Source organism: Dunckerocampus dactyliophorus, chromosome 6, assembly GCF_027744805.1.
Source record: "Dunckerocampus dactyliophorus isolate RoL2022-P2 chromosome 6, RoL_Ddac_1.1, whole genome shotgun sequence".
Lineage (NCBI taxonomy): Eukaryota > Metazoa > Chordata > Actinopteri > Syngnathiformes > Syngnathidae > Dunckerocampus > Dunckerocampus dactyliophorus.
Window position 1 is genome coordinate 10,763,795 of NC_072824.1, and position 284,275 is coordinate 11,048,069.

The following is a 284,275-nucleotide window of genomic DNA, read 5'->3' on the forward strand; positions in this document are numbered from 1 at the left end:
CTCCTCAACGAAGCACTCGCACACGCCGCACGCACACACTCATAGCACTTTATTTATTTATTTATTTATTTATTTATTTGTTTGTTTGTATTATTTGCTTGTATTAATGTCTCTTCTGTTGTTGCTTAATTTATTGGTATATATGTTTATGTGTTTATGTTTCTTATGTTCTTATTCTTTCATTTGTTTTATTTCTTTTCTTGGGAGAATGAACAGAATAAGTTTTTCATTGCATGGTATAACTGCTGTTTTACTATGCACATGACAATAAAACTCTCTTGTCTTGTCTTGTCTTGTGTTTTTCAAATTGAACATTTTCAAATGATCACTTCTACAACAGTTAAGAAATCACAAAGTCACATTTTCATTAGCCACTAATATTTTTTCACAAACCATGAATTACGCACCATCCGTCCATCCTTTTTTCTTCCGCTTATTCGGGTCCGGGTTGCGGGGGCAGCAGTCTCAGTCTGAAGCCCAGACTTCCCGGTCCCAAGCCATCTCTTCCAGTTCCACCGGGAGGACACCAAAGAGTTCCCAGGCCACTTGTGAGACATAATCTCTCCAGCATGTCCTCAGTATGACCCGGGGCCTTCTCCCGGCTGGGCATGCCGGAACACCTCAACAAGGGGGTGTCCAGGAGGCATCCAGACTAGATGCCCGAGCCACCTCAACTGGCTCCTCTCAATGTGAAGGAGCAGTGGCTCAACTCTGAGCCCATCCCGGAGTACCGAGTTCCTCACCATATCTCTGAGGGAGGAAACTAATTTCAGCCGCTTGTATCCGCTATCTCGTTCTTTTGCTCACAGCCCAAAGCTCACGACCATAGGTGAGGGTGTGAACATAGATCGAGCAGTAAATTGAGAGCTTTTCCTTCCGGCTCAGCCCTCTCTTCACCACGACGGTCCGGTACAGCGACCGCATTACTGCAGACGCTGCACAGATCCGCCTGTCGACCTCATGTTCCAACCTTCCCTCACTCATGAACAAGACCCCCAGATACTTGAACTCCTCCACCTGGGGCAAGATCACACTCCCAACCCGGAGGATGCAATCCACCCTTTTCCTTGAGAACCATGGCCTCGGATTTGGAGGTGCAGAGTCTCATCCCATAAGCTTCACACTTTGCTGCGAACCGCCCCAGTAAACGCTGAAGGGCGCAGCCCGATGAAACCATCAGGACCGCATCGTCTGCAAATAGCAGAGACCAGATCCTAAGGCACCCGAACTGGACTCCCTCAACGCCTTGGCTGCGCCAAGAAATTCTGTCCATAAAAGTTATGAACAGAATTGGTGACAAAGGGCAGCCTTGGCGGAGGTCAACGTTCACCGGAAACAGGCTCGACTTATTGCTGGTAATGCGGACCAGCCTCCTGTTCCGGTTGTACAAGGACTGAATGGCACGTAGTAACGCGCCACCAATCCCTTACTCCTGGAGCACCCCCCACAGGATACCATGAGGGACGCGGTCGAACGCCTTTTCCAAGTCCCCAAAGCACATGTAGAATGGTTGGGCAAACTCTCATGTACCCTAAAGTACCCTTGCAAGGTTGTAGAGCTGGTCCACATTGCACCTCCTGTAGCCGAGGTATCGAGTAATGGTCGTACCCGTCTCTCCAGCACCCTGGAATAGACTTTCCCAGGGAGGCTAAGGAGTGTGATCCTCCTATAGTTGGAACGCACCCTCCGGTCACCCTTCTTGAAAAGAGGGACCACCATCCCAGTCTACTAATCCAGAGGTACTGTCCCGACTTCCACGCAATTTTGGAGAGACATGTCAGCCAAGACAGTCCCTCGACATCCCGAGCCTTGAGGAACTCAGGGCGACTTTGCACCACATTTGTACAAATAATAAATCATGAAAAACCTCGCCGACACTTCTTACCAGTGTAGTTGCACTACACACAACACAACACAAACATATATCAGCATAACTTCAGGATCACTACAGCATTGTCATTTCCAGTTTACGTGTAGGTGTGATTTAAACAAGTATAGCAACCCCAAAAAATTAAATGCAGCTCACTGGTAAGTACCACTATTTTGAGCTATTTTTACAACTGTCCCGTGAGTGGCTGATCTGTCCCTTAGGGGCAACCTGGTGCTCACGGTCACCGTGTTGGTGACCCTTGCATTATACTGTCTAAATTTCTTCAAACAAGGCTTGTGCAAAGGAAAGTTTTATATATATATATATATATATATATATATATATATATATATATATATATATATATTAGTACTTAATAAAAATGAATATTGTAAATAGAATCTGTACATTTTTTGGGGTTATAAAACAACTCCAAATCTTGAGATACATATGCTTCATGGGAAAACAGCAAAGTATGTTTTTAGAATAATATTAAATGCTATGTTCCATAAATAACAATATACACTGACATGTACAGTATCTCTTTGATTTTTTTGGAAATGTATTAATTTTATAAACATATTTATTTTACAAAAATATGGTTCTTTTCATTGGACACTATAAACAATTATTCTCATGAATAATACTATGTAGTTTTCAAATTCCATGCAGACCAGATCAAAATCTTAAGATCAGTTGAAAAAGTATTAGAATTTGCATTTTTCACATTTGGATCTTAATGAGGTTTTAAGTAGAGCTACAATATGCAAAAACAAGAAGGGGGGGTGAGACAAAAAGCATTTTGAAAAAGCAATTTATTGAAAACAACAATTAAATTGTTCAAAATCACTGTTAAGACCATTGCTCAAAATATAACAAAAAACTCTCCAAACCAGAACAAAAAATGTTCTCAGTAGGACTCAGTAATGAGTAGCTCCACCGTTCTTGTTAATCATTTCAAAAAATTGCTTTGGGTATGCTTGATGTGAGTGTTTCCAGGAGGCTAGTGGGAACATTGCTCCAAGTGGTGAAGATGGCTTCACGAGGGGCATCAACTGTCTGGAACTGATGGCCATTTTTATAAACTTGCCTTGTCATCCATCCCCAAATGTTCTCTATGGGATTGAAATGAGGGGAACATGCAGGATGGTCCAAAAGAGCGAAGTTATTCTCCCTGAAGAAGTCCTTCGTCAAGCGAGCATTGTGAACTGCAGTGTTGTCCTGTTGAAAAACCCAGCTGTTACCACATAGACGAGGGCCCTCAGTCATGAGGGATGCCCGCTGCAACATCTGCACGTAAGAAACCGCCGTTCGACAACCCTGCACCACCTGAAGCTCCAGTGTTCCACTGAATGAAAAAGCACCCCAGATCATGATGGACCCCCCTCCACTGTGCCGGGTAGAAAACATCTCAGGTGGGATCTTCTTGTCATGCCAGTAACGTTGGAAGCCATCTGGACCGTCAAGGTTAAATTTTTTCTCATCAGAGAATAAAACTTTTTCTCCCTTTCAATGTCCCATGTTTGATGCTCCCTGGCAAAGTCTAAACGGGCAGTTTTTTGGCGTTAAAGGAGACGAGGTCTTTGAATTTGTTTTTTTGTTTTTTAAACCCTTTTCCCGCAGATGCCGTCTGATGGTTATTGCGCTGCAGTCGGCACCAGTAAGGGCCTTAATTTGGGTCAAAGGCTCAGCGCAGGTGTGATTTTTTTGGGTCTACCACTTGACTTTTTTGTTCCATAATGCTCAGGATTTTTCAAAAAATGTAGAATGACTGATTTACTGCACCCAACCTCAGCAGCAATGGCACGCTGCGAGAGGCCTTGCTTATGCAGCTCCACAATCCGACCACGTTCAAAAAGAGAAAGCTTCTTAGCTTTAGCCATCAGGAGGGCATGACAATGTGAATGCCTGACAGAAAATGAACATTTTGAGAAGATTTTTATAGCCTGTGGTCTTAAACTTTTGATCAGCTGATAAACAACCTATTTCAGTTTGTTTTTTGTTTAAATTACAAGTTCCAAATGTTTTTTTTTTCATTCCCCCTTCTTGTTTTTGTGTATTGTAGCTCTACGTAAAACCTCATTAAGATCCAAATGTGCAAAATGCAAATTCTAACAATTTTTCAAATGGTCTTAAGATTTTGATCATGAGTGTATGTACAGTATATCACATCATACGTATATGTCTACTATATGGTAATGGTTTACTTTATTTCAAACATGCATACAGTTTACATATAAATGCTTCATATTAAATACAATACATGTTTATTGGTCAATGAGTTTTTGTTTTTTTAGAATTACCTTCACAAATAAATATTTACAACATATAGCAAAATATATATCTAATAACAAAAAAGGAATTATGTCCAATGAAAACAATGTATCTCAAAATGTTGAGGACTTTTTGGATGGACGGATAAAAAAAAAAAGAATCACACACAAAAAAGCCACTAATGGCGACAAAGTGCCTTTCAGACATATATTTAACATTTTGTTCTAATTTCCAAATTTGGACATACATGCTTTTCAAAATGCTGTATTTAAACAAATACTAAAAATAATGATGCTTCCAATATAACACGTTGAAATATATAGGTCATTGTCAAGGTCTTTTGTGCTTTAGCCTATTTGATCTTAAAAAGCCTGATAAGATTTGGTTGAATTTATTTCATACGTCAGCTATTTACAAGAGCTTGTCAGGTTAAGGCTGACGACCTTGAATCAAAGAGGAATAGCATCAATTGACCACTCAGTCTAAACATTGTTCAATGCTTAGTAAACAACAATCAGTGTTTCCATCTACAGTTACAATCATTTCATTTCAGCATCTTCCGTTTTCTAGTAATTACTCCCTTCTCAACTACCTCCTCCATATGCATGTCACATAGGCTTCAAACATGTATTAGCCTCAAGGTCATAAAAGACATGTATTACCATCCTAGGAACTGCCACGTGGTGTTTGTATCCCACAGCATATTTCCAAAGAGGTCCATTTGGATCCAACACTAACAATAAGACGCAATCCACTCGTTAGAGGTCTGCTCTACTTAGTGACGTTTTTGTTATACATGGTCAAATCGCTGAAATAACATATCTAGGAATGCCCTAACAGTCTTTTGTCAGCACGAGTCCAGGTTACCTTCAGCCATTAGCACCATTAGTGTGAGGAAATAAATGAAGGCAATGACTGCCCGTGACAGATCTTCAGTATAATGCTTCTCCTGCTGGCTGACAGTCATTTGAAACATGACACGTCTGCCTAATAAATCAACGACACGCAAGAGAAAAAAATTCAGACGTCATCGCCAAACTTTCATTTATCTGACCTGCAAATCCAGGGTCAAAATTGACTTCATTACACTGAGTGAAATTGGCTTTGTCTCACAGTGAAGAATAGGAAAAAAAAAATCCAAATCACTGCCATGTTTCCCCAGGCGTTACGTATTGGTTGTTTTGGAGCAACACTTGATGTCAACTCTCACAGGGCAAAGTGAGGAAATATTAGGTGTATTTTGGTATTTGGGTGAACTCATGCTTTATAATGAAGCCTCCAGGGGAGAGAAGTGTGTGTTTAAAAAAAAAAACATTTGGAAGACAACAGACTATAGCTATAGAGCAGACAGAGGAAGATAAACAGAACAATTGCACTGTAACGGCCCTAATTTAGACAGCACAGACTAGAATTACTCTATGAAAATCAAGATGTTTTAGTTTTTTTAAAACCTGAATTTCCACATTTTGAACAGAATCCAGATAAAGCTGCTCGAGATAGCTGGGGTTAAAGGTCATTATTGTCACAGTTTTGCTTACTGTCACAATTACAGTAGGTACTATTTGTTTCACCGTCACCTCAGGATGCAAAGACATGCTCGTAGTTGCAGTCATTAGAGTCCTTTATTTGCAAAAAAGAAGGTAAAAAATAACTGCACAACTAACAAAAATACAACAATTCTAAACAAACAACTAAGGCTCGCTTAGGGAGCACCGAAGGGCTCCGTAGGCTCACCATGGAATGTAGAAAACACTACAGGAGCGAGGAAAATGCTCACAGGAAATAAAGCGGGATGAAAAAGAGCAACCAAAAGTGCGCTAAAATTGTAAAATTGCACTGTAAAGTACAGTTGCAGCATATGGGGCCAACACAGGAAACAGAAATATGAAATAAGAGTAACAAACTGGAACTAATGATGGAAACACAAGAAAGCACAACTGGACGTCCAATGTGTCACACATAGCGCAAATTATATTTTTATTATCAAAAGCAAGACACATGGTTTTATTTGGTGCACGGTTTGGTGGCAGGATTACACAAAAAATACACATTTCAAATTTAAACTAAATCTATTTTGGTGCAAATCCAGATAACGATGTATATAAAACTGTATTATTTTGTTTTTAGCTTTGCAATTTTCTTGCTTCTTTTCGTTCATAACCGTTATTCATTTTTCAAAACAAGTCTCAGGTCACATGAGAAGATGGCGGAAGACGGCGTAGCAGCTGAGGTCTAGTTTCAGATTTCTTTTTTCTGATTCATTCAATTCTCAACTTGTCGAATTAACTATAATCAAAACACACAATTTCAAAATTAAAGGAGGTGAGAAACACTATTTACTAGGGATGCTCCAATCGATCGGCCACCGATTAGTATCGGACAATTTTCCTGAAAAATCGTGTGATCGGCATATGCCGATAAATGCCTTTCAATGGCGATCACAAAAGCCGATCACCTGTGTCTAGTACTCTATTGCAGCCCGCAGTGATCCATGCGTGCAGTATAGTGTCTTGCCCTAACTAACATCTTGGGCATCGTGCTCCTCCCACTTTCCTTCATAGTGCAGGCTTGCCTAAATAAAAACATCATGTCTGCTGTATGAAACGTAACTACCAAAACATGCCACGAAAAGTATCTTTCGGGGGTAGCACATTAAAAAGCTTTAATACGGCATATGAAGACCACTTGACGGAGTATGGCGAGTTTCCGAGGCTCACGGTGTGATCATCAGTCTAACCTGAAAAATAATTGAACTCGGACAAGTTGACCAGCCTTTCTCAGCGGTGGAAGACACCGTGTTCGCCAAGTGCTGTCTCACTCATGTGGAAGTCCTGCTAGAGCTCTACCAATGTACTCTCACATCCAAAGTCTCTTTAAAGACTCCATCTCATCCTATGCAAGTTTCACATGTGATATATGTTCTCTTGAAAAAGTGAGTCAAATATGTTTTTGTCTAAATTAAGGTGATTTTAGGGTTCTTTCTTTCATATCATATGGCCAATAGCACTTACCGGTAAATGGAAAAATGCATATTTAAGCCATGGTATCGGAATCAGCAGCATGAAACCCTGATCGGCGCATCCCTACACAAATTAAACATGGTGGCTAATGAGACCCGACCCATCCCTTCAATTTTGCAGCCAGTAACACCTGAGAGCTGGCTTTTAGCATAATACAATTACAGATATAAACATTGAAAAACAACATAAAAATGCTGATATCAAAAATTGAAAATGAAAGTAACCCTGTGACACACCTACAGGAAGCTTGGCCGCGTCCTGTTAGTGAGCGCCATCTTGCGCATGGGGCTTGCCAATCAGCATGTTGTTCTTGGGCGAGCACGTGTCCGGCTCCATGGTCATCACCTGCACCCGATAACCATGTGACTCCGCCGCCCACGAACGGTCCAAGTCCACAAGGCCCATGCACTGCTTCCCTGCCATCACACAACACAGAAATGGGAGCATTTAAATAGTCCACATTTGCTAATTTGACTGTATCGCACTTCAATTTAAAATATATCAATCTGTGAGCCTCTTTACAGAGAATATAACATGGTTGGTTCCTACCCTGCTCTATGGAAAAACAGATTTTCTGAAGTTTAAATCCATTTATTCATCTTTAAACCTAAAAAAAGTTAGCTTAGCAGGTTTGAAAAATATTTTTTCTTTGTTTTTCTCAAGCTGCTGTGCTTCCCCTGAAGTCTTATGGCATCTCCCAGGGGAGGCCCACCTCACACTTTGAAAACCCCTGTTCTAAAGGCTCAAAATGACTTGCTTTTTTCTTGTAACTTCTCATGCACACAATTAACATTGTGCATTAATGCCAATCTCAAAATGAACCCTGCACAGATAAAGCTAAATAAGTGCATACACTCTAAAACAATGAAAAACAATGAAATCTTTTTCAAACCATGCCACGCAAGTGTACACTTCAAATTTAGTAAAATAGATAAAAAGCAGTGGCTTTAAAGGGTCACTGACATTTTTAAACTTTACTTAAATATGTTCTCTATTGTTTGTAATGATGTTGTTCTTGGTTCGTTCGCAGCCATTTTGATCGGAGCTCGTCAGAAGGCGGCATTTCCCAAGTGACGTCAGTGAAGGAGAGCCGGATTAAAACATGAGAGAATGGACGAGACAGAAGATGTTTACAGTGATTATAGCAAAGATTTGAGCGATGTGTCTTTAGTTTAAGGAGGAAAAAAGTCTGGAGATTAAACTTTTAAAAAAAATGTAATCTCCAGACGTAGAATAGAATACTTGCAAAACATGGAATGAAGACGTATTTATTGGAACCACAGACGATGGGACTATGTGTCTGATGCTGAGGTGTCCGATGACAAAGATATGCAGATAAAGATTGGTCGGCTTCAAATCCAAAATGGTAAGTGTAAATTACCTTGGAGTTGCTTATCCCTCAATTATTGTTTTAAATTGGCCTCTTAATGAGAGTAAGGGGCTCTTTGGAGTCTTTTTTATTGTGTTCGTTCGTCTGCGCCCCGCCCTGCCCCCCACCGTCAACAAATCATTGTGAAAGTAGGTTTTATAACATGTATTATGCTTTGAATGATTGTCGTTATGGTGGCATAGCGTTTACAATACAATATGTAGATAAGACATGACTTATTCTGTTCTGTGGCAACTTTGATGTTTTTCTCTTCCTTTAGTCTGTTGCTAGCTTCCTAGCATCCAAAAGGTGTTTATACCGTACTTGTAAAAGTGTTTCTTCGTAGCAGTTTTCAGTGAAATGAATGCGAGGCGCTGATCCAAAATTAGCACTTGCTTCGTTCTCCAGACAAGCTGCTGCTCACAGCATGCGTTAGCTTACAATGAACAGTTCTCGGCGACGGCTGGTAGCTCATTCCCCGCTCTCCTGTGTGGTTCCCCTGGCATTCACAGCTGCGTTCGGGGCTGCTTCCAGCATGTGTCCGCTTAAAGCACTTTCCTCGGCGGGTGGCTATCGTACTTGTTTTGTTCACTGTAGTCTTAAGCCTTCATCTTTTGGAAAAGAAAACAAACTTACATTAGCACTTGGACACTGAACAGCAAGCGGCAACACAACGGTTTGGCATGACTACTATTTTGATGAAAAATATACCGAATCAAGTCGACTAGCTAGCGTTTGTTTACAATCCCGCTCCTTCACCGACGTTACTTGGGAAACGCCCCCTTCTGACGAGCTCCGATCAAAATGTCTGCTTGGAACTTACAAAAATGTAATTTTTTATCATTTAAAGTTCGCTTTCAAAAAACGAACAACGTAGAACAGAATTACAAACAATACAGAACATATTTAAGCAAAGTTGAAAAATCATGTCAGTGACCCTTTAATTGATTAAGTTAATATTTAGGGTAAATATTTATTTATAATATAAGTACAGTATGAGGAACTGGTTGATTTAGATCAAAACTTTATTTCTTGAATGCTTTTACCCACAGGCCATCAGGCTTCTCAACGAAGCACTCACACATGCCGCACGCAACACACGCACACACTCATAGCACTTTTATTTATTTATTTTTATTATTATTTGTATTAATGTCTCTTCTGTTGTTGTTGCTTAATTTATTAGTATTTATGTTTCTGATGTTCTTATTCTTTTTCTTGTGTTTTTCTTTCTTTTTTTGACAGAATGAACAGAGCAAGAATTTCATTGCATAGCAGAACTACCTGTTTTACTGTGCATATGACAATACTTGTCTTTTGTGGGTTGCATGTGGAATTGGATGACATTTATTTTAGGATTCATTTTTAATAAAATTTTTTTTACATTTAATATTTTATTTATTTGTATTGTTTTATCAAAATATTAAATTAATAAACTATATGCTATTTCGTAGTTGAATACGGACTATTAGTCCAAAAACATGCATATTTAAGCAAATTTGACATATTCTTGGCTTAAATTAAGCATTTTCAAGCATGAAAGAGGCTAAATGAACAAAGATATAAATACTGTATAAGGCATTCTGAAGACGTTATGTGTAGTATTCTACACTCTTCACTAGGTGTCAGTAATGTTACTGTCGCGACAGGTGTATAGTGTAGTTCTGAGCTGCTGTTTACAGTGTGGGCTATAGAGGGGAGTGGTGTTCTGGGTTAGAGCTAGCTTGTAGGAAACAAATTCGGAGAAGATGACAACTACTAAGTGTTGAACTGTTCATGCTGTGTTTTGAGAATCTGACTGTAAGACTTAGTGCTCTGTGTCTATTTCAAATACACAGCCTAATTTACAGTCATCCTGATGTGGTGTCATTCAGCCGCCATTCCATTACATTAATGAGACAATAGCCACCGCAGGAAGTACACTGTCCGCAAAAAAGGCACTCTCCCAATGTTAACATGTGAGTCTATGTCATGTCTAATAGGTCTTATTTTCAGGGTAAGCGGCATAGAAGATGGATGGATGTCTCTCTGTTATTATGTCTATTACATTGAGTAATACAAATGTGTAGGTGACCATAGGGATTTTAGTTCATGTCTCGAGGGCTGTAATAATGTTAAAAGCAGTATTTAGAAGGTGGTAAACAGGCTTTCTATGCTCTAACTACAAAAATATTCCATTAATAAATCAGGAATCCTACTTGGAGGAAATTCACTTATCACGGTGGGGTCTGGAACCAATTAACTGCGATGAACGAGGAATTAATTTATTTGAATTATTCTCTGTCAAACTTGGTTCCTACATTACTCAACCATTACCCACAACACAATTTGGTTGATTAGTTGTTAAAGATAATGTAGCCAAAATTTCCTTATGAGCGCAGTTTTTGGAGTTAAAATGCACAGGATTACCTAGCTAGATCAATAGACAAAATAATGTCCACGTACTTACTGCAGGCAATTGACTTTGAAAAGACAAAGGCCGCAAAAGTAGCCACGACGGATTTAAGGCTGACAGGACGTGAGTGATTGTTCCAGAAGCTCCACCCCCTCTACATGAAGAAACACTGGACACGACTTACACATCGCCTCTCTCACAATCTGACAGCGCTTAAGTGGCAGCTGTTCACCGCAGCTGCTTTGCTGCGTCGCTACTGACCCATAAGGGGAGGTCATTGAATACATCCTCTCTGTGTATATGACCAAACAGCGTGTGTTCAAACAGAAACTAGTCCAAGTTGTGGTCGGCGGTACCTATCAGTCGCCTCTCAGGAGGAAGCTGGGGAGCCGTTTGGTCGGCAAAGCGGCACAAGATCATGTGTTCCTGAAACAAAAGACACTTGGTTAATCTACTTAATCAGATTCTCTACAAAGTGGATAGCTTTTGGATGAAACACGATACGGTTGTGACTATGATAAAACAGCTGCAGGAAGTCAAAATTGGAAGAAAAGATGGAGTTGCTCCCACTTTGGTGGTTTAGCAACTTCTACTCTTCTGGGAGTTGGGAGATTTTGGAGGATGTCACAGGGAATTTTTGTTCAAAAGGAGTATAAACCCAATACCGCGGGATTTCAATAGGTCGTTCAACAGTTTCATAAGAATACACGTGCATCAGAGATCAAACTGTCGGCATAAATTATGTTGCACAAGATCTTAATTGTCTCCTAAGAGACAAAAGTGAGATGGAGGATATTTTTCTTGAAATATTATAACTACTTAGCATATCACTTATTGATTTGAGGTCATTTACTACATAAAAACTGAAGATCTTTAATCTTTCTGGATATGGTTTATGGGGGCAAAAGTTTGGACACCCCGATATAGACCAAACGCCCCTAAAGTCGTACAATTAGTAAGGTGACCATTTTTTCAGGAAGAATAAACCTCAAAACGAGCATAAGAAAATGGGTTTTATGGGATGGCAGCAGTTTGACCTGGAACAGATTATGTCTCTTCCCATTACCTCCTGAGAAAACTGTTCCACTGCACTCACATTTGTGCTTCCATATTTGTTTTACTAAGGATTAAGCCGAGGGTGTCCAAAGTGCGGCCGAAGACAGATAGATGGCACCGCAGCCGTTTATTTTTAATGGCACTCGGCAAATTCTAAAAATACAAGTAAAGAGGAAAAAAACAGCAAAAAGCAGTAATTTTATAAGTAATTTTTATAAATAATTTTAAAATCAGTTCCCAAACATTTTACAGTCATGTACCACTTCAGGAATTTGAAGCCATGCACACCCTCCCTCTCCTGCACACTTAAAAAACAAACCTTTTTTAATCTTCATTTTTTTTTGCCATGGTCAAATTTTCATAAGTTTTACATGAGCATTGATAAACTGATAAGTATTCGTCCTACATCTTTTATTACAGCCGGATGTTCGGATTCTTACGTTTGAATGGGTTGAACTTTGAAGCTTTACTTTTGTCCACTCACAATCACTGTGATTTAAGTCTGCATGTTCATGTAATACCAAATTGAAAGGAAAAGTTGAACAGGCATGATAAAGTAGTATTCAAAGTAAAAAAAATACATGAGCTAGGCAGTGAGATCCTGACATGGGACCAAAAACTGCCGCCGCACCAGGTTGTCGCTCAGCCTCCCCCCTTCCTCTCACACCCTAACCTTGGGTAAGGGCAGGAAGGGGGTGGGTCGTCATGTGGGCACCCTCCTTCATTGCTGTTTTGATGATAGGCCCATGACACCTCCGGAGAGCTCATCGGCAACACCTGGCGTCCCTTCTGCTTTGAGCCCAGCAAAGGTTCTTGCGTTTGAGCCATACCCACTGGCTGCTTTCGGTCGCTTCAGAGACTGATCTTATTGTCTGTCACACAGCCTGTCCATGAATGCCAAGGTCTTTCATGAGCCTGATGTTAGAGGAAGCCACATAACCTCTGCATCCTACTTCAGGTGGCTGACCTTGGCCTACCATCCTCATTGTTGTGCATCTGCTGCTACTTGTAGATCTGTGTAGTGCAGTTTCTTTCGTTCGTAGGCCTCTGCGGTGGAATCCTCCCATGGGACCGTAAACTATGATCCTGACCACCATTAGTGAAGGAGACCATAGCACCAAGTCCGGCATGAGGGTGGTGGTGGTTGCAATATCTGGAGGAAAGATTAGTTGCTTGCCAATATCAACTAGCATTTTCCAATCCCGGGCCATGGCTAGCTGTCCAGCTTCTGGTTTGCAAGGGGGGTGGTTAGGGTGGCGGCGTCAAGTTACGCCACAATTTGTGAATGGATTGTGGATGCTTGGGCTAATGTGTCTGCTTGCACTGTTGTTCGAGCTTTCGCAAAAGCCAGCATCATTCCTGAGGAGCCGCACAGCAACGAGACAGACTCTGACAATGACGAGAGGGAACCTGCCGTGTTTGATGGAGAATTTGCCCCGCTGTTCATTTTGAATACAAAAGATGAGGACTTTGATGGATTTGTGGATGAGGATTGATCAAAAATAACGTGAGTACATTGTTAAATACTTCAATAAAGTACAACCCAACTCAGTTTTGCTCCCGCTGCCTTTTTAAAAACATACGCTAGCATGCATGCTAGCGTATAGCGTGCATGCATGCTAGTGTATGTTTTAGCGTGCATGCATGCTAGCGTATTGTAGCGGCGCTGGGAGCATGTCCTGTTCCCCAGAGTACTTTGCAGTACTTGCTCTTAAAGTTACATGTTTGAGCTACATAGTTGTCAGTTATTGTTCTGCACAAATAGCGGTAGTGTCTTGTCTGTTTTTGTGTATCTGCTGCGTTGCTGTGTGATGTTTTTAGCTGTGCACCATGACTGAGACTGTTGTGTTGAGCGATGACCTTCCGCAATTTCGAGTGGGTTTGATAAACTGGATGAGAGTTCTATTCTTAATCTGCCCAAAGAAATAAAGCACTGTCACTTCCTCACTGACTCTTGAGCGCCCTTATGTTTGACTGCCTGCGCCCAATAATACAGTGCACCTTGTATATGTGTTAAATACAGTAATAGCACCTGTAACTGAGACTCCGCCATTTCATACGGTGCATCTTATGGCCGCGAAAATACGGTACATCAAAAGGCAAAAAATATTAAAGAAGACATTGAATATCAACTCAATCCCCAAAAAGTCGCACAATTTTCAGGAAAAATGCACCCCCCCCAAACTTGGCAAGTTGAGCCGCCATCATGCCGGATGGTGACAGTTTAACCCTGGTACAGATTACTTCTATTTCCATTATTTCCTGTGGGGAATAATGAACTATGTCTTGAAATATGCACAAAACCAGCGTCCTGGAATGAATTGTGTTTGAAATGAGTTCCATTATACTTAAACTGTATGCATGTATGCTTGGCAATGGCAATGACTTTTGAATTATAATTTTGATAATGCATTTTTTTAAAATTAATAATACATACAGAGGTACCAATATATTTACATTTTTTTTTCAGCAGGGAGCAATGAAGGCTGTGTGATCAGCCTCCAAAGGTATTCTTCGAAGGATGCAGAGAAACTGCAAGGCTGGCAACGCTAACCATCTTTACATCATTGCTAATCATTGATGGTTTTTGCTTTGACAACGTGCTGTCATTCCTCGTTACTGCAGGCGTCAGATGCTAATTAAGAGTTTTCGCTCTGCAAGTTCCAGCAGCAAAAATATGTTTCTTTCCAGCGCTCCAACGACAGAAGTCAGAGGAGGTCTGATGTTTCGACAAGAGGTTGCCGTGGCAAGCACCTGCAGTGATTTCAGATTAAATCCCGGAGGCTCTGACAAGGCCCATACATCATCGCGTGAAACGGCCTCGCTCAGCACAGTCCGCTGTGTGAGCCTCTGCAGTTTTAGCTTCATTTATTTAAGCAGACAAATTGAGGAAAGCAAGAATGTCCAGTCAAAGCAGCTCAGGTGTAGTTAATATCCTACCTCAGAGCAAGTGAATGATAAATGCAATAGGGAAACATTTTAACACCTACCTTATAAATCAGAGTCTCTTGGAACCTTTTGCTGCAAGAAACAAGACAAGTTGAATGGGTCAGTGTGTGCAGATGTTTCAGTGGAGATCTTGGTTTGTTCTGTGGGCTCGTGCATGATAGTTTCACGCGGTTGCAGCTAATTAAAAACCAACATGAAGCCGGGGGGCTTCGGGGTCTGTCAGGTCAAACGGAAAGTCAAATTAACTCAAAGTGGGAGGGCCTCGGTGAGTTTGGTTTCACAGATCATAAAAAAAATGTGAGGTGACTGGAATGTCTACACCTGCAGACTGAGAAGAGTCCTGAGGGTGGGAAAAGAGCAGAAAGTAAAAGCTAGATTGAGTGAGGCAGGTGCGGCCGGCGTGATCATGGAGCTTCTTGATGTGTGGAAGCGTCGAGCTGATATATCTTTTCATCAGTCTTTCAAAGTTAGCAGCGAAAAAACTGTGTGCAAAGCAAGGATCAGCTAAACCAGAGCAATTTAACTGGCAGCCTTCGGGCTATAGCTGGTTTGGGAATGACATCAGACTAGCCCGCAAGTTCATTTCTAAACTTGGGAAAGACCTTTTTTGCAGCACATTCTAAAAAACAGCACAGCGCACTCATATAGATGCTCTTTGACCAGCGTTTTTGCAGTACAGTCAACAGCAGAGTGCTCTTGCCGTATGGAAGATCTTAGACTAGCACAAACAGTTGACCAGTTGATTAGCCATAATCTGAAAGGTCAAATATAGTCTCCATGAGGCGAAAACCTGTAGTATGATTACGACGGTTGCAGCCTTCCAGTATTTTGAATAATTTGGAGTAAAAAAAAAACAAACAAACAAAAAAAACAAGCAGTCAAAATACAGTGGAAGTTTCAAATATAAACACCCTTGTATAGAGTTAAATAGTTTATATACTAACACAACAAATATATTACAAATACATCGATTGTACATGTAATTTACTATGGAGTATGTGAAGAGACTCACCTCCCAGGCACACACCGTAATAGTATGTACATATGACATAAGAGTACACATCTTATTATACAAGTTAGATTTTACGGCAGTTACACCTTTTACACATTTGTATGATGGTGAAGAATGTTAAAAAAAACAATCAAAAAGTCGACTTTTGTTTCAATACACAGCCGTTAAATTATTTTTACACTTGCATGGCAGTTAAGCATTAAAATGTGAATTAAAACATGACATGATAAATACTTGATTATGGCGACCGTTTGACGCTGGACTGAATTATTTCTATTTCTATCTATATACAGTCAAACATGTCTATAGCGGCCACTAAAGGGAGTCTGCGAAAGTGGCCGCTACAGACAGGTGGCCTCTATAGACAGGTTGGCGTCCAGTTTGAATGTTGACCAGTAGAGGAAAAAAAAAAAGGGAAAAAAAATAATGTTGACCAGTAGAGGGCACTGCGGATAAAAGTTGTACAGCACTACTAGGCTTGTTATTATCATGGTTCATGGTTTTAATTCATCCTGAACATGCATGAGAGTCAAACAGTAGCACATCACATAGTACAATTCACAATTTTGCATGTCCAAAAAGGAGTAGGAAGAAGCAAAGCTTATTTAATCCTACCCCTCATCAGTTTCACATCAGTTTCAATACATTTATTCACCTCTTGTTCTTCCAAGTGTACTTTGTAGGTCTACATGACAATGTAGTGCAATCATAGCCAAGGTTTTTACTTACTAAAAGGAAGCTAGAGGCTTAATAATAACTGATAGAATATATCCACGACACACAGAACAAAGCTGTGCTAGTAATGTCTTACGCTTGTTTTTAATATTTTACTTTTTATACGGCAGAGTGTCATTACAGCTTTAGTTCATCAGGAAGTGACGGGAAGTGACGGTGGGCGTCCCGAGCAGGAGAGCTAGGCTCAGTGCTAGCTGTGAGTTTGGAGAGAGTTGGGAAGTGTGTTTGTGTTGGCGTGGATGTAAAGTCCTGCAGTGTTCTCCGCTGTTAATAAAGCCATTAAAGTGCATCGGCGACGTGAGTCTCTCCTTCCCCACAACAAGCGGCATTACGGTATTGACCACTGCACACCAGGAAATAAACGGTGTCCCTTGTTACAGGCATTGGCTGGACAGCTATGTAGTGGGGCTTGTTTAACCTTTGCCTTGTGGGCAAGCAGGAAGGAGAGACGATGCTGAGAGATGTGTGTGTGTTCTGAGCTGCTGTCTGGTGGCCGCGTTCAAGAAATAAAGTTGGCAGAAGCAACAGGAGAAGTTTCCTTCTTTGCTTCGGAGCTGAATAACACTGACAAGTTAACAGACTAGTAGCGAACGGAAAAGAAGACGGCTTTTTTTGTGTCGAATACAGAAGATGAGGACTTTGATGGATTTGTGGATGAGGATTGATCAAAAATAACGTACATTCTAAAATACTTCAATTAAGTACAACCAAACTCAGTTTTGGTGCAAATGGTCTTAAAGTTACATGTTTAACCAAGAAATAGCAAGCTCAAAAGAAGACGGCTTTTTTATGTGGAACAACTGACAGTTTGTGTGGATCTTGTGAATGATTGTGACTGAGCTAGGACTCAGTAATTAAAGTCTACACGCGACGGCTTCATTGATTGAAAAAAAACTTTTTCGTGCATGAAGATTCTACTTGAGTTGGTAATTTGGCCGCTATATGCAGTCAGATATTGACCAAGGGAGACAAAATGGGTGGCCGCTGGCCGCGTTGGACAGGTGACTGCTATACACAGGGTCTATAAGATGTAAATTTGTTGCTGGGGGATTTTTCAGTGGCCGCTATAGGCAGGTGGCCGTTCTATAAAAGTGTCCGCTAAGACAGGTTTGACTGTATCTTATTGTGTTCATAAGGTTCCCCTGTTCATGATTTCAACATCCAAGTCATAAAATATTTTTCTTAAAATGGAAAATAAACTATAAAAAAATTCAGCCAAATCGCAGACAGACTCGCGGCATCAAAACAGAATCTACTGTTAAACACGTAATCTCGCATAATGTCAAGTAAATGCTGTCATCGTGAGAAGGAACGTTTGTGTGGGGAAATATTTCCCTTGCGGACCGCTCATTCATGGCGGTATTACCTCACAAACACTAACCCGCCCCACCTGAACTAAACACGTGGAAGGGGCCACCTGAAACGCCGGTTAAGTCAAAACACATCTTGGGTGTAACCGTGCGTTAGTGGAAGCAGCGCAAGATAGTGCGGTTGTGTGTGTGCGCGACTCAGGCAGTATGAGTGTGTTTACACCGTGGTGTGTTTTACCACTTGTTAATAAAGCCATTTGAATTACATCAGTGACTACATCTTTCTTAACCGCAAGCACGGAGGATTTTGTAACAATGTGTGCACAGGCTGACATCCCATTCTTTCTCATTTGTTCCTGAATTTCTTTAGATCTCGGCATGATGTCTAGATTTTGAGGATCTTTTGGTCTATTTCAGTTTGTCAGGTAGGTCCTATTTTAGTGATTTCTTTATGGAGAACAGGTGTGGCAGTAATCAGGCCAGGGTGTGGCTAGAAACATTTAACTCAGGTGTGATCAACCACATTTATGTTTTAACAGGGGGGGGCAACCACCTTCTCACACAGGCTTGGACTTTTTTCCTCCCTAAATAATAACAGGTTTCATTTAAAAACTGCATTTTGTGTTCAGCTGTGATGTCATTGACTAATATTTTTTGAATTGGTTTGATGATCTGAAACATCTAAGTGTGACAAACATGCAATATGTAATGCACAGCCAGGCTCATATAGGGCTCCATGGTGTGACTTTACCACAGGTCGGATGTGGCTGCAAAAAGCTTTACATATCTAAGCTCGACAGCGACCTTCTCCCTCTCAGTGTTGTACATATTGGGAAGCACGGTTTGCGAAAAATATTTACGCGACGGTGAGGCGTTTAAACCCCGTGCGCTCCCCTGTAGCTTTGGGAGCCATATCCTTAGCTATGTGGAGGATATCGCGTTGGTTATTTCTATCCACATCTTAGACGTTCTCATGTATAGTGTCGCCCCTGCAAATGCCTCCGTAATGGGCTGCTGTCTGGGGGTGGCACTTCTCGAACCTTGCTTCTACATCTTCAAACTCAACAGCATGATTGTGCTGTAGGTGGTGGAAGAGGATGTGTTTGGGTGGTTACAACAGTTTTCATACACACTTTGCATTTCGTGTTCTTTTGCTCAACATCATCTTTGTGGAACGCAAAATCTTCATTTGAACCATCAGCCATTTTCTCATTGTCCGTTTGCCTTCTTGTTCAGATTGGATGGGTGGAGTCATGTGACTACACACGCTGTACCTAGTCTTAAAAGGGGAGTGAACAGCCTACCAGCCCACACAGTCAAAACAGACAAAAGACTTTTATTGCCTTTTTTATAAAATGCAGAATTTACCGACATGGGCAAAATGACGGTTATCGTAATAAATTTCTGTAACGGTAAATTTTTGGTTAATTGCCCAGACCTAGTTACCACCACTTGCTACGTTGCTACACAACCTTTACTCAAAAAGGGGCTTCTCCTTTGAAACAATTCTGTTCTTTATGGGAATTTTCAGGCCTTGTTTGCCAACAAAACCAGGGTCAGAAAGTAAAAGGGAGGTGACAATAGGGGCAACATAACACAGCGAGCATGGGGGAATGGGAATGGAGCCAAGTAAAACAAAAGCTCATGGAAGGGGAATATAGACAGAAAAGGACAGCTACACTCGCAAGGGTCTATTTACATCTTTAAAAAATGATGGCTAGCCTGAGGCGTGACGGCGGGTAGGCACAAACCTCCTCGGGAAGGTGAACTTGGTTGCATTAGGGATGAAGCCATAGCAACAAGGGCTGATGACGAAGGCGGCGCCTGCCTGGATGCAGTGCTCCATCACCATGTCTGTCGCTACGCCGCAAGCGTGGAGTGCGACCTGATACAAAGACACCAACACTGCGATTAAAAGCACACTCATTACATATGTTTACAATGTTTTACAACCATTCAGGGTGTCTACTGAGCTGGTTTGCATCAGTAGAAGTCACTGTAAAATAAAACTTGTTTGTAATTCCAGGTAGTTTGAGGATTAAACAAAAACACGTCTGTATATAAATACATTAAGTACCCCGGCACTGAAATTAGCCCCATCTTGCTCAAACAGCCACAGCAAACTTTGGTTCATGTTTTCCAAGAATGTGTCACTTGGCGTCCGGGAGTCTGAATCCACGGGAAGCTGCCTTGCAGCAGCGCCAAGTAGCAGAACATCACAGCCAGTGAGCTCCATAGACACAAGGCGGATGCAAGGAGCATGGACGGAAACCACCAAGCTTTCATGGTCTTGTACGATCCCGTTTCACTTGCCAAAACAGTACAGTGTAGCCTCTAAAATTTAATGCCTTTGAGGTTGTTCAATTCTTTGTGGAAAAATACATCTGTAAAGTCAAATCATCAGAGTTTTAATAAGACAAAAGGTATTACAATTGGTAAGACGGAAGTGGTGGTCTTCTTTGATCCCCTTTAACTCCCCAAAACCTGAAATGCTTAAGTACAGTTGAACCTCAAAAATTTAATGTTTGTTGGGAAAAATATGCCAGTTAATTCGCACAAAATATAGAGATTGAACAAGAAAAAGGTATTTAAAATTGGTTGGAGCCATGTCGGTGGTCTTCCTTGATCCCGTTTAACTGGCCAAAACTTTAGAGAAGTACAGTGAAGCATGAAACGGTTAGCACCCTTAAGTTTGTACAATTTGAAGTCCCCAACTAACGAACACAATTGGTTCCAGACGACCGTTCTTAAGTTGGGGAAAAGGTAATATTACCAATGATATAGGTACTACATGTACGTGTATACATATACAGTATATGTGTATGTATGTAAATATGAGTTTGGATGCATAGTAATATTAAACAAGGATAATTAATGAAAAAAACAATAATAAAAATGATATAATAATACGTAATGATAAATGTTATTTACCTTTGAAGAGGAGTGGTCGAGCATACGTCGTTGTGGTGGTGGAGGAGGAGGAGGAGGCGTTATTGAAAAAAGGACAAGTCGTCATGGTTAGACTCTTCTAAAAGAGGTAGTGTTCTGTGGGTGGTGTACAATTAAGCAGGCCTATCAACTCTTCATAAACTTTAATCACACGCTCTGTCCGGGTCCTATCATACAACTCTTAGGCTTCCTCTCTCCTCTTCGTCGTCTTCCTGTATCTGTTGGTCCCATTAGCAGTGTCACAGTGCCCTCTGCTGGTCAAGCATATACTAGTATAAATATGGGTTTGCCGGTCAAGCATGTAGCAGTATAAATATGGACTTATAAGGCAAAACACATGAAAAAATAGACCAGTCGGCTTGTGTTCGTATCTCCGAGTGTTCGCACGTCGGATGTTCGTTAGTAGGGGACTTAGTGTACTTCAGAACTACTGCTAATCATTTAAAATATGTATTTCGGAAAACGCTATTACTAAGATGGTCCATCTAAACGGCAAAAAAAGTTCAAGAAACAACCAGAAAACACAGAAGCCACCTTTCTCGGTGTTTGCTAAGCCTGTCACGCTGGTTGGGTGGAGCCGGGTATGCATGCACACGCTGCAGTTTACAGTGAGCAACAACAAGCACAATTTATCCTAAAATCAAATGTCAGTTGGATTTGGATTATTCAATAAATATACCACCAAGATTGCAAAGCCTGTTATGTTGAATGAAAACCAAAAAAAAAGAGGGGACATATTGGAATTTGTGCAGCAATCGCGCTATTGACACATACCTGCATCCTCCGGGGGCTCCACACACTATGATGACTCAAACGCGGCCACAAAAGGTACCACTGTACCGTGGTTCTTATGAAGTCCAGAGTGATAACTCCAGCAGAAATAGTGTGTAATTTCCATCAATTTCCCAAGTGACCCTAAGTAAAACTTGTGCAATGTACGTAGCACCACAGGCATACGTGTCATATCCGCTTAAGTATACCGTAAATTCCAGTGTATAAACTGCTTCTTTTTTCTTAAACTTTGAACCTTGCATCTTATACAGCACTGCTGCTAATCTACAGCTAAATTCTGATCTCGTAAGATCACCTTTACTTCAGAACTACTAATTGTTTAAATACTGTGCCGCTCACAGGTCAGTGAGGAAACGATCGCTCATGAAACGATAGAGCATTCACAGGTTTGTCAACCCATTAGGATTCGCAGGAAGCCATTTTATTTATATTTATATATATACACAGTATATATATACACACACACACACACACACACACACACACACACACACACAAACACCAGTGTAACAACATAACAGTCTGACTCACGGTGTCATCTTTCAAGTAGTTACGAACATTAAACTCATCACACAGCAACTTAACACAAAAGGTACACCTGTCAAATATACAAACATGTCCCAATATGATTTTACATGTTATTTTTAAACCCAACATTTTAAAGTTTTCCCATAACGCATTATGTCTGAGGAAAGCCTTCATTGGGGCGCTGCAATTTTCTCAACAGGCCCTCTGGGCTTTGGGCTCCAAATCCTCTTGCTCCCTCTGGGGGACAGAAGCAGCATTGCTGCGCCATTCATCATTTTCTATGCTTTCTATGCTACTCCAATGAAATGGTTCTCTCAAACAAAATGCATGATGGGAAAACTTTAAAATGTTGAGGTTTTTTCATATTAAACTCATATTGATACACGTTTCTATATTTCAAAGTGCTTTACAGAAAAGAAGGGTGATATCACTTCATAAAATAATTCCATAAAAATATAAAATCATTACATAACGTTCCATAAACATAAAAAACATAAAAAATGAAGAGTGCAGATAAAATACTTTCTTCTTTTTGTTTATGGCAGGTCGCAACCAACGTTTAGGTGCATACCGCCACCTACTGTACCGGAATGTAGATGCGTTGTGCACATATGCAGTGACAACCCGGTAGTCACAATCTTCCATCAGAGAAAGCACATGAAGAAATGGATATGATGCCGCTTTCTAGTGAAAGGCAATATATTTGGCTGTCAGAGAAGGAACTGTGCAACTATTGCACAAGTCTGTTGGTGGATCCTTACAAAAAAAACACAATCTTCAACGGGTTTTGAAAGGCTGGGACTATGAAGGGACATGGAGAGCACACCGAAAGAGAGAGAGAGACAGACGACGTGTGTGTACGAAGGAATTATGACGCTGTTCACTTCTGAAAGGGAAGAGGAAAACTTTGTTTTTAGTTTCCAAGAGGACGGCGATGAATGACTTTTCTGGTAGGCTACTGTTATCTATGTTACATTCACTATTCGGCACTGTTTAACTAGCTGTTTGCTGTTCTGCACTTTAAATAGCCATGTCGCAACACTATTTTGCACGTGCTGTTTGGAAAAAAACATTTATTTTATTAAAAGTTTTAAAAAAGTCTCTGTGCACTAAATATCCCATTTTATGCCATGGACACCTGTGGTTTATAGTCCGGTGCGGCTTATATACAGTATGTACAAATCTGTTTTTTCCTCTAAATTTAACGGGTGCGGCTTATACACTGGAATTTACTGTACTTTACAGTTGCATGTAAAATTGTTAATAAATTGCCTGTATAGCTTGTAAAGGCTTTTAGACAGGGATGTCCGGACGTTTTCCACAGATAGCCGCAAGAAAAAAAATACAACATTTCAACTATTGCTGTTTTTTTTTTTTTTTAAGTTTTCTTGTTCAGTCGTATTTTTAAAATGTGCCACAGACCAACAAAACACAAGCTGCCGGTTGCAAATGGCTCAGAGGCTGCACTTAGGACAACCCTGATTTGTGTCTTTCTCAAACACGTGCATCGATTTAACCAACCACTTACTGAAGACTTCATGGAATAATGCATTTAAAAATGTCAATCAAGAGCACACCTGAATTTATTAACATCGAACGTAAAAACCTTGATTTTACCAACCACATCTTCAGGAAAAATAAAAAAAATAAAGCACCAGTAATGTACTCCAGATTATGTGAATACAATTTACATTTTTAAAAGCTTGAGTGCAGATATGATAATCATAGAAAAGGATGACAAATAAATCAGAGTGATTTTTTTTTCCTTCTTCATTAAAGATGCTTGACAGTATTAGAATTTCTTTAAAGTCAGACAAAGTAATAATTATATGGTAATTCTGCACATTAAATCGAGGACATTAAAAACTGGTATTGTGTCACAAAAACAAAAGCATGAAGAGCTTACCGCTAGGAGCAGTTCATCCAGGTAGGAAGAATGCGCAGACAAAGCAGTATCCAAGGCTGCTGCACCAAATGTGTAGAGGCACTAAAAACACCCACATGCGGTAGAGCCCAATAATCTGTGCACTTTATTACTCAGAAAGTAGAAGTCAATAATAAAAGCTGCTGGATTTAAAATGACTGCAGATGGTTAAAAAATGAGGGCATAACACAGATTGCAGAAATATAAAAAAATCCATCTGTGACGATTCAGTGGTTGTGATTGTTAGCTTTGTGTTACAATGCCAACTGATGATGACAGACTCACATTAAAAGCAGTGACATCTTATACATCGTTTGTTGTCAAAGGTAAAGTAGTGTGTTGTCGTTTTTACAGTGCTTAACTTCTTTTTGCACTTGCATGCCAGTCAAGTACGTTCAAAACGTACCGAAAACACTGCTTGTACAGTTAGTAAAAGGGTTTATGATGATCACAGATTCACCCTGGAACATATTTCTATTTTCATTCATTTGTATGGGAACAATTAAGGTTGACCAACATCCCAGAAAAGATCAGAGGTTTAACTGCAACTCCTTTCTAGAGATTTTTTATTTATTTATTTTTTACTTAGGCTGAAACTGTCCATATAAAAAGATAAAATATAGATTGAAAAATGCCGCAGGAGAAAGAGAAATGTGTTTTCTTTGGTGATATTGCCTGTGTAATCACAACAAGACCTACATGTATCCCCCTTCACTTGACTGTATCAGACATGTTGGCAAAAGAGCATGTGAAGAGCATGCACATGGTGACGTGCTTCCCCCGATTACCTAAACCAGTTGTCTGCGTCCAAAGGCCCATGTTGAAATTTATGCACTTGGCCGCGGATCACACACACTGCAGAGCTTTGGCAGCCACATTGTTGGGGAAATATGTGTATGCACTGCAAGCAATTGCTTTGGCCAGGTTGCACATATTAAACCTGATGTGCCTGGCAACCATGTTTACTCTATTAAACTTTCTTACTAAAAAAATACAGCAGAACAGGTAAAGTCACACAATTTAAAACTCAATTTTCCAGACAAAAAAATGCATTTCGAATCACACAAAACTTCAGACGTCATCAAAGCAGGTAAATTTGCCTGTTAAGATGTCTTTTTTTTTTTTTTACAACACACACGATACAAAATGAGATGTGGAAGGCACATTTGTGATTTGTAATTACACTCAACAAACTCACCGGACATGTCACCCATTGAGCATGTTTGGGATAATCTGGATCGGCGTATACGACAGCGTGTACCAGCTTCTGCCAATACCCAGCAACTTCGCACAGCCATTGGAGAGGAATGGACCAACATTCCACAGGCCACAATTGACAACCTGATCAACTCTATGCGAAGGCGATGTGTTGCACTGCATGAGGCAAATGGTGGTCACACCAGATACTGACCCCCACCCCCCATCATGGTGTCTAATCAGCATCTTGATATGGCACACCTGTGAGGTGGGATGGATTATCTCAGCAAAGGAGAAGTGCTCACTATCACAGATTTATGAACACTATTTGAGAGAAATGGTGATATTGTGTATGTGGAAAAAGTTTTAGATCTTTGAGTTCATCTCATAAAAAAATGGGAGCAAAAACAAAAGTGTTGTGTTTACAGTATATTTTTGTTGAGTATAGTTAAGATTGTTCCTGATACAGAGAGTGGCAAACTTATTTTTTCCCTTACACGGCAGTTAAAAAATGTAAAAACGTTACTGAAAACGCCTGTTTATGAGGGTTCTGAGATGTTCCAAGTTTGACCCTGGAACAGATAAATTCTATTCCTGTCAGTCCCCATAACAAAGTGCATGCTAGTATCCCAGAACAGATTGTGTTCGACCTAAAAGGTTCCACTGTACTCCTGACCAGTCATGTGTTACAACTGCACATTTCTAGAAGAATAAGGACATGAGATATTTTACAGCTGACAATCTAGCATTCAATTCTTGGGCCAAGCTGCCTTCTGTCAGTATAATAAGGGTGGTGTGTTGTGCTTCATAGAAGTGGTCACCACTAAAAGGGTTGTGAATAAAGCTCCACTTCAAGAAATGAAAAGCTTTCTTAGTGCGCTCTGGCAGAAAAGACGACTGACTGGCATTTTTATTTTACGACAGCAAAATAACCCCCCAAAAAATCCCATGTCCAGCCATGTGATGTGTCGCAATGCTTATCACAAGCTCCTTTTACATAGAGATCCAGCAAAACGGTCCCTTTTATACAGAACCCAGCCAAGACAAGACAGTGGAGCAACTGGGCGATTTCACACAGTGACACAGTATCCAGCAACCAGACAATGAAACATGTGACCATGTCACTGCAAACATCTGCTGTGGCGTGTAAAATACTTCTCATTCCGTCAATGTAATGGCTCTAATTTTACCTTTTGTTTTTAGCCCAAGCCTCGTTGATTGTTTTGCAATGCTGCTTCCAAGTTGCTGTTGTGGAATCTTACTTGCAGGGGTGTCAAACATACGGCCCGCGGGCCAAAACCGGCCAGCTATGGAGTTCAATGCAGCCCTCTAGATCAAGGGTGTCAAACTTGTGCCATGGAGGGCCGAGACACTGCAGGTTTTCTTTCCAGCCAGTCACTAAAGCAGGTGATTTTAATGATCAACACCTTCAGTTTGAGGGAAGGAGCTCATCAATTAAATCACCTGCTGAAGAAACTGGTTGGAGAGAAAACCTGCAGCGTCTCGGCCTTCCAGGGCACGAGTTTGACAAATGTGCTCTAGATGATTTTTGAAAGTAAATAAATGCAGAAAAGACAAAAACTCTAAATTCTTAATCATGCTATTCATAAATCACCTGTGGAGGCCGCACTTTGATAGTCAGAGGAGATAAGCACTTTTTTAATGAGAGTAGAAGAAGAGACACAAGGGACCATTTCCTATTCATTCATAGAAATGAATGGGAAACCTTCGTGCATAATCAAGTGTTGGTGCTCAATGAATATAATACAGCCTAGGTTCCCAAAATGGGGTACGCGTATTTACGGCAATTGTCATGGGGGTACGTGAATAAAAATGGAAAAATTTGCGCCTGACACTCTCAATTACGAGAGCGCCTGAACGCCTTATATGGCGCAATGGACAACGGAGTAGAAAGCAGGAAAGAGACAGCACACCATGTTGTTCATTGCTCTGTGTGCATCATATGAACAAAAAAGTAAGATTAATGATTATTTTGTGCATTAATAGTGTTTAATCTCAAAGATTTTATTTATATTGTTGTTCTCATCCCCGCATGGTGCAGGGGTGAAAGCCTGTCACTACTGTGGTTGGGGCTTTATCGTTGGTTGTATGTATTTTTGTACTTAAGATACTGCTTCATCGTGATTGGTAAACTTTCCCCTTCAATTTGGTAATAAATAACAGTATTATGCAGATTTAAACCATAGCCATCGTCAGTGGACAAAAAATGTAATGCTGAAATTCAAGCCATTCAAACCGAAGAATGCCAACATCAAAGTTAACTATTTATCAGTGTTCATGTCAAACTTTATCAAGCTATAACCATGCAAATTACACATTTTGACACAGAATTACTTTAAAATGAATTAACCAATTAATTATGTTCAATATTTGTAAAAGATATGTTGGATGATTACTTATCTATTAGTGGTCATGTGAAACGTTATCCAAAATGTGACCAAGCAAAATACATAACTTTGATCCGAAATTACTATCAAATTAATACCAATTAACTGTGGTCAATATTTCAAGTTAATTAATATGAAAAGACAGTAGGAGTAGGGGGTACATGGCTTAAGGTCAAATATCTGAAGGGGTACACTGTAAAAAGTTTGAGTGAACAGTGGAAAGGCGGTATAAAGGTTGCTGTATAAAGAGGGTATAAACCATGTTTACCGTCTGTCATCATGGGGAACATGAGATGGAAGTGCTAACGCCGCTAACCCGGCTGCAGAGAGACTACCGTGAGTGCAGCCTGAGTAAGACTGAAGATTATATTTCACTGTCTCTATCCATCCATCCATCCATCCTTTTTCTATACCCCTTCTCCTCATTAGGGTCGCGCGAGTATGCTGGAGCCTATCTCAGCTGACTTCGGGAGAGAGGCGGGGTACACCCTGGACTGGTCGTACTGTCTCTATTTAAAAAAGAGAATGTACTATTTTGTTTCAGCGGGTATTTTTCTATAAGATTTTTTACATTTTAAAAACAACTAAAACAACTTTGTGTGCATATTTGGCTTTGACTTTTGTGTAAACTCACTTTGTGGAAAAATATCAGGATATATATTGGATATTGATATTCAACGTAAATATATCGGGATATGAGTTTTGGTCCAAATCGCCCAGCTCTAGCCCTCCCCGTTAAAACATAATTTAGCTGAGATTAACTGGTATCTACAGTATCAGTCTGGAAAAGGTTATAAAGCCATTTCTTTGGGACTCCAGCGAACTACAGTGAGAGCTATTATCCACAAATGGCGAAAACATGGAACAGCGGTGAACCTTTCCGGGAGTGGCCGGCGAAACCAAAATTACCCCAAGAGTGCAGCGATGACTTATCCAAGAGGTCACAAAAGACCCCACAACAACATCCAAAGAACTGCAGGCCTCAGTTAAGGTCAGTGTTCATGACTCCACCATAAGAAAGACACTGGGCAAAAACAGCCTGCAAGATGAAAACCACTGATGAACAAAAAGAACATCCAAAGAACTGCAAGCCTCACTTGCCTCAGTTACCACTGCTGAACAAAAAGTTAGTGTGATGGTCTGGGGCTGTATTGCTGCTTCAGGACCTGAAAGATTTGCTGTGATAAATGGAACCATGAATTCTGCTGTCTACCAAAAAATCCTGAAGGAGAATGTCTAGCCATCTGTTTGTAACCTCAAGCTGAAACCAACTTGGGTTCTGCAGCAGGACAATGATCCAAAACACACCAGCAAGTCCACCTCTGAATGGCTGAAGAAAAACACAATGAAGACTTTGGAGTGGCCTAGTCAAAATTCCTCCACAGCTCAGTAAGAGACTCATTGCAAGTTATCGCAAATATTTGATTGCAGCTGTTGCTGTTAAGGGTGGCCCAACCAGTTATTAGGTTTAGGGAGCAATCATTTTTTCACACGGAGCCATGTAGGTTTGGATGTTCTTTCTCGCTTAATAATACAAAGTTTCATTCAAAACTGCATTTTGTGTTCAGTTGTGTTGTCGTTGACTAATATTTAAATTTGGTTGATGGTCTGAAACATTTAAGTGTGACAAACATGCAAAAAAATAGGAAATCAGGAAGGGGCAAACACTTTTTCACACCACTGTATAGTATGGCTTGTTACTTGTCACTTACTCCAATGTGAAAAGGTCCAGTGAAGTAATCCAGGTTGGCCTGAATGAAGCCAATGTTTTCCAGTCCGAGCTCAGTGCTGCGACTCTGTGCCCTCATCAGAGATTCTTCCTTGTTTTCTATGAGGAGAACCTGCAACAAAATGAACACCAGTGCTAGTAAATCTCTAAGAGTTACGGCTGACTGGTGATTGATGCAGGCGGTAATGGTATTTTATACACTGCATGGCCATAAGAATTTAACTCTGCAAAAGCTAAGAGTGTCTTATTATGTTTAAGCTGGCAACACGTTATTTAATCCTAACAAATGCAGTCAGAAGCTGCAAAACATCCCGTGGTTGTGAAAAAGGTGTGAATCTGTTTCAGAAGGGTGAAATTATTGACATGCATCAAGAATATGAGAAAACATTTTAGGAGATTGAAACTACTTAAATTGGAAATGACCACCCAACGCATTATTAAAGAGTGGAATGAGAGTGGAGAAACGCAGAGGTCCGAATCGGCTGTCATCAATACGAGGTCTTGGCAAAAAATCAACGCAACTCTGGACAGAAATAAATGTTGTGATATTGCAGAAGCTTGAGGAAACAATGCCTCAGTGAATGTGTGCTGTAATCAAAGCTAAAGGGGGTCCAACGAAATATTAAGAGTATGTGACCTTTTCATGTATGTTACCTGACAATGTGGAAGAGCGTGAGCCAGAACGATGCCCACGTGTCCCTGGCAGCACCATAAAAAGGAAAACAAAACAAATGTCAAGAATACATTCCATAGATTCCTGGTCGGTGATGCACTTTCTACTGGAATATTGACCCTCAAGCTATCCGACAACCTGCTCTCAGAGTTACTTCTTAGACCGCTACTGTAGCATCAGCTGTGGTCAGACACAGCTGGATGGACAGATGAGCGTACACACCGTTCCACTGCAAAAATCCACGACCGTGTGTCCTGGTTTGGCGAGCTGCGTCACCATGGCAACCAAGTTATTCAGCTGTTGCTTCTTCCTGATTGTGCGGATATTTGACATCTTCCCTGCAAGGAAATGTAACCAATCAACATTTTAAAGCACATCCATAGTTAATAATGTAACAGGCAGCTGCATGATACTTCAAATGCAGCTGCTGCCATCTTGTGGCGTTGATAAAAACTACATCAGGAGGTTGCCTACAGCCACAGCTGTTAATGTCAATGTTTTTTTGACTGTGCTAATTAGAGACGTTACCTCGCCTGTCTGCGTGCTGTCTTGGCCTCAAACAGTGTCACTTCCATTTATTTGTTATTTGCTATTTCCACTCACTTGGTGACTGTAGGAAACTCATTGGTTAATTGAATAGAGGCATTATTTTACCTGAAATGCTACAAGTACAGTAAATTCTGGTGTATAAGCCGCACCGGTGTATAAAAACCAGATTTGTTCATATTTAAGCCGCACCGGTGTGTAAGTCGCACGTGTCCACATCATAAAGTGGCATGTTTTGGTGCGCACAAGTCCTTGAGGACCAGTCAGCTCTTTATTTGACAGGAGCCAGTCATGAGCTATGGAAAAAAAAAACTCATGACGAACCTGTCAACCCATTGGAAATTGCTGGAGGCCATTACGGTACTCAATATAACACTCTGAATCACGGTTTCATCTTACAAACAACATAAAATTCATGACAACAAATTCATGACAACTAGCAACTAACTAGCAACTAACACTCAAAGGTTATACCTCAGAAATATATATATCAATACCGGTTTAATATGAAAAAACCTAATATTTGAAAGTGTTTCCCATAATGCATTCCGTTTGAGAAAACCATTTCATTAGAGGAGCATAGAAAGCATAGAAAATTGTGCTGCAATGCTGCTTCTGTCCACCAGAGGGAGCCAGAGGACCCGGAGCCCAAAGCCCAGAGGGAAGCTGATGTCATTGCAGTGCCCCAAGGAATGTGTTGCTCAGACTCAATGCCTTATGGGGAAACTTTAAAATGTTGTTTTTTAAAAATTGATCTTGAACTCATATAGGGGCATGTTTGTATATTTGTATACACACCTTTTGAGTATTAAGTTGCTGCGTGGTAAACTTAGTGCTGTTCATAAAGTGTTCTTTGAAAGATGACACCTTGAATCAGATTGTTATGTTGTTATACTGGTATATATACTGACCTCCACTGACTTCCAACGGGTTGACAAGGTTGTGTACTGATAGCTCGTGATTGGCTCCTGCCAAAGAAAGATTTCCTCACTGAATCGCAAGCGGCACAGTATTGTTATTATTTTTTTCCAGTAGTAGTAGTAGAAGTAGTAGTTAGTTACCAGTAGTTCTGGAGTAAAGTTCTGGGGTAAAGGAGATGTCACGAAATTAGAATTTAGCCATAAATTAACTGTATCGCTGTATAAGCCGAAGGGTTCAAATTTTAAGAAAAAAGTAGCAACTTATACACCAGAATTTATGGTAAAAACGGGTTATCACATATGCAGGGGAGACCTTTTGAACCCCTGTGGACTGACTGCTATTACTTGTTACATGAGAGAAATTAAAAGGAAATGGTCATTCGGTTCAATAACAGAAAACAGAAGAAGCGACTGAGGCAAATCAAATTTAGTAGCAGCACTGAAATTTTATATTTTATGCAGCCTGGCACACACAGCATTCGCCATGATCATAATATCCATGATCATACCAGCTGGAAGGATTTCAAATGGTCTTGTGCAGTACACGTTTCAGCTCATACCTCCTCGCCCTCTTGATATATTCATGTGATGGACCTCAGGTTTATTTTGGAAGCAACTGGTCTATACCTCTATAGGCTCTATAGGCTCCTTGAAACTGAAAAAAACGTAGTGCTGGTGATGCCTGCAAACAAAGCAGCATCAAATTTCCAAAGAAAACTCCGATCCTCAACCTATGGTGAGGAAAGGTAGGAGCTGTGTCTGCTCAACTTGAAGGAGCAAAGGTCCATTAGTTCAGGTCATCCCATAAAAGCAAAAAGGGAGCCCTCCACGGCTGCTGGCGCTGCGCCCTGAGTGCCTCCATTAGCCTTTGATTCTGCAGGACTGGCCAGGGATTTATCAGCGAGCGCCATCAACAGATTAGAATGTAAACAGAGCAAAGAGGCAAAGAGCCTCTTCAGTGTGAGCCCTGCAGGATACGACTGCTCATATTGGTGTTAACGTAGGGAGGGCTGCTTCAAGATTGAAGATTGGGTGGTGAAGGTTGACGTTGATGTTGTGATTTCAGCATTTTGGCTGGCACTGGGTTGATTGACTATTGATGACTATTCATACATGCCATGGTACATTTGTATCTACCGGTATATATCCAGCCGGGGACACACGGTAGAAGCCATGCCAAGGGTTACAAAGTTAAAGTGCAAGCTAGCCAGCAGCAACACCGTGCATGGAGCTGACGAGCTGACTGGTCTTCAGCCAGCATTGCTGGTTCTTTAGCAATAGTGAGGAACGGAAAACCATTCACAGATGGCGAATTTGCCAAGTAGTACATTCCGCTTTGCTTTAACTCCCTCAAGACAGGATTAATCAAATTATTTCACACTTTTTAACAATCAATTAATCCATTATTATGCCCATTCCTACCTTAAAAAATTTGACAACGGAAGTGCAAGTAGGTATGTACGCCAGATTTTCTGGTCCATAACATGTTGGAGAGTTAATTTTACCTGATGCTTGATGTCTGTAAGCTATGTAAAAAAACAAAACAAAAAAAAGGTAAAATCCCAAAAAGATACCAAACAAAGCTGAACTTGTGAAAAAAAACAGCCACAGAACACTTATAGAATTAAGCTGGTTAGTTTGAAGAAGAGGATGTCATGTTTTAGAAAGCGTCAATTGTCAAACCTTCGGAAAGTGAGCTTTCACTGCAGCGGTTGCTGGCGTCGTTGTGTGTGCCCGCATAAGGCCGTGATGACAAGTAAAACGGGACACAAATGAAGTTGAACCAAGGAGGAAAAAACTGTTCAGCATGCATCCTTCAACAACTATGGAATGTCTGTCAAAACATGACCAGACGAAGCTGCAGGCGAGAGGTTGGCTAGTGCAGGTCGCAGCGCGTTACCTCGCCTGTCTGCGTGCTGTCTTGGCCTCGAACAGTGTCACTTCCATTTAGCTCTGCCAAGCACATCATATTACAGACACGATTACATTTCGATATTACCTCAGGAACATTATGATAACTGAAGCTGAACTTGGTATATTTACAGTATTTATCGAATAAGACATTTACTATTAGCATGTGTTCTTTGATAGTCTCTGACTTTGTGTTAAATTACAGGTGAGTTCACAGTGAATTCTTAATTAATAAAGTCAATTAAAATGATAGAAGTTAAATACAAATTGAGTAATAATCAATAGTCAAGACAAATATGTGTTTTATTTACAAAAAAATGCTGGCAAAGTTAAAATGGAAACAATGCGTTTGCTATTACAAAATAAGTATGAAACTGAAAAATGACAGATTAGGTTTTCACTAACAGGACTTAATCACATAGGTTCATGAATTATTTGAATTATATTATTTAGGGTTGTCCGATAATGTCGGCCACCGATAATTATCGGCCCGATATTGGCATAAAAATGTGGTATCGGCCAACAGCTGCATCGTTTTTTTCTCTACATTCAAAGCCCTTACGTCAACGTCACCAACATATTGAATGTGGCAAGGCTGCACTGTAAGTGAATACAAATAAATATACTTACTTTCATAAAGCAACTTTCTACAAAGAAATTGAAGTTAATGCCTCTCGTTTATACATTCACACACGCACTAATATACTTGGGAAACAGTTAAGCACCAAAAACAATGTATTTGATCTTCTCAGATGGCTAAGATAAGAACTTTATTGATCGAACACAGCAGTAATTCACATTACATCAGCTACAGAGCACAAAGTAGTGCAGAAAAACCATACACAGTATATATATATATATATATATATATATACACTCCTGATCAAAAGACCAGTTGAAGACCAGTTGAAAAATTACTAGAATTTGCATTTTGCACATTTGGATCTTAATGAGGTTTTAAGTAGAGCTACAATATGCAAAAGCAAGAAGGGGGAGTGACACAAAAAACATTTTGAAAATGTAATTTATTGAAAACAACAATTAAACTGAAATAGGCTGTTTTTCAGCTGATAAAAAGTTTAAGACCATCGCTCAAAAAGTAACAAAAAACTCTCCAAACCAGAACAAAAAATGTTCTCAGTAGGACACTGTGATGAGTAGCTCCACCGTTCTTGTTAATCGCTTCAAAAATTGCTTTGGGCAAGCTTGATGTGAGTGTTTCCAGGAGGCTAGTGGGAACATTGCTCCAAGTGGTGAAGATAGCTTTGTATTTCTCTAGTTTCTCCTGTTCCTTTTTCCTGATATTGCTGTCATTGGGGATGGCTACATCGATCACAATGGCTGTCCTCTGCTGCTTATCCATGATCATGATGTCCGGTTGGTACAACCATTTTAGCGGTCTGTATTCGGAAGTCCGACAGGATCTTATTATATGGTCATTTTCCACCACCTTGGGAGGTGTTTCCCATTGAGATCTAGGGGTCTCCAGTCCATATTCTGCACAGATGTTTCTGTACACTATACCGACTTCTTGGTTATGGCGTTCCATTTATTCTTTAGATCTGGGCCTCTATTGTTCTGGTGCTCAAGGCCTGCTCCTGTGCTGCCATGATTAGCCCCTCTCTCCTGTCCTTCAGTCCAGCCCTCTCTAGCCATTGGTAGGACTTGTTCATATCCGCCACTTCAGCTATCTGTCGGTGGGACATCCCATGCAGGGGTTTTTCCTCCCATGACGGTTCCTCCAACTTCTTCTTTTCCAGTTTCCACTGCCTGAGACATTCACTAAGTGCTTCATCTCTTGGGGCCATCTTCCTGATGTATTTGTGGAGCTTGGATGTTTCGTCTTGGATAGTGGTCCTGATGCTCACTAATCCTCGGCCTCCCTCTTTGCGCTTAGCGTATAGCCTCTGGATACTGGATTTTGGGTGGACCCCTCCGTGCATGGTGAGTAGCTTCCGTGTTTTAACATCTGTGGTCTGAACTTCCTCTTTTGGCCAGCTTATTATCCCAGCAGGGTATCTGATCACTGGCAGGGCATAGCTGTTAATTGCCCGGATCTCTGTGTATGTATGTATGTGTGTGTGTGTGTGTGTGCATATACAGACCCTTTCCAAAAAATTAGAATGTCATGGAAAAGTTGTTTAATTTCCATAATTCCATTCAAAAAGTTAAACTTTCATAGATTATAGATTCAGGGCCCACAATTTAAACGATTTCAAGTGTTTATTTGTTTATTTTTACATAATTTGGGCTTCCAGCTCATTAAACCCACGAAAACAGGAATTCAAAAAATTAGAATACTGTGAAGAAATCTTCCCAAATTTTTCAGGGCATGAATGTTTTAAACTAAGTGTCACACATTAATCATCTACTAAACTCAAATCACCTGCACAGGCTTCCTCAGGTGTCATTAAATTGCTTCAGTTTGGTTCAATTGTCTCAGTTGGGTTCAATATGGGGAAGACTGCAGACATGACAACTGGCCAGAAGACCATCATTGATACCCTCCATCGGATGGGTAAGCCACAAAAGTTCATAGCTAAGGAGGCTGGTTGTTCACAGAGTGCTGTGTCCAAGCATATCAATGGAAAGTCTAGAGGAAGGGCAAAATGTGGCAGGAGAAGATGCAACAGGAAAAGAGATGACCGTGGGCTTAAGCGGATTATCAAACAGAAGATTCAAGAATCTGGCAGAGATCCAGAAAGAGTGGAATGAGGCGGGAGTCACAGCTTCAAAAACCACCACATTCAGACGCATCCGGGAGATGGGCTACAACTGTCGGGTTCCTCGGGTCAAGCCACTTCTGAACCTGAGCCAACGTAGGAAGTGTCTCCACTGGGCCAAGGAGAAGAAGGACTGGACTGTTGGCCAGTGGTCCAAGGTCCTCTTTTCCGATGAACGTAAAGTGTGCCTTTCATTTGGGAATCAAGGTCCAAGGGTTTGGAGGAAGACGGGTGAGGAACAGAACCCAAGCTGCCTGAGGTCCAGTGTGAAATATCCACAGTCCGTCATGATTTGGGGTGCAATGTCCGGTGCAGGTGTTGGTAAACTCTGCTTTCTTAAATCCAAGGTCACCGCAACAGTCTACCAGAATGTTTTAGAGGACTTCATGATTCCTTCTGCTGAGGATCTGTATGGAGATGCAGATTTCATCTTCCAGCACGACCTGGCCCCTGCCCATACCGCCAGAAGCACCAAAACCTGGTTTGATGCCCATGCCATCACAGTGCTTGACTGGCCAGCCAACTCACCGGACCTAAACCCCGTTGAGTATCTATGGGGTATTCTCAAGAGGAAAATGAGGGGCACCAGACCCAACAACAAAGAAGAGCTGACAGCAAGCATCAAGGAAATCTGGGCTTCCATAACTCCCAGGCAATGCCACAGGCTGATTGCTTCAATGCCACGTCGCATCGAGGCAGTGATTAAGGCAAAGGGATTCCCAACCAAGTATTGAAGATTGACATATCGTTTTGAAAGTACCATATTTTGATTGATTTGATGTGATCCTAATTTCTTTCTTTTTTTCCTGCAAAAACTGAGAAGTAAATGGTGATTTCTTCACAGTATTCTAATTTTTGCATTCCTGTTTTCGTGGGTTTTATGAGCTGGAAGCCCAAACTACGTAAAAATAAACAAATAAACACTTGAAATCGTTTAAATTGTGGGCCCTGAATCTATAATCTATGAAAGTTTAACTTTTTGAATGGAATTACGGAAATTAAACAACTTTTCCATGACATTCTAATTTTTTGGAAAGGGTCTGTATATATATATATACACACACACTGAAACAGCTGATCCCCACAACCAGTGATTTATAAAGGAAAATGTTAAAAATGATCAGGGGTGCCCAAACTTTTGCAGACCACTGTATATACACACACCTACACACCCACACACATACACACACATATATAATAATTTTAATGAGTAGTTTTATTCCAAATAAAATCAGAACATTGTAGTTATCAATCAAAATAATAGCAGCAAATTCCTCTACTTTAAACAATACAGCTTTAACTAAAAATAAATTACAGCTTTCCAAAAATAACATAAATCAAGGCACAAGAAAGACAAATGTATTCTTATATAAAATATGTAATACATTAATTATCTACTCAGAGATGGGTGGAGTCGCCAACAAAACAACTGTACTCATTTAGGAGTATTGTTACAACAATTTTACTCAAGAAAAAGATATGTGATGTTACACATATTGGTATCGGTTGATATCGGAATCAGAAATTGAGAGTTGGACAATATTGGCATATCGGTTATCGGCAACAAATCCAATATCGGACATCCCTAACATTATTATAATATATTATGTTTTTGTTCCATAATTTATTAATTATTAAACAATGTCAACATTTATTACAAGTTTAGTAATCAACAAAAACAGAAAAAAACATTTGTAATGATCATAGTAATAACAATTTAGAAATTTTATGAATCAAAAATGTAAAAAAAAAAAAGTGTTGTTAATATTTTAAGTCAATTCCCAGTAAGTGCAGGGTCAGTGTGCTCTGAAACTTAAAGGCATTACCCAAACGCAAACATGTACTGTCACATACCAAAACGTCTAAAAATGATTTGTCAAGAGCTTAAGCCCTCATTCATTCCCCCAGGTATTTTCCTTGTCAAATTGGCAGACAGTGAGCAGAATGAATGCATGTCAACCCACTTCCACAGTCAAGGATTCTTAAAACCACACAAATAAGATATAATGGGAATAATAATGACATATAATTGATATTGATGTATCAGTAAAAACAATTTTATGTGTGTGCACCTTGTTCTACATAAATACTATAAGTGTAACCACTATATGACATTATGACCATTACCCTTTTGGCTACCCTTCACTGAGTAAACCAAGTCCAGTCTGGTAGCATGGCTCCTTTGAGTTGGACTTTGGAATTGATCCATTTTGACTGTGCCACAGGCATGTGGTTTATGCTGAACAGCAGCACATTAACTACTCCAGTTTAAAGAAACAAATGACCCAAGGCTCAGCATAACTCATCTACAGATTTACTATGTCCACGAGGAAAACAGCTAAACAATTTTGTCGCTGGCCCTGATACGGACTGCACAGCTGTAACCATAAACAACAGCAGTGGCTGTAAAAGGTCCTGATAGCGGCCAAAGTGGTATAAAGTGGTTTAAAAATGTTACAAGCAATCGGTTTCCTGCAAAGTGATGCTGAAAAACACTAATAGTCTTACACACAGTCATATCTATGTTGAAAAATACTCGGAGTGCATGGTTGTAGACGGCCACAATGAATGACGACTACGGCGCATCGTACAACTGTTTAGTATAGGTCCAAATTCTTTCCACCAAGAGCCACATACTGAAAAATGAGAGGATGCAAGGGCCACTTTGATATTTTTGAAAACAACACATCTAGATATGTTAAGAAGTTATATATATTTCATGAAAAAACTGCGTCTCAGCCTTGTGATATGGGTGGAAAGCTCTTTTTTCCCCTCTAATTTCTGCTGGGTTTTTTTCCCTAAAATATTTCAACTTTGTTCTTAAATAACATCCATAAATGTTCTTTTCGTAATATTATTAATTTACCATTATATTTTTATTTTATTCCCATAATATTAACTTTTTCTCCCAATTTAATTTTCCAAAAATTACAAGTTTGTTTTCTTTGTTTCTCATAATATTATGACTTTCACCAAATACCATCCTTTTTCTTTAATATTTCAATTCTATTTTACTAAAATGACATTTTTCATATACATATTTTTCCTCATAATATTACAAGTTTTTTCTCGTACAATTTTTTTCCATTAGAAAACAACTTTTGTTTTGTAATATTTTGACTTTATTATTGTCATAAAATTACAGCTGTTTTTCATTTCCACTGTTTTTTTTCCCCCAACTATTTCAATTTTCTTCTTGTAAACTTTCTTGTCATAATTATAACTTTGTTCCAATAATATTTTGACTTTATTCTCGTAACATTGCACCTTTTTCTGCAACCTAATTTTCCAAAAATTACGACTTTATTCATTGTTTTTCATAATATGACTTTAAAACATTTTTTTCTTTAATATTTCAAGTTCATGCTACTAAAATGTTTGTTTTCCTCATATTACAATATTATTATTGTAAAATTACAACATTTTCTCATTTGATTACGTCTTTTTTCTTAATATTTCACTTTATTCTTTGTAATTATTGCTGATTTTTACTGTTATTTTTGTGGTTTACTTGTTAAATTATATTTTTAGAATGTGCGGCCAATTTAAAAAAAAAAAAAAAACGCCGGGGCCCCTGGGCCGCACTTTGGACACCCCTGGTATAGGTATTTGTACCGATACCTATACCTATACCTATTATGTTCAACAATGAAACTGTACCTACTCTGAAAAAATGTCATATCATTACCAAAATTACATATCCCATGTTGACATCTCTGCTAAAAAGCAAAATTTGAATGTGATTGAAATAAAACTGTGACCTGCGTTCTGCTGTAATCACCCTTGGACAGACTGGGAAAACAATGGCGGAGTCAAGAAGACAACTTTTACGGCTGTTTATTGTGTTCCCGATGTAAAAATGTAGTCAAACCACACAAAAAATGTCAAAAATTGTGAATTTTTTACCAAAATAATTAAAATGTTGAAAGAAATACCTTCTTTGTTCTTCAATCACCAACTCAACAACCCTGAATGCCTGGAAAAGGCCTCCTCATAGACCCCAGGCCCCTGCCACTAGAGCAAAAAACCCCACAAAAACATCAATTAACAAAATATACACAAAATACAACCTGTGTGAACATCTTTGATACCACCTCCATGGATTCTGTCTGAAGTGCAAATAATTACATGTTTTAACACAGTGGTTGCCAAACGTTTTACAGTGGCGTACCCCTTCAGACATTTGACATGAAGCCATGTACCCCCTACTCCTGCACACTTAAAAACAATAAACCTTTTTATCGTAATTAACTTGAAATATTGAACATAATTAATTGGTAAATGAATTGGTATGGTAAATCTGGGTAAAAAAATGTGTATTTTGCATTGTCTGATTTTGATCAAGTTTCACATCAACACTGATAAATAGAGTAATCATCCTACAAGTATTAGAGATATTAAACATAATTAATTGGTTAATTTATTTTCTAGTAATTCCGGGTCAAAATTTTGTATGGTTACATTTTGATAAAGTTTCACAAGAGCACTGATAAAGAGGTAAGTAATCATCCTACATAGCTCTTATTCCAGTCTGATGTTGACATCCTTCCGTTTGAAAGGCTTGAATTTGAGCTTCACTTTTTTTTGTCCACTCACGATGGCTGTGGTTTAAGTCTGCATATCAATTTGATACCCAGTGGAAAGTTTAACGATCACGATATAGTAGTATCTGAAGTACAAAAATGCATACAACCAACGACAAAGCCTCATTTTAGGGGGAAATCCCCACTCACAGTGAACCAATATGAATGAAATCTTCAAGTTTAAACAATCTTGATGTACAAAATAATCATTAAACTTACTTATTTCTGCTTCATTCTCCTTGCACCATGAGGTGTTCAGGCTCACTTGTAATTATGAGTGTTAGGCGCTATTTTTTTATTTTTTATTCACATACCCCCTATTACAATTGGCGTCCCCATGGGGGTACGCGTACCTCACTTTGGGAACCTAGGTTTTAACAGACATCTGAAATACTTGATTTGAGCTAATTGAAGCTTAACCTCATCACTTTAGAGCAATTTTCATTCATGGATGGCAATGGCTTTAATAAAAATGACTTGGCACCACAAGGGTGATGTTCACTTGAGAAGAATGAGGCATTAATCAAGGGGTTACTAAGGATTCAACATGATATGAAAGCTGATCCATGCTATAGTTTAACCATCAAAATCTCCTGCGGTGGTATGCTGAGCGATGCAAGCTGTGGTTTGTGTTGTTCTGTAGACACAACAAACACACACATTGTACACTAGTGTAAGAAGACACCGTGAGGGAGCGAAAAACAGTGAAGGACAACAGCTCGGCTGTGAGCCTATCACGTTGCCATCACACAGACGCTGCGTTTGGGCCACTTGTCAAACAAACACGACTCACTTCTTGCCCAAGGTACAATTAGAGTAGTGCAGACCACAGTTTCCCCATTATGGTAATGCAAATAGTTCAGTGATTTTCAATTATTTTCTGTCATGCCTTCCCTAGGGGACAGATTTTTATTTTTTTTACAGACCCCCGATTTGAAATACAGTAACCCCTTGCGGCTTTGTGCTTCAAATTTTGTGGCTTCAATCTATCACAATTTTTCAAAAATATATTCATTACTTAATCATCACAGTTTTGTGGTTAAATATTGGACTAATGGTTGAATTAGTCCAAAAATATGCATATTTTAGCACATTTTTACATAATTTTGCCTAAATTATAAGGCATTCAAAAGACACATTCAAAGACGTGATATGTAGTAGGGATGTCTCGATCCGATCTTCAGGATCGGGAGTGGCTGCCGATGTGCTGTATTTTGAAGATCGGATAATATCGGCTTCCGCCATGAGATCGGGCTGATCCGCTTACTGTATCACGTTCGTAACTCTGAGCGACACTCCAACATGTTAAGTGCAGTAATGTGCCTCAAAGCTGGTTGCCACTCGACTCAAGCCACCCGCAGGAAGAAGAAAACGCAACACCACCATGCAGACATGTCCGTGGTGTACCGTAGTGAAGCTAGTTTCACGTTGGATGCTGGATATTTGGCTGCGTAGCTACAGCGGTAGTTCACCCTCGCTGTGCTCGGACTGCTGCGTCATGGTGGCGGGAGCTCGCACCGGAAGTGCTGCTCTACCCGCTGGTTGTTTATACCAGGGGCCGCACAAAACACTACTAAACATGTCAAAATGGAAGGGAAAAACCTTGGAAACTCCTCTGTTACGGAGCGTGAATAGAAGCTTGCTTAGTTTAGCTAGCGCAGTGGTGTGTGTGCGTGTGTGACTCAGGCTGGATGAGTATATTTTCAACGTATTGTCTGGAGATCGGGAAAACCTGGGTTCGATTCTCCCTTCTGTGTGGAGTTTGCATGTTCTCCCCGTGTGTGCGTGGGTTTTCTCCGGGTACTCCGGTTTCCTCCCACATTCCAAAAACATGCATGTTAGGTTAATTGGAGACTCTAAATTGTCCATAGGTATGAATGTGAGTGTGAATGGTTGTTTGTCTATATGTGCCCTGCCATTGGCTGGCGACCAGTCCAGAGTGTACCCCGCCTGTCGTCCGAAGTCAGCTGGGATAGGCTCCAGCATGCCCCCCCTACCCTAATGAGGAGAAGCGGTATAGAAAATGGATGGATGGATGGATGTGTTTTACATAGGGGCATACAGACGTTTGGAATTACGTTTTTTATATTATTTTTCTCTTGTCCAAAAAAATGGCTTCGTTGTGTATTACCGGAGAGCTCTATGATTCATTGAATGGTGATTTTTAGGCCACTATCATTGTTTCAGTCCCCATTTATATAAAAAAGATGGCGCCCTCCGTGGCAGACGTCTCTGTGACACTCTCCCGTGTTTTTCTATTTTTTGCTATTTTATTGTTCATTTTGGACATTCAACACACTCACGCAGTACATTACAACAGGGAGACACTTTTGAACATCGGCAGGGTTCACCATGAACTTTCATTTAGCCTCTCAGACTTTGCCTTTCTTCTGCGCCGGGAGAACGCAGCAGCCTGCGGCCCCGGTGAGCTGAATACCCGGCGAGCAAAGCATCCGAGGCGTAAACGAGGCAAGCGAGCCGGCCTGCATGCTAGGCTAAAAGCTAGAGCGACTAGGCCACCGCTACCAAGCTTGCTGCTAGCCAACGTCCGCTCTCTTGAAAACAAGATGGACGAACTACGAGCAAGGATTACAGCTCAACGTGAGATCAGGGAATGCTGTGTCCTCACCTTCACAGAAACCTGGCTGACGGAGGATATACCGGACTCGGCGATCCAGTTGGAATCATTTGCTGCTTACCGGGGAGATCGGACTTTAGCGTCTGGTAAACACAGAGGTGGCGGCGTCTGTGTTTACGTAAACAAACGGTGGTGCACAGACGTACAGACGATGGAAAAGCACTGCTCGCAGGACATTGAGCTGCTGATGGTGAAATGCAGACCTTTTTATTTACCTCGTGAGTTTAGCGCTGTGTATTTAACTGCTGTTTACATCCCACCACGAGCTAACACTGCTAATGCACTAGGCCTCCTGCATGACATCATCGATAAACACGAGACCAAACACCCAGACGCTGTATTCATTATATCTGGCGATTTCAACCACTGTAACCTCAGGACTGTCCTCCCCAAATATTACCAGTATGTGAGCTTTCCCACAAGGGAAAATAACATCCTGGACCAAGTCTACTGCAACATGAAAGGTGCTTTGAAGGCTGTTCCAAGACCCCACTTTGGAAAGGCTGACCACATCTCTATATTCCTTTATCCAACGTACAGACAACTTCTCAAAAAAGCTCCCCCTGTAAGTACAGCAGTTAAAGTATGGAATGAAGAAACTGATCAAGTACTTCAGGACTGCTTTGGCTGCACAAACTGGGATGTGTTTAAAACTGCAGCGGGGAGGGAAGATTGTACTGTTGATTTGAATGAATATGCTTCTGCTGTTACTGGCTACATTAGCACATGTATAGAGACTGTTACCACCACCAAGTATTACAGAAAATACCCTAACCAAAAACAGTGGATGAACTGTGATGTAAGGGCTAAGCTACGTGCTCGTTCGACTGCATTTGTCATGGGCACCGCTGATGACTACAAAGAGGCCAGATATGACCTGAGGAGGTCCATACGAGAGGCCAAAAGACAGTACAGACAGAAGCTGGAGGGCTACTATTCCACCTCAGACCCTCGGCGCATGTGGGCGGGGCTCCAGCACATCACAGACTATCGACAGCAGAGTAGCGTAGCCACGTCCAGCCAAACCACACTTCCAGATGAGCTGAACGAGTTCTATGCCCGCTTTGACACCCAAACTTCTGATGAGCAGAGAGGGTGGCTGAACCTGGGGAGCACACAGGACGCACCTCTCATGGACGCACCTCTCATGGTGACATCAGCTGATGTGCGCAGGGTTCTAAACAAAACAAACCCACGAAAAGCAGCAGGCCCAGACAACATCTCAGGACGTGCACTTCGGGTTTGCTCATCAGAGCTAGCTGATGTGCTTGCTGACATATTTAACCTGTCGCTTGCACAAGCATCTGTACCGACATGCTTTAAGTCCACCACCATAGTGCCCATACCCAAGAAGAGCAACGTGACCTGCTTGAATGACTATCGCCCTATAGCACTCACTCCTATTGTTATGAAGTGCTTTGAAAGAATAGTCATGACCCACATCAAAAAGAGCATCCCGGCGGCAACTGTGGACCCTCTACAGTTTGCATATCGCCAGAACCGGTCCACGGATGATGCAGTCAACACTGCCATCCACACAGCCCTTTCTCACCTACAGGGCCAGGACACATACGTCAGAATGCTATTTATAGACTATAGCTCCGCTTTTAACACAGTCAGCCCCCACAAACTCACAAATAAGCTCCTCACACTTGGCCTGTCTCCCTCCCTCTGTAACTGGGTGTTTAACTTTCTCACAGGCAGACCCCAGTCAGTCAGAGTCCACAACCGCACATCCAGCTCAAGAATTGTGAGCACTGGGACCCCACAGGGGTGTGTGCTGAGTCCACTCCTCTACACGCTCTTCACCTACGATTGCGTGGCCTCCCAGAACAACACCAGCATCATTAAATTTGCGGATGACACTACAGTCATCGGACTGATCACTGGTGGTGTTGAAACATCATACAGAAGAGAGGTGGCGGACCTCATAGCTTGGTGTCGTGATAACAATCTCCTTCTCAATACAGATAAGACTAAAGAGATGATCATCGACCCAAGAACAAGGGAAAAGGAGCCACATAGACCCCTGTTTATTGGTGAGACTGAGGTGGAGAGGGTGAAAACCTTCAAGTTCCTTGGCACACACATCAGCGAGGACCTCACCTGGTCTCACAACACCCAACAAATTCTGAAGAAGTCCCAAAGGAGACTGTACTTCCTGAGAAGACTGAGGAAATTTGGCATGTCCACCACAATCCTGAGTTGCTTCTACAGATGCACTATCGAAAGTGTCCTTACCGCCTCCATCACTGTTTGGTACGGTAACTGTACAACACGTGATAGGAAGGCACTCCAGCGGGTGATCAAGACCTCACAGAACATTGTTGGGGCAGCCCTCCCCTCACTGCAAGACATTTATACATCTAGAGTCCTACGCAGAACACACAACCTCATCAAGGACAGCACACATCCACAACACTCATTATTCACACTCCTACCATCAGGCAGACGCTACAGGAGTTTGAAGTCCAGGACCACAAGGCTGGCAAACAGCTTTTACCCACAGGCCATCAGGCTTCTCAATGAAGCACTCACACACGCCACACGCAACACACACTCATAGCACTTTATTTATTTATTTATTTATTTGTATTATTTACTTGCATTAATGTCTCTTCTGTTGTTGCTTAATTTCTTGGTATTTATGTATATGTGTTTATGTTTCTTATGTTCTTATTCTTTCTTGTGTTTTTCTTTCTTTTCCTTGGGAGAATGAACAGAATAAGATTTTCATTGCATGGTATAACTGCTGTTTTACCATGCACATGACAATAAAACTCTCTTGAATCTTGAATCTTGAATTTGTAGGCCACAACCAATGCAATGGCAACCACCATTATTGTAAATCATTAAAGATAAAATGAAAGTAGACTTTCAAGATTCAAGATTCAATTGGGAACAACTCAAATCATGCCTCTGAAGTTTACTGGGTATGTTTATTTCCAATTTAAAGACTCTCCCCTTATAGACTACAAGTAGTAAACCCAAGATAGTCTGATCTCTAAGGCACAGCCCTATGATGAGCTGTGATATCCGCTAATTATTCCCATAAAAGGAGCAACAGTGACAGCACGTAGCCTTCACCAACAGAGTTCAGAGTTCACTTCAGAGATTCTTGACTCCAAGCTCCTTGAAAGTCACTGGCACCAATTAACAGCATTTTCTTGGAAATGACAGTATTTCGACAAATGTTCACTAATAATTAGGAATGAAAAGAAGATCTCACCTCATAAGAAACAAGTCTCACCAAGTGGGAAGATATTTCCATATTTTATTCAAAGGTACAACATACAGTACAAAGGACTGCTCTACGGCTGAGCTGACAGTAATTTGTACTGCGTCCTGAGGGAACAACATCAAGTCAATGATTATCTGAGGGGAATTCATAAACCTTGACTGGAATCAAATGCAGCAATTATCTCAATGCACGTTTAAGCGGTGACACGTCTGAGGGGAAATCACGTCTCTTGCATTCAGCCAAATCTATTTAACAACTGACGAACTTTCTTAAAACAATCGTCTTCACGTTCCCAAGATGCTGTGAAAAAATGCATTGTTCACTAAAAAACTAAACTAAACGTAATGGATGTGGCGGTTCTAATGTGCCTCACGGTTCCATCTCGTGACTAAATGAGCCGATCTCTGCATGTGTGCATGCGTGTTATTAGTTCTGACCCAACAAATGACGCCGTATGTCCCACGGAGTCCACCAAATATCCATAACGACTTATTCAAAACAAAGTGAAAGGGACATTGGGGCCTGAAGCAGACATGCATGTTTTGAAGGACAGTTCTAGCAGTTACTGGAGATATAGTACACCCTTCATATTTCAGTAAACATTTTTATTACAGTATATCTTCTCAAGCGAGTACACTATAAAAAATAACTTAGCTATATTAATGGTGTTCAGTGTACAGTTTGAAAAACAGAGTACTTTACTGAAAATGGGTCAACACACAGCCACAGTATCCTAAATAGCTGTCAACGTAAGTGTTGTTCCCTGCATTGTTGTTAGGGAACTGGGTGAGCATTGATTCATTGAGGGTAAACATGAAATGATAAAAATTGGGCCACATGGCAGTTTTCCAACATGATACCAAGCCCAAACACACCTCCAAGATGTGCCTAGCTGAAGGTGAAGGTGAAGGTCAGGGCCAAGTAAGTCTCCAGAAATGATTCTCAAGCACAAGGTGAACGAACTTAAACACTTTTCTGCATAAAAATCAAAGGTTGGATAATTGACAGAAAAGCAACAATGTGACAGTGATGTCATGGTATTGTGTCATAGCAATTCATCCATCCAACCATTTTCTTCCGCTTATCCGGGCCCAGCTCACAGGGCAACCGTCTCAGTAGGGAAGCCTAGACTTGCAAATCTCTGGCCACCTCTTCCAGCTCCACCGGTGGGACATCAGGGCGTTCCCAGTCCAGCTGTGAGACGTGATCCCTCCAGCGTGACCTGGATCTGCCCCAGGTCCTCCGCCTGGCCGGGCATACCCGGAGCACCTCACCAAGGAGGCGTCCGGGGGGCATCTGGAGGAGATGCCAAAGCAACCTCAACTGGCTCCTTTCTCGTTGTGAAGGAGCAGCGGCTCAACTCTTGAGCTCCTCCCGGGTGACCAATGACCCGAGTCCAACCACCCTACGGAGGAAACTCATTTCGGCCACTAGTATCCTCTATCTGATTCTTTCGGTCACATCCCAAAGCTCATGACCACAGGTTAGTGTCGGAACGTAGTAAATTGAGATGTTTGCCTTCTGTCTCAGCTCTCTCATCACAGCGACCGCATTACTCCACACTCTGCACTGATATCACTCTCCAGCCTTCCCTCACTCGTGAACAAAGACAGTGAGATACTTGAACTCCTCCAGGGGTATAAGGGATTTCCATGATGTGCTGTTATGTATTAATCAATGTTAATAGTCCTCAACTGATTGATTTATTAGGTCTCTTTCAGCACTGACACTTATATTCTGAGGGTACTGTAATGTCTCGTTCCTTGAAGCGGCTGTCGAACCATGTTATGCTGAGCAATCCATCAAAATACATCTATCCCCTATCTGATTAATATCCAGGACGAGACAAACGGCGGCAGTTTCTACTCTGCCAGTTCAACTTATGTTATGCTCTTGGAAGCCAAGAGGAAGACGTGGGACCTCATTGTTGTTGTCTCTCAAAAATAAGCCCCGGAGGACCCGACAGCGACATGCCTCAACTATGACAACTATGTGGTCTCCTCATCTGTTGTGCCTCCTTGTTTTGTTCTCCCGCCACCATCACCCCTGGCCTTGTTGATCTAGATAATGGTTGTCTCTCAGCCCCATATCTCATCTATCACTCCACCATTCTAGCCTGATTTAGCTATACCTGCACAGCATTGTTGGCATTGTGTACTCTTATGCTTTGGCGCGTATTTGCAATGCTATCTATGGACACTCCCCACTGTGGTTAGCAAAACAATCAAATGTACAGGACAATGAATACTACGTACATTTTTTACATACCTGGGCTAATTTCGCAAGGCAGTTGGGGGTAAAGGTGTGTAATTACCCAAAACAATCTTGCCAAGGTGAAAACTTACTTTTTGTGCCTTATTTGCGAACACCAAATAAGCGGACAAACAAGTAGTTCCAGGCAATTGTGTTTTTTTTTTTTTTTTTTTTTTTTTTTAAAGTAATTCACTTCTTTTTACGCTTCAAAAAGGATTTAAAAAAAAAAAGCCACCTTCGTGATTCGTGATTAAGTTAAGAGTGTTTAAAGGGGCCCTATCTTATTTTGCAACTTTTCTGACTTATGTATCCGTTTAAAATGTTGTACTTTTGTTCTACATGATGTGGAAGTGCCATATGATGAGGTTGGTGTGTCTTTAAGTTATCTCTGGTTTCATTTTGATGCCACTCCTAAATCTCTTCAATTGTCGGGAACAAGAAAATACAGATTTCCACGAGATCTAGTGAATTTCTCACGTCACCGTTTTAGGAAGTCTATGTATAGCAACTTGCCGGGTGCCCAATGGCAACCGGTGACCGCTGCTCAGTATCGTATATTGACAGTATTGTCACCTGTTATTGAAAACGGCAGCCAGAAAGTGTTTTTTCAGATATTGTGTATCAAAACTGGAGTATGGCAGCAATGGGCCTTATTATTTTTATACTTTTATGAGATGTAAGAACGTTAAACTACATAATACTGTACAATTAATAATTAATAAAGGCCTGTGCAGTCAACATTAAAGTATAGGTTAATGGGGAGAGTTTAACCCTGGAACAGATTATTGTCTTAATCCTGAGATGTCCTTTACCTTTTTGGCGTACCACTTGCATAACAAACTTCTCACAAAACCAATACAAGGCTTTTGTGCTGACTTTCAGTTTCAAAAGCTTTTTGGTAGGATTTTTAAACCCTATTAAAAAGGACAATGATTGTGGATGAAGTCGGGCACTTTTGTCTTAACCACCAAACGTTATTGTTTGTAATATAGTGATCTGGCACAAAGAGGACACAAATATACCAGAGTGCTTTTTGCCATTCTCATGAAAGAAATGGATCATCCCAGAGAACCTGCTTGTGTTAGATTAGCTTCTTAGGTATATTTGTGTTCACAGGAAATGCTGCAATTTGGCTACATATGCGTGAGCATGTGTGTCTATAGGAGCATCCACAGTGGAAAACCTACTCTCACGGTTCAGGGCAAATTGTCTGCCTTTTGTCTCCGGTTTAATTACACAATGGCAAAACTCTGGTGCCTCCCAGCCACTGTGATGCTGCACAACGAGATAGCAACAGTGTCATTGAACCAGATTAATAGAAAATAAATGGCTGAAAGAAAAAAACAAAAGACGCTGTAAAACATGCACTAATTAAATTCCGCAAAGACATGATCACTAGTGGTTTTCGATTGAGTTGGAGGGTCATCTGATATGAGGTAGTCAGTATTTTTCATATTGCTATCTTTTCCAAACTTCTTCACTTGTTAGGAAACTACTCCAGTGTGAATTCAATCGCCTCCAACAACAGTAAAAGTCTTGTTAATGAGAAGAACTATAATGGAAGAGGTAGATATGAAGACAAACAACACTGCAGGAAGTTCATGCTACCTTTCCGCTTACCTCTTAGTTACTGCTTAATCATTCAAATAGATTATAACTACTGTTTGTACAACAGAAAAAGTGAAGACACACAAGTCAGACGCTTGAATCTAAGGTACCTTCAGTGGGGCTGATGGCGTCTGGTAAGCTGTCCCACGGGAGTGTCCACTCAGGATGAGGATGAGGAGCGAAGAGCGCCACTATGCCACTTTCCTATGGGGATGTGCACAAATACATGTTACCATGGAAACGCATCATATAGCCACGAGGCACAGCTATACACCTGAGAGGGTAAACACGAACTGTGTACTCACACTTGAGGAGTAATAAAGGTATCGGGATGCAGGGTCAGACAAACACGTCGACACTAACCAATGCTTATAATTGAATGCTTGTGTTTTGTTTTTCTAATCATGAGTCAAGATAGAGTCATAGAGCTATATACTGTCGTTGGCTGAAGAAGTTGCTTTGTTGATACTGAAAGGCAGGTATGCATGCAATTACAGTGGTGTGAAAAAGTGTTTGCCACCTTCCTGATTTCTTATATTTTTTGCATGTTTGTCACATTTAAATGTTTCATATCATCAAACAAATTTAAATATTAGTCAATGACAACACAACTGAACACAAAATGCAGTTTTGAATGCAAATTTTTATTATTAAGGGAAAAAAAAATCCAAACATACATGCCCCTGTCTGATGCCCCCCCCCCCCCCCCCCCCCCCCGTTAAAATATAACTGAGATTAATTGAGATCTATCAGTCTGGAAAAGGTTATAAAGCCATTTCTAAAACTTTGGGACTCCAGCAAACCACAGTGAGAGCCACAAATGGCGAAAACATGGAACAGTGGTGAACCTTCCCAGGAGTGGCTGGCTAACCGAAACTACCCCAAGAGCGCAGCGATGACTTATCCAAGAGGTCACAAAAGACCCCACAACAAAATACAAAGAACTGCAGGCCTCAGTTAAGGTCAGTGTTCATGACTCCACCATAAGAAAGACACTGGGCAAAAACAGCCTGCAAGAGGAAAAACACTGATGAACAATAAGAACATTAATGCCTGTCTCAATTTTGGCAGAAAATGTCTTGATGATCCCCAAGACCTTTGGGAAAATACTGTGGTCTGACAAGACAAAAGTTGAACTTTTGAAAGGTGTGTGTCCCATTACATCTGCCGTAAAAGTAATGCCTCATTTCAAATAACGAACATCATACTAACAGTAAAACATGTTGGTGGTAGTGTGATGGTCTGGGGCTGTTTTGCTGCTTCAAGACCTGGAAGACTTGCTGTGATAAATGGAACCATGAATTCTGCTGTCTACCATGAAATCCTGAAGGAGAATGTCCGGCCATCTGTTGGTGACCTCAAGCTGAAACCAACTTGGGTTCTGCAGCAGGACAATGATCCAAAACACACCAGCAAGTCCACCTCTGAATGGCTGAAGAAAAACACAATGAAGACTTTGGAGTGGCCTAGTCAAAGTAATACATCCTACTGAGGTGCTGTGGCTGAATTACAACAATTAGTTTGATGATCTGACACACGTCACAAAGACACAATTGTGACAAACATGCAAAAAAATAAAAAATCAGAAAGGAGTAAAACACTTTTTCACACCACTGTATCTATGCCAGGGCTTTTCAGTGTGAAAAGAGAATTCCCCTATGATAATAGCTGGGGCCTCTGTTATCCCCCGGAAAACTGATTTTCTGGAGTAAATTTTGCAGAGTTTTCTGCTCACCTCTGCCTACGTTTAATTGCTCACTGTGGAAACTTAAAAATCATTCAATTTTGCCTTTGACATAACTATAGTTAGCAAGTTTGAAAAACATGTTTTCAAAATGGTTTTATTTATTTTTCTCAGGCTGCTGCACCTCCCCTTAAGTCCTCTGCAGTCTACCATGGCAGGCCTACCTCAAAAATATGAATAACTACAATAACAAACATGACAAACAATCATTCACACTATTTTTACTTACTTCATTTTTATAATAACATTGGCGTCTGAAAACCGTGCTGCATTGAATGCACCAGCCAAAAACGAGGCACACTAACAAACGCCAATGGATTTATAACACGTGTGCCCACACAACACTCAAAACTTAGCATATTAATATGTGGAGTAAAATTATGGATCAGACTGAGTAGAGAAATCGAGCACCATTCGAAAAGAAAATACATTTCAAACATTTAGGATAAAACAAGAATTACTATAAGGAGACACATTTTATCAGAGTGGAGAATGAGGGCAGTGAGAAAACAGGCTGCTGCAGCACACTAGAGGTTGTGGAGTAGGCACAGCAACAAGGTAAACAACAGGGTAAGATAACATTAGCATACGTATTTATTTTTGTCATTTCTAGCCATGTCCTTGGTTTTGCTCGTGGAAGTGCCATTGTCATTTTACAACTGCCTTCAAACACTAAATTCAAACAACATTTTCGGTTTTCTACTTTGCTGCAAAACTCTCTATTCAGGAAAATATATTGATTCTAGCATTTAATTGCTCTCATGTTTTATGGAAGGTTCCGTCTCATTTTAGTCCTTGAATTACAAATAACTTCAATCAATAGCTCCTTCTCCAAAGCAGGAAACTTCAGGAACTTTCCTATTTACCCTGGTATTTTGAAATACCCCCGTGTTTCCACCAAAAACTACCCAGGTAAAAAGGTTACCCTAGCGGCCCAAAAAAGTTCCAGGTGGCCACTAGGATCTTTTTCAATAGTTCCTGCAACTATTGGGAAATATGTGTGCTAAAGAATGCTGATTAGTGGAACACGCTTGCAGTGTGTCTACTCAGCAGAGGTGTGGACTCGAGTCAAGCTTTCATATAGATCAAGGGTGTCCAAAGTGTGGCCCTGGGTCCATTTATGGCCTGAGACTGCTTTTTTATTGGCCCTCAGCACATTCTAAAAACATGATTAAACAGTAAAATAATTTTTTTTTAAAATGGGTAAAAAAAAAGCAGCAATTTTACAAGAATAAAGACAAAATAATAAGGGAGTAAAGTAATTATATTAACAGAAAAAAATAGTTGAAATATTATAGGGTAAAAAAGTTGCAATATAAGAAACAAACCAAACATAGAATTAAGTTGACATTTTAAGAAAATTAGGTTGGGTAAATGCTATAATGTTATGATCATAACGTCAAAACATTATTTTGTAAAAATAAAAAAAGTAGAAACAGTCCATAACAATAATAATAATAATAATAATAATAATAATAATAAATAATAAGCTTTGTCACTGATAAAATGAATAAAAGCGGCCCCCACATATTTTGATTTTTCAGCATGCGGCCCTTAGTGGAAATAGTTCGGACACCCCTGATTTAGATACACAAAGCTGCGGCAAGTGGACGGACTCTTTTGAATGTATTTAGAGAAATATATTCAGCAGGACTTTGAGATGACGACTTAAAACAACTGTTCGGGCCGAACAAAAATTTGAAAATTTTGTGCAGTTTAATTCGGAATTAATTGCAATTGTGAAAAATAGACTTTTTATGTACAATCTATTCTTTTAAACATATGCTAGCCGGTGGTGGTGATCTTGTATTTGTTCGATTCAAAAAATGTGATTTGGAGTGTGTTGCATACAGTCCCTTTAATACACGATTCTTGAATGTAGGCCACCATTGCAACGATAGTCTAACATCGCATCAATTTCTGCTCGGATTGTGAGGAATGCACTGAAAGTACTGTAAAACTTGTTTGCACATTCCGTGTTTTCAGAAATGCTGCTGGTTTTGCTGTGATAATTATGACAATTTGTTGCAGATTTTATCTCACATTGGTGAATTTATAACTTAATAATAAAAATAGAAAGATGACTAAAGTATTTAAATTAATATTCTGTTCAACCTGCATGGCTTAAAATTCCGTAAAATTAAAATTAAAATAAAAAGGTATGTGTTTTTAGACAAAATTTTGATGTTTTCCTTTCCATTTCAGACACCGTTTAAGCACCGGCACCGGTATAGGTAATATGTAAACAATACCCAACCCTACTTTTTTTCAACCCTACTCACAGTTTTGTTTTTATTTGGATGACTGCGCTTTGACTGGCATGCATCAGTGTGTGTTAAATGAGGTGAGAAAGAGGTTATTAGGCATTTAGTGTGTGTGGATAGTGAAACCAGATAATCCTGGTTCGTGGCAGTATAGGATTGTGTTTCTCTGCGTCAGATGGCAGAGGTCCCCGTGCCTTGGGACTACACTAAACACACACGCACACAGTCACGTATGAAGACACAAACATGGACCGGCACTTTGGCCATGACAGCACAACAGCTGCAATGCAGACATGACAGTGGCGGCACAGAGCCATCCTCGTAATCCCTCTCTCTGGGCCGGGATAGAATAGCAGCCATTGTGCGTCTGTGTGAGCGTGCATTCCTCGTGGTGTGAATGACTGATTTCAATCTTCCACAGTAACCGTCCAATTAAATTTAATCCGGCGTCATGTAAAAGACACACAGTCTTCACCGCCCAGCTCATGTTGTCTTCACCCATGTCTGTCACCCTTGTCACGCCACTTATTATCATGTTACAAACTGTCTTCCAGCAGGAAGCGGCCCAAAACGTCTCAATGTGTCGACTGTGTGGAATAAATCAATTAATAAACATGTTTTGAAACAAGTGACGCAAAATTTTGTGTATTAGCTGGTTGGACCCAGTAGAGGCGCTGTTATCCAAGTCTCAACTAATTTGCTGTCGTCGGCTATGGTATATGTCGGCATTACTCTCCGCAAAACAACACTGTCATGGAAATGGAAGTTCAGAACATTCAGAGAGAGAAATATTTGACTTAAAAAAAAATTGATAGGGCAGTGACCCACCAGTGTGTCACTGTGGAACACATGGAACTGTACCAAGACAGCACACGGGCATTGTTTAGTAGAGGTCTGCACTCTTCTAATACCGTTTTTATATAGCACAGAACTGGCTCTGGTCACATCCTTTTGTGGCGGTTGGCTTTCCACAAAACACTAGCTTGTCACTTCCTAACATCAAATAGTTCCTCATAGTACCTGCTTTTGCTCATCAAAAAGTGCCAAAAGTGAGTCAAGCCATCTCAAGATGAGTAGTTACCATGCAGCAGGAAAAGGCATACCGTAAGTGCTTTGGTAGTTATTCCTAACACAGCTGCCATTTAAACACTACAATGTTATGTTTATAGCATTTTATGACCTCCACTTTTATTTGCGCTCTTTCAGAATGGATTGTTTTTACTGCATATGAAATGAGGGGCCGGCTGAACGTGCACAGTGCGCAGAATAACAAGTGCAAGCGCAGATTGTATTATTCTACTTTGAAAAGGTAATTTTTATCCCCTTGTCCAATAAAAAACATAATAATAATCGCACTGTCGTCAAAAAAAGAGCCTATAAATAAAGCCCTCTTAAAATGTTAATTCAATGAATGAAGGCACTTGAAGCGGAGCGCTGCCAGAGGGAGGAAGCATTCTACAATTAAGGAAGTCTGCCAGGAGCCAAAACATGAGACTAGAGATTCATCCTTGAAGGCACAAATTGTCTGCGTCGGTGGAAATGAAAGATGATAATACATGTGAGATGTGTAAATGAGCAGCTGCATTTGAACTTATTTTTGCAGAGAAAATCAGCTAATGAAGCATTAGGGGTAAGTACATGCAAAAGTCTTAGGCCATCTGTACCTTTGATGTTTTAATGATCTTTTTCACAGCAGTGGTTTTGACTGGATGGTGCATGAGCCAAGGAGGTTTGGGTGAGGATCTGGATAATTGTTACAGATTTTCACTGTTTAAGTCACTAATGCAACAAAGGAAAGGTCCACCACACAGAACCAGGAACCAATAATTGGTCGGTTAATGTTGCATTTTTACGAAACTGGGACATTTCCATTTATATTATTTATTTATTGATTATTGCATGAATTGGTGTAAAAGTAGCTTTTAAACACGCATGTAAACACCTTCATTAGATCATGTTTGGTTTTTTAAAAGTCAGATTAACATTCTGTACCTAGTTCTCTCTTGCACGTGTGTGCTACTGGAGCGAAGCTGGCATTCTGCACACACCCAGTCTCTACGGCGGGATTTAACCCGGAATTAATTGTGGCCAGGTGGGTCATGATTGTGAAAAAAATGCTAAAAGTTTTCTTTATGCACATTGATCGAGGGAAAGGCTACACAGACGCATTGCTAGTAGATGTTCAAGCTAATACGCGTCAATGTTCGGTTGTTGTATCTTTAGCTATCTAAATTGATGCCGGGTAGATCATGGCTGTGGGGAAAACCAGACAACTGTGTCTACCGTTAGTGGCTATTAAAGACATAACTTACAGTACATATAAACGGAGCAGGCAAAACAGTCGTACTGTGTGATGTAAAAAGTACCCATCACACTGCGGTGACGTGTAAATTCTGTGCAAATTGCAAAATTGCAAGTCATCCGACTCAAGATGCTCATCGTAAATTGAACAGAGGGCAACAGTTGTGTCTGGAAGGTAACTGTTTTACGTAATCCCTCAACACGGTTGATAGCGCATGTAGCTTGTAGAACTCCTTCTTATGCACATTTGCAGCGGAGACACGGTTGCCGTGTCTCGCGAGGGAAACAAGCGACAAGCTCTCTGAAATCAAGCCAAAAACAACAGGGAAATTGGCAATTTGCAACCGACTTTACAACCCCCCCAAACAACAGGAAACTTGGAGTTGCATGCATGTTTACAAAAAACCAACCCCAAAGTCACCCATATTAAGCAAATTTGGCAACGCTGGCCGAGATGCTTTGTTTATATGTGACGTAACAGGTCAACCGAAAAAGCCAAACCTTTACCCGTGCTGAACGCATTCTAAAACATCAAAACATCTCGCATATGGCCAATAATTGCAGTGTAGATAGTGCATATAAACAGGGACATAACGCTGAGGTGTGAAAACCAGATTATTTCAGTAATCTGACTAATTTAGTGCATGGAAACGTACTGGTTTTCAACCTCCAATGAGGAAACATGACATCAACAACAATGGCAGAACCCATTGTGAATGCAAAACGTCAATTAAAAGAAAATATAAACGATATTTATTGTTTAGTACTAGATATTAGCGGTCATGCCAACCTGTTCTACGTACATGGAAATTGGTTTGAGCATATCATCGCTGCATTAACAAATGCACATTCGGCCTACTAATTTTCAGCATAATCAACAATATAATAATAATAATTAATATACAGTGGTACCTTGCTTTTTGTTCATAATTTGTTCCAAAGTATTAAATGAAAACCAAAACGTACAAAAACTGAGGCAATTTTTCCCATAGAAAATAATATAAATGCAATTCATCTGTTCCAGAAACCCAAAAATATGAACAAAAAATACATTTTATAAAGAATAATTATAGTTTTACATGCAAAAAAACAATCATTAAAAATGACAAATGGATGGAATTTATTGTTGATGCAAACTTCCTGTACATCCTGGTGACATCGAATTTGATAGAGTTTCTCACCTTCTTTATAAAATTGCTCGCAACGTTCGTTGGCCCCGTGACAAATTATTCAGCAGCCGCTCTCAATAAAAATGCACGGACAGTGAACACACTTCCGTGGAGGGAGGCACTTGCTGTGGCCACCATGGTGCATGTAGTCGGACACCCGCTCTGAGAAGACCCAGAGCTGCCATTATTAGTGTTGATGGTGAGTAATGGTAACAGTGATTAAGGCTGCAGACAAGTCCAAAAATTTACATGTTTTAATTCCAAAAAATCTAATAACTTTGATCAAGTGTAGAATAACTACAGCTTCTGCTTGGACATTAACACGTGTGGCAGCTGTTTAACTCAGATGGAAAAAATATCCATTCCACATGTTACTCCCTGATGCTGGGAACACCAAGGTAGGTTGGATTGCAAGGTTTATAGTGTGTGAAAAGCACCTAACGTGAGCTTCCAATAATGCCTTGCACACTGCCACTTCCATATGACGTCCATTACCATTCATAGTAGCAATGCCATAGTTCACAGTCTGATTGGCTTCTGGCAGCTTTTCTCCAAATGAGAAATGTCATCACGTTTCAATCTCATGAGATGTCGTTACACCCCTATTGTATACATAAGAATATATGTATATATGAATATATATATACTGCTAAAAAAAATTAGAGGATCACTTCGAAAACACATCAGATCTAAACTGGGGGAAAATGATCTTGAATATCTTTCCTGATAATAAGTGGGTGATGTATTAGTAACAAAATGATGCCACATAATTTGATAGAAATGAAAATGATCACCCTATAGAGGGGGGAAATCAAAGACACCCCAAAAATGAAAGTGAAAAAATGATGCAGCACACTGGTCCATTTTGCTAAAATGTCATTGTAGCAACTCAGAATGATTTTCAGTAGTTTGTGTGGCCCCCACGTGCTTGTACGCATGCCTGACAACGTCGGGGCATGCTCCTAATGAGACTACGGATGGTGTCCTGGGGGATCTCCTCCCAGATCTGGAACAGGGCATCAATGAGCTCCTGGACAGTCTGAGGAGCAACCTGGCGTCGCCGGATGGACCTAAACATAATGTCCCAGAGGTGTTCTATTGGGTTTAGGTCAGGTGAACATGGGGGCCAGTCAATGGTATCAATTCCTTCATCCTCCAGGAACTACCTGCATACACTAGCCACATGAGGTCGGGCATTGTCGTGGACCAGGAGGAACCCAGGTCCCACTGCACCAGCGTAGGTTCTGACAATGGGTCCAAGGATTTTATCCCGATACCTAATAGCAGTCAGGGTGCCGTTATCTAACCTGTAGAGGTCTGTACGTCCTTCCAGGGATATGCCTCCCCAGACCATCACTGACCCACCACCAAACCGGTCATGCTGAATGATGTTGCAGGCAGCATAACGTTCTCCACGGCATCTCCAGACCCTTTCACGTCTATCGCATGTGCTCAGGTTGAACTTGCTCTCATCAGTGAAGAGCACAGGGCACCAGTGGTGTAGTTGCCAATTCTGGTGGTCTATGGCAAATGCCAATCGAGCTCTACGGTGCTGGGCAGTGAGCACAGGGCCCACTACAGGACGTCGGGCCTTCAGGCCACCCTCATGGAGCCTGTTTCTGATTGTTTGGTCAGAAACATTCACACCAGTGGCCTGCTGGAGGTCATTTTGTAGGGCTCTGGCAGTGCTCATCCTGATCCTCCTTGCACAAAAGAGCAGATATCGATCCTGTTCAGAGTTGAAGGACCTTCTACGGCCCTGTCCAGCTCTCCTGGAGGAACTACCTGTCTCCTGGAATCTCCTCCATGCGTCCAGGTACCGCAGTGATGCCCTGGTCCAGATCTGGGAGGAGATCCCCCAGGACACCATCCGTAGTGTCATTAGGAGCATGCCCCGACGTTGTCAGGCATGCGTACAAGCACATGGGGGCCACACAAACTACTGAGAATCATTTTGAGTTGCTACAATGACATTTTAGCAAAATGGACCAGTGTGCTGCATCATTTTTTCACTTTCATTTTTGGGGTGTCTTTGATTTCCCCCCTCTATAGGGTGATCATTTTCATTTCTATCAAATTATGTGGCATCATTTTCTTACTAATATATCACCTACTTATTATCGGGAAAGATATTCAAGATCATTTTTCCCCCAGTTTAGATCTGATGTGTTTTCGAAGTGTTCCTCTAATTTTTTGGAGCAGTGTATATGAATACTTCAATGAAACAACAGCACCTCTGCTGGTTGCAAGCTAGTAGTACACTCTCAATTGTCATATACAGTGCCCTCCATAATTATTGGCACCCCTGGTTAAGATTTGTTCTTTAGCTTCTAATAATTTGTTTTTTTTCCTAAGAAATATAGGACCATACTGAAAATTGGAGAAAAATGTGACCTTCATCTCAAGTGAATTTTGAGAAAATTAAAAAAATCCCTGACTAAGAAATAATTATTTTTCATAAAATTAAATAAATGAAATAAAATAGGAAATCAATTTAATTGAAGTATTTCTGTCATTTCTACAGTAGTTTACAAAGTTGATCAGAGTATCTTGGAACATTTACAGTAATTAGTAATTAATCACTTCCTGTTTCTTTGGGGTATAAGTATGACGTGACACAGAAGCCATTTCTCTTACCCACTCTTCAACATAGGAAAGAAAAAGGAATACACTATTCAAGTAAGGCAGATGTGCGTTGACCTTCACAAGTCATAAAATAGCCGCTGACCTGCACCTGCCCATATCTACTGTCAGAGGAATCAGTAACAAGTTTAAAACCACCAGAACAGTGGTAAACAAGCCTGGACGAGGACGCAAGTTTATTTTGCCACAACGCTCAGTGAGGAGGATGGTAAGAGAACTAAAAAATGCTCCAAAGCTCACTGTTCAAGAATTGCAACAAATGGTAGCATCTTGGGGTCACAAAGTCTCCAAAACAACCACCAGGTGCTATCTACATGCCAAAAAGCTGTTTGGGAGGCATGCATGGAAAAAACCTTGTCTCACTCCCAGTCATAAACATAAATGTGTGCAGTTGGCTAAACTTCAAGTGGGACCGTGCGCTTTGGTCAGATGAGACCAAGATAGAGCTTTTTGGCAACAAACACTCTACGTGGGTCTGGCGTAACTCAAAAGAGGAGTATGCAGAAAAGCACCTCATGCCCACTGTGAAGTAATGGGAAGGATCGGTGATGCTGTGGGCCTGTTTCTCTTTAAAAGGCCCTGGGAACCTTGTTAAGGTGCATGGCATCATGAACGCTTTGAAATACCAGGACATTTTAAAGCTAAATCTGGTGGCCTCTGCCTAAAGCTGAAGATGGGTCGTAATTGGGTCTTTCAGCAAGATAATGACTCTGAACATGGGGCCAAAACTACACAGAAATAGTTCACCAGACACAGAATCAAGCTCCCACCATGGCCATCTCTGTCCCCAGACCTCAACCCCATTGAAAACCTGTGAAATGAGCTGAAGAGGAGAGGACCCAGGTCGCTGGATGATTTAGAGAGACTGTGCAAAGAAGAATGGTCGAAGATCCCTCTTTCTGTATTCTCCCATCTTGTGAAATATTATAGGAGAAAATGAGGTGCCATTTTGTTGGCAAAAAGGAGCTGCACAAATTAAAACATCAGGGGTGCTATTAATTGTGGCTCACATGATTTGATGTAAAATAATTATTTCTTCATGTGTGATTTTTTTATTTTCTTAAAATGCACTTTAATTAAATTTTCGATTTTCCTCTTTTTTTCCCATTGTGGTCATATACTGTTTAGAAAAAAAATTATTCATTAGAAGTTAGAAGAACACACAGGGGTGCCAATATTTATGGAGGGTGCTGTGCCTACAGTATATGTGGTCACCAAAGGATTTCTTAAACAAATATGTAATTTAAAAGTGTAAATGAGAAAGCAAAAAGGTTTACTTTAAGTTTGGACATGGTGGGTCGGGGGCCGCCAACAAAAGGTATCCCTGTGCTCGTGTCTTCTTCAGGCTCCAGTTGACTCAGAGGGCTGCCCTCAACTGATGGTGGAGAGCCCGCGGGGCAGGATAACAGAGCCTCGGTGGTGACCAGCGTTATCCCGCAGGCTTTTGCGGCCCGCAACAGCCCGGGTACCTCCTGAACACGACTGTACCAGCGCAGCAGGTGGGGGAGGTGGTGCAGAGTGATGGAAGCAGAGCCTGGGAGGGAAGTCTATTAAAGAAATAAGCAAGGCGGATTAAATAAAGGACTCATTTCACATCAAACCATGGTCAATAAGCGGACAAAGCGGGAAGAATGTAGACCCAAAAAGATACATAATCAAAGCAGCAGTGATTACACTTGCGCTCGGCAGTACGACAAGTGGGCCGCCGCGGAAAGAAGCTGTTGTGCTTCTGCGTGACGGCGGCCATCCAGAGGAGACACGCTAGGCCGAGTGTGAAACTGGAAACCACTGGAGCTCAACTGACTTCTAAGAACCTCATTGTGGGAACTTGGGCTCATTCCTGACATGGAGGAATAGCTGCTGACGGCTGGAGGGTGAAATAGAGGTTGAGGCTGGCAACCCGAGGAAAAACATAGAGTATTGATAAGCCCCTGAGGTCGTACAATTCAGAATTCGGACCAAACTTTTATTTTTTAAAACACACCTCTAGAGTTGCACAAAGCCTTGGAATTAGTGCCATCAGCATTCACTCGCTACCAGATTTAACACAGACCCTTTTGCGGTTGTTGTTTTGCTACATTTTACAAAGGTTAACTTATTTGTACTCTTGTCACAGATTAGTTATATTCCCATTATTTGCTATGGGGAAAAACTCAACACGTTCATTAAAAATAATGGGACAACACACAGCGAGTGAGTATCTGCACTTTGCATGAAGAAAGATCTGTCAGCTATTGATTTTAGTTTAAAGGGAGATGCAATGAGATGTCTTTTAAATGGATTAAACTTTTCTTTCTAGCTCAGCATGTTGGCGTCTTACTTCAGGTGATGCATTAAGTATAAAGAGGCTCCATGTTATGTATTGGCACAGACACGCCTTAATCATTAACAGACACTCACCAGGTACTGATGGATACATGGCAGCAGGACCACATCAGTCAGAGTGAAGTACAGCCCCTCTGCAAAGACATGCTCCAGCTCAGGCAGGTCGTTGGTCTTCACTTTCCGAATCTCAGAGCACTCTCTGGTGGGCACAGAAGGACCTGCAGCTACAGACAGCTTAGCCAGAGCTGCCCTGAGCTCAAGTCCTTCAGGTGGCGTACTGGACTGGGGGTCAGAATCCGTGCGTTTCCCATTGGTGGGGTCGTCGTCATTCTTTGTGTTTCGCCTCTGCTCCTGGAGCTTTTGTCTGCGTATTTTATCGTCGTTGTGGACCTTGACGGGCTCGGCCAGCCTTTGCTCCAGTGTGAGGATGGAGATGGGTGGAGTATGGAGTTGGATAGGGGGGTTTCGGATGTGGTCTTCAACAGCTGACGGAATGCCAATTTCACACAACCTTGTCCATTTGCTCACCTGAAACGTCATACACATACAATAGGTTGAAAACCAGCAGTTGTAAGTAGGGCTGCAACTAACGATTACTTTATTAGTCAATTTATCTTAAGCTTGTTAATCGAGTAATTGGTTACGACCCAGACGGACCAAATCAATATGAAACAAACACAAACAGTTAGTAGTTTGGTCCGCAACATATCAGAAAAGAGGCATAAATCACAGTTTTTCAAAGTCAAGGCTAATTTGAGTGCCTATCTTGATGAATATCTTGTTTTGCATAAAACACAAAGATAATGTCTGTTTACTACATTTACTTTTGAGCGGCTGAAATCAGAAGAGATTGATATTTTTAAATTAATTAATTAAAAATTAATTGAATAACAAAATACACTTCTGATATAAATTTTAAGATCAGTTGAAAAATTGCAAGAATTTACATTTTGCACAATTGCATGTTAGGAAAGGTTCTAAGTAGTTTCAAAATGGAAAAAAAAGAAACGGAAGTGAGACCAAAATAATTTTAGTAACCAATTTATTGCAATTAGTGAAACTGTTCATTAGCTGATCAAAAGTTTAAGATTGGTTTGGGCATGCTTGATGTCAGTGTATCCAGAAGGCTAGTAGGAATGTTGTTCTGAGTGACGATGACAGCGTCACGGAGGGCATCCACTGTCTGGAACTGATGTCTATTTTTGTAAACTTCCCTTGCCATCTATACCAAATTGTTCTCAATTGGATTTAGATCAGGAAAACATGCAAGATGGGTTATTGGACTGCGCTCAGCATCAGTAACAACCTTCATTTGGAACGAGGATCAGTCCGTGTCTTGACGGACAGCCAGTCGGACCTTCCAACTCAGGCCCAGTGACATTTTTTTGGGTCTACCACTTGACTTTTGTGTTCCATAACCCTCAGGACCTTTTAAGAAGTTTCAAATGACTGTCTTACTGCATCCAAACTCAGCAGCAATGGTGCACTGCGAGAGGCCTTGCTGATGCAGCCCAACAATCCAACCGCGTTCACAGAGAGAAAGCCTTTTGAAGTTCTACTTAGAACTTCCTTACGTTCAAAATATAAATTATTGCAATTTTTCAACTGGTCTTCAAATTTTAACCAGGAGTGTAGCTGTCGATTATTTGGATAACCAATTAATCATCGATTAATCAATTACTTGTTGAAGCTTTAGATGTAACCAAATTTCTTATAGTAGACATAGTAGGCTGCATTCACACTAGACATGGTTGGTTCAGTTAAAACGAACGCTGGTGCATTTGCCCTGCTAGTACCGTTTGTTTGGTCAGGTGTGAATGTGATCATCTGAATCCGGTCAAAGCATACTTACAGACTGCCTTGACCTGTATGAGTTTAAATGCAGTTTCCAATAAATTTCCACCAATTTTCTTGATCCTTTTTCTTTGTTTTGCATTTTGATGCTCTACTTACCAGCTGGTTACAACCCACCAGTGTGAAATTTGAATTTAAGATTTTGTTCAGGTGTGTATATGTAACAGATGCCAGCCTGTGAAGCTGTGCAAGTGTACGTTGGTAAACCTCACTCCCTCTGCCTTAAGAGCTGCGCTGAACATGCGGACGACAGTCGGGTTACATATATATACAACTCATCAGCCAGCTCCAAACTAAATTATACCTGCAAATATCCCCATAATTGCTGGTTTGTTGATAGGTGCATTATATTGGCTGTGTACCTGTGCACTGCACAATCACAACATAGCACACGCTCTCACCTCAGCACAAGCCTTGAGACAAGTCTTCTTGAAGCCCAGTAGTGCTAGCACATCATTCCTGGAGGGATCTGCCTCGATGGTCTTGTTGATGATATGCCTCAAGACAACGGCCAGACCAGCCCTGCACAGCCTTCCGGTCTCGTCCAACACAGCAGGGAGACGGCAGCCCCTCACCAACTGGGGAAGATCCTCCGGCCGAATGTCCCGCACGTCCACGCACTCTGGCAGCTGACTTTTAAGAGTCTCTGAGCTGTCAGGCTTGTTGGAGACCAGGTGGACTTTGAAATAGTCACAGTCACAGTAGGACAGAAGGAAGAAGGCGATAGAAGAGTGCAGAGGAAGACGGGGTTCTTCTTTTTGGCAACAGACCTCTAGAAAGAGGGAGGAACGCTGCTGCTTTACTTCCTTCATTGGGATTGTGTAAACAACCTCGGGAACAAACCTAAGTTTTAAAAATATTGGCGATCACACTATTTAAATAATTTACTTACAATAGTTTAAATAATGTTAGTGCCTGATGATTTCCAGCATAAACCTAAACCCACGTTGTTGATGTAAACTTCCGGGTTGTCTCTTCTTCGCCCTCACATCGAAAGCGAAAGCCAAGCTCTGCTATTGCCACAGCGCTCCTTGTCGCCATTTTAAAATAAATAACTAAATAAATATATTAAAAAACGTTCACATGAAAGTTAGACTGGTCGTAACTATTCCAAAACAGTTTACCGCTGTATCCACTCAGCAGACGTCAACTATTGTACAGTGATAAAAGAGTAGACTGACGTTCGCATACGCCGCAGCAAAACGTTTGATCAAAGGTTCCGCCCTCTGTCCATGTCGGACATGTTTGATGGAAACACCGGCAAAGTGTAGGAGGAATATTCCGCCCATGTAATGCAATAACGTATGAGGTGTGTTAATATTATTTTACAGCCGGTCGGGTGCATAATAGAGGTTTACACCAAGAGTGGATGTCAGGTAATATGTCCGAAGATAAAATTATATATTTTTAGCGTATGTATCTTTGTTGCTAGCATTGAGGGAAGCCATTGTGAAGATACTACAGTGCGCTGTTTTTTTTCCAGAGAGGAGAGTGATGTAGCTTTTTAGCATCTGAGCCACAAATATAACACAAATGAAGAAATGGATAGTAATTTTGTTCTTGTCACTATTTTAAGCGGTGTTTGTGTTGGATGAACTTGTGCTTTGACTGCAGTGTATAAGCCATGGCTGGACCTGTCAGTTTGGAGTTGGATCCTATCTTCCTAAAGGGGCTGTGTTACCTTCATTCCAAGAGTAAAGATTCAGCGGAAAAACTCAAAGCTCTTCTAGATGAGTCGCTCGCAAGAGGAAGTGATTCATCCTACCGCTCGTCACTTAAAGTAAGATGTCGATCGTGTTTGTATTAGTTAAGACTTGATCAAATGTTCCCATCGGAAAGTATGGAATTACATATCCTCAGTACCATCGTAATGTTAGTAACATTCTAAACTGCCACAGAAGTGTAACAATAAGCTAACAAAACAGTAAAATACATTGGTGAAATAATTGAATTTATTGTTATTTATTTATATATATATATATTTTATATTACATTTAAAATTTTAAAACATTAACTGTCACACAAGTGTAAAACGAAGTTAACCACTAATGTCATGTAAAATGTACACTCTTACCTTAGCAAACTATATGTGAGCTAGGCACTTGGTGGCCTTAATTTTCGTATTAAGTGTAGAGCTATACAATTATCAGTAGCTAACTAATACTGCAGTTAACGCCAGCAGTTGTGAGTCTGCTGGCATACTTTTTTCTCACACTCTTCCTCTCTTCACACCCATTGTTGATTGTATGCTTCAATATGCTTGTGTGATGTGACGTCTCCCAGTCTCTCAGTCTCCCATATGTTTACGTGATTTTTGAGGCCTAAGTAGCACCTCATTATCATCATCATACTTTCAGGATCTGGAGGTGTCCAAAGGATCTTTGTCAAAACTCAGCTTAAGTAAACAAGACTCCAAATCCTCCTCTAGTTCCTCATCCTCCAGCATCAGCAGCAAATCCAGCTCTGAAAAGAGCAAGAAAGACGGAGACAGGAGATCTTCTGAAAAGGTAGGGATTACTTATACACCACCACACTAGTTTTTAAATACCACATTCAAAAGCCAAGCTTTCACAAAAATATAGCTTGTACCTTTTATGGATTACAACCATCGTAATACAGAGTACCTCAGTTTCCAGGGGCTCAGCAATATTTAGACAACATGCCAAAATTGTTAATATAACACTACTGTAATTTTCGGTGTATGAGACGCACTGGTGTTTTAGCACATATATATATATATATATATGTGCTAAAACACCAGTGCGTCTATGCACTGGACGATAATACGCACATGTCCATGTCATAAAATGGCATACTGTTGCGTGCACGAGTCTGTGAGGACCAGGTAGCTCTTTATTTGACAGGAGCCAATCATGAGCTATGAGAAAACTCACAACGAGCTTATCAACCCATCGGAAGGTAGGTAAGAAATATACAATGCAAGTACCTATACGAGTTTAGAATTAAAAACAACCATTTTAATGGCTTCCCATCATGCATTTCTTCCCAGAAAGTATTTCATATTCATATTATTCATTCAGTTACCTTTGTCCTCAACAGAGGCAGCTGTTTTATACATTTTATTTTGAATTTATAATAATGCATTTATTATTTTATATTATTTTCTTTAATATCTTGTTTACGGAATGGTCAAAACAGGTTAGGGTTGACTTGGGTGACATTGATCCTCCGAAAAAGCCTCGTTTGGAGAAACAGGAGAATCGTTCGTCACCGGTTACAGTGCAGACGAGCAAGGACCTCTTGACAAACATCAGCGACTACGATGAGACCAACGCTGATGACTTTGCCATGGAGATGGGCCTGGCATGTGTGGTTTGCAGGTACGTGCTTTGGTGTTGATAGTGAGAATTGCAGACAAATTGCTACGGTACCAGATTATTGCAGTGTTTTGCACATAGCAATGACAATATACAGTGGTTTAATGAAACAGATTCACAGCTAAGCATTGTATAAAAAGTGACTTAAATGCCTATTAATTCTTAGTTATTACTGTATGTTATGCGTCCCCTGTATGTTTTACATTTTTAAGTGGACTTGTGTTCATGTTCGTGTGTTGACTCAGTATCGTGACAGATGACAGAAAAGTGATAGATTATGGTCTATCATTTATGTTTGCGTGCTGTGCTGCTAGTTTGTAACTGTCATTGATTCAGTGTTAGTGTTTTAAGGGTATCTTGGCATGAGTATGTGTGTGATGTCATGTTATGTTTTCACCAAAGACAAATGACAGTGTCCATGGGAAACCAGCTGGTAGAGTGCCAGGAATGCCATAACCTGTACCACCAGGACTGCCACAAACCGCAAGTGACGGACAAAGAGGTCAATGACCCCAGGCTGGTGTGGTATTGCGCTCGTTGCACCAGACAAATGAAACGTATGGTAAGAAGCAGACTTAGACCCCGCCATGTGGACATATTTGGACCATCACTGATTATTCATTCCATCAGGGCAGCCATAAAATGTTACTGTTGTGTGCACTAGGCCCAAAAGCCACCACAGAAGCCATCCCCAGCCTCCGCCTCTTCAGCACCTGCTGTAAAAGACACACTAGTGAAAAAGACAGAACTGAAAACAAAGCCGGACACCGCAAGCACCTTCCAGGCTTTCAAAAGGACAGAAGTGAAGGTATCCTTAAAACTGTTTTGTTTACCATAGCAGATTATTGGTACGTGGCAAAGTTCAAATGTCAAAATTGGTTGATAGTTTATTGGTTTAGATAGCAGTTCACAGCCCATTCACAATCACACACATAACTGGCAACTTGTCCAGGATGTAGCTAGTGTAAGCTCCAGATTTGTGATGAGGCTGAGCCGATCCAGTGTATATGTCAGGTTCCGATACCAGCGTTATTTACATATCGGCGATATCCGATACCACACACACATGCACGCACGCACTGTGCATCACGCGCTCACGTCTGCACAAAACAGTCGAACATCACAAACTCTTCTGGGTCGCTACAATGTCACACTAGCCATACAAAAGCGACCTGGAAGTTATGTGCATTGTTCTGTGTTGTCTGACTGTCTATGAAGCCGTGAACACGTCAGGCTGATCTTGTGTGTGTGTGTGTATCTGTGGCGCTGCATGTGTGGACATTTGCTGATATTCTTCTAACAACATTTGCTGATGTTCTTTTGCCGTGGTTGCGTATCAAAGCAAACAGAGCTTTGGTATTGGAATTGTGTTGGTATCGGCAGAAATCCAAATTCAAATATCTCCAAGCGAGTCACAGCTTTTCTTCCTGTTACTCACACGCACTAGGACCTGGAGAGATGCAACTGAGACACAGAGAGATAGCTCTAAGGTTGGGCAAGTTAGCAACAAAGAAAATTAGTTATGATGCTAATTTTAAGATAATGAGTCTTCTTATATTCGGGGTTGTTTTATATTTGAGTTAATATGGTATGTGATACAGAAAATTGATTAATGGCCAACAATAGTTATCCCATTGTTCGCAGACATCCACAACGTCGTCTAACCCCACCAGCAGCAACTCCTCCTCGTCAGGTAGCGGTCTAACAGGCTGGGCCGCATTCGGCGCCAAGACGAGTCCATCTCTTCCTGTCAGCTCCAAACTGGGTTCTTCAGGACCAAGTGGGAGCAACAAAGCCATGACAGCTGCCCCCGGCCCGAAACCAGTAGGTCTTTCCGGGCTTGCGGCAGCCAAATCTGGGCTCGGGGCTGCAAAGATACCTGGGAGCAGCAACGGAAATGGCTCTAGCCAGGTCTCCCTGAAACCGCCGCCGCTGACTCTGGGCAAGCAGCCGCTGAATCGTTCATCAAGCGCCGAGAGCCAGGGGAAGGGTTCTGCCTCGTCAGGGGCGAGCTCACCGAGCAGCTCACAGGCAAGTCCGGGAGGTAGCGGATCAGGGGGAAATAATAACGGAGGAGGTAACGGAAACAACGGGAATGGCTCAAAGGTTCCACCAGGGGAAAAAGCGCCAACATCCCAAGAGTCCCAGCTCAATGCCATGAAGCGGTTACACCTGGTGAAGAAAAAGGCAGCACAGAAGAAGCTCAAGAAATAAGCATAGGTAGTAGAGCCCCATTTCCACCAAGTGGTACAGTTCGGCTCAGATTGGTACGGTAAGGTACAGGTAACAAAATAAGCCTTGCGGAGGCATTGCAGTTGAGGAAGGTAAAAATTGTCTCATAGTTGTGACAATGGGAAGGATAGGAAGTTGTAAATAACAAAAAGCCGTTTCTAATAATGTATTATAATAATTGTTCCGTTTGTGTGTTGAATTAATTGGTGGGTTATAATATGTTGCATTGCTATGATGTCGCACTATCAGTGTAGCTGCCATAACTATCACCATTTCCGCAATGGAAATAAAAGCCAGATGAGACTGACGGTCCAAACGATACCACGGCGAGCTGAACTGTACCACTTGGTGTAAGTGTGGCTGATGCAGGGTATAAAAATCAACCCTCAAGATGTGGAGATGTGGTGCTAGAGGGTCTTGTCTGTGATCTTATTCTTATGTGTTTGTGGTGTGAGACCATCCATTCTAATACTTGAATCTTACATTGTGTCAAATGCTGCTGGACTTAGCTGTGCCTCATTCTTCATTCATTGCCTCATTCTGTCCCGATTAATTGATCCAGAGAGAAGTGTCGATTGTTTTGTTTTGTTTTTTAAACCTACACATCATTCAAGTTCCACGTATGAACTGTCTGGCATTAGCACAGACTTGTGACTGTACGAATGTGGATCCAAGCAAAAAACTGCAACAGTCGTCTTCACAGAGTATGTCTTTAATCATCACATAATAAAATATAAACAATGACGCAGAGTATTTGATTTCACATTAAAATTTCATAAATCATTTCACATGCTTCATCAAAAGCTGTTCATATATAAAATCTGACTTCTAGACTCAACACTGTGGTACTTGCAGTCTGAAAGTGCTCAGCACAGCAGCTTGTATTTTAAACATTGAAACATCACATGTTCTTCATCGAGGTCATGTTGTCAATATGACAAGATCTACAGTTTGTTTTAACAAAGCTGAAATAGTTGACATTCAGTTGAAACATTCAGTGAAAATTATAGATTTTAAGCAACCAGACTGTTTTTGTTGTTTTGTTTTTCAAGCATAGGACATCTTGCCAAGGTAGTTAGCCGGGACGTATCCCCTCTGCCCGTCGGCCTCCGCTAGCCACCACTCCTTGTTACCTCCCAGATCGCAGAACTGCACAATGCGCACATGCTGGTACTCCTGCAAGGTCAGCTCCTGTTCGCAGCGGGCTTGGAATGCATATACAGCATAGTACTGTGCAAACAAACAAAACCATTGTTAAAAGGTTCCACATTTTTGTGCACCCACCGCTGTAGACACCGCGTTACCTTTTTCCACTGCTTTTTCTACTGCGATTAATTATTTTCCCCTGTCAGCCATCTTTTCTAACTGAACCTTACCAATTTACCCTCAACGTACCAAATGAAACCAGAAGGTGGCACTGTCTGCTAACCGTTCTCCATACACAGGAAGATTGGAAGGTTTTGTATGTTTCAACACATACCTGTTGAGCGTCAGTGTCAAAGGAGGCCTCCAGGTCTTCAGTGCTCTCCAGGTCCCCCTGAAGGCCCGAAAGGGTGGAGCTGCTGTCGGTGGCATTGAGACTGAAGCTCCGCAGGCTGCTGCTCCCACTGCCCGACACAAAAAGGCTCAGGTCATCAAAGTCCTCGTCGGCCATGGTGAGCGGCTGTTGCTGCTGCTCTTGCTGCTGTCTAGCCGCTTGGCCTCCTCGCTGCGAGTCCCGCAGAGGCTTGTACTGCTTCAGGAATGTGGAGTAGACGTAGCCCTGTGCACCTAATAGTGGCACAGTATGACTACATGTAGACTTTACAGCAAGCAGTACCAGTTCTGTGAACACAAACTTACCTCCAGTGTGAACCAGCCAGCGGCTGCTGCTACCCAAGGGGTCCGTGTCCTCCAGCAGGGCCACCAGCTCCCCCTCCAGCAGGCTGAGGTCCTGCTCCTGGCAGCCATTACACTTCCTCTTCAGCTGGTACAGATGACTCGGAGGATATTCAGCCAGAAGTCGGGCACGTTGTTCTTCTGTCTGATGCTCTACTTCTAGCGTCTGGAAGGAAACAGTGAGGCAAAATTTCAGGTGGACTGAGTTGTTGAAGTCTTCCAGGGATACTTTCAAGCATTTAAAAGTGTCTGAGATGCGGCAGAGCTTTGAATTGCCCCAGTTAATCACCACCCGGAGGTCTCCTTTGTGTTCCATTTTTATCACCAAACTGTGAAACCCTTTGAGGAATATGAGGGACTTTAAACTTGACATTCAACAGACGATCTGGAACGTGAACTAATGAATCCTTGCACCACACAGTAAAGGAATGTTTGACACTTTTGCCTCAAAAAGCTTGGGCTTTTTCTGTGTGCCGTTTGCATGATCTCACTGATTGTGTGGGTTCTCCCCAAACTTCCTCCTACTGTAGACTCAAAATTGCCTTCAATGTTTACAACACCTACACATACACTATGTCAGGACATTTGATGAAAACACTATGCTGTAAGGTCCATTGAAGACTCATCTTCTGTGTCCCAGCCCTGTATAAGCTGTATAGAAAATGGGCGTTTAAATGGAATCCTTGCAATTCAACCTCTAAATGGAAAAATCTTCATGCAGATCATTTCCTCCGCCACTTTCTCACCGCTATTTTCTTGTCTCGTTGCCTTTCGAAGCTGACTTTCCGCTCCATTAACTTGTGTGCGTTCTCCTTGACAAAAGTCAGATTGTTCAGCTCATCCATGATGCTGTTCTGCACCTCAGTGATGTTAGACAACGGAGCCTATAAAAGACAGCGAATATTAGCATTTTAATGCAAGAAATGTGCCTGATAATGTACTCTCTGTGTGCTGCTCACGGGTAACTGCTGCATGGAGGGAGCACCCAGCAGCATTTCATCCATCAGGCCTATAAGCAAGGCCACTAAATACACCACGCAGTTGTTGAGGATGGTGTAGGCCGCCATGTTGAACCGCTGTAACTCCTCCACTAGCAAAGCGTTGAGAGCCTCGTAGTCCCTCCTGGCGGGACCGGGCGGGTCTACGGACGCCAGGCACGGGGATGAAGTGGAGGTCGATTGCGAGGATGAAAAAGAAGACGAGCGCTCCAGGCAGCTGCAGTAATCCAGTAGTTTGTCATAACGTTTCTGGATGAGCTTCTGGGGGGCGGTGAACATCCCATGAAGAGATGAGAGAGGGGCGAGGACCAGACGCTCCATGTTGTCTTTCTGCAAGAAGAAAGCATTGGTAAATGGGTCAATGTACACCTGTAAATGTAAAACCTCGATTTTCGTACATCTCAGTTTTTGTGTAATTCAGTTTTTGTTGAAAGTTTTCGCTAAAATTTTGCCTCGGTTTCCGCCGTTTGCCCTGTACTCTTATTGTTCCACAAAGTCAAGTGCCCATACAAGGCACTCTACGCGTTGATGACTTATTGTCCTTGCATTTTTTTTTATTGAGTATGACTACTAAATTACGATGAGGCCAAAGAAAATTGCAAGTGAAGGAAGGAAGGAAGGTGAGAAACACTATTGTATTCGATCTCGCCACATCATTAATAAGTTTCATTAATTCGTCATTTCTAATTATTTCGTATTGTTTTCTACATGTAAAACTTTTGTGTGTATGGTGTGGATTATTTGGATCTATGTTATTTCCTATGGAAAAAAATGCCTAGGTTTTTGTATATTTCTGTTGTCATCTGGTCTTTTGGAACAAATTAATGGCGAAAACTGAGGTTTCACCGTATTGTATATGGCTTTTTTGGAAAATCAAAGGCAAACATCAGGTTACTGTGCTCTTACCACTTGTTTTGCATGCATAAAAATAAGACGCTGTCATGATGTTGAGCGCTCACTGACCTAACATACTTTTGGCGGCATCTGCTATCAAAATAAACCATATTATTATTTAGTGCTAACTATATTGTATTGTATGTACTTTATTTATCCCACAGCGGGGAAATTTACTTGTTACAGCAGCAAGACAAGTAAAGAGAACAGTGTAAAGAAAGCATAGTGTCTACAACATGGTTCAGGTGGTGCAGGTGTTGTAGAGCCTGACAGCGGTCGGTATGAAGGACCTGCGGAACCTCTCCTTCTTACACCGTGGGTGTAACAGTCTGGTGCTGAAAGAGCTGCTCAGGGAAACAACAGTGTCATGTAGCGGGTGAGAGGTGTTGTTCATGATGGATGTCAGCTTAGCCAACATCCTTCTCTCCCCCACTTCCTCCACGGAGTCCAGAGGACCGTCCAGGACAGAGCTAGCTCGCCTGATCAGTCTATTTATCCTGCTCCTGGCCCTGTCCGTGCTGCCCCCTCTCCAGCAGCCCACAGCATAGAAGATGGCTGAGGCCACCACAGAGTCATAAAAGGTCCGTAAAAGAGTCCTGCACACACCAAAGGACCTCAGTCTCCTCAGCAGGTGAAGGCGACTCTGGTCAGGTGTCGCTGAACGCTGAATGCACAGCTTTGCGATGCACCTCCACAAGCCGGGTAGTGTGACTAAAAGTGGACTACTTTTTGGACCGTTTTTTTAATTTGAAAATTGTTTTTATTGGAGAATTACTTGCCAGCAGATTTTAAGTGCATTTTCCTGTTTCATTTTAAAAATCATCAAACACAAAAGCTTAGCGGCTTTATGTTTTGACTTTTGTTCCATTATTTTACCAAAAATGAACACAACTGTGGCCTTAAGACCGAGGTATGTATTGGGTTGTGAAGATGCCGTAACGTCACATCTCTATTGTCGTTGAGTTATGCCACACTCAGTGGTGTGAGGGCAGGGCCAACAAAGCCGTCTCCGCTAACCGAACGACTACCAGAAACACTGACCTACATTTCAAACTTAAATTGTAGTATTTGTTCCATTAAATTATATTAATTTATTCCCAACAGTCCATTATCTTCATTTTGTAGCGTGTTTCTTGGCTTTAGTGCTTTCAGTAGTATATGTGTATGTTAGATTTTTTTTTTGTCCAATCAGATTTCAGCTTTTATGTGTTGTCATATCAATGTAATCTGCCCAGGGCCTTCAGAAGAAAAAAAAATCCTGGACATCCTGGTGAGGACCCTGTCACCTACACAGTAGCAACGGGGCTGTTTTTTTTAGCCCGTCAGATTTCTGCTTCGACTTCTGATTTGTCTCAAAGCCATCTTGCAGGCTTTGATCACAGCAAAGAAGCAGGCCCCCTGCCACATTCCAAAACTTAATGCAAAGGGAAAAAAATGTAGCACTGTTCTTTTGGACCCAGACTTTGACTCACATAGTGCTCATAGGGTTCGTCGTTTTTGTTGTACGACGACGATCCGTTTGAATCCCGGATGATGGTTTCCATTTCGTGGACATCGTGCACAGCTACAGACACCATCTCCTGCATTACAAACATAAAAACCTCAAAAAAACTAACTGAAGCTGAATTTTGCTGACAGCAAAGCATCACTTACCTGAATGTACTGCAGGTAACTTTGGACATTTTTAACCAGCTGCCTTACACCTTTCTCCAGACTTCTGAAGAGCTTCTCCTCTCTATCAAATACTTCATCTCTCACCTGCAGAGATGAAAAAATCATAAACCGTAACTGTAACTGTGAGGGATAAGGATGTGATGTTTCTTTTCCTTACCTGTGGTTCGACTCCAGTGAGGATCTTGAGATAACCAGCGAACCTGTCACCTTTCTTCCTGATGGAGTGGATGTTGAACTTGTGAAGTTTGCGCAGAGTTCCTTCATCCTCCGAATTTTTATACTTCATTACTGAAAAAATCCATGCGAATGAAAAATATTGTAGATCACTTTACACCATGTTAGCGTCCATGAAAAGGCAGCTATCAGGATGTCACCCCACCTATGTCCTTGCGCCTCTTGAACTCATTGATGTTGACGTTGATGATCTTGGCAGCAGTAAAGGCCTCCTGCAGTGGCCGGAAGTCAGGGTGGTCTTCAGGTGTGGCCTGCCACAGCTCACCAAGCAGAAGCGGGTACTTCATGATCCTCTGAACTGGCTTTATGAGCAACGAACCCATGTCCAGAAGGTTGGGCTTCCCTCTGGAACATCACACATTCCAAATTATTTATGACACCCAAAAAGTCTGGGTAACATTTCTGGGATACTCACTCCATGTCGTAGATTTTTCTGCAATTGGGAAAAAAGCAATATTAGAATATAAAACTGTACTATATATTTCGCAATACAGTGGAACCTCTAAAGTTGAATGGCTCTGAAGTCTTACAATTCGCTATTTCACCCAAATTTTCAGGAAAAAAAATGTCAATAACAGAACAAATTGGAAGTTGACCCGCACTCGCATCAGCAGCTGACGAGACCTTGCAGAGAGTTCAGTCTCTATCAAATAATTAACCCTACGTCTGTTTTTCTTTTTCTTCAATTGTCACGTTATATCTAGTGATTTGTCTTTAAAGCTAAGCACAAGTGTTTTATTATTTTTAAGGGCTCAAGTTGTTGACTTCTTTTTAGGCTTGCATGACAATTAAAAATGTTTAAAAAGTTAGATGCGTGTCTTTCTAGTTAAGAATGTGTGTTCTATTGTTCTTACTAGGACTGCCAATCGATTAAAATAATTACTCACAATTAATCACATTTTGTCAACAGTTAACTCATAATTAATCACAAATAATTGCAGATTAAAAAATAATTGTATTTATCTATAATAAGCGTTTTTTGAAACAGCTCAACACAAAATGGACCTCAATGTATAAAAAAAACAAACACAATGTTCAACTAGTAGCCACTGGTAAGCTAAACTGTCCGTCACTCAAATATCATTCTCTTCAAGCAAATAATCTCACAAAATACAATTGTGACTAACATTCCAAATAAAGGTTTGCAAAAACGCCAACTAAGTGAAATGAAAGCAGGGTGTTAGAAAATAAATATTGACAATTTACAAAAAATAAGGTGCTCAAGAACAGTCAGTAGTTTACAGAACTAGGACTGCGCCCTTACAGTATACCGTAGTGCAGTCAGACTATAGCTTGTACTTCACTTCCAAACACACTTTTATAGAGACATACACACACACAAACACTCTTTTACACAGAATTTATCACACTTTTCTTGGTCTGGCGACTTCTGCAGTGTGAAAGTATGAGATTGTGGGTCTTCAACATGCAAGTTTCATTCTGTCCTCTGGCAAACACAGCAATTCAAGCACAAAGGCTAATAAATCGCAAATAAATAATAATAATGTTCATTGAGCATTGAGCTCTTATTGAGCGCTGTGTGTTTGCTCACTTCCGCCTTTGTCCCCACATACTACGGTGACACAAACCCTCCAAATAACTGTCTTTGGCTGTGCCTGCCAGTAACTAGCAGCTCGTAACCAAAATTGGAGCTTATAACCGAGATGCGGCTTGTAACTAACAAACACTCCTTAGTTGGGACACCCGTATGTCAAGGTACCGATGTAAAAATGACAAAAAAAAATACCTGCAGTGCTCCAGCACATTCTCTAAATTCTTCAGCTCAGCCCAGCAAGTAGCATTTGAGACTGCGGTGACAACTCAACTCACAACGACAGTAGATGCAAATAACGTTTGTCTTGTCGAGAGAGCCATCTGCCAGGGATTTGAAGCTAAACTTACCATTCATAATACCCTTTTTTTGTCCATTTCTGCTCAAATATTTGTTCCCGCTTGTGGCTCAACATTAACTGCAACACCACAGAGTTTTCTCAAACTACGGTGTGGGCCGAGCATCAAACAGGACGTGCGCACGTTAATTGTGCGTCAAAAAATATAGTTGCCTTAAAGGGAATTTCCGTTAACTCATTATTAACGCGTTAACTTTGACAGACCTAGTTTTTACCTTTCAATGATTAGAGTTGTAAGCTTATTTTTACACTTAAATGGTAGTTATGAATGTTAGCATGTTTGTTAAAACAGTCAAATACAAATCAGTCAATAAAGGTTTTAATTTCCTATAGGAAAAATGTCATGTTGTGATTTAACCTGAGAGGTTCCACCGTATCAGGAAGTTGCAGATATTTGTGAGGAAGTAATTCCACTTACTTCAGTGATAATACACATGTGGTGAAGTGTTGCTTTATTTCTTCCTCTTTCTCGTAGGATTTAAGTGACATGTTGGCGTCGTCGTGATGGTAGCAGTAAATCTTATACACGTCTTCTAAAGCTGCCTTGGCCTGGATGAATACTTCTCCTTCATTTAAGAACACACACATCCTACGTTGTATTAATTTGGAATGCAAATGCACACAGCTCGTCTAGCTTTGGAATTGGAGGAATGGCGATTACCTATAACAACGGCCTCAGGATCCGGGTCAGACATGGCGTCCTGGAGTCTGTGGAAGAGTGCGGCTGATACCTCGCACACTGTTTCCATGTTTGTAAACAGACGATCCACATCTACAACCTAACCCAAGTTGAGAAAGAATTAAGATTAGTTTTGACTGAGGTATTCATTGAACAGTATGTTTATTATTGCTGTTGTAGGTATACAACCGTACTGCACCATCTACAGTACAATAAACTACCTGCATGTTTCTTAAAGGCTGCACCACCTCCCGGATACACAACTCCATGTCAGTGAGGTAGTCTTTTTCAGTCTGTATCAGCTCTTGAATGACCTTTGACCTGCGCTTCATCTTTCTCAAACGGACCTCTTCTGGGTCCAGAGCTGGGGAGGCAGGGGTGGATAAGTCATGTGGTGACATTTTCTCTGCGAAAGACATTTAATATAAGGTTAATTATTAGTAGTAAATAAAACACTATTTACTCCACATAGTAAAGCGCAAACCTCCAGAGTGCCATATTTGCAGACCACTTCCTGGTTTAGAGGAATATGTACATGCCATTTTTTATTCTGTGGTAGATGGGATCCGAAGGTGAAAAAGAGAACATAAAGGCCTCTAACAAAATTTAAAAATTCCAAAATTTGGAAGTCCTTGATTTTTTTTTAGCAGGGGCTGCACGGTGGTCTAGTGGTTAGCATGTTGGCCACACAGACAGGAGATCTGGGTTTGAATCTCCGTTGGGTATCTTTGTATGGAGTTTGCATGTTCTGCCCGTGCGTGCGTGGGTTTTCTCCAGGTACTCAGGTTTCCTCCCACATTCCAAAAACATGCATGTTAGGTTAATTGGCGACTCTAAATTGTCCATAGGTATGAATGTGAGTGTGAATGGTTGTTTGTCTATATGTGCCCTGTGATTTGCCTGCGACCAGTCCAGGGTGTACCCCGCCTCTCGCCCGAAGTCAGCTGGGATAGGCTCCAGCATATCCACCACCCTAATGAGGATAAGCGGCATAGAAAACGGATGGATGGATAGTTAGCAAGGTATGTGCAGGTACTTGCAGGTACTACCTGGTTCAGTTTTGCAGCAGTTTCTTCATAACTTTAACTACACAAAAAGAAAGTAAAGTCCAATATCAATCATGAAAAAACAGTCAAGCGCCACATTTGTTTGTTTGTCAATATACAGGACGTCCCAAAAGGATGTATACACTTGCTGCAACAGGCTGTAATACCACGTATTAGAGAAGACTTTGAAGACGAGGAGTTTTATTTTCAGCAAGATGGAGCACACCCACACTACTATCTCGATGTTAAATCCTTCCTTGATGAGATCTTGCTGAGCAGGTGGCTTGGATGGAGGGGTTTCGTTGAAGACCCTCCGCGTTCACCACCACCTCACACTACTAGACTTTTTTTATGGGGATACCTAAATGCCAAACTCTACGCTATGAGGGCTGCAACAGTCACTGGATTGAGAGTAGCCATTGAACGTGAATGCACGCAAAACCAAGGGAATTGTTTTTCGTGATGTGTGTGATTCCATTGCTTTGCATTGTCAGCAGTGTCTGAACCACAATGGAGGTCAGTTTGAGAACAGTCGGTGAAAAAAACAATAAAATGATGTTTGTAAGTTGTTTTACACGTGGAAAATTTAACAACTTATGATACCTGGTTTGGAATTATTTAAAGTGTGTATACATTTTTTGGGACACCCTGTATTTAAAGTATATCTCCTCTGTATGGATTGAATATTAGTATATTACAAAATACTATCTATGACCAAAGGCACAAACTCAAAGGGAAGAATGTTAAAAAGCATTCAAAAACGGGCACAAAAATGATTCCAAAAACAGAACAGCACAGGAACCTGAGGTCAAATGCTTGTTACGTTTTGGAATGTAACCAATATTTTCTGGAGAAATGTGCCCTCTAAAGTCGCAAGAATTTGGGAATTGAACTGCCGTTGTGCATGACGTCCCCAATTTTAGGAGACTTCAACATCGCAAGCATCAGAGGATTAACTCCATGCATACGTTTAGATTTTTTTGGACTTTTTGGCAACACTAATTCAAAAAGCCATAAAGTCACATGCAGCAGAGTGGCTCAATGCCAGTTAATGAAAAACAATGAAACCAAGACATTTTCATCACTTTCTTAAAAAAAGATGGTCAGGTCAGGACGTGAAAACAGGACATGTCCTTGGAAAACAGGACATTTGATCATTCGTTCTGGGACGAGTCTTATCGTAACTCCACGAAGGTTGAATCCAGGCAAATGGGCTCTTCTTTTTATTGAAGGCATATTACACAGACATTTCCCTTAACAAAGTTTTGAAAAAGTGGTTCTGTCTTTTTGTTAGTTTTTGGTTCTTGGAGACCATAGACCATAAGTGTTCGGTGGGGTGTGTGGTTTAACACAGGCCAAAAGAGAAAATAAAGACGTCTCAACAAAACTGAATAAATTTGTGTTTGTTTGTGTGTCCGTTTGTTTGTTTGTTAGCAGGCTGCTTCCTGGGTTATGAAGAATAAATTACATAAAACGACTGGATTGTACTGTATTAGATTCTAGGGTTGAGGAACGGTTCCATTGTAACTGAAACAGCAAAATAAAAAATTAATTCTCCTTACAAAATTGAAAAAAATCATAATTTCTGTTTGTGAGTCCGAGTCCGTTAGCAGGCTACTTCCTGGTTCATTGAGAATGACTAAGATGATGGAACCGTACCATATTTACCTTTGCAGTGCGGAGGTTATGCTTTGCCAGCGTTTATCTGTTTGTTTGTGTTCAAAATAACTTGAAAGATCTGAATGGGTTTGAGTGAAATTTTCAGGAATTGTTAGAAATGGGATATGGAAGAACTGATAACACTTTGGGGGTGATCCGGATCCTGGAATTTTTAAAAGGATTCTTTAACATTGCGAGATAGCACCATTTGTGCATATAACGCCACAAAAAATGGTCAGAGCACTTGGGAAAGAAAATACAGGACAGGTTTCCAACCAAGGTTTTACAAAACAAAGACGAATCCAAAAAATGTAGGATTGTTATTTTGATGTGAATCACAATATGGGAGGAACTATGGCGCTTGGCGGAGGTCTGTGCTCTCCGAGTGCTTTTCTAGTTGATTCTGGGCTTGGGGTAACAGTTCCACTGTGAGTGAAGTGACAAAAAAAATCAATCACCTAACAAAAGTGAAAAACTCAATCACGTCCACTTTTTTTTGTGTTTTTGGTTTTTCTTCATATATTAAAAAAGTTTTCCAGAACTTCATTATGCTGTCTTTTGTTATTCACAATTATCCTACATGATATTCAAGTCCATTTTATCTTCCTTACTGTCAAACTTCTGTCAGTCAGTATTCTCTAAAATACACCACATCCTTGGAATAATTTATGTCCTGAACTTCAATCAGCATCATATTTATCGTCATTTAAACAGCATCTGAAAAGGACTCTAATTAACAGAAAAATATAAGGCTGTATATCATTTGATTTGTCCATCCATTTTCTATACCGCTGGAGCCTATCCCAGCTGACTTCGGGCGACAGCCAATTGCAGGGCACATATAGACAAACAACCATTCACCCCCACATTCATACCTATGGACAATTTAGAGTCGCCAATGAACCTAACATGCATGTTTTTGGAATGTGGGAGGAAACCGGAGTACCCGGAGAAAACCCACGCGCGCACGGGGAGAACATGCAAACTCCACACAGAAATGCCCAGGGGAGAATTGAACCCTGGTCTTTCCGATCTCCAGGTTGTTACTGTGTTGGCCAAGGTGCTAACCACTTTAGATGATTATTTCAGTTATATTGTAATTAAATTTTTTTTGTCTCTTTCATTTGTCCCTGTGTACTGTATAATTTTGGGGAGGTATTCACATAAGCCTCTTTTCAAGATTCAAGAGATTTAAGAGAGTTTTATTGTCATGTGCATGGTAAAACAGCAGTTATACTATGCAATGAAAATCTTATTCTGTTCATTCTCCCAAGAAAAGAAAGAAAAGACAAGAAAGAATAAGAACATAAGAAACATAAACATATATACCAATAAATTAAGCAACAACAACAGAAGAGACATTAATACAAATAAATAAATAAATAAATAAATAAATAAATAAATAAAGTGCTATGAGTGTGTGCGTGTGTTGCGTGCGGCGTGTGCGAGTGCTTCGTTGAGGAGCCTGATGGCCTGTGGGTAAAAGCTGTTTGCCAGCCTTGTGGTCCTGGACTTCAAACTCCTGTAGCGTCTGCCTGACGGTAGGAGTGTGAATAATGAGTGTTGTGGATGTGTGCTGTCCTTGATGAGGTTGTGTGTTCTGCGTAGGACTCTGGTTTTATAAATGTCTTGCAGTGAGGGGAGGGCTGCCCCAACAATGTTCTGTGAGGTCTTGATCACCCGCTGGAGTGCCTTCCTATCACGTGTTGTACAGTTACCGTACCAAACAGTGATGGAGGCGGTAAGGACACTTTCGATAGTGCATCTGTAGATAGTGCATCTTTTGGCTTCCCTCCTCTCCTGCACAATTATGTTGATAAAGTGTGTTGTTTCCCTTTTTTTTTTTTGCTGTTTATGATGTGCAAATAAATAAATAAAATATTTATTTGCTAGCAGGGGACTTCTTGGCTCATAGAGAATAACGAGACTCAAAAAATGTCTTCAAGTTTGCCAGGTCTGAAAGTGACACTTAACGAGGATTGCTGCGATGTTTGCTCTTATTTTGATTGTGTACCCACTGTGTTTGTGTACATACTTCCAACATTTCCGAGCAATAAAGCTTTTTTTACACATGCAAGGCGCGGCGATCATGCTGATCGGTCAGTAAAGAGCAGGTTTGGAGGTGGGGGGGAACCCTCCTGCAATAATTCACAGAGAAACAATTATTGTGACTGGAGCGCCACGGTGCCTCACTTAACATGCCAGTCAGGCTCACTGTGTTCTTTTTTTATGCCTCTGCTGCCTAATCAGTCTGTGGCTGCTGTGTGCTTCACTCCAGGCAAGATAGATGCGTGCTCGCCGCCTAATCGATGCCACACACAGTTTCCTCCTTCTGGCGGGATGAGAGGAAGGAGAAGGTTTCAGGGCTCCGTCTCGGGTTACAGAACTAATCATGACGCTGATGTAATGTGCCGGCGTGCTCAGGCATTCCATCTGCTCGAGTTGGGAGTGGTGCGCCTTAATAAAATCACACCTTTGCAAGGACACACACAACACAATTTGACCGCAGCCTAGCAGGCTTGCTATCCATGCAATACCTTGACATCAGAAGTTATAAACTACTAGTACTATGGTTAGAAAAGTCTCTTACACTAGTATGTCCTGCCACAACCCAACTAATTGTGTAAAATGACACCAAGCTATGGTGGAAATGTTTCGCAAACATGGCCTATCAAAACCATTTCCCAGAGCATATCCTGGCTTCCTTGTCCTGTTTTTGTGGCTTTTCGAGTAAGGGCTCTCATGAAAGTGGATACAGGACCTTTCACTGCTCCTGCCATTGAAAAGGATCCATGAGAGACAGGAATACAAGGCATGGTGTATCCTGTATCACCAAGGAAAAAAAATCTCTCTGGGATCTGATCACTGCTCAGACTCTGGTTTTGAAAATAGAAAGAACCATGTGGCTAGTGCTGTCAATAAAATAATATATTTTTCTACAAATGAGTAATGATTCCTGATTAAAAATAATATAAATAACGATATATGTCAGGGATAGAAGTGATATTGTAGAGAAAATGCAGAGGTAGACTGGACAAAGGCAGACTGAGAGGAACTCATCTGAAGGCGTGTTAAAACACAACATAATTGGGAATACTGTGCTTGGGTTGAGGCTACTTTCCACTATTCTTACGCTCATTTATTTAGTTTCATAGACCCAAGCCCGACATTTTGTTTCCAAAATACAAGATATTTTCTGCAGGTCAGTGCAGACATTAACTCTTGAGGCAACTTGACTGCTTTGATTCTCAAAATATCAGTCCATTTTGAGGCCAGTTGGATAAAACTTCTGATCTGGATTTTATTGCTATTATTTTAATTCAGCGAACCCCTTCTATTGCAAGGGTCATTTTAAAGCGGCGTCATGGCTTAAAAGAAGCAAAAATAATGCAATGGCATTGCCTCAAATCACAACATCCAGGCGGATTGCTTTAAAAACCCTAAGGTTATAAAATTTAGAATTTGATCAGTTTGTGAAAATATGCATATAAGTTTACACAGCCATCAGTATACATTATGAGACCTTAGTTCAGTGAGCATAGAAGATAACGGTACATCTGTTTTGCTTTTCTTTGGCTTTTTTGCAACACCGGTGTGGTAAACTGGCTCACATTCATAGAAGTAGCACTTCCGTGTTACCATGAGCATTGCCGCTTGTTATCAAAGTAAATGTTTTCTTTTTTTTACGCATTAGAGTGTGTAACCTCTTTTTTGGCTTGCGTGAGACTGCTAAAAAGTGAGACTTGAGAGGTGCATTTACAGCACGAATTCCATTCCCACAATGCTTTCCACACTCAAGTTTGACTCAAGTTTTTGTGCCTTAATAATAACCATTTTTTACACTCGAATGGCTTGTATGCCAGTAAAAAATGATACTTAAATTGCTGGTTTGACACGGGACTGGATTATCTGTATTTCCATTGTTTCCTAAGTGGAAAAATGTTTGAAAAACAAATCAACCTTTGAGGTTCTGCTATTTTGCTCTCATCCACTGAGGGACTATGTTTGCATGGCATCTGAGGATTGTTATGATATGCAGTAATATGTCACCTCACCTCTTTTTTCAGCAATTCAGTGTCTTTTTGCATTCGTACGTGGTTTCTGAGGGACTTTATTGATTCGCAAGGGAAATTGCTTGGTCGCGTTAGCTCAATTCCAAGAACAAAAGCAAGAAAAATACTCTAAAGACTAGAAAAGACCAAAACCAGTTATACAGTACCTATACATAGATTTAGCAGTTTAGGAGATATAGTAAATGGCCATCCAAACTATAATACATGACACATAGCACATACTGTAGCTAGATATACTTAGGTCACGTTGACATGGTTGTGGGTCGAACCTGTCCGGCAGGCATGTGAGAACTCTTTAACGCGCTCACGTGTTTCCTCTTTTGGTGACATCATCGCTCTGTCAATATTTGCAATGGTAATACTCCTGTAAATATGTAATACGCCTTGTCAGGTGCTTGAGTGTGCAGCCTATAAAGGCGTGTGACAGGTTTACTAACAACAGAGCAGTGTTTTTGATAAGCCTCTTTTACCATCATGCAGGTTTGTCAGTGAAACAAAACAAAAAAAGGAATTGTGGAGAATTCAAGTAGACCGTAAACAGCTGCTGGTAAGGCAAGTGTGTGTAAAAGCTGTCTCGCGATGCAGGAAAGCCAACATACTTTTGGCTATCAGGGTGAGCCCTGCTGACACAGTGATGTCACTCATATGGCCTGAAGTGCAGCATTCCCCACCATTTCACTCCCAAGGACAGGTTGTGTATGTGAAAACACTGTGTCAGCAGAGAGACAACATTGCTTTGTTTTATTTCTACTACAATAACCATTTACTTTATCCTCCCAAAATGTGTGCCCTGCAGGATAATGTTCACTTGGTCTTGTTTACCAGATGGTCTGTGCAACACTTTGGTGCACACTTTGCATATGTGGATTCATCCCTGTGGGAGTATCTCCTGCTCATAGTAACACAACAGGTGCACTGTATCCATAGTGCATTGTACACATGTGCTACTCTTACGTTCCATCCATGACAAACTAGTCCATGCCGAAATGTATTCCAAATAAATGTGTCGTAAAGATGTTTCAGTGTTGGCTCAAGCATGTGTGAATTGTTGCCATAGTTGTGACCCCTAGGGAGGTCATTAGCTGGCGTACCTTTAAGTTTGGCGCTGTACTCCGTCTTGTCAGACTGACTTCGCCTCACCAGCGTCCCCAGGTTGATGTCAGCTTTAGAAATGTCATCAGCCACAATGCTGTCGGTCTTCCTCCTCTCCAGGTAGCGCAGGAACACAGGCCGGTTCCTCCGCTTTATCACCTTTTCCTTCTCAGCCCTGCCGGCCTCCTTGGGATCCATGACGAGCTCGACAAGGAGAATAGACGGCAATGAAGGGCCGATAAGGAGAGACAGAGAGAGAGAGAGCAGCCTTGGAGCTGGAACAGGTGCACTATTTCCCCTGTGCACTTGCTGGCTGCAATTGCACAGGTATCTAAGCCCCGCCTCCTGTCCACCTGACATGAGACCTGTGCGGGCACACCTCTTCTCTGCTGTGGGATGTGACTTCCCTTTAAAGTTCAACTGCGGGGTTAGTGATAATGTTGGTGCTCCCTCATGTCTCGACTAAATTGCTGCACACAGATTTTTTCTTTCATTTGAGACGACCATCTAGGGACTCACAGTATTATAACATGGCTTTAAAGAATTTAGACACCATAAAGGTGTCATAAAAAATATTAACTTCAATATATGGTCATTGTTGTGGTCATATATATATATATATATATATATATATAAATGTATTATAGTTATCTATATATTTATGTATGCAATAGAGAACTAGTTTTCTTTGTTCACTACAAAATACATTAGTCATAATAACAGCAACTTGGGATTTACAGAATTTAAATGCCATGACCATATCTTAAAATTGTTTTTCATTTTCATGTGTTTACAATTTTTATTTTTATTATCATTTAGATTTTTTTTTTTATTTTACATGATAGTTTTATTGATATATATTAACTCTTTCGATGCCAAAGACGTCCATTGACATCTTTTGCTTTTTTTTCCGCAGGAACTACAGATCAAAGTCTTATTCATCTTGTGTGTGAATTTCTGACTTGTAGGCAATGTATTTCTGTCCCAGTAGGGGGCAACAGTTCTCTTTTCCTCCAACCGGCAGCGACAGATTGTCTGTGAAGAAGACGGATTGTGGGTCGAGAGAGGAAAATGGCGAAACACATGCAGAAATCGAGCGGAGAGAAAAAATACAGGCAGCTAACACTGTCACAGAGCTTGTCTGGCGGTGGATCTGCCTTTAGTAGTGACGTGATCGCGAAAGATAGAGGTGACATGGGTGATGCAGGTGACGTAGACACAAATGCAGTTGACAACGGCAGCCGAAGCAACAAGCTAGTGGTTAGCGCTGATGAGCCATGTGACACCAGAGCCTGACACCGGAAGCAGATCAGAGTTGGGTGACTCAGAACCCGGCCCTGATTCTTCTGACGAGTTGCCATCTGGATCGGTCTGCAGCAGGGATTCATCCCCACATCCAGCAGACGCCACCATCACTCTGCTTGAATTTGCTTCTCTGCCGAAAAAGCTATTTTTTGCTGTTTTTTGGTCAAAATCAGGTGTTTTTGCTGAAACTACCCTGTGTTCTACCGCCAATATCTAAAGACCCAAAAAGGCTAGAAAGAAGCTTTTTTTCTGATAAAAGAAGAGAGTCTAAAGTTTCTTTAGATAGTTTCAATGTTTATGTAGTCCTAAAACTCAATGTTCTGTGGGTCTTGAAAGTTCAGCAAAAATGTCCAAAAAATGGCAGTATGGAGCTCTCTGCTCTGAATATGGTTGGCAGTCAATGGGTTCAATTCTATCCATCTATCCATTTTCTATACTGCTTGTCACTAGGGTCAGGTTAACTACAAGTTACAGTTAATTACACAGTGTTATTGTTTTTTTACGTCTTACAAAAATTTGTATTATTAAATTTAAAAAATATATAAAAACGGCCAAATAATACATAAAATGCTAGGCAGGTGAAGCAGGTTATTTGTGGTCATAACCACAACAGTCTCTTCTTCAGCAGAACAAAAGAATGGATGCTTTTCCTCCCTATTGAAGTTCATGTAATTTGAACTCACCAGGTTTACACCCATGACACTAAATGCACTCACTGGGCGGTGAAGTAAAGTATATCACAAGTATAATAGTATGTCACATGATTGCGCTATTTAAATGTTGACGTGTCCAGGAGTGTGACATACTGTAAAATGACATGTCAGCTTACAAACATGTACGTGTTATGTAACTTGGAAAACAATGGTGCACCAAGACAAATGCTATGCAAACATGCAATGTCAGCGAGCTAATATGTCTGTCCTCCTGGAGAGTTCATGTGACATCACGTCTCTCAGGGTGTGTCTTTGCTGCAAGTCTACTTTTTCCAGTGAATAACAAAGTGGTAGAATTTGGAGACAAAATTCAATCACAGGCCAGTTTTTTTAGATACAGCTGAACAATGCAGTACTGTATAGTTTCATCCAATGCAAAAAGCACTTCCATGAATTTCACATTGGCTTCTACTTTAAGAGAAGATGAGGCATTAGTTTGATACAGCCGGTTGGCAAACGCACAAGCCTAAAGTAAATTTGTCTGTGGTGAAATCACAGCAACTCTGGCAATTCGAACAACTATGCACTTTTGAACTTTAACAAACCAACTGTGCTGGTTGTGGCGGATGACATCATTTGTTTGAACGTTCACCAATTACCACACTACGCAGCTATAAAAGATGAAGGAGGACTAGGCCAACGTTTGTTCATGACACAGTGGATATGGACTTTGAGCTCATAATGCATTGTCAAGATAAAAAGCTGTAAGACTGTCAGAGTGATAAATATAGGTTTTGAAATATTTGCCGCTCAATTGATGAAAGGAATAGCTGGCTCGTAACAGTTTCCCAACACATAATTTTGTGTACTGTATATTTATATTATAAATAATATCTATACAGTATGTATTGGTCAACACCATTGATAAAGACATTTTGCTTCAAATTACAGAAAATGTTATGTTACACATACTGTATATGTATAATGATATAAGCTAAAGCAAAAGGCACATACAGTATTTTGGATAGATTTTTCTTGTAATAAAATATACAGCATTAGTATATAGGCAACAGCCCTCTTTAAAAGTATATTCTTGAAGGTTTTTGTGAAAAAATATCAGAATTGTCATGTGCTGTGTTGCTGCTCTGCTGCCACGTGTCTTTTGCAGCACACTGCTGGCCAAGATGAATCCCGCAGGGATGGAACCTTTCCTGTCCATCTCTGTCACACACAGACAATTAGTCGGCAACCATGAGAAATCCCTGCACAGAAATTCCTGTTCCTTCATCCCTGTTCTTTCATCAATGCTCACTGGTGTTTGACCAACAGTCTGGTACTTATACCTCGAACCAGTCTAAAGTGGCATTTATCATGAGTCGGCCCACGGACAAGGCAGCCATTGCAGTAAGCAAAGCCAAACTTGCCACATGCTCCTCTCTTTCCGTATTTTCGTCTGAAATGATGAATGAGAAAGGTTTTTGACCATTCTATTAGGGGAAGAGAGGCGGGAAGTCGACTACTCGACATCAGACAGACAGGACGCTCGGTCGAGGCATACATTCACGTCTTAATTAATTGACTCTGGAGCCGATGATAGTTTTTTGGACTCGGGGTTTGTTGCGAAGCATGGGTTCGCTAAAATTGAGCTTCAACTTCCCAAGAAAGTCCATTGTCCGGATGGGCGCCTCCAGGTGGTAGTAACACTCGAGAATCGTCTCTATGTTAAAGTGGAAAAGTGTAAATTTCATTTGTTGTCCGTCTCATTCCTGGGGTACATCGTGGAGAAGGACAAGGTGAGAGCCGGTCTCACTTAGATACTAAGATCCAGGCGGTGGTCAAATGGCCTTCTCCTGTATCAAGGAAGCACTTGCAGAGTTCCTGGGGTTTGCAAATTTTTACAGAAGGCTTATTCGCAATTTCAGTAGCAAGGTGGAACCTCTGACAAGGCTTACATCTACACTGCTCTCGTTCTTTCCCATCCTGACCCTTCTTTACAATTTTTTGTAGCGGTCAATGCGTCGAATAGAGAAGTGGGGGTGGTCCTGTCCCAGTGGTCCCCGGTTGACAAGAGCCTCCACCCATGTGCGTTCTTCTCGCATCGCCTCACCGTTGCAGAGGGTAATTATGACGTGGACAATAGGGAGCTGTTGGCCATTGTTCTGGCGCTGCGGGAGTGGAGGCATTGGCTAGAGGGGGCTGCCCTGCCTTTTGTAGTGGTAACGGATCACAAGAACCTTGCTTATACCAGGACGACTCAAAGACTGAATCCCGCCAAGCACGCTGGTCCCTGTACCGAACACGTTTCAACTCCTCCATCACCTACACACTCGGTTCACCTAATATCCAGCCTGATGCATTTTCAAGAATTTTTGGTCTGGCGGAGGGGGTCAAGACCCCAGAGACAATTTTACCTGTGGCCAGGGTGCTGGGGGCTCTCCAGTGGGAGGTGGAGAGAAGGCTGTCTGAAGCAGCTGTGGGAGTAAAATCACTGGAGGGGTGTCCAAAGGGCAAGCTGTTTGTGCCGGTGGAGATGAGATCTGAGGTGCTTCAGTGGGGACATTCGTCCAAGATGGCATGTCATCCTGGTGTCCGGCGCACCCAGTTTGTGTTGGAACAGAGGTTTTGGTGGCCGCAGATATTAAGGAGTTTGTGGCGGCCTGCTGTATCTGTGCCAGGAATAAACTGTCCCACTGGCCGCCTGCCTTACCTCCCGCCCGTGGTCACACATTTCATTGGACTTCATCACTAGTCTGCCACCCTCAAGAGGCCACACTGTCATCCTGAATGTTGTCAACCGGTTCTTTACGATGCCACATTTTATCACCCCGCCTAAACTACCGTCATCATTGGAAACAGCCCGGCTTATGGTGAGACATGTTTTTCGTTTGCACGGCATTCCTATGGACATGTTTCTGACAGAGGACCCCGGTTTCCTTCCCGGGTGTGGAGGGCATTCGTAAGGCCTTAGGGGCATCGGCAAGCCTTTCTTCTAGATATCACCCCCAGTCCAATGACCAGAAAGAGTGGGCCAATCAGGACCTGGAGACTGCTCTGCACTGCATCTGCCACCGTCACCCTTCCTCATGAGCATCTCACCTCCCCTGGGTGGAGTACACCCACAACTCTTTCACCAGCTCGGCGATAGGTATGTCACCCTTTAAATCTGCATTGGCATATCAATCTGTCACAATTCCGGTTGAACGAGTGAGACTGTCGAGTGCTTGACCCCCTGTATGCAGAGAAGAGGCGGTGGCGTGCAAATCCATCCATCCATCCATCCATCCATCCATTTTCTATGCCGCTTCTCCTAATTAGGGTCGCGGGGGCATGCTAGAGCCTATCCCAGCTGACTTTGGGCGACAGGCGGGGTACACCCTGGACTGTTCGCCGACACATAAAAACAAACAGCCATTCCCCTCACATTCATACCTATGGACAACTTAGAGTCTCCAATGAGAAAACCCACGCACGCACGGGGAGAACATGCAAACTACACAGAAATGCCCAACGGAGAATCGAATCCAGGTCTTCCCAATCTCCAGACTGTGACTGTGTGGCCAACATGCTAACCACCAGACCACCGTGCGGTGGCGTGCAAATAAAAGTCTTTAATGGCACGGGTGCAGGAACTCAAAAATGAACAGGAGCAAAAACAAAAGCGACAGAGGAAAAAGCTCTGTGAAAAACAAAAACATGAATGGCCGTCTAAGGCAGGAACAACAAGTAAGAGAACTCTTAGGTGACAGCTCCGGTGAGGAGACGAGGTACAATGAACCAGCACTGTACGTATGATGACTTTTAACTGCCACTAATGATAATTGTTGCCAGCTGCGTGGTAACCAGGAGTAAAGCGGCTGCCCCTTCCTCCCAGCACGAAGTACAGCCCGCCAAAATAAGAGCGCAGTCCTGCGGAACATGACATCAATCGCCGCTATTTCCATCTCAAGAAGCCGACGTATCTGTGCCGTCTGTCTGTCTCACCTCCGGAGGGCTCATCGGATGTGGCGGGAGACCCGGGCGGCGCTATCTGGGACTGCTGGACGCAACCACCAGCTGCACCAGTTTTATCAGCTGGAACAGGGGGTGTGGCTCTCGTCCCACGACCTACCCTTGTCAGTCACCTGCAAGAAGCTGGCATCCAGGTTTGTGGGACTATATGTCGCTGACTCCATCATCAGTGCTTCTTCTATCAAGCTCAAGCTGCCACCATCACTCAGGATCCACCCGGTCTTCCACATGTCCCGTATTAAGCCAGTAACCACAAGTCCGCTGTGGCCGCCTGCTGAGCGTCTGCCTCCACCGTGCTTGATTGATGGTCTGCCTGCTTACATGGTGAGAGCAATTTTAGACTACAGGAGGTGGGGTAGGGGATGCAGTACCAGGTCGACAGGGAAGGGTACGGTCCAGAGGAGCGCTCCTGGGTGTCCCGCTCCTGTATCCTCGACCCGTCCCTCATCCGCGACTTCAACTCTCTCCACCCTAACAAACCAAGTATGCCGCCAGGGGGCGTCTTATAAGAGGGGGGCATACTGTCATGTGCTGTGTTGCTGCTGTGCTGGCGGCTGCCATCTTTTGCAGCACACTGCTGGCCCAGCAGAGGTGGATCCACCGGTACACACCTGCTGTCAATTACTCACCTGCCTTCTTAAGCATGGCTGTTGGACTTCCTTGTTGCCAGATTGTTCCTTGCTCCTCGCCGGTACGCCATGCTTGTCTACCTCGTGCTGCCCTCATTGTCTGTTAGGTTTCTGGTCTTTTTATCTACCTGTTAGTGTGAGTACTATTCCCTGCTTGGCTGCTCCAGCAGTGGGTTTTGCTAGCAGACTTACCTGCTTGGTTGGCAGCACTTTTAGTTATTTTTTCCTGCATGGTTTTCAGCAGCGTTTTATGTTAGTTTTTTCCTGCTAGGTTTTCAGCAGCGCTTTTTGTTACTTACTGTTTCCGTAGTTTTTTCCTGCTATCACTTTTTCTAGCAGTGTTTTGTGTTGTCCTTTTCCTTTTTAGCCCGGTATTTTAGTCTTTTTTGACTCTGTACATTTGTGGACTGCTTTGTATGACTTTTTACTCCTGTGGAGATTTTTGTATTCAATCTTTTGTTCACCACCGTTTCTGTCCAAACACCGGCTTACGCCTGTTCTTGACAGAAGATTAAAATAATAACAAATGCATTCAACACAGCAGACAGCTTTTTGTTTTGGAATATTTGAGTTATGTCACCTAATAAGTCATGAATGCTGCCCACTCATGTCCCCATGTTATATTTCATATATCAACTACAAGTGTGAACACAGTCTTACTAAAAAACACAGGAGGAGTTATGATGCTACTTTTAAGTTAATGGCAATCACCATCGAGCAGGTAAGAAATATGATGAACGAAATATGATTAAACTGATATTGAAAATATGATTTAAAAAAGATTCATGTTATTTTTTATTTTGTCTCAAAAATATTCTTCCAAAAAGAGGGCATGTCTTATATTCAGGGTCATCTTATATTCGAGTCAATACGGTATTCCATTTTTTATTATACTTTTATGAGGTGGACGTATTGGGAGCTAAGGGCAAATACTTCATTTTTAAGGGACCTCATGCGTTAAGATTTATTATATTTATTGATCTATTTATTTATTTTTGTCTTATTTATGATATATTATTGTAAGCTTTGGTCGACATTTCTTAAAAAACGTGACAAGCTTCCTTTGTCTTTCCGCAGACAGGTGGCAGTACAATAAACCCAAGGGGTCAGAAAAGGGAAGAACTCTATTCGCTTCCTGCCACGATCAAAATAATGATATGACCAAAAAGTAACTACATTAACAAGGTAATGTATGAACATTTTATGCACTGTATTGTGTTTCTTGGGCTTCTCTATAATCGGATTTTTTTTTTACATTAACACAAAGTACGCGAAAATACTGTGGTTTGCTCTTAATTTGTACTGCAGCAACTTTTATTTTTAAGGGTGCTTGTCGGAAGTATCCTGCAAACTTCAGTTGCGGAAGTGACAGGAAACGGGAAGTGGTAGAGAGCACGTCCACAATGATACCCCAGCTGTTACTATGCTCCTCTAGGTGTGTCTTGCGGGCAGTTTTAAGGTCGTTTCCCGCTTGTCAACACCAACTCGTCACCCAAGCAGCCGCTGTGCCTCATTTGTATACTTTGAGAAAAACGATGCACTATCAAACGGTGGAGAGAGGGAGCCCCAACACTCCAGATTACCGGATTTATTTTAGTAAGTGTGTAACCATCGCCGCCATTGGCTAGCAATTAACACCTACGAGTTCCCCAGAGTTTTGGTGTTTTACGGTGGCACTGTAGTATGGACGCTTTGACAGGTGACACCGAAGTTAATACTTAACAATGACGGAAAGGAAAGTGAAAGCACCGACAACGTTGCATGTAGTACCTTTCAAAGTTGTTTGTGTGGCGTGCAAAAGTATGTTTCCTGTTTGTTGGTCACATGTGCACACATTACAGTGCCCGGATGATGATAAACAAGCGGTGCCAAATCATTTTTACTGTCAGATTAACCAGTTTATGACACCCTTTCGTGACTCAATGCTACTCTTGTAGTTACTGCTAATGATGATATTTGCTAATCTGATTTCATTATGTGTAATCCAATGTGGCATGTATAATACGTATTTGCATTAAAGTCTAGGGTCGTATCTACCCTACAAAACAATTATCCATATTTTGTTCTTACCAGCTAGAAAACAATTCACGCAATGTAGTTCCATCCATCCATCCGTTTTCCATAACACTTTACGGTGGTAGTGAGCGAGAGCCTATACCACTTGACTTCAGGCAAGAGATGGGGTGAGGTGGAGTACACCCTAGACTGGTCACGAGTCAATCACATGGCATATATAGACAGAAAACTTCACACTCACATGCACACCTTTTGACAATGTCTGTTTTTGTGACATGAGAGGAAGCCCATGCACACACAGGAAGAGCATGCAAACTCCACAAAGAAATGGTCCAACAGAGATGAGATGAGAAAATGGGTTTGTTTTTGATTGTGCCTTTGCTTCCTCCTCCAGAAAACTCAGATGGCAACTACATTTCTCCTTTTCATGATATTCCATTGATAGCAGAGGCAGAACAGGTATGTCTTGTTGTAATATACATTATCTATTCTATGTAAAAAAAAAAAAAAAAAAAAATTAAAAAAGCCTATTTTTCTGTCAACAGGAATTGCCAGCAAAGAAGGCCAAAAAGAGTGAGGTATGGACTGACCTGATTTCTTATCAGACCCGCACTGCCTGAAAACATTTCAGCTGAGCATACATTGCATGTGCTGTAAATCGAGTTTGTATGTTCAGGTGCTCTTCAACATGGTTGTGGAGGTGCCTCGGTGGTCGAATGCAAAGATGGAGGTAAGTGGCAGTCTCAAAATGCACCAACAACTGTTTTGTTAATGTTATGAAATTAAGTATTTTTGGTTAGGGTGATTGTTGCCGTAAAATGTATAATGGCAGGATAAAATATGGCTTTTTATAGCATATTCATCCAATAATGTCATATGTTAACAATAATAATAAATAATATATATTATTATTAGTAGTTGATGGATTTATTTTTGACAGTTTAAAAAGTAACATTTTTATTATATTTAATTATTTTATCATCATAATGCAGATTCTTTGTTACTAGATTTCATTCATGCTTTCCAGTATTGTGATAGAGATATTATGGTTCTACTAGTGCCACAAACTTTAGATTGAACAACCACTCAAGGAAGCAAATATGGTTCCTTACCCTAAAAAGGGCTTCAGAAAATGTTTAGGTTTTTATTTTGATGGTTTTGCAAGTTTCCTTCTTTGTAAGTCAGCAATTATGTAGTTGACTGACAAAAGCACTAAAAAAAACTTGATTATTTACATCATTTATTACCTTTTAAAACATTCGTAATAGTATTTATTTTACATATTAATACTGTATAAACTTTACAATAGCAATACTTGATATTTCAGTCTTACCCAAGTCCGCCAAAACTCTTTTATTTTTATACAACTATATCGAGACCGGGGAATCCGCGCATGCACATTCACAGAAACACACACCCCTTCATCATTTCAACGATTTCCAGATTGCAACAAAGGAACCTCTGAATCCCATCATGCAAGATGTAAAGAAAGGAAAGCTTCGATACGTCGCCAACATATTTCCCCATAAAGGTTACATTTGGAACTATGGAGCCATCCCGCAGGTAAGGCGCTCATCCATCATTACCTCTTGTTTGACACCAGCAAGTGCTACAAATCAGTCCTACTGTACTGAAATAATGTGCAAATGCTTCCTTTACTGTCAGTAAGTCGTAAATATGTAATGTATGTAATGTAATGTATGCATAATTTAGTACAAAGTTTAAAGTGTATCTCTGCTGCTGCTGCTCAGTTAGTCTAAAATGATAGTGAAACTATTTGATGTCTTACGTCATTCATCGGAAAAGACGTGGGAGGACCCCAATCACACCGACTCGGAAACCAAATGTTGCGGCGATAACGATCCCATCGACGTTTGCGACATTGGTGCACAGGTAAGAACTATCAAGGTGTATAAATAAATTACGCAAAATACATTCCTTCCGTGATGAAGTCCTTTGTTTCCGGCTTGTTCTCTAGGTGTGCTCTCTTGGACAGGTGATTCAAGTGAAAGTGCTTGGAATTTTGGCAATGATAGATGAAGGTGAAATGGACTGGAAAGTCATCGCAATCAATGTTGAGGACCCTGACGCCAAAAACCTAAACAGTGGGTATTTTCCACAGATCATATGACTAGGCCAATGGGTTCATGCCCCCCACACCCCTACATTCAACAATGAGTCAGGAGTTGTCACTCTAAACAGAGTGTTGCGTGCAGTCAACATTTCCCTTGAAGACGCATTGTCAGTTCCCTTCGGTAGTTGTGTTTGTGAAGTGAGGCCTTTTAACAGAATCAATTCTGCACAACAAAAGCTCAGTTTGATGCAGGGTTCATGTTCTCAGATGTGTTCATACATTTTTTTCCATTGTCTGTTTCCTTTTTGGCTCATGTTCTGTTGTGAAGCTAACTAATGTGAAATGAAGGGCTAAGACAGGAGTGTTCAAAGTCTGGCCCGGGGGCCATTGGTGGCCTCCAGCTGTTTTTTTGTTGTTGTTTTTGCCTCCAGCATATCCTAAAACAAAAGTTTAAGGCACTAAAGGATTACAATGGCCAAAAACGAAAAGTAATGAGAACATAGTAGAAATGTGGAACGTTACCAGACATCCAACTAATATTAATATTTGCTTAGTATAATACACTGCCTGACCCCAAAAAAAGGTCACCGCATGGATTTAACTAAGCAAATAGGTAAGAGCCTCCCATTCGATAATTACTGCATAGATGATTATGTATCAGCTCAGCTAGAAACAAGTTATTTAAGCTTGAAGCTGCTGTATGTCTAACTTTCAAACATACTGCACCCTGTTATTTTTTAGTAATTACCTATTTTTGGGCCCCCTGGCAGTCAGGGGACCTTGGAATTTTATAAACTTTTCCTCCTTATATGGCACCCCTGGCCAATAGCACTTGTCATAAATAAATTGAAAAATTTACAGTTAATCTATGTGTTTGGTATCAATATAGGCCGGCATCTTAAAACCCTGATCACAACATCCCTAGTTTTAGGAATTATTAATCTGTTTGACTCAAATTATTGGCATGTATCAAGTATGAAGAAACCTCTAAAGACCTACTAAAATCGGGTTAAGAACCTATCCAACACATTAAAAAGTGTAAGTACAGTGGAGAAACTTTGCACAGTGGTCCAAATTATCCGAATAAATGTGATATTGCAGAAGCTTGTGGAAATTATGCTACTGCGAATGTGTGCCCTAATCAAAGCTAAAGGCTGTCCCACGAAATATTGTCTCTTTTTTAACCAGGCAATGTATATTTAACTGCTTAGCATATCTCCACTTAGGTTGGTTTGATTTTTGCGTGTTTAATTAACAAAAAGATCAAGAATTATCCAAGTGACCACCACTTCTTTTAAGAAATCCATTCATTCAGCTGTAGACTACAGTAGTTAAGTTACATATTAAGACTGCTGCCATTTTTAACGTATTCCCTGTTCCTCTAGATTCAAGGCATGTGCTATTAATCTTCAACATAGTCTCAAGTGCAACTGGAGAAGCAAATTTTTCCATTCACGCAAAAGACAAATCCAAATTGATCTTCTGTTGCTGTTCTGTTTTGCGTAGACTTGGAGGATGTCCGCAAGAGTCGGCCCGGTCATTTAGAGGCCACTGTGGATTGGTTTAGGAAATACAAAGTTCCCGATGGGAAGCCTGAGAACCAATTTGGATTCAATGCACAATTTCAAGATAAGGTATGATAACTGACTAACTAGTAGTATTGAGTCCCTTGTGATTTTTCAAACTGATTTGTCCTAATGCTCACTCTCCAAAGGACTTTGCTGTTGAGGTAATCAAGTCCACACATGAGCACTGGAGGGCACTAGTACAGAAGAAGACATGTAGTGGAGGGATTGAATGGTAACAAAAGGTTGCCCTCAAGGGACTTGTGTTCTATGAAAATAATGTGACTGTCTTTCCTTTCATTGTTTTTGTTTAGCAAAAATATATCATGCTGTGATAGTCCTTTCAAATGCAATGCAGAAGAAACCAACTACGTGGTCCAATTGGTGAGACTTTTCTTTGTTTTTTATTCCACAGTAACATACATTAGTGACATTTGGTCAAATCGAACTTTTACGTCCTCAGACCCCCGAACTTGGTTGCGGTCAAAGTGTTCCTTCAGAAGGTAAGTAGATCATGTTTGACTCATCCTCATCCCCACATTGATTTGTGGTTGTAACGCTTTATGTTCATCTATATTTTTACAGTTGACAAGTGGCACTTTGTCTGAGTTATTGAGGAAAGTCGTCATGGACACAGACAAAAATAAAACCAGATCATCCTATCTGTGGTACTCTATTTTTGAGCAGACTGAATTATTGTCTGGTAAGGATTTATGGTCACCTGTATAGAAATTTTGCCATCCAATAAAGTCAGATACAGTATTACTTACTGTATTGACATATACTCAACAAAAATATAAATGCAACACTTTTGTTTTTTTAATGAACTTGTATACAAAACTTGTTACACAAAAAGCGTATTGCTCTCTGTTATTCACAAATCTGTCTGAATCTGTATTAGTGAGCCATTGTTATGTCGTTCATGCACGCGTTGATATTTTTTTTAAGTGTGCATAAGTGTATCCAATCTGTCATTAGGGATGCTTGATATTTTTTTTCTCAAGCCGATACTGATAACTTTCTGCTTTTCAAGACCTATACCGATAACCAGTAACTTTTTATATCTGTTATTTTTCTCGAATCATTGGAGTGTTTTAAAAATTATTGGTTATCGAAGCTATTTTTTAATGTTATCGGATGCATCGGTATGATGTCATGATTCCTCATATCGGCCCAATAATTAGTGGTCTGATATTTATCAGGCACCCCTCGTCATTATTATGTTTGGGTACCATTTGCTTTTGATTCAATCATCCATTCATTGTAAACAGTCCATCAAGAGCATTTGATCTGTCTGATCTGTCTGACGGATAAAAAAAAAAAAAAAAAAAACACATAAAAAGCCCCAAAAGATTTAACCCAATATGTAATAAATAAACCTGTTTAACGGTTGCATCATATTTTTAAATAATAGGATCAAGTTTCCCCACCCCCTGATTTCAAGAATAATTACATATATAATGGGCCTTTTCCTTGCGGTAATTGTTTTCTATTTAAATTGTCGTTGCTTTGTAAAAGACAATGTGCATGCAATGGGATATTTGGCTAAATAAATACTGTACATGAAATGGATGTGAATTTATCATGTTTGCTGAGAGTACTGTATTAAAAGAGCATACACAAACACAAACACTACGAATATTTTTATAACATGGGGAGCACTGATTTTTACACAAGTGAAATTGCTTTAAATAAATATAAATTTATTGAAAAAGAAAACACCCACATCTTGGCAATATCAGGAATGATATAATAACAGCTTTCAAATAAACTGCATTCAGTACATTACAATACTTACAGTTTAATAACTATGCTTAAATCGTTTTTGGAGCATACCAGACCTAAGGAGACCAAGGGAAGTCTTTACAAATAAAAACAGAAACAAAGTTTGACTTTTTTTTTTTTTTTTTACCTTTAGTGTCTGCCTGCCTAGTACAGTATGAACTGCTCACTTGAACATGCAGTACTCATTATTTCCAGAAAGTTATTCAAGTAATGCAGATTTAGAAGTCTGTTCAAGTATGGCTCTGCTTTTATGTTTCTCCCTCCTCTTGTATCTTTTTAACCTCACCCTCAACCTGCTACTGTAGCTGGACTCTGTACAATGAAGTCATCATTATTATGGACTATACAAAACCAAAAGTAAAAAAAATATAAATATAAATTCAAATGTTAGAGCTAACAGTATCCTTTGACAGTAAACATTGCTTTGACAGTGAGTGCATTATTTACAAAGACTTCCTGGAAAATGTGACCATGTCCACTTAGATAACATTGAAAAGAGCCAAAACTGATATTTAAGATATGATTCTGATTGCTGATGTAGAAGTTGGGGGCCAGTTGGACTGGACTAGAAGATAGTCCTGAAATATAAAACCTTGCTATGAACTGTATATTATTGGATTTTTTTGTTATTTTTGAAACACATTTACACCCTGTTTAAATAAAACATTTTGTACTTTATTACATATACATATTTTTTCCTGAAAAAAAATGAAGTGCTTTCAGAAAACAAATTTGATGAAGAGTGGGTGAGTTGTTACAAATAATGTTACAGTCATTCAATTATATATCACATTAATTAAAAATAAAGAGAAAACTCATACAATTGCTTAGTGGTTATAAATAATTTGAAGTATACACAGGCATAAAGACGATAATCACTGCCTTGGTCTTGCCTCATAACAAAAGCAAATACATTGCCCTTAATTTATTCAATAGCATACTTTCCCTTTAGTCACATCAGTGCATATACTTTGTGTTCAGTTAAGAAAACACCATCCTACTAGCTAAAAATGGTACAAAATAAAAATCAAATGCTGAACCCCCCCAAAAAAATAAATTGTGTGACATATTTTAGAAAAGTTGTATAGGGACACAAAATGCAATGGCACGTCCCTGAATGAGGAGAATGACAAAATGAATGCAGGCAATACGTTCTTTTTAAATGTCCCTGATTTTACAGTAACATTAAAAACTCAAGTTCAAGTAATACTTTCTAAGCACGTAAGAAAGTAAGAAATGAACTTTTCCGCCTGGAGGCTTGCAGTTAGACTGTAACCAACAATTTGGAAAAAATATTTAAACAAAGAATGATATGTTTTACTATTGCCCAAACTGGTTTTGAGGTATATGACATGTTGGTACTGTACATTATTTTAATAGCCTTCTCACTGCCTAAAGAGTCTCACATTGTATGTTTTTAACAGGTTGAATAGCACCCAGTGAAATCAAATCCATTGAAACACAAAGATTTACAATGTTTTCGGCTTTGAGCATTCTATACAACAAACACAATTTATAACAGTAATTCCAAAAAGGGAGTTTAAGTTACTGTACTCATCTCACCTGTCTATATTACAGTTAGATTACAATAATTAAAGAACCCACAGCAAGCCAGCTGCCCTCTGAAATTGACACCGAGCTTACCCTGTCTCATGCTCCTCAGTGTATAAAAAGCACATCAACTAAGCACCACAGACATAAAACTACATGCAATTTTCACAATTCAGGGTAGTTCAATGAACCTGCTGAAAGGAACATTTGCTGACAGTAAAACTCAAAAACTTAGGCTCGTTTTCCTCCTTTTAAAATGTAAAAAATGCACCATTTGAATGGCTCGTATAGTATACATGTCATGTAGGCCAAAGAAGCACCAGCATAATAGAATTTAAAATTTTGCAGTGATTTGAAACGATATAATTTAGTCTTTCTTTTCAGAAATACTTACAAATTGCATTAAATTCAAAGTTAATGTAAATTTCATCACTTAATACCAATACATTGAATTATTGTCATCAAGAAGTGCTCAAAACACACTCACTTACGTTAAACCATTGTGAGGTTAATGATTTTACAGATTATTTCCCCCTCTTTTTGCTGTTTTATGCCATCTATAGTCTCAAGTATGGTATCATGGCATTTTGAATATCAAAAAAGACACAGACTTAGCACCTTGAATGTTGCCAGTTGAAAAGTTGGCATTCCATGCCAAGTTTAAGTCTTTAAAATTGTTTTACGAAAAATAAAGCCACCAAGATTTACCTTTGTTTCCAGTAAAAAATAGGTGTACATGTACGATTGAGAGCACCAGATGGTTTAACAGTGTGTAGCTGCAAAAGTTGCAAAACAAAAATAAATACATCCTTAGAAGGGTCAGTTGTAAAGCTCAGTTGTCAAAAGGGTAAAAGACCTGAACCGGTTAGGAGTGTTTGTTGAGACCAGTGCTGCATGTGGTCCTTGTTTTCATAAATAAAGCACCTTCATTTTTTTTTCTTGAGGGTCTTTTAAGCAAAGTGACTGTAAGGTCCTGTGACCTTGGTGAAGGCATACGGAGATGTACTGACATAGGTATTGGTTGTGCATGACGACGACCCCTCAATGAGTGCCTGTATAAAACGTTTATAAGGGGGCTCCCCAAGAGATTCCAATGACTCTGGATGCTCACGCTTTGTCCCCTTCTTGTGGCCCTTGCTTGGTGTCCCCTCACCACTGTTTCTCTCTGCATCCTCCTCCTTTTCTCGAGCCTTTTCTGCCATCTTTGCTTCCCACAGGGCCAGTCCATGTTTTGCCTCATTCAAGTTTTTGTGCTGGTAAAAGACCAATGAGATTCGTGTTGGGTGATGACGGTCTGGGTTTTTAAGAGGTGTTGTGGCGTGGAGCTCTCGTTTAGCACACTCAATGAGGACTGAGCCGTGGGTAGGTGCCACTGCCACTCCGCCAATGTCAGGGTCCAAGAAATTGTGCTCATTGTCTGACCACATGTCTGGCTTTTGTGGGGTTGTGGGCGTCTGAGGGGTTCCAGGCTCATGCTTAATACTTGATACCATGGGGCTACCCAGTGCTGTCTGTGTTTCAGGGTTTAAACACACACCACTTAACTGAGCACCAAGCATCTTTGGGCTAGCAAGACCTATTTCTTGCTTAATTTGCATATGGAATGGTTGTTGGCCTGGGGGAAACATTTGGGAACTTTGAGAGAAATATGGATTTGGGGATCTTCTAAACTGATTGCTGTTGCATCCAGCAGCAGTGTAGTTAAGACCTCCATGGGCAGAGGGCGCTCTTGAGAGGGGGTCAATAAAACGTGGGTCTGGGGCGCCGTTAGGACCACAGGGGCTGAAAGCTGTCATCGGGTGAACTGACCTCATGCTGCATGCATTATAACCATTGACGTGTAAACCTGGATCACCAAAATTTGGTGGATAATTAACATCATATCGCGGATGTACTGTATACTGCTGTTCTGAGTAAAAGGCTTGTCGTTGTTGCTGTTGATACATGTCCAGGTGCTTTTGGTTTGAAGCGTAGTATGGTTGGTAATTGTCAAGAGGCATTCCTCCATTACATTGGTAACCAGGGTACGAACGATTAGATCCATCGATGTATGAAGTGGGTGCATGGATTGGGGCAGGGTAAGGGCTTGCTGGTGTTGATGATTGAGGCGGAAATATGCTCCCTGGCTTTGAAGTGCTTGGAAAAGATCCAGGGTGGCTGGGGAACCTGGGGTATTTGGCAGCATTTGCTGCACCAGGATAAGAGGTAAGTATGTTTTCGTGCTGTTGTTGCTGCAGTTGCCGGGGATGGGTTCCAAAGGGATGTGTTGGTTGACTTGGATATTGGGAGGCTCCCATAGCACCTGGAATAAACCCTGGGAAATGAAAGCAGGTAAGGATTTAATGTAAAAGTGTGCCCCCTAAATATAAAATGGTTGTACGTGTAACCCAAGTAAAACTTTTTACCTGCCATATGAGTGCTTTGACTGATGTTTTCAGAAGTACCTGCTTTTGACTTGGATGGGGTAACTTTCTCTGCTTTGTCATGGGAGTTGTCCATCACGGCATTCTTGATAGCAGCTGCCTTCTTAGCATCCAGCTTCTTTTGGCGACAGGACTTGGCGGGCTCTGCAAGCATGCGCACCTGGCGGCGGAAGGCACTGAGGACTTGGATGGCACCTGACTTAATTTTTTCCTGCTGACCCTCCTCACTTCCAAATTCATCTGTGTTGGAAGCCTTGTATAGTGGCAAGACGTGGAGCTGCTCATCCTCTGGTATCTTTCCAATCTCTCTGTTATCCTCCCTTGTTAATGTGCACACCTGGGAAAACACAATGAGTCAACTATTCATGAGGATGTCATCTAAACCAGTGATTCTCAGTTGGTTTGGCTGCAGGACCCACCATCACCCCTTAATGACAAGCGGTGACTCACATTGCGGACATTTTTTGACGAAAACATTTTAAATATGTTATTTTTAAGGGCCTGTTTGCAAAGATTACGTGGCTGCCTAGAGGCTGCTAACATTCTAACATGTTACATTATATCCCGCCTTCTTCTTGCTCAGGAACAATATATTTTTATTCACAAATTGCAAAAATTATATGAACAAAAAAGTGTGTGCAAAGATTTTTGGTACATGATATATCTGAGTTGAATGACAGCAACTGGATTTGGACATGGATGCGAGGTTAAACATCTGTAAGAAAATCAAGCTAGTCCAGTTGCTCTGATTCACCTCCTCAGATAAAAAAGTACAGATCTAAATATACATATTTAACCTTTTCTTTGATTAACTCAGCAGGTAAGTTTAATAATTGCTGCGGTCAGTAGATTGAACTGGGCATAAATAGATGAAACTGGGCATGACACTGTACCTGTGAGTTTTCATTGAGGAAAAAATTTCCTCACACAACACAACATGAGCTGGAGCGGTGAAATGCTCGTCTCTTTATAGCGCGCTTCTCCAGCATATATAAAGGCTATGTGTCGGATGAATGGAATAGATAGATACTTTATTCATCTCCAAGAGAAATTCACATTTCCAGCAGCTCTGCAAAAATGGCTAAATAAATTTAATCACTTAGAAATAAAACCAACACAGCAAGATAGGAGAGGGAACAAAAATAAGAAAATAGAATAAAAATAAATATACAATAAATTAAAAAAAAAAAAATCGTTCCCCTTTGTTATGTTGAAAAGACGCATGGCATGGGGAAAGAATGATCTGCTCAGTCTTTCAGTGGAGCAGGACAGTGATAGTAATCTGCCACTAAAACTATTCCACTGTTGGGAGATGATGCTGTGCATTGGATAATGTTGATTGTCAATGACGGAAAAGAGCCTCCTTAGTGTCCTTTGCCCTGCCATAGATGTCACATTGTCCCGCTCAGTGCCAATAACAAAGGCCTCCTTCCTCCACCAGTTTGTCCAGGTGTGTAGCCTTCTTCTTGAAGCTGCCTCCCCTGCACACTACTGCGTACAGGAGGGCACTCGCTACACACAGATTAGTAGAAGATCTGTAGCAGCTTCTTGCATATGTTAAAGGGCGCCAGCCTTCTGAGTACAGTACAGAAGACTCTGCCCTTTCTTGCACAGAGCATCTGTGTTGGCAGTCCAGTCCAGTTTACCATCCAGATGCACTCTCAGGTATTTATAGGTGTGAACCATCTCCACACTGTCACCTTTATTGAGAACAGGTGCTGGGTTCGTCCTGTTTCTCCTAAAGTCCACCACCATTTCCCAGGTCTTGGTGGTGTTGAGGTGCAGGTGGTTTGCGTCGCACCAGTTAACAAAGTCCTGGATCAGTTTCCTGTACTCATTCTCCTGTCCCCTCCTGATACATCGCACGATGGCCGTGTCGTCCGCGAACTTCTGTACATTGCAGAGCTCAGAATTGCACTGGAAGTCGGACGTTTACAGAGTAAACGCAACAGGAGAGAGTGCAATTCCCTGTGGTGTTCCCGTCCTGCTGGTCACAGTGTCGGACCTGCAGTTCACCAGTCGCACGTACTGAGGTCTGCTAGTCAGGTTGTCTGTGATCCATGCCACCAGCTGAGATCCTACCCCCATCTGTGTCAGCTTGTCCCTGAGGAGCTGAGGCTGGATGGTGTTAAAGGCGCAGGAGAAGTTCAAAATGTAATCCTCACAGCACCACTGCCTCTGTCCAGCTGAGAGAGAGATTGATGGAGCAAGAAGATGATGGTGTTCTCAACTCCTACTTGCTCCCGGTCTACAAACTGCAGAGTTGAGTGCGTGCTGGGTCTGTGGCCTCAGGTGATAGAGCAGCAGCCGTTTCATAGTCTTCATCACATGCGACGTCAGGACCACCAGCCTGAAGTCATTCAGCTCACCAGGATGTGATCTCTTCGGGTCTGGAACAGTGCAGGCAGTCTTCCAGAGCTGTGGAATCCTCCCCAACCTTAATCTTAGGTTGAAGGTGGGCTGTAGAGGGTCTCCCAGCAACCATGCGCATGCTTTTTGGAGTCAAGGTCCTGCTGCATCTGGTCCTGCTGGTTTGTTGGAGCGCAGCCCCCTTAGCCCTGCACTTACAGTCGTTGAGCTGCTGTTATTGTGGGTTGTGTGAGGGGGGGACGGTGAAGGGAGGTGTTCCATTTCTTGCTGATGATTTGTGTGGGGGCTGCTGCGCGTGGGGTGGGAAGGTCAAACTTCCATACAGAAGTTTGTAGTCCGTGGTGCAGGTGAACTTTTCTTTCATATTCTCTCAGTCAGCGGTCTCAAAGCAATCTATCAGAGCCTGTTCAGCCTCAGAGGACCACCTCCTGAAAGAGCGTGTGGTTATAGGTAATTTTCTAACTTTTAGTGTATATTGAGGTTTGAGCAGGACCAGGTTGTGGTCTGCCTTCCCCAGTGCAGGCAGGGTGGTGGCACCCTATGCATCTTTGATGTTGCATACATTAGGGCTATAGTCCTGTTGCCCCTGGTGTTACAGTCTACATACTGGTAGGAGACAGCCAGTGTTTTGTCTCGTGTCACATGATTGAAGTCCCCAAAGATCAACACGACAGCCTCAGGGTGCTGTGTTTGTAGTTTAGCAGTTATGCAGTGGACAACGTCACATGCAGCCTCTGTATCGGCGCACAGAGTTATGTAAACAACGGTAACAATGGCGTGACTGAACACCCTGGGCATGTAGTAGGGAAGTAGGCTTATAGCCCGGAGTTTGATGTTCCTACTGCAGATGGACATTTTATTGTTCACATGCCCAGGATGACAAACTGTTTGTTCACATACAGTGCAAGCTCCCCTCATTTGTCCTCACCACAGGTCGTCGGTCTTGTTCAGTAGTGAATTCACTTTTCCCATGATGATAGAAGGTACTGAAGGCTTGATCTTACTTGCTTTGATCTTAGCTCAGGCTCTGCAGCCTCGATACGGCTTCTTTACCTCAATGCATAAACAGGGAACCACACCGATGCGGGACCTTGCCTTCATAGCGTGTAAAAATGTGCTTGAGTCTCGACATGAATGAGTCCATATCCATATGATTGAATAGATTACTTAAAAGAGGAGAAAAGAGTTCATTTATGTTAAGCCATGTTAAGTTCACACTCGATGTTCTTCCCCTCCTGCTCAAGCTTGACCAAGTTGCCCATAAACATGGCACGCACCTTGTGGTGGCGTACGAAGCAAATAGCACAGATGCGAGGACCATTCACGGACATCTGGTCATGATTTTTTTTTTGTGGCAAGACCGGTGACCCACTGAAAATGGCTCAAAGTGGTTCAAGACGCACCAGTTGAGAATCACTGATCTAATCACTTTTTTTTAGCACATTCATGGCAAGGTATTAAGTTGTGCATTTTTGTTTAGTGCGTCAAATGCAACAAATCTAGAAAGGCATGTTTCCCACGTGCCACTTACCACAGTGCTGCCTCCTTGCATGTTGTGAAGGTCTCTGTGAGCATGAGCACAGAAGTCCAGACAGGCAGTAACTCCAGAAAAGGGACGCCCCTCCCTTAGCCCCAGACGACAGTCAGGTGCTCTGTGTTCATGTTCCACCTATTTGCAGATAAATGTTATTTAAACAGCGTCTTAAAGCTAACAATTCACAGATTTAGATGTATCTATCCTTAGTTTTTGACCACTCCATTTTTCGTACAAATCTGTTTTAGATAAAATTTTTGGCCCGGTTCTCATACTCGTTCTCGTGGTTATTGTATGATATTGCACGTAACAAACTGTTGGATTTTACCCTTTGGTACATTTAATCTTGCGTTATTAATACAAATGTGAACAGACAATACGCCCAGCATTCCTTGTTTATTCAGATATCTGGATCACACACCCAACACTTTTACTATGGCATTCTATGAGGCGCATTCATTTGGCAAACTGAAATGACAATCTTACACAAATCTTTCTGTTTGCCGTATCAGCAATGAATTCCATCCTGGCAAAGAAGAAATCAAGCAAGCTAATATTGTGTAAGAGGTAAAGGTGTTGACGAAACAAAGATCACAAACAAAGAAGATATTAATAAGTTGTTATTGGTATGGATCCCCCTCCTCTTTCTTCCCTTCCCTCCTCCCTCTCCCCTCCATGCTGTCTTTGCCAACAAAAGTCTCCAATAGAGCTACAAGTGAAAAGATTGAAAGAGTAAAAGTGTTAATTTATTTATTTCATTTGTAATTTATAATTATTTTGCATTGTTTTCTGAATGTAAAACTATAATTTCTCTATAACATGCATTTTTTGGATGTGGATGAATTGGCTTTACATTATTTCCTATGTTTCCTGTTTCATCTGACCTTTTGGAACAAATTAATAATGAAACCCAAGGTACCACTGTATCTCTGTGGACAGACAAAAAGGCTGCTGTGTCCAAATGTCCTCACCTGGTTTCCGTAAGCTTCAGGTGCCATATTTTTGTACAAGGGGCCCAGTAAGGTGGCCAGATGCTGAAAGTTTTGCTCTAACCTTTCTTCCTAAAAGATAATATTTGGCATTATTTACAGTATTAAAAAAATTTAATAATGTAACTTCAGCTATGAATTTTTATTAGCAGGAAATACCTCTCTCACGTCATCGCCTAGTAATTTAAATTTTCTTGGAATTTTACTCCTGGCAAATTTGCAGCCGTTGTAGTACATGCTCCATGAGCAGCCAAAGGAGAACGATGCTCCACAGGCATCTGGATTTAACCCCTGACATGCACAGGTCCTCCTACAAGGAAAGCATATGAGTTTGAGGGTTTACACCTATTAATTTTATACAAGCAAAATAGGAAACATGTTTGACAGATAAATATGCAACTTTTACTCATGACATCACAGGCACATGGTGGGAAATTTGTGTTTTGGATGGTGCTTTCACTTACTCTTCATTGAGAGCACATCGTCTCTGGGTGAGGGCTCCATGCCTTGTTAGAGTATCACTTAGCTCGAGGTAGAGTTTGTCAGCTAGGCTGGGTTGGATGCCTTCCCAGACCAGGATTGCCACGATTATGCAGGCGGTGTCACATTTGTGGCCAATGCGTTCTCGAACCAACACAAGTAACTTTTCTTCTCCACTGGCTCTGCGAATCACCTGAAGCATTACGAATGAAATATTTCTTTACATACAGATATTTGAAGAAATTTATGTAGGACCTTATTCAGAACAACAGAAATTGTGCCTACCCATTTTGCGATAGGGCACCCCTGTGTACTTTTGCCTTCCTTGCCTGTGTACACCACTTTCTCTATCCTGATGGCTTGACCATTGAAACCAGACCTTTAATTAAAATAGAGACATTAATGTGCTTATAATCAATCAGTACCCTGTGAATATCCAACACAGTTAAATAATATGTAATAATGTTGTTTACCTTTTTTCCATCATCTCCCGTATACCAGCAACTGTAGGTGCTGATCCCAGGTGTGTATAGTAAGGGCCTTCATCTTTTTCACTGATTTGCTCTAAATAAAGGAATGTGTTTTTAGTATGTATACACTATCTTATCAATAATGTTACCAACATTAGGTGACTCACCAACACAGTGGCATGATGCAATGTCATACTGTGTTTTCATTGGCATATCCAGTAGACTTTTTATTGGGGTATCCAACAGCTTCACTGGGGAATCCATAAATCTCTGTAGGAGTTGTTCCTTTTTGGGTGTGGAGTCGATCGTTTTTTTAAAAGCTGGAGAGGAGGTGGCAGCTCCAGATGCTTCAACTTTACACATGTCGGTGTTGGTTGACAGGATTGTGACTGGCCCGGAAGATTCTACCTTGACTTTATTTGAATTAATGACAAAAGATTTCTTCTCAAACACTGGGGAAAGTTGGTACTGTTTCAGACTATGTTCCATGGAGGCCAGGATGCTGTCTTGCTTTGTACTATTTTCACATAAGGATTGTTGTTTCTCCTGCTTGATGTGCAATCCACTCACTTGCTGCTGTAAGCCAGGCAAGTGAAATTTGGGTCCATTTTCCATTTTTACATTTTTCAGGCCATGTTTGTGAGCGGAATGAAGAGGGACTTGTCTCTCTTGCCTTTGTAACAGATGATTACGCAGGGCTGCATGTTTTTGAATATCTGGTAGGGGAAGGGCAGATGCCAAAGGAAGCTGAGATCCACTTTGGAACTGGGAACATGGGTTTAGCTGGTGTTCAGCTTTAGCATACATACGTGTCGATGTCTGTTGGCTTAATGAAACATGCAGCGAATAGGGTTGTGAGCATGTAGAAGTCTGTGGGAAGTCCATATGGTTGGGTGGATGACAGCTTTTCGGTCTCTGATGAAACTGCCTGGAATCACTGCTGCTTGAGTTGGGAGAATTTGGTCTTTGATGTTGTAGATGGACGTCTGTTGTGTTATTGTAGCTGAAGTGGTTGTTGGGTTGGGCAGGGTTGTTTCTATGTTGCTGGTTAACTTGTACTTGGGTTGGCTGAGGCTGACTGTGAGGACGGTAAATGGGAGACTTAAGTTGCTGTTCTTCAAATTGTGGTGGGTGGGACAGTGGGCGTGGAAGATTACAGTGCTTCTGTTGCTGTGCTGTGAAAAGCTCAGGTGACAATGCATTCTGCATTTCAGGGTTTTCACATAAGTGCTCTGACTGCACGGGGGTATGGAAATGTCCAGCCTGCTGGCTTTGGAGCAAAATCTGTTGATTGTGCTTTATGTGGGTTTGAGGCTGTTGCACTAAAGACACCTTGGAACTTCTTTGCCGCCACTCAGGACCGTTGTTGATCTGGGCTGAAGCACAGTGTGTTTGGACGATGAGTTGCTGCTGCTGTATGCTGTTAGACCCCTGAATGGTTTCTTTGAACATTCCAGGTGACTCAAACCTTTGTACATGGTTTTCCTCCAAAATCTGACTATGAACCTGGAGACCAGCTTTCAGCTGCTCTGGCAGAGGCTTGGCAGAGAAATCCGTGTTTTTCTGCTCTGCCGACGATGACAGACATGTTTGTTGCTGTGAAGGGTTCTGTTCTATCCAGTTTCCCTGATGGGGAGTTGGACACATCAAGTGTCCTGACCGCTGGGTTGTGTTATCCAGACCATTTTCTAATCCAGCCTGATTTGGCTCCTGTATAATGGGTCTCATCATGCCTGTGTTGTCTGCTCCATGTAAGTTTCCAGGAGTCCGCTGAAAATTCTTGGGTTGAATCCCAAACTGCTGAGCATGACCAGACGCAGGTTCCTCATATCGTACCATGTTCTGTATGCCAGAGTTTGTCGATTGTCCGTATTTGGCCAATACTGCCTCAGTTGCCTGGAGGTGGGTATTAGGCTCCTTGTGGTTAAAATTGTGGTTGGCATTCTCATATGTATGTTGGGGATTTGTGTTGTTTGGAAAGCACCCTGGGCCATTTTTATGTTGTTGCAGGGAGTTGGCAACATTTGATGGTGGGACTATACCAGGGAGCTGATGATGAGATTGTTGGTGGTTAGATGGTGACAGCTGATGATGTCCTTGTTTTTTCTGCTGGTAATCTGTTTCATGATTGTTAGCATACCCATTTACTATAGAGTTCACAGAACTGTAATTGTTGCTTCCCTCGACAGGACCAGATGCCCCAAGTTTCTGTGGTTGTGAGTCAAGCATCTGAGCTGAATTTGGAAACTCTAAGGTCAAAGCAGGAGATATAACATCTTCACCAGGCAGCTTATTTGTGAGAGAACTATTCATAGCATCTTGTAGACCACATCTCTGTGGTGCAATTGACACCTGTTCAGGATAATATTGAGACAAAGTTTTCTCTAAAAGATCACCTGGTGTGCTTTCTATTGTAGATGTGGTTAATACAGCACCATTGGGAATGGAGACATGTTTATTTCTTGGCAGAGGGAAAACATCTCCATTAAGAATTCTACAGTTCCTGTTTCCTAATTTTATCTCTGTCTGAGCATTGCAATGAAAATCTGATTTGTTTTTTAGTTCAGAAATCTCTGAATCTACTTTAAATTTCTTGAGCTGGCTTGGCTGTAATGGCTGTTCAGACAGCTTAAAATCTCCATTCATCAACTCTCCATTCATCATAAACGATCCATGATCCAGCAGCCCTTGTACTGATTCAGAGTCGTTGCAATTTTCGTTTGGCCTCTTCATGGAGTTGGAAACTGTGCTGGGCTTGTAATTCTTCCAGTTTGTATCAGTGACTTGCAGAGAGTCTCCTTCTGAAAATGACCCTCCATTCTGCAGTTTGTTGGAGATGTTGCGGGATGTCCCAAATTGTTTTAATGTCAGACTTTCTTCCGTCTCATGTCTGGTCTGGTCTGTTTCCATCTGGCCTGCTTAGAGTCCATTCACAGGCTGCCCTCGATGCGTCCTGCAAAACAAGTTTAAAGTTCAAACATTTAGTGACCTGGACATATTTTTTCAGTTTGTTTTTATCTTCAGTCTGTGGTAAATATGCCAAGTACATGATTGCTTCATGATTGCCATCATATAATATACATACAATACATAATACATGTAGAACAATGCTGTAACTTTTCCCAATGACTGTACTTAATCTATGTACTCAATGCTTTGTCTGACAATATATTGTTTTAAGTTAATTATGTGTCTATACTGTAAATAGCACAGCATGTCATCATAAATAGGCCCAGCATGATTTCTCCAACACATTGTCCACCTTCCTTAACACATTGGCTGTTATAATATTAATAACAACATACAATAGTAACACATTTGATTTATATAGTGCTTTAAAGTTATACTCAAGGATAATAAATAATTGCAAACAAAACCAATATAAGGTTACAATAAAATAGCCATAGACAGCAGAAGTATTAAAAGCATTTTGAAGAGTTGGGTTTTTAACTGTTTTTTGACGGTTGTAAGGTCCTGACGTGTGGATGGCGAAGGGAGAGAGTTCCAGATGGAGGGGGCAGCAATGGAGGAGACTGGGGGGGCTTATTGGGGTAATACTACAAGAAAATGCTTCATTCAGTATGATTATAAGCTCTATTATAGGCTGTGACAATCACATCTGAAACCATTTACATCTTACATTCCAGCACAACTGTCTTCAAAGGAATGTTTTATTCCAAGCCACACTTTTTTTTTTCTTTTTGGAAAAACCCAAATCGCATTGTACAGTCAAGAACACCGTATGCGTCCTAAATCTGAGAAATTACTAGTTTGGAATTAAACTACTCGGCAAGGCAAAACTCCAGAAGACCTGGGACCAGTTTCTTCTCCCAAGTGCATCAGGTTGCGTTTTCACAACCCTCACCCTGGCTATGAACAAATATTTCCCCAAGGGAGACTATGAAATGGTTCTTCTTCAAGACTTATTTCCTTTGTGATGACACAGAAATAATTTGTTGACAATGCTTGAATTTATAAGGTTTAAACTTAAGCTGAGGTACTGTTGACAATACTAGATAAATTAGAATACAAAGGCTTAAACAGTGAAAGAGTGGTTCAAACAGCACAAGAAAGTATATACTTATTGTACAAGGATAGGGCAACACCCGATCTCCTGACTTTATGCCCACTGAGAGTGATGGAAGTACAGGTATGTTGGATAAGACTTGACTCAACAGTCAACATCATTTTGTCACTGTCATCACACAGTTGACCTGATTTGAGAGTGTCAACATATAAAATATAGGGCACTGAGAAACTAAGGATGAGCTGGTAGAATGATTCCACTGTCTGTGTCACTAGCTCTTTGGCATCTGTAGCTCCATAGTGTCCCAAAATTGAAGTCCTTAATCTCCCACTAACGAGCCAAGCAAGTGTCTCTTGCTAACATAACAAAAAAAAAAAAGCATTCAGACTGTTTGCAGGTGGGAGGGGAAGCAGCATACCTCAAACAAAAACTGCAGGTCAATTACTTTAACTTTTATTGCATAAGGATGAAAATTTGTATGAAAGTATGAAAGTATCTACACATGTTTGGCAACATGTGTAGATACAACTGTAGTTATATGAAGCAATAATGAATAATTTCATTATTTTTACTTTTCAATTCAAATGACTTGTCATTAACTGAACTGCATTTACTTCTGGATTTCAGTGTGGCATTTCTAAAATATAAATACAGTATTAGTATTGTGTACCTGGTGTTACTAAAAAACAATAATAATCTATAAAGTGATTTTTCTTTTAAATATAAAAACATTAAGTATTCTTCTTTTTTCCTCAGAACTTTTACATTTATTTGACTAAGCAAAATAAAAATAAATAAAATAATACAAATTAGGTAAGTGGTTGACTACCACTTCCCAACCTCATGTGACTTTCCCGTTGTTTTGTCTGGTGCTATGTAAATCAACTAGTAAGTCAAGAGGTTAACACTGGGCTGCTTTGAGTGTAGCTCCATTCCTGCAGGACTCTCCGGGATTTACAAAGTACCGAGTGGAACCAAGCAGCTTGTCACAGTTGGGTACACCCACTCTGACAACTAAAAAAAAATAATCTTTGTGAACCTAGGACAAAGCCAGAGATCCCAGCTGAATGAGGGCCCGTTTGCACACATACATACAAACGTGCACTAGCATTGCACCCACAAATACAGTATGCCCCACTGATATTTTACTTTGGCATTTACAGTGGTGTGAAAAAAGGTTTTCCCCCTTCCTGATTTCTTACTTTTTTGCATGTTTGTGACACTTAAATGTTTCAGATCATCAAACAAATTTAAATATTAGTTAATGACAACAAAACTGAACACAATGTGCACTTTTTATTATTAAGGGAGAAAAAAATCAAAACCTACATGGCCCTCTGTGAAAAAGTGATTGCACCTCGTGAAAACATAACTGAGATTGAGATCCATCAGTGTGGAAAAGGTTATAAAGCCATTTCTAAAGCTGTGGGACTACAGCGAACCACAGTGAGAGCCATTACCCACAAATGGCGAAAACATGGATCATTGGTGAACTTTCCCAGGAGTGGCCAGCCAACCAAAATGACCCCAAGAGCGCAGTGACGACTCATCCAAGAGGTCACAAAAGATCCCACAACAACATCCAAAAAACTGCAGGCCTCACCTGCCTCAGTTAAGGTCAGTGTTCATGACTCCACCATAAGAAAGACACTTGGCAAAAACGCCCTGCATAGCAGAGTTCCAAGATGAAAACCACTTCTGAACAAAAAGAACATTCAGGCTTGTCTCAATTTTGCCAGAAAACTTTGTCTGACAAGACAAAAGTTGAACTTTTTGGAAGGTGTGTGTCCCGTTATATCTGGTGTAAAAATAATGCTGCATTTCAGAAAGAGAACATCATACCAACAGTAAAATGTGGTGGTAGTGTGAGGGTCTGGGGCTGTTTTGCTGCTTCAGGACCTGGAAGACTTGCAGTGATAAATGGAACCATGAATTCTGCTGTCTACAAAAAAATCCTGAAGGAGAATATGTGGCCATCTGTTCGTTACCTCAAGATGAAACAAACTTGGGCTCTGCAACGCGACAATGATCCAAAACACCTGAAGCAAAGCAAAATGAAGACTTTGGAGTGGCTTTGACAACGTCCTGGCATGAATGCTGTTTAGATGCTGTGGCATGACCTTAAAAAGGCGCTTCATGCTCAAAAACCCTCCAATGTAGCTGAATTACAACAATACTGCAAAGATGAGTGGCCAACATTCCTCCACAGTGCTGTAGGAGACTCACTGCAAGTTCTCGCAAACTCTTGATTGCAGTTGTTGCTGCTAAGGGTGGCCCAACCAGTTAGGTTTAGGGGGCAATCACTTTTTCACACAGGGCCACGTAGGTTTGTTTCATTTAAAAACTACATTTTATGTTCAATTGTGTTGTCATTGAGTAATATTTAAATTTGTTTGATCTAAAACTGAAAGGAAATTTGCACATACAGTTTGAAATGATTTAACTTTCTTCGCTTGTAGTGGGCTGTTTGTCTGCAGAAGTTTTTATTTCTTCCTCTCTCTCATGTAATTACACACAGGTTGCAGCACACCATTATTTGTCATTTATCTACTTCCCTCTCAGTAAGCCTGTCATCTTGCCAGTGCACTTATAAACCTAGCTTTTAAAGTGCTCATGACACCAAAACACATTATTCTTATTTACGCCGTGAAAAATAATTCAAAATAATTGAAAATACTTCAAAATCACATTTGCTGTGTTTGAATGTGTACTTTACTTGATTATTGAAGTATTTACATAAAAAAAAAATATATATATATATATGTATATACTGTTTTTATATATATATATATATATATATATATATATACACACAGTATATACTGCTCGAAAAATAAAGGGAACACTAAAATATCACATCCTAGATCTCAATTAATGAAATATTATTTTTAAATATTTTCGTCTTTACACAACAAATTCACACAAAAATTATCGACTGAAATCAAATGTATTAACCCATGCAGCTCTGGATTTGGAGTCACACTCAAAATTAAAGTGGAAAAAGACACCACTTGTTGTCTATTCCATTTGCTCAACAGCATGTGAAATTCATTGTCAATCCGTGTTGCTTCCAAAGTGGACAGTTTGAATAACAGCGCAGCAGTTTTCACTGTGTGTGAATTGAGTGTTCCCTTTATTTTTTTAAGCGGTGTTGTGTGTGTGTATATATATATATATATATATATATATATTATTCCGGGTTTGGAGGAGGCGGATCAAGTGATGTCTACACCAGACAGTCCTACCTGGACCTTCACGTTCACTCCAGTGCTTTCTCAACTGTTGTGGTCCATTTCTAAAAGACACCACTCGGCTTGTCAGATCGCCAAACTTTGTGGGACAAATGTCAATAAAAAGTCAAAAACCCACAAGACATTCAACAGTGGAAAAACGTGCCAAGGTGGCAGCAGGTCAATTCACATTTCTCCTGCTAGTATTCTCTATAGTAGCCAGCCTAGTGCTGGCTGCTAATGCGGTGTTAATTCCCAACTGCCGCAGTAGCTAGGTGCGCGTTGTAGTTAAGTTGCTACATGATAGTATATACTTATTGTACAAGGATAAGGCAACACCCGATCTCCTGACTTTATCCCCACTAAGAATGATTGAAATACAGGTCCCAGTATGTTGGATAAGACTTGACTCAACAGTCAACATCATTTTGTGTTGTAGTACGCCTCACAACACAATAATAGTGAATGTTATTATTGTTGTGTTACTTTCTTTGCGTGTGTTCATTGCTGTGCTTGTTTGCATCAGGTTGCCGTGTCACCCGTAAGTTTCCTAGACCTGAATTGCTTGCAGTCATTTGTCTTTCTAGCCTATCTTGCCCTGTCAGTTTCAGGAAGTAAATACATATTGATTTTTACTTGATCTATTCACATACTGACAGTCAAAAAAATATACTTGTGGACATTTTTTTGTGTGTGTTTTATCATAATTATCACAGCAGTGAATGTTATTGGTGTGAATATGTCACTTTCTTGTCTTTGCTGAGAGTTCACGGCTGCGTGTGTTTGAATCTGGTTCCTGTAACGTAGTCTGGCAGTGATGTCACAACCAAGATGCCGTCTGTTCAGAAAACTCACGTGGGAGGGGGCAAAATTGTATTAAAACCACCACCTCATTTCAGTACTATTTCATAGTTATGACAGCAGTATGACAAAAATGTTTTATTGTGTGAGCACATTCATTTTGTTATTGTTTTTTTTTTTTTTTGACTTTTTTTGGTGTCATGAGCACTTTTGTGCTGTTGTAGAAATCTGGATAGTCAGTCGCCACTTATGACTGTAGCCTTTGGAGTTAGGGGTTTGCGGCGATAAACAGCAGCTCGTCAGGCTGAGGGTAACGGCTGGACTTTTGGAGACAGTTTGATCATTCTGGAAAAATAAGACAGTAGCTGTGCAATAATTGGTGAATTCTTATGCCATTTTAAAAATAAAGCATGTGTTTATAAAGCTTGCTTGAAAAAAATTGTACAATTTCCATCCAATAGATTGTCCTGTACAAGTATGTATGCAAAACAGATTTTCTTGTCTTCAGTCCTCACTTAAGTAGAATTATTTTCAATACATTACACAACTCATTAACAAAGCGTATTGCACTAGACACACATTGGGTTTTTTTCCCACAAAGAAGACAGTGAAATATGAGTGTCCATAGTTCATGCCGACTATTTGCCGTGACTTGGCAGCCGTATGTGACATTCGCCCCTCACAACAGCTGCGAGGAGACTCCAGTCCCTATCGTTCAGGTTTAGACCTTGGCAGTAAGGTTGTTCCTGCTGAAGAAAATACTTGGCAGTGCAGAGCAGCACAATAAATCAAACATTTGTCAAGTCTCCATACTGCTTTATGGCACAGTCCAAAAATACCCTATATGCAAGAGATTTTGCTAGATTTCAAGGAGATTCCTCATTTGTGACAGCTGTTTACAGACAACATTCTCTCCCTGAGCACATTCTACGGTAGTGAGTATATAATCTTACCTCGTGTGCCAGTGAAATCTCATCCTTAACCCCTGCAGATGAAATTAGGTCAGATCATTTGTATCCTAGAGGGTTTTAAATTCCTCCCCTAAATATAGAGATGTACTGTGCAAACCGTACAACCTATGACAACATTTGCACAACTTGGCATTCCAGCTGACAATGCAAACTTTATCTCTCCGCATTCCCCTCTTTCTCCCCTCAATTCTCCCCCTTATCCCTCCAGCCAGTTTAACCAGATGGCCACTCGTAGCCATGATTCCTCCAGAAAGTTCCTGTAAAGTTTTGGGTAGGTTTTAAATATTATGACCTATGTGATGATTGGCAGTGTGGAATGACACTTTTGTAAGAAAAACTGAGGGTCATTAGGTCTACAGTGTTGAGAAAGTCAATTGTCTGACAGCTTAAGAGAACAAACTCAGTCACAGTTCATAAAGTACTTTTGTCGCTCTTATGTGCTTACTGTCAACTGCTAGTCAGGCATGTAAGCACAGATGATCATTTATGCTCTACATCTCGCCAACTTACTTGGTCAGGCTGCTCACACTTGTGATTTGCGTCACATGGCGCACTGTTGCTTTACAATGTACCTCACATGGCCACTCTTACTGTTGGTATGAGCAAATCATACCTCTCTGCTGTTGTTAGGGAATACAAGCCTCCTCTATCTGCATCTCTATCTTTTCATTCCTCCACATTAATATTGTGCACTGAGTAGAAATACATTACTGAAATTAATGAAACATGACAGTGTTATCCCAAAATTAATAGCACATTTGGCCAAAGTTTCTTTATTTTTTATATTTTTGTGCTCATCCCTACTTCTCTATCTTAAACAGTTGTGTTGGAATGTTTGGCCAAATAATTGTCACTAACTTTTTTCTTCCCCTTCAAAGACTTAGTCCAGGCTTCTTCTGGGGAGTGAGATTTGTATTTGTCATTGCAGATAGTAATCTCCTCTCATTTCTCTGTTGAGTAACGAGTAACTTTTGATGTGTTCTGTTTGGAGATGCGATCTCCTTGTTTGTAAGCAATGCTACAATGTTACAGACTTATGGGGAGTTCTGGAAGGCAGATGTCAAGGTTCTTGGTTTCCTTTACAGCCAAGGAAGAGGAAATGTGACTCATGAACAAGATCAGGTCTACATTTGCAATCAGGTACACGAGAACAGTTGCTTTTTGAAGCTTGGACTGGCCTACTTTCAACATTGTGATACAGTGGCTGGACCATGTGAGAGCCTAAAGCAACTGTGTTTATGGTGTTTTTCTGTCTTTTCCTCACATGAGGGCTCACTGAAAAAGATTGAGAAATTCAGTTATGGTTATAATATCATATATTTGGTCTGTTTTGCTGAACGCAATGATATAAAAGGCAAAGATAACTAGTCTGGTTTGAGGTACTATGAGAACTACTTTAACATCAAATATGAACAGCAATTATTTGGGATATTGACAATGTTTTCATATTTTAAGGTGAGAGAATGATCTCACATTGACTGTCATGTTTTTTGTTTTTTTTAAACAAGCCTTAAAAATAGAATAGTATTATGTAAATGCCACACAGGCAGATACACAAATTGTTCATCCTCATTTTCTTCTTACATTTTTTCAGACAAGAATAAGTGTTTGATGGATATAGTCGCAAAGCAGATGACATTCTCCCCTGTTTGTAATTTGCTCTCGGGAGAGCCTCCTCTTGCCTCAAAAAGGGAAAGAAATTGTTCTTTATGTCTAATGCAAAACAGATGTAGTTCACTTGGCTGAGAGATTCCCTTTTGCTGCCTTTGTCCTACTGCTGCTTTTGGTCTATTTGATCTAATTGCATTTATGTGTTTTATTTACTGTATATCTCGACTTATTTGCTTTTTATAAACAATTTTAAGCTAATATGAGCTATTTTTTTTTAATTATATTGTTTCGCAAAAGGGTTTTTAGTCAATACTTTATAGTTTTGGAACAAGAACAGCTTGTGCAAATGTCTCTTTCTATACTACTGTACACCAGAGTATTTATCTCCAAGGTTTATCTCCAAGGTAAGGCGTTTGTTAGTAAGCAAGAGAACCACTGATTTCCATTTGCGAAACTTAAGCTCTGTAATCAAGGTGGCCCCCTCCAGATAGAAGAAAAACATACAAACATGTTTTTATGTACAGTAAGCGTTGGAAAGAATCCTTTGGACATCTAACTATCCATCCAAGAGCTCATTCCACAAAAAACATGGGCCAAATCGCCCTAATGGTTTGTTATTTTGTTGGTCCACAAGGAAATTCTGGGTTTTGTCAATTAAAATGAGGAGACAGGGGAAACGATACATTACTGTAGATGTTTTCCCGAAAAGAACCACTGTGGATTTTGAGGTAATTGATTTTGTTTTAACTTTTTAAAGATGGAAGGACAGGAGTGGTTTTTACTGCCTGTAAGGGGCGAGGCTGAACTGCCTGAACCAGCTGAACTGGCTGAACTGCTAACAGCTTTAAATTAACAGAAGTAGGTTAGACCAAGCCTTCATAGTAATAATTAAGAGATGTAAAAGTCCATATACTGCTGAAACGGTAAAAAAGTTGATCATGTATACTGTAGGTGTTTGGTTTTACATTTTTAGAATTTAGGTTTGACGGAAACGAAAAACCATATAATTTTTTATTCTATTATCCTAGGAAGTTATATTTTTGATGATTTTTCTTTCAGCAAGTAGTGATCTAGATATTTGGCTAAAACCAAGACCATTAAATTCAATGCTGTCATGAGTAAAAGAGCATCTCTAAATGTAAACCAAAATATCTCAGTGTCATGGTGTCTTTTGTCAGATTAATGTGTTCCAGAGGAGGTCACTGCTGATAGTAAACCACAGTTGAACCTTAGCCTAGAACGCTATTAATCAGTTTGTCTTGGATCTTTCTTGTTTAATCAGCTGAAACTGGAAGAGACTCTTCATGAAAGCAAGCCCATGCCATGATTATCAAACCCTCTGTGCAAAGAATGCACATTTAGTCTAAATCCCTTTCCTCTGTCTTAAAGCTTTATCACATGGAGGCTGATTAAGACGTCTGCTGCTGAGCGTCCAACCCCTCCAGCGTACCCCGAACCCATTACAAAGCTGCATGTCCCCTTCCAAGCTTATTGTCTTCTTGCCCTCCTCCTTTTGTCTGTGCAACAGTCAATATATCTGACTAACTTGATGAACTGTGCACAGAGAAAAGTTAATTTATTTCAGACTACATGGTAGTCATGGTTACCATCTTACAAGCGCTCCAAAGACCATCTGGTCTGAACATTACCCCGACACTACTGACTGCAGAATAGGCTAGTTTGCTGCGGTGTGCACATATGTTTTGTACATCTACCATGGTGATAAAACATGAGTGCCAAATATACACCTTTAGAAATTATATTTGACAACAATTTGCATAGCTATGTTTTACTGAAAATGAATAGGAATAAAAGGAGAGTCCTACATGTTGACCCTATTCATTTTTCCTGTAACTAGTATGAGTCATGAATTGGTACAAAAAGCAAAGTGATTAATAAATTCAACTGTCAGTGTTACTTTGTCCATTAGGTAGAAGCCTTCACTTGTAGAGAGAAATGTTTATTTTTCAAAAATGTGTTGCAAAATTAATTAAATGGCCATCTTCAACATAAACAGGAAATAGAAGTATTATGGAAGGAAAATATAAACATGGCACTCAACACGCATGTCAGACCTACTTCTGAATAGACAAAATTTTTGGTACACTAGATAACATTTTTACAAAAGTCTGAGCTAAGGCATACTGACTTGTTGATGCAAAACTAAACAATCTGATTTCCTTTTTGTATTCGGAGTGATTCCTATTTTCACTGACTAACACACAGAGTTGAATAGAGTGTTCACACCCCCATAAAAAACTTAATACGTACAGTATAAATGTAGTATGTTAACAGTAGCCTAGTCTTTGAATCGGTTTTGTCATCGCTTGATCAGAAATGACCAACATTGAGGAGCTACTTTACATGACTTGAGTCGTTATGTACCATCATAAGAAAGGATGTTGTTGCAAAATCACTCCCAGTCTGAAGTTGAGCTGAAACACTCCCCTTGTCACATAGATGCAAAACCAGTGTCATTTACTTTGGTCCAGTTCAAAAGGCACCAGTTGCTGGATTGCTTCATTCCACTTGAAAACCTCATAATGGGCTCGAACGGCTTGAAGGTTGACAGACGTAGTCGGTGATGTCATTCAAAGCCTTTGGTTGGGTTATGCTTCTGAATGTCATTTAGGACCATCTGTCTGTCTTTGTGTTTCATGTATGGACAACAGGGGGCCATGGGGCCTAACCTTTTCAATGACAGCTTCTAGCAATGGAACCCTCTGTATGTGACAGACATTTTGGGAAAGGGCAAACGGGCTACACATGCAGTTGTTTAGATGACCGTGAACACCACTGAAAGTGCAGGGTGTATGCAACAGAGTAAATGGCTGCCTTTGTCATAAATCCCCAAAATATTGGAAAAAAATGAATTACCATATGTATAAAAATGCTGACACACTTTGTTTAGGCTCCAAAGGTTTTACTTCTTGCAAAGCGTAATGTCTACACATTTTTTAGGCAAGTCAGTCCTTTTCTGAGGATGTCCATGTTATTCTCCAAATAACGTGACTTTATATTTTTCAAACCCAGCTTCACATAGCAGAAATAGTAAAAACAGTGTGCTCGAGAATCGTCAAAGCCTGGTACCGGGCGAATAAAGATAGTGTTTAATTTGGGATGCTTACATAACCACTCGCTTGCCACGCTACCGAACGTGAGGGTAGTGTTTGTAAACAGAGCGGCCATGTGCGTGCGCTCATGTGGAGGAAGGTTTTCCGTCACTGCCCTCGCCGTCTCAACACTCAGGGTAAATCCAGACATCGATACATGGTTACAGGGCCCGTATCACTCACACTTGCCCTGGTCACCCTGCTCGCTTAAACAGAAACTTGTAGCTTACTCTGTAATTATAATTATGCCTCATTTGACTTTATAATGTGGCTTTAATTACTTAACAACCAATAGTATCTTAAGGATTTGAAGAAGGATATCAGTTTGCACCTTCCCCTCATTAAAACTTAGTGACACGTTAAATTTCACTTGTTACGCATTACAGTCATCCCTCGCCACATCCTGGTCTGAATTTTTCAACTTTATCCTATCACGGTTTTTGAAAAATATGTAAATTAATAAAGCATGCTGTTTTGTAATTGAATACATTGTTATGCATATTTAAGCAAATTTTCCGTATTGTTTGCCTAAATTAAGCATTTTCGAGGATAAAAATGGCTAAATGAACTAAATTACAAATACAATGGAAGAAAGACGCATTCAAATACATAATGCTATGTCGGATTCTACACAGGTAACTAGGTGCCAGTAATGTTACTCTAATGTTCAGGGAGGCACAAAAGCATCAGACTTGATCGCCAGAACAACAGGGTTTCATTGCAGGTTTGAATTATCTCACAACAGCCACAATAATAATGACAATAATCATAGTAATAATAATCATAATAAAAACATGGGCTACTATTGCGGTCAAAATCCACTCCAAGCTAAAACTCAACTCTGAACCTCCAATGTCACTTCCTGTCCGCCACACGTCCAGAACACATTTATTGCAACACACAAGCGCGAGTCTTATTTATGTCATAAATGGCTTTTTCTAATTATGTATACTGTATTGGGTAATATGAATAAAGTAAACATGACAGTGGTTCTCTTAATTCTTGTCTAGATGGCTCTAATAATGATAAACGTATTCAGAACTTTGTAAACAGGTTTTCTATGCTCTAACTATGAAAATATTCAATGTATAAGTAAGGAATCCTGCTTTGCGGAAATTGGCTTATCACGGTCAGGTGATAAGTGGAACCAATTAACCACGGTAATGAGGGATTACTGTATTATTAATTATTCATCAAGCTCCTGTTCACTACAGGTTTTAAATGTCTTAGTATGGATGTCTGATATGTGCAAACATGACAGACACACTACAGTTCTTTTGCTGAAAACATGTCTTCTTGTACTGCACTCCCATCCTTGTATAGCAAAACAACCCCTCAATAGCACATGAGGAAAATCAATAGTAAAAAAATCAATACCGCACTCTCTATATCACCATTTTGTCTCAGGAAAGCAGTCATGCTTTGACCAGCCAGCAAGTAGTGCAATCTGAAATGTCTAACCTTCCACTGCGCTTGATTCTGTCTGTTATTTGTGAAACTACCTCTGGGTGGAAATATGATGCTTGGGCTGGACAGAGCAGGGTCAGAGGTGAGGGCCTGGGTGAGTGCTTGGGTATTGTAAGTGGCCAGCATTGTTGTGGAACGCTATGGCAACTGGACATTCTTCTCTTAAGGTGATATTGTCTTTGCCATGGGAGTTACATAAAGAGAACTTACACCCATGACGAAGGAGCAATCCAACCACACAGCTTTATCTGGAGGTGTGGATAGATGAGTGCTGCAATTTGAATGCGATTGATATACATGGCCCTTCCCCCCACTCATGTTCCGGGTGCCTTATCAGGTGCTGATGTAACAGCAGCAACGTAGATTCTCGTGAGGACACATGTAATATGGCATCTGGTGTTGCAAATGTACACATTGCCTGAAAACAAAAGGGCTTAATGGGCAACCATGCAAACCATGCATACGTTTTAGTGCCAAATGCATAGCAAAAAAAACTGTGAAAATACATTAAATCCACAAGTTACATAAGTGACAGAACTTTGACTTTAAAATTATTTAAAGCACTGTATTCTGATTACATTACAAATGCATGCGTATATCTGTGCAGAAACACCTTGTGTTGACACTATATGAGGTGTCTACAATATAATATAATAGTGCAATATAATTTAAGTTAAATACTTCTTTAGTGAGGACTGCATTTTTCGCATTGCTGAAAGACAAGCAAAACGTCCTGTATTGTGCACTACATTAACATTTTGACAACCAACACTGTTTTGTTAAATTGCCCAGTTAAGTCAGTCATAATTCTCTACCTTACAGCAGGTAGCCATTAGCATTTACCCAAGGCACATTGGAGCAACATTTCAACTGCAGCCTGTAGAATACACAAGTCTAATACACAAACAGAGGGGAGATCTGTTATACTCTAATGGGCCATTTAGATGTTAATCATTAAGTGACACTTTGTGAATGCAGAAAAAATAACTAATTAGCCAGGTGCTGTTAATGTTAGGCCTAACACCAGTTAATACATCTGAATGTACATGTTATTGTGACATAGAAGCACTAATTGCAATGCAAATCATTATCACACTCTTTATCAGTTTGCTGCCATGCTGTTTTGGTACACAATTGCCACCACACATGCACTTTTTATATACATTTAAAAAGTGTGTATATACATTCATATATATATATATATATCCTAAAAATTTGTTTGACTGGAGATACATTTAACTAAACATTTAAACAGCTACTTTCTACTATCTCAAATATAGAAAAGGATAAACAAGCCACAGAATTCCTGTTGCTTGAAGTTAATGGTGTGTTCGGATAGAGTTTCTTAGGTCTCAGCTTTCTGACCTTCTCTGCCTCCACTGCACTCTTTGCCTCCAAAATTGTCCTTTCTCTTGCCTCTCAAAGGGATTTGCCTTTGTGTCTGCTTGTCATTCAGCAGTGAAAGCAATGGAAGCTGATTCACTGAGATACACAAAGCCAGAAGGTATTTGCTACTTTGCTACAGTCCAGCTTGGACTTTTACTCCCTTAAATAGTCTGTACACAAAACTGTGGTAACAGATACATAGTCAAACAGAGATATGCAAAGAAAGCTACAGATACAGATGCATTTAACAGAGTATAAGGACAGTTTGTTGAAAAATCAGATACCAAATGCACACATTCTCCATTCAGTACACACCCTTTTAAACATACCTTTAAAAATTAAATGGAATGCTCAGAAGGAGAGGCAACAGAAAGCAGTATGTGCGTATGGAAAAACTTAACAAGCCGTCAGAAGAATACAAATGTTCCATTATGTATTCAAAATCAGCAAGCACTTTGAACGCAGGGCTCAAAAGAAAACAAGAAAGCTCTATTAGTTTCAGCTGGTGAAAAAAGAATGAAAAATGTCAGCCATGTTGGAGTAGCTTTATCTAAAATCCCCTCCTTATTATGCTGGCTCTTGCTTTTGCGGTGGGGGACGTTAGCTGTTTCTTGCCTGACTCTCAAAAGCTCCAAAAAATACACCCAGTGTATAAGAGAAAAGGGTGAGCAGATCATTAACCCTCTCTGCAAATCCTCACCTTCTTTTGCGTCCCTCCACTTTGTAGAAATTCCAACAAACCGTCTGGATCTCCTCTTTTACAAATCCTAAAGGGCAGCCATCTTGCTTCCTTCTGTTCTTCTATGAAACAGACTATCCTCCACATCAATATTCATGCAAACCAGTCTGACGCTTGCGCTCATCATCAGGAATAGCCGGGGTGTCGCTGTTTGCCGGCCGGAGAATCGCAATATATTTGACTCTGGTTTAAGGCAGTCGAGGCACGCAGAGTTGACAAAAGAATGTGCGGGTCGGGGGGAAGAGCCTTGCTTCGCCGGCAAACTCAAATAGTCACCAAATCACTTTCCTGCTGAGTCTTTCCCACACAAAGGGACAGGTTTTCTTTCCCCCCCTTTGTGCACCCTCCTCTCTTTTTCTTCTTCCCTCAGCCGCACACAATAGTGAACACTATGATGGCTGCCCTCAAGCAATGGAGTGGATTCAGGACAGGACTCCACCCCCCACTTTTTGTTAAATATTGCACTGGTCTCAACTGTCTAACTGTGGCAGCGTAGATGTCTCCACCCCTTGTGTCTCTCAAGGAGGAAGCCCAGTGGCTTCTTTTTTTCCCTCCTTTTTGACTGTCGATGCATTGACTGCCTTCCATTTTCTTTCTAGTATCAGCCACCAGTTATGCAATTTTCTCTCTGACAGTGTAACAGCGCCAATGTTTTGAGAGCATTGCAGTAACAATCAGATACCGGGCCAGTTTGGAGTGCTACCAGTTTAGCGATGGACTCATTTCCACGGGCTGTGTCTTATTTTGGTACGCTTCGGCTGGCTGGCCTGCTGGCTGGCTGGCTGGCTTGTTCATTTTTAGAGTGAGGCGTAAGACAACGCTCCAGCCCTCATGCAGGCTGCATTTTTTTCTCAGTGCGCCTGCCAAGACCCTCCTCCTGTTGACACTGGCCACGTGGATTTGTATGAGATAGACAGCAGAGTGGGAAAGCCGTCTAGGACTTTAAACCACTATATTAAGTTACCAAATGTGCTACGATAGAGCAAGTACTAAAACCTAAGCTTGTTTGAACAAGGGTAGCAGCTTCTGTTGTGTAATTTACATAAACACAAACAACTGAACATTTTGCAGAACACCAACACCCTAGTTTTTCACAATTACTTTTTAATCCTCCACTAACAACAGGTGGGTTTGAAAATAATCGGCCTTTAGATACAGCTGGAGCTTAGATGCAGACCCCTCCTCTTTTCCACCAGCCACTGCCTTGCTTGCAGTGACATTTGTTGACTCAATAGTTTCAGGCTCAGAGCAGAAAAGGAGATTTGTTTTTACACAGAATGGGGGAGGGGAAGTAGCTTGAAGAGGAAGGAGGAGTCGCTCTTCTCTAGCTTGTAACACACATTCTGCTTGGACAAAATAGGCCCTTTTTACGTCAAAGCATTCATTTAAATTTCATACTATTGCTTTCTGATTCATTTTTACTTTCTGTATGTGTTTGGATTGAGTCTTAATCATTGTCCAGGTTGTGTCCTCACCCTTGACATAAACAGGAACAAGTGTCATTTATAACAATAATTGACACTTGTATACAAAACAGATTGAATTAAGGTATGGTGTCAAGTGGACTACAGGTAGGAGAGATTTATTAAGAATGGGAGAAAGCAAGTGAAAACGTGTGTTTTGGAGATTGTGAGGGACCGTGGTTATCGATATGAATCAAAGACTTGAATCTCACATATCATTTTCAAGAGTCATCTAGTGTGATCATACAAAAATTTAGTAGGTTCTTCGTGTTATTTTTAGGGTATCGTTTGGTAGAAAGTATTCTGGCGTGGTTATGGAAGACTCCTCATGCTACACAGTGAGTTGACCTGCAGCAAGCCCAACTGATGGTTATAAAACGGATGACATCAAAATCGTAATTACCCAGATGGCCGCAAATATCTCGGTGAGAGAATGAAGCCACAAATACGTCCCAGAGCAGGACAGTAAACTGACCATGACACCAATGAAGTGTCCCTATGATTCACGCTGCAGGACTTTCAGAGGTTGTTTGGACTGCTCTGCTTCCTTCCCCCTCTCTACCTGCCTGAGGCCAGTCGTGTACTCTGGAAAGTAGTGGGTAAAGTCACTGAATAAATGGACCAATTCAAAGTTTGGTTAGTCAAAAGTACAAACATACTAGACCAGTGGTTCCCAAACTTTTCATATTCGCGTACCCCTTCAGACATTTGACCTGAAACCATGTACCCCCTACTCCTGCACATTTAAAAAACATGGAAATTTTTATCTTAATTAACTTGAAATAGTGAACATAATTAATTAGTTATTTCATTTTACAGTAATTCCGAGTCAAAAATGTGTGTCACATTTTGATCAAGTTTCACATGAGCACTGATAAATAGATAAGTAATCATAATACATCTTTTTTTAGAAATATTGAACATAAGTAATTGGTTAATTCATTTTACTGTAGTTCCGGGTCAAGATTTTGCATGGTTACATTTTGATAAAAGTTTGACATGAGCACTGATAAATAGATAAGTAATCATCCTACATGTCTTTTAATCTACTCTGATGTTGGCATCCTTCCGTTTGAATGGATTGAATTTGAGCATAACTTTTTTTGTTCACTCACAATGGCTATGGTTTAAATCTAAAATACCAAATTGAAGGGGAATGTTTAACAATCACAATAAAGCAGTATCTGAAGTGCAAAAATGCATACAACCAACGATAAAGCCTCATTTTAGGGGAAATCCCCTCTCACAATGACAGGTGGTTTTCACTGTTGCGTGGGGACTGGACAGCGGGGACTGGACAGCGAGGACTGGACAGCAATATAAATGAAATCTTCAAGATGAAACACTTTTAATGTACAAAATAATCATCAAACTTACTTATTTCTTCATATGATGTACACAGAGCAATTACCAACTTCGTGCTGTCTCCTTTCCGGTCCGTTCTCCTTGCGCTGTGAGGCATTCAGGCACACTTTTGATTGTGAGTGTTAGGTGCTAATTGTTTTTCATTGTTATGGGTACGCATACGCCAGTTTGGGAACCTAGGCACTAGGCTTTGTCACAACTTACCTTGCATGTGATTTTAAAAATGGCTGTAGTGACTTTGCTGTGTTTATTGTTAGTGGTCTCACTGGGCTGGTATCCCCTCCCCCCAGAGAGCTACTGTACCTCGTAAATCGGAGATTATCTTGTCATTCCTCTCACCCTGTCACATTTCAAAGGGACAGAGGCGTGTGCCGTCACCTCAAATGTAAACACAGGAGTGGCCTCACACTGACCCTGGGTCATCAAAATGTGAGGCACACTTGTCACTTCACTGACCTCACACTTTCAAACCAGGAGGAGAACACTGATGTTAGATAAAGTACGGCCAAGATTGGCAACCTCTAGGTATTTAGACTAGAAATGTGGGTTTCGGGTCTTGAGATCTTTGTCACAGCAAGTTATGGTGATGTTTAGCATCAAACTTGTGACTGGGTTTGGGGAAAACCAAGGCTGTGATCATGGTTTTAGGAAGACAGTTGTAATTTGTAGTTGGAAATGCGAAATGATCTCCCAGTCTACCAAGTCTTAGTTTCCATGTATTTTATTTGTTGTCCACTTTTAAATGTTATATCTTCACTTGTCTTTGGCGTCATTTAGTTTAGTTTCAGGTTTAGCTTCTTTGATTACCTATGAAAGCAATAAAAAAAATTTAATAAGTGTTGTGGCACAGTTTCATGTACTATAGCTAGGTTGGTTCTGGTCCAAATTTTGGATCAATGGAAGGGTCACATCAAGAAAGTCATTCCACATAAAAACTGAGCCACAAAAGTTCTGCAACTTAGAAACTCTGCTCCAGGACACATCATAGGCTATGGATGTACACATATAATGTGTTCCTGTATCGCAGCCAACAACCTGAGATGGAAATAGAAAGCCTTAAAACTATCTTTTTGAAACTGGTAAGATCACTTTGGAGTTTCCTTTGCTGTCTTACAATGTTTATACATTTAACATTAAAAAATTTGGACCTAGGTAGTAAAAGCAGTGATTTACAATCTTCTTTGCATTGCCACAGAGAGAGTCACCTAACACAGTTGTGAGTACTCGGCTTACGAAGCTGGAAAAAGCAGCACTTCTCATAATCACAGCACACATCTCACCTGGGGCAATTTAAACACACACAGTTTTTTATTCAGGGTAATAACAGTGCCCTCTGCCTGGGCTAATACACAGCCATCTGACCACTAGTCCAACCCCCTAACATGATGTTATGCACTGCCTCCCCTCCTACTGTAGTTAACCTTAAAAGACAAGAGAGAGTCGTTAGTGTCCGCCTCTGTTTAAGCCACTGCAGGGGATCTGGAGCAGGGTGTTTCAGCTGGGAAATGACTGAAAGCAAGTGAGAGTTATGTGTCTAAAAGCTCTAATTTTATAATCCTGAATTGCACAATCAATTCATTTTGTGATTCCTGTTTTTTGGCATTTTTCTGACATTTTCATTCTGTGGCTCTTCACAGTGCCTGTGTGTGTCATCTATTGACAGAGTTGCTCCCAGGGCACAGCAGGGCTAGACAAGGCCAATCACGGCCTGCTGCCGTTCCCGTAGTGACCAACCGCTTCTAAGAGGTTTAAGAGTTGGTTCCCGCATTCAGGCAACAGGTGCCACCACCCCTTATACCGCCCCTGGCCCAAGCCTCCATAGGGACTGACCTATTAAGAAAGAAAAAAAAATATTTTGGAGGCTTTAGGCTTTTTGCCCAGTTCTCCAAACCTCTGTCCCAGAGGGAATTGCATTGTCCCTGTTGTTCATTGATCCTGTGAAACAATGCAGAGACACCCAAGAAAATCTGTTCTGTCATCCTGGTCAATTTCACTTTTCACTGTTCAGGCAATGTGGTAAGTAACATTTTAACATTAGTAACCTTCAAGTAAGAGCTTTAGGCTGTTTGAGAATTCAGGTTCTACTGTACTTTATGTAGGTTTTTGCACTGTGGATGCTTACTGAAACTCGTAAGCCATCGTAAGGGTGCCAGTGTCGACATACAGTAAATGGTAGTAACCAGACTGAAAAAAGGTAGCCTCATTTTGGTGGTAAATGACTGCAAGTGCTTGAAGTTGATATTGTGCAAGTAAAGTCTTGTACGTAATGTAGCATCCTGACAGACACACACACAGAGTCTGACGCTCTTTTTAAACTGTTGTGCCAACCTCAACACATCAACAGAAGTGCTCAATTCCAACACCGTGCACACATTTTGCCGTAGCTCTCGATATTAGCAACACAACACTTCCTCATTAACCACTGATCATGGTCACGGTGAGGTGCATTCACGAACAGCGGAATTCAGACGACACAAGAAGGTTGGTTTTTTGCACATTCTGCGTGTTCTTTATTGCTGCTGGTTTTGCTGTGATTATGAATTTGTTGTGAATTTGATATTGGTGAATTTTTTAATAAGTTGTCATCTCATTTATATTATTAAGTATTAAATTACTATTCTGTTCAACAGGCATGTCACAAAATTCCGTAAAAATAAAAAGGCAATGTTTTTAGACAAAATTTGCATGTTTTCCGTTTTTTTACCGGGCACCTTTTTAAGCACCAGCATAATTTCAAAAGTATTGGATAACGATACCCAACCCTCCCGTTCACCATGCACCCAACATGTCAGTGATGATGATGATGATGATGATGATGATGATGATGGTTTCATCCATTCAAGCATGCCCAAATGTGTTTATTTGGGTTTATTGAGGCTGATGGCTCTGGTGTAGCATAAGAGCAGATGATGACCCCTGCTGGTGAGTTAGGACTCTTTCCATGAATCCCTGATTTTGGGACAGATGATTTGCTATTTATTTATGAGCTTTCGCTTGGCTCCTGAGGTGACCATCAAGTGGCAGTCTTGGCGTGATGTATGTCACGTTAAAATAAGCTTTTCCCACCCAGTCATTTTGACCAATAGAAAGTCAATAATAGGTCAGATATAGTCGTAGCAAATTGGGGTTACATTCCATGCGGGTGTAAGTTACACTAGATTTGAGTAATGAGTTAACCTCAAACTTGTGACTCACGGACCTAGAAAGTTTTTGCTATGAATTACTTTCAAATACTTTCTTAGAATTGTAACCAAGCCAGTGTGGAACAAAGCACAACTCTACTGCTCGTGGTTGGAGAACAGTCGTGCTGTCCAGCAGCAACCGCTTCCTCTTTGTTTGTTGTTTTGCACTGGCAGCTGAGGCCATCCTCTGAGATAGCACAGACGTGAAATTATCCCTTCACCTGCTTGGGGTTCGGGTTCAACTCAACACGCGCTTGGCTCTGCAGCTGCCTCTGGCCATGTTGTCCATCACCAGACAAACCTTCCTTCCTCTGAACTACTGAGGAATAAAACACAAAGACAAGGAGGAAATAACATATCAGGGAAAAGCCATCATTTTTACGATGGAAGATACAGAGACTCTCTCAGACGTGTGTGGCATTTGGGTAATTAAGGTGATGTTTTGCAGCTTGGTGGCAGCAGTGGTGTGACATATAAGCTCCTTTCCGCAGCCCATCAATGATTGGCGCCAGTCCTTGGCTTTGACCTTGCTATCACTCTGCCCACGTCGCCGAAGAGCAGGGGATGTTTGACGATCAATCTCAGCTGCGTTTGCACTTACGGCGAAAGGCGGGAATGTGGCTGGACATGATTTACAAGCACGGACACGATATGCCCTCCACTCTTTCACTCGTAAACATGCATACATTATTGTATTGCGTGCTGCTGCAGATATTTACCTTTAATTAGTAGCACTGGCTGCAGATCATTAGAAAGAATTGATGAGAAAAGAGATGACTTTCAGGTTTTTGAGGAAGATTTTAAAAGGGCAGTATTTTGGGGGGACAGACTGCATTAGAAATCTTGGTACTCATAAAATCACCAAGATACACTTTGGCCATGTTCTTGGTGCTGCCTCTTTTGTTCGAATCTAGCAGGTTTTTCTAAAAGTTCATCCTAAAATACATATTACTGATACCTGGACCATTTTTCAACGCAATTGTCACTGGAGTGCACTGAAAATATTGCAAGTCCTGCTGTAACACAAAAATGCCAGACCAGGTATGCTGTTTTTTTTCCCCCCCTAGAAAAAAATCCTAAAAAGACTAGTTGTCTTTTATATTCAGTGATGCATAGATTGATACAAACAGGTGACACCAAAAGACTTCTCCTCAAACGAATCAGAGCTTGTCTTCCTGTCACTCTCACACACCAGTGACTTAGAGATATGCAGCCACGACTAGGGTTGGGCGAGTCTCGAGCAGCGATGGGAACCGGAACTAACATTCCGATTCTCCCTGGATTGTTCAAATGTTTTTATATTGATTCCTAGTTTGTATGCCCACTTCGCCGACCGTAACAAATAGCCTCAAACACCAATGAAGAAGAAGACGGCAAGCACCAGCGGACGGCTCAGTGCAATATTTGCAACACAATGATACAAAGGAGGGTGCACGACCAACATGATTAACGTTCACACATTCATGGTGTAGAACTAACATGCTACATCTGATGCTACATCAGACTTCCTCTAAGCAATCCAGAATCATGGAACTCAAACAATAAATGACATCTGTCTCATTCAAGATTCAAGATTCAAGAGAGTTTTATTGTCATGTGCATAGTACAACAGCAGTTATACCATGCAATGAAAATCTTATTCTGTTCATTCTCCCAAGAAAAGAAAGAAAACAAATGAAAGAATAAGAACATAAGAAACATAAACACATAAACATATATACCAATAAATTAAGCAACAACAACAGACGAGACATTAATACAAGTAAATAATACAAATAAATAAATAAATAAAGTGCTATGAGTGTGTGCGTGTGTTGCGTGCGGCGTGTGCGAGTGCTTCGTTGAGGAGCCTGATGGCCTGTGGGTAAAAGCTGTTTGCCAGCCTTGTGGTCCTGGACTTCAAACTCCTGTAGCGTCTGCCTGACGGTAGGAGTGTGAATAATGAGTGTTGTGGATGTGTGCTGTCCTTGATGAGGTTGTGTGTTCTGCGTAGGACTCTAGATTTATAAATGTCTTGCAGTGAGGGGAGGGCTGCCCCAACAATGTTCTGTGAGGTCTTGATCACCCGCTGGAGTGCCTTCCTATCACGTGTTGTACAGTTACCGTACCAAACAGTGATGGAGGCGGTAAGGACACTTTCGATAGTGCATCTGTAGAAGCAACTCAGGATTGTGGTGGACATGCCAAATTTCCTCAGTCTTCTCAGGAAGTACAGTCTCCTTTGGGACTTCTTCAGAATTTGTTGGGTGTTGTGAGACCAGGTTAGGTCCTCGCTGATGTGTGTGCCAAGGAACTTGAAGGTTTTCACCCTCTCCACCTCAGTCTCATCAATAAACAGGGGTCTATGCGGCTCCTTTTCCCTTGTTCTTGGGTCGATGATCATCTCTTTAGTCTTATCTGTATTGAGAAGGAGATTGTTATCACGACACCAAGCTATGAGGTCCGCCACCTCTCTTCTGTATGATGTTTCAACACCACCAGTGATCAGTCCGATGACTGTAGTGTCATCTGCAAATTTAATGATGCTGGTGTTGTTCTGGGAGGCCACGCAATCGTAGGTGAAGAGCGTGTAGAGGAGTGGACTCAGCACACACCCCTGTGGGGTCCCAGTGCTCACAATTCTTGAGCTGGATGTGCGGTTGTGGACTCTGACTGACTGGGTCCTGCCTGTGAGAAAGTTAAACACCCAGTTACAGAGGGAGGGAGACAGGCCAAGTGTGAGGAGCTTATCTGTGAGTTTGTGGGGGCTGACTGTATTAAAAGCAGAGCTATAGTCTATAAATAGCATTCTGACGTATGTGTCCTGGCCCTGTAGGTGAGAAAGGGCTGTGTGGATGGCAGTGTTGACTGCATCATCCGTGGACCGGTTCTGGCGATATGCAAACTGTAGAGGGTCCACGGTTGCCGCCGGGATGCTCTTTTTGATGTGGGTCATGACTAATCTTTCAAAGCACTTCATAACAATAGGAGTGAGTGCTATAGGGCGATAGTCATTCAAGCAGGTCACGTTGCTCTTCTTGGGTACGGGTACTCATGCCGATGTAGCAGAGTTTAAGGAAGCTGGCTGATGTGAAAGTTCGGTGTACCGTATTTTCACGACCATAAGGTGCACCTAAACGTCTTAAATTTTGTCCAAAATGAACGGGGTACCTGATAATGCGGCGCTCCTTATGTGTGTACCGAGTTCCAAAATCTGTAAGTGTTGCTGTGTGACTTTGATGAGCGCTCGGCTCGACTAACTGGGAGCATCTCCAGCCGACACGCTGCTTATATAGAGGAAAGGCAAACGTGACAGCATGCGAACGTGAAAGAGGACGCTAAAGGCACGCCCAAGTAGATATATAGGTATATTTTATGAAACGGCACCATCTATCCATCCGTGCAAGGACTACCGTGGCACAGCAACATCCAGCGGATTACAAGGAAAGCTGGCCATCTTCCACTCCTAATGCAGTAAAAACATTGCAGACAAACACATCGAGCCCAACTACATCACCAACATGGACGACGTGCCACTCACTTTCGACATCCCGGTGAATCACACTGTAGAGAAGTGGACCAGCACGGTAGCGATACACACAACGGGCACGAGAAGTCGGCTTTTACTGTTGTGCTTGGTTGCCATGGTAATGGACAGAAACTGCCACCTGTGGTGATTTTTAAGAGGAAGATGCTGCCTGAAGAAAAGTTTCCAGCCGGACTAATCAAAAGCGCTGGAAGGACGTGGGGCGTGGGAGCGATGGATGACAGCTAGCGAACACAGCTTCACTAAGCCTGGGAGGCAGCGCCGTTCGAGTTATGCCACAATTTTGTGAATGGACTGTGGGTGCTTGGGCTAACGTGTCTGATGCACTGTTGTTCGAGCTTTCGCAAAAGCCAGCATAATTTCTGAGGCACCGCATGGCAACGAGACTGACTCTGACACCGTTCTCTGATGGAAAACTTGCCCCGCTGTTCATTTGGGATACAGAAGATGAGGACTTTGATGGATTTGTGGATGAGGATTGATAAAAAATAATGTGAGTACATTGTTAAATACTTCAGTAAAGTACAACCAAACTCAGTTTGGCTCCCACTGACTTTTTAAAAACATACAATAGCATGCATGCTAGCGTATTGTAGCGTCGCTGGGAGCACTTCCTGTTCCCCAGCATGCTTTGCGGTAGTGTTTTGCTGAAAATGCTCTTAAAGTTACTTGTTTGAGCTACATAGTTGTTAGTTATTGTTCTGCAAAAATAGCGGTAGTGTCTTGTCTGTTTTTGAGTTGCTGTGTGATGTTTTTAGTTGTGCACCATGACTGAGCCTGTTGTGTTGAGTGATGACCATCCTGATTTCAAGTGGGTTTGATAAACCGAATGAGAGTTCTGCTCTTAATCTGTCCAATGAATTAAAGCACCATCGCCTTCCTCACTGACTTATGAGCGACACGGTATGTTTTAGCGTGCATGCATGCTACGTATGTTTGACCATACCTGCGCCCAATAATACGGTGCACCTTGTGTATGTGTTAAATACAAAAATAGCACCTGTAACTGAGACTGCGCCTATTAATACGGTGTGCCTTATGGTCGTGAAAATACAGTAAATAAAAGACGGTACTATGGCTACAATTAGGCAAGTTTGTTCATTTGCACAGTTCGTCTCTGTTAGCAACAGCCAAGGAACCTTCTCAACCCACACAACACACTTCCGGCCTTTAAAATAAGAATGTTTTTGCATATTTTTGACTTGTTTTAGCAAAATAATTTATTTTGTATATAATAAATGTGTATAATAAAGTAAATTTCCCCGCTGTGGGATAAATAAAGTACATACATACATACAACAAATTCATAGTAAAGTTGATAAAATGTTAATATCATTAAACAATTTATGGTGAAGTTCACATATTTCATCCAAAAAGAGCTCTGGTTAGCACCCTCATTTAAACCATGCAACATTTTATGACCCTGCCTCTTAAAAGCATCGGAATCAAGAATAGTTAGGAACCAGAATCATTCAAATGCCCAACCCTTGCCACGACACAGAGAGCCACTGGAATAAAGTGTCTAAAAGGTTGTGTAAGTTTGCAAATAACAGAGGAGTAGTTATGATGCTAATTTTAGGATAATGGTGATCCATGAAGTAGAGCAGGGGTCACCAACGTGGTGCCCACGGGCACCAGGTAGCCCCCCACGACCACATGAGCCCGCAAGCCTGCTTTTCATTCAGGTTTTCAGTTAATAATGAAAGAACAGTAGAAAGAAATGCATTCTGAAATACAAAATGTGAGTTGTGGACACCAGCATTTTGTTCATGTTCTGGTAAAACAAGCATATTCGCTTTGTTTGGGTTTAAAATAAGATCTGAAAATAAATGTTACAAAAATGAGTAGCTCTTGGCCATTTTCATTTTGTAAAAGTAGCTCTCACAAGAAAAAAACGTTGGTGACCCCTGACGTAGAGTCATCCAGCAGCTAAGAAATAAACCCTGATCAAACACCCTGATCAAAATTTTAAGAGTTGAAAAATTGCTAGAATTTGCATTTTGCACATTTGAATCCTAATGAGGTTTTAAGTAGAGCTACAATATGCAAAAGTAAGAAGGGGGAGTGAGAAATAAAACATTTGGAACTTGTAATTTAAACAAAAAAAAAAAAAAACTGAAATGGATTGTTTTTCACCTGATCAAAAGTTTAAGACCACAGGCTATAAAAGCCAAAATCTGCTCAAAATGTTCATTTTCTGTCAGGCATTCACATTGTCATGCCCTCCTGATGGCTAAAGCTAAGAAGCTTTCTCTATTTGAATGTAGTCAGATTGTCGAGCTGCATAAGCAAGGACTCTCGCAGCGTGCCATTGCTGCTGAGGTTGGGTGCAATAAATCAGTTGTTCTACATTTTTTGAAAGGTCCTGAGCATTATGGAACTAAAAAGTTAAGTGGTAGAACCAAAAAAATCACACCTTCGCTGAGCCGGAGGATCCGATTGGCTGTCCATCATGACACAGGGCGGTCTTCGACCCAAATGAAGGCCCTTACAGGTGCCGACTGCAGCGCAATAACCATCAGACAGCATCTGTGGAAAAGGGTTTAAAAAAAACAAAAAAAAAAAAACAAATTGAAAGTCCTCGTCTCTTTCAACGCCAAAAAACTGTCCGTTTAGACTTTGCCAGAGAGCATCAAACATGGGACATTGAAAGGTGAAAAAAAGTTTTATTCTCTGATGAGAAAAAATGTAACCTTGACGGTCCAGATGGCTTCCAACGTTACTGGCATGACAAGAAGATCCCACCCGAGATGTTTTCTACCTGGCACAGTGGAGGGGGGTCCATCATGGTCTGGGGTGCTTTTTCATCAGTGGAACACTGGAGTTTCAGGTGGTGCAGGGTCGTCAAATGGATGCACATGTTGCAGCGGGCATCCCTCATGACTGAGGGCCCTCGTCTGTGTGGTAACAGCTGGGTTTGTCTTTTCTTTTTTTTTTTTTTCCTCTGTCCTGTCCTGCCTTTAAGGCAGATAGAATTTTAGATCTAAATGCCCTCAAGTGCTCAACAGATTTACTCTGCCAGGGAGAAGTATGATATACACTTCCCCTGTTATACATAATTTATTTCACTTGGATGCATATTATTATGCAAATTTGGAGCGGCCGGACCAGAGCAGGAGGGGACAGAGAATAAGAGAAAAGAAAACAGAAAGAAAGAAAACAGGAGTGGGGTGTGCGAGGATAAGAGGGGGACAAAAAAAAAGAAAGACAGAGACAAGGACAACAGCAGCAACAACAATTGTGACAACAACAACAGAAACATACAGGACTACATCAGCAAATGTCTGTGATGACTATAAAGACCATGATGGAAAGGACAAGATAATATCAACAACCACAATGACAATACTGCATTGAAACAGTCACACATAATAGTAGTAATGAAATGATTAACTATGATAGTGATCACAATGACAATACTGCATTGAAACAGTCGAACATAATAGTAGTAATGAAATGATAAACTATGATAGTGATCACAACGACAATACTGCATTGAAACAGTCACACATAATAGCAATAATGAAATGATTAACTATGATAGTCAACAGAGTGACAATAACTGTAACGCACATCATTGTAAAAACTATAATCATATTGGTGACATCACCGTCGCTGTAATAAAACCAACAACATAATAACACCTTGGTTAACTCAGTGAGTAATGTGGCGAAGTACTTATGTACTGTGAGTGTGCATATGTACGAGTGTGCAGGTACTGTATCTCTGTACAGTATGTGTGCATGTCTTCATATACCTGTATATATAAAGGTGCAAGAATGTGTGAGCGTGTAATCACTGTCACTGAGAATGCATGAGAGGAAAGGGCCCCCCCTCCACCACCCATAGAGCCCCGCCCCAAATAGCCAGGCCGAGGCCCCACCGCCAGAAAGCCGCCAGGCCCACAGGGGCAGGCAGCCCAAAGATCAGCGCCCCAAGAGCCAGCCCAGAGAGCCCTCCCCCTCGGGAAGACCAGCAAGGGGTTGCAGAGAGGTAATCCCAACCAAAGACAGGGCGCCGGCGGGCCGGAGGACAGCCAATACACGAGACCAGTGAGATATCACACCCCACAAAGGCAGACGAGCACCGGGGCCACACACAAGCAGGCCCAGAGACGCCCCCCCAACTGGAAAGAAGCCCACCTACGCCAGAAGCGAGCAAGCGGGCGGGCACACTGGTGAGCAGCCGGGCAAACCACCACACAGCGCCAGCCGACACCCGCGGGGCAGCAAACCCCGGAGAGGGAGTGGGAGTGTCGCACCCCAAGCCGCACGGAGGCCAAGCATCAGAGCCGAGAAGGCGAGACCAGCGGTAGACCAGCCGCCGGACCCCAGACCGGCCACATGCCACCAGAGCAGACGGCGCACCACCCGCGCACCGGAGCCCCGCCCCCGACAAGCCCGCGGATAGACCGGGGGAGGCAAAGACACAGACAATGGCCCAGCAGAGCACAAAGACCAGCGGTGACGAATGCCCAAGCGCCCGGCAGAGCACCACCTCCCCAGCAGGCCCGGCCCCAGGGCACACACACTCCCCCCGTCACCCAGGCCCACAGTACACGTGAGCAGGACCAAGCCCCAACCCACCAGAGAGTCCGGGCGGCATGTGGGCCATCCGTAGCACCGGCACCACCCTCCTGGGACCGCCGAATCCGCCCCAAGAGCATAGAGGCACCCGCGGCACGTGTTAGTCCAAGGGAGGCACCGCAAGCCGCCCCCCCCAGCGCAAGCCCCGGCATCAACAGGCCCCAACGGGCCACCTCAGGGAAGGGCAGACGAACCAGACAAAAGCATCCCACAAGCCAGGCCAGCCCGGGCGGACCATCGCGCCGTGACGACCAGCGGACAGGTCCACGGCCACACCCCCGACCCTTGCGGCCAGGCACCGCGGAACAGGCAGGAGACACCCCCATCCAGCCCGCTCCACCCGTGTATGTGATAAGGTGTAAGTGTGTCTATTATGCAATTAAAAATATTTTAAAAATTAAAAAAGGACAGCTCTGAAGAGCTGGACTCTGTGTCCCTGAGGGGTGTGTCTGTGTGCATGTATGTGATAGGGGTGTATGTGGGTGATAGCAAATGCAATTAAAATTGGGGGACAGCTGCCTGACCAGCCCCCCCAAACCCTAAGTGTCTACTGTGCAATAAAATTGGGGGGCGACAGGTCAGTGGCATGGCAGGGACAAAGGAGCCTCCACAAGGCAACTCCCCATCCCCCCCGCCCCCCCCGACCACGCCCGACCGTAGACCACCCACCAAAGTCCTATATGTATGTGAGGTGGTGCAGCGGAACAGGAAGGACGAGGGCACGACATGCCCATGCCCAAACACCGCCCAAACCGAGCGGGGGGGACCAAGGACACATGACCGACCCACCCACAACCCACCCACCACAGCCCAGGCTCGGGCGAGCCACAGGCCGCAGGGCACACCACAGGCCCTTCCCGGCCCGCCAGGATGCCCAGTCCGGCCAACCCAGCGCCACCCCCAAACCGCCAAACACCACGGACCAGCCACACACCCCAAGGCAGACCCGACCGCCACCAGAACAGCGGGAACCGTGCACACCACCACGGCCAGCAAGGGAGCAGCACCACGGCGACTACAAGAGAACCGGACCCCACATAGAGCGGAGCACGGCCACACCCACAAAGCACGCAAGCCAGAGGCGCCAAGGAGGGACAGAGAGGCAAGCACCGCACGACAGGCCCGCGAGAGGAGCGACCCCCCGCCGGGCGCCAAGACAAACGCCCCTGCCCGCCCCCCGCCACGCCGCAGGCCGGCCATCACCCCACCCACCGCCCACCCACCAACAGGCAGGGAGACAACCACCAGCCAGGAAACAACGACCAGTCAGACACCACCAAGTAGCGGGGACCCCCTGCCAGCCCTACCCCCAAGCCCCCCACCAAAACCACCCCCGACCGCCCTACCCCAGAGCAAGCATCCCCCCGCCGATCCCGGCCAGCGCCACGCAGAAGAACACCCCGCCCAAACTGAACATCCGAGACCCCCACCCCCACGCACCCCGGGAATCCCAAAGGCTCCCAGCTACCGGGGGGACAGCCACAAGCGCTGGAGGGTAGCAAGCAGTCCCCACGTCCGCACACAAATAAATAGATAAAATACAATAAAATAAGTAATAAATGAATTAAAAAAACAAACAAACAAAAAAAAAACACCCACCCTCCTATCCAGGGGAGATAGCTTTGCAGGGGCAGCTGGGCTCAAGCACCCGTGCCACCACCAAGGGGAGAGGCCGGCCCCCACACCAGACGACCCCACGCGGCAGCCGAGCAGGAGGGCCCAGGGCAGACCCCGCCCCAGCCCCAGAGGCAAAGTAGGCCGAGGGAGAGCCAGCGCCACCAGTCGCACACGGACCCCCCCAGCAGCAGCAGGCGCCCGGCACCCGCAGGATGCGGCACCCCGCCCACCCACCACCCCGGAGGCCGACCCACGCCGTCCCCCGGACGGCCACCCCACCCCATCACTCGATCCGGACCTCCCACACCTCCCAGGAAGGCAGCCCAGCAAAGAAGACCAGGGACACCAAGCCCGCGCGAGCCCGCCCCCGAGGTATCAGGGCCACCCAGCGACCAGGACCACACCCCAGGCCAGACGAGTGAGACTTCCAGGGGCAGAGCCAGACGCCCCCAGCCCCTCAAGAGTCAGGTCAAGGAATTAATCATTGGTTCCCATATAGATGGAAATTCTGACATTTGTTCTTTAGATTCAGCAGACATTCTCTCAATAGCTATATGATCTAACAAAAGATTTTTGTAAAGACCTATGTTCAGTTTCTTCCTTGATTTCCAATTGATGAGAATGGTTTTCTTGGCGATGCTTAGTACAGTGATGAGAAGTTGTGTTTGGTTTGTTTCTACATCGATTGTGGAGAGATTGCCCAGCAGGCATAGTAAAGGGGAAGTAGGAATGAAGAACCCAAGTGCCAAAGATAGGTCCTCACATACTTTGTGCCAAAAATTTTTAATGGGAGCACAGGCCCACATGGAGTGTAAGTAGTCATCTATTCTATGGTCTGAACAGTGTGTACAGATGTTAGAGTCAGTTAAGCCCATTCTAAACATTGTATGTCCTGTGTAGTATACTCTATGAAGGGTTTTAAACTGAATCAGCTGTAAATTGGGATTTTTTATTAACCGGGAAGCATTGAGACATATCTGCTTCCAGAATTCAGGGTCACAGCTTGTACATAAATCTGAGTTCCATTTGGAGATTGGAACGCCGATTGTGTTGTCGTTTTTTGAAAGTAGAACATATAATTTAGATAGTGTTTTAGGGGCAGATATTTTTAAAAATTGGTCAATGGTGGTATTGTTTTCCCATGATATAGTCCTGAAACTTGCTCTAATTATAGATTTAATTTGTATGTATTCAAGAAATTTGTTATGATTTATTCCATACTGTGTAACAAGGTCGTTAAATGAGATAAAGTTGTTTCCTTTAATAATATTTTTCATACAACTTTTTCCTTTTTCGTGCCATGTCGGAAAATGTAATGGTTTCTTTTTAAGCAAGATGTCAGGATTATTCCAGACGGGAGTGTATTGGCAGGACGTGAGCGAGGATCTAGCTATTTTTAGAAATTCCCACCAAGCTGTCAGAGTGGTGCTTATATTTATACTTTTAAAACAATTATTTTTCCAGAGGATTTGGCTAATGAAGGGCAGATTACAAATTGGCATTTCATGGCTAAGTGATTGTTCGATGTCTAGCCATAAATAATCCAATGGGTTAGGTTTAATCCATTTTACGATATACTGTAGCCTGTTTGCAAGGAAGTAGTTGGAGAAGTTTGGGAGTTCTAAACCCCCATATTCTTTGGATTTTTGTAACGTTTTGAGACTTATTTGCGCTGGCTTATTTTTCCAAAGAAGGAAAAATACAAATCTAATGACTTAAACCAAATCATAGATGGTTTGGTGGGGATCATGGAAAACAGATAATTATGTTGGGTTTTTCAACAGGACAACGCTGCAGTTCACAATGCTCGCTTGACTTCTTCAGGGAGAATAACATCACTCTTTTGGACCATCCTGCATGTTCCCCTCATTTCAATCCCATAGAGAACATTTGGGGATGGATGGCAAGGGAAGTTTATAAAAATGGCCATCAGTTCCAGACAGTTGATGCCCTTCGTGAAGCCATCTTCACCACTTCACCACTAGCCTCTTGGAAACACTCGCATCAAGCATGCCCAAACCAATTTTTTTAACAAGAACGGTGGAGCTACTCATTACTGAGTCCTACTAAGAACATTTTTTGTTCTGGTTTGAAGAGTTTTTTGGGGTTTTGTTCCGCGCGATGATCTTAAACTTTTGATCAGCAGATAAACAGCCTATTTCAGTTTAATTGTTGTTTTCAATAATTAGTTTTTCAAAACGCTTTTTGTCTCACTTCCCCTTCTTGTTTTTGCATATTGTAGCTCTACTTAAAACCTCATTAAGATCCAAATGTGCAAAATGCAAATTCCAGCAATTCTTCAACTGGTCTTAAGATTTTGATCAGGAGTGTATATCATTTTTTTATTGCAATCTTTCAGTCACTAATACTGAAAACGTGACTTATTTCCGGATTTTGTCTTAAAAGTATTTTTACAACAGTTCTTGGTGTATTCGTCTCACGTTTGGGTTAATACTCTAATTCATACACTAATTCAGTGACGTGCGGTCAGAGCCTCACCTGTCATGATGATAAGTACAGAAATGAATAATAAAATAAAATAAGTATTAATATTTGTCCATTGAACTGTATTATAAATATATTTTCTGTGTGATTATAGTTGGGTTTTTTTTTTTTTGAGTAAAAATCACTGAATATGCAGATTCCCTGATCAAACTACAGGGAAGAAACCTAAGGTGAGGCCACCATGAGCGTGGCTTCTCGCCTTAGTGCACCCTGAGTTGGCTCAGGGCGCCGGCCAGTTTCTGTTCGTCAGCATGTCACCAGTAATGTTGCAGAAAAATTTATTATACATCAGTGGGTCCCAAACTTTTTACAGTTGCATACCCCTTCACATACTTTGACCTGAAGCCTTGTACCCCCCTGCCCCTGCACACTTAAAATTACTTATTAACTTATTAATTATTATTAACTTAAAATGTTTAACATAATTAATTTGTTAATTCATTTTTGTAATTTTGGGTCAAAAATGTGTATTTTGCATGTTCACATGTTGATGAAGATTCACATGAGTTACTGATAGAGAAGTAATCATCCTACATGTCTTTTATTGCAGTCTGATGTTGGCATTTGAATGAGTTGAATGTGAGCTTCACTCTTTTTGTCCACTCATGGTGGCTATGGTTTAAATCTGCATATTAATTTAATACCAAATTGAAGGTGAAAGTTTAACAATCATGATAAAGCAGTATCCATAAAGCAGTATCCAAAGTACAAAAATACATACAACCAATGATAAAGCCTCACTTTCAGGAAAAATCCCCACTCTCAGTGACAGGTTTTCACCGCTGCGCCATGCAGGTGTTGCAACACCAATATAAATGAAATTGTCATGTTCCGCAGGATAGGAGCGAGCGGCTCCTGTCATGCACTCTTATTTTGGGGGGCTGTACTTCCTGCTGGGAGGAAGCAGCAGCCGCTTTACTCCTGGTTGCCGCGCAGCTGGTAACAATTAACACTTGTAGCAGTTAAAAGTCCAGCGTCATCGCATGTACGTCGCTGGTTCATTGTTACCCTTGTTCCTCGTTTCTGTACTGGTGCTGTTACCTGAAAAGCGTACTCACCTGAACTACCTGTACCCTGTTTCACAGAGCCTTTTTTCCTCTGTGGCTTTTTGTTCCTGTTGTGCAACATGAAAAGTCTTTTGTTTGCAAGCCGCCGCCTCTTCTCTGCATACTGGGGGTCAAGCTTCCGACAGCCTGCCCCACTGTAACAGAAATCTTCAAAATTAAACACTCTTAATGCAGAAAATAATCGTCAAACTTAGTTATTTGCTCATTTAATACACACAGAGCAATGAACAGCTTCATGCTCTATCTCCTTTCTGCTCCATTCTTCTGAAGCTGTGGGAGGCGCGCATGAGCTGGAAGGTGCTTGTCACTGAAGTCCTTCCACAGAGGAAAAGCCAGCCTTTTTTTTTAATTGTTTTTTTTTCTTTCCAGTACATTCAATATGTTTTTACGCTCTGCTGAATGAATGAATGAATGAATGAATTTGCCTGACAAGATGGAGAATTATATACCCAAACTCACCAGGAGGTGATCAGACAAAGTACCCGAACTTTTCTTTGGGAAGGATAAGCTGCATGTACTTCATATACAAAAAAAGGTAAGTGCACAAATATTTTTCAGTTAATAAAAAAAAAAAAGGTTTAAGAAGTATCCAAAAACAGTGCCTCACCTGCCATGAACATTGTATATGTAAAGTGATGATGCGCTTGTTTTCTTATTAGTAGAGAAAGCTGCCATTGGTAATTGCATATATTGTACATATTGCAGTTCCTGTAAATACTTCATTATTTGCCAAGTTAATGCATCTCAGGTATCAAGACAACTTTGGTCTTCTACAGCTGTAGCCAGGCACAACACAGCCAGTTACAACCCCTTCCCCATGTTGTAACAGTATTGATTACTAATAATGACTTAATGTTTGGTTGGTTATGTGCTGTATTATTGTATTGTATGGTTTCCATACAGTATACAGGGACTGTTGTAACTGTTTTTGTTGTGTTCAGCTTTATCCATTCTCCACATCAGCTTAGAGTCGTTACCCTTTATCCTTAGCTTTTTTTTTTTTAAACTAGTGATGCACCTTCAGCTCATTTTCACATAAACTTTATTACCCAGACAGATACGACATAAAATGATGTTTTTGTGCTAATGCAACTATCCCCAAGGCAACAAGACAGTACTCATTAGGTTCTTTAGTCATGAAAGTAAAGGGTGGAAAAAGGAAAATCTCTGAGCCGGGTCATTAAATGCATAATCAAGGAGGTATCTGCTTTTTTGTTGTATTAGAACGTTAGGTAGCGCAACAAGTTCCTCCCATGGAAAGAGATAAGACAGGAGAGTACATCCATGAAATGGTCAGTCTTGTTATTGTCTTAGGTTTTAGATCAATGACTGATGTTTAATGCTTTCACAACTGCACAAATAAATATTTGCCAGCATAATATAAATCCTCTTTGTGATCAGTTTGCTTTTAACATCAATTCTTATCATGACCTTTTCAATTAAGTTTTTTGCAATTGTTTGCCACTGATAACAGTATCAGCACCCAAGAAAGCCAACCACCTTAAAAAAAAAATATATATATATATATATATATATATATATATATATACTGCCCAAAAAAATTAAAGGAACACTTCAAAAACACATCAGATCTAAACTTGGGGAAAAATGATGTTGAATATCTTTCCTGATAATAAGTGGGTGATGTATTAGTAACAAAATGATGCCACATAATTTGATAGAAATGAAAATGATCACCCTATAGAGGGGGGAAATCAAAGACACCCCAAAAATGAAAGTGAAAAAATGATGCAGCACACTGGTCCATTTTGCCAAAATGTCATTGTAGCAACTCAAAATGATTCTCAGTAGTTTGTGTGGCCCCCACGTGCTTGTACGCATGCCTGACAACGTCGGGGCATGCTCCTAATGAGACTACGGATGGTGTCCTGGGGGATCTCCTCCCAGATCTGGACCAGGGCATCAATGAGCTCCTGGGCGTCTGAGGAGCAACTTGGCAACGCTGGATGGACCTAAACATAATGTCCCAGAGGTGTTCTATTGGGTTTAGGTCAGGTGAACGTGGGGGCCAGTCAATGGTATCAATTACTTCATCCTCCAGGAACTACCTGCATACACTAGCCACATGAGGTCGGGCATTGTCGTGGACCAGGAGGAACCCAGGTCCCACTGCACCAGCGTAGGTTCTGACAATGGGTCCAAGGATTTCATCCCGATACCTAATAGCAGTCAGGGTGCCGTTATCTAACCTGTAGAGGTCTGTGCGTCCTTCCAGGGATATGCCCCCCCAGACCATCACTGACCCACCACCAAACCGGTCATGCTGAATGATGCTGCAGGCAGCATAACGTTCTCCATGACACCTCCAGACCCTTTCACGTCTGTCGCATGTGCTCAGGTTGAACTTGCTCTCATCAGTGAAGAGCACAGGGCACCAGTGGTGTAGTTGCCAATTCTGGTGGTCTATGGCAAATGCCAATCGAGCTCTACGGTGCTGGGCAGTGAGCACAGGGCCCACTACAGGACGTCGGGCCCTCAGGCCACCCTCATGGAGCCTGTTTCTGATTGTTTGGTCAGAAACATTCACACCAGTGGCCTGCTTGAGGTCATTTTGTAGGGCTCTGGCAGTGCTCATCCTGTTCCTCCTAGCACAAAGGAGCCGATACCGATCCTGCTGATGGTTGAAGGACCTTCTACGGCCCTGTCCAGCTCTCCTGGAGTAACTACCTGTCTACTGGAATCTCCTCCATGTATCCAGGTACCGCAGTGATGCCCTGGTCCGGATCTGGGAGGAGATCCCCCAGGACACCATCCGTAGTGTCATTAGGAGCATGCCCCAACGTTGTCAGGCATGCGTACAAGCACGTGGGGGCCACACAAACTACTGAGAATCATTTTGAGTTGCTACAATGACATTTTAGCAAAATGGACCAGTGTGCTGCATCATTTTTTCACTTTCATTTTTGGGGTGTCTTTGATTTCCCCCCTCTATAGGGTGATCATTTTCATTTCTATCAAATTATGTGGCATCATTTTGTTACTAATACATCACCCACTTATTATCAGGAAAGATATTCAAGATCATTTTTCCCCCAGTTTAGATCTGATGTGTTTTCGAAGTGTTCCTTTAATTTTTTTGAGCAGTATATATATATAAATGCACGCATTAATAAACGTGGTATATAGTGAGCAAAATAGAGCACCTCATTTACAGTGGTTATACTTCCATCCAGATTGGGTTGTGACTGCATGCCATACATAAACTAGACACTAGAGGGCAATGTGTCCAATGCTTTCAATGTGATGTCACAGGTTTCATAAGGGTGACCAACCTGACAAAGAGAAATGAGGGAAAGGTGGTTTATTTTGTTTCATATATTTATCAGTGCATGTGCAAATTTGAAGATTGAGTCCCCCGACCAAAATCCCACGAAATTGCAAATAAAAAATGACAATATATATATTATCATAATTGGTGGTTTACATTATTTTATTCTTGATCAAATTAAAATGTTTCTAGTAAAAAATCAACAATGACCAAGATGTGCCAAAATTCCATGATTAATGTTGCATATTGCATCAGGATTAAAGCAACATTTAAGCATGGATGTTTATTGTTTTTCCCCTTTCCAACAAAAAGGAAGCTTCCTGCCTTCTCTTCCATTTTTTCTTGTATTTTTCTGCGTCCCCATCGTTCCCCTTCGTTCTGTCTGCCTCCCACCCTCCCCCCTGTGGGATCATGGGAATTGTGCAAGCAGCGTGGCGTTCCACGCTCTGCCCGCGGCGCTCCAGGAGGAGGCGTGCAGTAATGACCTGCTCCACAGCTCGCTCGCCATCATCGCCCTCACAATTAATTCCCGCCTCGTGTGCCTCTGTGTTGGGGAGGGAGGGGGGCGGGGGGGTTAGCGTGGGCTCCCTCATTAGAGCTCCTTGTAATGTGTCTGGCAGCAGTTCCCTTCCTGCCACGTCTGCCCTTCCTCTGTTTGTTTTATAGATGCCGCCTCCCTCCATGCTTCTCTGCCTCAATGAATGACTGACATTGAGTGCAAAGAAGAACGCTTGGTCTGGTTTTTTTTTTTGTTCCACCCATCACTGCTCTGGGACACATATGAATACACCTTTCACATGCAAGACATGCAAGGGAATATTTCAGCAGGTGATCCTAAGTCCCTCTCGCTTGCACAGGAGGGTTTTCACCGCCTAGGTTCTGCATGTAATTGCTGAACGTGCCGTAGTTGTCATGCGCTTGCATATGCTGGAGGTGTTGGCGTGTGGAGTGACTGATGACACCAGGCCGAGGGCTGAACTAGTTCTGGGACTAACCTCTCTTCTTCACCTACCTCCATATATTTTACATTATATGTGGGAAAGTTTATTGTATATCCTCAAATTTTGGCCTCCGCTGTAGTCGATGCCATGACTTTATTTGTCATCTGTTGTACTCGAGCAAATATCTTGCTTAAGATAATGACACTTCTGACAAATCAACGCAGGAAAATAAGCCCTTAAAACAAATGACGGGCAAAATGCACATTAGCATTGTCATACGGCCATATGGCAAGTGCAAAATATAATAGACAATGCTCATGTGTTATTCTTGTCATAACATCCTTGTTGTTCAGTCAAGTGCCTCTTTAAATGTGACAGTGATGAAGCAGTCAGCCAGCCATTACCATATTGAACTTGAATATAAGACGACCCGACCCCACCTTTTCAATACCTGTTTTTGGAAAGATGTAAAATATTTTTTTCTGCAGCAATGATTTAACTGGTAGATTGCAATAAAGTAGAAAAGGTGTAATGGTACGCCATAATCACGGTTCAGTACATACCTGTGTTTTACAGTCACGGTTTGGTTCACTTTTGGTACAGTAATGGAACAAAATGCAAAACATCTAACTGCTTAGCTTTTCGGGTAAGCAGTAGAGGTCTTCCAAGACACTCAAGTCACAAGACGATTCACAAGATTAGGTCCACGACAAGACAAGATTTTAACATTACTTTTAAGAAAAGAGCAATAAAAAAATATAAAAACTATAACAATGTATTGCAATCTACTAATTAAATTTCTACTACATTAACTTGCATTGCTTCTCACAAGGCTACACTCTTCTGCACTCTTCTGTGTGTATGGTAGCGGCCCCGCCTCCACCCACTGAGAGAAAGAGGCTGTATGACTGACAAAAGGGCTCACTTCATTCATGCCGTTGTTCTTTCAATGTGCTGAAACCAAAGCACAGATTGAACTCTGTTCCTACGTGTTTGGAGGTGGGAGATGAGGAAGGCAGACACGCATGCAATATATTGAGGCTGACAAAATTATCGAGTTCATGTTCACATACTGTATTGTGTGATTTAATTTATCTATGACTGTCCCAGGCCTAGTGCCCACAAAACAGCTTTTTTCTGAATGAGAAATCTTGTCACGTTTTAATCTTGCGAGACCTCGTGACACCCCGAGTAAACAGCTTTCATGGTTTTAAAAATGAAACTGCAAACATGGTAGGTAATTTTCCAGTACAATTAAACACAAAAAATACAATTCTCAAATAAATAATATCAGTCAAAATATTGACATAGCATACAGAAAAATTGAAGGATGCGGAGGGCCACTTTCATACATTTCCTGACACTAAAATCAATACAATGTATGGTATGGTATGGCTTGATTTATTTTGAACATGCATACAGGTTACATTGGAATACTTCATGTTACAATTCACAATTCCACATGTCTGAAAAGGAGTAGGAAGAAGCAGAGTTAATTTAATCCTACCCTCTCTCCCTTTCACATGTCTGTCAATATATGTTAAACTATCAGAACAAGTAGTGCCTGAAAGGTGGAGGGAGGAGGGAAGTGAGCTAGGCAGTGAGATCTCGACCTGGGACCAAACACTGTCCCGCCGAATTGCGTCGTCGGAGTGGGTTTCAAACTTCAGTGGGGTCATCAGGTGGGCACCCTCCTTCCTTGGTGTTTTTGATGATAGGTCCACAACACCTCCAGAGACTTAAGAAACCCCTGTCGTCCCAGGTGTGCCCCCCACTGCTCTGAGACCAGCAAGGGTCCTTACGCTTGATCCACAGCCATTGGCTGCTTCTTTTGGCCGCTTCAGAGACTGATCTTATTGTCTGTCGCAGAGTCTTTCATGAGCCTGATGGTAAGGAAGCCGCAAAACCTGCATCCTACTTCAGCTAGATAGACCTTGGGCTTCTATCCTCGTTGTTGTGCATCTGCTGCCAGGTCTGTGTAGCGCAGTTTCTTTCATTCGTAGGCTTTTTTGTTGGAATCCTTCCATGGGGCTGTGAGCTGTATGATGTTGACCACCTTTAGTGAAGGAGACCATAGCACCAAGTCTGGCCTGAGGATGGTGGTTGCAATCTCTGGGGGAATGATTAGTTGCTGGCCAATATCAACTAGAATTTTCCAATGCCGGGCCATGGCTTTCAAACCGCTAGAATAATGTATAAAGTTAATAACAACTCGTTACCCAAAAACCTAATAAAGTATTTCTCAATCAGAGAGGAGAAATATGATCTTAGAGGAAAATTAAACCTAAAACATTTATATGCGAGAACTACGCTGAAAACCCACAGCATTTCTGTATGTGGAATTAAATTATGGAACGGATTGAGTAAGGAACTCAAACAATGTACAGAGATGAGCAAATTCAAAAAACAATACAAGCAGTTGATGTTTACTAAATACAAGGCAGAAGAGTCCTGATTGTTCTGTCAGGTTTGTTATTTTATTTTTTTATTATTTTATTTTATTTTATTTTTTATTTTTTATTTTTTTTATTTTTTTTTTATAATTTTGTTTGTTGTGTTTAAAAAAAGAAAAAAAAGAAAAAGCTTTGTTCTTTTTTATTTATTTATTTAGTATTATCATCATTATTATTATTATTATTAATGTTGTTTCTTTTTTTGGGGGGAGGGCTATCTCACCGTTATCTATTATGTGTTATCCTGACTATCACTGAAAACATGACATGGAATGCAGGAAGTGAACAACATGTACTGTACAAGATGTAGATTGGAAGGGGGGTAGGATTAAATAAGCTTTGCTTCTTCCTACTCCTTTTGGACATGTGGAACTGTCAAAGAATGATTCATGAGATGTATTCCATTGTAACCTTCATGTTCAAATACACTAAACCAAACCAAACCAAACCAATGGCTAGCTGTCCAGCTTCTGGTTTGGTTGAAGGGTGGTTAGGCTTTTTCTGTCGCTCCCAAATGAATGTTGGCACAGAGATGGAATTGGTAGCTCTCAGGGGCAAGGACTTGATGGCATTCCTCTTGCTCTCAAGGGCTGCTGCCAGACTCTTGAGGAGCTGATTGTGCCTCCAGGTGTAGCAGCCTTATGTGAGGCTGGTCCTACAACTGGTCAACATGTGTTTGAGAGTCACTAGGTTTGGGCACAGGGCGCAGGTTGGTTCCTCGCCATACCACTGGTGAAGGTTTTTTGGGAATGGGTGCACATCATATATAGCTCTTATGATGAAGCTGAAGATGATGTTGCTTGCTTCCGTTTCTCAGAGCTGCCTCGAGGTGAGCTTCCTCCTCTCCACTCCTTCTAACCTCATCCATTTTCCCTGCTTGGCAAGAGAGACAGCCTTTGTGCTTCTTTCAGCCTCCTCCTGACGGCACTCCTCCTCTACCACCATTTTCCTCCTTTGTGAAGCTGAAGCTTTGCGCCAAATTGGTTTATTCACTGCAAGGGAAAATCCTTCTCTTCCCAGCTGGACATGTCCCATAATGTTGTTGTGCGTCAGGGCTGACGTACCCCTGTAGCATGCTGTATTGTGTCGGATCGTGTCCATTTCCGTCCCGTTAACAGGGGTGGTGCAGGATTGCTGATGATCTGGTCTCTGGAGTCCTTCTATGTCGTCTGGGGTCTCACTTTAGAGCACTTGTACTCTTCGGTGAGGCTCGTTATAGGCAATTCAAGGACTCCTTTGCCATAAATGCTGATGTTGGTCAGACAGCGTGGGACCCGAAGCCACTTCTTCACATAAGAAGTGGTTCGCTCCATCTTCTCCATAGTTGTTATTGGGACCTCATAGATTGTGAGTGGCCACATTACCTGAGGGAGAAGTCCAAATTGCAGGCACCAGAGTTCGAGCTTCCCTGGCAGCAGTGTCCAGACTGCTGGTGATGTCCTGCCTTAGTACTTGCACCTGGTCTTTGTCCCTGAGGCTTGCATTGTACCATCTGCCCACGCTTTTTACGGGTTGCTCTGACACCATCGGTATTGGATCGATCGTCACCAATGCAGAACCTCACATTCTAAAGCTCTCCCTTGACTATTGAGATCCTTTGTGAGTTGTTCGGCTTGTATTTCATCCGGGCCCACCTGATGTTTTCCTGCAGCTTTCAAAGTAGCCGCCTCGTGCATACTGCAGTAGTCGTCAGCGTGGTCATGTCTTCCATGAATGCTCGGATAGGCGGGAGGCGTTTTCCGTTCTTAGTTTGCTTGCCTCCCACCACCCATCTAGAGGCCCTGATGATGACTTCCATGACGATTGTGATTCCAGGGGTGAGACTGTGCAGCCTGCTATGATGCCTACTTCTAGACGCTGCCATGATGTTATGTAGTTGGCTGTTGCAGGTCTTCAAAGTAGGTTTTTACTAGAGCAGTGATGGATAATTGAACATGGAAGAAGTTAAAGGATTCCCAAAGGAGTTTGTGGGGAACTGATCCAAAGGTTTTAGCCAAGTCGAGGAAGGTTACATGGGGGTCTCTTTTGTTCATCTTAGCCGTTTGGCTCTGGTGCCATACCGGTATGTTCCAAGCAACCAGAGAACCCTGGAATGGCGGCCTTCTGTACAGCTGTATCAATGTACTTTTTCTTCTCCAGGTAGGTGGACAGTCTCTGTGCTATCACACTGAAAAAGGTTTTCCCTTCAACGCTGAGAAGGCATTAGCTGGAATTAACTGATGTTTACTGCATCCTTCTCTTTGGGAATTAGCACTTCGCCACACCTTGAGTATTATTCCCTTTTGCCATACTATTCTCACGAGCCTCCTCAGGTAGTGTAGAACATTTGGTGTGTTCTTATACAGCTTATACGGCATTCCATTTGCCCCAGGGGCTGATGCCCATTTTACGAGCTGTACCCTGTTTTCTAGGTCCTTCCATTTTGGAGGGCCAGTCTCCAGGTGAAATTCAGGAGATTGAATAGGTGGGATGTTATGTGGGTTTGTGCCATAGGTGGGATGTTATGTGGGGTCCGTGCCTTTTCGTGTCATGGTGGGCCTTTTCCAGATGTTCTTCCAGTTCTTGCTTTGGAGTTTTTCAGGGTTTCACTTTTTTACTTGGCAAAGAGATCCTTAACAGAGGTTTTTATAGAACCATATTTGTGTGTGTTCGCTTCCTCTTTCGTAGTTTCCTCAAGTTCTCTGCTTTTCGTAAGGTCGCCAATCGAGATTTGATGTCTCTGTGGAGTATTGTGAGACCATCTCTGGCTGCATCAGAGGCCTTCTTTCACTGCTTTCTCAGCTGCCTTCTCTCTCTGACCAGTCTTTCAATGTCTTGCTGTCTCATGGATTTGGCTGGTGTTGGTGTTGATTTATTACTTTTCCCTATGTTCACTCCAAAGCGTTCTTCTCCATACTGGTAGATTGTCTCCATCTTGTCTAGCTTTTTCTCTGCTGTGGCCCCTTGTTGTTCCAGATCATTGTTGACTGTTTCCCACTCGCTCTTTTTAACAGCTGTGGGCCACTTCACACTCGACCTGCGCCCTTTGATCTTATCCACCTTGGCAGGTGTCTGTGGTTGGGTGGGTTCCTCCACCGGCATTCCTGTGCTTGTATTATCCTCCTCAGTGACAGGGGTGCTGATGCTCTGCGAACTTTGGTTTTTGTCCCGTCGCTGTGCTTCAATCGACTGATTTGACTGGTTGCTTTGTAGGAAGTACAGGTCAATGTGAGGACCTTGTCAATGCTCTCTCAATCACCCTCTCTTTTCTTGGTGGGTCCTCAACCCCCTGAATGATGTCATCTTTGCCCAGCCACAAGTGCACACCTGAAGTGAGTGTCCTGCCGCTATGTGGTTGCCTCTTGTGTCGTCTTCTGGCTCATAAACATATTTGTTCCTGCCTCTTTAGCAGTGTCGTCAATTTTCGAGCTATCTTGCACCCCCGCTCTCACAGGCTTTAGGGGTATGTTCCTTTGTTGACTTTCTGTAGCAGATGGCAGGTATCGCCAATAAACTCAGACAGTGTTGGAGATTTCCGTCATGGGTAGCTAGCTAGTCTCTCCAAGCCGTCCTGTAGTCTTTCCCATGTTGTCACCTGTCCTTTCACAGTAGTCACTGGACTAGTCGAGATACTTGAGTTTGTAAATACACGGGATTTGATGGAAACTGTCCTTTGTACCAATAGATGGTAATCACTTCAGGCGTGGATTTTGAGAGTGGCAAACTTTATCTCAGCCATGGGAAGGATGTCAGTTTCTAGACACATCATCAGTAGTGTACCTTTGAATCAGTGGGTGTTTTAGCCTTTCAACATTAGAAACCCGCATCAAGTGCGGCCCACTACAGGGTGATCAAGCCTGAGCCTGTGTCCCATGCCCAATCGTGAGTAGAGTAGTGACAGGAAGGTTGGGGGGCGCGGGGGACAGTGAGCTAGGCAGTGAGCTCTCGACCTGGGACCAAACACTGCTCCGCTGGATCGGCTCGTTGCTCAACCTCCCCCCTTCCCACCACACCCTATGTTTGTTTTTTTTTCTTTTGGGTTTTCAAACTTCATTGGAGTCGTCAGGTGGGCACCCTCCTTCATTGGTGTAGGCGTAATAATAGAAAATAAGCCATCTTAGACATAAGATAAATGGACTCACACGTTAACATTGACAGCATAGGGACGAGTGTAGAATACTATCCAGTACAATAGTAAAAATAGTGGCATAGACATGTTATGGTCAGTGAGATAATGGCACCAATCAGTGAAGCTTTGAGATGACAGAGGTTTCAATCATACTAAAGTTACCTGATATTATCAAAGAATTTACATGTCAATCAATTAGAATCAACAGCATACTTCAGATAAGATGGTGTCATCTCCAGACTTTCTACACAAAAGCGTGAGGTGGCTGAGAGCTGAACACAAAGTGACTCGCATGCTGAATGTGACTTACCGACTTAAACGGGTGCTTCCCAGATCTTTGTGTTTGCACAAAGTGTTTGCTTTCCCACACTGACAGATGAGCCTGGCAACTGTGTTTGCACATATTAGCACAAAAACAAAAAAAGTGTCCTCAATCCTCGTTCGTGCAGAGGGGACACCGAACGGCTTCTCTCAGTGTTTGCACTTTTGTTGTTTATGGAACAATTTGCTTGATGTTTAAGACGTCATTGCCTCCGAAGTCAGGTAAACGCTGAGGCAGACAACGTGCTTTGTTTTACCTTAGAGAGTCTGCGGTCAGTTTAAGACCTTGTCAAATCGAAGGGGGATCGTTATACGGGTGTTTACATTCATGTACCACGACAGCCCTGTGGCAGGATGGAGCAAGATATTGATTGTGGCACTGCACACTTTCCCTTTAATTTTAATTGATGACCTATGTCACCAATGCTGTCCCCCCACTTCCTGTTGCTTATGTCTTGTTTGAAAATCAGGATGCATTTATGCTAATACAACTACTTTCAGTGTTCATGTATTGTGTTTTCCAAAAAGTAAACTGGTGGAACATTATTGTGACCTCGACTGCATCAAGAAAGGTCATATAAAACTGAGTGAAATAACGAGTAGTTCACATAAAAATGTGATGATGTCATTCCTTTAGAGTCTTAGACGTCTTTTCCACCCGTTACCTGTCATTTATTAATCCGTTTTTTTTTTTTGTCAGCTGGTGGGTTGCAATTACTAGTGGGTCATTAGAACAAGAAAAATATTAGCTTTTTAGAAAAGTTGTCACAAGACAATTTTCATTTACAAATCATGCTGGTCCTTGAACATAAAACTCTCTAAGGTCAAGCATACTCTGGGATGGCAGTCACCCTCTGGTTTGTTTGGATATCAAAACTCTTTCCCATAAGAAAAACCTCGGTATTTGTACCCCCTGATTTTTATGAGCTTTGTTTTTTGTCAAAAATCATTGCCACAGATATGTCTCGGTTATCATATGGCCAAACAGCACGCCTAACAAAATGGATGGATAGTGGTTCTTTTAGAGTTGGGACACTCTGGACAGATTTTGGCCAGGGAATCCTTTAATGATCTTCATTATGTGTGTGGGTGGTTTATTTGTTCATAAAAGGCGCACAGAACGATGGTATTATTATCTGTCTCCTCCCTTCCTCCTTTCAGCGCCGTGCACTGTGTATGTCTGAATGTTAGAGGAATTTGTGCTTTGTAAAATTTAGGACAGTGCTACCACTTTGAGCAAGTATACAGCTCGAACCTTTGCAGCACAAAAGCCTGTATGTGTTCATTTACCCTAAAAGATGTGGAAGTGACACATGCTCTTTTCTCATTTACTAATTAGTATCAATACTTTAGTAGTTCTTTGGTTATCGGTACACTCACTCCTGATACGCCCACAACTATAAACCAGTACTCAAACTTATGAAACAGTTTCATGTATGACCATACAGTATATTGTTCATAAACTAAAATAAAGAACACAGACCAAATGAATTTATTGCGGTAAAACAAACATTTTCCACCAAACTGTGTGCTTGCTTGATGACTTTGACAATTGGTCATCATTGACCCGTGACTTACTTTGGAACTCGACTGATCTAACGGCAAGGTGAACTGTAGCATTGCTGGAGCCAAAAAAAAAGCCACCTTTGCACCATGGTTTCTTGTAAAAAAGAAAAAAAAAAAAAAAAGAAAAGAAAAACTGAAACACTACCTATTTCACAGGTTTTCCCAATGAATGACAAACATACAGTCATGGAAAAAATGATTAGACCACCCTTGTTTCTTTAGTTTCTTGTTCATGCTTGATACAACTAAAGGTACCTTTTTTTGGACAAATAAAATATCCATCCATCCATCCATTTTCTATACCGCTTCTTCCTCATTAGGGTTGCGGGGGCATGCTGGAGCCTATCCCAGCTGACTTCGGGCGACAGGCGGGGTACACCCTGGACTGGTCGCCAGCCAATCGCAGGGCACATATAGACAAACAACCATTCACACTCACATTCATACCTATGGACAATTTAGAGTCGCCAATTAACCTCACCTGCATGTTTTTGGAATGTGGGATGAAGCCGGAGTACCCGGAGAAAACCCACGCGCACACGGGGAGAACATGCAAACTCCACACAGAAATGCCCAGGGGAGAATCGAGCCCAGGTCTTCCCAATCTCCAAGCTGTTACTGTGTTGGCCAACGTGCTAACCAATAGACCACCGTGCGGCCCGACAAATAAAACAATAACAACAAAAATAGCTCATAAGCGTTACATTTTTGGCAGTACAATGCTATAGCTATTTATGTAAGAACTTAAGTGATTTCGGTTATTATGAAGAAAACCATGGAAATTGCTAGATATCAGCTCTTAAATTAAGCTCTTATGAGCTATATTTGTTATCATCATTATATTTGTCCAAACAAATGTACCTTTAGTTGTACCAGGCATTAAAATGGATCAATAAACTGAAGAAACAAGGGTGGTCTAATAAGGACCGATTAAAAGCCAATTGTAGAGAGCGGGGAGGGATTACTCAACTGTGTCCAATGAAAGTGACGGGAAAACTGGTTGATAATCATCACATCTAAGAGAAAAAAGCTTACATGCATGAAGGGAGGGCACCTTACGTTACAGTCTGTAGGGACAAAAACATGCTGCCAACCTTGCTGCTGTATGGTAGAACATCACTGCCAAACATGTAATCCCTTACTGTTTTTTCTACCATGGTATACTGACAACTTCTTCCTGTCTTTCTCCTAATGGTAAACTTAGAGGAGTTGTGTTAAACATAACAGTCTGTACAATACTTATATTTTCTCACCTATCAGCAATACAGTATGTCTTTCCTTTTCACTGTAGCCCCTGCAACATGACTATACTACATACGATAGACACCGCATGGACACCACATGTAAATATTCCCTTTTTCTACTGCATTGTACTGACTCGTGTTGCCATGGCTGTACTCGCTACTGAGTATTTATCCATTGGTATATACAGTATACGGATTTGATTGCAATACTGTAACATTTGTGGCTATATGGCTAAAGATGGCTTACTCTCTTGCTGTGCCTCGGTGCTGGACAGCACAGTATTGTGCTCCACATCCTCCGTTTTCTTGCTGTTCTTAGTCTCTTATTGAATAAAAATGTTTCTTCCACGATGGTCAACAGCCACATGCCAAGAAGTAAATATGGGAGACACTCATCCGTCATCTCTTCCATTGTTATCTCTTTCCGACGAATACAATCATCGCAGCGTGGTTTATTTGGTGGAAACTGTCCGTCACACACCAAGCTGAGCCAAGCCAAGCCAAAACCTTTGGAACCTCTTAAATGACGATTATTTATTTCAAAGCAGGATTTATTTGTAAAGATATCAACACAAATTTTGAGAGTACTCGTCGGATAAAGGTCAAATGAGCCAAAGAAGCCTTTTGGATTAAAAGGTTTTCCACCAAGTTTAGTTGCCTTCTACTCAACTATTGTGGATAGCCAAAACCTGTATGATGGAAAATTTCCATTAGTCTTATTTAGACATTCAGGAAATATTTGTTCCATGTCGAACCAAGACACTTTTAAAAGATATCTGCATCAGGTCACTGATCGTAGCTGAGAGACAGTTAATTTAATGTATAAGAGATTTAAGATAACCGGAATTTTCTGCACAAGATGGATCTGTTTCTTGTACCGTTGCCGTGTTTTCTCAGGTGGAATCAATGGATGCGCGTCATCACCTCTTAAACACCCCCCCCCCAAGATGTGGGCTACATTTTAAATCTGGCTTCATGGTTATTAATTGCTTCGCCGACTTAAGTTAAAAGCCCAGGGTAACGGAGGGGAGGAAGAGACACAAGGGGATCGGCTCCAGAGTGCGCCGACAGGAACAAAGGGCCAACACGAGGGTTCATGCCTCCCACCCCGATGAAGACTCACACAGCACTGTGGCTCGACAGACAGAGGTTAGGACCACCAAGACAAGATTTCCCCCGAGGGCGATTATCGCCCAGAAGATAAAAATGATTTTCAGACAGAGGAGCTTCCGTGCACACAGATGTAGAGGCTCTGATACGGAGGAAAATAATGCTTCAAGGATGTTTTTTTTTTATGTTGTCTCATGTGGAGGATCAAAACATTGAGATTCATCAGTTTAGGAAAAAGTCAAGACAAATGTATTTTTAACGTCTCTCTTGCGATGAAATGTAAACACAGCGCATCGCAGAGACTGAATAATCTTAACATCAAATTTACTCTAAACACGACAATCAATTGTTGGATTAATGGTGAATAGCAGATCAGCCTAACTAATATACTGTATAAGCGCCATAAATGAGTATTGGTCATTTATGTAGGAGACTAACCAAGACCTGTCCAAACCAGATTATAATACTGTAAAAAAAAATAGTTTAGTTATTCATACTACCGCATATCACATTAGATGATTAATCCATCGTCAACTTGGTATTGAGCCAGTTTCAGCTGCATCAACACCAGATCAATGTCAGCTGAGCAATGAGAAAGGACACAACAACAGACAGTGGTATTCTAAAGATTGTCAGCACAAATTGAGCTGGACTTTAAAAAAAGACTCTCATATCTTCTTCCGCTGTGGAACACATGTAAACAAGATGGCCGCGGCGCGCCGTCACATACACACGAATGGAGAGGCAACAGTGTGGCGGCGGGAGACAAATATAATGCAGAGCGATTTGTGAGGTCTGATTTTTTTTGAGGAGGCATTTTTATGATACAAGTGTATTACTCGTTTGAACGCACATTGTTTTGAGAAGCCAAACTCTTTAATTAAATGACCCAGCAACTAAGCAGAACTACGTTCCTCGTCATGGAAATCCGACCAGAACTAACCCCAACTAGGTAAGTCGCTGTTGATATAGTCCACTGATGATGGGGATGTCATACAACTTAATGTAAAAACATCCAAACTATCCCGTTAAAGGAAAACTGCACTTTTTTGGAAGTTTGCCCATCATCCACAATCCTTATGTGAGACATGAACACATATGTCTTTCTCTTTTCTGTGTGTTCTAAAGATATAAATATATCTGAAATCAATGTGCGGAGGAAGGAAGTTCCGGTAATGCTTAAAATGATCAAAATGCGGCAAAATACTGTAAGTATTACATGTTGTCATGAATGTACGTGTTGCTACATGGTTACAGCATGTACCGTAAATTCCACGTCCTAAAATGGCATATTGTGGCGTGCACAAATGCGTGAGGACCAGGCAAAACTTTATTTGACAAGAGCCAATCAGCTCTGAAAAAACTCACGAGCTTGTCAACCCATTTGAAATTGCAAGGGGGCCTTACTCAATATACCTAATATGTAAATATGCAAACACCAATACCAATACGAGTTTAAAATAAAAAAACAACAACTTTGTTTTCCCATAATGCATTCCATTTGATCAAAGCATTTCATTTGAGGACAAGCAGCATAGAAAATGGATGTATGGCACTGCAAAGCTGCCTCTGTCTACCAGGGGGAGGCTGATGTCATTGCAGTGCTCCAAAGAATGTATTGCTCAAATGCATTATGGGAAAACTTTTGTTTTCCGTCCATTTGAAACTCATTTGTATATTTCTCAGGTATACCTTTGGAGTGTTAAGTTGCTCTGTGATGAGTTTAGTGTTATTTCTAAGATGACACCGTGAGTCAGACTGTTATATTGTTATACTGTTATATAACAGTATATAACATAATATACACTAAGTCCCCAGCTAACGTACACAATTGGTTCCAGACGACCGTTCTTAAGTCGAATTGTTCTTAAGTCGGGGAAAAGGTAATATTACCAATTATATACAGTAGGTACTACATGTAAGTGTATACATATACAGTATATGCGTATGTATGTAAATATGAGTTTGGATGCAGTAGTAATATTAAACGAGGATAATTAATGGAAAAAAAACAACAATAAAAATGATATAATAATACATAATGATAAATGTTATTTACCTTTGAAGAAGAGTGGTCGAGCATACGTCATTGGTAGTGGTGCAGCAGGAGGAGGAATTATTGAAGAAAGGACAAATCTACGTTGTCGTTAGACTCCTCTTTGTAATGATAGTGGATGCCATTGGTACAGAAGTCTTCACATGTTCCATAATTCGAACCTTGCCTTTGTAAATTGTTCCTATGGTTGAGCGATTCACTCCATAAGCACGCGCTACATTAGCCATTTTCTCGCCACGTCCATCTTCCTGATGATGGCCACCTGTGTTTCCATAGAAATTGCTTGACGTTTCCTGCCACTACTACTAGCACTTGCGCTCGATTTATCAGCCATGATAACGGATAACAAAGTCTCTGTAAAGTATCAAATGGGGTACAAACGGCGTGCTCCGAGATGTTATCAGCGACAAGTGCAACGACGAACTGAGAAAGATCGCAAACAAGGGATGCTGCTAGCCACCATTCGTAGCGGCGAAATGGCGCGCAATACAAAAATAGCGCCTTTGTATTTAGAAAAAATGTAAATGACAAAATATGGCAATTTTCGAAAAAAATCATGAAAAAAAATAGACCAGTCGGCTTGTGTTCGTATCTACGAGTGTTCGCACGTCGGATGTTCGTTAGTAGGGGACTTAGTGTACAATGACCTCCTACGATTTCCTTTGGGTTGCCAAGCTCGTTGTGAGTGCACTGATAGCTCGTGATTGACTTCTGCCAAAGAAAGAGCTACCGTTTCCTCACTGACTTGCGAGTGGACCAATATTTAAACAATTAGTAGTAGTTCTGAAGTAAAGGAGATTAGAATTTAGCCATAAATACCCATAATACCCATTCTGTACAAAAAAATAATAATATAGAAAATAAAATGGAAAAAATAATCAGGAAACTAAAATAGAAATATTGAAATACATCTTTCTGTGCTAGATATTTCTATTTTGATGTCTGTAATTCAGCCACAGTCAGAATGAGTCCGTTTCTGTCTTCCATGGGTAAATCAACACTAATGTACTCCATGGGTTAATTAATGATAGTTTCCATTTACAGACGTCGATTGACGTCTTTTGCTTTTTTTGGTGAGCTGCAGATCTTATTCATCTTGTGTGTGAATTTCTGACTTGTAGGCAATGTATTTCTGTCCCAGTAGGGGGCAACAGTTCTCTTTTCCTCCAACCGGCAGCGACAGATTGTCTATGAAGAAGACGGATTGTGGGTCGAGAGAGGAAAATGGTGAAACACTTGCAGAAATCGAATGGTGACAAAAAATACAGGCAGCTAACACTGTCACAGATCTTGTCTGGACAAGGATCTGCCTTTAGTAGTGACGCGATCGTGAAAGATAGAGGTGACATGGGTGGGACGTAGACACAAATGCAGTTGACAATGGCAGCCGAAGCAACAAGCTAGTGGTTCGCGTTGCTGAGCCATGTGGCGCGGCACCGTAGCCTGACACCGGAAGCAGTTCAGAGTCAGGTGACTCAGAACCTGACCCCGACTCTTCTGACGAGTGGCTGCTGTCTGGATCGGTCAGGAGCAGGGATTCACCCCCACATCCAGCAGACGCCACCGTCACACAGAAAAGCTTGTTTTCTCTGTTTTTTGGTCAAAAGCAGGTGTTTTTGCTGAAACTACCCTATGTTCTACCGCCAATATCTAAACACCCAAAAAGGCTAGGAACAAGGCTAGGAACAACAAGAAAAGAGTCTAAACTTCTTTAGATAGTTTCAATGTTTATGTAGTCCTAAAACTCAATATTCTGTGGGTCTTGAAAGTTCAGCAAAAATGGGCAAAAACTGGAGCTCTCTGCTCTGAACATGGCTGGCAGTCAATGGGTTAATACACTGTGGGAGTCCAAATGTATTTGTAACGTGTCTGTTACAAAACGTGCCTGTTAGCACGCTCTCCACTGGAAACTGGAACCAGAAGTCATTGTCCACCAGCTCAATTGCCCATCTATAATGTCATTTTTTTATTGATCACAGCTGCAAAATAACCCACCAGAGCCAGCACTTTGATAGCAAAGGTGAGACACACTATTGAATTCAAGAAAGAAGTCGCAGCTAAGTATGAAGGTGTCTGTTTGGCGCTCACCTTTCCTCACCTGTGTCATCGCCGTCTAAGTCAACAAGTCTTCAATCAAGGTAAAAGTGACGTTAAATTTTCATTTATCAGTGTCATTTGTCATTTATATGCATTTCAAATTGTTTTCTGCGCGTAAAACTACAGTATGTTATGTGTTAACATTTCTGGGTGTCTGGAACAGGTTAGTAGCATTTACAATGTTTCCTGTGGGAAAAATCTTGTTTTTGTACGTTTCATTTTTAGACGGACCTTTTGAAACAGATTAATCATGAAAACCGAGGTTCCACTTTATGTACATTAATTAAATTATTATATTACATTAATAATACAATGATGTGGTTTTCATTTGTGTTGCAGCCTAACACTAGCCTAAAATCTAATATAGGGGCTTATAAATTAATTTTGCATGGTTGATTAATTAATAATTGGCCTCAACATGAAGTTGCAGAGGTGAAACACGCACACCACGCTTACTTTGTTCTAAACTACACCCTGAAGCCTGGGATAAATGTTGGGGGGGGGGGGGTAATAATCCTGGACGTCGATTGAAGTGGTGATTTCATTTTAACTCCCAAAGCCACAGGCACCAACACGAGCGAGCGCACGCATGTCACGCAGGGGGCTCGTGAAAATAAATGTGCGCGCTGTTGTCAGCCTGCGGGAGCAGGCATGTGCCACGTGTGGCCAGCAGGCGAGATTTATAATGGTTGATGAATCCCAAAGGTTTTAAGTCATTACGGCTGTCACTGGATGGGAGGGAGGGGCTGGAGCCAGGGCTGGTATTTTATCTTCATCACAGCTCAGCTGTATTCAAATTAGCAGCATGGTGAACCATAGAAGATGTTTACCTTGCAGTAAAGGAAATTTGAAAAAAATAACTACTGGGTTAGGGCGGCACTGTGGCTGTGCTGGAACATCTCTGTGTGGAGTTTGCATGTTCTCACTGTGCGTACGTGCTGTCTCCAGGTACTCCAGCTTCCTCCCACATCCCCAAAACATGCATGTTAGGTTAAGTGTAGATTCTAATTTGTCCATAGGTGAGAATGTGTGTGTGAATGGTATTTGTCTACATACGCCATGTGATTGATTGGCGACCAGACCCTCATGCCTCTCACCCAAAGTCAGCTGGAATAGGTATTTGTCTGAGCGCTCCGGTTTTCTGAAACGAGTCTCCTCACCTCACTGTGAGACCTCACTGTCTCCAAATTTGGATGAGGTCTTCGGACAGCCCCACAATGCCCGTCCATTGCTCCGCGGGTGTGGATTAAATGCAGAAAAGCATTTTCACTGCACATTTTAGAAGTCACAAAATACACATGGTAACAGGATGCAGTTGGAATGCAGTAGACCAATGTAGTATGTATTGGTTATATCAGTATCTCGTGCTTGTTCTCAAAACTTTAAAGTATGTGTCCAACTTTCAGGCAATCTCACCCCAGCAAGGGCTTGTAGAATGACCCCAATTGGCAGGATGTAGCCACTGCCCCCTAGCCAGGGTGACCTGCAATTGACCTTACAAAGTGCGGGCTGACACATGAACTGCATCACTTTTATATCATCTTCTGTCCTTCTTACACAGCACTGTGCAAAAGTCATAGTGCTTGTTTTGACTTGAGATCAATTTTAACTAAAAGATGGTACTAACTGAAAACTGTAGTTTGTTTGGAGCCTGAAAACCGGTTTCGAAATGGTAGTTTTTGTGTCAGTGCTGAGCATATTGTTCTGTGATCGGCTTGTGTATGTGTGAATATGTCAGTCAAAACAGTCATGCAGCATCGCAAGACTAAGGAGCATGCTTACATCGCCTGTCCGGCAAAGTGTACATTTACTACACTCTTTGTGTGTCCAATGGAGTCACATGACTGACCAAAGTTATCATTCACGTATCACGTACTGCATAGTGGACAAAGGGTATTCAAAAGTGTTGTACGACATCGCCAACTACTGGCCTCGCATGCATGCTACAGTGTTTTCTAGAGGTTTGTTTGAAAGTGGTGATTTTTGTAACCTGTGTGTGAAATTTTTCAAGAACATACTTTACTGTTATTACTTAGCAACTGTTGTGTAATCATGCTCGTGGTGGTTTGTTTGAAATGTCTTTTTCACAGCACTCATTTTGACAATGCCAAACTAAATACAGTGGAACCTCATCCTAATCCGTTCCAGAAGGTCCAACTCAACTGAAACGTCCAATTCTGTTCCGGACACCCAAAAATATTAACATATTTTATAGCTTTACAATTATAGTTTTACAAGCAGAAAACAATTCAAAATGCATATAAATGATGAATGAAAGGGATAAATGAACATTATACATCACGCCACCTTTGTGTTTTGATTTGGCTTATTTCTTCATTTGAGAGTGTTTCGCCCATTCTGTATCAAAATGCTGACATGTACAACTTTATTTAGCTCCATTGTAGGTTATTTTGCAGCTCTGATCAATAAGAAAGGCAGAGACTTGTGGTGTAACTGTGATAGTTAGCAAAGAACTACAGCGTCATCATAGATGGGCGACGGAGCTGAGGGACAGTGGTGGAGCGACGTGACGGCCAGTTGTTGCCGTGGCCACCCCACTGGCCATCTAGACTTTCCGGTTCCGGTTTCCAGGCTAAAGGACATTTTGTCATAAAAATGTGTTATGAACACAGTTGGACTCACGCAGTGTAACAATAACACAACAAGACATGCGCCATATTGTATGCTAACCGGGAAATGTACGTGAACGTGGATTTTTTATGTAAACCGAAAAATACGGCAACGGCAAGGTTCCACAGTAGTTGGATAGATACAGCCTGGAGGATGAACCAACAAAACACAAATATTTCCCCACAACCTTACTTGAATTCATACTTATATTTTATTACTTTTCTTTACATCAAAATATTCCAGTGTACAGATGCTGCACATGTCGAGCCTTCCACTGTGCCCCTCCACCTCCCGCGTGTTTCTATAGTAATTTCCACCCAATGATCAGTAGGTGTCCACATCCCCGCGTCCTCACCTCAGCACCAATCAGCCACACACAGCGACAGCAGCTACAGAGCAAGCATACAGAGAGAGAGAGAGCGCGAGAGAGAGAAAGGGGGGGGAGAGAGAGAGACGCTCACACACGCTCCACAAAGCCCAGTATCAGGACAACAGCAACTCCCTCTGCTTCTCGCACCGCTTTTCGCTTTATTTAAGCCTCCGTTTATGCTTTCATTTCTTTTTCACCTTTGGTAAGAAAGTCGCTAGAAAAAAGAGATGGCTCTTTTGTTTTGAGTGAGTGCTCCCCCCACGCACACGCTCCTCTTTGAGAGTCTGCGCGTCTTTTTTTTCTCCTCTCCCCCTCCACCACCTCCACTCCACATCTCTCAGCGGTAATGTGCGTGTGCACGGCCGCAGGCTGCTAGCGCCTCGGGAACTGCTCTCAACGGGAATCTGGTAGGTGAACCAAACCCCCCCCACCCCATCACTTTCTTTTGCAGTGTCTTTCAGCGTTCTGTCCTGTCCTGAACAGTGATGCATGCATGTGTGTGTCTTTGTGGCTGAAAAGTGACCTAGGCAATGTCACATTTTTCTTTTTTTTAATTTTTTTTTTTTGTCGTAAGGATTTATTTTGCACTGGGATTATCTATGCGTGACCTTTTGATGGGAATATCTCCCACGGTGCACAATGAACGTAATTAATATTGCTTGGCTTTATCCTGAGCGCCTGTGTGTACGTATTGGACATTTCTATCTTTGTAAAGTTTGTTTACAGGCTGAAAATCAATGTTGGTGACTTGATTGCCTTTGGGCCGCATGCTCTGCTCTACGGGTGGATTGATTAAGTAATAATCACCCATAGGAGGGTTGATGATTAGGCCAAGGAGGCGGTTCAATTTACTTTTGGCTGTGGGTTGTTTTGGATGTATTCTTAGCATTTAATCTCCATATGTAAAGTTGTGTACTCCTGATGATATATTATCATATTTTAAAAAGGCAATTTAAAAAAAAGAGTGATTGTTATCTATGTATGTTCATAATCACGAGGTAAATATTTAACTTGTCGTAAATCTTTTCATCAATAATGCCACAGCGATGTGATCTCAACTTCTTATGTGTATATTACAGTATATTTTTGAGGTATCTAAAAGTGATTTGGTGTCCTGGAAATGGATCAGCTTTGCCAAATAAGAAGGGACGCACAGGGGAAAAAGGTAATGGAAGTCAGGCTAGATGTGTCTAATGGGGCTTTTATCTTGTGGAAACCAAATCCAGGCAGACTGGTGTAGAGATAGAGGAAATGAACCACACACACACACACACACAACAACGCACAGACTGGATGACACTAGTTGGTCCATGCTCTGGATGCAAATTCACCAGTGGCTTTTCTGTGTTGTCATTGGGGCAAATGGACCAGCAGGTGTTCTTGGGCAACCTATGGCACATGGACCAAAATGCCTGCCTGAGCATTTGCGCAGTTAAATCTGCATGCAAAGTAGTTTATTTCTAATAGTTGAAGTTATAGGCGTAAGGTAAGAATCCTTAATTTGCAACTTCTAACTTTCCAAATGGAAATGTTTTGTTTTGAAATGTTACCAGTGCATTCTTTGACTTTCTTCCAATGAGTAAAAAGCACCTTGATGAGATCAGATAGTATTCAAAGTGTGTTTTGAAGCATGCTAATTCTTTTCCCCATTGTAATGATGACACATTGGTCTGTCACAACTGTTTCATTGTTGTCACAAGATGAAGATCAGACCCAAGTAGCTGCATTAACGTTGTTTATGTTTTAGAAACAAGATGTCAGAGAATTCTTCAAAACTGTAAAATATTACAATCGATACCGCTTGTGTGTAACTGTTCTTCCTTTTCCCCTACTTTTAGCACCGGAGAAGCTAACTCAGGATGGTACGACACTGTTGGTAAACAGCTTGAGTTCGATCAAGGCCACAGTAATCTCACTCGCCTCTCCTAAACAACGACAAGCCCCCCTCAGCCATGTCTAACATAAACAGTGCGCTTTGCATTGAAAACGGACAGAACGCCGACGTGTCTCTTTTACAAAAGGATAATCTCCAGGATGGTGGATTAAGCCAGCTTTTGGATTATAATGCCGAAATGGAAAGGTACAGGTCTTTTGCGAACTTTTACAAAACTAATGGGGCATTTCCACAAACTGCCAAGATTGCCCGCATCACAACGCCCATTTTTCCCAGCGCCAGAATCGGCATGTCCCCTTGGAACTGTGATAACGCCATGCTCTGGGGGAGGAAATCAGCGGCAATAAACCCTAATAGGACCAGCATGCATAGAAATGACTCCCAGAGGCCGGGTAAGCCTGGTGTGCCGCCAGAGACGCTGCAAATGGCAAATAATAATTTCCTCTCTACCTTATCCCCCGAACACTGCAGACCTTTAGCAGGAGAATGCATGAACAAGCTGAAATGCGGCGCTGCCGAAGCAGAGATAATGAATCTCCCTGAACGTGTTGGAACTTTTTCAGCTATTCCGGCTTTAGGGGGCATCTCATTACCTCCCGGGGTCATCGTCATGACAGCCCTTCACTCCCCCGCAGCCTCAGCAGCCGTTACAGACAGTGCGTTTCAAATTGCCAATCTGGCAGACTGCCCACAGAATAATTCCTCGGCATCAAGTGGAAACCCGGCAAAGAAGAAAAGGAAAAGGTGTGGGGTCTGTGCACCCTGCAGGCGGCTAATCAACTGTGGTGTCTGCAGCAGTTGTCGGAACCGCAAAACGGGCCACCAGATCTGCAAATTTAGGAAATGCGAGGAATTGAAGAAGAAGCCAGGCTCGTCGCTGGAGGTGAGAACCGGGGCTCGGCTTCCCCATCTTTTGTTATTATCCCCTTGCACTCCAAAGCATTAACCTTTTCATCCAGTCACGTTCTAAGCCCTTGAAAATTGTTTCCATGCCCACCCATGCCTGAACATCCCCCCGGCTTCTCAAATCTGCCTACCCGCCTAGCCTAATTGGCAGTAATTAGGGGTGTTTGTGCGAAGCGCAAGCTGAGCTTGGCTCAGACACCCCTAATTGCTGCCAGTCAGACTGGGGCTGGAACATATCCGAACAACCCAGAGCTTGGCTCGACTCCAAGCGGGGCTGGGAAATGGTTTTCAGCAGAGAGCTATCCCTCTCGGCACCCGGTCATTTTAACCAATTATGGAAACCGTCTCTGGATGGAGAGAATCAATATCCCGCAAAGCCTCAGCCTCCGACCACCGAGAGATGCTGAAAATGATGGCAGGATTGATGATGGCATTTCTCAAAACACCTTCCAAGTTTAGACTTGGGAGACCCTTGGTCTTAAGATATAAGTCGTCCCTTGCTACATTGAGGTTCAAATGTTGCTCCCTCACTCTATCATGGTTTTTGAAACATTAATTAATAAATGATGCTGTTTCGTGGTTGAATGCGGCCTATTATTAGTAAAAAAAATATGCATATTTAAGCAAATTGCATGTATTTTTTCCCAAACTAAGCATTCGGCTAAATGAACTAAAACACAAATACAGTATCAGCGATTAACCACCAACTTGTGACTGTAGTATTCGACATTGAAAGAGGCCTAGCTCTAAATAAAACAGAAAAACAAGGTGAAGACCAACTGTTTAGAAAGAGGTTAATCTGAACCCAATTTGAGGGCTGAGTTTGAAGCAGTTTATCATCAGTTATTTGAATGTATTCACTAATGGAGAAGACCTACTGTATGTACAAGTCACCAGCAATGGCGATCATAGGCAAAATGGCTTGACTCTTGTATGATGTGGACATTCTTGTCACCGCTTTACATTGTTTTTTTGTTCTTTTTTCAGGGGCGGGGGGGGGGGGGGGGGGGGTGTTCTGTGATATACATTTCCCTTCTTTAAAAAAATTCAATTTAGACTAAAGATGAGGGACATAACGAATGATTTTGACACCTTAGCGTGAGCTATTTTTCATGATTTCGATGAGTGTTTCATTCAGCACTTCTGACCACATATCATAACTTTGGGATAATATACTCAACAATCAGGACCTTTATTGTGCACAAAATTACAAAGCTTTTTAGCCTACACCACAGGATGTGGGCGGAGCATGGCGGCAAAGTTTGAAGATTACATTGATGATGTGCCCACAATGACGAAACTCTTAACCCAACTCCACAAGGTCAGACCTTGATCTTGGTGTGTATGATGAAGATGCTGTTCTGCAGCAAACTATTTGTTTACAAACTATACTATACACAGAAAATACATGCATCTTTCACTAACCTGAACGGGATTCCATGGATCAAATTTCAAATTTAGGGGACGAAAATAAGATTGAAATTGTGTACCTTAATGAACTTCTCCTGGGGAATTCACCTGAACGAGACAATACCTGAACCAGAAATACTAGATAGCTGGGTGATGCTAAATTGCTAAGCGCAGTAGCCTACGCCATATGATGTGGGCGGAGTAAGGCGGCCATGATTACATCTGAATGGAATGCTAACGAAGGTGATACCACCCAAACGACGATCGTTGTGTGGCAGAGGCTATTGTATCTATCGTATCCTAACAACCGTCATTTGACACCACAAAAGCACCAAATTCTCAGACTAGAGCTGTCCTATCTAGTCAGACTAGTTTTTGTCCCATCTAGTCTTTGAACATGAACTGATGAAGCCTGCTCGGATGAGAGGTGAAACGTCTTCTAAGACAACCTGAACAGTCAGTTCCGATCGATTCAGTTCCCTGAGAATACAATGACCTGGGTAAAAGAGAATATTCAAAGGCATGGCGGCAAAGTTTGATGATTTTCGCTGAAAAACTGAACACTTGTATTATTTTGCTTTGGGAAAGAAAAAGTTTGGATTACTATCACAAATAATTAAGCAAGTTAATGCTGCAAGAAAGAGACTTTAGTACAATCATGACACCATATGGCAGAAAGTTGTGAAGTGTGTAGGTTTTAATATTTACTTGTCATGTGTCACCGGGTCAGGAAAATGGTTAAAGGTGGAATAATGGCGACCCTAAAGTTTATGTGTTCCAATAAAAGGCTTTCTGATGGGTTATGAGCTGGAATTGTAGACAACAGAGGTGGCAATCGGAAGCTTGTGTTCCGTTCCCTCACGTATCATGTGTACAAACAGGTGTCTCAAACAGATGTCCAGGAAGTTTGTCTCACTATTTTTAATACATGGGTAGACTCACCAAACATGAAACATATCCACCTTTTGAAAGGATCTTCAGGGAGTTATTCCGATTGCGCACTTTGATAGTGGTAATTTTTGGACAAGGCACCTGTAATTACACCTGCACTTACTGTTTACGAAAATAGGATGTAAGCCCCTTGAGGGTCTTAAGTGCACTTTTTAAGTTAATTTAAGGGAAATGTGATCTTTTTCCTCCTTGTCTGGATTTTTTAAAGCTCACTGGGATTCTGGGAAGCAACTTCTCCCATTAACAGTGACAAACACGCTAACTCCATTCCACACTTTGAATCCGACCGTCACATCCTCTTGCTAAATGCTCGCCTTGTGTACCTTTTTGCCTTGCAAGAGATGATAAGCTACTGGCAGCCAGTTAGATTTGGCTGTCAGCGTTTTCCACATGGGAATCGCCCTGAACTAATTATATCGTAAGCAGCGTTGGAAAAAATGCAAATCAGAATTTTACTCACACCCCTGAAATCGGAGAGCCAATTTAATCTAATACCCCCTTTAATTTAGCACACTAATGCAAGGCCCTCGAGAGTTGCCCTGTGTCACCGCCATGCTGTTCCGCAGCAGATTCCGCCTCCCGCTTTCACCCCGCGCTTTCCTTCCAGGATGGATTAGGTTGGCAGAAGAGTCTCATCTAACCTAACATTTCCCGTGCAACTATATTCCTTTGCTTAGCCGGAGCACCGGGGTCTCAAAGGTTCTTCGGTAACTTTGCAAATGTGATCATACGTGTGCCAGCGTTCACCTCAACTTTATGTGCGGATGAGCCCCATTCACGTGAACGTTGAATACTCTCTCGGCAGCTTCCGTTGACACTTGGAACGACCCACTTAGGACATGGGGGGAAAAAGTTGACATCTAATGTATTTTTAATGAGAATGACTACAAAGAAACCTTGCATATCATGTGACCATGTGACCCTTCAATAATTTTGGCATGGTGTTAGAGCAAAGCTATTTAATCTGCTGAACTATTGTTTAATGTCCTTGATACACTTATAAATTATAGTATGATCGTTTTTCATACCCCCCAGCTTTCGTGTGATTCGATTTTTGTGAAAAAACATTTTTGCTGAAATTTTACCTCGGTTTTCATACAGTATTGCACATAACAAACGAGTCTGTTCGCCCTGTACTGTATTGTTCCTCGAAATCAAGTGCCCAAACAAAGCACCCTGCATGTTGCTGACTTGCTGTGTTTATTGAGTGTGACTGCTAAATACCCGACCAGCAATTTGACAAGAAAAGGTGAGAAACACCATTGAATTGGATCTCACCAGGATGTACGGGAAGTCTTTGTCAAGAAAAAGTGAAAAAGTTATTATTACACAGCAGCGATAAATTGTTGGCTAGCAGCTAGTGTTAGCACTGGACTCCTCTGTAGCCAGCTGCTCCTTAAAATCATCTACGGCTAGCACGGCACTGAAATGCTGTGAGCATGTATTTGTTGCAATTTTAGTTTCACTTTGTTGTCATTTATATACAATAAGTCATTTGTTTTCCCAATGCACTTGTCAGCAAATATTTGTACTAGCAATCTTAGGGGTACACAAATGTCAGTATTTCTAACTTCCATTATAAATATCATAGTATGATGTTGTAATTTATGGCTTGAATAGCAACAATGGCTTAAGCTGAGAGGGCAGCATTCCTGTTACTGTTTATCATAAAACACGATGACCCCAAAAGGTGTCAAGCTCAATTAATTGACCAATAAATGCTCTTAAAAGACGCAGGAGGAGTATTTGTTGTTCTAAACTGATCCTTTTTCCTTGCACAGGTCTGACCGATGGTGTCAATGTATTAATAGACCATCCAACCGAGCGACAATTTAAATTCAACCTTCAGTTGGACTTTGAAGGTTATGCCTTGCATGCATAATTGATGCGGTTTTCAAGGTTTTTGGTCGCGTGTGACGTTCAGTCCTGGATGCTCTTGAATAAAATGCGTCAACACAACACAGTTGATGCTATCAAAACCTTCATTGATTATATAGGCAATCTTAGTGATGGAAAATTCAGAAAATAACAAAAGATGTCTGCGTAAGCAGTGCATCTATGCGTTGACAAGACTAGCTTATTGGGCTGGCAAGGAGGACAAAGCAAAGAGCACTATCCGGTTGAACAGATTTCACCCTTTTTAAATGAGCAAATGTCAGAGGCCGGCATCAAGTCACGTGTGTGGAAACAGCACAGCACCCCCCCCTCCCGCGGGCTCCTTTGTGTCATGTTGATATGACAACATGAAATGAGAACGATGTGAAGGTGGCACGTCTGTTCGGGAGCCTTTGCTTATTGTGTTCAAAAGACAAGGCCAAAAAAAAAGCAGATAGGAAGCGGGACCTTGAGGAAAATAGCTCGGATTCAGCCTCTTAATGAGAGCGAGGGCACCAAATCAGCGGCGGCGGCCAGGTCTAATTTGTTGTAGGTGTGCTCGGAATAGATAAGGAGCAATCTGTAGCCTTCACCCCTCCCCCCCGAACCTTTACCTCCATGGTGATAACACTGAGTGCTCCCAGTCAGGGGGAATAGAAATATGGGGAAGCAATAGGAAAGCCTGAGGAACAGACTAGATTTCTAACTTAGTGGGTTTATTCAAGCTTTAAAACTGCAGATTAATTTGGTTGCAGAGGAAGGGGGAAGGAGGAAGGAAGGAGGCGGTAAGCGTCTCCACCTAAAGGGCAACCTTAAGCCCCTGTCAAGACAATAGGATTTTGCCATCGGAACCGCGATGCATCCCGCTTAATTATACGCATCTCCGCTGCAAGCTAGGCTCAGCCGCCTCATTCATCGTCACGGCCCCCCTTTCCCCTTCCTGTGCCGCGTGGATGTTCTGTCAGCTTACAACAGTGCCAAAAAGCTGTCCTCCTCAGGCAAACCCCAATGCGTGGCACTGTTAAAGAATTCATGTTTTTTTGTTTTTTTTTTCCACTACCACCGCCGCCAATTAGGGCCAAAGCGTAATCGGAGGTGTCCGGATGATGCCCTTACATTATGTGGCCTGTCGCCTCCACCTACCCTTGTGTGATTTAACATCCCTGCTTCGATGGTGACACAGAACTCATTGTCATTGTCTTTATTATAGCGCAAGAGAGAGAGGAAGCGAGAGATAGACGGATGGAGGATGGGGAGGCGGTTGGTGGACGGACAAGCGTGAAAAGAGCAGGTGTGCGAGGACGTTAATGTGTGGCACTTTAAATTTTAAACACACGAGAGTAAATTATTGATGCCGACTCCGGCTGAGAAGCTAAAAGGTATCTCGTCATTACCGAAGGCTCGTCTGAAAAAGGTGTGAGGGAAAAGACTTGGGTAAATGCGTCGGAACATCTCTGGAACAAAGTGTTTTAATACCGCTCTGAAAATGTGATTGATGTGTTTTGATCTTTGCGCATGGTTTGTCAGTTTGGAATCGACAGTTTCGCGAAGTCGGCAATAAGAAAACTCCCAATGACCAAGCCACATTTGTTGTCTTAATACGATGCTAAACACTGTTAAGATTGTGCAGTTCAAACTGCATCAGTTCAAACTGGACCTTAGCACACCTTTTGAGACCTGAGTTCAGTGAATATGAAAGGATTATCTTTCCATGTTTTGCTGTTTTGTTTGTTTTTTACTTATCGCATACTTGTTAGCAAAGTATAACGTATGCGATCCCTGCATATTTGCGATTTTGCATTTGTGAATCTGCCAAATTTGCGGCTTTTTGGTTTAAAAAAATGTATTCGAAAATAGCCATTTTATTATTACAAGAATATCGTTCACTGTAATCATTTCTAAATATGTGGGTATACAGGTAAAATGTACAGCATACAGTACCACTGTTAGAAAACCCACCCATTATTTTTACATGTTTATATATTTATGCTTCACTGATAATGTTTTATCGTCAAGCATTGAGTACTTTGTTTGGCGGTCCTTGAATGCACCATAGTTATGTGCTGTGTGATGTTTGGCTACGTAAGTACTACCTTCAATCGTCAATCTGGCCTCAAAACTTACAGTGAGGTAAACACAAGTTAATATATTTTCGGAAGTCGTTACAGGCAAGCAGTGTGGATTATGCACAGTAGACGTGGGTTGGAGAAACGTCTTCTCTAGCCTACTAACTTCTCGTGCTAGCCTGACTCTGATGTCATTTGTTCATTGATCATCTTCCGTTATCGTTCATTGGTGGTGAGAAGAGAGAACGGGAGGGTTCCGGAGCTGAATCGAATCTAATAATTACAACTGTCACTTTTACTGCAAACGTTGATCTGAAATCGGAGGAGAACTTCAACATCAAGCCAAAAGGAGGGTTTGGAGGGAGGGTGAGCGAGCTGTGTGTGGAAAAACAAACATTTTTGTGGGCCTATTAATTACTCATGCTTTCTTGCGAATTGCGAGTGATCTTGGCATGACTTGCGGGGAGTTGCTGTGTTTCCGATCTGTCAGTTTGTTTCTCTTTACACTGCCATAACCCATAAAACTGTGTCCCTTGAATGATATGTAAACCCAGCAAGCGATAAGGCAGTGTGTTTTGTTATTTTGATACTTTATGATGGTTAGCTTCTTTTTACACTTACACAGGCATTTAAGAATGTTTAAAATGGAGGATTTTTTCAGACACATTTGCGACACGATTCATTTTGCCGTCATGCGTCTGCCATTCATTGCTGATATTACGTTCTATCATTACGTACTTAGCTTATTTTTATGCTTTAAAGATGTTTTAAAAAATACATTGCCTGCACAAGTACTGTATAGTTGGCGTGACTCAATTACTGGCTGGCTGCGTCGTCCAATAGTGAATAATATTAATAAATATAAAAATATGATATCCAATAATATGAATAAATCAATGCTGCACTCCAAATAAACAAATGCTGTTTTTCTTCCCTCAATAAAAAAAGAACAAAAATCACAAATAGTAACAGATTCCATTTCCACTGTGAACATGAATGTAAGAATTTTTCATTGACCAGTTAAGGTCAGGATTCAAAATAGACCTATTGCACCTGCAAATTAAGCAAATAAATGCTATTGGTGACAGCTGGACCCTGTAACAGATTATTTCTGTTTAATTTGTTTACTAATAAAGATGTTTTGAAATCAACACAAATCAGAGGTTGACCAGCATCCATAAAGAGATTACCACCATCATAGGCTAGGTTGGCTTTAGCGCATGGAATAGTGATCCAGCATGCCTGGTGCAAATTTGAATGCGTTGACAGAGTTTGTTGGTTCAAAGGATGGTGGCTGCGTACGCCCCGGTGTCGTTCGTCGTCGTGCGCGCTGAGGTGAAAGTGAATGTGTGAGTGACAGGCGGAGACGCCGATATAAATCGGCCAACGTGGTTTTTTTAAGCGTCTCCCGTTTCTGCAAGTCAAATCCTCGCACGCTGCCACCTCCTCTATTGTGGCTCTGCTCGCACATTATGAATATTTCATGGCGAGCATCTGACACCATGCCCAGAAAGATATTTCAAGGTTTTTTTTTCCACCACCCCCCCCCCCTTTTCCCTGACAGAAACCCCGAGGTTAGAGAGCGTCATAGTGGTGTGAAGTCGGGTTGTGGCCCCCGGCATTGGATAGGATTTATGATGCTTGATGACATCAGGTGGATATATTCCTTCCTTTCTCTTTGTCTCCCACTCGCTGATGAACTATTGAGATGTTCACAGTTTGTTGTCACTCCTCAAAGATCCGTCTGTGCTGAGTGATTTCAGTCTGCTCAGCGTGCAAGCTGTGTCTTGACAAACTGTGACCGCTTTTTCCCCGCTATCTGATGAGTGTGGAGCCGGAATGACTAAGCAGAGGTGCTCTGCTGGGGTTACACCTGTGTTAGCTGCTGCCCTGAGCACACTGCTTTGTCTTGGCTATATGGACTCCTGATCAAAATTTTAAGACCAGTTGAAAAATTACAAGAGCTAAAATTTAGCACAGTTGGATCTTAATGAGGTTCCATGTAAGCTTCAAAATGCAAAAAGAAGAAATGGGAGTGCAAGATTTGTTTTCTTTCTAAGCAGTTTATTGCAAACAACCGTTAAAGTGAAATAGGCTGTTCATTAGCTGATTAAAAGTTTAATACCATAGCTAAAAAAAAAAACAGAACCCCCCCCCCCCAAAAACGGGCTTTACATCCCGACGTACGTGTTACCACACGCACGGCCTCTCCATTTTTTGGGAAATTTGTTGGCCGTGGCCAGCACATAGAGGAAGTAGGGTATCATAGGGGCTGCAAGTGTGTCGTGCTTATGGAGCAAGTGATTTGTGGCACCCACGTGCTTGCCGCTCACCCTCCGTTGGTAGGTTTAGACCGTGAGTGCGGCGTGCGACTCGTGGGTGCTAGGCATGCTTCATGTAAGGCTGTCGTACCTTTCACTCACTGTGTATGGGAATCGTACGAGGCTTGTGAAGGCCACTCACTTCGATTGGAAGATAGGCGTACTGGCTTCCCACGGCACCTACGGCTATTGTGAACAATGTACAGCGGGATGAGCCACCCGCCGTCGCCGGGTAAGGTATCAGATACGCTATGTGAGCAGCCGCTGTGCATCCACGGAGGTCAGGAGAAGCAGAGTGCTGGCCGGGAGAAGCCGCTCGCCGTAGCCTGGCAAGGCGTATTAATGTTGGATACGCTATGTGAGTTGCCGCCGTGCATCCACGGAGGTCGGGAGAACCAGAGTGTACAGCTGGAGGAGTCTCCCGACGTGGGAGGAGCCACTGCCGTGGCCGGGCAATGTACACAATGTACTTTCAAACTTGTGAACACACGCACTCCTCCTCTACCTTGCCTTTGCGACCTGGCTGCGTGCAAGGGTTTCCTGCGTGCACGCAGAAAATAATGTGCATCCCAGTTTTCCTCCTAGAGGCTTTGCGTGCTATCTGCAGGTTTGAAAATCTGTGCGTCTCTGTTGCAATTTTCCCCATTTTTGCACGTAACCAGCACGTCGGGATGTAAGACTCGCTTAACATAGATGCCAAATGTTCAAAAAAGGTCTCAGTAACGAGTAGCTGTGCCATTCTTGTTAATCACTTCAAAAACTGGTTTGGGTTTGAGGATCGTCCCATGTCTTGACAGACAGCCAGTCGGCTCCTGCGGCTCAGGGCCGGTGACATTTTTTGGGTGTACCACTTGACTTTTTTGTTCCATAACCCTCATGATCTTTGAATCTTTCAAATGACTGTCTTACTTCATCCATCCTCAGCAGAAATGGCGCACTGCGAGAGGCCTTGCTTATGCAGCTCAACAATCCAGCCGTGTTCAAAGAGAGAACGCTTTTTTCCTTTGCCATCAAAAGATCTTGACTGTGAATCCCTGGCAGAAAATGACACTGAATCCACATTTGTGCCAACATTACGTCTTTTAAAGGCTGTGGTCGTAAACTTTTGATGTGTGGCAGCCTATTTTACTTTAATGGTTGTTTGCAATAAATAGCTTACAATATTTTTTGTCTCACTCCCATTTCTTCTTTTTGTATTTTGAAGCTCTACTTGGAACCCCCTTAAAAGAAATGTTTATTCTTGCATTTTTTCAACTGGTCTTAAATTTTGTATCCGGAGTAGGGATGAGCAAGTACACCACTATCTGCATCTGTATCTGTTCACCCATCTAAATTCTCTGTATCCGTATCTCTACTCGGAGTGGGTGGGGCGTAAACCGGAAATGGGTGTGGCTTAACCAGAGATGGGTGGGGCTTAAATTGGTACATTATTTTAAGTCTAAAATTGACATGGATTGATCAGAAATTGCTATATTTATAGTTATATTGCTATATTTCAGCTATATGTGTACTGTGTATGTGTGTGAGTGATCTGTAAGACTTTATTATTTAATTCTTTTTGAATTATCTGTGTGAAGTTGGTGATTCATGCAAACATCCAGTGATGGCTAACAGGGAACTAATCTGTCAGCCTTGTTCACTGTATTTTTCTCAAAAGCACCGCCTTCAGTACTACGAGCTAAGTTTTCCAACTGATTTTATATCACTAGCAAAATTGGAAGCAAGCAGACTGACACAACACGAGCCGTTTAGAGCTCTAGCTTGTTAAATGCACCGCGTACGTCACTAAACAATCGTTTCATTACCGTGGCCGACAGGGGCAACCACGCAGCAACGTCTAAAAGCTCCAAACATAGAAATAATACAAAACCAAAAACACTCAAAGACCACAAAGCACATGCAACAGGAAAATGCGGCAGAATAAAAAAACAAATGCAAAAGAAAAATGCTGTTAATGGCAAAAACACATAAACCCCAAAGACAACTGCCTGAGAGAAACGCTGACGTTAGCCAGGTTACCAGGGGTGCCAGACCTGAGGGATATCTAAGGGGGATGCCCAAGAGAAAGTTGGCGGAATGATTTAAAAAAAATATATTTTTAAATATATATATTTTTTTTATGTCTTTGTTAAAGGGGACCTTTATGCTTTTCCGCTTTTCTGACATATAAATGTTTTTAACAATGTTGTATTGTCGTGTTAAACAATGCCAACGTGTCAGATTATGAGGTTTGCGCATTTGGAAGTGAGACCTGAAAGCAGTTTTGGACGGCTCTGCACGCTGTGTTTTACAGAGTTTTTTTTTAAGTCCCATTGACGTCAGTGCAACCCAGACTTCCTTATATGGGCATGCCCAGGCAAACGCCGTAGGCCTGCCCTTCCCCTGCTCTGCTTCGCTCTGCTCTGTTTACCGTGTTAGCATGTATGGCTCCCAGGAAATGTTTTGTTCTAGTGTGCCTAAAGAAGTAAGCATCAGGCAGAAGCATCTGTCAACAGCATTTCACACAGGACTGTTTTGTAAACATGGGCCGATACGAAGCTGGACTATCCGCCAAACTGTTGCTGAAGTCCAACGCCTTTCCAACGTTACTCGGTTATGTTCAAGAGTCAGAACACCAACTGTGTCCTAACTGTTTATTTTGTGTAAGTAATCAGACAAAAGTGGTTGTTCGTGTAGCATTATAAGAGTGTGCATACAGTGATCAGAGGGAGTGTGACCAATCACAGCGGAGTGGGCTCGGTGGGAGGCGTACCTGGAGTGGAGTAAATTACACAGACCGTTTGGGCGGAGGCAGGAAACACGGCAGGAAGAGGTGCAGAGTCTGGAAGATCCAGAAAGCTTTCTGTGCGGGTTATCATGTGTAGCTGCACTATAGGAGTCCAGAACTCAATCCAAAGAGCCGAAAATAAGTATAATAGGTCCCCTTTAAACTGTGAAAATGACTGTGAAAATGTGTTGCTCTGTAGTACTGTAAAGTATTATGTCTTAAGACTTTAAAGACAGATATTCCTCAACTGTGGCACCTTTGGTTGCGTGGCTAAATTCTGTGTTGTTCCCTGAAGTTGCAGCATTTCTCTCATGCAATTTTTGGGGTGTATGTGTGTTTGTGGCATTTGCACCATTTGTTTTTGATCCTGCTGTCTTTATGTGATTGCAGCATTTTACCATTGCATGTGTTTTTTTGGGTTTGGATCATTGCTGTGTTTGGAGCATTTGGACCTTGCTGCACGGTTGCTCCAGAAAAGCCAACGTACTGTCCAGTTGTCCATTGTGTCGAAAAAACGATTCATTCAATTTCTATTATTTCCTATCTTTAAAACTGTTTGAAATCCTCAGAGTCCCAAAACCCTATCCCTGTGACCTGTAGGTTTCCAGTTGCGTGCTACAGGTGGAAGTTCTTTTTCTAATCACTCTTAATAGATTATTTTAATCCTTCTTTTTTTCTCTATACTTGGGTTCTTCTTGTGGCAGCTCAGGCCAGCTGATTTTATTTTGTCTTTTTTGGCTTGATGGAATAAAAGCGGTTTGAGTTTTCTTGTTTGAAACGCAAGAATTGTATGTTTCCCCTATTAGTTTTCTAGTGTCCTGCACCAGTTTATCATTGGAAAATGAGATTAATAATGTCTCTTTGTGTTTTACACACATTTGTAACAACTTCTACATGGTGGTCTTCTGCTTCTTTTTTTACTTACAACTTCATTGAGTATTTGTGCAGAACCTACAGAGCATACTTCCTTAAAATCTTGTGCCTTCCTGTATTTGAAGGCCAGCTGATTTACACCCAGTCCTTACTGATTGAGATTCCACTTGAGCTCTTTGCCGTCACTAACCCTAACCTAAATATTACGTTGATTTCCAGTAAATATGCCTTGTCGTGTGTAAAGACCCTCTGAGTGGAAGGGCTCCCACACAGATGCTGGCAAATCTGCTCCAAACAAGAAGGCCTGCTCCTGCTTTGCATTTCAATTTAACATTTCAGAGAAGTGGCAGCACGTCGCCTTGCTTAGCTTCCTTCCTCCCTTCGTTACGCCCACGCCGCTTCTCGCTCACTGTTCAAAGGGCTGCAACCTAGGCTGAGAAATTTGGGATTTCCATAACGGATCCCTCAGGTATCAAAATGTTAGACGCATGTCCAGCACAGCAGTGCATTTCATCATCAGGTCTTCAATAAGTTATTGCTTAATTTATATTCAGAAATTACCTAAAGGTTGTGCAATTCTGTCCAAATTTTCACTCTAGTTTCGAGTGGAACCTAAGTTTTTGTCATTAAGAAATGACAACAAGAAATAGTGTAAATCCAATTAATCCATTCCAAACACCCACAATATTAACACAAAACACATTTTATAAAGAATAATTCTAATTTTACATGTAGAAAACACTCATCCGTTACAAACGTAACTTGAAAGAGTAGACGGTTAGAGCTGTATACTTGCTTACTTTTACTTTATATTAAACTTCAGTAGCAGGTACAATCTTTATTACACGCACAATATCTGTTGTGTGTCTCCGTTAAACCATTCCCCCTGCAACCTGTGTTAACTAAGGAACCTTTACATTACAGTCCTTTTGTAACAGACGCTACCTTTGTACTTTGCAACGAGTTCTTTCCTGAATTCCGTAGTGTTTCTCACCTTCTTTATCAAAGGTCTGGCACTTGCCAGTTTTTTGTAGGTATTTTTAATAAACAAAAAGGACAGATTGCTCTAACACAGAAATGCACAATGCCCTTGAAAGTATCATCAGCACACAAAGCAGTGCGTGAAAGGAGGAAGGAAGGAGACAGACACAAAGTTGTTCATTGTTCTGTGTGCTTTCTATGAACAAATAAACCACCCACACACATAAACAAGGATTCCTTGGCTGAGGTCTATAGTGTCCCAACTCTAAACGAACCACTATCCATTCTTCACAGAAACCGAGTCACCAATGCACAGATGCTTTGTTTGCGCTCTCGACTAGTTTGTTATGTGCACTGTTTGGCCGTGCAGAAACCCAGTCATATTTGTAGCACTACCTTTCACAGAAAACTGCCATACTCCCACTCTATATTTATTCTCACTGTCTTTACTAGACTTTTATTTTAATGTCTCATATTTTACCATATTTATTACCAATGTATTTCTATTTTATTCCTCTTAAATAAAAATACATAAAATATTATACTTAAAGTTTTAAATAAAATTTTTACTTCAAACCAAGGACCCCTGGTAGCGTTTACTCACGGCACCAGCCAGCCACTTACAAAATGATCCGAACTCTAATGTTATACGTAACTACCAGGGAGCTACAATACCATCCATCCATCCATTTTCTATTATTAAGAGCGCGAGGGTATGCTGAAGCTGACTTTGGGTGACAGGCGGGGTACACCCTGGACTGGTCTCCAGCCAATCACAGGGCACATATAGACAAACAACCATTCACACTCACATTCATACCTATGGACAATTTAGAGTCACCAATTAACCTAACATGCATGTTTTTGGACTGTGGGAGAACCCGGACAAAACCCACGCACAAGGAGAACATGCAAACTCCACACAGAAATGCCTAACGGAGATTCGAACCCAGGTCTTCCCGATCTCCTGACTGTGACTGTGTGGCCAACATGCTAACCACTAGACCACCGTGCGGCCCCTATAATACCATTATTAATTTATTATACATCGATACGCCTGACTTTTATTCCTGCTAGAGAGTTTGAGCATCAGTAACTCCTGACCTCTTCAAGCATCCATTTGCTTTGTTTACCCCAAATCTCACCTTTTCCTGTCTGGCATATGAGGTTTGCTCTCAGAGGAATGAGCCTCCCGAGCAGCCTTGTGTCAGATTGGCTGCATGGACAATGGTACTTATATAAAGCTAATTGAAATGGAGGCAGGCGCTGTTGTACTTAGAGGCGGGAAGGTGATCTCGACTGCAGGCGGCTGCCTCTGACCCGGGGGCGCGCTGGGCTTTAGCCTCCATCTGTGTGGGCAGGGATTTTCCTCGCATGACAAATGGAAACGTCATCGTGTCTGCAAGCCTGTCTCGCAGAAATTACATTCCCATGCAACCGTAGTTCCTCCTTCATGTTTGAAATTACATATTAGTGTCCCGGCTCGTCAAGCAACGTTGGCAAATATCCCAAAATTTAATGGTAATCTCCCACTGAGGCACATTACCGAAGACCCTTGTTGCTCGGCATCTTCTGGCCACGCCCCCGACCCCAGTCAACTATGTCATGTACCCAGCAGGTGTTTTGTCTTTAGCAGCTGATGGAGAACATCTGCTATGACATCAGTGAATGGGCCGCGTCCATAGTGGGGAACAGAGTTTAGAGTTTTGCCAGCTCTCCATCATGTCGATGTGATTGCATTTAGACCCTTGATGATTGTTGGTGGAACCTCTTAATGGTGAACACAGTGGATCAGAGGTCTAAAAAAAGAAATTCCCCATAGAAAATAATGGTAATAGACAATAGCATTCCAGCAGGGGTATGCTAAATCCAGTATATTATGTGATGGTAAAGGCAGTGGCGAGCCGTGCATTTGGTACCTGGGCCTTCAGTGGGGGCTTAACCTACTTAATCCACCTCTTAATACCACCACTATCACATTGCAATGATGCGAACCATCAATAATATACAAAAACGCAACATAACGTGGTATTACAAGGAGAGAGGCATTTAGCGTATTGGGGATGAATGCCATTACAGTCGTCCCTTGTTTATCGCGGAAAGGGAATTTCTGCAAAGTAGGTTTCAATATTAACTCATTCAATCCCAGCCATTTTTCAAAAGTCAACCCATTCAGTACCGTTCAGCCATTTTAGACGATTTTGACTGATTTTTCAAGGCAAACAGAATATTGTATTCTATGGCTATATAAAAAATGGAATCTACCAAAATAAAGATTGGACTCCCCTCTTTCTTCAGAAAGAAGACATTTGTTTCTATCTTTTTCCAGTCTTTAGTAATCAGCAGTAGAACGTAGGTAGGTTTTTGGAAAATATCAGTTCCCAACAAAAAAAGGGAGAAAAACAGCTTTTTGTGAAAAAATACTTTTCAACTATAACTTTCTCTTTGGTACAATTTTTTTGCTTTTGTGACAGCTTAATTATCTAAACCACTATACCAGAACATAAACAATACAAAAAAGGGGTTGTTTTACATCAAAATAATAATTTATTTACAAATATAACACCACAGACTATTTACAATTTTCATTTTGGAGCTAAACTGTGTGTGTGCACGTGGACGTGTGCGCTCGTGTACATGCATGTGCTAAAAATGTCTAAAAATTACAATGCGTAACCTTCAGCACGCTACACTCCTCCACGCTCTCTCACTTCCACTTTGCTATCGAGTGGGTATTTACATGCAAAAGGTCCATGCTGACCTCTTATCAAATGCACTTCTGCCACCTTGTGGCCCTTTCATGGCTTAAAACTGCTCTAACGGTGCCATCTTTTAGTGTGCACTTGCATAATCACCTCTTTTTGCCTCTCGTACAAAAAGACGTAAAGGTGTTCGGATTCATAAAAATTAATAAATATGTCTTTAGTATTGAATTAGTTAATAAATGGAATATTTTCAAAGTTAGAGTATAGAAAACCTGTTTACTTTCTAAATCCGTTTTTTTTTTTACCATTATTAGAGCCATGTACACATGAAATAACACCACTATAGTTGCCTCTAGACTCATATTGGTCTTTGTTTACACCACATTGCTAATACGCAGGCTACGGGATCACTGCAGGGACACGAGACGGCCACGGCCGCATAGCATGCTAGCGAGCTAACTAGTTAGTCTCCAGTGTATTAATTGTAAACTTTCGAAAGGGTTTCAAATATAGTGGGGAAGAAAAGTAAGAAGCCAAAAACTAACCACTTCCACTCGGAATAGGAGGAGAACGTTCACTCTTCACTCTAACATGTTGGACATGCAGTGAGTGACTACACGCAATGTGCAGTGTTTTTTTTGTCATGACTGACGCCTAGTGGCAAGAATACTACATATAACTTGTGTTCAAATATTTTTTAATTAAAAATGGGCCATAGTCAACCACGAAACAGCGCTTATTTATGAAGTAATTAATTATTGAAAAACCATGATAGAGTGAGGGAGCGATATTCAAACCGCGATGTAGTGAGGGACAACTGTATTACTAGAGCACAGAATCCAGCTATCTATTTATCTTCAAGTATATCATTGCCAATATGATATATGCCGATAACTTCGAGCAGATGTAACGTGCCTGTAAAATTGGCACTCAGCCAAATGTAACAAGCCTCAGACAGTTCCAAACTTCTACACTTCAGCATCATCTGGATCTGTTCAAAATCATTATTTATCTAACAATATGACAAAAGCATACAACATTGAAATAAAATACATCATCAAATACTAACCAGAGATGCAGATTATTTGTAGACTGAATCCATCCTCCTTTCCAGATCTCTACAGACTATTTGTTGAACAGTTTTGCTCTGATCAACCAATGAGAGGATGGAAAAATGGTGATGTTGTTGTCAGCCAGCCCTGCGAGAAAAATCTGAAATCTGATAAAGAAACAGCCCCATTGCTGACAAGGTTTAAGTGTCATCAGCCAGCACTACTGATTCTGAAGGCCCCAGACATATTAACTGACATGGCAACATACAGACAAGCCAAGAAACAAGTTACGAAATGAAGCTAATAGACTGTTGTGTATAAATTCATACAATTTCATGGTGCACATTCTGGAATTTAAGTTGTAAATGTAAGTCAGTGCATTTGGTAGTGCTTAGGCCAGCAGAGAAGGCTTTGCTGGCCCTGACAGCACACAACTGAGTAGAGGTGCATACTCAGACACTCAATAAGAGAAATGATAGTAATAATGTCAAGGTTACCTTTATTTAAACCAGTGAGGAAGCGTTGGTCAAGGCCAACAATATAGTATTTAATATTTTTGCTATTTTTGATTCTGTGTTGTTGCTGCCCAGTGTTGAGACTTGTGTAGTTGTTTATGTCTATTTTGAGCATGTGTGTGCATAGTTGTTCATGTGTTCTGTATGGGACACTTGAAAATGCACGTAAATCGATAGATAACGGGACTTATTTGCAATTGTCAACTCCTTTTACCACCCTTATTGAGGCTCATCCTTTTGGAATATGTGTCACAAAAAAGATTTTGTCACACTTTAAAGGTGTATTTTTCCGGAAAAATGTACTTTGCCTCACGACTTCAGTGGCATTCTGTTTTATAGCTTCCACCAAATTGCACTTTTCCACATAACGTGCTCCATTTAACTACCCGGTGTCTTTGAAGATAGCCGGCCAATCCGGTCCTATGCAAGTCTTGTAAAATCTATGTCCTACAGTTATACGTCACTCTAATTACATTCCCTATTAGCAAGCGGCGGCTGTGAGTCACACAGAGCTCAGCCTCCAGCAGCACTTTGCCATATGGTCCATCTGCATGTCGGCGATATTTGGCAAGACGCTTTGCGAAGGTCAAAAATCAAGTCAGGGGACGATGCCAGAATTGCATCTATGCTAATTGCTTTCGCCTTCATTCATCTCAGGCTCGTCTGCTCTATCTCGCTCCTCCCTCCCTGCCTCCCTTCTCGCTCTCCGGCGTTCCTGCTGAACTTCGTAATCTGCTTTAGGATGTTTCTGAGATGGAGATGGATTTGGTTTTCCTCCTCTGCCCCCCAGCCTAATCTCCCCCCTGTGACCACCCCGCCTCTCACAGGCACAGCTCTTAAGCACACCATCATACATCTCCTACCCCCCCCCACCCAACACACACACTGTATGAGCCGAGTCAGCAAAAAACTGCCAAATTCCTCATTACTCACAAACATCCGCAATACACTTAGCTTGATTTGCTCCAATGGATGCCTGGTGCACAAGGCTGGTCCTTGAAGTAAACGATTGTTGCTGTACTTCAGTGCTGGCATGCAATCACATGTGAGTTGTTGTCAGTAGGCTTTAGTCCCATGACAATTAAATGCAGCAAGGACAGGTATTTAAATATTCGCTTTCTCAGGGTAAATAACCTGAAATAAATGACTTGTTCTAGCCGACTTAATGTGGCAATATTGTGTTTGTCTAATTAGATCTCTATACCAAAAAACATTTATTTTGCTAAATCATTTTAGCCAGATATTATCGAGAAACATAATATCTGTGAAAATTGTTCATTGTGTGTCTACAACACACAGTATATCAAAAACTGGCATTCTGTTTGTACATTAAACTGTACGTTAGAATTCAAGTTCTCACAATGGATAGGCTTTTCACTGTTTGTTTTTTTACTTTGACATTTTTCTTCATTTTTATATTTTTAAAAATAGTTTGTATTTTTTTACATTTTACAATAGTCATATTAACATATTAATATAATCATGAATATGTTTTATTATTTTTATAATTAATTCTAAATGTAAGAACATTTGAAAAAGTGTTGTTTTCTGTTCCATCTTTATTGCAGGAACAATATATATATATATATATATATATATATATATCTTTTTTTTTTTTTACAATTGTTTTAGACAATTTAACATGTCAAATTTTATGTGACACAGCATTGCTGACATGTTGCCCTTCTCTAAACAGAAAGCTTCTTGATATTTGATCATCAGTGCCTCTGCTGGTTGCAGCCAAGTATTGTCCTCCATTTTGCTTCACCTGTATTGTTAAAGACGAAGCGCTTATTAAGACAATCTCTAAGAGTCATTTTAAAGGGAAACAGGCAGCAAAGGCAAGTAAAAAAAAACTCTATATACCCAAAATTGGCGTCGTATGCAGCATTTTCTTGCAACGGTGCTGCATTGCAGGCCGGGGGTCAATGGCGTGTGGCTGACTAAATGAGCGTCCCGTCCGTGATGGCGGCCTTGGAGAGAGGTACCTTTTATAAATGGCATTGGTTGACGGTAATATTGGCTACAAGCTCCAAGATGAGATTTCTCTCACCCGCCACCCGCAACCCCTACCTTGCGGCACAGGTGATGGATTGCACTACCTTCCAGGTTTGAGCTTGGCAACGCCCCAATATTCCCGCGGAATAAAGTGACAGGCAATACATAACCCATCAGTTAAGGCCGACTGCGCCGCTCTTTCACTGCTTCATACCCTGAATGTATGGCTGCCTCCCTACTTGACCGTGATGAAAATTATGCCTGGCTACCCTTTTCCTGATTCCTGAAGCCTCACCACTGCGCTGATTTGAGTGCATGCCGTCATCTCATGATTCTGTTCACAGACCAACTCTCTACTCTTCGGGTAGAAAGTGCGGTATGTACTTTATGTGTTTGTGTTAGCGAACTCTTCTACTCCTGAACTGCTGCATACAAGAGGGTGACAGAGATAAGATTGAGAAGCATGACAATTTCGACAATAAACGACGTGAATTAAACACACATCTTTTGTTTGTATAACTCAACATTTAGCATTTTAATACTAAAATAAACAATTTTCTTACGTGAGCGTGGTGAGGAACAAGGTTGTTGTTCATGTCTGTCGTGCTGCCCGTGTATCTTATTTACGTCAGACACTTCTTCCATACTGCAAAGTCTGCGTTGTCTCGTCCACGCTATAAAAGCCAATGTTGTATATATATTTGTGTGTGTTTAGTTAATTTAAATATGGTTGTATTATAGTTAAGAATATGGTAGTGTTGTGCAATAGATGTGATAGTTATGTGAAATGACATGTTTGAACGACAGGTGTCGCTAATTCGCAAGGTTGTACAGAGCGTAGAAGAAGTAGTTCAGGAAGTCAGAACAAGAAACCCGAAAAGGTGATACAGACGCATGTTGAACGTATGTTGTGTTACGAAGTAAAGAAAAACCAAGAAACGACACTTCTGACGTCAACTTCATTCTGTGACTAGCAACGAAGTTACAGCTAAGTTACCACAGCCAAAGTGAGTCCATACTTTTGATTTTAACTATGTTACCGGATCTTTCCATGTAACTTGTCTGCTAGTTCTGTTCTGCCAGTTAACGAGTCTGCTAGTTCTGCACGTTTGTTTTTGCTTCTTCTTTCATTTCTTCTTCTTCTGTGGTTTCCACCAAATTTTCTTCTGTTCTGGTGAGGAGCGCCACCTAGATTACATGTAAAATGGTGACTCGACTCACTGAGAGGGAACGGCGTTAGAAGTTTATAGCGACTATATTTTAATCGTAATAAAAGTGCGATACAAGGCAAGAGCATATTGATAATCCATAGTAGGGTTTAATATCGCGATAGTTTGAGATAAAGATGTTTTGTGACACCCCTAATTGGGAGTGATGCCGGCTCCCAGCATGCATTGTGGTACTTGGTTTGTAAAAAGTTGCTGAATTTATTTGTTTAGAGTTAGTTGTTTATTATTCCCCATAGGAGTAGTTGCTCTATGTGTGTTTACTTACTTGTTACATGTGCTGTCATTTTGTGTTAGCACCCCCCCCCCCCGTCTCCATGTGATAACAGCACTGTTAGTTTTTGTGTCGGTGTTTACTAGCCCCTGCACGTAACACTGAACTTGGCCGGATGTCTCGGACTGCAATTACTGTACACTACTGTTTACTGTCAAGTTGCGGGCCGCAAAATATGATTCCACGGGTTTGAGACCCCTGCTTTAGGGTGTTAGCCAAATTACCACAGAATTTGGCACACAACTTTAGGGGACTGACAAGCACATTTCTGTAAAATCTGAGCAAGATTGATGAAAAAATGTTTGCCATTAAGCAAAATTTTCATGTACTATTTGCCCATAAGTCATTGACCATTTTCTCATGACAATAATACTTTCAGCATATCTGTATTACATGCATGCGAGCATGTCTTCCAAGTATTTTGAGCACAGCCCATAAGGGACGCTACAAATGTCATTCACTCCATTGGGTGTCCTCATTTTTCCCACACAGTTGACAAATGTGGTTACAACCAACCTACTACATTTCTTTACGGTTGGTTCGTAATTAACGGGTATGGTCAGCAGAATGTTTGGGTGTTTCTGAAGAGACTCTTTCTACATTTAATCCATCCTTGAGTAGTGCCCGGGCAACAAATCTAGATATGTGTTCGAGGCAAGTGGCTAAAAATGAACCCTACAAGGTTTTAAAAACAGGAGTACCAAGAGAAAACCTACGCAAGGGTGGGGAGAACATGCAAACTCCACCTAAAAGCTTTTCTTTCGAGTGATCCATACTTACTTTCCCATCTCTCTGTAAGTTCTTGAGGTTATCTGGACAAGCAAAAAGTCAGGAAGGCTGAAACAAATAAATCCACTAGTAATGACGGTGAATTAAAAGTTTCCCAGTGATTGCATGCTTGAGAGTATGTGTGGTGTGCTGGTGTGAGGCGAGCTGTTAGCACAGGGTTAGCGCCAGACATGTCTCAAGAGAAACCGGGGCACATTTGCAATCACCCTGAGTTCAAAAGGGTAATTTATTCGCAGTCTGTGCTTAAAGTCGCTCTGCTCAGGATGCCGCTGTGGGATTGTGCAGCGAGAAGACACATCATTTTCATTTTCCACTCGCTTCTTCCACTCACCTTCCTCCTCCTCCTCATCGCTGTTGTTGTTCCTCCCAGAGCCCTGTGTGGCGTCTTTTCGCCGGCGCAGGCGAGCATATTTCACTTTTACATTCATCCGCGCTGACGTTCCGGCGCTGATTGAATTCTGAGGCGCTGTGGCGTCTGCCATTATCGCCCTCATCGTCTTGAGTGGTTTATCTCTGGCCACAGCTCGGTACGACTCCAAGGCTGCAGGGTAGACGAGGGGGCAGGGTTGTGGACTCTTCATGCCTTTTTATTATTTGTGCGCAAAAAAGAGAGAGAAAGGGGGGAGGATAGGCCTTAGCCTGGATGTAGTGGGTGGAGGTCTTGTGTACTGAAGACCTTCTTTCTTAGTCCTCGTTTCCATTGTTTGTGCTATTTGTTTTGTACTGTTAAATTTGCACATTTTGCTACTTTCTATTGTAGTTTTGTAGTTGGGAATGAGGTCCTGCCCCAGGTGGAGGAGATGAAGTATCTCGGGGTCTTGTTCATGAGTGAGGCAAGGTTGGAGCTTGAGGTCGACAGGCGGATCGGCGCAGCATCTGCAGTAATGCGGTCGCTGTACCGGACTGTCGTGGTGAAGAGAGAGCTGAGCTGGAAGGCAAAGCTCTCAATTTACCGGTCGATCTATGTTCCCACCCTCACCTATGGTCATGAACTTTTAATCGTGACCGAAAGAACGAGATTGCGGATACAACAGGCTGAAATGAGTTTCCTCCGTAGGGTGGCTGGACTCGGTAGGGTGAGGGGCTCAGTTATCTGGGAGGGGCTCAGAGTAGAGCCGCTGCTACTTCACTTCGAGAGGAGCCAGGTGAGGTGGCTCGGGCAACTAGTCTGGATGCCTCCCGGACGCCTTCATGGTGAGGTGTTCCGGGCATGCCCAACCGGGAGAAGGCCCCGGGGCAGACTGAGGACACGCTGGAGGGATTATGTCTCACAACTGGCCTGGGGACGCCTTGGTGTCCTCCTGGTGGAGCTGGAAGAGGTGGCCGGGGACTGGGAAGTCTGGGCTTCCCTACTGAGACTGCTGCCCTCACGACCCGGAGGAAAATGGATGGATGGATGTTATAGTTTTCTATTGTAAATGGTTTCAAAATACCCAGCACTTTACCCATTTTGGTGGATTTATCAGTTGCAGCATCTGTAGCATGGCACTGTTTGCTTGTGTAGGGTGGAGCTAAATGAGCTGCTGTCTGTGGATTGTTCAGCACAGAATAGTCGATTCCATGACACACTGGAAACTAACAAAATCGAACTTTTTATAACCAATTTGCCGCTTCTTGATGTCGACACCGTAATCCATTAACATTTTTGGTCACTCTAACCATCCAGTGAAAGCCGTAATAGAAGATTTGACATATATCCACCTTTGCATAGAACCCAGGAAAAAAATGTGGTGTGCTTTCGCACATCGACACGTCATCCTGTAATCCGATAATTAGATGCATGAACTGTTGTAAAAACTTCACACCCATGTCCTGTCACTACAGAATTCCTTTACAATTGCTGTTCCACCTCTGTTCAGCTCAGATACTACCTCAGGAGGTGAAAAGTTGTCGAGTTTTCCCCACCATTACACAATTCCGTGTCAGTGCTGTTTATGCACAACAGAGACACGGAAAAAAGGTGAAAAATCGACTTTCTTTACAAGGGCTTTTGTAAATAATTGGTGAGTGAAGTGCTGTTGTCCCTATTTTACACAGAAATCCCACAAAATTGCCGCACCGGAGCCATAACAGAAGATTCGGCATTTGATCACCTTTGCCTATTACACAAAATGCAGCAGCGGGTGATTTCCGCAACAACACAGGATGTCAGACAGTGATAAATACTTTCAACACAACAGGCTGAGAGACATGAGTGTTTGTTGTTAAACGTCAAACTTCCGTCTCGCCTCCGTTTAGGCTCTGATACTACCTCTGAAGGCAGACTGGTCAGTGCCTGGTCAACTTTGTCCATCCGTTTTGTTTCAGTGCCGTTTATACAGAAGAGTGACAGAGACAAAATGTGGACAAACCACATCTTTTACTGGGGCTTTTTTAAAAGTATTTCAGTTACACGTTGTCGTCACAGAGATTCAGCAAAATTGGCAAAACAGTGAGTCCGGAATTTACCCGGCTTTGCCTTTTACACAGACCACAGCAAAGCCAGATGTTGCCGCAACTGTGTGGCACACACACAGCGACAGAGGATTCCAGAATTGGATAATTAGATGCAGGAGTACATCAGTGTCACAACCAAGTAATTGCTCAGTACCGACAATTATTTTTAACAAAACAGGTGGGAGAAGTGAGTGTTGGTTGTCGTGCTGTCCCACCTCTGTTAAGGCTTTAATACGTTATATAAGGAATTGTATGAAATGACACCGAGAATTGTCGCAAAATGAAGTCTTTTACAGCGGGTTTTGTAATTAGTTGATCAGTTACATGCTGTTGTCACTATTTTACACCAAACTCTCGTAAAATTGCTTTAACGGAAGATCCGGCATTTAAACGTTTTTGCCTTTTAAACAGAACTCAGAAAAGGAGCGTATTGCCACAACTGTGCACGTGTCCACACAGCAGTCAGAGACGTGGCGGTGCCAGTATCTGGTATACAATAATTGTTGGACAGCGACAATTGCTTTCGACACAACAGGGCAGGATTCCCTTTTACACAGGTGCAGTTCTCTCACCGCTTTGATATTACCTCCCAAAAATTGCTGGAGCGACCTCGCCGCCGCCTTCCATCCAAAAAAGGTGGAAAAATGCCATCTTTTACAAGGGCTTTCATGATTAGTTGGTGAGTTACACACTGTGGTATCGCTGTCTGCACTGAACCACAAGTCCAGTAAGCGTTTACCAAGCAGAACCCTATGCCTGTTGCGGGATTTACCATTGAAGCCATTCCGTTCTTCCCACCAGCCGACACTGCGGCATCATCTGCCAGGTTCAGTGAGGATCACAGGGTGTCATGGCTGTCCAGAGACCTTAAGCCACAATCAGCAGAAAATTCCCCATCATTTTTTTAGCACCTTTAGCACGACAAACTGGCATTTAGAATGGTAGCTGTAAAGACAACGCTTGGCCCGTCTTTCGTCCACGGGTTTGATACTGAGCGGTGTGCGTTGGCCGCCAGAGCGGGAAATTGTCTTTCCCTGCGTGTGTGGTTGTAGCCAGCTTGTTATGCACGCTCTGCTGCACAGGCTGCAGCGTTCACTAGGGGCTGAGCTGCCGCCACGCCGTCTTGATCTGTTGTCGTGGTCATACCACAACCAACCCTCACCGCTCATACCTCCCCTTCCACTGTTCTTTGCCCTCGCTTGTTCTGTCTCTGGCCCTCTTCTCTTTGTTCTCTTTCCCGCTCCCTCCCTTTCCGTGGCGAGTGATTTTGTTGAAGACGTAAGCAGGTGGAAGTGTGCTAATTGAGCCTTCCTGGTGCCTTTCCTTGTCACTGCAGCGTTGTGAGGCCAGCACTCGAGCTTCACCGGGTCGATACAGTGGAAACTTAACAAAACAGAGACATGCCGAGTACCCAGATCAGGGTCATTATTGTCTCTCGCCAGCCGCACTTCCACCAGGGGCTGATCAATGCAGGATATGGATTAAGACAAACACCTAGCCTTTCTCGAGGCCAAGGAAACAGAGGCTGCTCCTGCTAAAAACGGCCTTATTTGGATATTACACATTTTCTTGGCTTATCGTTTGAAAGCATCATTGTGTATTATACCTGTATTGAATGTAGTGTCACCACACAACACTGTATTGCTTCCAGATTGTCACGCATGCTAGCAATTGCCGTTTGGCAGTGACGTGTGGTGAGGTTCGTGGCTGGTGAGGCACTGACTCCTTTGGTGTGTTTTTGATGTTAATACAGGTTGTTTATTAAGATAAGTAAAACAATACTTCCTCAAAGTGTTTGGATTAGAAAAAAGAAATTCGGATCGTAACACATAACATGGACATTACGGCATATTTCTCATATTGAATCACTGTCGCTTACTTACATTATTGTCTGAATTTTGACGAAAAACCGGAGAAATAACCCAGAAATACTATCTTCATGTTCTCAATGCATATAGTTGATTTAGAATGGTCTAGAGCAGTGATTCCCAACTGGTTTTCCTGCAGGAACCACCACCACCCCTCATAACCCAAACTGCAGAACATTTTCAACTCAAATTCTCATGTATATATACATATATATATATATATATATATATATATAATCACAATGTCAATCACACGTCTGTGAAATCAAACTGTCCACTTAGGAAGCAACACACGCTGTTGTGTGAATGGAATAGACAACAGATGGGTAGCAAGACACCCTCAATAATAATAATACATTTGATTTCCATTGATAATTTTTGTGTGATTTTGTCAGCATTGGTCAACTATGTAAAGAACAAAGTATTTAATAACAATATTTCATTCATTCAGATCTACGATGTGTTATTTTCCCTTTATTTTTATGTTGGCTGTATTTTTTTTTTGTCATATATATATATATATATATATATATATATATATATATATATTTACAACACAACAAAGTGGAAAAATATTGTAAGCATTGTGTTATATTGATTTTTTTTTACATTTTGATGACTAGCTCTATGTCCAAAATGATTCATGAAAATGAAAAATGAAAATTTTCAACTCAAACCTCTCATTTTGTTGTCAGCACATTAAACTATGTAAAGAACAAAGTATTTAATAAGAATATTTTATACCAAAAAAACCCCACTAAAATAACACATCCTAGATCTGAATGAGCAGTATATATACAGTATGCCTTTTGGACATATACCTGTATATATACTGTATATATAGTATATTAGGGCTGTCAAAAATAACTTAACGCCCGTGATTAATCTGAAAATGTTAAAACCAAAGTTTTGTGTACATTTTGCGGTGATGAATTGTCTTTTACCACCTTCGGACAAAGCATATCTTTATCCATATTTTACACTCACCGAATGAATGCACGCAAACCGAGGCAAAATTGCGGTGTAAATTTCCTACGTTAACCGAAGAACACGCTATCAGGCGGCGGACGCTAACTGAACTTCCATTGTATTTTCTTAGATTCAAAGGGACTGTTTGCAACACAACAATAGCTGCAGTGGTGATATACTCTCTCTTTCTTTATGGCACGCTCTTCTCCAGCAGATGTCTGCAGCTGTGTGTCGAACGGGTGGCACATTAAGGATACCCTCCCTCTCCCCCTCAAGCTTGACAAAGTCGCCCATAAACACAGCACCCACCTTGCAGCAGCATAGCAAGAATCAGTGTTGTAGATCATTGATTTTCATACTGTGGTATGTGTACCACTGGTGGTACTCGGGAACAAATGTTAGCTGAAGTTGATTTTTTCCTTTGCTGAAATATTGATGCTCATCTTCAAAGCTAAATTGTCATTGTAAGAGGAAGCAGCAAAAACAGTGATACTTACAAAGTAAAACATTTTCGAGGTGGCACGTGGTGTACAAAGTTTGAGAGACATTGGGCCTCATTCTCGAACATCTTCTTAAAAGTCTTCTTAAGAAGTGTACTTAAGAAGGCGCGGGTTGGAAACTGCGCCACATTCACGACACGTTCTTAAGTAGGGATAATCGTTCGCACCGGTGTTCTTAGGTTGATGAATGCCAACTGCGATGCCCGTGCATGTGAGGCCTAATTTGCATAGGTCACCGCCTATTATTTCCTATACAAGGTAAAAAATGTGCTGTGCGCAACAGGCAGCTGGAGGCGGAAATGCCAAAGCGCAAGGGCAAGACTGAGGAGCAGCTGGACAACAAACGGAAGAAAAAGTTCAATTCTGCTGAAATAGAGGTGCTTTTACAAGGAGTGAGCGAACACAAGACCACCTTATTTTCACGTGTATCCACCGGTCATCAGGCCATCCAAAAAGAGTCGGCATGGAGCACCATTGCAGGAAACATAAATGCCGTTTCCACGGAGAAACGCACCACCGCAGAGGTTAAAAAGAAGTGTTTTGACTTAAAATAGACTCAAAAAAAAAAAGATTGGACTGCACCGGAGGGATCTGGAGGAAACGGGAGGCGGGCCATCAATCAGAAACCAAACCATTTCGGAAACTCTAGAAAATATTTACACAATCATGATGGAAAAATAAAGTTAAAATACATAGTTTGTGTGTGACAATTTATTTTTTCTGTGGTTACATTTGATTAGACGCTGCCTAATTAATACAGCAGCCCCGTGCTCTGGCTTAAGACGCGACTGGGGGCGCATGTCGTTATCTGGGGGTGCTACGTGCGCAATAGGCACACCACGTTTCATTGCGATGTTATTCTGATGATCCTGCACACCTGCAAGAACAGAGAGGGAAGCCTGAAGCCTGAAGCGGGACATCAAATATTCGTCGCTTTCAGCAAATAAATCTAATGGTCCCTTTACATTCTCTCTCTGTGCAGCGCACGTCCAGCCAGCCTTTTTTTTTGATGAATTGGGATTTGAATATATATTTATCCATGGAGTATATTTTAGTTGTTTTGATGATAAATAATTGTTGGGATATTTTATTTGCACTACATTTTTTGGGATCAGGTTGCAAAATCCATCATGAGGGCGATTGCGCATTGAAAGTGCAAGCTTCCTCCTGAGCGAATTTGTTTCATAGATCTAAGAACTGTGAGTTAAGAACACGTTTCGTGAATGCCAAAAATCTTCGTAAGAAGGCTTTAAGAACACATTTGTGCTTAAGAACGTTTCGTGAATGAGGCCCGTTGTTCTCAGGTCAGTACTTTTTTTTTTTTTTTGCTTAGGCAAAGATCTGCGTCCCACCTAAGCATGGGCAGGTTACCAGTTTCAAAAGTCACCCACCCCTTCAAAACCACTAAAATTTTGTGTCTGGTACTTTTTCTACGATATGAGAGAAAGTGGAGGTCCTGCCCGGCCACTACGTGGAAATACTTGGTCTCCTCCTGTGTTATTCCTCGCAGTCCAAACTGGGCTTCGATGTTTTGTAACCACAGGCGTGTGTGCTGTGTTGCCATAAGTGCGTCATAGATAGCACAGGCGTTGTTAGCTGTCTCGTTAGCATTGCGCGGCGCCGGTACAGCCGCGCTGTTGTCGGTCGACATTCAACATTACTCACGTCGAGGGTCATCAAATGTGGAGATGTGATTGTGAAGGAGACAACAGTTGAGGATAAGTGATATAAACTGTTTGCTCTCCACCGAACAACAAGAAACAACCACTTAAAGTAAAACAGCACTTTTTTTGGAAGACATACTGTATGTCTTTCTCTTTTCTGTGCGTTGTAAATGATAAAAAGATGGAGCTCAGAATGCACGGAATCGGAAACACACATATTGTACATATTTTATTACATATTAACATATTATTATTAACATTGTTACGCTGATGGAACTATTTTACTGGCATACTGACACCATGCCACACCACACTGGCTAGCTACTAGCCGGCTAGTGACTAGCTTCGCCACACACTCGCCCGCAGCACGTCACAACGCGCTTACCTCAGGCCGCTAACGAAGGGTAAAGCTACATATTGGAGCTGCTGCTGTCTTTTTATTTTTGAGGTTGGAAAAGTTAATGCTAGGTGTAGGCCTTTGTTTCTATGTTGCTATGTGAAGGAAGTTCCAGTAATGCTTAAAAGGACCAAAATACAAGAAAATACTGTAAGTATTACATGTTATCATGAATGCACCTGTTACCACATGGTCACAGCATGTATATAAAAACATAAAACCTTGTTGGACGTTTTTGTAGGTGTTTTATTAGCGGTCTTTGTAGGCGACATAGGTGTGTCCCATTATGTGCAGCAATAAGCTGTCTCTTTTTATCATTTTTTATATCTTTAGAACGCACAGAAAGGGAAAGACGTGTGTTCATGTCTCATATAAAGATTGTGGATGATGGGCAAAATGAAAAAAAAGTGCAGTTTTCCATTAACAGCGCCTCAGTTGCTAACAACAATCACATGACCTGGAAACGGATGTTTGTGGAAAAGTGTGACCCGCTGCTATGGAACGCATGCCCCGGCGACCCTAGTGAGGAGGAGCAGTATAGAAAATGGATGGATGGATGTTGTGACCTTCTTGGGTTTCTTGATTGCATTTATTTGCATTGTGGTTTGTTTTTTTTTGTTTTTTTTTATCAAGAAAATACCTGTTGTGTTGCGACTTCAGTTGCAGGATTAGCCACAGTAGAATGCATTATTTATTTATTTAAAATACATACGTTCCACTTTCATCGTGTTTTATCAGTTTATATTATATGGTTTCAAAATGACTGTTTGACATGACTTTTCTCTCTCTTCTCTAAGGATATTTCAAAATAACACATTTTAGAGCTTTAATTATAATACCGTGAAACCGTCAAACCATTATATTTTTGCCTGAGGTTATCATACCTCTCATAGCGGCCCATGCCTTGTGAGAATCACTGCTTTAGAATGTGGGAGAAGATATTTATTTTGTCAACATTGCCATTTGTCGTGTGTAAAAAACAAACAAACAATGAAGGAACTTCTTAGAGTCCTCTTGTGCCATTTCTCATTCAACAAAAAAAAAAATATCACTTTGGTATGAATAATTTTGGGCAGATGTCGCAAGCCACTTATCGTAGCATCATATGTGACAAGAATATCCACTTATAAAACTCTTAATTGCGTCAAAATGAATGGCTGCATACAATTAGGCAAAGCCTTCAAATGCACAGACTTTGAATTAGCCGTGATGGCGCCCTGCTGCTTTGTGTCCTCCATTAAACACTTAGAAAAAGAATAGACGTTGTTTGATCTAGTGTGAAAACATAGTAAGTGGTTCTTTCACAAACAAGAAAAGAAAGACGTGTCAGTAAGTCATGCAAGAAACCAACTTTGAGGCCGAAATTGTAAGAAATGAAATGTTCATCATTGAGAAAGGCGTACAGTGCAATATTGTTTTTTTGTTGTTTTTTTTTTTACATGTGGGGGGGCTCAGACGCTCATCAGTATGCCTTTAAGGAGCCACTGGGTATTAAAATGCAAAATTGCCCTCCACTCAGGCTAAAGTGATTTTAGTTGTGATTATGCACCATTTCCTCCCACTCAACAGCAAAGAGAAAAAAAACGAGGGAGGAGAAAAAATAAAAAGAGCGCTAATTGGTCATGGGGATTGGTGGGAGGCTTGGCTGTTTTATGTGTCTGACTTCTAAATGAGTTTAGGAAAGGAGAGGCTGCCACTCTGCTATAGAGGTTCTGTTCAGTTGGGCTGGGTGGGTAGTGGTGGTGGGGGGGGGCGGGGGTGCCGTGCTGTTGGCGTGCGCTCAAATTGAAATGATGCACTGTTCCCCCTCACTGCGGCTGGAGCGCACAGTAATTAAATGCCTCATTGTTGCTTCCTGGGAATTGGAATGGAATTTTTCATGCGGCGTAGTGATTATTTGGGTGTGGGTGGGGCGTGGATGTAATCACCTTGGCTGCATCTCTGATGAAACACTTCGGTTTGGTGCTTGTGCCGCCTAAAGTGCCCCTCTGGGTTCTTTTTGGTTTTGTTTTTTTTTTGCTAAGTGCTTTTATTCATCACCGGTCTTGTTGTCACAACGTCCTGTTTTTGGCGAATACATTTAATGCAACACAACGCAGGAGTTGGACCTACCTTAGCCCTTCTTACGCTAATGCTACTCTATTCACCAAAGTGATTTCAATGTACATTACTATAATCTCCGCTGGTGCCAACCGCTCTAATAAACGCCACACCTCAAATATACCGGTGTTGTTACCTTTACCCCAGGAGTGTCCAAAGTATCCATTTTCTGCCCTAACCCATATTCTAAAAATAAAATGTATTCTTTGTTAATATTATTAGATATTACACTAATTTGCTTTCACACAGACGTTCCACAAAATTGCTGTATCGAAATCAACAGATTCAGCAGTTATCCAACTGCGCCTTTTATACAGACCAAGCGAAGGCGAGATATTGCCGCAACTGTGTGCACTTTCACACAGAGACACGCTATCTTGCAGCCTGATAATTAGATGCGTGATGAAGTCAAGATCAACATATAAAAGACTTGTTTGCTTTCAACACAACAGGGCAGGATATTTGAGTCTCAAATTTCAAACGTCATCTGCTTTCCGCCTCTGTTGCATCTCTGATACTATCTCAGAAGCTGCAAAAATGCCCGGTTGACTTTTTCTGGGATTCTGCGACGCAGGGGGGTGAAAAATGTAACTTTCCGTCTTTTAGAGGCAGCGCAAAAGAGGCTAGCGATACCTTCGGTTATGTGACAGTCCAGTAGATGTCTTTACCACAAGACACACAGGCTACAGAGCAGATGTCCATCCATCCTTTTTCTTCACCGCTTGTCCTTACAGAGCAGATGTGGCGTCTGTAAAGCTGAAGTTTATGTTAGAGTTTAAAGGGAAAGAGCACTCCTATGCAGAGTGGAACGTCGTGGAACTAAACATTTCAACATTGAGCCTAAAGAACACAAAATGCAGTTTTTAAATGAAACGTTTTATTATTAAGGGAGAAAAAAAAAACCAAACCTGGATGGCCCTTTGTGAAAAGGTAATTGCCCTCTAAACGTAATAACTGGTTGTGCCACCCTTAGCAGCAACAATTGAAATCAAGTGTTAACAAGCAATAACTTGCAGCCATTCAGCCATTCAGAGGTGGACTTGCTGGTGTGTTTTGGATCATTGTTCTGCTGCAGAACCCAAGTTGGTTTCAGCTTGAGATCACCAACAGATGGCCGAATATTTTGCTTCAGGATTTTTTTGGTTTGACAGCAGAATTCATGGTTCCATTTATCACAGCAAGTCTTCCAGGTCCTGAAGCAGCAAAACAGCCCCAGACCACCACACTACCACCACCATATTTTACTGTTGGTATGATGTTTTTTTTTCTGAAATGCGGTGTTACCTTTATCCCCAATGTAATGGGACATACACCTTCCAAAATGTTAACGTTTTTTCTCATCAGACCAGAGTATTTTGCCAAAGATCTTGGGGATCGTCAAGATGTTTGTGCCATCTTCTGCAGCAGGACAATGATCCAAAACACACCAGCAAGTCCACCTCTGAATGACTGAAGAAAAACAAAATGAAGACTTTGGAGTGGCCTGGTCAAAGTCCTGACCTGAATCCTTTTGAGATGCTGTGGCATGACCTTAAAAACGCGCTAAATGCTGGAAAAGTGGGCCAAAAATCCTCCACAGCGCTGTAAGAAACTGGTTGCAAGTTATTGCAAACGCTTGATTGTAGTTGTTGCTGCTCAGGCTGGCCCAACCAGTTATTCGGTTTAGGGGGCAATCACTTTTTCACACGGGCCATGTAGGTAGGGATTTTTTTTTCTCCCTTAATAATAAAAAGTTTCATTTTGTGTTCAGTTGTGTTGTCATACTTTTTCATACCACTGTATATATTTGAATTAATTAAATGCCTTACCTTTAATAAATTCCTGGTACTCTCTGCTGTTGAATAAAGCAACTTACCCTTAATTTAACACCTTATTTCTAATAAAATGCATGAAATCAAATTAATTACGCATGTTACCTCTAATAAACACCTGGTACTTTCTCGTGTTGAGCAGGTAGATCGACAGGTACACACAAATGAAAAGAACAGCCTTGCAACACCTTATTGTGAATAAATGCCTGGTATTCTCTGCTACTGAGTAGATTTACGCTTTTAATTAAGCACCTTGCTTGAACAAAATGGCTGATACTCTCTGTTGTTGAGTAGATGACTAGATTTACGCTTTTAATTAAACGCCCTACCTCTAATAAATGCCTTCTGCTGTCTGCTGTTGAGTAGACACTGTGGTTAGATAGATCTGTAGCTAGATAGATAGATTTACGCATTAAAATAAATTCATTAAATGCCTTTCCTTTGAAATGGTAGTTTCTGCCTTTGAGTAGATTAAACACCCTATCGTTGAGTAGATGGCTAAAGCTACACTTTTAACTAAACATCCTACCTCAAATACATGCCTTTTACTGTTTGCTGTTGAGTAGATGGATACTGTAGACAGATAGCTCTGTAGCTAGTAGGGGTGTCACAAGACCTCGTGAGACTAAAATGTGACAAGAAATATCCTGTGGGCTCCATGTCTGGGACAATAGCATATAAATTAATTAATCACACAATAAATGAAAATGAACTTGATCATTTTGCCGGCCTCAATATATTGTCATGTGCGTGCATGTCTTTTTTCCCCGTCTCTGGCCTCCAAACAGGCAGGAAGAGAGTTCACTCTGTGCATGTCTTTCAGCACCTTGGCACGTTTGTTCCATAGAACAACGGCATGAACAACTTCCTCACTAGGAAGTTTGAGGAAGTCTTTCATGTGGGTTGACTATTCCTTTGTAATGTGTCAATCCAAGTTAACATGTCCTCTCATTGTGTCTCTCACAGAGGACGCCGGTCACTAATGGCGAAGCATTCCGGTGGTTCTTCTAAAGACATCTAAAGGCATGCTGGTCCACCTGGCAAGAGGTCACCAATGAGCGACTCTTTGGACTGTCTGCTCGGAGCACTCTATGACCCAAAGCAACACATTTTTGGATCGGAGGATGGAATTTAAAAACATTTGGACAGAAAGATGGATGAAAACATATTGGGTGTTGTTTGCTTTTTCTGTGTAATTATTGTACCTTTTTGACAGTATCACAATGTATATTTTTGGTGTCTATGAATGTGTTTTCAGTGTTTGCGGCCGGGGATGGGCCGCCGACTTTCTGTAAAGAAAGAGACAATCGTAGCACCACACACTGAAGACGGACTGACCACTGGGATTGAAGACAAAGCAACAGCAATAATTATTTTTCATCTTTCTCCCTCCAAGGAATCATCTGATCTTTCCACAGTTTTGTCTCAATGAGGCATTTTCTTTTTCTAACTTTGTGTGGACTCACTGCAGTACAGGGCACATTGTCTTGTGTGGTGAGTTGCACCTCTTTAAAAAGCGAGCATTTATTGGAGTTGGACTCAAATCTGGAGATTTTTCTGGGTTTTCGGTATTTCAAAAGGGGATTTATGTCAGTAAAGGCATTGTTGCTGACGTTAAAACCAATGAAAGTACACTATGAACATATCAGGTGGAGTTCTGCGAGGGACGGTTTTGGACTTTTCTCTTCGCCCCGCAGAGCACACCACCACAAAGCATCCCCCAAAATGATCCTAATAAGTTTCCCATTGTCCTGAACCCTGTTGTTGCATGTGTACATGTGTTTGGCTTTTAAAGACCACTTAAGAATTTGTATATTGTTGTTGTGATGCTTTTATGTGTTCTAATAAAAAATAATGACTTGGACTACCCGACTGACATGCTGACACTTGATGGAGAAGATCGCCTGATAAGCAATGATTCCCTCTCCCTGCCTTCCTGGGATGAAGCTTGCAGCGTTGCTTTGCCTCCCCAGTCACGTATTCCCGGGAATACTAAAATGTTGCGCGGAGAAGAGTGCTTCCCGGAGGCAGCAGACTTTAAAGGACGAGTGAAATCCCATGTGGTTTGTCATGCTAGAATGCGTACGAGGGAGGGGGGGGTAGAGGAGAGGAGGTGGTGGGCACGGTGGAAAAAGGAGGAGGATGATGGCGGGTACTGACGGTGGGGGGGAATGGGGGGGGAAAGCGGCGAGATGTGCTCCTGAGATAGCACCAGCATCAGAGTGATTGCCGGGTCTTTGGGATTCAGGCGGAGGCGTTGTGGGGGGAGGAAGGAGATCATCCAAGACTGACTGCTCCTCCGCCGCTTGCAATCACCCCGATTGAGCTCCTGACGAGCAGGAAGTGTTTGGTGGCGGCCATGTTGACAGTAATGTGGCGCCTAAAGCGTTGAGTCCCTCCTCGCTGGTGATTAGAGTGCGGCTCGCTCGCTCGCTCATTCACTAACCTGGCCAGCGAGATGAAATTAGATCACACACGGCTCCCTCTAATCCTACCATCACCGCCGCCGTTTGGGATTAAAAGTGGTCAGGCCTACGGTGGTAATGATGCACTTCCTTCACGCGGCATGCGACAGCAGGAAGTCACAGGGACACACATCTTTCAGGAAGAAAATGGTTGACACATTGAAAATTATAAGAGAAAAGACCATTTTTGCACAACGTTGTCAAATGCTCACAGGTTTCTTACAACGTTTATCCAATTTATTCATATTATCAAAATGTTTATCCAGGGTTTCACCTTGTGGTACTGTTCAGTTCCAATCTTCTCCAATCTGGTGTGGGTTTCCCACTGCAGCCCATCTAGGTGGGATACTGCATTAGCTACCACGGGATACCCACATTTCTTCAGATGACTTTAAATGCCATTTGTGTCGCTCACTATGGGTTTGAAATACAAATATCCTCAAAGTTTTATAATCATTAAACAAATGGTAAATGACTTATGGCCAATTAGTTACTAAGTCCCGCCTGAGCTGCAGCAAAGACGTTTTGGTTATCAGCCATGACCAATCATGCTAAAATTTTACAGACATGTGCTTGTCAGTCCCCTAAAGGTGTGTTCCGAATTTTGTGGCGAAATCGATGTCGCGTCCTGCTGTTACAGTGGGTGTTCTGTCGAGCTATGTGAGAAATATCAAGCCGATCCGATTCACGGGTGTGAAACTTTGGGGTTTGATAACAGCACCACTATTTGTCAGAAAAACAATACCGCATGTAGCAGTTCAGAATTAGAAGACTACTACGAATAATATACTGCTCAAAAAAATTTGACTTAGGACACCATCCGTAGTCTCATTAGGAGCATGCCCCGACGTTGTCAGGCATGCGTACAAGCACGTGGGGGCCACACAAACTACTGAGAATCATTTTGAGTTGCTACAATGACATTTTAGCCAAATGGACCAGTGTGCTGCATCACTTTTTCACTTTCATTTTTGGGGTGTCTTTGATTTCCCCCCTCTATAGGGTGATCATTTTCATTTCTATCAAATTATGTGGCATAATTTTGTTACTAATAAATCACCCACTTATTATCAGGAAAGATATTCAAGATCATTTTTCCCCCAGTTTAGATCTGATGTGTTTTCAAAGTGTTCCTCAAATTTTTTTTTTGCAGTGTACATTGGATTTCTATAGTACTTGAAAGTGTGAAACCCATTGTTCTTCACTCCGGTGGTGGTACTCAACATCTGTATCTACAGCTGACCTGGTGCATTCTGACAGAAACCGGTTGCCAAATTGTTCCATTCAGCGTCTTTGACCATATCCTTTCCCATTTGTACACCAGTGTGGACACCAGTGTGCACTTGATGCAAGTTGGGTGAAGTGGCTACCCCAGGGACACAATAGCAGTGACTGGGATGGAGGAAGCGTGGTTCGAACCACCAACCATCCAGTTTCAGGACAACATGCTCTACTAAGGAACTGGCAATAAAAGTTTGGCGAGGATCTGGATAAAGGTTTGAATCATCGTGTCATCAATGGAACTGTTCATCCCTTAGAACCATAATGGTATAGCCCTGTTCGGTGTCCTTCATGAATCAGGCAGTAGTGAGGCAGCACGCCATGATTTTGTCTTACTATTTGTCTTTTGTCTTACTATTCTACTTTTTTTGTCTTTCTTTTTAAATTTTATTTAAATTGGTAGCGATTCTGTCATGTTGCCAGCTAAGGTAATATAATGTCACTTCCACACAGAGCCCAGGAGGCTCCTTTACGAACCCTGGAAGTCTTCAAATAGATAGAAATTCCCAAATAGATGCTAACACACCTGTCGCACGCCCACATTAACTAGAAATTACACAGCCTTGTTTGAAAAGAAGACGCGTTCACAAATAGGGAAGTTTTCTTCGCAGCAGGTGCAGAAATAGACGGTGCGCTGTGAACTCAGTCTGAACCGCTCTCACATGAAATATTCCGTGTTTGCTGACGCTACCTGAACTATCACGGCAGGACAAATAAAGCAGGATCCCGGGAGATAAAGTCATTTGATTGAGCGGCGGAAGCTGAGCAGGAAAACGAATCGTTAATTAACTTTGGGCGACACCACTTTATAACACTGGGGAAGAAAAAAAAAAATCAAGATAATTCTCCAAAGAGCTTTTTGATCAGCACAATTTTTCTTCGTTAGCATAAATCGACAGAACCTCGACTTGAGTTTGACCGGTGACCCTAGAGGACCAAAAAGGTAAAGGTAACTGACAGGCGAGTCCCTGTAATGTAATGCTGAATGTGCTTAATGCAATAAAAACTATTTACTGTACTCTTTAATGGTGATTTAACAGTAACATGTGTCCCTACTGCCTGTTTATGAGCACCAAACATGAGAAACATGTATCATCTCCCTCACTTGTTTGCGTCACTTTTGAGAGAAAGAGGCACCGGCTTTTGAAGTTTACCAGGACGTCATGAAGGAAAAACCGCCTTCGTCATGGACATAACGCCTCTGATGTGGCGTGACGTGGGAGCTGTGAGTTTGATCATTTAGTTTTTCTTCAGCGAGTAGGCGAACGTAGCATGATGTTGCTGTTAAAATATGAGCGTAATGTAGCTCACATAGCTATGCTAGTGTTGCTAACGTTTGTGTTACGTTGTTGTATGTTAGGGATGTCCAAAATGCGGGCCCGGGGCCATTTGTGGCCCACGACTGTTTTTATATTGGCCTGCAGCACATTCTAAAAATATAATTTAACAAGAATTTTTTTTTTTAAAGCAAAAAAATTTGAAAAATCAGCTGTAATTTTACAATAATAAAGTCAAAATATTAAGAAAAAAAGTTGTAATCTAATCAGAACATTTGGAACGTTGTTATAATATTATGAGAAAAAGAAACGTCATTTTAGTTGCAAAAAGTATTTTTAAAAAGCACTTTTTTAAAAATACTATGAGAAACAAACAATAAGTTGTCATTTTTGGAAAATTTTGAGTTAAAAGTTAAAATATAGAAATAAAGTCAAAATTGTAAGAAGAAAAATTTCAAGACAAAAGTTGAAATAACTGGAAAATAAAAATTAAAAAAACAGCGGAAATGAAAAAAACAGCTGTAATTTTTAATGAAAATAAAGTCAAAATATTATGGAAATAAAATCATAATTACAGGGGGAAAAAATTACCAGAAGAAACTTGAAATAGTTGCAAAATACAAAAAAAATACAGCAGAAATGAAAAAAATAAGCAGCTGTAGTTTTATGGGAATAAGTCAAAATATTATGTGGTATTCTAATGGTAAAAATGGCGCAATTTTACAAGAATAAAGTCATAATATTAAAAAAAAAAAGTATGTCATTTTAGTAGCAAGGAGTTCAAATATTAAAGAAAAAGTATGTTATTTTTTAGAGGTTGTAAAAAAACAAAAAAAAACTAACAAAAAAGTTAAACTTTTTGGAAAATTAGTTTAGGGGAAAGTTATATACTTATGGGAATAAAGTCATAATATTCAGAAAAAAAATTACAAAGATTATTTAAGAAGGAGCTGAAATATTTGTTGAAGTATTTATAAATGCATATAGAGTTGAAATATTTGGGACATTTTTTTAAAAACAGCATAAATGGGGAAAAAAGAGCAAAGACCGGAGTTCATACTACTATGCTTTTTCACCTACAGTATAGCACAAAGATTGTTTACAAAATGTCACAGTGGACCTTGTGTCCTTTCATTTTTCAGTATGTGGCCCTCGGTGGAAAAAGTTTGGACACCCCTGTTGTATGTGATCTATGCTATCTATCATGGTGGATAAGAGCAGAGTTACAGTGTGCATGTAAACGCAGGTAAAGGACACAATTACACTTTATGAAGACACACACTATGTTTGTCTTATTAGTATGAAAGCTGCACACACACACACACACACACACAACTGTGTGTTCCCAATTGGGATTACTAAAAGCACTTTTAAACTGTATAATTCCAGCATCAAGGATAGATTTTGGCCAACACACTTCCAAGCCACCTCTGACACTATTGTTGAAAAATACTATAATATGGTGCTTTTTTTTAATATGGTGATTATTTTTATTTAGCATCCTGTGTCCCAGCATGAGGAAAAGATACTCCGAAACACTTTGAGAGGCCGGTTCTGCACGTGTTCGCACACAACTAGACGGTGACACATAAGAGCACCACCACCGTCGCCCTTACCCCCCCCTCCCCTCCTTGTCTTTCATTATTTATTTACTCAGCACGTTTTTTTTCCATGGCACACATATTGATGCAGGGAAAGCAGGGTGTGAGTGCGTGTCAGAATCATTTCCCGACGAAGGAGACAAGGTGGAAGTAATCAGCAGCACGCTGATGCAATATGACAGGCCGTAGAAGCGCTGGTACACAGTTAAGAGCAGAGGGGGTGCTGCAGGTGGAGTGGTGGGGAGAAAAAACACAGCAACACACACACACACACACACGCAGCATCACTGAAGGAGGAAGATCTGCAAAGGCAACGTTTGGCTAAGTTGGGAAAGTTTTGTGTAAGCTTGAAATGTTCTCAAGTGTAAGAAAAATAATAATGTAATAATAATAATGTATATTATGTATTATTAAGCATTATGAGCATCAAATTCTCCGTATATTGTATCTACAACATGTAGATAACAACCCTCATTCCTCATGCAGAGATGTTTTTTTTTCTTTTTTTTTTTTTAGTTACTTTTAGTTGCCGGGTAAAAAAAATTATATAAATGCTTGCTGAAACTTTAGCGATAAACGATTGCACCATTTGTTTAAGTTAGCGACAACTTCTGTCAAAAAATAAATGAATAAATGCACCTCTAAAGTCACCCGAAAACACGCAAATCACCGTCAAGTATGATGTCACATGCTGTAATATTTCTGCCCTCTTTACAGCATTCACTGCCAAAACGGCATCAGCAACACATCCTCAAAAGGTGACTGCACAATTTATTGTTTTTATATTTTTTTTACCATTAACTTCAGTTTCTTTCTACACTTGCATGACAGTTAAGAGTGTTAAAATGCACCGTGATTGACATGTCAATGCAAGGCTATATACGCTGCAACGCTCTCATCAGGCATCATCAAAAGGTGATTACAGTAAGTTTTATTAAAAAGTGGTTTTAGCTTCTTTTTACACTTGCGTGACATTTAGGAATGTTGAAGGAAAACTGCACTTTTTTTGCCCATCATCAACAATCCTTGTGTGAAACACATATTTCTTTCCCTTTTCTGTGCGTTCTAAAGAGAGGAAAAACATTTAGCATGAGAGTGCTAACAACGTAATGGGACACACCTATTTGGACTATAAAGCCCTCTAAAACACCTCTAACAACATTTGATGGTGTTTATATACCTGCTGTGACCATGCAGTAACAGGTACTGTACATTCATGATAACATGCAATACTGACACTATTTTGCCTTATTTTGATCATTTTAAACATTGGGGGCGGCATGGCTCACTCAGGTGGTAGAGTGGTTGTCTCCCAACCTGAAGATTGCGGGTTCGATCCTCCGTACTCTCACGATCATGTTGAAGTGTTCTTGGGCAAGATACTGAACCCCCAGTTGCTCCTGATGCTGCGGTATCAGTAGGTAAATGTGCCTTGGAGGTGGAAAAGCGCGATACAAGTGAAAGACCATTTACCATTACCGGAACTTCTTTCCTGGGTGCATTGATTTATCATAGTCCATAGATCGGAACTAATGCTACTTCCGTCAACAACGGCAGCATAGGAGGAGCATGTCTGTTTGCTATTCCTAATCATGGTAGAGTTTGGGCGAGCCGCAGCCGACGACAACGATGACTACATTTGGACAAATGAGGATCCAGAACTTTCTCTTTTTAAGCCTGAACATACAGAACATGTTGCTGGGTGCTAGGCAGATCCAGGTATAGTGAAACACTAAGGCATTCCCATAGCATTATCATGTAGCGCTAGTGCTAAATGTTTCATGGACAACATAACAGCATAATGAAAACAGTCACTTACAGTGTCTGCTCTCATTGGGATGCCGGCTGACACAAGGCTTGTGTTCCCCGTTGAGCTGGTAAATTTAGCATAGTCCTCAGGTAAAAAATGCTGAGAGCAAACGATCATCTTGCTGAGTCTTTGTAGCGATGTCGTCAGGTCTAAGTTGAGAGCCAGCATCCTCAGTCTGTCGCGATGTTTAGTTGGTAGTGTGTGGAATCTTCAAGTTGACTTATTGCCACAACCACAACTTATTGCATGATTTATAACCTAGCGTTAACTTTTCCAAACTCACAAGCAACACAGCAGCAGCTCCAGTAGGTAGTGTTACCTCATGGTAGTGGCCTGAGGCGTTGTGAGTGACGTTGAGACTAGCGAGGTGTTGTGTCAGTATGCCGGAAAAGTAGTTCTTTGTGTTAGCTGCTACAGGAACAATATCGTGGTAGCTTGGTTAATATACAGGTCAGGCACAGTATGTAAATGGAACATTGTTTGCATTTTTGGTTTGGTTTTTTTAGAGCTTTATAGCCAAAATTTTCAAATTTTCTTACATTCTAAACAGTTCTTTTGACAGACCAGAGTTAGCTAGTTTTTTCGTAGCTGACAGTTTCGACTGCCCACTTGCAGTCTTCCTCAGAGTGGTCACGTGATGGCTAATTTTCCGTTATTGTGTCTACTATATTGGGTAATACAAGTGTAAATGTGACTATAGGGGTGTTATTTCATGTCTAGAGGGCTCTGTGACAATATTTGATTTACAAATAAGGAATCCTACTTTGCGTAAATTCACTTGTAACAATCGCTCTTACTATTAGTGTCGAAGCTACAACGCAAATAATTGACATTGCAGGAGGACCAGATATCAGCTGGAAGAAAAGAACAACAACGAAAATACTCAATTGCCTCCAATACAGCTGTTTAATTGCTCCAAATTAATCCCGCATAAGACACTCCCTGCCGCCGAACTCAACACTTTAAACACTCCGCACTCCCTCAAACCCGTCAACAAAAACAATCAACTATAAAACTCAATCCCGTATGACCCACAAAACTCCCACTCTGTTCCCCCCCAAATGTCCCCAAAATCACAAAAATAAGGCAAGGCAGTGTACAGTTCAAACATTGAAGTTCCACTTCCACTCAAGAAGTTCCAGTTCCACTCACGAACGCGCATCCACTCGTACGATCCACCTGGCGTCGTTCCTTGCGTCCAGTACTCCACGGGAAAAAGGTAATCCAGTCAAAAGGAAAAGTCAAAACCTTAGCTCATTAATTAGATCGAGAAAAGTTTGACTCTGTGGTCTAGACGCCGGCTCGCAGGACCCCAGGTGGCGTGTGACCTCACTCTTTCCACCTCCCCCGGTACGCAGGACCTGCTTCTGTTAAATACACGCCCTAGCAGGGCGTTTCCTTTTGCCACAATAAACCTTACAACAGATGATGATGCTGATGATATATATGAATATAGCCTGTGCTCATGTCTATTCACATAATGACAGAAAGTTGAGTCACAGTGAGGCGCTACTGGCCATCTCTCCCAGCGATGGAGTTACTGTATGTGGCCATTGCTTATTTTTATGGAAATAATGGAAAAATCTAATTTGTTTGCCCTCAACATTATTTTCAGAAGTCTTTTTTTTTTCAAGAGAGAAAAACTGTGATAACTTTGAATGCACAGAAAATATAAAGAAAATATTTTTTTCTTCTAAATGATAAATATTCTTGTCATCGCTCATCAGTAATGGCTTATACATTGTCAGACGTTTTTTCTATGTTTTGGTTGAAATACCAGTAAATTCTAAATTCTGTATTGGAAAGAAAAAAAGGTAAAATTTTCCCAATTTCCCCCATTTCTATGATATATTTATGTTTTTGTTTGTATGTTTTTTTTCATTTTTTATTTGTGTTTTGTAATTATTTTGCATTGGAGCAGCGGTTCTCAATTATTTTCTGTCATGCTCCCCCAGGGCACAGGAACGTATTCACGCCGCCTCGATTTGAAATACTATTGATAAACTGATATCTATTTATTTATTTGCACCGTACAGACTCAACTCGAAACTGAAACCAGGAAAATGCAACAAAATGGGGAGCTGTGAAGCATACAAGCGTATTCAAGAGTCAAATTGCATGTTGAGTACAATAAATGTGTACATGTTGGCAGGTCTGCACTAACACTGAAAGCACTCCCTGCTTCTCCCACCCCTGCCCCGACAGTTCACCGCGCCCGCCCCCAGGGGGTCCCACCCCATTATTTGGGAAGCACTGTATTAGAGTATTAGTGTTTTTTTAGATGGCCGCATGTGATGACGTCACCGCCCTGTCTTTTTCGCTACATCTCCTTTTGTGATGCACCTGAACGCCTATTTTTTTTCCTCTATAGTTCTCATCACCCTTTCACTACCTCTGATATAAAAAAAAATCATTCACATGTGAGCCATCTGCTCATCATGCTCTCCTGGTAAACAGCTGCAAGGATGATGATGATGATGATGATAATGATGCGTTCAGGGTCTTCCTCTTTTTTCCTAATCCTGACCCTATGGTTCGCACACACAGACACACACGCACGCACACAGATGTGACGAAAGGTGAAGGCGTGCTGATTGATTGATTGAGGCGGTAGGTTTCATGACGGCTGGTGACATTTCCACACATCGCTTCAGCGCCCCTCCTCCGCCGCCGACAGCCAGAGAGAGATCTCAGAGGAATTAGGCAATCAGAGTCAGCACGGCTGGATTGCAAGGAGGCACACGAGCGCGCGATTTAACATAAATGAAAACGTCCCCTTATGACAAGCTTCATTCTTAAAAATGACGTCATTTTTCTGCTCGTATGCGCTCCCTGGACGCTTCATTAGGAACACCTGCATCGTCTAATGAGATCTCACACAAGAGATTTATCATAAAGTCCGTGCCAGACAGTGATGGCTATTAACATCCAACAGTAAGGCCAATCATACCCCTTTTCCACTGTAGCGAACTTTAGTGTTGGTGCTGGATTTAACTCGCGGCCGGGTGGAACCGGTGGAACCTGGGGAGCCGTGTCGTTATGTCACAGGGGTTACGCCTCCGATCAGCAAATAACAGGACATTTCTATTGTTGACCATTTTTTAATCAAAACACACAACCCACTATAATAGTGCTTGACACTTCACATTACTTACAGTTAAAAATATAAATATAAAGGTGCAGAAATGTAAAAATTAAGGTGCAAAATGCAAAACATTTTAACATAAAGATTGCACATTGCAGGCTTCGGGTTTGTGGGGACTTTGTAGCGAGGGGAGGATGATCTATGTCATCACCATTGTTTTCTGACAAAAAGATAAAGACATTAAACGAGGACACAGTTGCACAGTACTTCTTACATGACTATAGCTTTACTATGAAACTAGTTTGCTGCCGTATAAACAAAGGAGAAGGGGAGGGTAGCAAGGATTCATTCGTTAGACATTAGCAAGCTAGCATGCTAACGTTAACAGCAGGCTAGTATTTACACCCAAAACTGTGCTGTGAACATTAAATTAAACAAATACAACTTACGGGAGTCCAGGCAGGCCTCACTTGTGCCTGAGACTTCTTTTGTTCGGAGAAGTAGAGCATTGATTATGGTATTAAACACACCAGCACCGGCAAGCTGACACAGCAGTGTCTGTAGCCCAAAACTTTGTCAAGCTTTGTAAAAATAAGGCATTACTCTCCTCCGACCACTGCCGCTCCTGCCTAGGTCTTTCTTTTGGTTTCTGTAGTCCTTCTTTAATTGCTGAAGTTTGTTATTTATTTGTTCGAAAGACCGAACCCCTCCCCCCCACCTCCCCGCTGCAGTCATCTCGCCTCTTGATGCGTTCCAGTATTGGCGGGGTTCTTGTCGCCGTTTCAAACTTCTTCGACACTCCTTTGAATGTTCAAATAGACAAGAGACATCGGGTTTCCTCTAGTATCCATGTTTTCATAGCGTTTTCCACTGTTAGAGTTGCAATGCAATGTAATAAAAATTGAGGTAATTCGCAGACTTTTTTAAGGTAACCCCACCCACCTCATTATGCAACAGTTCGCTCACTCGGCCCAGCAAGCTTTTGGAGCCAGAGTTGAACCAAAAAACACCCCTTTTGTTCAAACCAATTGTGGAACCATGACAGTGGAAAAGCAAAGCTTTGAGAACCAGCTGCAAAAAAGCTCCGAACCAGTCACAGAGGAAAAGGGGTATCAGAGACCTGGAGGAAGTAATTCCTATAAAAGTTAGCCCTGAACTTAAAGCACATATACCTTTGATAAAAAATAAAACTGAAAATAAATACATCAAATGTGTTTGGAATTACTAACTACTACTACTACTGACACCGTTTGACATTGTTTTCCATTAACAGCTAATCTAATTACTATTTCAAACATTACAACACTGTTACCGTGACCGACAGTGAAATGCGGCGTGTCATTATGCACCGATATTTATACCAACTATCTGCATGTCGCTTGTTGTATTGTTCACTACTACTGCAAAGGAAGCTAAATGGCTGGTCAGCGAGGTCGCTCACGGCCCTCTAGCATGTTGGTAGAGAATTGCAAGTCACGGGGTCAGCCCTCAGCCCTAATGTCACGAAACAGCTGTCAAACGGCACACGCCACTACAAAACTAAGTCCAAATTCTTTTACATATTTCAAGGTTTTTAAAAAAAACGAACTAAAGAAGGAGTAATTCCGTTACTAGTCCAACACATTTTTTGGGGGGGAAAGTGATGGGTAACTTTAACTCAATACGCTCTTAAAGTAATTTTCTTTTTTTATTATAGTATGCAGCTGTGCCTCGTTTATTGCGGTTAATTGGTTCCAGACCCGACCATGATAAGTGAATTTCCACAAAGTAGGATTCAATATTAAATATTAAAGTAGTTGGAGCACAGAAAAGCTGTTTATGACTTTCTAAATATGATTTTTAGCATTATTAGAGCCCTGTAGACATGAAAAAACACCCCTCTAGTCAACTTTACACTCCTATTATTTTTTGTTTACAACACATTGCGCAACAGTAATGCGCAGGCTAAGGGATCGCTGCAGGGACATAAGAGATGGCCGCATAGCAAGCTACCGAGCTAACTAGTTAGCCTCTCCAATTTACTTATTCTAAACTTACAGGGTCCCTGACATGATTCATCAACTTTGCCTGAACAAGTTGTTTGGAATTATTTTCGACATAGTTCGATTTGTGTAAGCGAACGGTAAATTTGCAAATATTAATTTTAGAGTTCATGGCGCCATTTCCAGAAGTGACGCCAACTGGGTAATATTGCTCGGTGGCGGTAACATGGCGGTATACGAGACAGAGGATGTTTACAGTGATTATCGTGAAGATTTGAGCGATGTGTCAATAGTTTTTGAGGAGGAAAAAAGATTTGGAAATGAAGTTTGGTCACCTTCAAAACACAGAATAGTAACTGTAAATTACTCTGGAGTTGTTTATCCTTCAATTATGATTTAAATCGGCTTCTTAATACGCATAAAGGGGTTTTTATAGCCTGTTTTATTGTATATGCACTGGTATGGTGTTCCTTCGAATCAGTCGTCAGTGAAATAATCACTGCAAAGGACAGAACTCGAGGTGGGCTTCCATCTGTCTCTCGGTCTCTGCACTTGTTTTGTCTATTGCTGTCTTAAACCTTCCTTCTTTGGAAAAGAAAATAAACTTACTGTATCACTTGGATACTATGAACGTCCAGCAGCAAAGTTACTTTCCCGTTGGACGTTGGACATTTGGCTCCATAGCTACAGCGGTAGTTCCCTCTCACCGTGCCCGTACTGCTGCGTCGTGGTGTAGGGAGCTCGTACGGGAAGTGCTTCTTTGGTTGCTTAACAGCAGTGCAATTCCAACAGCATATAGTGTAGTGTATGTATCTCCATCTCACAAACACGTCTCTTGTCCCTTTGTGATCGGAACAACACTTCCTCATTGTCACGAGACGATCGCGAGATGCATTCACGGACACTCCGAACATCACAATAACGTCTTTATGATATGTGTACAGTATGTGTGGTCTAAATAAACACAAATACAAAGAAAGCCAATAAGTGGATATTCTTATCACTGACTTTGTAACTCTTCATGCGGAAGTACACTTTGCTGCATTTAAGTATGCTGAGCAACGGTAATGATAATGATTTAGTTATATTGAAGTACATCACATGTCACATCACATTTGTACAAGTACAATTCAACATGTCTGAAAAGGAGTAAGTAGGAAGGAGCAGAGCTTATTTATGTTTCAATAATTTTTTGAAATTGTGGAAGTAAGAATACTTGTTTGTAGTTTGTTAAGTTGATGTTTGATTCCAATTTTGGTACTGCTTTAGCTATCTTCATTTTTGTCTGGGAATTTACCTGATTGAAATGACACATTACTGATATAATTTAATGGTGGACGTTTTAGGATTTTAGCATTTGTTCATAATCTCAATTATTTCGCTTCAGTGAGCACAACTGAACAGGGATATCTCTGGTAGTATCATTCCAGTTTTCATTTCACCTCATCTTCCAGGTTTGATCTTTACAAAGTCTCTAACTACTTTGTCCATATTGTCCTGTATGGAATTTTCACCTCTATGTATTTATATAATTAACATTAAAACAAACATTAAGCTGATCACCTAAGAAATCGAGATGTTGTATTTTTTTAAAGAAATTTAGAAGTGTGCCGTTGAATCCGTGTGCTGCTGGTGGACCATGACACTCGACCTGCAGCAATATTGGATTGTAAGGCGCTCGCAATTCCTCTTGTGGTTGAGCGAGATGGAAAGCAGAACAGTGGGAATGGTACAAAAAGACATATCCAGGCTAAAGAGGCATCCCCGGAGAGAAGAGTGACACCAAGCAGGCCCTCTCCCCCTCCTCAGTGGCGTGATTAATAACCCTGGCGCCCCATAATCTCTCCATCATCTATCTATGTAAATGCCCCCAGACCTGCAGCGCCAACACTTTGACTGATGGCTGCTCCCTCTATGTGTGTGTGCGTGTATGTGTGTGTGTGTGTATATGTGCATTTTTTTGCATGTGTCCTATTGGCTTGTGTGTGTTAGAGGTGACAATAAAGAGAAAAAGATGAGCAGGGCAGCTTCCACAACTAGAAAACTGTAGCTATATGGTTCCTTGAACAATAAAATGCTACTATTTCTTCAGCAGTTCTTTGCCAGCCAACATGTCATCACCGCTCAGCAACTGCATGAAAATGTGCTGAACATCCGACCAACGACAAGTAAGACTGCCCAATGAACAGCGACTAAAAAGATGGTCAGCAGCATTAAGACAGCCCAATTAACTGCAACTAAACCAAATTAAACTGATCACTAACAAGCAAGAGTGTCCAATGACTGCATGACATTTCGGCCACTGATGTGAAGACTGCTCAGCGAACAGCACCTAAAAACATGGTCAATGAAATGTAAGACCACCCAATGATTGCATGAACAGCGACTGAACAGACTTCTTCAACGGACCAATGAATAGGGACCAAAAATATGGCCAATGACATCCAAGACAGCCCACTGATTGCATTTACAGGGACTAAAAAGCTGACTGATTACATGAAGACTGGCCAATGACTACATGACTGACATGTCAGTCAGTGACACATAAGACTGCTCAATGAACAGAAAAGACAGCCAATGGCACATAAGACCACCCAAGGTCACAAAAAAACTTGCCAATGACATGTTAGACAGGCCAATGACTGCTGTGACATGTACAGGAAGCATGTTAGCATTGGTAAATAAAATGAATGGGTCTAATGGGCTTTATACACAGGGCAGCGGCAAACGACCGTGATTGGCGAAACTCATCGCCAACATGTAGACCACGGGAGGTGGTGAGCGGCTGTGGCCAGCGACATCCAGAGCGAATTACAAGTCTCCCACAGTTTTGATTGGCGGTCCAATTTGGCGAGAATTTTGTGGTATCAAAGTAGTTCAGAGGAGAAAAAGCGGCGAGTATGAACTGTCACAAGATTTTGCTGTAGGGTACACAAAGTAAGTACTCCTGCTAGTACCGGATCTTGCCAGTATCGGAGATAAACTTACATAAATGTAAACGTATCTGATATGTTTACTCTGGTGCCAACAAGTTCCCATGCTGCTGCTTTTTTTGTTTATGTCTCTATATTCTTTTTTTAGAAATATCAAATAGCTCGGGGAAATCTGACACGGCAAGTATTATTTTTTCCTCCATGTTTACCTGCGAGAGAGTACTGAATCGCAGGTTGGTTGGTCAGTGAAACACCTGCTGATGGGTCCTCGTCTTTTTCAACTTTCTGGGATCGCGTCACAAGCTAGCGTGCGCACGATTTAGTGCACGAGCACAACATTGCACAGATTGCAGTTGTCGGTTGGCGGGACGGAGACTCGCAATAATTGCCCTGTTGCCGTTGAAAGTGAATGAACCAGAGGTGACATCGCCGCTCATGTGTAGATCCCATAAGACTTTGCCACAGCACAATTTGTGGTCACATGACAGGAAATTGGCCATGAAAGGACACCTCAGTACCCGAAGGGAAATGGCCACCCAGTCCACACGCCAAAGTCATTTTTTTCTTCCCCAGCGCTACCTTGAAGCAGCAGCAAGAAAGGGAGACATGTTGTTAATAATTAAGGCTGTGGCTGGAGGCGCAGCAAGGCTAAACTTCCTCTAACAAGTGGCTGTGTGACAGCACAGACATATGCTTCTTGCCTCCCCCTTCGTCCCTCTCAGCCGTCCACACTCGTGCATTTCGCACACGTCTGAGGCGGCGGCGGGGAGAAGGGGGGAGACCTCCATCGCCGTCTGCCAAAGAACGATAAATCAACCTCCTAATGGCCGTCAACAACGTGATAATTACGAGCGGGGGCCGCGTGGCATGAAAGGGAATTTTCTCCTTTCGTGAGACGAGGTTTTTGGCTCACATGCTCATGCGCTGATCAAAAATGGATCCTTTCATCCAAATTATTAATTACCTGATCTTTTCAAAAGTTTAATGAGGTGCTTAATAAAGTATTTAGAATTTTGAAATTTCAACCATAGAAAATAACTGGAGGACATTATGTGACTTATTTCTACGGAAAAAAAACCCCAAAACCTTTTGGCGTTATTATACATGATTTGTTTTTTTTTTGTTTTTTTATTATTGTATTTATATATAGTAATCATTTTTGTTTATTGTTACAAGTATTTTTTTTCTTTGATGATCATGGCAGAGAAATGACAGTGAATGGGAAGCTGTTCACTGACTGCAAGACTGCCCAATGACAGCATGAACAGTGACTAAAAAGATACTCATTGACTGTAATACTGTCTAATGACAGCATGAATAGTGACTAAAATGATGACCAATGACTGCAAGACTGCCGAATGACAGCTTAAACAGTAACTAAAAAGATGGCCGATGACTGTAAGACTGGCCAATGACAACATGTACCGTGACTAAAAAGATGGTCAGTGACTGTAATACTGTCTAATGACAGCATGAACAGTGACTAAAATGATGACCAATAACTGTAAGACTACCAAATGACAGCTTAAACAGTGACTAAAAAGATGGCCAATGACTGTAATACTGTCTAATGACAGCATGAATGGTGACTAAAATGATGACCATTGACTGTAAGACTGCCAAATGACAGCTTAAACAGTGACTAAAAAGATGGCCAATGACTGTAATACTGTCCAATGACAGCATGAACAGTGACTAAAAAGATGGCCAATGACAGCATGTACCGTGACTATAAAGATGGTCGGTAACTGTAATACTGTCTAATGACAGCATGAACAGTGACTAAAAGGATGGCCAATAACTGCAAGACTGGCCAATGACAGCATGAACAGTGACGAAAAAGATGGTCAGTGACTGTAATACTGTCTAATGACAGCATGAACAGTGACTAAAATGATGACCAATAACTGTAAGACTGGCCAATGACAGCATGATCAGTGACTAAAAAGATGGTCAGTGACTGTAATACTGTCTAATGACAGCATAAACAGTGACTAAAATGATGACCAATGACTGTAAGACTACCAAATGACAGCTTAAACAGTGACTAAAAAGATGGCCAATGACTGTAATACTGTCCAATGACAGCATGAACAGTGACTAAAAAGATGGCCAATGACAGCATGTACCGTGACTATAAAGATGGTCGGTAACTGTAATACTGTCTAATGACAGCATGAACAGTGACTAAAAGGATGGCCAATAACTGCAAGACTGGCCAATGACAGCATGAACAGTGACGAAAAAGATGGTCAGTGACTGTAATACTGTCTAATGACAGCATGAACAGTGACTAAAATGATGACCAATAACTGTAAGACTGGCCAATGACAGCATGATCAGTGACTAAAAAGATGGTCAGTGACTGTAATACTGTCTAATGACAGCATAAACAGTGACTAAAATGATGACCAATGACTGTAAGACTACCAAATGACAGCTTAAACAGTGACTAAAAAGATGGCCAATGACTGTAATACTGTCCAATGACAGCATGAACAGTGACTAAAAAGATGGCCAATGACAGCATGTACCGTGACTATAAAGATGGTCGGTAACTGTAATACTGTCTAATGACAGCATGAACAGTGACTAAAAGGATGGCCAATAACTGCAAGACTGGCCAATGACAGCATGAACAGTGACGAAAAAGATGGTCAGTGACTGTAATACTGTCTAATGACAGCATGAACAGTGACTAAAGAGATGGCCAATGACTGTAATACTCTCCAATGACAGCATGAATAGTGACTAAAAAGATGGTCAGTGACTGTAATACTGTCAAATGACAGCATGAGCAGTGACTAAAATGATGACCAATGACTGCAAGACTGCCAAATGACAGCTTAAACAGTGACTAAAAAGATGGTCAATGATTGTAAGAGTATTTAATGACAGCATGAAGTGACCACACAATGACTGCATGGACAATGACATAAAGACTGCCCAAAGATTGCATGAACAATAACTGAAAAGCCAGTAGGAAGTTGGAAACAAAAGTGAAAGAATAACTTCGGCTGAGGTCGTGAAATCTTGAGTGGTTTTAAAATCTAGACATTTTTCGTTCCCAAATGTTGACATTTTTTAGATAAAGGGGACATGGAAACCTTTGTGTTGTGGTAAGAAAATGTTTTTTTTTCATTTCATGGATACATAAGTTAATACATTGTATGTACATTCATTTCCTGGACTTCTTTAGCTTGTCACGCACATTTCTTTAGGAAATATTCCTTCTTGGTACTTTAAAAAAAAATCATCAAAACGCTCAAAAAGAACGACTTTTAACGGCTTCTTCAGCCAAACGTAGCATTTCATGCATGCGTTTTTTTCTCGTTTCTTCCTTGGTATTATCTGACGGGTTGGGGGGATAGGAGCAGGTTTGGTTGTGGTTTTAGGAGGGGGGGGGCACAAATCTTGTTTTGATGCTGGCACTGTCGTGGGGTGGGGGGCGGCTAGTGAGAGAAGATAGTAAACACTACCTTTGCACAACATTTAAAATCAATCCTTCAGCCACAGGCTCCTCATTCCCCTCTCTCTCCGTTTTTCACGAAGCCTTTCTTCTCGTCTTCGTCGCACCCGTCTTTGTGTTGTCTGCCGCTCCGCCTGATGCAGGCACCACTTAAAAGACCAGAGTAGGGGGTTGGCTGGGGGGGGGCGGTTTTGAGTTTTGTGACAGCAGTGTCAGCTTTTATTACCTCGCAGAGATGTGACCAGTAAACGCCGCCCCCACCGCCACCCCCAACTACCAATGGGCCTCGAAGTGGTCAGGCCCACGTGCACAGGTGTGCACGGTCACACTGGCTGCACCCCGATGAGCACGTAATCGGGCCATTAGCGCGGCGCCGGCCGAGGCCGAGGCTCATTTGCTGCCATCCAAGCTGTTACCTTGGCTCATGATTGGCCTACAGATGAAATGAATAGCATTTTGCTTCTCAGCATTATAGCATCATACTATCATTTGCACACACGCACCAACACCTATACCAGACCCTCATGTATAGATATATATATCGATATATATATATCGATATATATATGCTTATAATGCAGCTTCCATGCTACAAAACATAAAACAATAAGGTACATAATGATTTTTAAAAATGTGACGTTAAAGGACATTACAGTTTTGGTTTTGTTGAAGTCTCTTGTCAGCACAGTCCTATTCTTTCAAGAAAAAAAAAGAATAAAGTCTGATTTTTACTTGAAAAAAGTGGGAACATGAATAAACGTCCAAGTTTAACGCAACAAAAAGTTTTGATGCTACAGTTTGATTCTTCTAAAAATGACTACTTTTTCCTCTAATTTTTTTTCTTTTGACAATTTTATTCTCGCAAAATGACACGTTTGTTATCAGAAAAACTTCATCTTTAAGTTACAATTTGATTACAATTTTTTTCTTGCAAAAATGCAAGTTTATTCCTGTACAATTAATGACTTTTTCTTGTCAAAAGTTCCCATTTTATTCTCATTAAAATGAATGCTTTGTAAAATCTTTTGGCTTTATTATCCTAATGCAACAATTTTTTCAAAAATTACGTCAATATTTTTGTAAAAATGGCTCTTTTTTATATAAAATTACAACTTAATTCTTGTGGAAATTTTGACTTTTTCTCATAAATACTAAACAAACTTTTTTATCATAATGTTTAGACTGTATGCCTGTTATTATGAATTTCTTCTCATAAGATTATTTTTTTACATGTTTCCTTTCATTCTCATCTCTGTTGTGTGTGTGAAATCAAACCTGTGGTACATGGATCCTGCTTTATACAGACCACAGTATGAGCTTTTAGTGAAGTGGCGTGTGCCACACTGACTCCCCTACTGTGTTCACCCCACTACCACTCCGCATGGAAGGCACACTCTAAACTAAAGACAGACTTTTTGATAACACTCTTGTATTCATTGTGCAAGTGAACCTAATGTTGTGGTTACTAAGTTTATATCATACAAAGAAGACACCTAAAAGAAAAGAATATGAGAATGACATTCTAATGACATGAATATGCCCTAATTTTTATGATAATTAAGTCCTAATTTTACAACATTAAGTAAACAGTAAGTAAATATATACTGTATTTTGGTGGAAAAAAGTTACAGAAATGTAGTCCTTTTTTAGAGAAAATGGTTGTACCAATATGAAAATATTAGGGTTGTCCATCCATCCATCCATTTTCTATACCGCTTCTCCTCACTAGGGTCACGGGGGTATGCTGGAGCCTATCTCAGCTGACTTCGGGTGAGAGGCGGCGTACACCCTGGACTGGTCGCCAGCCAATGGCAGGGCACATATAGAAAAACAACCATTCACACTCAAATTCATACCTACGGACAATTTAGAGTCGCCAATTAACCTAACATGCATGTTTTTGGAATGTGGGAGGAAACCGGAGTACCCGGAGAAAACCCAAGCACGCACGGGGAGAACATGCAAACTCCACACAGAAATGCCCAGGTCTTCCCGATCTCCAGACTGTGACTGTGTGGCCAACGTGCTAACCACTAGACCACCGTGCCGTATTGGGGCTGTCAAATGATTAAAAATGTGAATCAGATTTATCAATTTTCTAATTAATTAATCATGATTAATCACCACTTGCACCTATATCTGAAATATGTCCATATTGACCAGATCTTATTGAAAGAAAGGTAAAAGACAGGACAGGATTATATATATTTGTATGTATTAACAGTTCCAAATTAACTGAAAATTTAAATCAAGCTAAAAGATAGCACACATCTGAAAATCTATTTACCTAACACTAGTTTCTGTAATAGTAGCAGAACTTCTGAATCACACTTTAAACGTGATATTATGAGCAATGAGGGGTCGCGTTGAAAGACACCATGTAGCCTCAGACGATTTCATAGGCTTTGAGTGAATTTACTGGGATTTTCGGGCATACTTAAATGCAGCAAATTGTACGTCCGCATTAAGTGTTACAAGAATGATGTTACAAGTGATAAGAATGTCCACTCATTGTTTTTCTTTGTCTTTCTGTTTATTTAGACCACACATACTCGCAAAATAAAGACGTTGATGTTCAGAGTATCCCTGAATGCATCTGTGACAATGAGGAAGTGTCGTCCCGAGGTGGAACGGACTAGAATTGTGTTTGTGAGTTGTAGATACGTATGTGGTGTTGGAATTGCACTGCTGTTGATGTGTTCAGGTGAGAATAAAGTTATAAAAGAGTGTCAGACTCTGTGTGACTCTGTGGGGAGCTCCACGTGCTGCCGTCTCTCGTCATAACAGAAAGGCGAGGCTTGCCATGATGCGTATGCATTAATTATGCAAAAAAATTTAACATAATTAATGAAATAAATTAGTTAGCGAATATAGTAGTATTTTTAAAGAATAAAAAGTAATTATTTTTAGAAAATAAGTTGGAATAGTTGGAATCACATTTTGTAAGTTACTGTATTACAAGAATATTGTAATATTTAATAATACAAGGATATAGTCCTCCTTTTTTCACAATAAAATTGAAGAATAATAAAATATAATAATATATTTTTCTGAGAAATAAGTCACAATATTACAAGAATATAGCTGTGTTTTTTTTATTTTTATTTTTTTAAAGAAGCCAAAATAAGAATATAATTCCATTATTTAGAAAAAAATATTGCAGCGGTACGAGATGAAAGTCAACTAAAAGTCATAATTTAATGAGGAAACATCTTAATTTTAAGAAAAAGAGAAAAAATGTATCATTTTAACAAGAATGAGGGTGTGATTTTACAGGGGAAAAAAAGAGAATAATTTGAAAAAGGTAGCAGGAGTATGAGAATAAAGTCATACTTTTGTGAGAAAAAATCACAATTCTAATGAGAATAAATTAATAATTTTATGGTAAAATTTTTAAAGGATTATAGTGGCATATACATATATATATATATTTTTTTAAAGATAAAGAAAAGTAAATCAGTAGTACAAGACCTTTAAACTATAAAATGTTTAAGAGTTTTAAAAAAAGTGTACGGCACTCAATTACAAACTTCTTTTCATATTATTCTATTCCTTTTATGAATAATGTTAGGTTTTGAAAGAAAAGTTTTAAATCAGTAAAAAAAAGGAAAAATAGATAGACTATGGTAGCAATTTGACCTTGACAGAACACAAATAATTTGTTATTCTGACTTTATTTACTTGAAATATGACATCTTTAAAATGTCGGTGTAAGCCAGTCTTAAATAAATGTCATCTTCAGGCTGTTGAACGCGGACTTCCTACCTTGTTTCTTTGGAGGGGAGAGCTGTCTTCATGCATGACTTCTACTGGGCTGCACAGTGAAAAATGTTGTTACCAGGCAACAGGCATAACAATGACACAGGTGCTCGCCGCCTCCCTCGCTCTCTTTCTTGTTCATCCGCATCGTCTCCTTACTAATGTTCTATGACACTTGTTCTAACTTCTGCATGGTGTTGTCCCACTTAGACGATGGTTACACTTCACTAATTCACAACAAACACGTCATCCTCTTGGGTTTCATCCGTCTGGACACCCCATTAGGTACACCTTTGCTGCTACTCTGACATTCAACACCACTTTACAAAGATAATGATTGGGATTATTCATTTAACAATATCTTTATTGTGTGTATTTTTCACATTTTTTATTATTTTGTATTTGCACATGTACCTGATGAAGTGTCTGGTTTGGGTAGACTTATGTATTTTTATTTTTTTTACTGTCATGAAATATGTTCACACTATGATAGATAAAAACTGACAAAATGGTGATGGCTGACATTTTGGTTAGGAGAAAAATGTGAAAATGGATCTCAGTACATTTTATAAATTGCGATTTTAACAAGAACAATTTTCTGATTGAATGTGAAGAAGAAGTAATATTATGAGAAAAAGTATTATTATATAAAATATAGAATGTATCTAAAACTATTCTAATGAGTATATATCTGCATGGGGGTGGCATTGTAGAGCCCCCTATGGGTTGGGATCAAAATACTTTGAAAGACATACTAGCAGCATACATGTACTACAGGTATCAAAGTTTTATGATCATTAGACAAATGCTGAATGACTTATGGCCAATTAGTGGCTGCGTCCAACCTGTGCCTCACAAAGTCCTTTTGCTTGCTGGCGGCCATTTTTTTCAACCAACCTTGCTCAAATGGTACACACATGTGCTTGTCAGTCCCCTAAAGGTGTTTACCAGATTTCCAATGGGACTGAAAGGAATAACCAACACACTTTCCAATCGTTAAAATAGTACACAAAGAGCATGTCCGGCGCTAACATGTTAGCATCATCCTGTCCTGATCTCCTCCGTCCTCTTCCTCCTCAGATGACTTTGAGCTTCATTGCCCCTCCCCCCTTCTCTCTCCTCCTCCCTTCCTCACTCGTCTCCACCTCACCCCTCCCTCTTCTCCTGTCCACCACCTCAGCCGACAGTCTTTCGCCCTTAATCAGAAGGCTGCGTCGACACCCTCCTGCCCCCGCTCGTCCTCCTCATCACCTCGTCCGCCCATCCCTCCCCCACCTCCACCACAGTTTTCCAGCCTTTCACCATCAGCTGCCTCGTAGCCTTCGTCCTCTCTCCATCATCCCTCCTCCGCCTCCCGCGACAACCCGGCAGTTAACGTCTGCCAAAGGCCGGCTCTGTTCATCAGTCACCCTCGCACTTAGTAACAAAGAGAACGCGTGGTCATTTCCCCACTCCTGCGTATCCTCATCCTCCCACCCTGCAAGGTGGGATGAGGCCAGGGTGGGCGCCACTCACCGCTGACCCAATGTCACATATGATGGACGTGCAGCTTGACTGGCAGGCCTGAGAGAGACAAGAGCGGGAATAAAGGAGCAGAGCACCAAGACGGGTTTGTTAAAATTACGCGGTCACCCGCACCTGCTCTCCGCCTCCACAAGCCGTCAACAAACGAGTCCAGACGTGCTGGCGGGAAAGTCACAAGAGAGGTGCCTTCATGAAGCCATATTGGTCAGGGCAAACACTTTAGTGCACACACACACACTCATAAGATGTGTGTGTGTCTGAATGGCAAATGGCCCATTACGGGAATCTTGAGAGTTCAATGCCGTTTTCCCAGCAGTGAAAGAGAGAGGAGGAGAGGTAGGGAGGAGCAAGGGAGTTAGTGTGCGAGGACACCTCCATCCAATCTGATCAATGGTGATATTAATCTGAGCACGAGTCAGGCCCGACTCGGCGCCGTTTGATTAAAAGAGGGAAGAAATATGACGTCATCTATAAATCTGTTTGTCAGAATGACATGAGTCTAGAGAGGAGAGGAGCGGAAGTGTTGGAGGAAGAGAGGAGAGGAGGCAAAGGAAAGGAGGAGATTACCTTTAACCTTTAATTAACAAGCAGTTTAGTTGCAAAATCTGTTTTCACATATATCGTGAAGGAAGGAGATTAGAAAAGAGGGCTCTGAACCTTAAAACTAACCCCAACATGATCCCGAACTCTAATTTGAATTCCCGACCTTTAAATCCAAACCCTAGAAACCCTAATCCCAATTGAAAACCCTAACTGGAAACCCTAACCCAAACTTCAAACCCTAAACCTAACTTGAAACAGTGAAAAATCTAATTTGTAAGTGTAACCTTATTTTGAAACCCTAATTCTAAATTTGAACTCCTAACCCGGGCTGGAAACCCTAAGTCTAATTGGCAAACCCTACTTGGAAACTCTAACTTTAAATGAAACTGTACTTTGAAATCTTAATCCCAAATGAAATCCTACTTTGAAACCCTAACCCTATCTGGAAACACTCATCTGAACCACCAACCACAACTGGAAACTCTAATTTGAAACCTTAACCCTAAATTTAAACCGTAACCCTGATTGGAAATCCTACTTTGGAACCCTAACCCTAATTTGAAACCTTAACCCTAAATTTAAACCGTAACCCTGATTGGAAACACTGCTTTGAAAGCCTAAACCCTAATTTGAAATGGCTAACCGCAACTGAAAACCCTCATTTGAGTTTCAAATGAGGGAACCTTTTTGGCTAAGAGAGCCATGAAAGTACATACAGGGTGGGCCAATAAAATGTTAGCACTTTTTAATCATACACAAGTTTTTCAAATGAGAACTTATTCAAAAATTGTATTTCCAGATTTGTAACAGAAGCATCAAATTAACATTTGGTACCAAAAGTTTGTCTTTGTCTCTTGTTTTTTGCACAGTTCAATAATTGATGACATGTTCAACCCATGCTCCTCTTTTGCGGATTACAACTGCAACACGCACATTGAAGTTTGTGATGACATTGACACACATCTCAAGAGGGATTCTCCGAATTTCCTGACGGATGTTGGTCTTCAGAGCCTCAATGGTCGTTGGGTTGTTGCAGTACACTCTCTCCTTCAGGTACCTCCACAGAATGTGTGGCAATGTCACAAACACCAATTTGAAACCCTAACTGGAATAACTAAATTGAAATTTTATCTTGAAACCTTAAACCTAATTTGAGACTGGAAACCCTCATTTGAAACCCTAACCCTAATTATTACAACATAATCCTACTCCTAAACTTGAAAACCTAAGCATTAATTTAATAAAACCCTATCCTATTTTGAAACCTTCATTTGAACCTTGACAATAACTTGAAACTCTAACTCCTGCTTTGAAACCCTAGTTCTAAATTTGAAACCCTAATCCAACACTAGCCCTAAACTGGAAACCTTCAAGATTAATTTCAACCTCTAACCCTAATTTGAAATCCTGACCAACCTGACTAACCTAACTTGAAACCTTAATTTGAACCTTGACAAGACTTGATACCCTAAACCCCTAATCTCAGATCCTAATTCTGAATTTGAAATCCTATGTTGAAAAACTAGCCCAATATTGAACACTTCAAACCCTATCTTGAAACCCTGAACCTAATTTAAAATTCTAACTGGAAACCCTATTTGAAACCATAACTAGCCCTAATATGAAACCTTAACTGAAATAACTAATTTCAAACCCTACCTTGAAACTTTAACCCTAATTTGAAACCCAAACTGGAAACATTAAATCATAATGCTAACCCTAAACTTCAAAAACAAAGCCTTAATTTGAAACCCTAATTAGACATCCTAACACCATATTTCTTGAGAAAAAGAAAAACAAATAAATTTAGGGAAAGGGACACACACACAGCTGGAGCGGGGTGTAGCGAAGGAATAATCCGGCGTTCTCCAGCTGTCAGTAGTCATCTTAAGTAGTGGCGTAGGCACTCAATTACAGGTGCGTTCAGCAGCTCCGCCTCCAGCCAGGAACTAAGGATCTGGACAGAAACACAGAAAAGGCACGGGAGACAGGGGCAACCAGCAAGAGCCCGTGGAACGTGACAGTATTTCCCCCCCTTAACAAAGGGCGCCACCTGGCGGCCTACCTGGCGGCCTACCTGGCTTCTCCGGGAAGCGACTGTAAAACTCGGATAGTAATTGGGGATCCAGAATGAGGGCACGAGAGATCCACGAGCGGTCCTTGGGGCCGTAACCCTCCCAGTCGACCAAGTACTGAAAACCCCTGCACCTTCTTCTCACATCCAGAATGGCCTTGACCGTGAATGCGGGATGGCCATCGATGAGCCTGGGAGGAGGAGGAGGCACCTCCGGAGGGCTTAGGTCGCTGACACTGACTGGTTTGATGAGGGACACGTGGAATGTAGGATGACTTCTGAGGGAGTCCGGGAGCCTCAGCATGACGGCCGAGGGACTGATGACCCGTTCCACAGGGTAAGGACCGATGTATTTGGGTTGTAGTTTCTTGGAGTCTGTGTGCAGGGGTAGATCGTGAGTAGATAGCCACACCCTCTGTCCAGTCTTTTACTCAGGGGCCACTGACCGATGTTGATTGGCCAAACGCTGGTTACGCTCCGCCGTACGTGCCAGTGTTGTCCGGGTGTTGCGCTAGGCTAGGCGGGCGCGGCGCAGGTTGGCTGACACGGAAGGGACCGCCGACTCCGCCTCCAGCAAAGGGAAAGGTTGGTACCCGTAGGCCCCGTGGAAAGGTGAGAGGCCCGTGGCTGAGCTGACCAGGGTGTTGCGCGCATACTCAATCCACGGCAAATTGAAGGACCATGAGGCTGGCTGCTGGTGGCAAACGCAGCGGATGGCAGCTTCCAAATCTTGGTTAGCTCTTTCTGACTGGCCGTTAGTTTGCGGGTGGTAGCCGGAGGACAAGCTTGCTGACGCACCCAAGGCCCTGCAGAATGCCTTCCAAACTGCCGAAGAGAATTGTGGTCCCCTGTCCGAGACCACGTCGAAGGGGATACCGTGAAGCCGGAAGACGACTTTGACCAAAAGCTGAGCTGTCTCCAGTGCCAAGGGGAGCTTGGAGAGGGCGACAAAATGGGCCATTTTGGAAAAACGATCCACGATGGTAAGAATGACTGTGTTGCCATTGGATGGTGGGAGACCCGTCACAAAGTCCAGTGCCACATGGGACCACGGTCGGGAGGGGATGGGCAGGGGGCCCAGCAGCCCCGCTGGGGCTTGATGGGACGGCTTATTCCGGGCACAACTCGCACAGGCGGCCACAAACTCCTTGACGTCCGAGCGGAGGGACGGCCACCAGAACCGCTGAGACAGGCGGAAGATGGTGCGCAATACCCCCAGGGTGGCAAGCCAGCTTGGATTCGTGAGCCCAACGTAGAACCTCCGGGCGCAGCTCTGAGACCACAAACAGGCGACCAGCGGGGCAGTCCCCCGGAGGAGAGGAGTCCTTGATGGCCTCCGCCACTCGCTTCTCCACGTCCCACTGAAGGCCTCCCAGGATGCGGGACTGGGGAAGGATGGTCTCCAGTTGAGGTAAGTCCATAGGTGGGGAATGCATCCTGGAGAGTGCGTCCGGCTTGCCATTCTGGGATCCAGGGCGGAACGTTAGCGTGAAGTCAAACCTGGCCAGGTAAAGTGCCCAGCGCGCCTGCCTAGGATTAAGTCTCCGGGCAGATCGGAGGTAGGCCAAGTTTTTATGATCTGTGTGTACAACAAATGGGACCTCCGAGCCCTCCAGCCAGTGCCTCAACTCCTGCAGCGCCAAGACGACTGCCAACAGCTCCCTGTTGCCAATATCGTAATTACGTTCTGCTTGGGTCAGGCGGCGTGAGAAGAAGACGCAGGGGTGCAGCTCGTGATCGATGGTAGAGCGCTGGGAGAGGACGGCCCCGACGCCGGTATCGGAAGCGTCAACCTCGACAACAAATAGAGAGTGAGGGTTAGGGTGAGCAAGAACCGGAGCAGAGGTGAAATAGGACTTAAGCTTCTCAAAGGCGGAGTTAGCGTCTGGGGTCCACATAAACTGGACTTTAGTAGATGTGAGCCTGGTCAAAGGTTCTGCGACCCGACTGAAATTCCGAATGAAACGACGGTAAAAATTTGCGAAGCCCAGAAACCTTTAAAGGTGCTTACGTGATGTAGGAGTGGGCCAGTCAACCACTGCCTGGATCTTGGCAGGATCGGCTCGGAGTTGCCCCTTCTCCACAATGAACCCCAGAAAAGAAACGAATGAAGAGTGAAAAGTGCACTTTTCAGCCTTAACAAAAAGCTTGTTCTCGAGAAGTCTTTGGAGGACTAACCGAACCTGCTGAATGTGTTCTTCGAGAGAAGTAGAAAAAATTGAAATGTCATCTAAATACACAAAAACAAAACGCCCAAGCATATCACGGAGGACATGGTTTATGAGACCCTGGAAAACTGCGGGAGCATTTGTGAGGCCAAAAGGCATAACCAAATATTCAAAATGACCCAATGGTGTGTTAAAGGCGGTCTTCCACTCATCCCCCTCGCGGATGCGGACAAGGTAGTAAGCATTGCGGAGGTCAAGCTTGGTGAAAAAATTTGCAGAATGCAGAGTTAAATGCGGAATCTAATAAAGAAAGTGGATATTTGTTTTTAATTGTGATATTATTAAAGGCGCGATAATCAATGCAGGGGCGGAGTGACTTGTCCTTCTTTTCAACAAAAAAGAAACCAGTGGCAAGTGGTGAGGAGGAGGGGCGAATAAGACCGGAGGCGAGTGAGGAGGAGATGTATTCTTCAAGTGCCTCTCTCTCAGGTTTAGAAACATTATACAGGAGTGAGGAAGGGAGAACCGCACCCGGGTGGAGATTAATACAGCAATCATAAGGGCGGTGGGGGGGGAGTGATGTGGCTTATATTTACTGAAAACCTCTCTGAGATCATGACACATGTTAGGAACCAAGGTGAGGTCGATACTTTCCTGCGAGGAGGCGCGAGCGGCCGCGGACCGAGGCCACACCCCCTTGCAGCAGTGCGTGTGGCAAAAAACGCTCCAACTAACAATGGCAGGTCTGGCCCAATCTATGTGGGGATTGTGTCTGCCTAACCATGTAAGCCCCAGCACCACGGGAGCAGAGCGCGAGGGGATGACAAAAAATGTCATAATTTCACGGTGATTACCAGACAGACGGAGCGAGAGGGGGCGTGTCTTGTGAGTGACATTAGCCAGGTGACGCCCATCCAGGGAACGAACCACTTTAGCTGTCGAAAGCGGAACTACAGGTATAGCGGAATTAGCAACAAAAAACTCGTCAATAAAACAATCGTCCGAGCCCGAGTCGATAAAAGCATCGATATCGACATTGATATCAGACCATGCGAGCGTACCTGGCAGCTGCAATCGGGTGGCCGCTGGAGCAGCAGGAGGCGACTGCGTAGTCCGTGAGTCCATCGGCGAGCTAGGATGAAACGAGGTGGAGGTCCGGAAACGTTGGTGGCCAGGACAAATGGGGCAGAGGGAGATGGTGTGGTCCGCTTGTCCGTAGTAGATGCAGAGGTGAAGCCGCATGCGCCGCCTCCTCTCTGCTGGGGTGAGGCGGTGCCCACCAAGCTGCATGAGCTCCTCCGGTGCCAGCAACGGCGTGGTTCCCGTGGTGGATGGCGGCCGGTTGTCGTAACTTGGTGCTGCTCGACGGGACAGGCGGTCCTGCTCCCGGTGGCACAAACGCTTCTCTATTCGCACGGCCAGAACGATCAGTTCGTCGAGACCCCCCGGAGTCTCCAGAGGGACTCTGGTGACGTGCGCACCTTCCTGACCCAATGCGAGTTGCATTTCGAGCTGCAAGCTGCCGCTTTCCACTCGGAACGCGCTCGCGTCGCCTTCGCCACGTCGCATCTCACCGGCAAGGCGGTGGCCTGGGCTACAACAGAATGGAGCCGGCGATCGGCCATCTGTTCTTCCTTCTCCGCGTTTTCCAAATCCCTGGAGCAGATATTCCAGCGGAATCAACCGGGCCGCAAGTCGGCCCGGACCCTCCTGAGGCTGCGCCAAGGTCGCCGCAGCATATCGGATTACGCAATCGAGTTCCGTGCACTCGCGGCGGAGAGCGACTGGAACCCCTCTGCGCTGTTGGATGTGTTCTCTGACGGACTCGCTGAGCGGATAAGGGACCACATGATCCGGAGCGGCGTCAGCGGCTTGTGGTGGAGTGAGAGCCGGGTGACCCTGGAGGGCGGACAGTACAAAGTTGAGCTGCGACTCAAGTGCGGCCATACGAGTGTCTTGTCGCTCGGCCAACCCCTGCACACTGGCTCCAAGTGCACCGAACTGCTCCTCTTGCCTGGTGAGGCGCATCGCTTGGAGACAAAGTGATTTCTTAATGGGGTCCGTGTCACCAGGTTCCATATTATGGCCGGATTATTCTGTCACGGTGCAGTTAGGTGCCGGTCTGGGAACCCCAAATGCAGAGGCTGGAGGCAGGTAGGTGAGCACTGAATTTATTCTGCTCAAGAATTCAAAACGTAAAGCGATGGTGACAAAACAGGTTCACCATCAAAAAAATAGAACACAAATTATGCCGGTTGGGGGCAGAGTCTGCTGAGCGCTAAGCAAGAGACTGGAAACAGTACGAGGCTAAGGGACACACACACAGCTGGAGCGGGGTGTAGCGAAGGAATAATCCGGCGTTCTCCAGCTGTCAGTATTCAGCCTAAGTAGTGGCGTAAGCACTCAATTACAGGTGCATTCAGCAGCTCCGCCTCCAGCCAGGAACTAAGGATCTGGACAGAAACACAGAAAAGGCACAGGACACAGGGGCAACCAGCAAGAGCCCGTGGAACGTGACATGGTGTCTGTGATATTATAGGGTTTTTTGCTGCTGGGTAGGTCAAAACTGTGGATTTCATTTCTGTCTAATGAAAAAAAACAGAATGTAGACTTAAAACCCAATCAATTTGCTTTGGCAGTCTTAAATACTCAAGAAATGATCAAAACTAAATTCGATCATCACCTGTGCGAACCTATTGTTAATAAGATAAACTAGAGCAATGTTAGACAGCATTTAGTACAGGTGAGTGACATTTTTCAACACCCTGGCAAAACCAGAATTTATTGGTGTAAATCAACATTTTATTTAACAGAGTAACATATTTGTAACATATATGGACATGTGTGAGTAATATTTGGCACTAAAACACATATTTTGGCACAAATTATGCATGTTCAATAGTAATATATCCGGTGTTGCGCCTCATATGTCTGAGTTGAATGAGTGACATGTCCAAAGCTCACAGCCAACAGAAATGCCAATAGGTTTAAGAAATGTCAGGAAGATACTTGATAGGTTTATCATTAGAAGGGTTTCATTGTTTCTAGTCAAAGTCATTTCATTGTAACCCCAAACAATGGACTAATATTAAAACCAGAACTTTATTTGTAGGAAACAAAGTTGGAAATCTTAAGATTTTATGAACTTATTAATGCTAGTCTTGAAGTTTTCAATGTTTTTTGACATTTGCCTATTGAAAGACTTGTGGTTTGAATTTTCATGAAATTGATTTTGGTGAGCTTTTAGCTTAAATTCCTTGCTTTATGTCGATGTATAGCAGGCGTATAGTTCTGATTTTGATTATTATTAATATAGAAATATAGCCAGAGCCTTGTTGCTCTCTGTACCAGGGCATTTCTGGCTCACGACACTCACCCTAATTTGAAACCCAAATCCTACTGGAACCCCTAACCCTAACACAAAGCCAAAAACACACAGCATAGAGAATTACCAATACTAATAGTATAAAACTCAACATAAAAAAATGACATAAATTCTATAACACAGTACAGGTCCTATGTTAATGTTAGATAGATGAATATGAGGCATGCGCTGCAGAGGCTTTTCATAAATGCAAAAAGATGCAGTTGGCAACGTGGCGTCAGTACAAAGCATGGAAAGAAGTCTATGACGGCAACAGTAGCAGAAGTCTCAAGAAACTTTTCGGGAGGTCGGATTTCATAAATCTCACTAAATCCATATTTTGTGCAGAGGAGCTGGGAGGGTGTGTCGCTTTAATATGACCCTGCAGGGCTCAAGGTGCTGCTAAATGCCATCCTGTTTGAAATAAGTGGAAAAAATCAAATATAGTAAACAAATAAACAAACATCTTGTAATCTTGAAACCCTAATTGGAAACACTAATTGTATCTTGTAACCTTAATTTGAAAGCATCATGCTAACATGAGATCCTAACCCTAACTGGAAGCGCCTAAGTTGAAACCCTAACCCTAACTTGAAACCCTAACCCTAATATGACACCCTAACCAGATGTTGAAACCATAATTGGAAACCCTACCTGGAAATTCTTAATTTGAATAACCTTAATTTGAAACTCTAACACTAATTTGGAAACCCTAACCCGAAATTTGAAACCATAACCCAAATTGGAAAACCTAACTGGTAACCCTAATCCCATCTCGAAACCCTAACTTGAAGCAATAACCAAAACTTAACTAACCTAATTGGAAGTCGTTGTTTGGAAACCCAAATTCTAATTGGAAATCCTAACTCTACATTGAAACTTAACTTAACCCTTTGAAACATTAATTTGAAACCCTAATCTTAATTTGAAACTCTTACTGGCCCTTTTGGAAACCTAAATATGAACCCCTTACCCTAATTTGAAACCCTAACCCAAACTCTAACCCTAGTTTGAAACACTAATTGGAAACCCTAACCCTACCTTGTTTGTGTTGTTGTTTATTGCTGTTTTTATTATCTGCATGGCCGCTTCTCAGCATGCAGGTTCAGTATCAACAGCGGCTGACTGACGAGGAGAGAAGGAACGGCGGTGGGGTGGGGGGGCTGCCATATCTGGGCCTGGTTGCTAATTGAGCGGCGCACTAGACCCCAAGGTCTGCCTCGCTGACGCTTTTTTAATCCATGGCTGTTTAACGCTGGCTGTGCTTGAGTAATTAAGCAGATAATCTTCAATTAAACTGAGCTCGACCCCCGCAGCCCCCCCCACCTCCACCCACCCGGAGACAGATGGGCCTCAGAGGCGCACAGCTTCCCTTCCCCTAGATAAATGGCCGCTGCCTGTCCCGGCCAAAGCGCTGTCATGCTTTATGGCGTGTGTTTTCCATTATCGTCGTCATTTTTCAACGTTTTGCAGCGTTTGCCTCGTATGTTGTCTTTGAGTGTGCACATAACACAATAATGTGTGCACACATTAAAGAGCAAAAAAGTAAAAGCGCTGCTGTCAGTAAACGAAGAAAGCAACCTCACTTCGGGTTTTTGATCCTCCTGGCCAAACATCTTGCGGTTACGAGCTCAGCGTGAGGCCAAACATTAAGTGGATCTCCTCAATCGTAATGAAAATTTATTGCACACAGCCGTATACTTAAATATTCTCATCCCAGGTTGTTTTTAGAGACGCTCTGGACGAGACACAGCGGGCTGTCAATTACCTCCAATGTATAATCATTCACCTCAATATGAGATGCTTATGTTGTTATCTTATTTCAGAAAAATACTACAATGATAAAGTCATAATGACGATAATATTGCAGGAATAACGATGAAATTTTATAATTAATCCACCCATCCATTTTCTATGTTACTTATCCTCACTAGGGTCAGGGGGGTATAGAGACAAACAATCATTCACACTCACAGTCATACCTACGGACAATTTAGAGTCACCATGTAACGTAACATATTTTATAAGAATTAAATATATATATATATATATATATATATATATATATATATATATATATATATATATATATATATATATATATATTTAAATCATGTTAGGAGAATATGATCATATATTTTTCAAGAATATGTTGTAACGTTGCATATCTTTTGAGAAAAAGGTTGCTGTGAGAATAAAGTCACAATTTTACAAGAAGTACTACAGCAAATTATTTTTCTCAAAAAATATTGTAATATAAGTAAAAAAATTCCGGGATTGGCTGGTGACCAGTCCATGGTGTACTCTGCCTCTCACCCAAAGTCAGCTGGGATAGACTTCATCATACCCCTGCGACCCTAATGAGGATTAAGGGGCGCAGAAAATGAATGAATGAATGAATGAATGAATGAATGAGTAAAACGTAACGAGTAAAAAGTTGTAATTTTTCGAGGAAGGTTATTATTTTTACAAAAATACGAGAAAAAAAAAATTTAACTTATTTTTACATTGTAGTATTGAGTAAATCCAATTTGAGAAGAAGAAGATACATTTTTAGGAAAATGTATTACTATGAGAATATAGGCAAAATTTGTAGAATATATAGACTCTGAAGTTCTCTAAGAATAAAGTAATGTTGCTGACAAAGCAAATCTTATGAGAATGTAGTTATATTTTTGGGTGAAAAAGTTGCAGTATGCGTTGCATGAAAATTAAGCCAGATTTTTAAGATAACGACTGTAATTTTTACTCTTTCTATTCTAAGAATAAAAAAGTCACTATTTTAGGAGAATATAGTCAGAATATTACGAGAAATACGTTGTAACCATACAAGGATATGGTTTTAAAAGAAGTCACACTTTTACGAGAATTAAGCCATAATTGTATGAGACTAAAGTAATGTCACAGAAAAGTTGTCGTTTACAAGGGCTTGGCTGGAGGGCTCAATGGGCTGGTGGAAACTGGTTTGAGTTGGGACACGTTGAAGACCAGATGGATGTTGTGGGACAAAGGCAGTTGAAGCCTCACCCCGTTGGGGTTGACGACCCGCTCCATGATATAGGGGCAGATTAATTTGTGAGCAACCTTCTTAGAGGAAACCACCAAAGGGATATCCCGCGAGGACAGCCAAACCCTTTGACCAGGTTGATAGGAGGGAGCCGGTTGAGGGCAGCGGTTGGCAATAAGCTTGTTGAGTTCCAGCGTGCTGCACGGGTGTTGCGGAAATGGCGGAGGTGATGCTCCACAGATGGAACGCCAATGCTGGCCTCCAATGAGGGGAAGGAGGGACACTGGAAGCCCCAAGCTGCACAAAATGGGGAGACCCCAATGGTGGAACTGACCAGGGCGTTGTGACAATATTCTACCCAGAGTAGGAATGTAGACCAGGAAGATGGCTGTTGATGGCAAACACATCGGATGGTCACCTCCAAGTCCTGGTTGGTCCGCTCCGCTTGGCCGTTTGGGTCTGTGGGTGGTAGCCAAAGGACAGGTTCCTTGCCACTCCAAGGCTTTGCAGAAAGCCTTCCACACGGCAAATGTGAACTGTGGTCCATAGTCTGAGATGATGTCCAGAGGGATGCAATGAAGCCTGAAAACATGGAGCACAAGCAGTTTGGCAGTCTCAAACACAGTGGGGAGCCTGGGAAGAGCCACAAAGTGGACCACCTTGGAGAACAGATCGACAATTGTGAGAATGACTGAGTTGTTGTCTGAGAGTGGCAAACCTGTGATGAAGTCCAATGCAAATGGGACCATGGGCGGGAAGGAATGGGCAGAGGGCGGAGTAGACCAGTGGGTGCTTGGTGGCAGGCTTTGTTGGGTGCTTAGAATGAGCAGGCTGCCACAAATTGCTTGGCATCAGCTCTGAATGTAGGTCACCGGAAGTTCTGGGAGAGCGGGAACACAGTTCAATAAAATCCTAGGTGGCAGGCAAGCTTGGAATTGTAGCTCCAGCACAGGACCTCGGGGCAGAGCTAGAGAGTAACGTAAAGAAGCCCCGGGGGACAACCAGCAGAAGAAATGGTATCCTTGAGAGAGTTAGCCACTCATTCCTACACCATCCACTTGAGGGCGCCCACAAAGTAGCTCTGGTGCAAAACGGTATTAGAACTGGGGTGTTCACAAGTGGGGGAGTGAATCCAGGAGAAGGCATCGTTCTTGCCATTACACGCCCCAAGGCTAAAAGAATGGTGAAGTTGGGGAACCTGGTGAAAAATAGTAACCACCGTGCCTGGTGGGTGTTGAGTCTTTTGGCTGAACATAGAATAAAGCTTCTATAAATGTTGGCGAAACCCACAAACCTCTGAAGGTGCTGTCTTGCTGTCGTAGTGGGCCAATCGACCACAGCCTGAATTTTAGCCGGGTCTGCTCTGATCTGCCCTTCCTCCACTCTATAACCGAGGGGAAAAATAGAGGAAGCATGAAACACACATTTTTTGGCCTTAACGAATAACTGTTTTTCAAGAAGTCTTTGCAACAGGAGGCAGGCATGTTGTTTATGGTCATCATGTCGAGGCTGAAGGGCATGACTAAGTATTTAAAATGGCCCAACGGGATGTTAAAGGCCGTCTTCTACTTGTCCCTGTCTCTAATCCTGATGAGATGATATGTGTTGGAGAGATCAAATTTTGAAAAAATAGATGCTGAATGAAGGGAAGTAAAAGCCAAATCCATTAAGGGTGGTGAGGACGATGGCCGAATAAGGCCAGGTGCCAATGAAGTGGTGATGTGGCCCTTGAGCACTTTGCTTTCAGGAATGGAAATGTTAAACAGGCGCAAAGTGGGCAGAGAGGCTCCGGGTAGCAGATCGATGTTACAGTCATAGGGCCGGTGTGGCGGCAAGGAGAAAGCTTTGTCTTTGCTAAAGACTTCTCGGAGGTGATGATAAGCAGGCAGTACAGAGGACAGATCAATAAGCTCAGGGGCATGTGCATCGGCTTGAGGTGCGGGGGTGATCGCAGAGCGCAAACAGTTGGAATGACAGAAAAAACTCCAATTAGAAATGGTGGGTTTAGACCAATCTATTGTAGGCATGACAAAAAAATAATAATTTTGTGACGGTTGCTGATAGGTGAAGTATGAAATCAACTGTCTGGTGAGTGAGTTAAGCCAGTGGGCGTCCGTCAAGTGAAACAACATCCCTGGAGCCATGAACTTTTACAGTGGGAATGTCTAATTGCACCACAAGATTAGAATCAATAAACAAAAAGTCTGTGCCAGAATCAACAAGTGAATTAATATTAATCTTTTGTCCTCCCCCAACCCAAAGTATCTTGTAACTAGAGTCTTCCTGCTGATGCTCCGATCACGTGTCCCGCATTCCTGCAGTACAGGCAGACGGAGGCGCACACGACGTTGGGGTCGAAGATTGGTGGACGCCGCTGGCCAGGGGCATAGCTGTGGCAGAATGCTCAGCTCCTCCTTGTGCCACTCCCTCTCACGCTAGCGCAGGCATCCATCCAGCTGAATAGCAAGTGCCACTAATTCTTTGAGCGAGTGGGTCTCCTCCCTGTCTGCCAGCTCATTCTTGAGGTGAGATTGAAGGCTGACCCGGAACGCGCCGCAGAGCGCGTGCTCATCCCATCCATTCTCTGAAGCCAGAATGCAGAAGTTCACTGTGAGTGGTCAGCCGTGGAGGATGCACCCTGACGCAGCATCATGAGTTGGTTTCCTGCCTCACGTCCTCTTGTGGGATGAACAAACACCTGCCGAAGCTCAGCAAAGAAGAGAGCAAAGCTCTCAAAGACTCTGAGGGCCCAGGACGCCGCCCTGCCGAACGGCAGACTGACTGCATACGCCACTCTCGCCTTGTTGGAGGAATATGTGAGGGACTGCTGGCTGAACACAAGCTAGCAATGGTGAATAAACAGGTTGCAGAGTCCAAATTCAACTGAATATCTTGCAGGATGAGGCAGGTTGGGCTCCCTGGCGTGGTGTTGTGATCGCCAGGTGGCTCGGAGCGTCCCTGTTGACACATCTGATTGAAACCTGCCGTGAGTGTTTGAACCACAGCGGAGAGGTCCCTCGGCACCTCCTCGTGGTCGCTAATTTGTCACCCATGGGCGAATAGAGCCCTTGTGGACTGGGTCTGCCTCAGCGGGATCCATAATTGGCAGGATTGTTCTGTCACACAAAATCTGCGGTAAAAAAACAAACAAAGAAAAGCACTGACATAACAAAAAGGCCAAAAAGGGCAGCCCACGGGATGGACAGGTAACTACTAAACAGGGAACTCGAAAATAGGGGTAGTGACGTTGAAAGGTCTGAGAAGAAAAGTACGATCCTGCAACCACAAGCCATGTGGGAGCAGGTTAAATAGAAACAACTAATGAAAAGAATAGGAACAGGTGCATCCAGTGGTACCGCCCACAACACAAAATCAGGGATCTAGGGGAGACACAAACAAAGGTGTAATGACAAATAAAACCATACTATAAAACGGAACATGACAGCAGTATTATGAGAATAAATTTATAACTTCACGAGGAAAAGTGGGGTTTAAAAAGGTTGAATCCTGACACTCTCTCATTAGAATTAACTTTGTCCCATTACTTGATGTAAAGAATGTTATGATCTCATTAAGGTCGGCTGTGTTAACCCAGAGACTGTAATCAATAGCTCCTACCAACTGTTTTATTACATTGCCACAAGCATCAAGTGGCTGATGTTAATGATTATTTAGGTTGTATGTAAAACCAGCATAAACAACATTTTTGTTGGTGGAATATAAGGCAATGATAAAATTTTCAGTGCTTTAATGTTAAAAATTGATCCTAAAGCGAAGGGGGTAACTCCTCCTTCAATGAGCCCTAAATGAGCCTTTGAATTCCCATCAGCCATTGCACATACATTTTAGATGCCTTATGGGACCTGCCATTTTAGCCCCGCGCTAATGATCCACGAGCGCGTCGGCATCGCTAAAGCTCACACGTAAGCGCCCCTCCCCCCCCTCAGCGCCCGCTCCCTGTTTCCACAGTGATAATTAAGCCATCAAAGCGTGCAAGCGTGCCCATCCTGTGTCTCCAAGGTGAGAATGTGGGCTCACATGTCAAGTGGAGCGCAGCCACCCGTGTGGCTCTTTAAAACGGCGGCACGGGGGGAGGGGGCTGCTTGTGTGTGCGTGTGTGCGAGCGTGTGTGTGTGTGTGTGTGTGTGTGTGCAATCATGGCAGCAGCTGCAGGCTAGAAGACAGCACAGTGTGACGTCAGCTGGATGTCGGATAGCTGCCACGCAAACCCGGCCATCGACGGCTGAGTGGAAAAAAGGCAACAAAAGAAAGCTTGAACTGACACATATTACATATTAAATAATGTATATTTCTCTCTCTGAGTAGGGTGACCAAACATCCTTTTTTCCCAGGACATGTACTGTCTTCATGTCCTGCTTTTTTTTTTAGAAAGTGATGAAAATATCCTGCCTTAATTGTTTTTCGTTGGGCCATTAAATTGACCAGCATTATGGCACTCTGCTGCATGTGATGTAATCCCCAAGTGGCTGCTGAGTTGACAGCTTTTTGAATTAGTGCTGCCAAAAAGCCAAAGAAAAAGCAAAAACATACACAGAGTTAATCTTCTACGCTTGTCGAGCTGAAGTCTCGTAAAATTTGGGAAATTAGCGTTTCACATCTCCAAGTTCTTGCTTACATTTTTCATGAAAATATTGGTTATGTTTTAAAACAAAACTTAACAAGCACTTGACCTCAGGTTCCTGCGTCATTCTGTTTTTGGAATCATTTTTGTGGCAATTTTTGAACATTCTTCTTCTGTAATTTGTTTCTTTAGTAAAATATTTTGTAATATAAAAATATTTTGTAATATAATCATTTTCTATCCATACAGAGGAAGCATGCGTTCAATGTATTGACATTATAAGGCATCTTAGAATAAACTTAGAGTATCATTGGAGGATCTCATTGCCAGACCGAGTGTCCTGGTGTCCTGTAAACATCCTCAAATCACTTGCATACATGTCAATGATGGCCTAATGCATCCCTTTATTGGCGATGACCACCTCTTCCAAAAGTTCTGGTACTTCCAACACAAGGGCCACGTTTCTGAGCCGTGCAAGGAGATGTGCAAGACCACGATGTTGTGTTTTTTGCGAAGCGGCAGATATGATGGCCTCAACAATTCTCAACAATTAACAAAATCAAAAATGCAAGTAGAAGGATGCAAATATAGCTTGACGAAATATCCCAATATACCTTAATGCCAGCAGGAAGCACCACGATGTCCGTAAACCTACATTTGTTTTCAGGTTAGGACCCTCACCCGATAATTATCTCCCATCTGTGTCAAATCGCAGACTGATTGGACCAGTTAATTAAAGTACATAGTCTGGAAAGTGCCAAAATTGCTTAAAAATCGTAGCTTCACAGCAAGCTGGACAGCTTTTTATGTTCGGGTTCAAGAAATGTCTTCTCTATCTTGTTGGGATTCTGGTCCTGGCCCTAATACAGTTGACTCTCAGAACATCAAGGACCTTTGAATTTGATCGAGAATATGAAGGAAAATTGGGTCTCAAAGTCAAATGAGATGCAGAACCCTAGGACACTAGGCAAGACTTTTCTGTGTACAGTCTTTCCCAAGAGTATCAATATTGACGAGCTAAAGACAAGATGGTAATGACAACAATGGAACTTAAAATGAAATGGAATTTATGACCATATGTGGTAGTCATGTTCGCAACAACTAACTTATTTTTCTGTGAATATGACAACTAATGATGTCATTTACACTGTATTTGGGGGTCAAACTTTGGGGTTTAATAACAGCGCCACCATGCACCACCAAATAAGGGCAACACAGTAGAGGTGCATGTTTTGGGACATGTTCACACTTCTGTGTGCACCAGTACAGGAGTACAACAGCTAACAATGGACTGTCCTCATATTTTCTCATGACTACATGAGCTTTGTTATCTTGCTTTGTACAGATTAGGCTAAAGTGCAATTAAGAGACACCCCCCCCCCCCCCCCCCCAACCCACCGTGACTGCTTTCACACATAGGCATACCCCTGGTTGCTCATCCAGCCATGCTTATACCTGGGAAGGTAATTATGGGGCTCAAGAGGGGAGGGCTTTTCTGAATCTGTGGTGGAGGTGCTAATCAAGAGGCATGTTAATTTATATTTCTGGCGTCAGCCAATCAACAGGTAATACGTATAAACATGTCCTAATAGGTCCATCATGATGATTGATACCGCACCTGAGCTGAACGGAAACTCATAATTATTCCAGTGTGACGCCACTAGAACGAGGAGGTGGGAATTAAAGGCGGAAAGGGCAAATTATGTGCATTTCCGGTCTAGGCGGGGGGAGGGGTAACGAGGGTGGGGAGTATGCTAAATGATGTTGATGAACCTGTATAGGCATTTTTCCCCCTTAAAGATTGCGTGAAAAAAATGAAGGTCACCGGAGCGATTAATTGGTGGCTGCGGGTGCTGATGATGTGCAGATAATGTGGACCTGTTCGTGGGCGGCGGCCGCTGGTCCTGGAGGAGAGAGATATAACCTTTTTGTCTCAGGGACGGCAGATATACGAGGCGGGCGAGCGCCAAGGATTATACACGAGGCCCTCGCAGCAAGATGGAGAGGAGGGGGAGGAAGACGAGGGGTGGTGAGGGGGGGCGGCAGCTTGTGACCGTAGAATAATTTCAGCCTCTTTCCCTCCCTGGAGACCACACACACGCCGTCTGAGCCAACCTGCGTGCACACACACACATACACACACAGCACCCTCCCTACTTTCCCCCCTCCCTCCAATCCTCTAACTGCCTGCCGACGCCGGATGTCTCTTCTTCTCCGCCTCAGCGTGGTGGGGTTGCAGGTGGAGGAGGGTGTGTGTGTGCGTGTGTGTGTGTGCGTGCGTGAAGGGGGGTGCAGGTGGAGTGGAGGCGGGGGTGTAAGCATAGAAAGGAGAGTCAGGTTGCTGCTGCTGCTGCTGTGGCTAAGTGCTGCTGCAAATCATCGCCACATTAGGAATATGGGCAATTAGCACTGTGATACGAGCGCACACGCACACACACTAACAAGAAGCCTTCCTCCATCAGCGCCTTTAAAAAAAACACCTGATAATGTCCATCTTTAGTGAATTGTCTCCAAAATTCTTCATTTCCACTCCTAATCACGACAATGATGTGTGAAAACAATAACATCTTTAGCATGCACATACAAAAAGGCAAGGATGCAAGAAAAAACACACCCAGAGTTGCCGTTCCACCTTAAGAAAGGCACCTTAAAAGATTATCTCGGTTATTTCACCGCCACTGAGCCGGCACTAATAGTCCGAGGCAGATATTGAAGAGCAGCGCGGGGCCGCAGAGATCTATTAGAAATTCCCATCTACGCGCCTCATACATATTGATTTCTGACACCAAGCAGCAATGAAAGGCCCAGGGGAATAATATATTTAGCAGGCTTTGCAGTGAGGAGGTCACACAGTGCATAAAGATTAGTGGGCGCGTGGGGAGGGCCCCAAATTGTCGACAGGGAGGCGCGCACTTGCGAGAAACACAAGCGCACATTAATAGATTGCATGCACGCTTCACACTGTTGCTGATGTTGAAACATGGCACTCATCACCTTGTTTAGCTGCAGTGGTGGTCAAAATATTCTCAACCACAATAATAAAGATATTCAAAATTGAGCATTAAGGCACACTTTTAAAACATTTGGAATTTTACAAGAAAAAAGTCTACTTTGCGAGCATTTTTAGAAAGTTAAGAGAATGCTGTTAATGCACTAATTTTTGCAGGGGTGTTTATTTATCTAAACTGCGGGTGTTGATTGAATGCAGGCTGTTATTTCACTATTGCGAAAACTCATAATAAACAGTACATTTTTACTTGATTTGGATGATTTGGAGTGCATGAGAAAGTGGAATGGAAACTGTAGCTCTCTTTGACCACATGGTCATTTATTAACAAGTATATTGCACAACATAGCAGCTATAGGACCAATGTTGTCATAGCAGTAGGGAGCAAACTGCTCAGCCAGCATGAATATGGATGATGACTTCATTGTAAACAACAGTATGGCAAGCGTAACACGCATGAGTAAACTTTAAGCTGATTGGCCATATGGACATTTTAAAGCACATCCAGAGGTACATGAAGCTGCTGGATGCTGACCACTCAGGAAATGGAGTAAATGGAGTAAATAAATTCTACATCAGGAGGTTTCCTACAGCCACAGCTGTTAATGCCAATGTGTTTTTACATAGCGCTTCTTAGAGACCCCAGAATTTGTTTTTGTATACCACCCTGTAACTACAGGAGACTCTGTGCATAATTGATAAGAGGCCATTTGCAGTATAGTCATGTATTCCTTATAATAAAAAAGTGTTCTTAGAGTAAAGTAGAAATTTTGAATTTGCAAATTTGCAGTGTTTTCAGAATAAAGTCATAATTTTATGGGGAAAAAGTACTTTTATGAGAATAATTGAACAAAATTGTATTTCAAGCAGATTCTAAACTTGTTGAAAAATCAAGAACCCAGACCATCATTGTGCATCTCAAGTTCAGTGCTGTGTGTTTTGCTTTCTCTTTGGCTTTTTGTGTGTGGATATACTTCAAAAACAAGCCACACTTCACTCATTTTAACATTCGTAATTGCTGCACAAGTGTATAAAAAAAGTCAGCCGTTGTAAAAACAACACAACAGTCTTCTCGTAACACCCCTTGTTGAAGCTATTGTCGCAAAAAAAACAAAGAAGTCCAAAGAAAAAACAAAACACGCAGAGTTAATCGTGTGAGTCATACACGATGCTTCCGAGGTTTTGTACGACTTTCAAGCCATATTTGTTTCCATTTGGTCTAACTGTGAATTATGACGGCTTGGTAGGTTTGCTGCCTTTAGGAACAAATCTCCATTTTCATGTGGAGGATGTAAAATTTGAGAAAAAAAATCATATAAACTATGTTTAAGGCATAAAGGTACAGTGGAAGCCAAGTTGTGGTCTCATCAGCGTCTTACGTCCATGCCTGTCGCTGTCACGCATTGCTTCAGCCATTGAATTGGTAATTTAATTCCAGCGCCCCCTCCCTCCCACCTCCGCTCACTCATCTCACACAAGACCCCCACCCCCCACCCCTTACCCTTTCCAATCCTTACATGCAGCAGCAGCAGCCTAGCATTTGGTCCAATTGCCTAAACCCTGAGCGATTGTAATTTGTGAAGAGGCTGCCGAGTGGCGCTTTAGAGGCAAGAGGAGGAGGAAGGAAGGAAGGAGTGAGGGTGAAAAAAAAGGTGAAAAAAACAGAAGAGAGGCGGTAATGGCAATGACCATGCTGGGGCTGAAGGATGGATGACAGTGGAGGGAGGAATAGAAAAAAAGAGGAAAGAGTCCTGCTCTCGCACGTTTCCAAGCAATTAGCCTTTTACCCGGACAAGCTCATCGTTTAGTCCCTCAGGTCAGCACGTCCACCGCCGTCCTTTCTGCCGCGCTGACGCCAACATGGCAGCGCCACCTCATATGCTCCTGCAAAAAATTAAGATCCAAAATTGAATACCTGAGGTCAAGCTAAAAAATGACAAACAAGATATTTTTTCTTAGTATGTTAGACCAGTTTGCTCATCTTACATACACTGCTCAAAAAAATTAAAGGAACACTTCGAAAACACATCAGAACTAAATTGGGGGAAAAATGATGTTGAATATCTTTCCTGATAATAAGTGGGTGATGTATTAGTAAGAAAATGATGCCACATAATTTGATAGAAATAAAAATGATGACCCTATAGAGGGGGGAAATCAAAGACACCCCAAAAATGAAAGTGAAAAAATGATGCAGCACACTGGTCCATTTGGCTAAAATGTCATTGTAGCAACTCAAAATGATTCTCAGTAGTTTGTGTGGCCCCCACGTGCTTGTACGCATGCCTGACAACGTCGGGGCATGCTCCTAATGAGACTACGGATGGTGTCCTGGGGGATCTCCTCCCAGAACAAGCTAACAATAGCTAGAATGCTAGCGTGGATACCTTGTGATAATATTGAAACATATCTTGCTTCAATGCGTCTCTAAAGTGTTAAAAGTCATTGTGATATGTACAATGCTAAAATGCTAACTCTTGCACCTAGCAAGGTTGGTACTCTGTACATAAAGTCCTAACTGCTACCTATTTTAATTTTAGGAGAATCCCAATGGCAGGTAAATGCTAACAATGCTATTAGCTATCCTGCTAACAGCTGGCATTGTATGTATGTATGTATGCATGCATCTGTGTGTATGTACAGTATGTATGTGTCTATGTATGTATATACAGCATGTATGTATGTATACTGTATATGTATGTATGTACTGTATATATCTATCTACGTATGTACTGTGTGCGCATACCTAGAGTATCTATAATCAAAGGCGGCTCTGTGAGTATTCTCGAATAAGGAGACTGACTTGAGGGTAATGTGTTGCCAAGCTTGTTGAACGATAGCAAACTCTGACCAGTGGTGTTTGTCAATGTGGCAAACAGTGGAACAGTGGTAACATCTGGTAATTAGAAAGTCAGCCAAAAGCACTGTTTGCATTGGCCAATCAGTTTGTCTTTTTTTTGTCAATCTTTGCATCCGCAGAAATTATCCAGATAAGTGAACTGCTTGATTGACTTCAGTTCTGTCTTGCCAATTGTGTGTGTGGTATACTGCCCCAGATGCAGGTCGGTGGAGAACATCTGTATTTTTAAGGCTGACTTCAAGTTCGAAGAGCTGGGCAGCCTCTGCAAAACAAAATACTGTGCAGGGTTGAGTTCTGTGTGTGCTACAAGGGCAGAATCATCAGTAAAAAGTATTTCACATGGTGCGGTCCTGCAGATGTTGGAGATTGAAAAAGCTGTCATCTGTACAGTCGTGTGTGTAGATGCCATCTTCATCGTGAAGGTCTTTTGTGACTTGCTGGAGCATCATGGTGAAGACGATGAACAGGGTTTGTGCTAAGACACAGCCTTGATGCAGCCCGTTGGAAATTGGGAAGATCTCTGAGAAGTTGTCAGTGCAGAGTTGACTTTTCTCAGCAAGCTTGGTCCACTTTCATTGGAACCTCCACTGGGAGTTGCTGCATGTAAAGCAGAAGGCTGCTGGATCAGCCTGAAGAGTCAAGGCATATACACTTGAGTGGCATGCGCATGGAGATGATGCGACCTTGGTGACCTGTTGAAATGTTTGGGTTTACAGGTTATGTTGTTCTTGGCCATAAAGGCTATGCCAGAGAGGCATCATTCAGACTTGCTTGACTGACCGGTAAAGGGTATACCTAGGAGTGTTTTCCTTCAGGCTGCCAAGATCCAGGAAAAGTTTGTGAGTCACTAGTGCGGAGCGTCATTCTAAACAATTGCTCTCTACTGTATCTAACATGCTTCAGATTTTCCAGCATGCCAGTTTTATTCCAGATTTTGAGATGTCCTTGATGTCCTTCGACTGCATGGAAAGACTAGCAAACCAGGTATTATGGAGATGCTTTGTTTAGACCTCCTTTTATCGGTCCATTTCCACGCAGAGCAAGCAAGAGAAGACTGCTTGGTCGCCCAGCTTGCTGCCGAATGACGATACATCTCCGGGCCAACGATTAGATGACCCATACACCTGAGTCGCCTGCATGCAGGATTGGAACTGTGGCTTCCAGTGGCATCTTCCACCAGCCGTTTTCCCCTTTTCCCATTGTTATAGTACTTTGAGGTGTTGGAAGCGTAAGGATATTTACGTTGAGTTTATTTATCCTTGGGCCTTCGTAAATAACTTTTAAGGTGAGAAAGCGTGTGCGCAGTTCCCTCCGTTTAGAGTTCAGTTGTCATGGCCTAACAAACTGGGATGGTGACAGGGAGCTCCCAAGCTTGCCTAACTACTGTATCTATGTATCTTCAGTGCGTATTTTTGGTACAGTAAGGCAGTCTTTCACAATCTTTTTTGTCTTGTGTACTCCCAGAGCCCTTTTGTCATACTATGAGTACTCCCTCACTCACACATGTTGCTAATTCTCCAAAAGTAGAATGTAACACAACTGTTATGATTTTGGCACAGCTGTGCCACAGGTTATTGCCTTCCTGGGAATACTAGTTGTAGCGCACACGTTCCATTTTATTGTCTGGCTTAATATGAAATTATTGAGAATATTTACTTATCATCTTGGAAATTAAATGTTTCCACGTACTCCCTGCAATTTGCTTAGATACCACCCGGAGTACGATTGCCCCTGGTTGGGAATCACTGCAGTGAAGGCCCTGTCACACCTGTCACACGCATGCCTGACGTGATCATTTTGATGGCATACGTTGAACTGCCGACGTTTTTTTTTGCAATTTTGGGTGTATATATAGCGTCTTCATAACGAGTTCAACGTATACACGACGTATTAGTAACTTATATAGAACGTTTCTATAACCTATAGACAACTTATATCACCGAATGCGTAGCGTGTTTCCGGCAATCACAACTTATGCCCAATACCCAACGCCTGTCACACCTTGACAATTTAGCCAGCGTACGCCAACGTATGAAAAATTTGGCCAATACGCTGGCGTACGTCGAATAAGTTCTGGGTAAGTTTTGTATATGTTAAGAGCACGCTGAAGCACGCCGGCATATGTCGTAGTACGTCCAAGTCGTCTAAAAATTTAGTGCGTGCACAAAACTTTTCAACGTATGTCAACGAATGATTCATATGTCCCGCATCCGCGGGCAATAAGTTATGCGATCGTTGACACCCGTTCACACACGTTATTTGTAAGTTACACACAAGTCGTAATACGTCAACATACCTTGAGACAAAACTGTGTCTTCTTGGCGTTGGCTGAGAGGTGATGGAGGCTGTCGTGTTTGCATTAGCAGATAAGTTAGCAGCTTGACTATGGAATCACAGGAGTACCAAAATTAAAAGGGAATACGTGTGGAAATATAAAGAGAATTAATAATACAAAAATATACAAAGGTGGAAATACAAAGAGAATCAATAATTAAAAAAAATATACAAATGTAGTCATATTCTTTTTCCATTTTGTCATTGTTTTTTCTGTATTGTCTTTGTCTTTTCCAATTTGCCATTGTTTTTCCTGTTTTGTATTTGTCTTTTCCACTTGCGTTTTGTCATTGCATTTAGTAATGACAAAGACAAAACAGGAAAAGCGACGCCAAAATGGAAAAAACGACAATACAGAAATCATTCTTTTGTCTTTGTCATTACTAAATGCAATGACAAAACGCAAGTGGAAAAGACAAACACAAAACAGTAAAAACAACGGCAAATTGGAAAAAACAAAGACAATACAGAAAAAACAATGACAAAATGGAAAAAGAATATGACTACATTTGTATATTTTTTTAAATTATTGATTCTCTTTGTATTTCCACACGTATTCCCTTTTAATTTTGGCACTCCTGTGATTCCCATACTTGACCAGTAGAGGACACTGTGACAATGGGAATGGAACCAACTTTTTTTTTTCAATCAACTTTATTAATGCCTTACGAATTACACTAACAGTGCATCAAACCTAACGCTAACTTGGACAGTAACATGCTGTATCTCTCCATTCTTTTTGAATGTAAATACTCCTATGCACTTTATGTTGACGTGATCAATAATTCTTGATTAAAACGTGCATTGTTTCTCTCAGACAAAGAGCAAAAACATTAGTTCCATTCCCAGTGTCACAGTGTCCTCTACTGGTCAAGCTGCAAACTTATCTGCTAATGCAAACACGACAGCCTCCATCTACTCTCAGCCAACGCTTGCCAAGAAGACACATTTTGTCTCAAGGTATGTTGATGGATTACGACTTGTGCGTAACTTACAAATAGCGTGTGTGACCGGGCGTCAACCATCGCATAACTTATTGCCCGCGGATGCGGGACGTATGAATCATACGTTGACATACGTCAAAAAGTTTGGTTCATGCACCACATTTTTAGACGACTTGGACGTACTACGACGTATGCCGGCGTGCTTCAGCATGCTCTTAACATATAGAAAACTTACCCATAACTTATTCGACGTATGCCAGTGTAAGCTGGCTAAATCGTCAAGGTGTGACAAGGCCTTTAGGGAACAATACATTTGACCGAAACACATTTTAGCCAGTGCCCAAGTGTGTGAACAAAATGAGATAATAAACGTGTTGCTTGGTGAATCTATGCCTGACTGACATGGTCTAGAAAAAGTGTCATACATGACGACTTCACATTCACTTTGGGTGTACCGAATAATTTGAATTTTTTGTCAATTTTGCAGGAATTATTTCACCATGGTTACACATACTTTTGTGAAATACAATACGCTGTGCCATTGTGTGTGTGGTAGACAATGCTGGTATAATCAGGATAATGAACTAACTGCTAACTCCTGAGTCGCTGTACACAAAAGGGTGACGACAATTAGTCAAAACAACCCTGACTGTGTTGCGTGTGCTATTATTTTTATGATAAATGTACCACATGGTGGCGCTGTTGTAAAACTCCCTAAATCGGATTGATTTGAAATTTCTCACACAGTTCTACAAAACACCCACTGTAACGTCACGGTGTTTTGCTGAATTACCAAATTGGACTGATATATCTGTAAAATATCAGCAAGATTGCTTGGGGGGATACTGGTGGAAGACCAGAATTTACCATATTTTCCGCAAAATTTCTCAGATTTTCAAACGCACATCACCCTCCCAAACCCACCCAGCCCAATTGACCACCTCTCTGGATGTACCAGTAAACCTTGGACCACAGCGGCCAAAATGTAAGCCAAGGCAGTTGGTTGGTGTATTATTGTTTGTTTTTTTTTTATTTTGTCAGAATGCTTTGTTTGTTTTTGGTGTAAATTAGCATTCAAGCGGCGCCGCACATTTAGCACTTTGCGATTGAGTTCAGCAGAGGCCTCGCCCAGAAGGTCCCTGGAGGGAACATCAGTGGCGGTACAGCGTGCGTGGTGGGCGGGACAAACTGTCAAAATTAGATAATAAAGCACCGCAGCGCTGGCGGATAAATGCGTGCGAGAGGGCATCCATCTTGCAAAGCATGGCTTCTGGAGAGGATGCTGCTAAATGACAGTGTGTGTGTGTGTGTGTGTGTGTGTGTGTGTGTGTGCGTGTGCGCGTGTATGCGTGCACCAGGGAGCCAATGAGAAACCAACATTTCGTCGCGGCTCAGCTCTCTCTCTAAAATCCCACACACACACATACATCCACAGAATTATGATTCAAGTCTTTATGCAGGAAGGAAGGAAGACAAGGAGGGGGGGGGCAGGGATGGGAGACGACCAAAGAGAGGGGGTTGGGGGCAGCACAGATTGAGGGATGACGGCCGGAAATTAAATGTCGACCAGGCACTTAACCTTTCCCTAATAATGTGAGCTCTGCTGAACCAGCACACTCCCTTGATGTTTTATCAATACTCCTAATGAATGCTCACCTGACGGATTTTTGACAGAATTTAGACAAAATGGACAAGCGAAAAGCGATCAATAGATATTCGTGTCCGTGATGTTGTTTGAAGTCACTCACAAGACAAATTTTCCCATAGGAAAACATGTCCAATGTGTTTATAAAACATTTATTAGCTGTTTTTAGTCAGATTTTAACATTTCGAACTGTGACAGAAGTGTGAAAGAAACAAGTTCATCACTGTATAATAAAACTACAATAAAGTAAAATTGCTCACCCTTTGAAGATGCCTGATAGACATGTAATGGAGGGGAAGAGGAACGTTTTTGCAGAGCGATACTGACACCCAGTGGTCTTTCATAGGTATTGGTCAAATGAATAAATGTGTAGTATATAATATGTTTATTTACGTCAACATCTACTTGGAAAAATTCATTTTGTTTAACTTTTGAGGGATATTTTTCCATAAAATTTGAATTTGAATCACACGACTTTTGGGTTGATTGACTTTTGATGACATAATAACATCATTAAAGCCCACCGTTATGCATTCACACACAGCATCAGCATTTGTGATCGATGAAGAACGAGAAAAATATAAGTACTTGTGGCAGCATTGGAGAAAGTGCCTTTGTCTTGAGGCACACAGATATGGCGTGTTCAAGGCGCGCTGGGAATAAACAAAACGACATGAACATAACAAAACTATGGGCTTTCTAACAGTATATTATTTTTCCAATAAAAAAATAGTTTGTGTTTCCAAAGTTGATATGCAATTACGGAATATTCGATGTAGTTATTTACACTTTTTTAAAAGTCTCTTTTTTTAAATCATTCCTTCTAAAAGTTTTCAACGCCCTGGTTCAGTCCCCCCCCACGGACCGGTGGCCATGGACCACTGCTCTAGAGAGAGCAGGGATCTTTAACCCACGTCTCTAGAGCGGCATGTGGCTCTTTTATCCTTCTGCTGAGGCTCCAGCTGGTTTATGCTTTTGGGTAGTCACTACGCTGTCTTAAGCCCGTCAAAGTTCTGCGTCAGAGTTGAGCGTGGGCCATGCCATTCTCCTCTAAAGTGCTGTGGCGGTGTTTTATGGTGAATCAACTCAGTGAGAGAACTCAGTGAGTGGTTCGTACATTATAGCAATCTAATTTATCTGATTTATTATGTATTGTGTAAAACTAAGACATGAATAAGATCAAATTAAAAGCACAAAATGAATGGCGACCCACCATCCACCAGTTCAAGTTCCAGCCAAGTTTTCCAGAGAGATGATTACATTGCTGTTTGACGTGTGTGGTAAAAGGCAGTGTGCTAGCATGAATTAACTTGAGACAAATGTGCACATTAGCACTCAATAAGTCATCAAAACTTACCTTTATGCATTCCCACATAGTATCAGCATTTGACACCAAATATGAGGTGAAAGAAAAATGGTAAAAATACAGTAGTAGTCTATCTGTGCGGCATGAGATAAAGTTAGCACACGCACAATGGACATGCGTCAAGTCAGACGGATGTAACAGAGAGAACCCGGCCACTTTTCAAAATAAAACATAAAAAAATGAAATAATGGAAATTATTTTTTCTTTCCGTGCGGCCCGGTACCAAATGTCCCACGGCCCCGTACCAGGCCGCGGTCCGGGGGCTGGGGATCACTGATTTAAGACATAAGTAAGACTTGTGCCTGTGTGTGTTGCTATAAATGTGTTCCCTAGGGGAGCGGAGTGGCGAGCAGACAGGAAGTGACATCAGGGGTTTTGAGTTAAGTTTTAGCTTGGCCTAGGTTACGGCAGCAACAGTAGCCCCTGTTTTTATTAGGGATTATTGTGCCTGTTGTGAGATCATTCAAACCTACAATAAAATCTTGTTGCGCCGACGTTTTTGTGTCTCGCCGAACCTTACAGTAACTGACACCTAGTGACCAGTGTAGAATACTACATATCATTCACAGCGTCCTTGAATGCGCCTTCTGGATGCCTTATATTTTTATTTTTGTTCATTTAACCATTTTAATGCTTGAAAATGCTTAATTTAGGCAAAAATGTGTAAAATCTGCTCCAATATTCATATCTTTTGATTAATAATATGCCATATTCAACGTGAAACAGCATGTTTTCATGAACTAATATAATATGAAAAACTGTGATAGAGTGAAACTGCAAAATTCGAACTGCAAAGTGGCAAGTGATGACTATATGTAGCATGACCTTCAATTTAGTGGTCAAATACGTTTTGTGGGCCCAAGTGGGTTTTAATTTGGTGGAAACGGACAGAATGGCTCTTTTGATGCTAAAGGTTGCCGAACCCTGCTCTGGAGCGTTGATTCTCATGCTGTGGTACGAGTACCACTGTTGGTACGCGGGTTCCATCTAGTGGTACTCATGAACACCGCAGATTTTTTTTTTAATCAAAATACAACGCATAGGTGGCCGAGTAGTTAGCATGTTGGCCACACAGTCCGGAGATTGGGAAGATCTGGGTTTGAATCGCCATTTGGGCATCTCTTTGTGGAGTTTGCATGTTTTCCCGTGTGTGCGTGGGTTTTCTCCGGGTACTCCGGTTTCCTCCCACATTCCAAAAACATGCATGTTAGGTTAATTGGTGACTCTAAATTGTCCATAGGTATGAATGTGAGTGTGAATGGTTGTTTGTCTATATGTGCCCTGTGATTGGCTGGCAACCAGTCCAGGGTGTACCAGTCCCGACTGGTGTGCCTCTCAGATGCGAGGCTAGGCTCCACCATACCCCCGCAACCCTAGTGAGAATAAGCGGCATAGAAAATTATTGGATGAACAATGTATAGACAATTTTTTGAGGTGTTACTTGCAATGTAAAAATATTTTTGAGCTGGTATTTGGTATAAAACGTGCAAATTATTAGACAGAAAATGTTTTGGTCTAGAATGCTAAATTTGAACATCTTGCTAACCTTAACAAAGATATGAGTTTTTCTGCAAATTCTGTCTTCATTTGCTGCATTTGATGTATTTGTCAAGATATCATATCTTATCTGTCATCAACAATGCATGTGACCACCACCTTGCAGCAACAACAGCCTCTATAAATCCTCCATTTTTTTCGGCCATATTGGCCGCTCGTTTCTCCATTTGCAACTTTTTTTCCCTCCCTAACAAGGTAGGCTCGTGTGGCCGTATCGTCAATAACGGAATAGTGATTCATCATTTAATTATGATTTGACAAATGCTCGCGCCTCCTCGCCGCTCGGCGTCCTCCTCCCTTTCAATTCTCCGCTCTGCCAAACTGTCACGCGCTCCCCTCGTGGGATTAATTCGAGCTGTCTGTCTTTGTGAGGCTGCCGGCGCTCTCGGGGGCGGCGGGTGCGCGACACTGTCAATGAACACGCAGGCTGACACTTCCACGGAGGCGCACGCTCGCCGCCACCCTTGTTATTGTTTTCACCTTAACCCCTTGCTGCCCAGGCCCTCCATTTGGCTGGCTCTCACGCGTTTGCCGCCGGTAGTCTTGCTCGCTATCCTCCCCCATCGACAGCAGCACAAAGACAATGCAGCTCGGAGCTCCAGTGACAGAACACAAACGTCTAAATCGGAAAATCAATAGAGGCATGTTTGCATCTGCGGGTGTTCAGACGCAGTTTCGGTGACTACAGGCGGCATCGCTCCGCCGGATGCAAATCAAAAAGCCGACAGATAAAGCTGCAGCCGCCTGGCGCCGCGCCACACTAATGGGCGACCATTAAAACAAGGCGCGTTGGAGGTGAACCGGAGCGCCCATGCAGTCAAATCCAGCAGGCCTTCGCCCCAGCTGGAGAGATAAGGTTTAATACCAGGCACGCTGCCCGGCCTTATCTCCCCCGCTGATGGAAAGAGGGGGAGGTGGGAAGAGGAGGGGGGAGGGCGACGTGAGGGACAAAAACAAGTGTCTTGCAGGGACCGTGGCTGGCTGCGTGCGTGCGTCCTTCCGCCGTTGGCATAGAAACTAATCCACGTTCACATTTAGCACCTGACTCGTTTATTTCCACCTCTCTGCGGTGCCACTCAGAGGGGGAGGGGGAGGAGGAGGGAGGGAGCTTTTTCCTGCTCATAATGAGGCCCATAGGAGGTAAGACATGGCCGCATGGTCGGCGGTGATCTGGCTGACAACCGAAGCCCGTCAAGGCCAGTTGTAGAAAGATGGAAAATGGTACTGGGACCAGGCTCCTGAGCCCACAAAGATTTGTTGATTGGGACCATAGACTATGGACCATGTTTATGAAAACACGTATGTTCTAAATTGTTTTTGATGTTTACAAAAACACGTATGTTCTTATGGTTCGTTAAAGAGTACATTGTCTTTGACATTGACAACACATTGTGTTTTCATAAATATCGAGGACAAACAAGCATCTTCAACAAACCTAATGACCTACATTACAATCATGGAAAAAAATGATTAGACCACTCTTGTTTCTTCAGTTTATTGATCCATTTTAATGCCTGGTACAACTAAAGGTACATTTGTTTGGACAAATATAATGATGATAACAAATATAGCTCATAAGAGCTTCATTTAAGAGCTGATATCTAGCAACTTTCATGGTTTTCTTCATAATAACCGAAATCACTTAAGTTCTTACATGAATAGCTATAGCATTGTACTGCCAAACAATTTAACTCTTATGAGCTATTTTTGTTGTCATTGTTTTATTTGTCCAAAAAAAGGTACCTTTAGTTGTATCAAGCATGAACAAGAAACTAAAGAAACAAGGGTGGTCTAATCATTTTTTCCATGACTGTAGGTTTGTTGAAGATGCTTATTTGTCCTCGATATTTACAAAAATACGTACATTACAATTTTTGAAGTTTAAGTTGTCTTTAGTTTTGACAAAAAGGCGTATGGTATGTTAAGTTTGTGGAAGATAAAAAAATTGTCTTCAATGTTTACGAAAACACCTACGATACAATTTTTGACGGTTTTGACGGCACGTACGTTACAATTTTGTAGGATTAGATATCTTCGGTTTCAACATAAACAGAAAATATATGTAAATTGTCTTCAATGTTTGCTGAACACTCTGATTTGTCCTCAAATATTTATGAATACGCATGTTTTTGAAGGTTGTCTTCAGTTTTGACCAAAACACGTATGTTAATTTTGTTGAAGACAAAAAATGTCCTTCAGTGTTTACAAAAACACGTACATTATAACTTTTGAAGAATCAATTGTCTTGTCTTGCAGAGACTGTTTGTCCGAATTTTTGAAGGTTAAGTTGTCTTTAGTTTTGATAAAAACACATATGTTAAGGTTGTGGAAGACTAAAAATTGTCTTCAGTGCTTACGAAAACATGTACCTCATAGTTTTTGAATGCATAAATTGTCTTTTGTTCTGACAAAAACACAACTGCTTGGTTTATTAAAGACTAAATTGTCAACATAATATTTACGAAAACGTAGGCTGTGTTGGATGAAGCGGTCTTCTTTCATGCATGTAAACATGCATGTTTGGACATATAAACATGTCCAAACATGTTTGTGTATGTAAACATGCATGTTTACATACACAAAAATGGAAAGGCGACCGCGTCCAGTGATAAGACGGGCGGCAAAGTCACACAGAGCGATTGTGAGGTCTGATTTTTTTGAGGAGGCATTTTTGTGACGCAAATGTATTACTCTTTTGAATGCATATTATTTTGAGAAGCCAATCTCCTTACTGAAGTGGCCCCACCAACTAACCGGAACTACTTTCCTCATCACCAAAATCCGATCAGAGCCCAAAGTAGGGGGTAAGTCACCGTCGATGCACTACACTGCTGATGGGGATGTCATACAACTTCATGTCAAAAAATCCGAACCATCCCTTTAAGAGTATCAGAAAAAGGCATGTTAGGGCTTTTTATGGGTGACTCCATTATTCATGTTTTTTGCCATTCACGGGGAGTGGATAGTTGGTGGAAATTCTTGTGAAAGATCAGATTTTCCCTAAAATGTCCCTTATTTTATAATGCAAATGTTGACAGGTATGACCATAACCCCTGCAAATAGCGCAGATCTACTGTATGCGTACGTTAGGTCTCTTGATGATTGCATTGTCTTCCCTCTTGACAAAAACATGTACTTTATGTTCAATGAAGGCTCTGAATTGTCTTCAGTGTTTAATAAACATGTACATTAGCTCCTTGGAAGACTACATCGTCTTCAGTGTTTACTGAAACGCATACAGTCATGGAAAAAACGATTAGAGCACCCTTGTTTCTTCAGTTTCTTGTTCATTTTAATGCCTGATACAACTAAAGGTACCTTTGTTTGGACAAATATAACAATGACAACAACAATAGCTCATAAGTGTTAATTTTTTTGGTAGTACGATGCTGTAGCTATTCATGTAAGAACTTAAGTGATTTTGGTTATTATCAAGAAAACCATGGAAGTCGCTAGATATCAGCTCTTAAATGAAACTCTTATGAGCTATATTTGTTATCATCATTATATTTGTTCAAGCAAATGTACCTTTAGTTGTACCAGGCATTAAAATGGATCAATAAACTGAAGAAACAAGGGTTGTCTAATAATTTTTACATGATTGTAGATTAGGTTGCTGGAGGACACGAAATTGTCTTCACTGTTCCCGTTAAATCCGTTGAAAAGTCAAAATCAGGGGTCGGGAACCTATGGCTCGCAAGCCATATAAGGCTCTTTTGATGTCTGCCTCTGGTTCTTACACATTTCTTAACACTATAATTTTTTTAAATGTTCTTTTTTGTTTTCGCTGACATTTTAAAGTAAAACATTACGGAAATCACAGTGTTAAAAGAACATTCAAAATATAAAATATTATAATGTATTTTAATCCCTCTATCCATTTTCTTGTCCTTCCGATAGTTTCCAGGTCAGACGCCAAAACACGATTAGAATTGGACAACGCTGTAGGTAGGCTACCAGGTCATTGAGTGGTCAAGAAGTGAATTTCCCGGATACCTAATTCTGTAGCTAGCAAACACTGATGACGAAGATGGCGTAAAGAAAGAAAGATGAGGAGTACCGTGCATTTCAGCACAAATGGAAAGAGGAATTTGCCTTCGTGGAGAGAGCAGGTTTGGCGGTACGTGTCTAATATGCAGTGAAAAAAATTAATCAATGAAACGCACTTCAACACACGCCATGCTACATTTGCATCTACCGGTAAATATCCAGCGGGGGACACCCGGAAAAAGGCATGCCAAGAGTTACTGTACTCCAAAGTGCAAGCTGGCCAGCCGACAAGCTGGCTGGTCTTCGGCCAGTTTGCTCGTTCTTTAGCAATAGTGAGGAACGAAAAACCATTCACAGATGGCGAATTTGCCAAGACATTCATCCCTTGATGTGGCAAATGAACTTGTTGGCATTTTTTCGCATAAAGACAAGGTAATCAAACGAATAAAAGACATGCCTCAGCAACAACTGTTCACGATCGCACCATCATGATGGCAAATCAAGTGGAGGAAACACAAGTGAAGGACATTAATGCAGCGGTATACTTTTCCCTCGCTTTCGATGAGTCGACAGAGGTACACCATGCAGCACCAGAAGTCACATCAATGGTAAAAAGCATTTTATTTATTGATTACCTTCAGTATAACAACATCATTAAAAAGAATAAACGCAGATTTACTATATTCGAAAATGGTTGGTCTTGCCTGCATGCATTTATTTGTATTCAGTGTTGTATTATTAAAATATGATTTGGCTCTCACACAAATACATTTTTAAAAATTTGGCTTTCGCGGCTCTCCTAGCCAAAAAGGTTCCAGACACTGGTCTAAATCTTCAGTGTTTATGAACAAGTGTAGGTAAATCAGTTGCAAATCCATTTGCAGCGATGTCCAAGCTATTCTGCCCACTGACACTAGGGGGTACATTTGGTATGCTATGTTGTAAAGTAGTGTTTATACATCAAATTTAAACCTGTTTTTTGGGGTATTTGGCTCGGTGCCGTGCCTGAAGGAGAATTACGGTCGTCTCCATGCACCCTGCTGGCTGGCATGGCGTCTCCACAGTCGGTCCATCACTTGGACGCGTTCGAGGGTGGACGTGATAAGCCGCAATATGGCACACAGGCGGCGATTTGGCATCGGCACAATGCCACGCTGGCGTGAAAGCGGGGCGATTTCACGTCGTGTTTGTGCAAGCGGCGCCGCTGCCGCCTGACGGGCTTAGCAAGGTGTTTATTTTCTTCCCCTTGACGTGGGCCGCGCTCTCACGTCACTCCTTTTATTTCCCCCGATGGCGCAGCCTCTCCAAGCCCCCACCCCCCCCTCACCCGGCAATCTCAATCTGCCGTGACATTAGTCAATGAGCTGGAAGGAGGAGGAGGAGGAGGCTGTTGGAGCGCCATCTCGCTTCATCCGCTTTCTGAACACCTATTTGTGTGTGTGTGTGTGTGTGTGTGTGTGTGTGTGTGTGTGTGTGTGTGTGTGTGTGTGTGCGCGTGTGTGGGTTCTCACAATAGTCTCTTAAGGCCTTTCGGAGGATGTGTTAGCACGCGCGATGCTTAGCCGTGGCCGTCCTTCAACTCACCCATTTACGTGTCTCTCAAGAGATCTCTGCTCCCGTGCTGCCCATGTCACAGCCATTGTGCCTAATTAGAGACTGAGGACCGGTGCCCATTCAATTAGCATGCAGGCACAATGCATCACACCTCACCCCACTATTCACCTTTCACCCCCCCACCACCACCATAAAAAGCCTTTTGCAACCTTCTGCAGCAGCACCTGTCTGAGGACGATGCAGACAATGTTTGCATGTGCCTGGAAATAAATGTGTCCATGCAGAAAATCTACAATGTGCTTTAATATCTTGGAAATGCTTTCATTTTAATGTTGCGTTTATGTTTTAAAAGTCCACCCCTGCTCCAGGGACACATATTATTGTAAGAACATCACTAAAAAGTCACGTTTGCATAACAGGGGACCTTTAAAAATGTGTTATGGTGTCAGTTTTGTTTATAATAACTATTAACTAATAACTAATCTGCTTGGGGGAAATCATTTGCATACTGTATGTAATTTCTATTTGATGAATCGTACTGCTCACATTGTTCCTTTTCTGTCATAATATGTTTGATTTCATGTCCTATGGTTATCATCAATTTTGCATAAGGAGAAAACCCAAAGGAGCCAAAGAAAAAGCAAAACAACACTTTTGGAGGAGTTAAACGATGAGAAGGTGACTGAGCTAAAGTCATGCCACGCATTATGATGATGGTTTTTGTTTGAGTCAGACTCTAAATTGTTTGACTTTGTGGGTGTTACACTTTGGCGTATGCGTTGTATTCTGAAAATTGCTCAAAATATTGGAAAAATTGGAGGTTGACCAACATTTCAGGACAGCCTATTAATTATTTGTGGTTTTAATAGACATTTTTTAATAAATGTGACATGAAAACAACATGGAAAGTGTGAATTTAAGACGTTTTGGGATTTGACCTTGTAAAATAAACAGCATAAGTAAAAACTGTGCTTTTCCAAGGAGGATTTTTTTCTCCCCTGTTAAGTGCACTGTGTTGTTGGCAGTGCATGATTAGGGCCTAATGAGGAGCTGAGTTTGATGCATGCAGTCACCGGGAGAATGCATAAGCGTGACGCCGCCATGATGCACTGCTGCTGCTGCGCTGCAGACGAGAGAAGACAAACGAGCGCGCAGCCATGATGTCACCAGTTTAAGTACCTGCCATGGTCTTGGGGGGGTGGGGGGGTGATGTGGGCTGGGCACGGTGCCAGGAGTGAGAAAGCGCCATCATCATTTCGCCTTCCAGCGAGCCACTTAACCCCCAGCTGCCCTGATAGAGCAGCCCTTCTAACGCATTAGCGGGATAAATACCCCGTTTTAAAATATTACTTTTACCATGTGTGACTCACATGTCAACATGAGATGCCTATTATACACCTAAAAATTAAGATAAATAATTTTTATTCCACTAGGGGGTGCTCTTCTTAAATAAGATGGCACTTGTGCCACAATCAAGTCACAAAATACAAAGTAACAAACAGGGGAAATACTTGCTTGTTTTCATCCACACCAGCATTCATTCTATTTGTCAGCAAATGCAAGAGTTTCATAGGATAAGGTTTTTGAAGAAAATTATTAAATTACTAAATTAAATTATTAAATAAAGTTTTTGTACAATCAAACAATGGTTAAACACAGCATCCATGTGTTGGTGACTCAGTCTCTGTGAAGAATGGATCGTTATTCTTTTAGAGTTGGGACACCATAGACGGGGAAACCTTTAATCATCTTTATTATGTGTGTGTGTGGTTTATTTGTTTATAGAACGCACACAGAATGATGAACAACTCCTCCCCTCCTTCCCAATTGTCTCTGTGCACCAACAAGACTCTTCAATAAAGTTAAGTGTGAGTTAAGTTTATTTATCCATTTTATTTGTCATATACAGTCAAACCTGTCTTCGCGGCCACCTTTATAGAACGGTCACCTGCCTATAGCGGCCACTGACAAATCCCCACAGAAAATTTACGTGTTATAGACCCTGTGTATAGCGGTCACCTGTCTAACGTGGCCAGCGGCCACCCATTTTGTATCCCTTGGTCAATATCTGACCGCACATAGAGGCCAAAATGCCGACTCAAGCAGAAGCTTCATGCACGAAAAAGTTTCTTTTTTTAAGCAATGAAGCCGTCGTGTGTAGACTTTAATTACTGAGTCCTAGTTCGACCTAATGCCGCCCTGAAAAGATTCAATGACGGCCAAAACGGTAATCTTCCCACTTTGCAATGCCGTGAATAGATTCTAAAATAGCCAAAACACCTGAATAAAACATCTAAAATATCATTTAATTGCAGACTAATTAGAGATTAGAAGCCCATTCAACAAGAAAGGAGCGATGGTATTGTTAGTTTACGTATATCTTCGCACCTCCTCTGCACTCAATTGTTCACGCACACACCCATTCATGACTGTTTCACGTGTATCCTGTACATATATCCTCGGGCTCGTTCACTAAAATTTTTATTTCTTGCTTTTAAAATCGTGTTTTTAAAAAAAATCTGCAGGACAGGAGCGAGCGTCCCCTGTCCTGCGCTCTTATTTGGCGGGCTGTGCCTTCTCCGGGGAGGAAGAGGCAGCCGCTTCATGCCTGGTGGCCGCGCAGCTGCGGTCAATTAACATTTGTGGCGGATAAAAGGCCAGCGCCGTTGAATGTGCGCCACTGGTTCATTGTTGTTATTGATATTACTAGTTTCCTCACCGAAGCTGTTACCTAGATTTACCTACCTGTTTATGTGTCAACAGGGCGTTTTCCCTTATGTCTCTTGGTTTTGCTCTAGTCTTTTTGTGAATACATGTTAATATGTGTGCACAGAAATTCAAAATGGCTGCCAACCTGTCTATAGCGGCCACTGAAGGGAAACGGCAAAAGTGGCCGCTATAGACAGGTTTGACTTACATGTACTTTACCCTCTTTTCTGCATGTAAAACTATAATTATTCACTATATATCAGGGGTGTCCAAAGTGCAGCCCATGGGCCACGTTTTTTTTTATTGGCTGCACCTTCTGAATATATAATTTATCAAGAAAACTAAAAAAATAGCAAAAATCAATAAATCAGCAGTAATATTACCAAGAATAATATTATTATATTTTACAAGAATAAAGTCAAAATATTAAGAGAAAAAAGTGGTACTCTAGGGTGAAAGAAGTAGCAATTTTATAAGAATAAATATTTTGAGAAAAAATAATTTTAGTAGCATAGTGTAGTAACATAAAAAAAAAAAACGCACTGGAAAAAAAAAAGATGTTAAAATTGAAATTACAAATTTAATTTGGGGTGTAACGATTCACCTACTACATCGATGTATCAATTTATATTCCTATGATCCAACTACATCAATCTGTGTTCGGCAAGTTGCCGTTTCGATTGACATATATTGATTTAACATCGTTTAAAAGGTAATCAATTGATTGCATCGATACTAGGAAATAAAGCATTGGATTTAAGCACGGCAGGCCCTATATGGATGTGTTTTTTTCACAGTTTTAATTATAAAGACGCTAAACGTTACTCGATTCAGTCTGCCTGTCTGTGACGTCATCGCCACGCACCAGCAGACAACAAAACATAGCATGCCGGATGGCAGAGAACAAGCTGTCGAGCGAGAAATAATTAAGCCACCATTGTGTGGAAACACTTTGGCTTTTGCAAAGAGGGAGACGTTCTAAATGAGTCCAAACGAGTCCTCCTTGTAAGAATATTTGGCGATTCCTCCACCCCAAGAGAAAGCAAATCCATAAGCGAGACAGCCAGAGCAGAGGTGATCGAGATGTCGAGCAAAAGATGCGTTGCCTTTGACTAAAAATCCCATAAAGTGGTCGAGATCTCAGGAGAAAGAGCTATCTCTACTTTCAATTCTTGGTAAACGGTACCTGCGTATTCCCAGCACCAGTGTGTCAGAAGAGCGAGTTTTTAGTACTGCTGGCGACATAGTGAAAGCACCGAGAAGTGTTCATGTTGATCAGTTGATATTTTTGAAAAAAAATCTGTAGGTTCATTTAAGAGTAGTTGGTTACACTTGATCTTTTGTTAAATTTTAGTGCACTGTTTGTTTATTAATATGAGAGAAGTAGCAGGTTCAACCACTGCTCATTTAACCTGAAGAGATGTTGGTTGCACTTTATTTTTGATATTAATGTTGTATTTGTATTATTTCTATGTTGAAAAACAACAACAAAAGTAGCAGGTAAACCTACTGTTGAAATATTGGTTGCACTTACTGTACTTTCATTGAAAATTAATGGAATACTGAAAATGAGAGCAGAAAAGGTTAACCTCATGTTAATTCAACCTGAAGTGTTGGTTGGTTATGACCCAATATCGTCCTTGAATCGTATCGGCGACCACGAATCATGATACGAATGGGATTGTTATTAAAAAGAATCATTACACCCCTAATTTTAAGCCATTTTTGGGTCTGGGCGGGCACCTGTGTATAGCTGTGTAAGATTTCCCAGCCCTCTAAGCCTGTAAAAGAGCCATAAAAAACATAATTTTGTATTAAAAATGTCAATGCCAACATCAGCTGAACATCAAGTGTACACACACACACACACACACACACACACACAACAATAAATGATGGCCGCGCGAGGACACCTCCAAGAATGAATGATCCTTATCTTCCCTCTGTCAAATGATTCAATTACACTCAGCCAGACAGGAAATTAGGGATTTTATGTGTGAAGTATTTTGCAGGCGTAGGAGGCTTGAAAGGGCTTCTTAATGAAGCACGCCAGCTGCTGAGCTCATAATGAAGACGTCTGCCAGATGGGAGAAGCTCTGTGACCTGACCTGACGACCCTGCGAGGACGCTGATACTGGTTTTCATGCTACATGGGGACCAACTGTCTGAATGACACCTGTGGGGACCACCTTTCCTAAACACTTCCAACTATTTATACGCTCTTTGGCCAGATGGTCATTTATTAACAAATCTAAGTTTGGAGTGCATGCAGAGGTAGACAAAGCTGCTGAATGCTGGCCACTTGTGATACTTCAAATGTAACTACTGCCATCTTGTGGAGTACATTTTTTTTTTAAACGACAACAGGAGGTTGCCTACAGCCATAGCTGTTAATGCCAATGCTTTTTCAACCAGCACTAAGTAGAGACCCTGGCTGTTATTTGCTTTTGTAGACAACGCATTCGGCAACTATGGAAGATTCTTTAGTTAAGTGAACCAAGGTGGGGTTTTTTTGGAGCATTTATGGTATAATCGGATATTTTGAGAGGAAAAAAAAGGAGCATTCTAAGAATAACAGAAGTATTTTTACATAAGGAAAAGTAGTTTTAATTTAACAAAACAAATTAAGTGTCTCTTTTCCATCCATCCATCTTCTTCCGCTTATCCGAGGTCAGGTCGCAGGGACGGCAGCCTAAGCAGGGAAGCTCAGACTTCCCTCTCGCTTGCTACTTTGTCCAGCTCCTCCGGGTGGATCCCGAGGTGTTCCCAGGCCAGCTGAACGATATAGTCTCTCCAACATGTCCAGGGTCTTCCCCAAGGCCTCCTGCCCGTCGCATTTGCCCTGAACACCTCCCCAGAGAGGTGCCCGCCTCATCTGGCTCCTCTCAATGTGGAGGAGCAGTGGAGTTTCTCCCGATGACAGTGCTTCTCACCTTATCTCTAAGGGAGAGCCTTAGCCTGAGCCTAAATGTCTCACTAAAAAAAAAAATGTAAACTGTAACGTAACGTTTTCCATACTCAAAGTGGTCATTTTACTAGTAAGGCTGCCACAAGTTGTTTTTGTTGGTCGATTGAACAATTCCACTGCATTTCAAGCAACAGCAACAGTTGAGTAGTGCAACCAATATTTTAAAGCGCATGCAGAGGTACAGTGGTGTGAAAAAGTGTTTGACACCTTCCTGATTTCTTATTTTTTGCATGTTTGTCACAATTAAATGTTTCAGATCATCAAACAAATGTAAGTATTAGTCAATGATAACACAATTGATCACAAAATGCAGTTTTTAAATGAAACTTTTTATTAAGTGAAAATCCCTGTCCCTGTCCCCCCTATTAAAATGTAACTTAAAGGGGACCTATTATGCTTTTCCTCTTTTCTGACCTATAAATGTTGTTACAATATTGTATTGTCGTGTTAAACAATGCCAACGCGTCAGATAATGAGGTTTGTGCATTTGGAAGTGAGAACTGAAAGCAGATTTGGACGGCTCCGCACGCTGTGTTTTACAGAGGTTTTTTAACACCGAGTCCCATTGACATCAGTGCAACCCGGACTTCCTTATATGGGCATGGGCAAACTCTGTAGGCCTGCCCTCTCCCCACTCTACTCTGTTTACCGTGTTAGCACGTATGGCTCCCAGGAATTGTTTGTTCGGGTTTGCCTAAAGAGGCAAGCATCAGGCAGATCTGTCAACGGCACTTCACACGGGACTGTTTTATGAACATGGGCCAATACAAAGCTGGACTATCTGCCAAACTGTTGCTGAAGTCCGACGTCTTTCTTGTTACTTGGTCGTGTTGAAGAGTCAGAAGAGAAAGCTGTAAGTAACAATTTAGCAGTGTCCTAACTGTGTTTATTTTGTGTGAGTAATCGGACAAAAGGGGTTCAGCTCCTCGGGAGCACTTGGTAGTGTGACCAATCACAGCAGAGTGGGCTTGCGGGAGGCGTACCTGGACAAGGGCCTGGGGTGTAGTAAATTACAGAGACCGTTTGGCGGGCAGGAAGCACTGCAGGAAGAGATGCAAAGTCTGGAGGATCTAGAAAGCTTTTTGTGTGTAGCTGCTCTATCGGAGTCCAGAACTCAATACAAAGGTCTGGAAATTTGTATAATAGGTCCCCTTTAACTGATATTAATTGAGATCTATCAGTGTGGAAAAGGTTATAAAGCTCTTTCTAAAGCTTTGGGACTCCAGCGAACCACAGAGAGAGCCATTATCCACAAATGGCGAACACATGGAACAGTGGTGAACCTTCCCAGGAGTGTCCGGCCAAGCAAAATTACCCCAAGAGCGCAGCGACGACTCATCCAAAACGTCAAAAAAGACCCCACAACAACATCCAAAGAACTGCAGGCCTCACTTGCCTCAGTTAAGGTCAGTGTTCATGACTCCACCATAAGAAAGACACTGGACAAAAAGGGCCTGCATGGCAGAGTTCCAAGACTAAAAAGCGCTGCTAAACAAAAAGAACATTAAGGCTCATCTCAATTTTGCCAGAAAACATCTTGATGATCCCCAAGACCTTTGGGAAAGTCATCTGTGGTCTGACGAGACAAAAGTTTAACTTTTGGAAGGTATGTGTCTCATTAAATCTGGCGTAAAAGTAACCCAGCATTTCAAAAAAGGAACATCATACCAACAGTAAAATATGGTGGTGGTAGTGTGATGGTCTGGGGCTGTTTTGTTGCTGATAAATGGAACCGTAATTCTACTGTCTACCAAAAAATCCTGAAGGAGAATGTCCGGCCATCTGTTTGTGACTTCAAACTGAAACCAACTTGGGTTCTGTAGCAGGACAATGATCCAAAACACACCAGCAAGTCCACCTCTGAATGGCTGAAGAAAAACACAATGAAGACTTTGGAGTGGCCTAGTCAAAGTCCTGACCTGAATCCTATTGAGATGCTGTGGAATCACCTTAAAAAGGCAAAAGATGAATGTGCGAAGATGAGTGGGCCACAGCGCTGTAAGAGACTCATTGCAATTTATCACAAACGCTTGATTGTAGTTGTTGCTGCTAAGGGGGGCCCAAACAGTTATTAGGTTTAGGGGGCAATCACTTTTTCACACAGGGCCATGTCGGTTTGGATTTTTTTTTTTCTTCCTTAATAATAAAAAGTGTCGCGACCCTAATGAGGATAAGTGGCATGGAAAATGGATGGCTGGATGGATAAATAAAAGTTTCATTTAAAAACTGCATTTTTTTTGTTCAGTTGTGTTGTCATTGACTAATATTTGCATTTCTTTGATGATATGAAACATTTAAGTGTGACAAACATGCAAACAAAAAAAAATCAGTAAGGGGTCAAACACTTTTTCTCACCACTGTAGGTAAAGCTGATGGATGCTGAGCAATCATATTTCATATGCAGCTACATCAGGAGATTGCCTACAGCCACAGATGTTAATGCCAACATTTCTTGACCTGAGCGGTTAGTTGCTTTTGTGGACCACACATGCGGCGGCCACAGACAACTCTGTGGTTAATTTCCATATTTTGTAGTGTTTTTGCATACTGTTTCTTGCCGCTTGTTAGCCTGTTAGCTTCCTTCTTAGCATCAGAAGCATGAGGAAGAAAATAAAAACGTGAAAAAGTTACTTTTCAACACTTTTCAACGTATTCTGGCTAAGTGTAGCATCTCCAGTTTAAACCAAAATCTGTTGTCAGCGTTGTCCTGGCAGCCCTCCTCAGGGCGTCTCATGTTAGCACACCTGTAAACACGAAACATGTTCTGCTATGTCAGCGCCTGTCTCCTCCTCTCATCACATCCGGCTCCCCCTCGGCTTCACCCCAGCCCCATGTACAGAGACCCCCTCTGGCTCCCCCCCGCAATGTTGCGGGCCGCCTGTGACAGTAATTGAGGGAAGCTGGCTGGAACAGCGCGAAGATGGAGGAGAGGTAAAAGAGGACGGATAGGAGGAGGCAGATGAGAAGAGCAACGGAGGGGGAAACCATTCATCTGAGACCCATGGATGTGGAATGGCATATTACAGCTCTAATGTGTAATTAGATAGATAGGGAATAAGGTTAGTATGTGCGGGGGGAGGGGGTGACGTGTGTGTGCACAGTGCCATCTAGTGGTGAGAGCGAGCTCATGCTTGGGTTCAAATGAGGCGCTAATAAATGACTCATGCGCTAATTTGTCACTTTTATCAGAAACAACTAATTCTTCACATGGTGACACACTTGTCATCCAATACAAGAGCTGCATAAAAACAAATGTGCCAGAACATATTGTAGATGCCCACAATGTACCCCACTGGACACCCTACAGTTTGAAATTTCTTTCATAATTGTATTTTTATCTTATTTATTTGATGTTATTATTTGTCGTTTCTTTGTTGTTTTCAAGGCATAGATTAAATTACAATGGTCAAAAAGGCTCCGAGACAGCCTCACAGTTTTGGGGCGAGAGGCGGGGTACACTCTGGTCTGGTCGCCAGCCAATCGCAGGGCACATATAGACAAACAGGAAAAAACACGAGTGAAAGATTCTTTATATGACAGGAGTGCTCTGCTGCTTATAAGGACCCATCCATCCATTCTTTTCCTATGCCGCTTAATCCTCATTATGGTCGCAGGAGTAGGCTGGAGCCTATCCCAGCTGACTTTGGGCAGGAGTCGCGGTACACCCTAAACTGGTCGCCAGCCAGTTGCAGGGCCTGTTTTTAAGGACCTACTGCAAAAATGGCATTTTATTTTTAAACAGATAGATAGGCAGATACTTTATTCATTTCCAAAAGAAAGACAGGAGAGCTCTGCTGTTTTTAAGGACCTGCTGCAAATAATTGCAAGCTAAAGATTCTCCCAGACAAGTTTGAGTTCAATTGAACTGGGGGGCTCATCTGATGTCATTCACGGTCCGGATTTGGCCCGTGGGCCGCCAGTTGAAGAGCTCTGTATTAGCTAATGCAGGTGTACCTAATATTGTGCATATGCCAAGCAGAGACATAGAGGCAGACACACAAAAATAATCACCCGCATGGTAATTCCCCCATCCCATAATGAGAGAAGCAAGGCTGCACCATTTCCTGATGACAGGTGTTCGGAACTCTTGGAAGCACCTTGATCACATGACAGGAAGCTGTTAAAGTTACTTGTAAACAAACGCAAATTACTATCCTGGTGCTTTTTCTTAGGGTTTACAAGTCTACAGGCAGGATCACAACGTGGGATTTAATAACAGCGCCACCGTGTGGTGTATGTGTTATAAAACTAACAGCACAGGCAACGCAGGCAGGGTATGTGTTTTGACGCCTTTTCACCCTTTTGTGTGCAACGAGTTAGCTTGCATAAACAAATCCAGTAGATACGGTGTTCAAAAGAGGGGTACAATTGTCCATTCCTCTACAAAAGTGGAACCTTTAAAGTCCAATGTCCTTGCAGTCCGCACAAAATTTTCAGGCAAAATTAGTGCATGAGAGAGCGAGTGTGTGTAGGGGTGTGTGTGCGTGTGTGTGTGTGTGTGTGTGTGTGCGCGTATATGCAGGCCTCTATGGTTCTATTACATGGGCCACTGACTGCGGCGTCACCCTCCACCCTCCAGCTTCTCCTGTCTGCTTCCCCTGACGTCTCTTATAGCCCGAAGGAATGGCGCTGATGTGTATGTCTGTGTGTGCGGGTGGGGGGGGATGAATGATCGGCCTGGAAAGAGAACCCTGCCCCCCACCCCCCACCCCGCCCACAAACTACCACCATCCGTTAGCCGCCACCTTCAGCCCCATTACATTTTTAATGGAAGTGTGGAAGGAAGAATGCTATCATGAATACATTAAACTATGTTAAATCTAAAAATCATATAAATGAGATGAAAATAACAACCACGGTGATGCTGTGGAAGTGATCAGTTGGAGCAATAAGTCACTCATCAGGCTGTTAGCTCTGTCACAGCAGTGCACTCTGCCCCCTGGTGGCCACATGTGGGGAAAAAAACACTGTGATCAAAGTCGAGCAATTCCAATTAAGTCCAATCATTTAAATTGATGGTAAAGTAATCATTGTAAAGACATTGTGTTTAAAAACATGAGTCATAGCAGCTGACAGACCGGTTTTTCTAGTTTGGTTATCGCTCTTTGCTTTCCGGTGTGCTGCTTAGTGTGACGTTATCTCATAAAAATGATCTTTATCTTTGATATACAGTAGAATGGAGCATCTCTTTTTTCCTCATTCAAATGAATAGTCTAAGGAATGCTTCCCCCATTTTACTATGTAAATTGTGTCTATTATGAATATGTGCTTATGGTTTTCCTATGATATACAGATATGGTATATGCTATCATTGGCCTATTAGGAACCAATATTTTATATACCATGTGTATAGCATGCACAATTTATGTTACCTATCAATACGAGACAGCCGTCCTTTAATTTAACTTACATTATTTTATTGCTTTTTTTGCATTCTCGTATGCCTTTGCGTATAAAGCAATATAAGCCCACTCACATTTTGTAAACACATCATTAGGTACGCCCACACTCTTTTTATCCCTCTCCAATATGCTAAAAAAGGCAGTTTTTTTCAAAGGAGTCCATCAAATTTTGATTATAATTATTCTTTTTTTTATATATAATTTTTAGTGTTAATAATCATCATGAATTATAATTATTTTTTCTTTATTTATATTTTATAATATTATCAAATCTATATTATATTTTGTATGTTTTGCTTAGTTTCTAAACATATTTAATATAATTATTCTAATATTCTACATATAATTATACAGGGTCAGGCAAAATGATCTGACACATTTGTAGGTTAAATAAAAGGCAAATAAAGTAAAGAAACAAGAAAGTGTTTTTATTTTGGAAAAGTACATATAATGCCATTCTGTTTCATTATGTTTTAAAAATGAAATCAGTCAAATGGGATCCATTATTGTCCACACACTCAATGCAGATCCAGTAGGTGTGAAGTTGGTATCCCATAACGAGATGGTGTTTCCAGCTGGTACGGGATCATGTCTTCCAAGATTGAAGTGCAAACGGAACGCTCGTTGTGTCGCAGATACAGATTTGCTTGTTTTGATAAACGTTTCCACAATGAAAGCGCGATGCTCACCGGTCCAATTCGTTCTGCAAGTTCAATTCATTTTGCATTATATGAAAAAAATGGCATTATATGTACTTTTCAAAAATAAAAACACTTTTTTGTTTCTTTACTTTATTTGCCTTTTATTTAACCTACAAATGTGTCAGATCATTCTGCCTGACCCTGTACATACTGTGTTATGATACAATTTAATATAGATGCTTATATATTAACGCTTATATTATGCTCTCACCCGAAGTCAGATGGGATAGGCTCCAGCATGCCCCTGTGACCCTAGTGAGGACAAGCGCCTTTCGAAAATGGATGGGTATTTGAAAATGCATAAAAATGAAATACACATCCATAAACCCATCAAACATTCATATGCCAACAGATTTGATGAATATACTGTTATTGTGCACATCTGCAGTGAAAATATCATGTGATTTGAATATCAGACTATTAAAAAAAAAAAATCTCCAGGAGGCATTCAGACCTCCCACGCTCCTCTGACAGCCGGACGTGACTAACTTCGGGCCGGAAGAGCGGATAGGATGTAATGTTATACTGGAAAAAAAACTCAAAATGAGAATAATGAGGAGAGTTACAGCCAGTTTCAGAACAGATAACAATAATACTCTGTTCACTGCAATGCAAAATTAACCACCGTCTTTATGGCGTATTGTTGTATTGTGTATAGTATTATAAGTATGCATGTACTAGAATAGGTACAGTAGTAGTACAGTGGAGTCATAACAGCCATCACGAAAAGTGATAGAGGGATGATGTCACCATTTGGTTAATCATCATCCAGGTGCAGAAATATGTACAGTAAATGTCTTTTATAATACGCAGTTTTACTCTGCTCCTGTACATACAAAGTGCCTCCTTTGTTTGCTTTTATCTCGCTCAGTCAAGTATCTTTGATGTTAGCTGTGGACACCCGTGGACGTTTATGACTCGGAAGAGAAGGCCCTTTTTTTTTCTTTTTTTTGACTTCCTCTCCAACTCCCACATTTTTCTTGTCAGCCTGCAGCCGGATTCTAGAAATCTGTGGTCTTTTGTCCTTCCGACGCACTCACAAGCAGCTCAGTGATGTCTCGTGTGTGTGTGTGTGTGTGTGTGTGTGTGTGTGTGTGTGTGTGTGTGTGTGTGTATGTGTGTGTATGACATACACACCACAACTCTACAGCTAATCATGTCAGCTCAAGACAGAAAGAATTCACTAGAACGCTGTCGTTCATCAACATGTTTCTGAGGACATTTGAGACTGAAGCAGCGCTGCTAAAAAAAAACTACAGCATGCATGTGACCTCTGACATCACGAGTCAGCAATGCTTTATAAAGTCACTAGGCTTCTTGTGTTAACACACTATTACACATGTGTATCATCATCCACAGGGTCATTAATGCAGTGAAAGAATTCTGCCTAGCAACCAGTGACCAAGCAAACGTCTGCGCAGTCGCAGAATATTGCGGGACTACGAACGCAATTTTTACCAGATTAAAGTTGCAATATTACGAGAAAAAAAGTTCGAGGAATGAAGTTGTTGTTGTTTTTTTTAGAAAAAAGTTATAAATGTGAAGAGAATATAGTCGAGGAAAAGGCTTCTTGAGACGTCATCTGTACTCCTTTGAAGAAGGTGTCGGACGTTTCGCTCCTCATCCAAAGGGCTTCGTCAGCGAACTAATAAGTGCTGGTAGCTTAGGCCTTAAATACAGTAAGAAACTGTACTGTATTTACAGTAAATACAGTAAATATTTACAGTAAATACAGTACAGGCATATACAGTATGACTCTTTTGATGTCTGCAACTGGCTCGCACACATTTCTTAGCACTATAAAATTAAAAAAAATTCCCTGACATTTTAAAGTAAAAATTACAGAAATCAGTTTGCATGTTCTCCCCGTGTGTGCGTGGGTTTTCTCCGGGTACTCCGGTTTCCTCCCACATTCCAAACACATGTTAGGTTAATTGGCGACTCTAAATTGTCCATAGGTATGAATGTGAGTGTGAATGGTTGTTTGTCTATATGTGCCCTACCATTGGCTGGAGACCAGTCCAGGGTGTACCCCGCCTCTCGCCCGAAGTCAGCTGGGATAGGCTCCAGCATACCCGCGACATTAGTGACGATAAGCAGCATAGCAAATAGATGGATGGATGGATTACAGAAATCACAGTGTTGAAAATAACATTAAAAATATAAAACATTATAATGCATTATAATCCATTTATCCATTTTCTACCACAATGTGGCTGGCTAGAGCCAATGCCAACTGTCCTTCTGATATTTTCCGGGTCAGACACCAAAACACGGTTATAATTGTATAATTCGGTAGCCTACTGGGTCATTGAGAGGTCAAGAAGTAAACGGTCCGCCTTTAGTCAGTCAACTAGCTAATGGTGTAGGGCATACACTGAAGAGGATGGCGTAAAGAAGGATGAGGAGTCCCGTACATTTCAGCACGAATGGACAGAGGAATTCACCTTCGTGGAGAGAGAAGGCTTGGTGGTGCGTCTAATATGAGGCGATAACATTTCATCGTTGAAACGGTCAAATATGAAGCGGCACTTGGACCCACGCCATGCTACATTTGCATCTATATATCCAGCAGGCGACAGCCGGAAGAAGGCATGCCAAGAGCTACTGTCCAGACTGCTAGCTAGTCAGCAGCATTGCCGTGCATGCAGCCGACAAGCTGACTGGTCTTCGGCCAGCTTTGCTGGTTCTTTAGCAATAGTGAGGAAATGAAAGCCATTCACAGATGGCGAATATGCCGAAATGTTCATGCTGGATGTGGCGAATGAACATTTTGACGACTTTTCAGATGAAGACAGGATCATCAAGCATCAGGCATGCCTCTGTCAGCAAGAAGTGTTCCGATCGCACCATCATGATGGCAAATCAGGTGACGGACCTGAAGCTTAACCTCATGCCATCAGCAAACCCATGCAGCACCAGATTTCATGTATTATTGATTAGCTTCAGTATAGCAACGTTATTAAAAAGAATAAATGCAGAGATACCTGTAAATATATTCTAAGATTGCTGGTCTTGTCTAAAAATGCACGCATGAAGTTGTATTGGGTGTTAAAAAAATATTATATGGCTCTCTTATCCAAAAAGGTTCCCGACCCCTGTCCTAAATGTTATAGTATTGAGCATAATTCCTGATCAAAGTGTCACCATTGAGGTTTAACAGCTGATGATGGCCACTGAATCTGAGAAATGATGTCGTTAGTGTAACAGTTTAGAGCATGGCTTCCTGTTTGTGACGTATGGCGGACGTCCATGACCAAATATGGGGCCACAATTATCTCGCAAAAGTTGTTGTGATATGTGGATATCTCTTTTTTACCTGAGGGCCCCGCAGCATATAAAGTTCAAACATTATGGGGGAAAAAAATGTCACAGTGTTACAAGAAAAAAGTTTACCGAGCACCATTCATACACAAGGCTATTCAGAAAAGAAGGGTGAAATCACTTCATAAAGCATTCCATAAAAACATAAAATCCTTCTGAAATCGTTACATAAAATTCTATAAATCATTCCATAAAACAAAAACAAAAAAATAAAAAACGAAGAGTGCAGATGAAATACTTTGCCCTCACATGCACAGTTGAATAGAAGTGTTTTCAGCTCGGATTTGAACGTGTCAGAGATGTACTTTGCCGCCGACCATGAAAAGACTTGCACACAGGCAAGGCTGTTTTAAAGTCTGTTCTCTGAGCGACAGGAAACCAGTGCAGAGACCTGAATACTGGACTAATATGGTCATACTTCCTGGTTCCAGTCAGGACTCGAGCAGCAGCATTCTGGATGTACTGCAGCTGTTTTACAGCTCGTTTCGAGAGCCCGATGACAAGGCCGTTACAGTAGTCCAGCCTGCTGGAGACAAAGGCATGGATTAGCCTCTCTAAATCTGCCTTAAACACTATTCCCTTGATTTTGGCAATGTTTTTTCGGTGGTAAAAAGCTGATGATGTTATTGATTTAATGTGGCTGTTAAAGTTTAGATCTGAGTCTATTATTACTCCTAGATTTCTAAAAGACGCCATTTGAACAGAACAAAGTTGTAATATTTCAAGAAAAAAATACAAAGTTAAAGTTAAAAGAATAAAGTTGTATTTAAAAAAAAAGATGTAATTTAAACAGAATAAAGTGGTAAAATTACAAGAAAAAAGCACAATGTTACAAGAAAAAAGTTGCACTTTTTTATTCAAAAAAAGAATCGTGAGAGTTGTAATATTACGAGAAAAAAATCCTACTTCACAAGAATAACAGTGTAGTAGTTTCGAGTAATAAAGTCACAATGCTACAAGAATTCTATTCAAATTTCTTTAGAAGAAAATAAGCCATAATTTTATGTAAATTAAGTTGTAATTTACAACAAAAAAGTCGCAATGCTACTAGAATAGTGTTAGATGAGGGTTCTTAAGGATCACCATCAATCAAAGGTATTTTTAACAACATTTTTTTAATAATATTATCTAATAAGATGGCATGTGTCTAAGTTTTGATATTTTCCTCAATTATGAATTTTATTATAATGGTGCCCTTGGATTTTCTATAAACGATGACTTCCCCAGAATAAAACGCAACATCTGCATTAATATCCTTTTATATTCCAAATATTACAAGCTGTCTCATGTGATGCCACATGACAGGGAACCATTTACCTGTCAGACTGTTTACTCACTCATACTTTAAACAGAAGACAAAAAGGCATGTGATCACTGGCATCACACACACCTAACAAACACACACACTCATGGAGGGGACTTCCAGACCCAAGCACCACCACACCCACGCTCAACCGCCATGGCTACAGGCTGTGAAGCTTCCAGACGACTGTGCATTCCACACAGGTCTGCTCACATGTACACGGGTAGATATGAATGGACACAATACGCATACTAAGCACAGAATACCAAGCAACGCTGTTGAGCTACGTTGCTACAAAGGAAAGTTGTAATTACAAGAACACATCCAAACATCGCAAGAATGAAATGTAAGCATGAGAATAATGTAATATACCAATCAAAACAAGTTAGAGATATGCACAACTGTTACGTTGGAGAACAGCAAGTTGTGCGTTAAGTATTGAACACGTTGGACACGTGCATTCAAAATTAGGGAAGCTCAAATTAAGTTCACCTGTAAAGGTTAAACAGTTAGTACATTTTAGGTTCATCCTACTTCTTGGGAGTAGTATATTATGAGAGAACGCTCATTATATTATGTGGCTAAATGCCAGTCCAAGATCCTCCATAGGCCTGGAGTACTGCTGTTTTTAAGGGCTTACTGCAAAAATAATAGTCAAAGATTATCTACAGTATATGACCAGAGTGCTCTGCTGTTTCAAAGGAGCGATTGCAAAAAACAAAAGAAAAAAAGCTTGTGAAACGTCCTTAATATGCCTTGTGTTGTTTTTAGGGATGTACTGCAAAACACCAGTCAAAGATCCTCTTTATGACCTTTGTTGATTTTAAGGATCTGCTGCAAAAACACTAGCGAAAGATCCTTTTTATGACAGGATTGCTCTGCTGTTTTTAAGGCTCTGCTGAAAAAATGCTAGCCAAAGATCCGCTAGATCAGGGGTCCTCAACCCCTGGGCCGTAGCCTGGTACCAGTCCGTAGGCGGGGCCGAAGCTTTCAGGTGCATATTTGTTGGTGCACAACCTCAAGTTAATTCATGCTAGCACACTACCTTTTAGCACACACATCAAACGTGGTACTGGTGGATGGTGGGTCTGTATTCACTTTGTGCTTTCATTTTGATGTTGTTACTGTCTTAGTTTTGCACGATACATATTAAATAAGAGACATTAGTGTTGGACCCCCCCTGGTCCGCCGGAGATTTGTGGGAACACGAGCCGGTCCGTGCGTCAAAAAGAGGTCAAAGATCCTCTTAGTGACTGTGCGTTTTGGGTCATTCCTACGTTTTGAACTCATGGGCTGGTCTGATGTCATTCACGGTCTGGATTTGGCACGGGGGCCACCAGTTGACCAGCCGTGGTACAGACTATTGTTTTCCACACAGAAGTCATTGTCTAACATGATGGGCGGAGACAAGAATTCCAAGCATTTCATCAAGTCGTCTATTGAGAAGATGCCTTCAGTCCACTCTTAACATCAACACACTTCTAATCTAAGTTTTATAGTTCAGGTGTTGAACCTCCTGACCAAAACCCCAGCTTTCACTAAATAGGTCATGTTTGCCTACTCGGCACTCGTGTGATGTTTATGTTGTGCGTACATTCCATTTACAAAACAGGGGGAATGATGCCCTGGTTGTATCCAGGATTTAGTCCGCTCCCAACAATGCGTCTCTTTGGGCGTAATGCAGCGTGGCGATGTGCTGACCAATCAAACACATGCAAGTGCACATTCCGCTTAGATTACTTGCCAGTGAGCTTAATTCGCCCGTTTAGTTTACAAGCGATTCAGCGCATGTAAGTGATTGCCGCATGATCACACTGCAGAGTTGTAAAAGACTTTACACAGCCTCCTGTAAAAGTACACCAAAGTTGGTTCTGGGTGCGGAACTACAGGGACACATTGCACCTCTTCTTTGGTTTGCTTTCGTATTATTTTGCAGCGAAGTAGTCACATTACTTAGGTTAGACAACATCACCTGGCGTACCTTTGAGTTTGGTTATTATGTTTGCATTATGCAGGCAGAAGTGG

At 41.8% G+C, this 284,275-nt stretch overlaps 6 protein-coding genes across 15 annotated transcripts; 3 read left to right on the forward strand and 3 right to left on the reverse strand.

The window, feature by feature from the left end:
* Positions 1 to 4,884: 4,884 nt before the first annotated feature.
* On the reverse strand, positions 4,885 to 66,058 carry gstcd (glutathione S-transferase, C-terminal domain containing). Of its 5 annotated transcripts, none has more exons than XM_054778715.1 (12): positions 65,315 to 66,056; positions 63,135 to 63,587; positions 62,012 to 62,281; positions 50,724 to 50,817; positions 30,413 to 30,528; positions 30,172 to 30,216; positions 29,501 to 29,629; positions 19,742 to 19,875; positions 14,975 to 15,005; positions 11,285 to 11,354; positions 7,401 to 7,580; positions 4,885 to 6,430 (listed from the first exon to the last, which is right to left on the reverse strand). In XM_054778715.1, the coding sequence occupies exons 1-11, from the start codon at positions 65,723 to 65,725 to the stop codon at positions 7,426 to 7,428; spliced, it is 1,908 nt and encodes a 635-aa protein (XP_054634690.1). In that variant the 5' UTR covers positions 65,726 to 66,056; the 3' UTR covers positions 4,885 to 6,430; positions 7,401 to 7,425. The 5 variants fall into 5 exon arrangements, 2 of the variants coding, with proteins under 2 accessions (XP_054634690.1, XP_054634689.1); XR_008570652.1 differs by lacking the exon at positions 4,885 to 6,430 and adding an exon at positions 8,975 to 9,144 and having other exon boundaries at positions 7,434 to 7,580; XM_054778714.1 differs by having other exon boundaries at positions 4,893 to 7,580.
* Positions 66,059 to 66,076: 18 nt separating this feature from the next.
* Positions 66,077 to 71,407, forward strand: ints12 (integrator complex subunit 12). 3 transcript variants are annotated; one of them, XM_054778720.1, is made up of 7 exons: positions 66,079 to 66,289; positions 66,528 to 66,693; positions 67,271 to 67,420; positions 68,073 to 68,254; positions 68,654 to 68,813; positions 68,916 to 69,059; positions 69,896 to 71,406. In XM_054778720.1, the coding sequence occupies exons 2-7, from the start codon at positions 66,538 to 66,540 to the stop codon at positions 70,463 to 70,465; spliced, it is 1,362 nt and encodes a 453-aa protein (XP_054634695.1). In that variant the 5' UTR covers positions 66,079 to 66,289; positions 66,528 to 66,537; the 3' UTR covers positions 70,466 to 71,406. The 3 variants fall into 3 exon arrangements, with proteins under 3 accessions (XP_054634696.1, XP_054634695.1, XP_054634697.1); XM_054778722.1 differs by having other exon boundaries at positions 66,116 to 66,222; positions 69,896 to 71,407; XM_054778721.1 differs by having other exon boundaries at positions 66,077 to 66,693; positions 69,896 to 71,407.
* arhgef38 (Rho guanine nucleotide exchange factor (GEF) 38) lies at positions 71,180 to 86,896 on the reverse strand. 2 transcript variants are annotated; one of them, XM_054778712.1, is made up of 14 exons: positions 86,620 to 86,896; positions 78,972 to 79,114; positions 78,733 to 78,850; positions 78,490 to 78,637; positions 76,577 to 76,594; positions 76,307 to 76,506; positions 76,085 to 76,215; positions 75,907 to 76,011; positions 75,726 to 75,833; positions 73,321 to 73,689; positions 73,108 to 73,245; positions 72,326 to 72,527; positions 71,964 to 72,253; positions 71,180 to 71,713 (listed from the first exon to the last, which is right to left on the reverse strand). In XM_054778712.1, exons 1-14 carry the CDS (start codon positions 86,816 to 86,818, stop codon positions 71,531 to 71,533), a joined length of 2,352 nt encoding a protein of 783 aa, XP_054634687.1. In that variant the 5' UTR covers positions 86,819 to 86,896; the 3' UTR covers positions 71,180 to 71,530. The 2 variants fall into 2 exon arrangements, with proteins under 2 accessions (XP_054634687.1, XP_054634686.1); XM_054778711.1 differs by having other exon boundaries at positions 78,972 to 79,156.
* Positions 86,897 to 94,588: 7,692 nt separating this feature from the next.
* ppa2 (inorganic pyrophosphatase 2) lies at positions 94,589 to 113,964 on the forward strand. 2 transcript variants are annotated; one of them, XM_054778003.1, is made up of 12 exons: positions 94,589 to 94,811; positions 95,626 to 95,690; positions 95,777 to 95,809; positions 95,908 to 95,961; positions 96,675 to 96,794; positions 97,038 to 97,124; positions 97,210 to 97,336; positions 98,812 to 98,939; positions 99,020 to 99,105; positions 99,185 to 99,254; positions 99,334 to 99,373; positions 99,456 to 113,964. In XM_054778003.1, the coding sequence occupies exons 1-12, from the start codon at positions 94,619 to 94,621 to the stop codon at positions 99,476 to 99,478; spliced, it is 1,026 nt and encodes a 341-aa protein (XP_054633978.1). In that variant the 5' UTR covers positions 94,589 to 94,618; the 3' UTR covers positions 99,479 to 113,964. The 2 variants fall into 2 exon arrangements, 1 of the variants encoding a protein (XP_054633978.1); XR_008570588.1 differs by lacking the exon at positions 99,185 to 99,254 and having other exon boundaries at positions 99,286 to 99,373.
* tet2 (tet methylcytosine dioxygenase 2) lies at positions 99,326 to 128,219 on the reverse strand. The gene is made up of 10 exons (XM_054778002.1): positions 127,779 to 128,219; positions 110,640 to 113,425; positions 110,476 to 110,566; positions 110,288 to 110,381; positions 109,987 to 110,195; positions 109,682 to 109,832; positions 109,505 to 109,594; positions 108,531 to 108,668; positions 104,612 to 104,966; positions 99,326 to 104,520 (listed from the first exon to the last, which is right to left on the reverse strand). Exons 2-10 carry the CDS (start codon positions 113,380 to 113,382, stop codon positions 103,157 to 103,159), a joined length of 5,235 nt encoding a protein of 1,744 aa, XP_054633977.1. The 5' UTR covers positions 113,383 to 113,425; positions 127,779 to 128,219; the 3' UTR covers positions 99,326 to 103,156.
* Positions 128,220 to 168,904: 40,685 nt separating this feature from the next.
* cxxc4 (CXXC finger 4) lies at positions 168,905 to 207,526 on the forward strand. Of its 2 annotated transcripts, none has more exons than XM_054778004.1 (3): positions 168,905 to 169,721; positions 171,153 to 172,091; positions 206,629 to 207,526. In XM_054778004.1, exons 2-3 carry the CDS (start codon positions 171,267 to 171,269, stop codon positions 206,671 to 206,673), a joined length of 870 nt encoding a protein of 289 aa, XP_054633979.1. In that variant the 5' UTR covers positions 168,905 to 169,721; positions 171,153 to 171,266; the 3' UTR covers positions 206,674 to 207,526. The 2 variants fall into 2 exon arrangements, with proteins under 2 accessions (XP_054633979.1, XP_054633980.1); XM_054778005.1 differs by lacking the exon at positions 168,905 to 169,721 and adding an exon at positions 170,331 to 170,800.
* Positions 207,527 to 284,275: the final 76,749 nt, after the last annotated feature.

What these genes read in the sequence shown, in the direction of transcription:
- gstcd (XM_054778715.1), bottom strand. Translation starts at nt 65,725, where the DNA reads ATGAAGGAAGTAAAGCAGCAGCGTTCCTCCCTCTTTCTAGAGGTCTGT. An exon ending in GTCTCAAGGCTTGTGCTGAG is followed by an intron (nt 63,588 to 65,314) that starts GTGAGAGCGTGT and finishes ATGACGTTTCAG; the next exon opens with GTGAGCAAATGGACAAGGTT. An exon ending in TGGATTTTTGCAGTGGAACG is followed by an intron (nt 30,217 to 30,412) that starts GTGTGTACGCTC and finishes TGGTGCTGCCAG; the next exon opens with GGACACGTGGGCATCGTTCT.
- ints12 (XM_054778721.1), top strand. Translation starts at nt 66,538, where the DNA reads ATGGCTGGACCTGTCAGTTTGGAGTTGGATCCTATCTTCCTAAAGGGG. An exon ending in CTGGCATGTGTGGTTTGCAG is followed by an intron (nt 68,255 to 68,653) that starts GTACGTGCTTTG and finishes TTTTCACCAAAG; the next exon opens with ACAAATGACAGTGTCCATGG. An exon ending in TCAAAAGGACAGAAGTGAAG is followed by an intron (nt 69,060 to 69,895) that starts GTATCCTTAAAA and finishes CATTGTTCGCAG; the next exon opens with ACATCCACAACGTCGTCTAA.
- tet2 (XM_054778002.1), bottom strand. Translation starts at nt 113,382, where the DNA reads ATGGAAACAGACCAGACCAGACATGAGACGGAAGAAAGTCTGACATTA. An exon ending in CGGGAGATGATGGAAAAAAG is followed by an intron (nt 110,382 to 110,475) that starts GTAAACAACATT and finishes TTTTAATTAAAG; the next exon opens with GTCTGGTTTCAATGGTCAAG. An exon ending in TGCAAGGAGGCAGCACTGTG is followed by an intron (nt 104,967 to 108,530) that starts GTAAGTGGCACG and finishes GTGTTTTCCCAG; the next exon opens with GTGTGCACATTAACAAGGGA.
- cxxc4 (XM_054778004.1), top strand. Translation starts at nt 171,267, where the DNA reads ATGTCTAACATAAACAGTGCGCTTTGCATTGAAAACGGACAGAACGCC. An exon ending in AGCCAGGCTCGTCGCTGGAG is followed by an intron (nt 172,092 to 206,628) that starts GTGAGAACCGGG and finishes TGTCTCTCACAG; the next exon opens with AGGACGCCGGTCACTAATGG.
- ppa2 (XM_054778003.1), top strand. Translation starts at nt 94,619, where the DNA reads ATGATACCCCAGCTGTTACTATGCTCCTCTAGGTGTGTCTTGCGGGCA. An exon ending in TGATAGCAGAGGCAGAACAG is followed by an intron (nt 95,691 to 95,776) that starts GTATGTCTTGTT and finishes TTCTGTCAACAG; the next exon opens with GAATTGCCAGCAAAGAAGGC. An exon ending in ATGCACAATTTCAAGATAAG is followed by an intron (nt 98,940 to 99,019) that starts GTATGATAACTG and finishes CACTCTCCAAAG; the next exon opens with GACTTTGCTGTTGAGGTAAT.
- arhgef38 (XM_054778711.1), bottom strand. Translation starts at nt 86,818, where the DNA reads ATGGATCCCAAGGAGGCCGGCAGGGCTGAGAAGGAAAAGGTGATAAAG. An exon ending in TCCTGAGGCCGTTGTTATAG is followed by an intron (nt 78,638 to 78,732) that starts GTAATCGCCATT and finishes TCTTAAATGAAG; the next exon opens with GAGAAGTATTCATCCAGGCC. An exon ending in AACGAGACAAGAAAATAGCG is followed by an intron (nt 72,528 to 73,107) that starts GTGAGAAAGTGG and finishes GTTTCCTTCCAG; the next exon opens with ACGCTAGAAGTAGAGCATCA.